This window comes from Salvelinus namaycush, chromosome 17, assembly GCF_016432855.1.
Source record: "Salvelinus namaycush isolate Seneca chromosome 17, SaNama_1.0, whole genome shotgun sequence".
Classification (NCBI taxonomy): Eukaryota; Metazoa; Chordata; class Actinopteri; order Salmoniformes; family Salmonidae; genus Salvelinus; species Salvelinus namaycush.
Window position 1 is genome coordinate 4,264,270 of NC_052323.1, and position 288,358 is coordinate 4,552,627.

General features: G+C 42.5%; 1 protein-coding gene across 1 annotated transcript; it reads left to right on the forward strand.

Annotated features, from left to right (window-relative positions):
• Positions 1-45,966: 45,966 nt before the first annotated feature.
• On the forward strand, positions 45,967-212,014 carry LOC120061869 (follistatin-related protein 5-like). The gene is made up of 15 exons (XM_039011649.1): positions 45,967-46,107; positions 68,855-68,885; positions 105,438-105,689; positions 135,414-135,610; positions 140,878-140,998; positions 172,613-172,779; positions 180,307-180,427; positions 185,325-185,486; positions 188,379-188,513; positions 195,563-195,589; positions 195,935-196,053; positions 198,977-199,126; positions 201,629-201,736; positions 202,315-202,439; positions 209,604-212,014. Exons 1-15 carry the CDS (start codon positions 45,967-45,969, stop codon positions 210,304-210,306), a joined length of 2,559 nt encoding a protein of 852 aa, XP_038867577.1. The 3' UTR covers positions 210,307-212,014.
• Positions 212,015-288,358: the final 76,344 nt, after the last annotated feature.

Below are 288,358 nucleotides of genomic sequence, written 5' to 3' on the forward strand. Positions count from 1 at the left end.
GTTGAAACAATAACCAACTGACATTAATTCAATAATACATTATTTTCATTATTTCCCCAAAAAACAAAAATGTATTTTTTAAGGAACTAAGTCCGGCTTTAAACATACTCTTAAAAGTTGTAATAATAGAATGCACAAGGTGCAATTTCGAAATTGGGTAGTGCATCATCAGTTCCTCTTGTCATGGTTGTCATTCCATACCTTAGAGAGCTATTTATAACTTGTCAGAAATGTCCAGATCAACTAGCCCATGTCAGCGAACGTTTTTTTATTTCGTTGTTTTAGCACATAGATTTTGTTGTAATTTTTTTGTCACTTAAATATCACATGAATACAAATTAGACATGGCAAAATGTATAGAATTGCAAGAAAAATGTATGTTATTTATAGTTGAGTGTCATGAGATTAATTAATGCAAAAACATAGATATTGAAACAAACAATGCTAAAAATCAACCTGCAATAGAGCATGCTGGGGAATATGATAATTAACCCCCCACCTAACTTTAAAGGTTCTTTATCAGGCAAGAGTTCTCCAATGCTTTTTTCAAAGCACTACTGATCCGACTTAATGTACCGATGCTCGTTTCACTGTAACATTATCATGTCCTAAGCTTCGTTTGATTACATGGTTTTATTTAACCTTTATTTAACCAGGTAGGCTAGTTGAGAACAAGTTCTCATTTACAACTGCGACCTGGCCAAGATAAAGCAAAGCAGTTCGACACATACAACAACACAGAGTTACACATGGAATAAACAAACATACAGTCAATAATACAGTAGAAAAAGTCTATATTTAGTGTGTGCAAATGAGGTAGGAAAAGGGAGGTAAGGCAATAAATAGGCCATAGTGGCAAAATAATTACAATTTATCATTAACACTGGAGTGATAGATGTGCAGAAGATGAATGTGCAAGTAGAGATACTGGGGTGCAAAGGAGCAAAAAAATAAATAACAATATGGGGATGAGGTAGTTGGGTGGACTATTTACAGATGGGCTGTGTACAGGTGCAATGATTGGTAAGCTGCTCTGACAGCTGATGCTTAAAGTTAGTGAGGGAGATATAAGACTCCAGTGATTTTTGCAATTTGTTCCAGTAATTGGCAGCAGAGTACTGGAAGGAAAATGGGGCCAAAGAGGAGTTGGCTTTGGGGATGACCAGTGAAATATACCTGCTGGAGCATGTGCTACAGGTAGGTGCTGCTATGGTGGCCAGTGAGCTGAGATAAGGCGGGGCTTTACCGAGCAAAGACTTATAGATGACCTGGAACCAGTGGGTTTGGCGACGAAAACGAGGGCCAGCCAATGAGAGCATACAGGTCTGAGTGGTGGGTAGTATATGGGGATTTGGTGACAAAACGGATGGCGCTGTGATAGACTACATCCAATTTGCTGAGTAGAGTGTTGGAGGCTATTTTGTAAATGACATCGCCGAAGTCAAGGATCGGTAGGATAGTCAGTTTTATGAGGGTATGTTTGGCAGCATCAGTGCTAACGTTGACACGTTGTCTAAAGATGTGTCTCTCTATGCCAGTGGATAAGAAGTATGCAAAAGTGTTTGTGCTAAACCACCAAAAGGGGTGGCTGGCTGAATGAATTAAACTTTGTCTCAAAGTAAATCTGAAACTGCACTGTTCACAAATAAGCATTGAAATGCAGTAACATGCCCTTTGTAATGTCACCACTAGGTGTCAACGTTAGCATTCGTCTTGAGTAGATTTACTACTGTGTTTACAACAGTCAAAGGTCATATAAACAAGGGTCTTTCTAAAAAATAATGGGGCCAATGTGTGACATTGGGATCAACATTTCAAAATGGTTTAAATGTAAATTAAAATAACAAATTAAAATTGGCCCATAACACCACCTATACAACAACATAGCAGGATAAGCATAAGCAGGATTCATACTGAGTGGCAAGTCAAATTCAAAGACTTTAGGGTCTTTTTCAATAACTTTACTGTACTTTTCAAGGACCAATGTTATACAAATGTATAATTTAAGTAATTGTACATATAGGCCCAAACACCCCCCCTCCCGCAAAAAAGCATGCAAAAAGTGTAAAAGAAAAAATAGGCCATTACCACTTTAAGAATCATCATTTTTTTTAGGCCTTGATATGACAATTATTGTTAAATTCTAAAATATGTGAGAATAATGTGGACATTGCTTGACTAAATAGATTGGATGCATGGATGCCGATTCTTCTGTAGCCTATATGGCCGAGGCAGGCACACATAATTAAGGTATGAATAGCGGTAGGATTAATCTCACCGTCGCTGTTTTTATCATGAGAAAGTGACCAAAAACCAGGTTCCTTTAATGGAAGGATTTGTATGGAAAGCCAAGTTGAAGCCAACATTAGATGTTGTCCTCATAATGACCTCACTTAGTTGTATGGCAACAGAATAGCGCAACACCCTTTAATTAAAGCGTCGGGGGAAAAAAACAAAAGTGACCACATCGCTCACAAAAACTGGTAAAAAATGACATCACAGATAATTATAAGGGAGCAGGGGAACTTATAAATTGGCAACAATAATTATAATGACTTGTCAAGCAGCAAATTGAGGAAATGTCTGATTTCAAGGTAGGCCTACAGTATTCCAGTATTTTAATTTCTGAGCTCCAAATTCAAGTTCAAGTAGGTTACTTCAAGCCCCTTGTATTTGGCAGGTGTAACATGGAAAACAAAATGTATTTCTCATGTTATTTCATTACCAGATCATAGTGTGAATAAACCCACTAGGCCATGTGATTTGATCAGGAAAAGAGAGTTGGGTGTTGCGCAATAGTATATCCTTCACAATTGAGCGCAAGTGTCCAAGGCACAAAAACACACGAAAACATGAACTCATTACCTTGATGCTTTCTCTGTTAAATCTAATGAGACCCTTTCTGTAAATTAAGCAGACAACAACAGATGATCAACCTCAATTCGCTAGAGATATTAGACCCGACGTGGATCCAGGCACAATCTAAGTATTCACCAGCGTAACGAATGAGACACCAACATATTCTGGACATTCCTTGCAACACCCGTTTTTCCCAGCACTTGGGCTGTTGTGCGCTAATTCATGCGCTAATTCATGTCTGGATCAGATGATGATGTGTGAAAATATCATGGCATAATTAAACAGCTCGACACCAAATGCGCATCCAACAAGTATTATGCATAATAATTAAACAATCACGTTAATGACAGTATTTGATTTAGGTTTTAAGTATCAATGTAAGGGGACTCTTTTGGTTAGAAGCATTTGATTGTTCAATCTCATTTATTATTATAGATTTGTGTGCCCATCAAAACTGTTTTCACCAACATAAGGAGGCACAAAATGTTAAGTGGTTACACTGCATTTCTGAGATCTCTATACGAAAACTGTCTGACAGCTAGATCCAGGATTCTTACAGGGTTCAAGTTCAATGTCTAATTTAACTGATTAATGCTTAATCTATGATATGAATACAACTTACACTGCCATAACTGCAAGGACAGAAAAGTCATGTTTTATGTTTAATTTTGGACAAATCTGTAATTTTGTATTTATTAAGGACCCCCATTTAGCTGCTTCCAAGTCAGCAGCTATTCTTACTGGGGTTCAGCAACATTAAGGCAGTTATATACAATTTAAATCATTACATGACATTACATTTCATAACACATTTCACAACATTAAGTGTGTGCCCTCAGGCCACTACTCTACTACCACATACTGTATCTGCAATACAAAATCCATGTATACATGTGTGTAGAGTGTGTGTCTTATCATGTGTATGTGTAAGCGTGTGTCTGTGCCTGTGTTTGTGTCTCTTCAGTCCCCACTGTTCCATAAGATGTATTTTTATCTGTTGTTTAAATCTGATTGTACTGCTTGCATCAGTTACCTGATGAGGAATAGAGTTCCATGTAGCCATGGCTCTACGTAGTACTGTGCGCCTCCCATAGTCTGTTTTGGACTTTGGATTGTGAAGAGACCTCTAGTGGCATGTCTTGTGGGGTATGCATGGTTGTCCGAGCTGTGTGCTAGTCATTTAAACAGACAGCTCGGTGCATTCAGCCTGTCAATACTTCTTACAAAAACAAGTACTGGTGAAGTCAATCTCTCCTCTACTTTTAGCCATGAGAGACTGACAGGCGTATGATTCATGTTAGCTCTCTGTGTACATTTAAGGGCCAGCTGTGCTGCCCTGTTCTGAGTCAATTGTAAAGTCCCTCTTTGTGACACCTGACTTCACAAATGGACAATAGTCCAGGTGCGACAACACTAGGGCCTGTAGGACCTGCCTTGTTGATAGTGTTGTTAAGAAGACAGAGCAGAGCTTTATTATGGACAGACTTCTCCCCATCTTAGCTAGTGTTGGATCAACATGTTTTGACTATGACAGTTTACTATCCAGGGATACTCCAAGCAATTTGTTCTCCTCAACTTGCTCAATTTTCACATTATTCATTACAAGATTTAGTTGAGGTTTAGGCTTTTGGTGAAGGATTCTTTCCAAATACAATGCTTTCAGTTTTAGAAATATTTAGAACTAACTTATTTCTTGCCACTCATTCTGAAACTGACTGATTTTACTCACTGTAGTAGTTGACGTTTATAATGTTGAGTCATCGGCATACATAGGCACACAGGCTTTAGAGCCAATGGCAGGTCATTAATAAAGATTGAAAAAAGTAAGGGGCCTAGACAGCTGCCATGGGGATTTTCTGATTCTACCTGGATTATGTTGGAGAGGCTTCAATTAAAGAACACCCTCTGTGCTCTGTTGGACAGGTAACTCTTTATCCACAATATAGCAGAGGTGTAAAGCCATAACACATACAGTACCAGTCAAAGGTTTGGATACACCTTCTCATTCAAGGGTTTTTCTTTATTTTTTAAAACTATTTTATACATTGTAGAATAATAGTGAAGACATCAAAACTATGAAATAACACATATGGGATCATGTAGTATCCAAAAATGTGTTAAATAAATCAAAATATATTTTAAATTTGAGATTCTTCAAAGTAGCCATCCTTTGCCTTGATGACAGCTTGAATGAATAGTTGTGTCCCAACTTTTGACTGGTACTGTACGTTTTTCCAGCAGCAGACTATGATTGATAATGTCAAAAGCCGCACTGACGTCTAACAAAACAGCTCACACTATTTTTTTATCATAAATTTCTCTCAGTCAATCAGCGGTCATTTGTGTAAGTGCCATGTATGTTGAAAGTCCTTACCTATAAGCGTGGTGCAATTATGTTGTCAATTTCTCTGTAAAATAGCATTTTTATCTGGTCAAACACCATTTTTTTCAAAAGTTTACTAAGGGTTAGTAACAGGCTGATTGGTCGGCTATTTGAGCCCATAAAGGGGGCTTTACTTTTGCTTCCCTCCAGGTCTGAGGGCACACTTCTTGTAGGCTTAGATTAAAGATATGTCAAATAGGAGTGGCAATATTGGCCGCTATTATCCCCAGTAATTTTCCATCCAAGTTGTAAGACCCAGGTGGCTTGTCATTGTTGATAGATAACATATTTTTTGCTACTTCTTCCACAGTCACTTTTCAGAAATCATTGATTCATAATTTCCTCAGTTATACTTGGATGTCTAGTGTCGGTGGCATGCTAGCATGTCATGCCTAAATTTGCTAATATTGCCGATAAAAAAATAATGAAAGTAGTCGGCAATATCAGTGGGTTTGTGACGAATGAGGCATTTGATTCAATGAATGATGGAGCTTTTTTGCCAATTTTTTTATTTAAGGTGCTCCAAAGTTTTTACTATAATTCTTTATATAATGTATCTTTGTTTCATAGTATCGTTTCTTCTTTTTATTCAGTTTAGTCACATAATTCCTCGATTTGCAGTATGTTCGTGCAGCCAGACTTATTTGCCCTTCCTTTGGCCTCCTCCCTCTCAACCATACAGCTTTAAATAATATTTCTGCAGCATTAGTATAGATGTGATCAAGGTGTCATGTGATAGTTGACACCCCATTCTTCCAGTAAATGTTTTTTTGTTTAATGTTCAGTGTAAATTTTGCATAGAGTTGTATGGTTAGTTAAACTTTGAAATCAATGTTTTTTGTTTGGCATACATTTTAAGTGAAACATCTGAATCTCAGCACAATTCCGTTACTGTGGAATTACCCAGGATCTTCATTTCATAACCCTGTTGCAGGAGAACTTGAGTATTTGAGGTTTAAAAATATTTTCTGAAGTTTGTAATTTCCAAGTCTTCACTCTTGAGGATATTTTGGTTTGTGGGTTCTTAGCCAGACCCAATAAGAGGTAAGTTGAATTTTCTTACCTTCTTCCTTTGTAATATTATATATTTCTGGAATAGGATAAGTATTTCCTGTATATCATTCTTTCTGTTTAAATTGTGTTTTGAGTAGAGCCCGACCGATAAATTGGTTGACCAATATTATCGGCATATATTAGCCTTTCACATAAATATTTTTATCAGTCTTTATTCCAGAAATAAAGCACCAATATTATATACATAGAATTTAAAAAATCTGCTGATTTGTGTACATGTTTTTGACATTTTTTTGACATTTTCAATGCTTGCCTGCATTGAACATCATTCAGCCCTAGGTGTCACACCCTGGCCTCTGTTATATTGATTTTCTTTATTAGTTTAGTTAGGTCAGGGTGTGACATGGGGGATGTTTGTGTGTTTTGTCTAGTTTAGGGTGTGTGTATTGTTTTAAGTTTTTTTTTAGTATGTATGGGGTTGTGTTCAGTGTAGGTGTTTAGGAAAGTCTATGGTTGCCTGATTTGGTTCTCAATCAGAGACAGCTGTTTATTGTTGTCTCTGATTGGGAGCCATATTTAAGGCAGCCATAGGCTTTAGGTGTTTGTGGGTAATTGTCTATGTTGAACGTTTGTAGCTTGTGTATGCACTTACGTTTGTAGCTTCACGGTCGTTTTGTTTTGTAAAAGTGTTCGTTTCGTCATCTTTAATAAAAGAAGATGTCTTCATATCCCGCTGCGCCTTGGTCCGCTTATTATGACGATCGTGACACTAGGTCACAATGTGAGAAGGAGTAGGCATGGTGGTTTGTCAGTGAGTAACTTGTCACAGCCATCGTATTTTAATAAGTAAATAATCAAAAGTACTCTTCACCAAGCAAGCAGCCCTGTCCTCATCACATTCTCACTTCGTTAACGTTAGCTGGCTAGCTAGCCAGCAAGGTAGTTAGCTTAGCTAGCTAGCTAGCAATATGTGCTACTTATGTGCCAACACTGCATCTAGACATTATCTCCCATTTCTTTTAGAATAGGAATTGGTTTTCAATAGCGGAGATTTGAAACCTTACTGTCTGTCTCTCTGATATTGGCAACATTGTTTCAATATTGAAATTTGATCTCCAGCCGTCCCCTAGTAGTGAAAGTGTAGTGGTCAGACATGCAGGCAGCTTTTCTCAGCCAGTCAAAATCATGAATCAGCATTATTTTTATGGATATTTACAAAGAAATGTCAATAGAAAACAGGTAAAACAAAATTAGTTGCAGCTAGTTTGCAGTCTTTCCAGCTTCAGTTTGAAGGGATTGTGTTAGCTGTGTTGTTGGCTAGCTCAGTGTCCTGATGAGAGCACATTTTCTATACCAGGGGAAATTGCGCATCATTAGCTCATTGTTATGGATATCTCCAAATAAATGTCACTAGAAAACTGCTTAAACAAATGCAAATACAGCTCTTTTTCTGTTATTCTGGTTGCACTGTTTGACGTGACTGTAAGTTAGCCGTAGTTGGCTAGCTAGCAAGCAAGGGATAAGAACGTTGCCAGCCAGTATGTCAGTAGAATATTTAGAACGAACGACTGCGTCGCGTCCATAGATACAGAACAACAAGGCTTAACGACTGGGTCGCGTCTCTGGTAACCAAAGACTTGTTGGGACTTTATCTTGTTGAAGGATGAAAAAGTATGAATAAATTTGACATAGTCTCGGGCCTAACGCCCGTGCCAATATATCCTCCAAACACTGGCTTCTCAGGCATTATCACTTAAGCATAAATGATTTCAGTCATCAGCTAATGCCATTTGCAGTTGAAATTCATAGCCAATATATGTTGTATTGAATAACATTCTAATGTACATATGGGTTCTGTAAGAAAACATTGTCCTAATGAACAGCTAGCTTGTGCTTGTCATAACGTACTCTCGTGGTCCATGCTATCCGGGTCCTTGGTACGTCCCTACCCCATTGAAGTTGACATTTAAAATAGTTAAGGTTAGGGCTAGGGTTAGGGTAAGGGTTAAGGTTAGGGTTAGAGCTAGGGTTAGTAGACAGTTAGTTGAAATATCACTGATAGTCTGTAGAGCATCTACAGATGGACTTTCCAAATAAATGTGATACTGGATTTACTCCAGGTAACGGAATTGTGGTTTCTGATCTGTACTACACAGAAATGCATAATTATGGATATGAATGTCATTCTCTTCATGGGGATGTATCCTAAATATGTACACAAAGGTATAAATATGCAATATCCTCCTTTGCATATTTGGGTATTATTCTACACACTATTATTTTGTTATTATTTTAATGAGCTCTGCCCCTAAACAAGATCAAATTTGGTTGGGTTGGACCTGACCAAATTTCAACTAATCATAGACATCTATGTTTCACAAGATTGGACATCATCATCATCATCATATCCTATTATCACCCCAGCCCATATGTGGGCCTTCTTTTCTACTTCAAAATTGTATTGTTTACTTGATTCTCCTATTGTTTCTTAGAATGTCTTCGAACGTTTAGCTAAACATCAGGGTAGCTAGAGCTTATTAACCGACCCAACTAATATAAATCCTTGTTTTTGCCTCTCTCAGACTCTCGCCGCCCAGGCTTGGTGGAAGGATATCCAGGCTGTTTGGCAGCATCAGTGCTAACGTTGACACGTTGTCTAAAGATGTGTCTCTCTATGCCAGTGGATAAGAAGTATGCAAAAGTGTTTGTGCTAAACCACCAAAAGGGGTGGCTGGCTGAATGAATTAAACTTTGTCTCAAAGTAAATCTGAAACTGCACTGTTCACAAATAAGCATTGAAATGCAGTAACATGCCCTTTGTAATGTCACCACTAGGTGTCAACGTTAGCATTCGTCTTGAGTAGATTTACTACTGTGTTTACAACAGTCAAAGGTCATATAAACAAGGGTCTTTCTAAAAATAATGGGGCCAATGTGTGACATTGGGATCAACATTTCAAAATGGTTTAAATGTAAATTAAAATAACAAATTAAAATTGGCCCATAACACCACCTATACAACAACATAGCAGGATAAGCATAAGCAGGATTCATACTGAGTGGCAAGTCAAATTCAAAGACTTTAGGGTCTTTTTCAATAACTTTACTGTACTTTTCAAGGACCAATGTTATACAAATGTATAATTTAAGTAATTGTACATATAGGCCCAAACACCCCCCCTCCCGCAAAAAAGCATGCAAAAAGTGTAAAAGAAAAAATAGGCCATTACCACTTTAAGAATCATCATTTTTTTTAGGCCTTGATATGACAATTATTGTTAAATTCTAAAATATGTGAGAATAATGTGGACATTGCTTGACTAAATAGATTGGATGCATGGATGCCGATTCTTCTGTAGCCTATATGGCCGAGGCAGGCACACATAATTAAGGTATGAATAGCGGTAGGATTAATCTCACCGTCGCTGTTTTTATCATGAGAAAGTGACCAAAAACCAGGTTCCTTTAATGGAAGGATTTGTATGGAAAGCCAAGTTGAAGCCAACATTAGATGTTGTCCTCATAATGACCTCACTTAGTTGTATGGCAACAGAATAGCGCAACACCCTTTAATTAAAGCGTCGGGGGAAAAAAACAAAAGTGACCACATCGCTCACAAAAACTGGTCAAAAATGACATCACAGATAATTATAAGGGAGCAGGGGAACTTATAAATTGGCAACAATAATTATAATGACTTGTCAAGCAGCAAATTGAGGAAATGTCTGATTTCAAGGTAGGCCTACAGTATTCCAGTATTTTAATTTCTGAGCTCCAAATTCAAGTTCAAGTAGGTTACTTCAAGCCCCTTGTATTTGGCAGGTGTAACATGGAAAACAAAATGTATTTCTCATGTTATTTCATTACCAGATCATAGTGTGAATAAACCCACTAGGCCATGTGATTTGATCAGGAAAAGAGAGTTGGGTGTTGCGCAATAGTATATCCTTCACAATTGAGCGCAAGTGTCCAAGGCACAAAAACACACGAAAACATGAACTCATTACCTTGATGCTTTCTCTGTTAAATCTAATGAGACCCTTTCTGTAAATTAAGCAGACAACAACAGATGATCAACCTCAATTCGCTAGAGATATTAGACCCGACGTGGATCCAGGCACAATCTAAGTATTCACCAGCGTAACGAATGAGACACCAACATATTCTGGACATTCCTTGCAACACCCTTTTTTCCCAGCACTTGGGCTGTTGTGCGCTAATTCATGCGCTAATTCATGTCTGGATCAGATGATGATGTGTGAAAATATCATGGCATAATTAAACAGCTCGACACCAAATGCGCATCCAACAAGTATTATGCATAATAATTAAACAATCACGTTAATGACAGTATTTGATTTAGGTTTTAAGTATCAATGTAAGGGGACTCTTTTGGTTAGAAGCATTTGATTGTTCAATCTCATTTATTATTATAGATTTGTGTGCCCATAAACTGTTTTCACCAACATAAGGAGGCACAAAATGTTAAGTGGTTACACTGCATTTCTGAGATCTCTATACGAAAACTGTCTGACAGCTAGATCCAGGATTCTTACAGGGTTCAAGTTCAATGTCTAATTTAACTGATTAATGCTTAATCTATGATATGAATACAACTTACACTGCCATAACTGCAAGGACAGAAAAGTCATGTTTTATGTTTAATTTTGGACAAATTGTCACGTTCCTGACCTGTTTTCTGTTGTTTTTGTATGTGTTTAGTTGGTCAGGTCGTGAGTTGGGGTGGGTAGTCTATGTTATGTGTTTCTATGTTGGGTTAATGTGTTGCCTGATATGGTTCTCAATTAGAGGCAGGTGTTTGACGTTTCCTCTGATTGAGAACCATATTAAGGTAGGCTGTTCTCACTGTTTGTTTGTGGGTGATTGTTCCTGTGTCTGTGTATACCACACGGGACTGTTTCGTTTGTTCGTTCGTTTTAGGTAGTCTGTTCCTGTTCGTGCGTTCTTCGTGTTATTATGTAAGTTCGTTTGTTCAGGTCTGTTGACTTCGTTTATTGTTTTGTAGTTTGTTCTAGTGTTCATAGTGTTTCGTCTTGTTATAATAAATCAGTATGTATTCATCACCCGCTGCGCCTTGGTCCGCTCATTCACCACAAGACGACCGTTACAGAATCACCCACCAACAAAGGATCAAGCAGCGGGGTAACGGGCAACAGCGACAGCAGCAGCAGCAGCAGCAGGAGAGGCTGCACTATTTGGAGAAATGGACATGGGAGGACGACCTAGACGGCAAAGGACCCTGGGCACAGCCAGGAGAATATCGCCGCCCCAAAGAAGAGCTGGAGGCAGCGAAGGCGGAGAGGCGCTATTATGAGGCGCTCGCACGGCAGAGCGGCTGGAGGCCCGAGAGGCAGCCCCAAAAATGTCTTGGGGGGGGGAAACACGGGGAGTGTGGCAGAGTCAGGAGTCAGACCTGAGCCAACTCCCCCTGGTTACCGAAAGGAGCCGGTGAGGGCGGAATTGGAGGTGAGTGACGCAGAGACTGTGAAGGATTTAATGGGGAAATTGGAGGAGAGAGTAATGAGGGATGTACTGGTTTGGTGCATGAGGCACGACATCCGTCCGACTGAACGTGTCGGTGAGTTGATGTCACCGGGAACAGCTCTCCATACTCGTCCTGAGGTGCGTGCTAGCCGTCTGGTTAAGACAGTGCCTACACCACGCACCAAGCCTCCTGTGCGTCTCCAGAGTCCTGTGCGTCCTGTTACTGCTCCACGCACTAGCCCTATGGTGCGTGTCTCCTGCCCATTACCACCAGTGCCTACACCACGCACCAAGCCTCCTGTGCGTCTCCAGAGCCCTGTTCTTCCTCCACGCACTAGCCCTATGGTGCGTGTCTCCTGCCCAGTACCACCAGTGCCTACACCACGCACCAGGCTTCCAGTGCGTCTCCAGAGCCCTGTACGCACTGTTCCTTCTCCCCGCACTCGCCCTGAGGTGCGTGCCCTCAGTCCGGTCCCACCAGTTCCGGCACCACGCATCAGGCCTATAGTGCGCTTTGAGAAACCAGTGTGCCCTGTTCCTGCTCCCCGCACTAGCCTTGAGGTGCGTGTCTCCAGTCCGGTACCACCAGTTCCGGCATCACGCACCAGGCCTACTGTGCGCCTCAGCAGGTCAGAGTCGGCCGTCTGCTCAACGCCGCCTGCACTGCTCGTCTGCTCAACGCCGCCTGCACTGCTCGTCTACCCAGCACCGTCTGTACTGCCTGCCTGCCCAACGCCGCCTGCACTGCTCGTCTGCCCAGCGCCGTCTGAGCTGCCTGCACTGCTCGTCGGCCCAGCACCGTCTGAGCTACCTGCCTGCCCAGCACCATCTGAGCCATCCGTCTGCCCAGCGCCGTCTGAGCCATCCGTCTGACCAGCGCCGTCTGAGCCATCCGTCTGCCCAGCGCCGTCTGAGCCATCCGTCTGCCCAGCGCCGTCTGAGCCATCCGTCTGCCCAGCGCCGTCTGAGCCATCCGTCTGCCCAGCGCCGTCTGAGCCATCCGTCTGCCCAGCGCCGTCTGAGCCATCCGTCTGCCCAGCGCCGTCTGAGCCATCCGTCTGCCCAGCGCCGTCTGAGCCATCCGTCTGCCCAGCGCCGTCTGAGCCATCCGTCTGCCCAGCGCCGTCTGAGCCATCCGTTTGCCCAGCGCCGTCTGAGCCATCCGTTTGCCCAGCGCCGTCTGAGCCATCCGTTTGCCCAGCGCCGTCTGAGCCATCCGTTTGCCCAGCGCCGTCTGAGCCATCCGTCTGCCCAGCGCCGTCTGAGCCATCCGTCTGCCACGAGCCATTAGAGCCGCCCGTCTGTCCCGAGCCGTTAGAGCCGTCCGTCAGTCAGGAGCCGCTAGAGCCGTCCGTCAGTCAGGAGCCGCCAGAGCCGTACGTCCAGTCAGGAGCCGCCAGAGCCGCCAGCCAGTCAGGAGCCGCCAGAGCCGCCAGCCAGTCAGGAGCCGCCAGAGCCGCCAGCCAGTCAGGAGCCGCCAGAGCCGCCAGCCAGTCAGGAGCCGCCAGAGCCGCCAGCCAGTCAGGAGCCGCCAGAGCCGCCAGCCAGTCAGGAGCCGCCAGAGCCGCCAGCCAGTCAGGAGCCGCCAGAGCCGCCAGCCAGTCAGGAGCTGCCAGAGCCGCCCTCCAGTCATGAGCCGCCCTCCAGTCATGAGCCGCCCTCCAGTCATGAGCCGCCCTCCAGTCATGAGCCGCCCTCCAGTCATGAGCCGCCCTCCAGTCATGAGCCGCCCTCCAGTCATGAGCTGCCCTCCAGTCATGAGCTGCCCAACAGTCATGAGCTGCCACTCAGTCCGGAGCTGCCAGTAGTCCAGAGTTGTCCCTCTGTCCTAAGCTACCTCTCTGTCCGGAGCTACCTCTCTGTCCTGAGCTACCTCTCTGTCCTGAGCTACCTCTCTGTTCTGAGCTAACTCTCTGTCCTGAGCTACCTCTCTGTCCTGAGTTGTCTCCTCTATTTAGGAGGGGCCTTGGTGAAGGTTCCTGGACCATGGTCGGGGGCGAGGGTCGCCACTCAAGGGACGCTAAGGAGGGGGACAAAGACAATGGTGGAGTGGTGTCCTCGTCCTGCGCCGGAGCCGCCACCGCGGACAGATGCCCACCCAGACCCTCCCCTTGAGTTTTAGGGGTGCGCCCGGAGTTCGCACCTTGAGGGGGGGGGGGTTCTGTCACGTTCCTGACCTGTTTTCTGTTGTTTTTGTATGTGTTTAGTTGGTCAGGTCGTGAGTTGGGGTGGGTAGTCTATGTTATGTGTTTCTATGTTGGGTTAATGTGTTGCCTGATATGGTTCTCAATTAGAGGCAGGTGTTTGACGTTTCCTCTGATTGAGAACCATATTAAGGTAGGCTGTTCTCACTGTTTGTTTGTGGGTGATTGTTCCTGTGTCTGTGTATACCACACGGGACTGTTTCGTTTGTTCGTTCGTTTTAGGTAGTCTGTTCCTGTTCGTGCGTTCTTCGTGTTATTATGTAAGTTCGTTTGTTCAGGTCTGTTGACTTCGTTTATTGTTTTGTAGTTTGTTCTAGTGTTCATAGTGTTTCGTCTTGTTATAATAAATCAGTATGTATTCATCACCCGCTGCGCCTTGGTCCGCTCATTCACCACAAGACGACCGTTACACAAATCTGTAATTTTGTATTTATTAAGGACCCCCATTTAGCTGCTTCCAAGTCAGCAGCTATTCTTACTGGGGTTCAGCAACATTAAGGCAGTTATATACAATTTAAATCATTACATGACATTACATTTCATAACACATTTCACAACATTAAGTGTGTGCCCTCAGGCCACTACTCTACTACCACATACTGTATCTGCAATACAAAATCCATGTATACATGTGTGTAGAGTGTGTGTCTTATCATGTGTATGTGTAAGCGTGTGTCTGTGCCTGTGTTTGTGTCTCTTCAGTCCCCACTGTTCCATAAGATGTATTTTTATCTGTTGTTTAAATCTGATTGTACTGCTTGCATCAGTTACCTGATGAGGAATAGAGTTCCATGTAGCCATGGCTCTACGTAGTACTGTGCGCCTCCCATAGTCTGTTTTGGACTTTGGATTGTGAAGAGACCTCTAGTGGCATGTCTTGTGGGGTATGCATGGTTGTCCGAGCTGTGTGCTAGTCATTTAAACAGACAGCTCGGTGCATTCAGCCTGTCAATACTTCTTACAAAAACAAGTACTGGTGAAGTCAATCTCTCCTCTACTTTTAGCCATGAGAGACTGACAGGCGTATGATTCATGTTAGCTCTCTGTGTACATTTAAGGGCCAGCTGTGCTGCCCTGTTCTGAGTCAATTGTAAAGTCCCTCTTTGTGACACCTGACCTCACAAATGGACAATAGTCCAGGTGCGACAAAACTAGGGTCTGTAGGACCTGCCTTGTTGATAGTGTTGTTAAGAAGACAGAGCAGAGCTTTATTATGGACAGACTTCTCCCCATCTTAGCTAGTGTTGGATTAACATGTTTTGACTATGACAGTTTACTATCCAGGGATACTCCAAGCAATTTATTCTCCTCAACTTGCTCAATTTCCACATTATTCATTACAAGATTTAGTTGAGGTTTAGGCTTTTGGTGAAGGATTCTTTCCAAATACAATGCTTTCAGTTTTAGAAATATTTAGAACTAATTTATTTCTTGCCACTCATTCTGAAACTGACTGATTTTACTCACTGTAGTAGTTGACGTTTATAATGTTGAGTCATCGGCATACATAGGCACACAGGCTTTAGAGCCAATGGCAGGTCATTAATAAAGATTGAAAAAAGTAAGGGGCCTAGACAGCTGCCATGGGGATTTTCTGATTCTACCTGGATTATGTTGGAGAGGCTTCAATTAAAGAACACCCTCTGTGCTCTGTTGGACAGGTAACTCTTTATCCACAATATAGCAGAGGTGTAAAGCCATAACACATACAGTACCAGTCAAAGGTTTGGATACACCTTCTCATTCAAGGGTTTTTCTTTATTTTTTAAAACTATTTTATACATTGTAGAATAATAGTGAAGACATCAAAACTATGAAATAACACATATGGGATCATGTAGTATCCAAAAATTTGTTAAATAAATCAAAATATATTTTAAATTTGAGATTCTTCAAAGTAGCCATCCTTTGCCTTGATGACAGCTTGAATGAATAGTTGTGTCCCAACTTTTGACTGGTACTGTACGTTTTTCCAGCAGCAGACTATGATTGATAATGTCAAAAGCCGCACTGACGTCTAACAAAACAGCTCACACAATTTTTTTATCATAAATTTCTCTCAGTCAATCAGCGGTCATTTGTGTAAGTGCCATGTATGTTGAAAGTCCTTACCTATAAGCGTGGTGCAATTATGTTGTCAATTTCTCTGTAAAATAGTATTTTTATCTGGTCAAACACCATTTTTTTCAAAAGTTTACTAAGGGTTAGTAACAGGCTGATTGGTCGGCTATTTGAGCCAATAAAGGGGGCTTTACTTTTGCTTCCCTCCAGGTCTGAGGGCACACACTTTCTTGTAGGCTTAGATTAAAGATATGTCAAATAGGAGTGGCAATATTGGCCGCTATTATCCCCAGTAATTTTCAATCCAAGTTGTAAGACCCAGGTGGCTTGTCATTGTTGATAGACAACATATTTTTTGCTACTTCTTCCACAGTCACTTTTCAGAAATCACAATTACAATGCTTGTCTTTCATAATTTCCTCAGTTATACTTGGATGTCTAGTGTCGGTGGCATGCTAGCATGTCATGCCTAAATTTGCTAATATTGCCGATAAAAAAATAATGAAAGTAGTCGGCAATATCAGTGGGTTTGTGACGAATGAGGCATTTGATTCAATGAATGATGGAGCTTTTTTGCCAATTTTTTATTTAAGGTGCTCCAAAGTTTTTACTATAATTCTTTATATAATGTATCTTTGTTTCATAGTATCGTTTCTTCTTTTTATTCAGTTTAGTCACATAATTCCTCGATTTGCAGTACGTTCGTGCAGCCAGACTTATTTGCCCTTCCTTTGGCCTCCTCCCTCTCAACCATACAGCTTTAAATAATATTTCTGCAGCATTAGTATAGATGTGATCAAGGTGTCATGTGATAGTTGACACCCCATTCTTCCAGTAAATGTTTTTTTTTTTTTAATGTTCAGTGTAAATTTTGCATAGAGTTGTATGGTTAGTTAAACTTTGAAATCAATGTTTTTTGTTTGGCATACATTTTAAGTGAAACATCTGAATCTCAGCACAATTCCGTTACTGTGGAATTACCCAGGATCTTAATTTCATAACCCTGTTGCAGGAGAACTTGAGTATTTGAGGTTTAAAAATATTTTCTGAAGTTTGTAATTTCCAAGTCTTCACTCTTGAGGATATTTTGGTTTGTGGGTTCTTAGCCAGACCCAATAAGAGGTAAGTTGAATTTTCTTACCTTCTTCCTTTGTAATATTATATATTTCTGGAATAGGATAAGTATTTCCTGTATATCATTCTTTCTGTTTAAATTGTGTTTTGAGTAGAGCCCGACCGATAAATTGGTTGACCAATATTATCGGCATATATTAGCCTTTCACATAAATATTTTTATCAGTCTTTATTCCAGAAATAAAGCACCAATATTATATACATAGAATTTAAAAAATCTGCTAATTTGTGGACATGTTTTTGACATTTTTTTGACATTTTCAATGCTTGCCTGCGTTGAACATCATTCAGCCCTAGGTCACAATGTGAGAAGGAGTAGGCATGGTGGTTTGTCAGTGAGTAACTTGTCACAGCCATCGTATTTTAATAAGTAAATAATCAAAAGTACTCTTCACCAAGCAAGCAGCCCTGTCCTCATCACATTCTCACTTCGTTTATGTTAGCTGGCTAGCTAGCCAGCAAGGTAGTTAGCTTAGCTAGCTAGCTAGCAATATGTGCTACTTATGTGCCAACACTGCATCTAGACATTATCTCCCATTTCTTTTAGAATAGGAATTGGTTTTCAATAGCGGAGTTGTGAAACCTTGTTGTCTGTCTCTCTGATATTGGCAACATTGTTTCAATATTGAAATTCGATCTCCAGCTGTCCCATAGTAGTGAAAGTGTAGTGGTCAGACAGGCAGGCAGCTTTTCTCAGCCAGTCAAAATCATGAATCAGCATTATTTTTATGGATATTTACAAAGAAATGTCAATAGAAAACAGGTAAAACAAAATTAAATGCAGCTAGTTTGCAGTCTTTCCAGCTTCAGTTTGAAGGGATTGTGTTAGCTGTGTTGTTGGCTAGCTCCTCTGAATAACAGTGTCCTGATGAGAGCACATTTTCTATACCAGGGGAAATTGCGCATCATTAGCTCATTGTTATGGATATCTCCAAATAAATGTCACTAGAAAACAGCTTAAACAAATGCAAATACAGCTCTTTTTCTGTTATTCTGGTTGCACTGTTTGACGTGACTGTAAGTTAGCCGTAGTTGGCTAGCCTAGCAAGCAAGGGATAAGAACGTTGCCAGCCAGTATGTCAGTAGAATATTTAGAACGAACGACTGCGTCGCGTCCATAGATACAGAACAAAAAGGCTTAACGACTGGGTCGCGTCTCTGGTAACCAAAGACTTGTGTTGGGACTTTATCTTGTTGAAGGATGAAAAAGTATGAATAAATTTGACATAGTCTCGGGCCTAACGCCCGTGCCAATATATCCTCCAAACAGTGGCTTCTCAGGCATTATCACTTAAGCATAAATGATTTCAGTCATCAGCTAATGCCATTTGCAGTTGAAATTCATAGCCAATATATGTTGTATTGAATAACATTCTAATGTACATATGGGTTCTGTAAGAAAACATTGTCCTAATGAACAGCTAGCTTGTGCTTGTCATAACGTACTCTCATGGTCCATGCTATCCGGGTCCTTGGTACGTCCCTACCCCATTGAAGTTGACATTTAAAATAGTTAAGGTTAGGGCTAGGGTTAGGGTAAGGGTTAAGGTTAGGGTTAGAGCTAGGGTTAGTAGACAGTTAGTTGAAATATCACTGATAGTCTGTAGAGCATCTACAGATGGACTTTCCAAATAAATGTGATACTGGATTTACTCCAGGTAACGGAATTGTGGTTTCTGATCTGTACTACACAGAAATGCATAATTATGGATATGAATGTCATTCTCTTCACGGGGATGTATCCTAAATATGTACACAAAGGTATAAATATGCAATATCCTCCTTTGCATATTTGGGTATTATTCTACACACTATTATTTTGTTATTATTTTAATGAGCTCTGCCCCTAAACAAGATCAAATTTGGTTGGGTTGGACCTGATCTATGTTTCACAAGATTGGACATCACAGTACAGCACAGCACAGCACAGTAGAGTAGAGATCAGTACAGTAGAGTACAATACAGTACAGTAGATTACAGTAGACTACAATAAAGTACATCATAGTTCAGTACAGTACAGTACAACACAGTACATTATAGTGTACTCAACTCTATTGTTCTACTTGTGAACCCAACTGTGGTTTGTGACCACTATGATTTCCCATTGAATTCAATTTTTTTTACGGAATTTAGAGTTTTAATCACTTAATAATTAATAAACAAAATTCATATCAGTAAAAACACTAACTAATTGATAATAAATGTTTACTTCTGTGAGCCTTTATTATCCTCCCTCCTCATGAGAGAGAAATCTAAAGAAATCTAAGATATGTACGTTTTTGGTAATGGAATTTCAAGGCAATGTTCCTTAAACTTAGAGAATGCAGAAACATTTCTCCAAAAACAAAATATATGTGTTGATATTTGTTGGCAGGGGTCTTTACTTCAACATTATTGTGTTTTCATGTATTTTTAATACCTTTCAAGACTTTTTCTGGTAGATATTTTCTAAGACCCCTTTTCCGTCTGTTTGACCAGAAATCAAAGCCTTTGCTTATTCCTAATTTTTAGGATGGAAAATGGTTGAAAAATGTATATATGCCTTACTTCCTCAAAAATATAGAATCTTAGCTTTCATTTAACACCCACATGTACATGCTCTTATGAAATTCACCTGTTGATTCTCATGGGTCCTTTTACATTGAAATGACATCTGTAGAAAGAGATGAGTCTCCCAAAGCTGCTGTGGGATAAAAGTAACTTGCCTGGATAAGGCTGGATGACACTGTACTTGTCTGTGGCTGAGGGGTTTGCAGCGGACTGCAATGTGATCAGAGATAGAGCGGGGGAAGATTCCAAGGAATAAAACAAATTCCCGTGGGTGCTCTATGAGAGTGGGAAAAATAGAAGAAAAATGGAAGAAACAATTAAAAGGGAAGAGGGAAATCAAATTTTGCGTTGGAGCGACAGAAATAGAAGGCTGAGAAACTATGTTTCGTGAGTGCATGGTAGTGACTCTAAATTAAAGAATGCTGTGAAATAAACACAATGATTAATTAATGTCACTCGATTGCCATGGATACATGCATCTACATTGGATTTTTGAATTTACAGGCAAAAAGTTCAATGTGTACATCATTATACAAATTATTCAAGATGAAAACTTTGTTTCATGAGTGTTTTGATTTAGTTCAAACGTTTCAGTTATGAAACCACTTTGACAGCTACCTGCTTTTGACTTTATTCTGTCTGTATCAGATTGTATTGTAGAATCAATGTCACGCCCTGACCTTCGAGATTCTTTTTATGTCTCTATTTGGTTTGGTCAGGGTGTGATTTGGGGTGGGTATTCTATGTTCTTTAGTTCTATTATTTGTATTTCTATGTTTTGGCCGGGTAGGGTTCTCAATCATAATAATAATAATCACAGTAGTTATCGAGGGTGTAGCAAGTCAGCACCTCAGGAGTAAATGTCAGTTGGCTTTTCATAGCCGATCATTAAGAGTATCTCTACCGCTCCTGCGGTCTCTAGAGAGTTGAAAACAGCAGGTCTGGGACAGGTAGCACGTCCGGTGGACAGGTCAGGGTTCCATAGCCGCAGGCAGAACAGTTGAAACTGGAACAGCAGCAAGGCCAGGTGGACTGGGGACAGCAAGGAGTCATCATGCCCGGTAGTCCTGACGCATGGTCCTAGGGCTCAGGTCCTCCGAGAGAGAGAAAGAAAGAGAGAAGGAGAGAATTAGAGAGAGCATACTTAAATTCACACTGGACACCGGATAAGACAGGAGAAGTACTCCAGATATAACCAACTGACCCTAGCCCCCCGACACATAAACTACTGCAGCATAAATACTGGAGGCTGAGACAGGAGGGGTCAGGAGACACTGTGGCCCCATCCGATGATACCCCCGGACAGGGCCAAACAGGAAGGATATAACCCCACCCACTTTGCCAAAGCACAGCCCCCGCACCACTAGAGGGATATCTTCAACCAGCAACTTACAATCCTGAGACAAGGCCGAGTATAGCCCACAAAGATCTCCACCACAGCACAAACCAAGGGGGGGCGCCAACCCAGACAGGAAGATCACGTCAGCAACTCAACCCACTCAAGTGACGCACCCCTCCTAGGGACGGCATGAAAGAGCACCAGTAAGCCAGTTACTCAGTCCCTGTAATAGGCTTAGAGGCAGAGAATCCCAGTGGAGAGAGGGAAACCGGCCAGGCAGAGACAGCAAGGGCGGTTCGTTGCTCCAGAGCCTTTCCGTTCACCTTCACACTCCTGGGCCAGACTACACTCAAACATATGACCTAATGAAGAGATAAGTCTTCAGTAAAGACTTAAAGGTTGAGACCGAGTCTGCGTCTCTCACATGGGTAGGCAGACCATTCCATAAAAATTTAGATCTATAGGCCCTGCCTCCAGCTGTTTGCTTAGAAATTCTAGGGACAATTAGGAGGCCTGCGTCTTGTGACCGTAGCGTACGTGTAGGTATGTACGGCAGGACCAACTCGGAAAGATAGGTAGGAGCAAGCCCATGTAACGCTTTATAGGTTAACAGTAAAACCTTGAAATCAGCCCTTGCCTTAACAGGAAGCCAGTGTAGGGAAGCTAGCACTGGAGTAATATGATCACATTTCTTGGTTCTAGTCAGGATTCTAGCAGCCGTATTTAGCACTAACTGAAGTTTATTTAGTGCTTTATCCGGGTAGCCGGAAAGTAAAGCATTGCAGTAGTCTAACCTAGAAGTAACAAAAGCATGGATACATTTTTCTGCATCATTTTTGGACAGAAAATTTCTGATGTTTGCAATGTTACGTAGATGGAAAAAAGCTGTCCTTGAAACAGTCTTGATATGTTCGTCAAAAGAGAGATCAGGGTCCAGAGTAATGCCGAGGTCCTTCACAGTTTTATTTGAGACGACTTTACAACCATCAAGATTAATTGTCAGATTTAACAGAAGATCTCTTTGTTTCTTGGGACCTAGAACAAGCATCTCTGTTTTGTCCGAGTTTAAAAGTAGAAAGTTTTCAGCCATCCACTTCCTTATGTCTGAAACACAGGCTTCTAGCGAGGGCAATTTTGGGGCTTCACCATGTTTCATTGAAATGTACAGCTGTGTGTCATCCGCATAGCAGTGAAAGTTAACATTATGTTTTCGAATAACATCCCCAAGAGGTAAAATATATAGTGAAAACAATAGTGGTCATATATTCAATGTGCGGGACAAAATTGAGGCTATGATTAAGAAGTTGGAGCTCTTTTCTGTCTAACAAGGACAACACACTGTCTTTACGTCATTGTAGGATTTTTTTGTGTGTGAAAATGAACTCAAGCTTACGGACAATGTCAAATGTGACATACCGAAGCACCTGAAGGAGCTGGGTCTGCAATTACGCAGGTACTTTCCCGAAACGGACGACACAAACAACTGGATTCGTTATCCCGTTCATGCCCTGCCAACAGTCCACTTACCGATATCTGAACAAGAGAGCCTCATCGAAATAGCAACAAGCGGTTCTCTGAAAATTTTATTGAATCAGAAGCCACTGACAGATTTCTAGATAGGGCTGTGCTCAGAGTATCCTGCCTTGGCAAATCGCTCTGTTAAGATACTGATGCCCTTTGCAACCACATACCTATGTGAGAGTGGATTCTCGGCCCTCACTAGCATGAAAACTAAATACAGACAATGATTTAAGACTGAGACTCTCTCCAATACAACCCAACATCGCAGAGTTATGTGCATCCTTTCAAGCACACCCTTCTCATTAACCTGTGGTGAGTTATTCACAATTTTTGATGAACAAATAAAGTTTTATATGTAAGATGGCTAAATAAAGAGCAAAATTATTGATTATTATTATATTATTATTTATAAGAGCTCTTTGTCACTTCCCACAAGCTGGGTTGTGACAAAAACTCACACTCATTCTTATGTTTAATAAAGCATCGTATAGTGTGTGTGGCAGGCTTACAATGATGGCAAAAAAACTACATTTGAGAGTGCACTGACCCTGGTGCTAGAGGGGGTACGCAGCTGGAGGTTGAAGGTTTAAAGGGTTATGGGACAATAAAAAGTTTGGGAACCACTGGTGTAGAATAAACATGTACGTGTAACAAAACAAACACTTTTAAAATAAAATGATGTGAAACTGAAAAAAAGTCCTGCCTTAAACTCTGACACAACTTAGCATGTTGTCTTTTCTATATTAATTAAACACAATGCCATCGACAGAAAAAAAATGGTAATCCTTCCCACTAGCAAGACGATGAGGTACTGTTATAGAACAAAAAACAGCTTACTTTGTGTGTGTGTGTGTGTGTGTGTGTTTGTATGTGTGCATGTGTGTGCATTTGTGTGTTTGCATGTGTGCGTGTGTGTGTTTGTATGTGTGCATGGGTGTGCATGTGTGTGTGTGTGTGTGTGTGTGTGTGTGTGCATGTGTGTGCATTTGTGTATGTGTGTGTGTGTGTGTGTGTTTGTATGTGTGCATGTGTGTGCATTTGTGTGTTTGTATGTGTGCATTTGTGTGTTTGTATGTGTGCATGTGTGTGCATTTGTGTGTTTGTATGTGTGCATGTGTGTGCATTTGTGTGTTTGTATGTGTGCATGTGTGTGAATGTGTGTGCATTTGTGTGTTTGTATGTGTGCATGTGTGTGCATTTGTGTGTTTGTATGTGTGCATTTGTGTGTTTGTGTGTGTGCATTTGTGCGTCTCTGTGTGTGTGCTTTTTCAACATCATTCCAATTACAAACGTGCTTGGATCAAGTTTGCATACGTTTATCCTATTATCACCCCAGCCCATATGTGGGCCTTCTTTTCTACTTCAAAATTGTATTGTTTACTTGATTCTCCTATTGTTTCTTAGAATGTCTTCGAACGTTTAGCTAAACATCAGGGTAGCTAGAGCTTATTAACCGACCCAACTAATATAAATCCTTGTTTTTGCCTCTCTCAGACTCTCGCCACCCAGGCTTGGTGGAAAGATATCCAGGCTGCCAGCTGAGATGAGTGGGCTCTGGTTGGATTGTGGTGCCCTGAGACTGGACTCCTATTTACAGCTGGTGAGTAATGATTTCTCTTTCAGGCAGTTTCCAGGGACTGGAAGTGGAATCGAGCGAAGGAGTTTCTCCAACTCACCCAAAACTTCAGCAGTCAGCGTCAACTCTCATGGTAATATATCACTGCCAAGTCAGTGCCCCGTCTTCATTTTAAGTTTGGGCGATGTCTCATTTGTGTGGAGAAGCCATGGCCAGTATTTATAAATCATCTCAGAGATGGAGTGCTCACAGGATCACCCCCCCCCCCCCCCCCCCTTCCATATAATTGTATTAATTATGATCTTAAACAGGGATCGGCAACTGGCGGTTGAGATTTAGAATAATATAATTTGGTTGTGCCTCAGCAGTCACTCAGTTAGCCCATGTCAGCTATATTAGTAAGTTAGTCTAGCGGCCAGCTATGGAAACTTTCTAAACTTGTAGTAAGCATGGTCGAATTACCGACCGGCATTGATCATCAGTTATCATATTACAAACTGAAAAATGTACCTCCACCCTATGGCATATTGTGTAGAATTGCAGGAAATTAGCTGTAAAACTTTAAATGTTTCTCTCTGCCACATGGCAACATGAGTACAATTGCATGAAATGAGTTATACAATTTGCTAAATCTTCTCTCCACCCCATAGCAAAATGTATAGAATTACAGGGCCCATCCCTGATCTAAAAGTGATCCCAGATCAGCACTCGTACTCTGAGACGCTTTATGAATACTGGCCCAGGGTATCAGAGTCCTATATCATTTTTCAGTCTCCATCTTAGGTTAGTTTGTTTCAATGTTGCTGATGCTTTGGTAACGCCCTCTGTGATCCGTGTTATGCATTATGAATGGAATTTAAAGTGCCCTTCTGTTCCGTAGTGCTAATCTTGCAAAGCATTGCTTTAACCCAGGGGTCTCCAACTTTTTCTAGCGTGAGCGCTACAGTACTTAAACATTTTTTTTTTTTTTTACATATCCTGAGCTACAATTTTTTTGTTGTTGCTTTCAAATAGGCACATTCTTCTCTTCTCCTCCCCCATGCAACTCTTCCCTGCGTCCTTAGTGTACAAGAGAAAGTTAGTGCACAATATTTTCTGTCGATATACCTGGTCAAATATGGGATAACAAAGAACTCTAAAGAACTCACATAAACTGTGATTATTTTAATTTTTCACTCTCAAAAATACAATTGTTCATAAAGAAAAAACTAAATAGGATGTTCTGAGTACATGTCAATGCTTAAATCACAGAAGAAAAAATAAAAAGGTTTGGAAGAAAACCAACACATTTAGATTTTTGAGTGTAATTCCCCTTTAATTGCGCATCTGGCCCTTTAATTGCGCATCTGGCCCTTTAATTGCGCATCTAGCGAGTGAGGACTGTGCCATCTAAAGTGCAGGTCTAGCTCTGGTTCTGTACTGCTGCTGCTGTTATTTGCAAAGTTTGCAAATAACAATAGATATATAGAAATTATATACTTACTCATGGTATACTTCTGCCATGTAAGCCTACTTTGCAGTTGACATTGAATTGAGAGAGTTTGGAGGACAGTATTTCTGTCAACGCACAAGACCGTTATCACATCAACTCACACACAGAGTGATAGACAGACAGAGTGGCAATATTACTGGAAATTAATTGGCAGATATAGTGTTAGGTTTGGCTTTTTAAACCAATAGTGGCTAACCAGGGGTGGGATAATATCAATGTTGCTTCGATTAGATAGTAGCTGGGAGCTTGCAGTGTCAAACATGAAAAATTGCAAGTAGTTTCAGAATTGTTTGGCAAGCTATTCATATGTGGGCTTCGCGATCAACCTGTTGGAGACCTCTGGTTTTACCTATTGCAGAGGAGTGTCAAATTAACACATACACGCCAGACATCAACCACAATGAGAATACACGTCTCTTCACTGGCCAGAGAACAAATGACGAAAAATGTAATATATGCTGCTGCAGAAATTATGTAATATGCCAGGGAGATATGTACAGTCGTGGCCAAAAGTTTTGAGAATGACACAAATATTAATTTTCACAAAGTCTGCTGCCTCAGTTTGTATGATGGTAATTTGCATATACTCCAGAATGTTATGAAGAGTGATCAGATGAATTGCAATTAATTACAAAGTTGCTCTTTGCCATGCAAATGAACTGAATCCCCCAAAAACATTTCCACTGCATTTCAGCCCTCCCACAAAAGGACCAGCTGACATCATGTCAGTGATTCTCTTGTTAACACAGATGTGAGTGTTGACGAGGACAAGGCTGGATCACTCTGTCATGCTGATTGAGTTCGAATAACAGACTGAAAGCTTCAAAAGGAGGGTGGTGCTTGGAATCATTGTTTTTCCTCTGTCAAATATGGTTACCTGCAAGGAAACACGTGCCGTCATCATTGCTTTGCACAAAAAGGGCTTCACAGGCAAGGATATTGCTGCCAGTAAGATTGCACCTAAATCAACCATTTATCGGATCATTAAGAACTTCAAGGAGAGCGGTTCAATTGTTGTGAAGAAGGCTTCAGGGCGCCCAAGAAAGTCCAGCACCAGGACCGTCTCCTAAAGTTGATTTAGCTGCGGGATCGGGGCACCACCAGTACAGAGCTTGCTCAGGAATGGCAGCAGGCAGGTGTGAGTGCATCTGCACGCACAGTGAGGCGAAGATTTTTAGAGGATGGCCTGGTGTCAAGAAGGGCAGCAAAGAAGCCACTTCTCTCCAGGAAAAACATCAGGGACAGACTGATATTCTGCAAAAGGTACAGGGATTGGACTGCTGAGGACTGGGGTAAAGTCATTTTCTCTGATGAATCCCCTTTCCGATTGTTTGGGGCATCTGGAAAAAAGCTTGTTCGGAGAAGACAAGGTGAGTGCTACCATCAGTCCTGTGTCATGCCAACAGTAAATCATCCTGAGACCATTCATGTGTGGGGTTGCTTCTCAGCCAAGGGAGTAGACTCACTCACAATTTTGCCTAAGAACACAGCCATGAATAAAGAATGGTACCAACACATCCTCCGAGAGAAACTTCTCTCAACCATCCAGGAACAGTTTGGTGACGAACACTGCCTTTTCCAGCATGATGGAGCACCTTGCCATAAGGCAAAAGTGATAACTAAGTGGCTCGGGGAACAAAACATCAATATTTTGGGTCCATGGCCAGGAAACTCCCCAGACCTTAATCCCATTGAGAACTGGTGGTCAATCCTCAAGAGGCGGGTGGACAAACAAAAACCCACAAATTCTGACAAACTCCAAGAATGGGCTGCCGTCAGTCAGGATGTGGGCCAGAAGTTAATTGACGGCGGATTGCAGAAGTCTTGAAAAATAAGGGTCAACACTGCAAATATTGACTCTTTGCATCAACTTCATGTAATTATCAATAAAAGCCTTTGACACTTATGAAATGCTTGTAATTATACTTCAGTATTCCATAGTAACATCTGACAAAAATATCTAAAGACACTGAGGCAGCAGACTTTGTGAAAATTAATATTTGTGTCATTCTCAAAACTTTTGGTCACGACTGTATACCGTAGCTAAGAAAGTAATACTAAGTGTATTTTGTGTAGTAAGCTATTAGAAGCACATGTGCCTAACCCTAATAATTGCTGGCATGCATCTAACATTTTTAGGGGGAGCCCCACGAAGATTTACATTCTAAAATTGCTTCTGGACTGCGTGTATTGAGAGTTCAAGATTGATATACGTAAGAGTATATCCAGCTCGATCTCACCTATTTTCTTCTCTGATTTCAATGTAACCTGAATCTGTTACTTTTAATATTTTTTTCTACATTTCTCCTATAATCCCTGCCTTGTTTCATTCGGAAACATCAAGAATAACTGCTTGACCTTAGGCTCTCTAATCCCCATTACCATGTGTGTGACTCTGATTCTGTAGCTTATCATATTAGTACATTTTGCCATCACAATCTCCATTATTCATTCATCCTGTATGTTCATTGCTTTACCCTGGTTATTTCTAAATACATCTTTGTTTTTGTGAAATATCTACTGTCTCCAAGAATACATTGCCTTGTCACTTTAAGAACTGAATTCAGGAGTTCTTCAGGAGTATAAGTTAACTATAGTTATAAATGTTACTATTTTATAGTTTCTTGCTGACTTACAGCAAGTGGTGCCCCGTTACTAATTTCACAGTAATGTGTACACACTCCCTTACACTTATAATGGTTTGGGAAACCTGGAACAATCAGGAGAGCTTCGTTAGTGACATCCTAGGAACTAGACAAAGGTCCCCCAAAGAACATTCCCTTGGGACCATCATGCAATGTTCTTAGAATATTAGATGGATAACGTCACACCGAAACCCTTAAGGGACCATCACCAAGTGTCCTCATGACATCCCTTGTTTGCTGGGTAAAGCCTCACAAACTGTGATTGGGAAAGGGGTAGCTAGTCAGTTTCACAACTGAACGCATTCAACGGAATTTGTCTTCCGCGTTGAACCCAACCCATCTGAATCAGAGAGGTGCGGGGGGGCGGCCTTAAATCGACATCCTTGCCGGGGAACAGTTGTTGTGGGGGTTACCTGCCTTGCACAAGGGCAGAACGGCAGAATTTTCAACTTGCCGGCTTCGGTTACTGTCCCAACGCTCTAACCAGTAGGCTACTTGCAGTGCATTATAAGGCACACTAAAATACCTTATGGCTTCTTGTAAAAGCCAATAGAAATGCTATTTCGACAAAGACAAAGGTAACTCATAGAAAGTGTTACTCATAAGATTATTTTACAAAGGCCTGACCCTGAGAGCTTTGTAGTGGAGTCGAGAGGTCAAAATGCTGAGAAGTTGGATTGATCTAACATCATTCTCTTTCTTTTTACACAATCCTCTCAGAACCATAAGTGCCAACACAGTCTGACTGCGAGGGTCACTCCCATGTGCCAAGGCCTGGTAATTCAGCCTGTCACAGTGGGTGTAGCCTAGGTTGACAATGCAATCTGGAGCTTTGCAGAACACTTTAATCTGTAATGGAACGTGAAACTCCATTCACAAAATCATCAGTGGCTACTTTTACCAATCACTGACTATGTATGTACCATGTGACACCTTTTATTTGGGTTTCATTAGAGTACCATCACAATCCTTCTCCAAATAAGAGACAAATAAGACTTGATTATTTACCTACTCAATATACAAAATTATCATGCTTAGTTGTTATTGACATTGACATATTTCCCTTGTTTTCTTCTATACCCTATTTCACACATGTATATACAGTTGAAGTCGGAAGTTTACATGCACCTTAGCCAAATACATGTAAACACAATTTTTCACAATTCCTGACATTTAATCCTCGTAAAAATTCCCTGTCTTAGGTCAGTTAGGATCCCCACTTTATTTTAAGAATGTGAAATGTCAGAATAATAGTAGAGAGAATGATTAATTTCAGGTTTAATTTCTTTCATCACATTCCCAGTGGGTCAGAAGTTTACATACACTTAATTAGTATTAGATAGCATTGCCTTTAAATTGTTTAACTTGGGTCAAACATTTTGGGCAGCCTTCCACAAGCTTCCCACAATAAGTTGGGTTCATTTTGGCCCATTCTTCCTGACAGAGCTGATGTAACTGAGTCAGGTTTGTAGGCCTCCTTGCTCGCACAAGCTTTTTCAGTTCTGCCCACAACTTTCCTATAGGATTGAGGTCAGCGCTTTGTGATGGCCACTCCAATACCTTGACTTTGTTGTCCTTAAGCCATTTTGCCACATCTTTGGAAGTATGCTTGGGGTCATTGTCCGTTTGGAAGACCCATTTGCGACCAAGCTTTAACTTCCTGACTGATGTCCTGAGATGTTGCTTCAATATATCCACATAATTTTCCTCCCTCATGATGCCATCTATTTTGTGAAGTACACCAGTCCCTCCTGCAGCAAAGCACCCCCACAACATGATGCTGTGCTTCACGGTTGGGATGGTGTTCTTCGGCTTGCAAGCCTCCCCCTTTTTCCTCCAAATATACCGATGGTCATTATGACCAAACAGTTCTATTTTTGTTTCATCAGACCAAAGGACTTTTCTCCAAAAAGTATGATCTTTCTCCCCATGTGCAGTTGCAAACCGTAGTCTGTTTTTTTTATGGTGGTTTTGGAGCAGTGGCTTCTTCCTTGCTGAGTGGCCTTTCAGGTTATGTCGATATAGGACTTGTTTTACTGTGGATATAGATACTTTTGTACCTGTTTCCTCCAGCATCTTCACAAGATCCTTTGCTGTTGTTCTGGGATTGATTTGCACTTTTCACAGCAAAGTATGTTCATGTCTAGGAGACAGAACACGTCTCCTTCCTGAACGGTATGACGGCTGCGTGGTGGGGTGTTTATACTTGCGTACTTTTGTTTGTACAGATGAACGTGGTACCTTCAGGCGTTTGGAAATTGCTCCCAAGGATGAACCAGACTTGTGGAGGTCTACAATTGTTTTTCTGAGGTCTTGGCTGATTTCTTTTGATTTTCCCATGATGTCAAGCAAAGAGGCACTGAGATTGAAGGTAGACCTTGAAATACATCCACAGGTACACCTCCAATTGACTCAAATGATGTCAATTAGCCTATCAGAAGCTTCTAAAGCCATGACATCATTTTCTGGAGTTTTCCAAGCTGTTTAAAAGCACAGTGTATTTAGTGTATGTAAACTTCTGACCCACTGGAATTGTGAAACAATGAATTATAAGTGAAATAATATGCCTGTAAACAATTGTTGGAAAAATTACTTGTGTCATGCACATAGTAGATGTCCCTACCGACTTGCCAAAACTACAGTTTGTTAATTGTGGAGTGGTTGAAAAACTAGTTTTAATGACTCCAACATAAGTAAACTTCCGACTTCATCTGTATATGCAAGACATGAATTGCCAATATGATTAACTGGTGAAATTTCAGCAATACCTTGGTGAGATAGGTGTTCTGTACACATATGTACCATGATACACACCGGTCATGGAGAAAATGTTATATGGAGGGTTTCCACGTATTCCCGACCATAAATCTCCCTTTAAGTTAATTTGTCTGTGGCAATGACATGGTTGGCATATGGGGCTGTATGACTATCCATGGGCATCATGTTTGATTATGGTGATATATATGTGACACTTCCTGCAAATAACATAGCTCGTTTGGCATGAATATTGACCATGTTTGGTGACTTATAAGAAAATTGCATTTTAATACGCCTGTATGCATAAGCCTTCTTAGCCTGGAATTCAAACAGAATTGTTCAGTTTCACTACTGTTTCAAGATGGTTAAGGTTCCAGGCTTAAAAGGTGCTACATGGTCAATCTTTGGCCGTGCAAAATTTACGGTGATATAGCCTCTGCAGGAGTCAGGGCATTCATACTTCTTGCGCTTCGCCAAGCAGCGCAGAGCTGTTGTGAAGGAAGTTGTCGGAGTTTGTGTTATTAATGCAGGACCTCCCGCCTTCACCTACCGTCAACCAATCATGTCAATGCGGAGATATACTGTAACGGCAGCCTTCCTCCTCTTCAGAGGAGGTGTAGCAGGGATCGGACCAAGACACAGCGTAGTTAGTGCTCAACATGATTTAATGACAGACGATAACGTGAACACTTACAAAATACAAAAATAACAAACGTGGCAAAACCGAAACAGTCCTCTCTGGTGAAATGAACACAAAGACAGGAAACAACCACCCACCAACCCCAACACAAAACAAGCCACCTAAATATGATTCCCAATCAGAGACAACACAAAACACCTGGCTCTGATTGAGAACCATATTAGGCCAAACATAGAAACAGACAAACTAGACACACAACATAGAATGCCCACCCAGCTCACGTCCTGACCAACACTAAAACAAGTAAAACACACAAGAACTATGGTCAGAACGTGACATATACATTGTTTCAACATTTGAAAGGCGCACTGCTATAAGGTACATAGCTCAATTTGGCCGCTGCGTGCCTCCAGAGGCTTCGCAATTGCGTCACACCATCCATAAGGTGCTCCGACCACATTTTAGGATCAAGCATACATTGGCTCTTACCCTATCAATGTATTGGAGATGAATTCATCTTAATTTCCATTGAAAAGGTTATGTGTGCTTGGTAGAATAACTTGAAAGAATATGCCTTTATGACACTGTTCAGTTTATAAAAGGAAAGAAAAGCTGTACCACCTGATAATGTGAATATTGATGAAAACATAGATTATTGCATTGGTATGAATTTGGAGGACCACCATATTTGTCAAAACCTTGTCTGTTCGTGGATGACGCTTGCTTGCATGACGCTTGCAGGACTTGACTGACGGATTTCACTGACTCAAAATTCTTAACAATGGGAAGGGGGACATTCGACAGCCCCCAACTCTTTTCATCTCAGTCAAGGACAATTCATTCCAGTGGATGGAATCAGACAAGGCAGATTGTCTGTCTCCACTTTCGCGCTGGAGATTTCTGCTGGGCTTTTGATTGGTTATTCCTGTGACTGTATGTAAATCGGATCCGGACGCATCCAGTAGGTGGTGGCTTGTGCTTCAGTGGCACAGGAGACGATCCAGAGTCGTTAGACCCGCAGTTTCTAACGGAGCTGTCCACTCCTCTGGTGGTGCTGAACGTCAGATATTCGCTCTTCGTAGCCTACCGGATGGTTGATGGTATTCGAAAAGGATTTACAGACTTCACGTTTACAAACTTCTAGGCTATTGTGTGGATGTCGAGTTACAATCGGTGGATTTGATCGGACCAGTTTGACATATAGTTGTTGTGAACTACTGTTTAAAAAAAACAATCTCGTTCGGATTATCCTTCTGGATGGTTTGCGTCTGGACATACAGGTAAAACACAATATACATGGATATTCATAGTGTTTCTACTGTTAAATAACACAAATAAAAGGTGGAATGTGAATAGAAAAACAAACCATAGTCCACTGAAAGTGCACCTTCTATAAACGTGTTTATTTTAGCATCGAACTGCAGTTTAATCGACATCAAAAGCAAATCCCTCTGTACAACTATTTTCCATCACCGGAAATATGTCATCTTATTCAAAGCATATATGTATCGGGGTTTGGCATTTAGTTTACTTACTTGATAAACCAAGCTATGCTTTCTGAACTGTAGGCAATACAACTGCATCAGTTGATGGCAATGAAGTTGCGAGTGGAGTGCATGCTTTTTGTAAGTGCGCTATAGGTGACTGTGCTGCTAGAATGCCGTGATGAGTAGCCTAGTTCTGAAGCGAAATCAATGTTTGGGAATGAAAATATATATATATATATTTGGGAATGGCAGTGACGCTCCACTCCGGTACTTCGGAGCGTTTAATTTCGCTGCATAGTATTTTGCGTGTTAATTTTCTTTAGCATGCTAATCCTTGTGACACTGTTAGCGGCGGAAGGATTACGGGATACTCGAGTTTTTTTCATCCGCTCTCTCGCTGCGCGTGACTCATTTGGCTTTATAGAGACTGTGATGGACATTCATTTTATTTGTAAATTCTCCGCTACTCTGAATTGTTGCGTACTGTATCTCATCAACAGTAGATGTAGGACTTTAGTCCCGTTAAGTCTTTAAGTCCGACTGGATAGTGTTATCGATTTGAATAAACTCCTACTTTTTTAAAACTCTTAAATTGAATTCAAATGGACTATTTGTTGATAAATGGGTTAATTGGAGAAAATATACCCAATGTGTTTTTGTATTGTATGCCTCTGGCAGGCCTAATGACCCCTCTACTTCTCTCAGCCCCTTGCGATCCAAACTTGAAGATAACAGTCATTAGAAACCTCCCTTTTCAGGGCCACCTTGTTTCAAATTCATCTGAAGGTGCTGAATATGGAGAACTTGCGTTTAACAGTCCTTCAACCAGTTAGGCTATTACTATTCAAGCATCGCCCATGCCGTCCACTCACTCTGTATCGATTAGATTTTACTAATCGTGTCTCTTCCACTTCATGGGTTTGTGCCCCCTAATCTTAAACATCAGAGGGGAACAACACCTCTTCTGTCTAAATCCGAGAGAATTTGACACACACATACACGTTGACATACAAATGCTGTTAGCCAAGGCATTGATGGAATACCCAACACAATACATTCCTCAGTAGACCGGCATAACCTACAATAACAACGAAAATGCATCTTTTACAATAAAAATGGAGTGACTGATACCCTATAAATCCATTGGAAATGTCACTATATGTAAATATATAAACGCCGACGTTCTGTACATTACCTTGGAAATAATGGTTGACGCAGCGGGACAAGGCGGAGCCAAGTCCTTTTTCAGAGTTTATTTTTCCAAGGTAATGTACAGAACCAAGGCGTTTCACCCGCTTATACCAAAGTTGCCAAAGAAAACAATATGAAAGTACACATTTACCACTATCATTTTTTAAAAAGCAAATTCATACTTTCTCACATTTTGTTTGCTAGGGACGCAATCCAGTCGTTTGTTCGATTAGTTCGATATTTATGGACGCGACCCATTCGTTCGTTATTTATGTTCCGTTGCCATGCTCAGTGGCAACCCAGTGGATCTGGGACGATTCCGGATGAGAGTCGGGGTATTCGGATGAGAGTCAGACTCGGCCGACGTCATGTGGCCGGAGTCTGGGCCGCCTTCGGTAGTATTATTTATGGCTACTATGCGGGGATTGAGCTCGGGCAGATTCCGGTCTGAGTTGTCTGGCCCAAATGTATTACTTGGGGCTTGGGCCGATTCCGGTGTGAGTTATCTGGCCCAAATGTATTACTTGGGGATCGGGCCGATTCCGGTGTGAGTTATCTGGCCCAAATGTATAACGTGGGGTTTTGGCCGATTGTGGTTACTCTCTGGCAGATGATTACAAGGGCTGCTTTATATAATTAACATTTCATAATTTATTTATTTTTCCATATTTTGTAATTGCTTCTGTCATCAATTTTTTTTTTGTTTACATTAAATTCTTTAAGAGTGCTATTTATGTAGTATTTTTGTGCAGGGAAATTGATAAGCATTAAACTTTGTGGATGGGGCCAACCGAGTGGAGCAGCTGTCTAAGACACTGCATCGCAGTGCAAACTGCATTGCTACAGATGCTGGTTCGATACCCGTGCTGGCTGATACTGGGAGACACATGAGGCGACGCACAATTGGCCCAGCATCGTCCAGGTTAGGGGAGGGTTTGGCCGGCCGGGATGTCCTTGTCCCATCGTGCTGTAGCGACTCCTGTGGCGGGCCAGGCGAATGCACGCTGACATGGACACATTGGTGCTGCTGGCTTCTGGGTTAAGCGTGCAGTGTGGCTTGGCGGGGTTGTGTTTGAGGACTCACGGCTCTCGACCTTCGCCCCTCCAGAGGCCGTAAAAAAAATAAAAATACAATAAAACATTTTTGGGGTGGATGGGTATAATTTGTATGTATAAAATGTATAATAGTAATATTTTAAATGACTAAATCGGGTAATTTTGTATACACTTATTTAAAATAGCATTGGGCCGCTTCTGGGGGGGATTCCGGTAGACGGCTGAATTCCGGTAGATGGAAACGGCCCGATATACTTCGATACATCCATAACAATGAACTGATAATGCCTGATTTTGCCTGGCATAGCTAGAAAAGTTTGCCTTCTCGCCAGGACACACGACAGTGTTCATTACGAGGAGATCGCACTGCATATCAACACTAGGCTAGAAGCTAGCTAAATAGTTTGTTGCTAGCAAACCTGCCAAAATGGCTACCGAATTTAAAAAATATTAGCTGCTGAAAACAGCTGGTCAAACTAGAAACGTGGGAGGATTTGACAGCATAGCGCCACTTGCGTCATGACTGCAACAGTAGGGACCAGAGAAATTCATGTTCATCACTCACAATGTAACATCATCAGATGCTCCAAAAAGATGTCTCTGCAAAACCAAATCAATCCTAGCTAGCTAGCTAAGTTTTTCCCTCCTTGGACCTTCGTTTACAATGTATCCAATTTTGGTTTGTGTGGTTGTTGGTTCAGCTTCCTGTAACTTTGTAGCAAGTACAGTCTGCATGTGTAGGCACATATTGCATCATGATTGCAAGGTGTCCCAATTTCTTTCCCAACTGTCCCGTTATCTGGTTTTAATGTCCATTCTAGAAAGCCCTTCTAGCCAATCAGAAATGACTATTCAACGATGTGGTATAAGAATAAATATGATAGCTAGGCCACACTGAATCCCATGCATAACAAACAGATATGAATTTCAAATACTTTATCTGGGCCTGTTAATAAACCAACCAAAACTGCAAACCTCGCCATCTGGCACTCCAGGCAGACTCAACCAAACGATTTTGAGCCCAGGTGTGATTACAAAACCTTTCAGCCAAACATTATCCAGCTCAGTAGGACATTTGCTATTTGAAAGAGGCATTTTTCACACGTCTTATTTTCCCGACCTAAATGTACCCAATTAAATTTGTTTAGCAACAGGTATGAGATTGTGCCGGGGGAAAAGGTTCTCATATTAACGGAACAGCAGGAATTAATGTGTGCTCCGCCTCTCATTACAATGACTTCAAGCACCCTGGGGACCGAACCGACGCGTGCTCATTTGCTAGACAAAGTGGCTTATTTCTTTCTGTCCTATTGTTACAATTTAAAAAGGAAAAAAATGATCCTAGATCAGCACTTCTATTTTGAAATGTATGAATACAGCCCCTGGAAAATGGATTAAGATTCGATTGAGATTAGAGAGCAGACAGGGGTACTCTGGCAATGTGTTGCACATATATTGATGTTCGAAAGGTAATGGATGAAATATGAATGGAATACCACAGTGTTGGAGTAAACGTTCTGTAAATACTTGTATCATACTGTACCCTGATCCTCAGTGCTTAATCTGTCTGGGAAACATGCCAAAGTGTTTAGGTTTAAGGGGTTAGGGGTCAATTGGGAATTTAGCACTTGTTGTGATTGATTTCAGCAGAGTCCTCAGTTCTAGTCATGTCTGGCAAATCTACGTTAGTGCACAGCGGGTTGGGACAGGTGTTTGGCTTTGATTTGGGATTCACCACTATTCATGGCTATGGCTATTTTATGGGCTGTGCGAAATATCTCATCGACTTTGAATGACTTTGTCTCCATTAGGTCTATGTGAGACCAGTGAATACACAGACAGTGGGCTAGTCTAGCCTAATATTGCTAATGTAGCACAAATAGAGGGGTAGCTACAGGCGAGGGCGTTTACAATCTCATTAACATGTTAGCACTTAGCTTAGCGAGTGATTAGGAACCCAATTGTAATAGTATGGTTCAATATTTCTTGTTTTTCATTTAAAATGCACTTCATTGTGGCACAGCAATGCTATATGCCCATAGCGTGGATTTTGCAATTTTGACTGAGTCTCAGCCATGGCATAACACTTTCATTAGTGTAACAGTATCCCCATTTGAAGGATACATTACTGATGTAAACGTGGCATGTATAACATATGGCTAAAGCTGTTTGCTGGGTGCAGTACTGTCACGTATACTCCCTCTCCGGCCTCTAGGTCATCAGGCTGCTGTCACCATCGTCAAGCGCACCAGCGCCTCATGACACTCACCTGGACTCCATCACCTCCTTGATTGTCTTCCCTACATCTGTCTCTCCCCTTGGTTCTTTCCTCGGGTGTTATTGACTCAGTTTCATATCGGTGCGTTGTTTGTGTTTCGTGTTTATTGTTTTGTTTATATATTTAAAACAGTCAGTCCCTGTACTTGCTTACCGACTCTCAGCGCATTCGTTATAAAGGACCGTGTCTTTAACCCTGTGGGGTTGATCCTTTTGGTCTTGAAGGCAGATGGTCAGGTCACTTATCTAATTCATTAACAGGATGGTTGAGGGTTAACGGGTTATCACAAGCTCACCCACTGTGGCTGTGTGGTAATCCTGCGTGTACAGCAGAGTGTGTGTGTGCATGTGTCAGTGTGTGTGTGTGTGTGTGTGTGTGTGTGTGTGTGTGTGTGTGTGTGTGTGTGTGTGTGTGTGTGTGTGTGTTCATGCCAACGTATGTGGGGTTACGGGGGTTGAGATCAAAACATTAAGTGTTGTTGTTATTGTCTTTGTGGTTTGCTCTCTGGTTATTATGTGGGAGGAGTCTGCCCATGCATTGCACTTTAATGGACGTAAAGGTCACAGTTCACCCCACATCACAGCATTGGCCAAGTGTGGCCACATTGTTCTGGCCCTCCTTAGATAACATCACTGTGTTTATGCAATGTTGTGTAGCGATTGAGGAAAGCCCTGCTTCTATTGCCCTGAGATTTGACATTAGTTTCATTGTCCAGTTCTTCAGTTCTTCTCTCAGCTATAGTTATAGAGAGAAAGTCATGGGATTTTCTTGTATCTACAGTACAATATTTAAGTGATAATGCCATAGAAGTTGGTGTTTGGAGGATATATTGGTACGGGTGTTGCCCGAGACGAAGTAGAAGCCAATATATCCTCCAAACACCGGCTTCTCAGGCATTATCACTTTTATACAAAGGGTTACCACCATATTCAAATAGTGATTGACATATTTTAATTAAAAACTTTATTTTGATTCATTTATTCATACTATTTTATCCTTCCACAAGATATAGTCTCGACACAAATCTAGGGTGGCTGGACGTTCTTTCTATCGGTTTGGTTGCTAGAGACGCGACCCAGTCATTCAGTCTTTTTGTTCTGTATATATGGACAGTCGTTCATTCTAAATGTTCCATTTGCCATACTGTCTGGAAATGTTCTTATCCCTTGCTTACTAGCAAGCCAACTACAGCTAACTTATAGTCATGTCAAAAAGTGCAGCCAGAATAATAGCAAAGTAGCTGCATTTGCATAAGCTGTTTTCTAGAGACATTTATTTGCATACATCCATAACAATGATCTAATGAGGAGCGATTTCACCTGGTATAGAAAATGGGCTCACTCTTCAAGACACTGTTGTTCAGAGGAGCTAGCCAACAACACAGCTAACACAATCACTTCAATCTGAAGCTGGAAAGACTGCAAATTGGTTTCGTTTGACCTTTTTTTCAATTGACATTTCGTTGTATATATCCATAAAAATGATACCAGCTGATTCATGATTTAGACTGACTGAGAAACGCTGCCTGCTTGTCTGTCTCGTCCCTACTCCCTTCACGTTCATTACTATGGGACAGTTGGAGATCGAATGTCAGAGAGACAGACAGCAAGGTTGATACAAAGCTCTGCTGTTGAAAACTAAATGTTAGTCTAAAATAAATGTGAGATAATGTCTAGATGAATTTTATAGTGGGGATGAAGTTTATAAATTGCTTGGCTGGGCTGATGAGACAGTGGTTTGCGCGGTCAGATCTAACAGAGTAAATAGGCATTTTAATATAATAGATTTAGACGGTGGTAACTTGTGGAATAGACACTGGCTGGAATGCTGTTTTAACCAATCAGCATTCAGGATTAGAACCACCCGTTGTATAAATGAGCATAGATGGTTGCAACAATCCCCCTGGAGGCGTGACATACATTCATTCCTTTGATACATGGATTGTTATTGTTCCCAAGGCCAGTGACTGAAAACATTATTACAGGTGGTTGTCCAAAGCCAGTTGAATAATGCAACACTCTCTGAGGATAAATTAGGTTACATTTGAATAATTAATAGCAAGTCATTGATCACAGTGTAAGACCAAGGAAAGGTAGCCTTGCTAGATGAAAGAAAGACTGCCAGTCTGGTCGTACACTGAGGGGAACACACCTTGTTGGATGTTCTCAAATGATTAGCTAGAAACCTTTGAAAAGCGCCCGGGCTTGGAAGTCCCACTGAGAGCAAAGCAGACAGCTAACTTGGAAAACACTGGAGACTCATTACAGTGCAATGAGTGACCGGCTGAACTCTCTCTTACCTCTTAACTCCTACAGGCTATGAAGCAGCCATATTGTTTTTGTCTTTTGTCGCCCACTTGTCACCAATAAAACCCTTTGTCTCTCAAAAGCAAACCATGGAGAGTTTTATTATTCTAAATGGCTTGTAGTGCATTCATACCCAGTACCATAAAGTATAATGAGACTTCTAGTACATTGAATGGTGCTTTTATAAAAAATGGAATTGACGGTAATACCTCGTTGTCTGCTGATGCATTCTGCCGGTGGTGCTGAGAGCTGAGAGACAGTCACTGCTGAGCCTCTCCATCATTGAAATTCCACATTTCATTTTCAAGTGTTTATCTTCTCAGGATATGGACTTCCTAGGATGATTTATGAGGGATTACGTTTTAAGAGTGATTTAGTTCGGAGGGCTTTGTCGCCACAGTGTTACGTGATGATGTGATCTAAGCATTCATCTGTGCTGGTTTATTTTATAACCAACTAAATACATTTGACATTTGAGTAATTTAGCAGACACTCTTCTCCAGAGCGACGTACGATTTCTGCATTCATCTTAAGATAAAGATATGTGGGACAACCACACATCACAGTCATGGTAAGTAGATGTTTCCTCAAAGTTGCTATCTGCAAAGTCAGAACTAGTCAAGGGGGAAAAAGTCAAGTACGAGTGTTAGTTTTTATTTTACTTGGAGAATAGAGGGTAACTTTAGTTCACGTAAGGATACAGTAATTAGTTTGAAAACAGTTATATTTATCTGTAAGAATGTTTTTGTTTTGTGTGTGCAATTGATAGAAGGCTGGCTTTCTTGACAGACAGATTGATAGGCATGCCAGTCAGGAAGACGCATGTGCACGCACACACACACACACACACACACACACACACACACACACACACACACACACACACACACACACACACACACACACACACACACACACACACACACACACACACACACACACACACACACACACACACACACACACACACTCCCCCAATAGGCATGTATCTTCAGTGCACAAGGGATTTAGGGGGAAAGATACAACACACAAAGCATAAGTTCAAAGCTCAATGGGATCACATTTAATGCATTGGGATGGATATCTGAATGAAACCAGATAACAGCCTCATAAAAAGGATTTGGGATAATAAATAATTCTGATGCAACATGTAGACGACAAATGTACACAAGGGCCTAACTCCTCGCTCATTTGTTATCTGGTGGGGCGAGCGTGCGCCGGTGTTATCCGCCTGGCTCATCTGTTATCTGGTGGGGCGAGCGTGCGCCGGCGTTATCCGCCTGGCATTTGGAAGCTGTGTTCCTTGTGTAATGAGTCAGGGATATTTATCAGCTGTTCGGTGTCCACTTTAGGACACCCTAAGCCCTAGCCCCTCAGAGGGTGAACATCCTTGGCCTCAAGCCTCACGGCTAACCCCTCACAAAGAGTGGTGAGAGGGCGAGTGTGCAACGCTGTTCCATCCATCTGGCATCTGGAGGCTTTGTTCCTCACAAGGAGGGGTGAGGCATGAGGCTGGAGGTTGAGGGTGACCTACAATGGGCACCGTACATCTGTCCCTAGGCCAGGATTAGTCTTCTGGTTCCTCTCTTATCCTTTTAAGAGGGGCACGTGACCAACAGTTTACATGGCTTAGGTCATGTGACCACTGCCAGACATACTGGAAAGACGTTGATAATTGCCCTCTAGGTAGAGGAACAAAAAAAAAAAAGAATAAATAAATATGTTTTACTGTCACATACACCAGATATGTAGGTGCAGTAAAATGTGTTGTTTTACAGGGTCAGACATAGTGGTATGGTGTCCCTGGAGCAAATTAGGCGTAAGTGCCTTCCTCTAGACCACATCGACATATTTTTCACCTCGTCGGCTCGGGTATTCAAGCCAGTGACGTTTTGGTTACTGGCCCAACGTTCTAACCGCTAGGCTACCTGCCACCCTCAGGGACAGTCTATATGTGTCTATGTCCCCACATGAAAATAATACTACAGTTTATTATAGAATATCACATTACTTACTATAGAATTCTGTAGTAAACTGCAGTATACTGTAGAACACTATACTGCACACTGTAGTATCCCTAGATCATGTGTATTACTACTATACTACAGTATTATCCCCCAAAAATACACTGTAGTAAATACTACAGTAATGTCTGCAAAAACACTACACTTTAAAAAAAAACTATAGTAAATACTACAGTATTTAATTTGGATATACCCTTCCCATTCCCCTCCCCCTTATCCTGATTTGTGCCACTCATAAGAGGGTAACATACATGCCAAGTGTAGATCAGATTGTGTTCCAAACAGGTTATAGAAAAGAGCAGAAGCGCTGAACTTGGAAATGTTACATTAGAGTTCCGTCAGTGTAGTTTTCTTGATGCTGTATGAGGGAGGCAACACAAACCACTTAATACAGTGTCTGATGAATATCAGAGAAGGATTGTGCCTTCGATATAACGTGGGACCATAACTATTGAGAGTTGTTTCATCTTCTGCAGCATCAAAACGTTCTAATTATACCGTTTAAAACATCCCAGATGTGCCCTCCGTCTTGTTCAGATTACGACAATCTAAAGGCTGCAACTGGGCCGAATCCACATTAGTTGTCAGAGAATGCGAGTCAGGCATTGAAAGCAACACATCACACGAGAGGGACACTATTTCTACCCATAGACTCAAATAAACATCTGTTGTCATGTCCATGGAGATGAATAGTTTCCAAGTAAAAATGACATGTCAAAAATTTTCTATTTTACTCCACAATGCTTTTTATTTTGGGAAATATATTGAGATATTTGAGGTTCATGTTTTTTCCATATGTAGTCAGCGGAACACATTGGTATTGGTGTAGAGTTCCCATAGGAACCATGCCTACATTGCCTAGAGGCTGCAATTTGCAACACATGATCCATCTCGCAAGTATATGGTATGTGGCAAGGTAATTATGCTAAGCAATAATATGAGTTTTTTATGTTCTGACTGGTGTAGTGTGAGGAATATGAATTGAAGGAACAGACAATTTGCAGGTAGGCTAAAGGAAACATTGGGTTCCGATGTGAAGTGGGTTTGCTGATGGACACAGAGCAGGGACAAGTTTGGGCACCATAATCGGAAAATATAATATTTTTTTCCCCACAACTGTGATATCAGATAATTTATGGAGGACACATCATGTATTGACTTATTTTAAACTTTTAAGGTCTGTCTTCTATGTGTAGGTTGTTAGGAGGGAGAACAAGACACCAAAATAAGCTTAACTCCTCTGAGAGTTAAGAGCACAGCAGTAGTGCAGAAGGTTCAGTGTTGCTTTGAAACTGAAGGATCTCTCCCATCACTTTATCTGTGTAGGCTACAATGCTGTCGGGCAGTGGGAGTAAGAGAAGTGCCACGATAACTTTCGGGAAAGAAGACGCGGGGATATTGTTTGTGTGGCAGACACACAGCACAGCAGATGTTTCCAATGTAGAAGACATCTTGGAGACAAACAGCAGTAACTCCAACCCGGAAATGGATACTGAGCATGCTTAACGAGATCTGCTTATGCACCTGGGGGTTTGCATCTGTTTAAATTGAGTTTAAATGTAGAAAATATGAGTGGGGAGGAGTAGGAGTGTAGAGCACTAGAACTGGGCAACTTATTTTCCTGGTCAGGTCACATGGTCAAGAGATTCTCTCTAGTCATCACACAAAGCACAACCATAGCATAGCTGCACACATGTAGATCAACATAGACTCATAAACATGTAGTATATGAAGTCAGGTTCACTGAGAAGGCAATCCGCCAGTCAAACAAATGCCATTGCCTCTTTGTATTTAACTAGGCAAGTCAGTTAAGAAGACATTCTTATTTACAATGACGGCCTACACCCCGGCCAATTGTGCGCCACCCTATGGGACTCCCAATCACAGCTGGTGATACAGCCTGGATTTGAACCAGGGTGTCTGTAGTGACACCTAAAGCACTGAGAGAGATGCAGTGACTTTGACCGCTGCGCCACTCGGGAGCCCAGCTCTTAGTAATGTCAACGGAAGAAAACCTCCCTCGGTGTTTTACAAGTCTCAAACTGCATTTGCCATACCGCCACTTTCAGTCTCTCTCCCTTTGCTCCCCACGCAAACACCCACTGCTCTGAAGCCTTGCGATCTGTCTCTCAAATGCAGCCCCTGGTTGATTTAAAAGCAGATGTGGGTTTTACTTGAAAAGGTTTGCACTTTGCAAGGTTTGCCATCTTTTGTGGAAGAAATCAAATGTTAGCGAAGTTGTCGTGGGACAGCTGTACTTTCATTGGCATACGAAGAAACATAACGAATCTTATTCAAACCCAAAGCCTTCTAACAAATGTATTGGTTCAGTCGGTAGTGCACTTGATTTTATACTGCACATCAAACCAGTGGCGTACAACAAGAATGATCCATACTGCCACGATGATTCATTTAATATATCAATGAATCCTCTAACCAGCAACCACAGTATTACCATATCATCACTAAGTGATGAGTATCAAGGGATATACAGGCTTATGCAACATATTATGACATTGGTGGCAGATGAAGTGAGTTTCCCCCACAATCATGTATTATTATCATTGCATATTGATGTATATCCCCCACTGCAAAACATGACAGTAGGAAAATAATATACATTCACATTGATATGCCTCAGTCTGTGACACAAGATCCAAAATAAATGCCATTCCATTTAACAATTAGACACCAGTGGGAAACAGTAGATTTTGATGCCACTGGCAGACCTAGACCTGGGTTCAAGTACTATTTAAAATCTTTCATATACTTTTAGCATTTGCTTTAGCCTGCCTGGAGTGTCATATGGGTGGGGTTTGCACTTGCTACTATTCTATTGGTTCCATTGCACCAGACGAGCTCAGTCAAGCCCAGCTAACGTATTCAAAATGATCTCACATAGTATTTGAACCCGAATCTGCTCTGTCCTCATACAACAGAGAAAGAGTGGCATCGTCAGCACAGGGACCAGCAAGTGCAGAGGAAGCCAGGCACACAGTATGAACACTTCCTTGTCTTACAGCAGATTTTGGTGACACATTGTTTTTGTGAATTTGACCCTTCACCTATGGGAACAAGCACTGCCAGAGTTGTCGAGATATGTCTACTACTCAGAGCAACAGGAGAACAGGGTCACACCCATGATGTCAGTTGTCCTACGCTTGCGGTGTGAGGAGGACTTTAAAGCAGCGACATTCGTGGAGTTTTCAGGCAGTTCTATTGAAAAAGGAGAGGCGGAATTGTAAACCAGTGACTCTAACGCATGTTGAGGCAGTATAACGTTAGCATGTGCTGTGTCTTTCCATGTTCCCCGTATTATCCGGGCCACATAAATAGCTTTTTAAGGAAATTATAATTGTTTCTCAATGATGTTTGTTTAATTGGCGTCGTGCCAAGGTCGAACTTGTTTTCACACTGTGTAATGAATAATTGAAGGCGAGTTATATTCAGTGTGGCGTTACTGCTTTAATAGATAGGAATCCTTTTCCAGTGTGATGTATTCACTGCCACTATACCTTATGTAAATAGCATTTGGATGTAACTGATGAAAATGATTGTATTAAGCCATACTTTCTGTCTCACAGTTGAGTTGATTGTATCGTATGTTGTACTGCTACCTAATTAATGCTTAATTAATGCAAAATCACCGCCTTAATTATCCTAATACATCGACTCCTTTGTCTTCCTTTATCTTTGTTTTCTCTTGATGCCTATTTCCATTTAATTGATTCCGAAGCAGATCTGATCTTCTTTGCTGATTGTGAGGCACTTATTGACAGCATTAGTTTAAACCAACGACAGATTTGAGGGGTGTACCTTGTCTACACTAATAGCCCCTTGGTTAATGTATGGTCTCAGCCCCCCAACTGATATTGACCTGCAGCCACGTCGAAGGGGTCTGCCGAACTGCTCACTATTTTGTTTTTTTTGACAGAAACAGACCAATGAGGACATCCAGATGGTGCTCGCTGGCGTTCTTGTTGGGAGTGGTCTCCCTCGGAGTGGGAGTCATTGAGGGGAGACCGGGCAAGGAGGAGGGATTCGGTCCGCCACCGTATCGACCTGTCATGAGGTTCCGACATAAGGTATTGATTTCCTTCCTCTTCCATTAGCCTTTTCGTAACAAGAGAACTCTGCAGCGTTGCCAATTATGAAGCTAATCACAATGGAGTTTTCCCAGAGTGCATCGAGCAACTTTTTTTTGTGGTTTTCTCAGGCTCACAAAAATACAGTGATTTATTACTGGTGTTTTGCCAGGGAGACTTGAACATCAAGTTAACATAACATAACATTTTGAAATTTAGAGGAAGAGAAGGGGAAGTTATCAGAGGGGGCATTTATGCTAAAAGTGAATTGCCTTTTTAGAAAAACATACAAGTTGAAAGTGTAATTGAACATTTATCGTCTCGACAGCGCAGGCCGAGCTCTGCAAGCACAATCAGATTCCAAGAAAAAAGTATTTCCAAAGCACTAACAAGCTTTCTCTCTCCCCCACTCTCTCTTTCATACTTACAAAGACGAGGGTTGTGCGATATCCATATTACGTAATAGATCAATTACGTCCAATTGTAATGGATTATACTTTGGCAAAGGAAACCGTTTGATGGGCACACGCACGCTCTTTTGTCTGCAGGCATTTGTGTGTGTGTGTGCGTGTTTTCCCCCGAACACACATTTACTGTAAATCCCCCATGAGTGATAAGCATTGGAATACACTCTCCTCAGCCTCTCTGTAAGAACAGAGATAAAACTTGCTCACTGATTTCCATATTATACCCCATTACTTTGAGCCAGTCTTCTGCCATCTCCAAATAGAGACGTTATCCTTTTTTGCTTAGATATTCTTTCAATTAGCTTAAGTCATGTTGGCATGTGAATAAAAAACATGAGAAACAATGGTCATTTTAAGCCCAGGGATCAGTGTTGATTATGACATTGTGTGAGAGAGAACAAGAGTAAGAGAGAGAGAGAGGAAGTAGGAGGACAGCTGGTATAAACAGAACTTGAGACCGGCTAGTCGGCTACACTGCGCCAGAGGCTGGAAGCTGTCTGTAGACCGACTTGAAGGTCACATTGGCATGGGAGTGTTAAAAAAAGCCTAATATTGGCAATGTTTTCATTAATGTGGAACATGTTGTGTTCAGAGTGGCTTAGGAAAAATACAAGTATGGACAGTTCTGGGCATTGCTGTGCTGCTTTTTTGAGACACAATTATTTATAGAAGTGGTGCCAACGCATATGCAAATGCATCTACATTTGTTACATTGATCTAGACAAGGTCACACGTGTATCTTCAAGTAGGAAGGGACTCTAATCTACACTCTTCGGAAAAAAAGGTGCTAAGCAGAACCATATAGGGTTCTTTGGTTTGTCCCTGTAGTGGAACCCTTTTTGGTGATGGTTAGAACCCTTTGCAGAGGGTTTTACCTAAAACCTTCATAGAACCCCCTGTAAATGGTTCTACCTAGAACTCTATGAAGGGTTCTTCCTAGAACCCTCTATGAACGGTTCCACCAGCCTTATTAGCCTTTAAAATTAAACTCTTTATGACAATACATTACATACAGTGCACTTGGAAAGTATTCAGACCCCTGAACTTTTTCAACAATTTGTTACATTACAGCCTTATTCTAAAAGGGATTTTTTCCCTCGTCAATCTTCACACAATACCCCATAATGACAAAGCAAACATAGGTTTTTAGAAATGTCACATTTGTGACCGACCGACTCGATTCGGTCTTATGTAGCAAAATTTTAAATTGTGTTTTTTTTTTAAAAATTGAATAAAAGTAGACTCAGCGCTAGAAAATGGTATATCATACACTACAGTTGAGGAACAATGGGAAAGTAATTCTGCTTTGAAAGTTGATAAACTTGTAAACTCACTTTTGAGAAAATGGCCCTTGAATGTTTTGATAACTACTGGAGAGCTCTTCTTTGTCTACACTCATTCAGAATCGTTCACAACCTCTTAAGCTTTAGCCCCACCCATCTCTTTAAGGATTCACATGTGAGGCTATGTACTTAACAACCAAATATTTCAAGACTAAAGGCTGGTTTATACTCGTAAATTTGTAAATTTAATCTGGAGTGCCAGGGTGTGCTTTGGGCGTTCATAAACGGTCTCAGAGCGTTCAGAGCGCACACTGGAAGCTCTGGCCGAGGAGTAGAGTTGATCCGAGCGTACTGACCCAACAACAGCAGTCGAGCATCCAAGCTAACTGGCTAGCTTGCTAGTTACTCCCAGACACAAATGAGAGAACAGCTCACTCTGACCATTTTTACTCGCCCTAGCAGAGCTGGTTAGGCTGTTTTTATGTTATCCAGAGCGTTGGTGACTGCAACGATGCTGCTGGCAACAATTTAATTACTATTTTTTGCCAACTTTTACTGACACCGGCCATATTTGAGCGTTCGTAAATTCGTCAGTTATTCTGCGCTCTGACACACTCAGACGAGAGTGCTCTGAAACCGGAGTAGATAGCCAAAGGGAATTTACCAACTAAGTCTATCGACAGTTGTTGCAGTGACATTATAAACATTCTATTGAAACATTCATAAAGTCCCATAACAGATCCTTCGGGAGGATGAAATAGCAACATCTTTCAATGTCCATTTATTTTCTAAAGCAAGCAGAGTATATTTTCCTACACTCTTAAAAATAAAGGTGGAAGTTGGATCCAAATAAGATTTTTAAGAACGATTCCATATGGGATCCATTTTATGGTCTCTGAAGAACCATAAATGGGATGGTTCTTTGAAGAACCCTACACAAATCCAAAACCTGAAATGTTTTGGCCCTCCAGGCCCGGAATTGAATAGCCCTGCTGTAGGCGTTAAAGCGGCAATCAGTGGTTGAAACCATAACAAAGTGTTTCCCCGCCCCTGTTTCGGTAAAAAGCTGAGGGATGAGGCTGGTGAAATTGAACCACTCACAAATTCATAGGCAGAGCTATGGATGCGAGGACTGACAGTCCATTATATAGATAGTTCGAACCATGTTTTGAGGCTGTACAGTGCATTCGGAAAGTATTCAGACCCCTTGACCTTTTCCACATTGTTACATTACAGCCGTATTCAAAAATGGATTCAATTATACACACAATCTACACACAATACCCCATAATGACAAAGCAAAAAATTTACATTTACATTTTTGCAAATGTATTAAAAATAAAAAACAGAAATACCATATTTACATAAGTATTCAGACCCTTTGCTATGACACTCGAAATGGAGGTGCATCCGGTTTCCATTGATCATCCTTAAGATGTTTTTACAACTTGACTCGAGTCCACCTGTGGTAAATTCAATTGATTGGACATGTCAAAGCAAAAACAAAGCCATGAGTTCAAAGGAATTGTCCGCAGAACTCCGAAACAGGATTGTGTCGACGCACAGATCTGGGGAAGGGTAACAAAAAATTCCTGCAGCATTGAAGGTCCCCAAAAACACAGTGGCCTCTTTCATTCTTAAATGAAATGTAGCAACTGCAGATTCCACCTTTAAGCCTTATTTGCATATTTCTCAATTTTAGAGTTACCAGTACCACCCATGGCTGTGTCTGCTAGTGACAGAGACATGATTGTTGCATTAATACATTTTCACCAAGTGAGATCGTAATTTAATATGTTGTCATTAAAAGTGTATTATTTAAGATAATACAATACATATTTTAAGGGCCTAGTTTTACCCTAACACAGTGTCTTGAAACTCAGAGTTTACAGGCCTCATCAGGCCTGCAAGTCACATTATGCTGGCTTGCAAAGTGATGTGTAATTCCTACGAGAATCCAGCCAAGAGTTTGGATAATCAACATTTATAATGTTTATTCATCTGAATTCAGAATGACTAAGATATGAGACTACCTTAAACATCTCAACTGGAACAAGTGCAATAAGTCCAAGTAACAGATTGCATTTTTTTTTTACAGTATATTCCAGTAGAAAAAGATTAATTCATCAATCAATGTAAATACAAAAACATTGATATTGAAACTAACAATTCTAAAAATCTATCCGCAATAGAGCATGCTGGGAAATATGATAATGATGGGCGTTGTTTTGGTTCAACTCTGATATGGATGACTGAGGTGTCCAAAGTAAACTGCCTGTTACTCAGGCCCAGAAGCTAGGATATGCATATGCATATGCATGGTATTGGATAGAAAACACTCTAAAGTTTATAAAACTGTTAAAATTATGTCTGTGAGTATAACAGAACTGATTTGGCAGGCGAAAACCCGAGGACCATTTTTTTTTCTGTTGACCTGCCAGCCAATTCCAAGCTTAAGCTATTGAAACCAAAGACTTCCACCTCCCAAATTGCAGTTCCTATGGCTTCCACTAGATGTCATCAGTCTTTATACATGGTTTCAGGCTAGTATTCTGAAAAACCAACGAGGAATAGTTGTTTATCCTCAGGAAGTCCTATGGCAAAACTAGTCTCATTGCGCGCGTGACCGAGGGAGGGCGCTGCGTTCTTTTCCTTTCCTATTGAAAATAGTTAGCTCCGTATGAAATATTATCGTTTATTTAGATATTAGAGTACCTAATAATGAATTAGAAACGTTGTTTGATTTGTTTGGATAAACTTTACTGGTAACCTTTGGAACTCCTATGTCTGCATTCTGAACGGGTGGATTACAGAACTCAATGACGCCTACTAAACAGACTATTTGGGATATAAAGAAGGAATTTATTGGACAAAACGACCATTAATTGTGTTCCTGGGACTCTTGTGATTGCGATCAGAGGAAGATCTTCGAAGGTAAGTGACTTATTTTATCGCTATTTGGGATTTTGTGACGCCTGTGCTTGTTTGGATAATATGCTGTTGTGGGGTGCTGACCTCAGATAATCGAATGCTGTGCTTTCTCCATAAAGCCTTTTTGAAATCCGACGTGGCGGTTAGATTGCCAAGATTCTAAGCTAAATAATCATGTATGACACTTGTATTATCATGAAGGTTTAATATTACGTTTTCTGTATTTTGAATTTGTGTGCTATGAAAGGGACACATCTTCAGGCCGTAGATGCCATGTCAAGAACCTCACACTTAACCCTAAGGTTCTTTATCGGGCAACAGTTCACCAAGGCAGGTCCCGGCTGAATGACGGCTCTGGCAGATCCTGGCTGAATGACGGCTCTGGCAGATCCTGGCTGGCTGGCGGCTCTGGCAGATCCTGGCTGGCTGGCGGCTCTGGCAGATCCTGGCTGGCTGGCGGCTCTGGCAGGTCCTGGCTGGCTGGCGGCTCTGGCAGCTCCTGGCTGGCTGATGGCTCTGGCAGCTCCTGGCTGGCTGACGGCTCTGGCAGCTCCTGGCTGGCTGACGGCTCTGGCAGCGCCTGGCTGGCTGACGGTTCTGGCAGCTCCTGGCTGGCTGACGGCTCTGGCAGCTCCTGGCTGACTGACGGCTCTAGCGGCTTCTGACTGACCGGCGGCTCTAGCGGCTCAGGACAGATGGGCGGCTCTAGCGGCTCAGGACAGACGGGCGGCTCTGATGGCTCTGGCAGCTCCTGGCTGGCTGACGGCTCTGGCAGCTCCTGGCTGGCTGACGGCTCTGGCAGCTCCTGGCTGGCTGACGGCTCTGGCAGCTCCTGGCTGGCTGACGGCTCTAGCGGCTTAGGACAGACGGGCGGCTCTAGCGGCTCAGGGCAGACAGGCGGCTCTGACGGCTCTGGGCGGCTCTGACGGCTCTGGGCAGACGGGCGGCTCTGGGCAGACGGACAGCTCAGACGGCGCTGGGCAGACGGACAGCTCAGACGGCGCTGGGCAGACGGACAGCTCAGACGGCGCTGGGCAGACGGGCAGCGCAGGCGGCGCTGGGCAGACGGGCACACCTGTAGGGAGGAGACGGAGAGACAGCCTGGTGCGTGGGGCTGCCACAGGACCCACCAGGCTGGGGAGACCTCAGGAGGCTTGATGTTAGGAGGAGGCACCTGAAGGACTGGGCTGTGGGGGAGCCCTGGAGCTCTGGTGCGCAGCCTTGGCACCATTCCCCCAGGCTGGAGTACTACTCTAGCCCGGACCCTCCAGAGTGCAGGCACAGGTTGAACCGGGCTGTGGGTGAGCACTGGAGATCTAGTGCCTACTACATGCACCTCTCCCTTAGACTCCACTCCCACATTTTCCCGGCACGAGCGGAGCGCAGGCATAGGACGCACTGCACCCTCCCAGCGCCCCGGAGACCCAGCACGCAGAGCCGGCGCAGGATACCCTGGACCGAAACGGCGTACTGGAGACCAGACACGCTGAGCAGGCACACTACGCCCTGGCTGGATGCCCACACTCACATGACACTTTCGGGGGGCTGCCCTATAGCGCACCGGGCTATGGGCACGCACTGGCGACACCGTGCGCTTAACCGCATAACACGGTGCCTGACCAGTAACGCGCTGCTTATAATAAGCACGAGGAGTGAGCTCAGGTCTGCTACCTGGCTTAGCCACGCTACCTGGCTTAGCCACACTCCCCGTGTGCCACCCCTTCCCCCCCAAAATGTTCTGGGGCTGCCTCTCGTACCTGTCGCGCTGCCGTGCTGCCTCCTCATATCGCCGCCGCTCAGCTTTCGCTCCTTCCAGCTCAGCTTTGGGGCGACGATATTCCCCAGCCTGTGCCCAGGGTCCTTCTCCGTTTAAAATCTCCTCCCATGTCCAGGAGTCCTGAGATTTCGGCCGCTGCTGCTGCTGCCCGTTACCACGCTGCTTGGTCCTTTTGTGGTGGGTGATTCTGTAATGGCTTTCTTCCTGGGATGAAGGAGAGGACCAAAACGCAGCATGGCTAGTGTTCAACATGTTTAATAAAGAATAATAACGTGAACACTACAAGCTACAAAACAATAAATGTGAAAACCGAAAACAGTCCTATCTGGTGCAGAACAGAAAGACAGAAAACAATCACCCACCAACCAACAGTGCAAACAGGCTACCTTAATATGGTTCCCAATCAGAGACAATGCAAAACACCTGCCTCTGATTGAGAACCATATTAGGCCAAACAACAAACCCAACATAGAAACACAAAACATAGACTACACCCACCCAGCTCACGTCCTGACCAACTAAACAAAGACTAAACCAAGGAAATAAGGTCAGGAACGTGACACTACCCTTAACCTTGTTCTGAACACCTCCAAAACAAAGGTCATGTGGTTTGGTAAGAAGAATGCCCCTCCTCCCACAGGTGTTATTACTACCTCTGAGGGTTTAGAGCTTGAAGTAGTCACCTCACACAAGTACTTGGGAGTAGGGCTAGACAGTGCACTGTCCTTCTCTCAGCACATATCAAAGCTGCAGGCTAAAGTTAAATCTAGACTTGGTTTCCTCTATCGTAATCGTATCTTTTTTACCCCAGCTGCAAACTAACCCTGATTCAGATGACCATCCTACCCATTCTAGATTACAGAATTTTTAAAAATATTTTTATTTTATTTTAATTGTAATTATTTCACCTTTATTTAACCAGGTAGGCAAGTTGAGAACAAGTTCTCATTTACAATTGCGACCTGGCCAAGATAAAGCAAAGCAGTTCGACACATACAACAACACAGAGTTACACATTGAGTAAAACAAACATACAGTCAATAATACAGTAGAAAAATAAGTCTATATACAATGTGAGCAAATGAGGTGAGATAAGGGAGGTAAAGGCAAAAAAAAGGCCATGGTGGCGAAGTAAATACAATATAGCAAGTAAAACACTGGAATGGTAGATTTGCAGTGGAAGAATGTGCAAAGTAGAAATATAAATAATGGGGTGCAAAGGCGCAAAATAAATAAATAAATAAATAAATAATTACAGTAGGTGAAGGGGTAGTTGTTTGGGCTAAATTAAAGATGGGCTATGTACAGGTGCAGTAATCTGTGTGCTGCTCTGACAGCTGGTGCTTAAAGCTAGTGAGGGAGATAAGTGTTTCCAGTTTCAGAGATTTTTGTAGTTCTTCCAGTCATTGGCAGCAGAGAACTGGAAGGAGAGGCGGCCAAAGGAGGAATTGGCTTTGGGGGTGATGAGAGAGATATACCTGCTGGAGCGCATGCTACAGGTAGATGCTGCTATGGTGACCAGCGAGCTGAGATAAGGGGGCACTTTACCTAGCAGGGTCTTGTAGATGACCTGGAGCCAGTGGGTTTGGCGACGAGTATGAAGCGAGGGCCAGCCAACGAGAGTGTACAGGTCGCAGTGGTGGGTAGTATATGGGGCTTTGATAGACTGCGTCCAATTTATTGAGTAGGGTATTGGAGGCTATTTTGTAAATGACATCGCCGAAGTCGAGGATCGGTAGGATGGTCAGTTTTACGAGGGTATGTTTGGCAGCATGAGTGAAGGATGCCTTGTTGCGAAATAGGAAGCCAATTCTAGATTTAACTTTGGATTGGAGATGTTTGATGTGAGTCTGGAAGGAGAGTTTACAGTCTAACCAGATACCTAGGTATTTGTAGTTGTCCACATATTCTAAGTCAGAACCGTCCAGAGTAGTGATGCTGGACGGGCGGGCAGGTGCAGGCAGCGATCGGTTGAAGACCATGCATTTAGTTTTACTTGTATTTAAGAGCAGTTGGAGGCCACGGAAGGAGTTGTATGGCATTGAAGCTCTTCTGGAGGGTTGTTAACACAGTGTCCAAAGAAGGGACAGAAGTATACAGAATGGTGTCGTCTGCGTAGAGGTGGATCAGAGACTCACCAGCAGCAAGAGCGATATCATTGATGTATACAGAGAAGAGAGTCGGCCCAAGAATTGAACTCTGTGGCACCCCCATAGAGACTGCCAGAGGCCCGGACAACAGGCCCTCCGATTTGACACACTGAACTCTATTATAGATCGGCAGGTGAGGGTGCTCTCGAGCAGCTAGATGTTCTTTACCATTCGGCCATCAGATTTGCCACCAATGCTCCTTATTGGACACATCACTGCACTCTATACTCCTCTGTAAACTGGTCATCTCTGTATACCAGTCGCAAGACCCACTGGTTGATGCTTATTTATAAAACCCTCTTAGGCCTCACTCCCCACTGTCTGAGATATCTACTGCAGCCCTCGTTCTGCCAGTCACATTCGGTTAAAGGTCCCCAAAGCACACACATCCCTGGGTTGCTCCTCTTTTCAGTTCGCTGCAGCTAGCGACTGGAACGAGTTGCAAAAAACACTCAAATTGGACAGTTTTATCTCAAACTCTTCATTCAAAGACTCAATTATGGACACTCTTACGGACAGTTGTGGCTGCTTTGTGTGATGCATTGTTGTCTCTACCTTCTTGCCCTTTGTGCTGTTGTCTGTGCCCAATAATGCTTGTACCATGTTTTATGCTGCTATAATGTTGTGTTGCTACCATGCTGTGTTGTCATGTGTTGCTGTCTTGCTATGTTGTTGTCTTAGGTCGCTCTTTATGAAGTGTTGTGTTGTCTCTCTTGTTGTGATGTGTGTTTTGTCCTATATTTATATTGTATTTTATTTTATTTTTTAATCCAGGCCCACATCCCTGCTGGAGGCCTTTTGCCTTTTGGTAGGACGTCATTGCAAAAAATTATTTGTTCTTTACTGACTTACCTAGTTAAATCAAGGTTAAATAATTTTTAAAAAGATTCCAGATTAAAGTTGTCCCTGTGAGTACTCCTGAGGTTCTGACTTGTTGCACCCTCGACAACTACTGTGATTATTATTATTTGACCATGCTGGTCATTTATGAACATTTGAACATCTTGGCCATGTTCTGTTATAATCTCCACCCGGCACAGCTAGGTTTCTTCCTAGGTTTTGGCCTTTCTAGGGAGTTTTTCCTAGCCACCGTGCTTCTACACCTGCATTGCTTGCTGTTTGTGGTTTTAGGCTGGGTTTCTGTACAGCACTTTGAGATATCAGCTGATGTAAGAAGGGCTATATAAATACATTTGATTTGATTTGATTCTGCACAACATTCGACCTGAAGAGCCTGTCAGCAGTCTGGTGAGTCCTGTGCCTGCTCCCCGCACCCTCCCTGAAGTGCGTGTCACCAGTCCGGTGCCACATGTGCCGGCTCCACGCACCAGGCCTCCAGTGCTCCTCCCCAGTCCGGTACGTCCTGTGCCTGCTCCCCGCACTCGCCTTGAAGAGCGTGTCACCAGTCCGGAGCCACCTGTGCCGGCTCCACGCACCCGGCCTCCAGTGCGCCTCCCTAGTCCGGTACGTCCTGTGCCTGCTCCCCTCACTCGCCCTGAAGAGCGTGTCACCCGTCCGGTGCAACCTGTACCGGCTCCACGCACCAGTTCTCCAGTGCGCCTCCCCAGCCCGGTACGTCCTGTGCCGGTTCCTCGCACTCACCCTGAAGAGCATGTCATCAATCCGGTGCCACTTGTGCCGGCTCCACGCACCAGGACTCTAGTGAACCTCCCCAGCCCGGTACATCCTGTGCCGGCTCCCCGCACTCGTCCACCAGTGCGTGTGTACGGTCCGGAGACTCCAGTGACGGTCTACAGCCCGGAGCTTCCTGCGCCGGTGCCATGGCCGGAGCCTTCCTCTGCACCGGTACCCAGTCCAGGCATGGCGTCCAGTCCCGCTCCATGGCCGGCGCCTTCCTCTGCGCCGATGCACAGTCCAGGCACGGCGGCCAGTCCCGCTCCATAGCCGGATCCTTCCTCTGCGCCGGTGCCCAGTCCAGGCACGGCGGCCAGTCCCGCTCCATAGCTGGAGCCTTCCTCTGCGCCGGTGCTCAGTGCAGGCATGGCGTCCAGTCCCGCTCCATGGCTGGATCCTTCCTCTGCTCCGGTGCCCAGTCCAGGCACTGCGTCCAGTCCCGCTCCATGGCCGGATCCGTGGTCTGGGCAGGTGCTAAGACCCGCACCGGAGCCGCCACCAACGCTAGTCACCCCCCCCTAACCCTCCCCATTTGGTTTCAGTTTTTGCGGCCGGAGTCCGCACCTTGGGGGGTGGGGGGAGGGTGTAAGTTTCACTTAAATAAAAGATGTGGAACTCTAATCAGGCTGCGCCTTGGTCCGTCTTTCCTCATGAGCTTGACACCCATGCGTTGAATACAACAGGTGTAGACCTTACCATTAAATGCTTACTTACAAGCCCTTAACCAAACAATGCACTTCAAGAAATAGAGTTAAGAAAATACTTACTAAATAAACTAAAGTAAATGTTTTATAAAAAGTAACACAATAAAACGACATAACAATAATGAGACTATATACAGGGGGTACCGGTACCGAGTCAATGTGCGGAGATACAGGTTAGTCGAGGTAATTTGTACATGTAGGTAGGGGTAAAGTGATTATACATAGATAAACAGCAAGTGGCAACAGTGTAAAAACAAAGGGGGGACGGACAATGTAAATAGTCCGGTTGCCAATTAATTAATGTTAATGTTCAGCAGTCTTATAGCTTGGGGGTAGAAGCTGTTAAGGAGCCTTTTGGACCTAGACTATTTTAGTAGAGAGAACAGTCTATGCCTTGGGTGACTGGAGTCTTGGGCCTTCCTCTGACACCGCCTAGTATATACTGTTCGGTCCTGGATGGCAGGAAGATTGGCACCAGTGATGTATTGGGCCGAACACACTACCCTCTGTAGCGCCGAGCAGTTAACATACCAGGCGGAGATGCAACTGGTCAGGATGCTCTCGATGGTGCAGCTGTAGCACCTTTTGATGATCTGGGGACCCATGCCAAATCTTTTCAGTGTCCTGAGGGGCACTATGGGGTTGAACACTGAGCAGTAGTCAATGGACAGCATTCTCACATTGGTGTTCCTTTTGTCCAGGTGGGAAAAGGCAGTGTGGAGTGCGATTGAGATTGCGATTCAGATCTGTGGATCTATTGGGGCGGTATGCGAATTGGAGTGGATCTAGGGTTTCCGGGATGTTGGTGTTGATGTGAGTCATGACCAGCCTTTCAAAGCACTTCAGAGCTACCGACGTGAGTGCTACAGGGTGGATTTTCATTTAGGCAGGTTACCTCTGCATTATTGGTTACAGGGACTATGGTGGTCTGCTTGAAACATGTAGGTATTACAGACTCGGTCAGGGAGAGGTTGAAAATGTCAGTGAAGACACTTGCCAGTTGGTCCACGCATGTTCTGAGTACACGCCCGGGTAATCCGTCTGGCCTGGGGCGGCACAAAATAATCTGAAACAAAAACAAAACAAACAGAAAATGCATCTAACAAATTTATAAAGTCACGAGCAATATTCCCTCTAAACTGTGGTGTGCAACTGGCGCTATCAGCCCGCACAGAGAAGCATGACATTGAACTTCACTCAACTTTCTAGAGTTTTCCCCCTTAGTTAACACTATCAACGTTTCGCTCTACTGTGGGAATTGTGATCGAATCAACGCAATATTAGGCACTTTCAATGTAACATACCGAAACAAAACAAACTAAACTACTTAGCATGCAAAACTAACTGTGCAAGATATTTTTTGGTAGGCAGAGCGCGTTAGAGTAGGATTCTATTGCATTGACAGGCATGCTCAAGCCCATACTCTATGCAGACCAGTGCGCCATAACCAATTAGAGCTGCAGTAGGCCTAAATTCAAATAGTCATTGCCATATATGGATCTGTGCCATTCACTTTGAACTGGACTCTGTTTAGGCTAAAGTATGAGCGGTACGAGTAGATGCGCTTGTTTTGAGATCAGAGCGAGAGCTGCATGTAGCCACGTCTGCACGTTTGTTCATATTCTTTGCTAGTTAGTGAGTTATTAGCCCAGTTTCAGCACATTTCTATTCAACAATGGGCAGTGGTACTACTTAAGTAGTTTTTTGGGGTATCTGTACTTTACTTTACTATTTATGTTTTTGCCAACTTTTACTTTTACTTCACTACATTCCTAAAGAATAGTAGTGAAAAGTACTCGTTACATTTTGAAAGGAAAATTTCACACATATCAAGAGAACGTCCCTGGTCCTCCCTAATGCCTCTGATCTGGCAGACTCACTAAACACAAATGCTTCATTTGTAAATTGTGTCTGAGTATTGGAGTGTGCCCCTGGCTATCCGCCAATAAATAAATAAATAAAATAAAATTGAGGCCTCTGGTTTGCTTAATATAAGGAATTTGAAATGGTTTATACTTTTACTTTTGATACTTAAGTACATTTGAGCAATTCCATTTACTTGTGATAGTTAAGTATATTGAAAACCAAATACTTTTTGGACTTTTACTCAAGTTGTGTTTTACTGGGTGACTCACTTTTACTTGAGTCATTTTCTATTAAGGTATCTTTACTTTTACTCAAGTATGACATTTGAGTACTTTTCCCACCACTGACAATGGGGAAGTGGTTGCTTCTAACAAGAGCACAAAATGTGTGCATTTTTAACCATCTTTGAAAAGCTTCAGGTGAATAGCTTTTTATGTCTTAAAGGGGCAGTGTTGTATTTTGAGACAGTCTTGAATAAGCTAAGTAGCCAATAGGAAGAGTGTAGCATAGTTTGTCTGATTCTCTGTAATAATGGTATGGGAATAATAATGCATTTTATGAAGTGGTTTCTTGCATCAAACACAACATTTCCAGTCACCTCCTTGTCTGAAGGACAAGTGGATAAACAGGCTAATGTTTTTATTTTATTAGGCAAGTCAGTTAAGAACAAATTCATATTTACAATAACAGCCTAGGAACAGTTAACTGCCATGTTCAGAACAACAGATTTTTACCTTGGCAGTTCGGGGATTTGATCTTGCAACCTTTCAGTTACTGGACCAACACTCTAACCACTAGGCTACCTGTCACCTCATAACGTAAGTTTTTTTTCAAACATCTCATGGAATATAGGCCTACATTGAACATCACACATTGGCTGCTGCTCTAGGCTGAATAATAGAACAACTATTTCAATATTAAAATGTTATGGGATGTGTTTTTCTCCGTTGTTTTTAATGGTAGACCACTCTGGTAGGCCTACATTATGATAAAAGAGCCACAGTAGCCTACTTGGCCTCTGTTAACACTGTAACTTAAAGCAGGTACAGCCTCAGTGTTCACAGTAAATTCACACGGGAAGTTGCACAGTTTAAGTTTGCGCTCAGCAGACCTCAGTGCCCCAATTGTTTTGGAAGCATTGGTCACAAGCTTAATGTAGTCATTGTGTGCTATGAATATGGGACCAAATACTTAACTTTTGGCTACTTTAATAAACATAAGTGAATTTGTCCCAATACATTTGACCCCTAAAATGGGGGGACTATGTACAAAAAGTGCTGTAATTTCTAAACGGTTCACTAAATATGGATGGAAATACACTCAAATGAAAGCTAACAGTCAGCACTTTAACCCCATAGTTATTGTTTGATTTCAAATCCAAACTTTTGGAGTGTTGAGCCAAAAGAAGAAAAAATGCTTCACAGTCCCAATAATTACAGAGGCCACTGTATAATCAAATCTATGTTAAGTTTAATATCGGTGAGACATTCTTCTCTGTTGTGGACTTGCCTTTTATGAATATAATATCCAATATGAGTTATGACCGCAGTAGACGTGTAGAAGCTGAGTAGTAAATGAACCCTGATCTGTTATGATAAATTAACCGTTGCCAGAGTGGTGTACCCTATCCTCTGTATGCTGTGACTTTGTGCTGAGCGGGCCCAACATTGTCGCTATGACTTTCATTATACGGAACGTGATGCTAACACGCTAGATTAATTACATCATTGATGCATATTGATGACACGATCTCACTCGGGAACATTTGTGTCAGAGTTTTAAATGGGAATTATTTGACGATTCATCATGTTGATGAAGTAGCAATACCGTAGTAGACAGCATACATAGGCTACCTTGCATTCGTTAATCACGGTGTTCGTACAGTTTTTTGCGCTCTTCTACCTTGAATGTCATCAAGTTGGATTGGAATTGTCCCTTGAAGCTCAATGGAATTTTAAAGATCCAATTTTGCGCTCTGAAAGGATGTCACATATGAACAAAACCGTGAAGGCCACTCCAACAAGAACACTGGAAAAAAACCTTACATGTTAATTCAAATTGTAGCCTTGTCAATGGTGACATAAGGCCTCTAAAAATAGATAATGGAGAGAGTTGGGTATAGGATCCCATCTCCATTCAAATAAAGCAAAAGCCTACACACATAAGTGGGCGCAGGAATAAAACATTGGAGCAGCGTATCTGGTGTGCAAGCTTTTCTTCTGTTATTATCCGTCTTTTTTGGCTCAGCACCCGTGGAGAAATGTAGAATGTGTGTATCATGCACAGTCTCTCCATTCTCTCCCTTTACTGACATCCACATATTGAGTTACCCTGTGATGAGCACAACTCCATGATAAAACAGATTAGACTAGCTGGACTGTCGGTTATACTTTTGCTAAATGGAAAAGTATTCTCACAAAAAGGAATGAATGTACTTTCCTATCGGTTAAAATGTATGCATTAGCTAGGTGCCTTAATAATGACACAGAGAAATGCCATTACGGCTTTTGCATGTCGTACAATTTGTCTTATGGGGATAGAAAGGTGAGCTTGGTTTATTTGTCAAACAGGTCTGTGGCGCATGATAATAAATTCCTAACTCAAGTCTTTTTCATGGACCTTGATGTTTTTCTTGTTGAGGTTAATTGTTTTGAGGGGAGTCAAGGACCATTCACACACAGCATCATGTCAAAGAGGTTCAATTTCCTTACAAAAGTGCACTTAAAGTTATAATTGCTGTGAGGTGAGGTCTTTTCATTGTATTGTAGGCCACAACAAGCCACAGCGAAGACCGTGTACTTTTATTATTTTTCCATGCCTTTGCTCAGCCTTGGATTAGGACAGAGCAAAGGTTGATTGGGGTAACGGGCTGGAGTGAGGTGGTATTCTGTCATAACACTGCTTCTGCTTTGTTTATGCCATTGAAATACACTTTGACCCCAATAGCCTTCACTATAGAGACCACTTCCAACAACCTGGACTCAGGGGTAGGCATAACATAGTAAAAGTAATCCGGGACACTCCAATTAGTATGATATGTTACGTTTCGTATGGTATGTATTCATTTGTGGATGTCCGTCATTCATTTCGTATGATATGCATACAAATCACAATTTGTATGATCTGTTATGAATTACAATTTGTTGTGGCTAACGTTTGCTAGGTGGCTAATGCTAACGTTAGCTAGGTGGCTAGCGTGAGCTTGGCTAGGGGTTAAGGTTAGGGTTAAGGTTAGGAGTTATGTTAAAGTGTTAAGGTTAGGGTTAAGGGAAGGGTTAGCTAACATGCTAAGTAGTTGCAAAGTAGTAAGTTGTTGCAAAGTTGCTATTGCGCTAAAATGCTAAAGTTGTCCGTAATGAGATTTGAACGCGCAACCTTTATTTTGCTAGACGTTCGCTTTATCTGTTTGCCTTACACCAACTGATTAATGAGCCCACAAGGGTCTGTCCTTCTACCCAAACCGCCATTGACCTTGTGTTGTTATCGGATAGATCAACAATTCCCAAACAGTAGGGTTGTAAACTATGGGCACAGTGATCATTCCATCATTTTCTGTAGTAGGAAGGTCCAGAAAGCTGTTTTTAATTGTCATAACTCAATAAAAATGAGGTCTATGAAGAACTATAGTGCAGATACTTTTGTTAATTGTTTGAGCAAATTTGACTGGTCTGCTGTATTGAAATGTAATGAGGCGGAAAATGACTGGGGCAATATTAAATCATTGTTTTTAGATGGTGCAGACAAGCAGGCTCCAGATAATTTTTTTATTTAAGCAAAGAACAGAATCATGGATAAACAATAACATTTTAAAGGCAATTAAGTGTAGAAATGATCTGGAGTTCAGGATATCCAGGGCAGATGATGTTTTTATAGACTATAAGAAATTCAGAAATGAGGTTAACAGGATGATAGAGAAGGCCAAGAAAGATTCTTTTAATGACAAAATAGTTTAGAATAGGATCAATCCGAGTACATTATTTATGGACGTGTCTGAAGCTGTTAGGTTACAGTAACAAATGAAAGACCAAAGCTCGACATTTTAGCTTGGACATTGAAGGAAAGGTTCAATCAGACAAGAACATGGTTGCAGACAGTCTGAATAGCTATTTTACAACTATAGCTAATACATTAGTTAGCAAGTAACCTTATCAATTAGGTTGCTACGGGGAAAGTCAAGTCCAACAGTTGTACTCACAGCAGGGGATTCAAGTACTGTAAATGCTATTTCATTTGAAAAAGTGTCTGAGTCAACTGCTCTAAAGAAGCTGAAAGAACTTCCAAAGCAACTGGCCTTGTGACAGTTACTAAGGGACGCTGCGGTAATTATCACCCCCTGTGTAACTCACATTGTAAATCTGTTTATTGAACTTGTTTTTTCCCCATTCTCACTTTGAAAGCCTTTGATGGTACAAAGTGGAGAATAGTATCACAACTCAGGAAATGAGCCAGATGCAGACACAGGAGGTTGATCGATCGATACTCAGAATATGTATTATACAAAGGGGCAGGCAAAGGGCAGGTCGAGGGCAGGCAGTGGTTCATAATCCAAGGCAGGGTCAAACAGGGACAGAACGGCAGGCAGGCTCAGGGTCAGAAGATGTAGAAAGGTCAGACTAGAAAAATGAACTTGAGAGCAGGAGAAACGGGAAACATGCTGGTAAGACCTGACAAGACGAACTGGCGACAGACAAACAGAAAACGCAGGTATAAATAATGGGGAAAAATAGGAGACACCTGGTGCGGGGTGGAGACAAGCACAAGACAGGTGTGACAGATCAGGGTGTGACAGATAGTCTTTCAGATGAAATTGTGTCTTGTACATCAGATTGTCCACAGTATGGACCCCAGGTAGCTGTAACTACTTTACTACTTTTACCCCAGGTAAAGTAACTACTTTAACTTGGTCCAGGACAACCATAACTATTCCACTAGAAGGAGTGAAACTGACATTGTTCCTCTTAGATTTAATAGTGGTATGGGAAAATAAACTTTTTGGAATTTGAAACTTATAACCTCTAGGTAGTTTCAAGTTCTCACTGAAAAAAATTGCTAAATAGTGCATGTCTCAAAAGTGAGTCGTAAGGTTATAGTTTGTGGCTGAGTAGGAAATGCCTGGGATAGCATATGGTCGGCCTTTTGGTGCCTGTTGTGTATAATCATTGAGACAAGGGGGATGTACCTGTCCATAGTCGGTTTTTAGGAAATGGAACTGTACTAATTATCTCATGCTATGAAACAAACAACAATTGTGTCTGTCATTGTCTGTCATCCCACCTTCGCCCTCCAAAAGGACCACAATGGAAATAAGCTTTTCAACTTTGTTGTTGTCCTTGATGATTTTCTTAAATTGTATGTGGAGGCATCACCGGCTGGAGCGCCCTTATGTATGTATTTAAAAAAAAATTGTCTAATAAATAAAATCAATCAATCAACCATACCAAATGTAACATATAATACTCATTTGAGTATCCCGGATTTAAATGTACTATGTTACGTCTAATCTATGAGACCAGGCTACTTCCAATCATACAGAGCCATTCAGCTTATAGTATGGAGCTTTGTCTCTGTAGTCATCGTCATCGACAGCCAAATGGCTGCCTTGTCCATGATGTCATTCCACAAATGCCCAAATGAGTGTGTATGGATGGGCATACGACATACGAAATGTTCTAATTGTATTCCTTATCAAGAATATCCTTTGTCCATATAAATTAAAGTCTATTAAATAACCAATAGATAAGGGAATTGTCATTTTACTCTGTTCATCTTTTGGAGAATGTTTTTCAGAGAAAAACTACTTTATTGAGAAAAATGTACTTAATATGCCTGTGATATGTGGTTGTCTCACCTAGCTATCTTAAGATGAATGCATTAACTGTCACTCAGAATAACAGTATCTGCTAAATTATTAAAATGTAAATGTAATAGGACAACCAAAAGATATGGTTCCAAAACAACAAAGAAATTATTATAATTATTTTTTTTACATAAGTTTGTTGTGACGTTATCTACTGTACCGGTTGTGGCATCACAAAATGGAGGCAAGGAGAGGGAGGCTGATGAGAGCAACAACCACCATGTGCTGGCCTGTCCACATGGCAAATCTAGATTAGAAGCAGATAAGCCGACAGAGAGGGGGGGAGAGAACCAGAGAGAGAGAGAGAGCGACAGAGAGCGAGAGAGAGCTCAAAGTCATTGAGGTTGAAAGGCAAGCTTTAGTGAAACAGTGTCCCTTGGATACCGAGAGTGGAGCAGTGTTGTGTGTGTGTGCGAGCCTGTGTGTTTAGTTGTGTGTGTGTGCTAGTGATGCGCAGGTCAGCTGTTTGTTAACCCGCACCCGCCCGCAATTGCTAATAACCCATCTGCAACCACGAATATATGTGATAATGTGAAATTCTGAGGCCGGTACCCGACACTAACCCTCTAGCTAATATAGAGAAAATGTGCTGTATACAGTCAGGGATGGCGGAACGATTTTTTGACAGGAGGTGCAGGATTTTTTAAAGCCTAATTTTGACATGTTTCTGCTTAATTTCTGAAATGTTTGTAGGCTATTTGTTAGTCAATTTGTCTCCACATAGATACATGCGGCTTCTCTTCTGTCCTCACGTGTTACCCGAGAAGACTAAACAAACCCTTTGCTCACGAGAATGTCATACATCGGTAGAATGAACGCTTCAATCTAGTTGACATCGGTAAAGTTCTCTTTTATCCCTGCTCGCTTCTCTGTCGGATCGAGGCGTTTAGAGACCAGGGAGAAAATGCAATAACTCCCAAAAAAGGAACAATTTTTTATGCAAAATTTTCAAATTGTCAGGACCTGGTGTGAGAAACAGTCACTATTATTCTGCAGAACCCAGAAGATGAGGCAGACACAGCAGTACTAGAGACGGTGGTTTAATAAAGGAAAAAGATCTTCAGGCAAAAATATAAATCCACAACGTCAAAAGTAAAGCCAAGAGGAAAAAATGAATATCCTCCAAGAAACAAAGAAAATCCACAAAGTGGTAAGAACAGCAGGGAAAAAACAAACCCTAAAAGAATAATAAAAAATTAACAAGAACAAAACCTCAGGAAAATCCAACTAGAGACACCAATGGTCACAGCATGGCTGGGGCTGGGTGCTAACATACAAACACAGCGCAAAGAACTGAGGAACACTAAGGGTTTAAATACCTACAAGGAAACGAGGCACAGGTGAAAACAATAACTAGAACAAGGGAAAAACAAAAGGTTCAAAAAGGCGCAATGGGGGCATCTAGTGACCAAAACCTGAATAGTCCTGGCCAAAACCTGACACAAATTACATCAGTTTGATCGGTTTTAAGGAAATGAAAAGCTGTGAAAATGACCCAACATGTTTCTGATAAGATTTTGGTTTGGCTTGGATGCATATTCTATGTGGTTGAAATACTATCAGCTTTTATAATGCTAATAAAGATAGCCCATTTACAGAAAGGGCCTAACCATGCACTAGCATCTCACTAGCATCTCAGTGCTAGAGGAGTCACTACAGACACCCTGGTTCAAATCCAGGCTGTATCACAACCGGCCGTGATTGGGAGTCCCATAGGGCGGTGCACAATTGGCCCAGCGGGTTAGGCCGGTGTAGGCCGTCATTGTAAATAAGAATGTGTTTTTAACTGACTTGCCTAGTTAAATAAAATACATGCATTCTCTCAAGATGCTGAAAGAAAGAAATCCTATTTCTCCACTCCTGTTCCACAGTCAAAATGTACACTTAGTGTATCATTTTACTGCAAGAAATGCTTGATTCTACAGGAGTTAATGTCATATTAGGCTATGTGAAAGGTTATAGACCTATAGTCAGTGTCCACATTTCAGGTTGGCTACCATTCCATTCAACCCATCTGAACAGTGCAGTTCCCTTGACGTGACATATTTGACATATTTGAAGTCCCCGTCTTGTGACTGTTGAACTTCTTTGTAGATCACCTCACTATCATCACACATAACATAGTTGGCTCTGCCATCATCCTCTTTTACCACTTCACCAAATCTTTCCCAAACATTACTGTTCTGGACCCTCCAGTCTCTTTAATTCAACTCTCCATTCAGTTAACGTTTTCTGCCCAAGTTACCAAAAGCATTTGCCGATTTTCAAGTATTTGGCACGCAAAGTCTACGGTTAGGCCCTAAAGCTTATAGGTTTACGCACTAATGCCAGATAAAAAGAATGAAAGAAAAACCTAAATGTAGCCTATAGATATGAATTGGACAAGAATCATACATTTATGGATTTTATTATGCATTGTTTTCTCTTTATTCAAATGGCCCGCCACATACCACCGTCCACCAATTGCAAACACACACACTCACAAGCACACATTGAAATGTACACACTTGCATAGTCATAGACACACACAAACACACACGCTGATAAAAAAAAAAAATAATGAATTTGTAGGCCTTATGAGTCAGGAGAGTCAGTTGGGTTCACAGTGATTTTTTTTGAAGGTCTATGTCCCTAGTTGGAAAATGTGTGATAGCAATGCAGCAATGGTAGCGTACTGTGTTATCATTCTTTCTTTCATCCCCCCATCCCATTCATTTTTCCCACCGGGATTTGACCCTATGACAAACAATGTTAGCATACATCAAGTCATTGCTCACGTATACCCTTTAATCATACCATTGGAAACCTTTGATTCACAGTTATCCACCAGACACATGTTCAGGTCAGCAGAACTTTGACCTTTGATCCTCTAGGGGCATAATCAGAATGAACTGTATGAATTACTTTAAAAAGGAAACCCTGATACATTTTAAACTCTGTTTGACAAGTGGTTCTGAAAGGTCATGCATTTACCTTTAAAATGATATACAATATAACTCCCTTTGAAAGCACCAGCTACAACTATTGCTTAAAAATGTCCCATATTGGGCTGAATGCTGGAAGCTTAGCCATAGAATTCCGTGTAGTGGGGCAGCTGTGTTTTTGGATTATAACTTTGGCGATAGAAGCATCAAATTGCACACACAGAGCTAGAACAGGTTTCTAAAAAAGATTCCTAGATACCCGGCCGTCGCAGGATTCACGCATTAACCTACATTCCATTGATTTAGGTAAGTCTATTGGGAAAACAGGCGTTGTTCTATAGCTTCTCTGTGCATTTTACCATGTCAATCTATATGTTAGATAAGATGAATGATAAGTACAGTATGCTACCTTCTGTGTGGTGTTTGTCAGAGAAAAGAGAAAAGCTCTCGTTATTGACTTTGGACCTGTTACACTGTGTATTCATTTCGTAATACCACCCTGCCAGTAGCTGGAATACAAAAGGAGGAATTCTCCACATTGAGGATAAGCAATGGAGACTGCGCTGGTGGAATGGAATACTTATACCATTCCTATTTGCGGTCTTCAACAGCTGTCGAATAGCCATACATGGTAGCACTACTGTAAATTTGTACCTTTTATTTCGGGTCCTATACCGTAGTACACCCATGATTCACTAGTAAATAATTTGGCAGTCCTCTGAAGTACCTTCTTTTAACCTTTAAAGACACCCCTTTACGGAGATACGGCACCTCTTAGCTTTTCACTGTCAAACACTCTGCATATGTTAATGTTCTTCAGTGAGTTGGCAGTGACTCATGAATATGAAAAACGCAACAGAAAAGCCAAGTTGCCACTGCAACTATATGACACAATAAACATATTCTCTATCGTATCCTTCTATTCTCAACAGACCTTCCTCAATAGCCACCTCAATTTAGTCCTTCATACAGTAAAATAAATGTATAAGCATAGGACACGAATCCCCTCATATTTGTAGCAGCGGTTGAGATTCCACCCGTAAAAGTGAAATTCCTCTTGGTGTTGTTACTCTGTTGGCTTCATTATCTTGACGGAAGTGTGATTGTGTTGTATCTCACGACTTTGTCTTTCTGTTTGTTTTTGTTTCAGCAGGATGGGCTCCCAGGGAGTTTGCAGATAAAGGGTATGTCTCCGTTATTCATTTCTTCCTCTCACAACACCTGTTTTTTTTTTACTTTCATGAATATTATTGCAGCGGTGACGACGGAACTGTTATTGGACAGTTGAGTAGAACGGTTGACAAATTAAACAGTTAGATAACACACGTTTCCATTGAATGAACAAGGAATGTTCTGAGAAATAAACGGACTTCTGTTATTTCTATGGAAAAGGATTTCAGAACTTTAAAGAAGAACCTGTGTGGTTGGTGGAGTGTGTTCCAATAACTTTGTTTCAAGAAGTCTACTAGTAGCCTTGGCTTGTGCGAGCTAGAACAGCTCATAGGGCAGGAGCCTATCTCCTGTTTCTATAGCGTGAGGCAGCTTGATGTACAAGTACACACCCTGGACAGGACACCAATCCATCGCAGGGTCTTACCCCCAATCTACACTATGTAAACAAAAGTATGTGGACACGTAGAGCACATTAGCACGTAGAGCGCAGCGATGGGTGTCACCTCGTTAGTCAGTATATGTTACACCTGTACTGGCTTGTCCATCTTGTCCGGGCGGAAGGTGCTTCACCTGTGCTAGCCCAGATGTTATTTGAGAGTGGCTGATCCAGTGCTGCAGTTGTCTTGAGAGATGTGGAGGGTTAACACTTTTAGTTGGCGCTCCCTATTTTGATTTACAGACAAACAACCTGATCTTCGCTGAGTTTGTTTTGCTTCACCTTTTTGGTTTACTTACTGTCATTAGGTTTGGTGTGGGTTTTTCTTTTGTTTGCCACTTCTTGGGCAAATTTATGGGGCGCTCATTGTGGGTGTCCAGTTGTTGTTGCTAGTTAACTTTCAGTGGACACCCCCATGAGTGTCTTTCAGAACCCCTCTTAAAACACCACCTGTTTCAATTGAGTTGTCAGTGACTCTTTGTTAGGTCCCCCTTCTGTTTGAGCGATATTATTTGGTTTTCTTGCTGGGGAATGCAACACCTCTTTTAAGCACTGACGTTTACAGAAAAATACACTATTTATACAAAAGTATGTGGACACCCCTTCAAATTGGTGGAAACGGCTATTTCAGCCAAACACGTTGCTGACAGGTGTATAAAATTGAGCACACGGCCATGCAGTCTCTATAGACAAACATTGGCAGTAGAAGTGCCTTACTGAAGAGCTTATTGACTTTCAACGTGGCACCGTCATAGGATGCCATCTTTCCAACAAGTGATTTCGTCAAATTTCTGCCCGGCCATTTTTGCCCCAGTCAACTATAAGTGCTATTATTTTGAAGTGGAAACGCCTAGGTGCAACAACGGCTCAGCCGTGAAGTGGTAGGCCGCACAAGCTCATAGAATGAGATTGCCGAGTGCTGAAGAATGTTGTAAATATAATCTGTCCTCGGTTGCAATACTCACTACCGAGTTCCAAACTGCCTCTGGAAGCAACGTCAGCACAAGAACTGTTCGTCGGGTCGGGAGTTTCATGAAATGGGTTTCCATGGCCGAGCAGCTGCACACAAGCCTAAAATCATCATGCTCAATGCAAAGCGTTGGCTGGAGTGGTGTAAAGCTCACCAACATTGGATTTTGGACCAGTGGAAAAGTGTTCTCTGGAGTGATAAATGACGTTTCACCACCTGGTAGCCCGACGGACGAATCTAGGTTTGGTGGATGCCAGGAGGACGCTACCTGCCCCAATGCATAGTGCCAACTGTAAAGTTTGGTGAAGCAGGAATAATGGTCTGGGGCTGTTTTTCATGGTTCGGGCTAGGCCCCTTAGTTCCAGTGAAGGCAAATCTTAACGCTCCAGAATACAATGACATTCTAGACAATTCTGTGCTTCCAACTTTGTGGCAACAGTTTGGGAAAGGCCCTTTCCTATTTCAGCATGATAATGCCCCTGTTCACAAAGCGAGGTCCATACATAAATGGTTTGTCAAGATCAGTGTGGAAGAACTTGACTGTCCTGCACAGAGCCCTGACCTCAACCCCATTGAACACCTTTGGGATGATTTGGAACACCGACTGCGAGCCAGGCCTAATCGCTCAACATCAGTGCACGACCTCACTAATGCTCTTATGGCTGAATGGAAGCAAATCCCTTCAGCAATGTTCCACCCTCTAGTAGAAAGCCTTCCCAGAAGATTGGAGGCTGTTATAGCAGCAAAGGATTTTGGAATGTGATGTTCTACGGGCAGGTATCCACATGCTTTTATACCCTGATGAAGACAGCTTGTCTGTCGAAACGTTGGACATAAATATTTGGGATCTGAGCTCCTAGAGTGTGCGGCTCTCCTTTATTTTTAAGTGTTAAGTGTTCCACTCCGCTAGCCAACACCTCACCTAAATAGGTGTGCGTTTCTTTTGCCTCTAGATTGTCCACATACTTTTGGACATGTAGTGTATCTCCTTCATGCTCAGTACCAAGCAGACACTCATCAGGTCCAATTTTTACAGTCTTCGGTATGACTAGGCCCGGGGATCGAACTCACAACCTTCCTCAGGGCAGACACTGTAACCACAAGGGAACCTGTACATCAATAAGTTGTGGAAGATGAGAATCCTTCGCTGGGATATATCGACTAAGTTGTTGGAAAGGGGAATTGAAGGTAGAAAAAGCACTTTCCCTTCACTGTGAGCAAAATGTCCCGACACAGGCAAGATAAGTAAGAAGTAAACAGGCTATCAAGACTAACATACTGTATGTACTGTTCTGAAGGAGGTGTGTTACAGTACGTACCACACACTGGTGGTACGAAGTCGGAGTTTAAATAGTACTGCATATCTTTCAAGTAGTGTTTGCTTAAGCCTGCCTGGAGTGCTAGATGGGTGGGGTTTGCTTTTTCTGGTAAGCATTTGAAAGATACTATTTGAACTCAGGTCTGATAGAAATCCACTAGTCATTCCAAAAGGCTTCTATTTTAGGTTTGTACAAAGTACTTCAGAGTGGTAGAACATGAGTCGAACCACTGAAAGTGAATCCGCTCCCTTTGCATTGCATGAAAGAGACTATCCTATCTACTTAAGCCATCAATGTGGATGTCTATCATTCACTGCAGTGTTGACCCCTCTCATCTCTTTGAGACGGGAAGGTGTGAAGAGTAAGCCAGGGGATTTGAATCTCAGGGAATGAGTTTGTCTTTCATATCCCGCTTGTCATCCTCAAAAAAGTGAATAATAATATGAGCAAACTAAATAAAAGAATACCATCAGGGGTAATGACATACATAATTCATTATTTCATGGGTTATTCCATCTTCTCTCATAATGATACTTGTTAAAACTTTAGGCTACTAAAACTGGTATAATGGTTTATTTTACTTACAGTACCAGTCAAAAATGTGGACACACCTACTCACCAATTTGTCTTTGTTTTCACTATTTTCTACATTGTAGCCACCCTTTGCCTTGATGACAGCTTTGCACACTCTTGACATTCTCTCAACCAGCTTCACGAGGAATGCTTTTCCAACAGTCTTGAAGGTGTTCCCACATATGCTGAGCACTTGTTGGCTGCTTTTCCTTCTCTCAGGCCATCTGATGCAGCACTCCTCTCCTTCTTGGGAAAATAGCCCTTACACAGCCTGGAGGTGTGTTGGGTCATTGTCCTGTTGAAAAACAAATGATAGTCCCACAAAGCGCAAACCAAATGGTCGTTAAGTGTTCCTTGAATTCTAAATAAATCACTGGCAGTGTCACCAGCAAAGCACTCCCACACCATCACACCTCCTCCTCCATGCTTCATGGTGGGAACCACACATGCGGAGATCATCCGTTTACCTACTCTGCGAAAAAAATCTAAAATTTGGACTCATCAGACTAACCAAGTTTCTTGGTTCAAGCAAGTCTCTTCTTAATAGTGTCCTTTAATAGTGGTTTCTTTACAGCAATTCCACCATGAAAGCCTGATTCACGCAGTCTCCTCTGAACAGTTGATGTTGAGATGTGTCTGTTACTTGAACTTTATTTGGGCTGCAATTTCTGAGGCTGGTAACTCTAATGAACTTATCCTCTGCAGCAGAGGTAACTCTGGGTCTTCCTTTCCTGTGGCAGTCCTCATGAGAGCCAGTTTCATCATAGCGCTTGATGGTTTTTGCAACTGAGCTTGAAGAAACTTTCAAAGTTCTTGAAATGTTCCGCATTGACTGACCTTCATGTCTTAAAGTAATGATGGACTCTTGTTTCTCTTTAATTTGAGCTGTTACCAAAGTATGGACTTGGTATTTTACCAAATAGGGCCTTTCTTATGTGTACCACCCCTACCTTGATTGGCTCAAACGCATTAAGGAAAGATATTCCACAAATTAACTTTTAACAAGGCACACCTGTTAATTGAAATGTATTACAGGTGACTACCTCACAAAGCTGGTTGAGAGAATGCCAAGAGTGTTCAAAGCTATCATCAAGGCAAAGGGTAGCTACTTTGAACAATCTCAAATATAAAATACATTTTGATTTGTTTAACACTTTTTTGGTTACTACATTATTCCATATGTGTTATTTCATAGTTTGATGTCTTCACTAATATTCTACAATGTAGAAAATAGTAAAAATATAGAAAAACCCTGGAGTGAGTAGGTGTGTCCAAACTTTTGACTGGTACTGTGTATTACATGTTTTAAGCATGTATGGGTTGTTATAATATCTTATTGCAAGGCTTATTGACAACTGACTCAAAATCGCTGTTATTTAATCAGGAACATTAGGAGATAATCCTGCGATGTTATAAAGGTGTAATACCCGCTTCTGACAAGTCTTACAGTGCATTATAAATGCTTCATAATGCATTATACCTGTCAGCGTCAAGTGTCACCAATACTTTCAATGTTATTACACAGACTCATAGATACAGTAGTAGTGTATATCAAGCCCAAATCACACTATTCTTGGTACATTACTTACACTACATGACCAAAAGTATGTCGTACATATATACATCTGATTCCAAAATCATGGGCATTAATATGGAGTTGGTCCCCCCTTTGCTGCTATAACAGCCTTCACTCTCCTGGGAAGGCTTTCCACTAGATGTTGGAACATTGCTGCAGGGACATGTTTCCATTCAGTCATAAGAGCATTAGTGAGGTTGGGCACTGATGTTGAGCGATTAGGGCTGGCTCGCAATCTGCGTTCCAATTCATTCCAAAGGTGTTCGATGGGGTTGAGGTCAGCGCTCTGTGCAGGCCAGTCAAGTTCTTCTGATCTCAACAAGCCATTTCTGTATGGACCTCGCTTTGTGCACTGGGGCATTGTCATGCTGAAACAGGAAAGGGCCTTCCCCAAACTGTTGCCACAAAGTTGGAAGCACAGAATCGTCTAGACTTTCATTGTATGCTGGAGCGTTAAGATTTCCCTTAAATGGAAATAAGGGGCCTAGTCCGAAAAATGGCAGATTTGTCCGTCGGACTGCCAGTTGGTGAAGCGTGATTCTTCGCCCCAGAGTATGAGTTTCCACTGCTCCAGAGTCCAATGGCGGCGATCTTTACACCGCTCCATGCTTTATATTGCACATGGTGATCTTTGGTTTGTGTGCAGGCTGCTCAGCCATGGACACCCATTTCATGAAGCTCCCGACAAACAGTTCTTGTGCTGACGTTGCTTCCAGATGCAGTTTGGAACCGAGGACAGACGATTTTGTAGGTCAGAAATTTGATTAACTGACTTCTTGGAAAGGTGGCATCCTATGACGGTGCCACGTTGAAAGTCACTGAGCTCTTCAGTAAGGCACTTCTACTGCCAATGTTTGTCTATGGAGATTGCATGGCAGTGTGCTCGATTTTATACACGTGTCAGCAACGGGTTTGGCTGAAACAACCAAATCCACTAATTTGAAGAGGTGTCCACATACTTTTGTATATATAGTGTATTTTTCTGTAAACGTCAATGCTTAAAAGAGGTGTTGCATTCCCCAGCAAGAAAACCAAATAGTATCGCTCAAACAGAAGGGGGAACAAACAAAGAGTCACTGACAACTAAATTGAAACAGGTGGTGTTTTAAGAGGGGTTCTGAAAGACACTCATGGGGGTGTCCACTGAAAGTTAACTAGCAACAACAACTGGACACCCACCATGAGCGCCCCATAAATTTGCCCAAGAAGTGGCAAACAAATGAAAAGCACAGGTGAAACACCTTCCGCCGAACAAGATGGACAAGCCAGTACTGGTGTAACATATACTGACTAACGAGTTGACACCCATCGTTGCGCTCTACGTCCTAATGTGCTCTACGTGCTAAAAGTCTAACCTCGAAACATAAATGGAAAAACCAAAACCTCTTACAGAGGCCAACACACAGGTGATAGAAAGTACCTCTAATATCTCCTGTGCACAACATTACCCTGGCACCTAATCGTCCACCGATGTGGCATGAGACAACACAAGACTACGGCATGACAAATGTCTTAGTGCTCTCCCACGTTGTCTGACAGATGCATCTCGTCCGACACTCTGTCACCTTTGTAATGTGGAGACCCTTCAACACGCACGCGCACGCACACACACACACACACACACACACACACACACACACACACACACACACACACACACACACACACACACACACACACACACACACACACACACACACACACACACACACACACACACACACACACACGTGATGCAGTGACCAAGATGTCTGCCACTAAGTGTTATGCAGGGTTGGTAATGGATGCCTCTCAATTTTTTCTCTCCACCTCGGGAAGGTCAAAGCTGAAATTGCAGAGGGGGCATTATCATAAAGGGCGGTCTCCAGCTGTCGGCTTCGATTCAGTTTAATGAACCCTTCTTTGGCATCCTGGCATCTCTGTACTGGTACCCCGTCTAATTCCAGATTGAATTCAAAAACCCTCCTGCTGAGTTTCCAGTGAATTCATGGCAATGCCCTTCCTTATCTCAAAGAACTGCTCTCCCTCCATAACCTCACCCCCACCCTCAGGTCAAGCGATAGCCTGCTCCTCCACACCCCCAGAACCAAGCACTGCTGCTTGGGGTATCAGGCTTTTAGCTCGACCTCTCCCCAGCCTCTGGAATGCCCTCCCCGACCACCTGAAGGCACCAGAGACTCTGGGCTCCTTTAAAATGGGCCTAAAGAGCTTTTTCTTTTGGAAGGCTTTCTGTTGATAGCTGTGCTCATTGGTGTCATTGTCCCTTGTAGCATCAGCTGTGTTCTTTGTGTCAGTTACCCTGTCGAATTTTGCCAATTTTTGTTCTATTTGTTATTTTTTGTAATTACGCACTTTGAGATTATTCTGTATAATGAAAAGCACTTTACAAAATATTAAACAATATTATTTAATTATTAGTATTATAAATTATTATTCTCTGTAAGCAAGGAGAAGATGTATCCGATTTTGGCTAGTTTTCAACAAACTAATTTCAGGCCAAATAACTAGACGGTGTGAGTAAAACTAAGGAGATTCATAAATAATTAAACCATTGTCGATTTATAGTAACATTTTCTATAGAGAGGTGACGTTAGACCATGTGGCTGCAATGCAAAAGTTGTAATAACACTAGAAGAGCCAAGTGAGTCCTTTTAAAATTCATATACACTATATATAGAAAAGTATGTGGACACCCCTTCAAATTAGTGGATTCGGCTATTTCAGCCACACCCGTTGCTAACAGGTGAATAAAATCGAGCACACAACCATGCAATCTCCATAGACAAACATTGGCAGTAGGATGGGCTTACCGAAGAGCTCAGTGACTTTCAACGTGGCACCGTCATAGGATACCACCTTTCCAACAAGTCAGTTCATCACATTTCTGCCCTGCTAGAGCTGCCCTGGTCAACTTTAAGTGCTGTTATTGTGAAGTGGAAATGTTTAGGAGCAACAACGGCTCAGCCGCAAAGTGGTAGGCATCACAAACTCAAAGAACGGGGCCGCCTAGTCCTGAAGCGTGTAGCGCATGAAAAACGTCTTTCCTCGTTTGCAAAACTCACTACCGAGTTCCAAACTGCCTCTGGAAGCAACATCAGCACAAAATCTGTCAGGAGCTTCATGAAATGGGTTTCCATGGCCGAGCAGCCGCACACAAGCCTAAGATCACCATGCACAATGCCAAGTGTCAGCTGGAGTGGTGTAAAGCTCGCCGCCATTGGACTCTGGAGCAGTGGAAACGCGTTCTCTGGAGTGATGAATGACGTTTCACCATCTGGGAGTCTGATTGAGACATTGTAGACAATTCTGTGCGTTCAACTTTGTGGCAACAGTTTGGGGAATGCCCTTTCTTGTTTCAGCATGACAATGCCCCTCATGCACAAAGCAAGGTCCATACAGAAATGGTTTGTCGAGATCAGTGTTTAAGAACTTGACTGTCCTGCACAGAGCACTGCCCTCAAACCCATTGAACACCTTTGGGATGAATTGGAACGCCGACTGTGAGCCAGGCCTAATCGCCCAACATCAGTGCCCGACCTCACTATCACTCTTGTGGCTGAATGGAAGCAAGTCTCTGCAGCAATGTTCCGACAGTTCGTGGAAAGCCTTCCCAGAAGAGTGGAGGCTGCTATTTCAGCAAACGCGGGACCAACTCCATATTAATGCCCATGATTTTGGAATAAGATGTTTAACAAGCAGGTGTCCACATACTTTAAGTAATGTAGTGTATCGCTGCCATTTTTTAAGTCATGCCCCCTTCCGTCCTTGACTTTTCCTAAATCATTTAATTTAACAAAAGTATGTTGTAAGAATTTCAATATCACAAACAGAATTTGTGTTATAAGCATTTTTTATAGGATGTGTCATTTTTTGTCCCCAAGTGCCACAAAGTGACTTTTTCAAATCCTCCTATAGAGTCACATGCAGGTAAGACATTTAGATTTTGAGTTTTCAAAAACCCTTACCCAAATAACTCTCAGAATTGAAGAGATTAACTGCATTTCAAAATATAACTTCTGCCACGAATAACCACTGTTCCATGCGCTTCGTGTTTGGAGCAGATAGCCTACGGCAACATGAACTAATGAAAATGCTAATATGTGTTTTGAAATAATAATGTTCACGTACAGTATACTGACGTTACCCAAGACCTTCATAAACACAACCAAAGGACCATTTGAAATGTGTTTATTAGACTGTTAGAATGTTTGAGTCAAAATGACTGCTCATTGGCTTATAAGGGGGTCCCCTGAGGCTGGATTTGTCTAGCGTTAATGGTTATTTGAAGTTATGAACAGTGCAAAACAGGAAGTTAAAACCTTTCGTATTACTTATTGCTATAGCTAGCGCTAAATTGGATCAATTGGCCCGACCAACCAGTGCTCCCGCACATTGGCTAACTGGGCTATCTGCATTGTGTCCCACCACCCGCCAACCACTCTTTTACGCTACTGCTACTCTCTGTTCATCATATATGCATAGTCACTTTAACGATACCTACATGTACATACTACCTCAATAAGCCTGACTAACAGGTGTCTGTATATAGCCTTGCTACTCTTTTTTCAAATGTATTTTTACTGTTTTATTTCTTTACTTACCTACACACACACACACACACACACACACACACACACACACACACACACACACACACACACACACACACACACACACACACACTCATACCTTTTTTCCCCGCACCATTGGTTAGAGCCTGTAAGTAAGCATTTCACTGTAAGGTCTACACCTGTTGTATTCGGCGCACGTGACAAATATACTTTGATTTGATTTGATATCCAAATATTTTTGGGGGGGTCAAATGTGTAGTCAAATCCAAAGGAATGAATCAATTGTTATTGTGACCTTATATGCTCTAGCTCCAATATTTTGAGACTCCAGTTCAATCTTCACAACAGTAAGTTACGAGTAATTGGATAGACATAACATATCATTACAGTATCATCAAATCAAATCAATCAAATCAAGTTTATTTTATATAGCCCTTCGTACATCAGCTAATATCTCGAAGTGCTGTACAGAAACCCAGCCTAAAACCCCAAACAGCAAGCAATGCAGGTGTAGAAGCACGGTGGCTAGGAAAAACTCCCTAGAAAGGCCAAAACCTAGGAAGAAACCTAGAGAGGAACCAGGCTATGAGGGGTGGCCAGTCCTCTTCTGGCTGTGCCGGGTGGAGATTATAACAGTACATGGCCAAGATGTTCAAAATGTTCATAAGTGACAAGCATGGTCAAATAATAATCAGGAATAAATGTCAGTTGGCTTTTCATAGCCGATCATTAAGAGTTGAAAACAGCAGGTCTGGGACAGGTAGGGGTTCCATAACCGCAGGCAGAACAGTTGAAACTGGAATAGCAGCAAGGCCAGGTGGACTGGGGACAGCAAGGAGTCATCATGCCCGGTAGTCCTGACGTATGGTCCTAGGGCTCAGGTCCTCCGAGAGAGAGAGAGAGAAAGAAAGAGAGAAGGAGAGAATTAGAGAGAGCCAAGATTTTCAAAATGTTCATAAATGACAAGCATGGTCAAATAATAATCAGGAATAAATGTCAGTTGGCTTTTCATAGCCGATCATTAAGAGTTGAAAACAGCAGGTCTGGGACAGGTAGGGGTTACATAACCGCAGGCAGAACAGTTGAAACTGGAATAGCAGCAAGGCCAGGTGGACTGGGGACAGCAAGGAGTCATCATGCCCGGTAGTCCTGACGTATGGTCCTAGGGCTCAGGTCCTCCGAGAGAGAGAAAGAAAGAGAGAAGGAGAGAATTAGAGAGAGCCAAGATTTTCAAAATGTTCATAAATGACAAGCATGGTCAAATAATAATCAGGAATAAATGTCAGTTGGCTTTTCATAGCCGATCATTAAGAGTTGAAAGCAGCAGGTCTGGGACAGGTAGGGGTTCCATAACCGCAGGCAGAACAGTTGAAACTGGAACAGCAGCAAGGCCAGGTGGACTGGGGACAGCAAGGAGTCATCATGCCCGGTAGTCCTGACGTCTGGTCCTAGGGCTCAGGTTCTCCGAGAGAGAGAAAGAAAGAGAGAAGGAGAGAATTAGAGAGAGCATACTTAAATTCACACAGGACACTGGATAAGACAGGAGAAGTACTCCAGATATAACCAACTGACCCTAGCCCCCCGACACATAAACTACTGCAGCATAAATACTGGAGGCTGAGACAGGAGGGGTCAGGAGACACTGTGGGGACATCCGATGATACCCCCGGACAGGGCCAAACAGGAAGGATATAACCCCACCCACTTTGCCAAAGCACAGCCCCTGCACTACTAGAGGGATATCTTCAACCAGCAACTTACAATCCTGAGACAAGGCCGAGTATAGCCCACAAAGATCTCCACCACAGCACAAACCAAGGGGGGGCGCCAACCCAGACAGGAAGATCACGTCAGTAACTCAACCCACTCAAGTGATGCACCCCTCCTAGGAACGGCATGAAAGAGCACCAGTAAGCCAGTGACTCAGCCCCTGTAATAGGGTTAGAGGCAGAGAATCCCAGTGGAGAGAGGGGAACCGGCCAGGCAGAGACAGCAAGGGCGGTTCGTTGCTCCAGAGCCTTTCCGTTCACCTTCACACTCCTGGGCCAGACTACACTCAATCATATGACCTACTGAAGAGATAAGTCTTCAGTAAAGACTTAAAGGTTGAGACCGAGTCTGCGTCTCTCACATGGGTAGGCAGACCATTCCATAAAAATGGAGATCTATAGGCCCTGCCTCCAGCTGTTTGCTTAGAAATTCTAGGGACAATTAGGAGGCCTGCGTCTTGTGACCGTAGCGTACGTGTAGGTATGTACGGCAGGACCAACTCGGAAAAATAGGTAGGAGCAAGCCCATGTAACGCTTTATAGGTTAACAGTAAAACCTTGAAATCAGCCCTTGCCTTAACAGGAAGCCAGTGTAGGGAAGCTAGCACTGGAGTAATATGATCAAATTTCTTGGTTCTAGTCAGGATTCTAGCAGCCGTATTTAGCACTAACTGAAGTTTATTTAGTGCTTTATCCGGGTAGCCGGAAAGTAGAGCATTGCAGTAGTCTAACCTAGAAGTAACAAATGCATGGATTAATTTTTCTGCATCATTTTTGGACAGAACATTTCTGATTTTTGCAATGTTACGTAGATGGAAAAAAGCTGTCCTTGAAACAGTCTTGATATGTTCGTCAAAAGAGAGATCAGGTTCAAGAGTAACGCCGAGGTCCTTCACAGTTTTATTTGAGACGACTTTACAACCATCAAGATTAATTGTCAGATTTAACAGAATATCTCTTTGTTTCTTGGGACCTAGAACAAGCATCTCTGTTTTGTCCGAGTTTAAAAGTAGAACGTTTTCAGCCATCCACTTCCTTATGTCTGAAACACAGGCTTCTAGCGAGGGCAATTTTGGGGCTTCACCATGTTTCATTGAAATGTACAGCTGTGTGTCATCCGCATAGCAGTGAAAGTTAACATTATGTTTTCGAATAACATCCCCAAGAGGTAAAATATATAGTGAAAACAATAGTGGTCCTAAAACGGAACCTTGAGGAACACCGAAATGTACAGTTGATTTGTCAGAGGACAAACCATTCACAGAGACAAACTGATATCTTTCCGACAGATAAGAACTAAACCAGGCCAGAACTTGTCCGTGTAGGCCAATTTGGGTTTCCAGTCTCTCCAAAAGAATGTGGTGATCGATGGTGTCAAAGGCAGCACTAAGGTCTAGTAGCACGAGGACAGATGCAGAGCCTCGGTCTGACGCCATTAAAAGGTCATTTACCACCTTCACAAGTGCAGTCTCAGTGCTATGATGGGGTCTAAAACCAGACTGAAGCATTTCGTATACATTGTTTGTCTTCAGGAAGGCAGTGAGTTGCTGCGCAACAGCTTTTTCAAAATTTTTTGAGAGGAATGGAAGATTCGATATAGGCCGATAGTTTTTTATATTTTCCGGGTCAAGGTTTGGCTTTTTCAAGAGAGGCTTTATTACTGCCACTTTTAGTGAATTTGGTACACATCCGGTGGATAGAGAGCCGTTTATTATGTTCAACATAGGAGGGCCAAGCACATGAGGCAGCTCTTTCAGTAGTTTAGTTGGAATAGGATCCAGTATGCAGCTTGAAGGTTTAGAGGCCATGATTATTTTCATCATTGTGTCAAGAGATATAGTACTAAAACACTTAAGTGTCTCTCCCGATCCCAGGCCCTGGCAGAGCTGTGCAGATCTAGGACAGCTAAGCCCTGGAGGAATACGCAGATTTAAAGAGGAGTCCGTAATTTGCTTTCTAATGATCATGATCTTTTCCTCAAAGAAGTTCATGAATTTATTACTGCTGAAGTGAAAGCCATCCTCTCTTGGGGAATGCTGCTTTTTAGTTAGCTTTGCAACAGTATCAAAAAGAAATTTTGGATTGTTCTTATTTTCCTCAATTAAGTTGGAAAAGTAGGATGATCGAGCAGCAGTGAGGGCTCTTCGATACTGCACGGTACTGTCTTTCCAAGCTAGTCGGAAGACTTCCAGTTTGGTGTGGCGCCATTTCCGTTCCAATTTTCTGGAAGCTTGCTTCAGAGCTCGGGTATTTTCTGTATACCAGGGAGCTAGTTTCTTATGACAAATGTTTTTCGTTTTTAGGGGTGCAACTGCATCTAGGGTATTGCGCAAGGTTAAATTGAGTTCCTCAGTTAGGTGGTTAACTGATTTTTGTCCTCTGACGTCCTTGGGTAGGCAGAAGGAGTCTGGAAGGGCATCAATGAATTTTTGTGTTGTCTGAGAATTTATAGCACGACTTTTGATGCTCCTTGGTTGGGGTCTGAGCAGATTATTTGTTGCGATTGCAAACGTAATAAAATGGTGGTCCGATAGTCCAGGATTATGAGGAAAAACATTAAGATCTACAACATTTATTCCATGGGACAAAACTAGGTCCAGAGTATGACTGTGGCAGTGAGTAGGTCCAGAGACATGTTGGACAAAACCCACTGAGTCGATGATGGCTCCGAAAGCCTTTTGGAGTGGGTCTGTGGACTTCTCCATATGAATATTAAAATCACCAAAAATTAGAATATGATCTGCTATGACTACAAGGTCCGATAGGAATTCAGGGAACTCAGAGAGGAACGCTGTATATGGCCCAGGAGGCCTGTAAACAGTAGCTATAAAAAGTGATTGAGTATGCTGCATAGATTTCATGACTAGAAGCTCAAAAGACGAAAACGTCATTTTTTTTTTTGTAAATTGAAATTTGCTATCGTAAATGTTAGCAACACCTCCGCCTTTGCGGGATGCACGGGGGATATGGTCACTAGTGTAACCAGGAGGTGAGGCCTCATTTAACACAGTAAATTCATCAGGCTTAAGCCATGTTTCAGTCAGGCCAATCACATCAAGATTATGATCAGTGATTAGTTAATTGACTATAACTGCCTTTGAAGTGAGGGATCTAACATTAAGTAACCCTATTTTGAGATGTGAGGTATCACGATCTCTTTCAATAATGGCAGGAATGGAGGAGGTCTTTATCCTAATGAGATTGCTAAGGCGAACACCGCCATGTTTAGTTTTGCCCAACCTAGGTCGAGGCACAGACACAGTCTCAATGGGGATGGCTGAGCTGACTACACTGACTATGCTAGTGGCAGACTCCACTAAGCTGGCAGGTTGGCTAACAGCCTGCTGCCTGGCCTGCACCCTATTTCATTGTGGAGCTAGAGGAGTTAAAGCCCTGTCTATGTTGGTAGATAAGATGAGAGCACCCCTCCAGCTAGGATGGAGTCCGTCACTCCTCAGCAGGTCAGGCTTGGTCCTGTTTGTGGGTGAGTCCCAGAAAGAGGGCCAATTATCTACAAATTCTATCTTTTGGGAGGGGCAGAAAACAGTTTTCAACCAGCGATTGAGTTGTGAGACTCTGCTGTAGAGCTCGTCACTCCCCCTAACTGGGAGGGGGCCAGAGACAATTACTCGATGCCGACACATCTTTCTAGCTGATTTACACGCTGAAGCTATGTTGCGCTTGGTGACCTCTGACTGTTTCATCCTAACATCGTTGGTGCCGACGTGGATAACAAAGTGGATAACAAAGTGAGTTTCTATGCATGCTGTTGTCTCACACATTTTCAGACAGACAGATTGTTATATTTTTACATTTAGTCATTGGTTCGTGGTGCACATAAAACAATTAAGGACAGATCCAGAATAAACCAAAATGATGTCGGACTGGAACGGACAAAAATGGACAGAATATACCCATCTCATGCCAGAACGCAGTGTAATCGGAGTACCAAATGAAGCTTGGGACCATATCAATATCTCTGGCTGTTCGGCTTGGTACAAAATACCTTGGGATGTTGTCAGGAAAATGCCATTTGCAGGAGTAAATAGGCTATTCCAACTTACAATATTGAAAAGCCGGTGGAACATACATGTCAAATATATATTATGTCCCAAATGCTTGACATTTGGTGCATTCAAAGCCATGCTGTGGTACTATTTGGAACAACAACAAAAAATCAGAATCGGAAGTTGCAGGTACTCCCTGAATAACAATCACAGAATCCTCTCTGTTGCTGTGTCAAATGTAGTCTGCCTTCTATTTTTAATTCTATATAAAAGCAGACATTTGTTTTTTTAAGTTACCTGTAACCAGAGTATAAATTCCTCTATCTGTACTACCATCTGTACAACAAGTAACAACTTTGATATGATGATATTATCTACTACTTTGAATGCTCAGCATCCCACCGCCACCACATCCCAACCCTACCCCAGACTCTGGCACATTTGAATAATTCAAAGGTTGCAAACATTATCCCCTAAAATGTATATTAATCCTAAAATGATATGCCCCCGCTAAGAGACTGGGTTACACTTTTAATAGCTTTGCAGCACAGCAGTATGTAAGAGTGGAACATTGAACATTTCGCAGTGCACTGCACTTTCCTCTGACAGACTTATTGGCGGAAGACTCCCTGTTGTTTTAATCACATCCCACAGTCTCCCAATGAGTTAATATGTAATAGCTTCCATAAGTCTTAATCAGGTTACCGGGAATTAAGATTCACAGAGTGTACTATGCTTTTATTAGCACTCCGTTATGGAGAGAAGTTGAGAAATCGCCAGAAGATATACTGAGCAGTAAAGAGGCCTGGGGTAAGAGTTGGATGACATAAGGCGCTCTCATGGACAACAGTGACTCTTTGACCGGCAAAACCTTAGCGGACAGGTGGGCATGTCCTAAATACTAGTTAAAGCTGCCTCAAGAGCTTGCCGTCTCTATCTGTAATGTACACACAGTAGCTCGTACTGTAGATGCACTTGAAAAATCCTTGTGAATAAACCATCCATTTCCAATGGTCTTGTGGGAGCCATATGTGTGGTCAACGAGATAATATAAATAATCTGAATGAATGCTAGAGTGAATGCTACAGATGAATGCTACAGTGGCTAATGTTCCGATCATAGTAGGCCAAAGGTCACCTTCATCAGAACTATTCCCCCCAAAAATATGCTTTGACTAGTATTTCCTAATTTAAATCTCTAGGAAAGGATTCACTCTACATGAGAAAAGTCAATATTTGCATTTGTTGAATATTCATGGGTGTGAATCCGGTACGGGAGGGACTGTACACTTTAAACAAAAGGATTCTGTGTTTCTAAGGTAATGTGTACAGGGAGATTACATATTCATTGAGAATGGGATGGTGTGTGCATAGACATGAAACTAATTAGCAACTCTCGAGATGTTTTTCAAACTTTCTGGAAATTTCCCATGGCAGAACGAGTGTTGAAATGCAGCTGTTGCTGTTGACAAATCACGGTTCGATTGATAGCCATTATCATCTTGCTGACTGACTTTCTCATCGTTATATGGTGTTCATATTAGGACAGCCTAAAATTAGGAGTCAGGGCAACCCCTCACCTTTTGGGGGCCCTACAGAAAATGTAGAATGCCTTATCTCTGCCCAATTGCAAAAAAATATTTTGTTTCTCTCATTTTGCCATTTGGCAGATTTTGGGGGGGTTTTAAAACTAATTTCATGCAATTCTTCAGATTTTGCAATTGGGCTGAGATAATTTTGAGTTTTCAAAGGTAATATCCTGCAATTCTACACATTTTGCCATGACTTTTGACTAAGTGACTAAGAAAATCCACTGGGTAAAACAGATCCATATCAGGGTATATCTTTACGTGTAATGTTTTTGATATTCTAGAGCAGTGGTCACAAACCTTTTTTGAGTCGAGATCACTTTCTGAGTCAAAATGCAAGCTACCGTTCCTTTTTTTTTTTTACTTCAAAAACGTAAGCCTATGCAACATTAACCTATTAAAAACAGTACAGTAGTAATGAGGTTAGGCCAGTAGGCTATTGGCCCAAAACATTATCGCCACGTATTGGCTTTGCTTGAATTGCCCTGCTAGTGCATTGTTGTTCTTCTCAGAACGTAAAAAAAAATAATAAAATCACCCTTTTCTCTGCTGACACTGACCAAAAAGCGACACCCTTTTCCAGCTGATGGTAAAACTCGCACAGCATTTCCTCTGCCTCATGCACAAATTCATGTTGTTATTCTTATGACTAGAGAAAGTGAAATATTCCTCGATATTAAAAAAAGACCCAAGCACACAACAATAACAACGCAAACCTATCGATACAATTTCCTACTTATTCATTGCAGCTTTGTCACGGTTTTCTAAAGTTGAACCCAGAAGCAGACCAGGACAAGGAGAGTAAGACGAAGGTGAGTATTTATTTACAAGTTTGAATGTAGTGATAGAAAAATCCAAGTGACGGAGCGGGCAGCGGAGGTGAGTTGATGGGATTGAATAGGCAGATCCAAGGAAGTAACTGAAGTCACCGACGACCAGGTAGGGATGAGATGAGTGTTCCGGGTGAATGACTGTAGACAGAAAAAACGGAGGTGAGTTCAAGGCAAGCAAAACGTACAAAACAACAAAACAAACTCTATCAAACTGGAGGCTGATACGCTGGCACAACATACTGTTCATGGCTAACGATCCGGCAGGGAATGGATGTCAGGTCAGTGCTTATGAAGTGGAGGGGTGATGATCAGGACCAGGTGTGCAGATAGCGGATTGGAAACAGGTGCGGTAAATCAGAGATCTCCCAACCAGCTACGTCGCCCGGCAACCAGACAGGGTGCGTTCCAGGACACCGGAAAAAACACTCCAGGACAGAACACAGGCAAAAACAGACTCAGGAAGCGGGATTCGTGACAAGCTTAGTGCTGGTTGTAACGCGAGTGGAAGTAGGGAGAAGGCACATTTTATGGATTATAAAAGTTTGAATAGAAAATGTTGACAGTGCTGAGTAAAAACTTAAACAGTCGTTGACAGTCTCTCTCTCTAGTCAGGGTTTTAAAAGTTAAGAAATCTTACAGTATCAACTTTGCTGTAGCTCTCTTTGACGCCTGCTACGTTACTGCAGGCATGATAATCTGAGCCATCCGATTGGCCAGCGGTAGGTCTATAGTGCCCTTGATTTTCTCCCTCCAGGCCCGCTGGGAAGGGAGTTTGTACCTTCAGACATATGAAATCATTAAAAATGGGAACACGTCGCCTACCCGGCGCTCAGGGCAGCTGAATTGGGTGCACCTACTGCCAACACCGCGAGAGGAATTAAAAAAATAGGAAATCAAGGCTTATCATTGGGTTTTTTACAGAAATGTTTGGCGATCGACTAGGAATGCTTTGAAGATGGACCCGTCGATGGCGTTTGACCAGTAAGGTGACCACTGTTGTAAAGAATACAGACCATTTCCAATGCATACAGTATTTTGAGTTTTATGGATATGCACCATATCCTGACATTCTGAATCCAGATGTGTCTTTTAGACATATATGATATTGGGATTACTCCGAATATAATATGGATATGGACTCATTCCATATCCAGAGATATGGACTCATTCCATATCCAGAGATATGGACTCATTCGATATCCAGAGATATGTGAAATCCTATTTTCTCTCTTCATGTTGACAAGTACTGACTGTATACATAGCACATCTGTGTTTTCTCAGCACATTCAAGATAGGAAGCTACTGTATATTAAGTCCAGATATGCATCTCTTGGCTGTGTTCCATAACTGGATCTTGATATGCTTTTGATATGCTTGACATAAGAACGATTTCTGATGCATTTCTGAGTTTTCAGCATAATGCTCAATCATTTATGAAATCCATATTCTTTCATGCACATGTACGTTTTGGATTCCCTCCAGATATCATACATGGTATGGCCGGACATGAACTCATTAGATATCCTGAAATAGGCCAATGTGGACATCTTATTACATCTTATTTTTTTTCTAGGTTGACAAATACTGACTGTATAGTATATTTCCTCAGCACATACAATTCATATGCTCTTGGCTGAGGTCCATATCAGGATTTTGATTTGCTAAATTGTCACGACTTCCACCGAAGTCGGCTCCTCTCCTTGTCCGGGAGGCGTTCGGCGATCGACGTCACCGGCTTTCTAGCCATCGCCGCTCCATTTCTCATATTCCATTGGTTTTGTCTTGTTCCATTACACACCTGGTTTTCATTCCATAATTACTGCATGTATATAGTCCTCTGTTCCCCTCCATGTCTTTGTGTGTAATTGTTTGTTTGTGATGTGGATTATTGTCGGGCGCTTTACTTTTGCCATGTTCCGTGTTTTTGGCACGTTATTTTTTTAATGTGCTGTATTTTGAGGGAACGGAATTAAAGGGCGCCTGTTCACTACATTCTGCTCTCCTGCACCTGACTTCGTCTCCCGTACACACCCTTGACATCGTCTCCCGTACACACCCTTGACATCGTCTCCCGTACACACCCTTGACATCGTCTCCCGTACACACCCCTAACGTAAATAATAAACCATTTCTGATGCGTATTTGATATTTGAGGACATGCTCAATAATTTGACAAATATTAAATCCATATCATTCTTTTTTTTTGAATTGCCTCTGTATAAAGGCATGAGCAAAGTTCCAACTGTCATTATTTTATTTGGGCACCACAAAAAAGTGTGTAATCGGTGTGGCTGAACTGGCAATGGAGAAACAAAGAAGTGAGAAGCTGTACTGAAAATACCTCGAAGAAGTTAATGCTAAAGTGAGTAGCTAATTTGAGATGTTTTATTTATCTTAGTAACTGGAATCAAGAATGTTAACTAATTCTGCCAGTGGCCAGTAGGGCTAGCTAGCTAGGCTTGATAGGGGGGTAAAAGTTAAGTGGTAGTTTAGCTCACTTAGCTAGCAACCTAGCTAACAAATAACAAAATTGCCTTCCCTTTTTTTACCCCCTATCAAACATCAAGGTAACAGCTAATGTTTTAAAACATTTAGGCAGATTTTGTATTACTGGTTAATATAAGCTAACTAGCTAACTTGCTGCTAACTAGTTAACTATTAACTTGGCTAGTCACAATTCGTTTTTTCGTCATGAATGAAACAGGCAGACTAATGTTAGCTACCTTGTGGTATGGTTATGTGAAATATCGACACAATTTAGATTTATGCATTGACAGTTTGGAGTGGATCACAGACCAACACTGCCACCACGTTGGTTCTGGACTGTGAGGGACCGCCGCGGACAACCAAATCTGCACTCATCTCATTGTCCATTATATCAAACAGGGCAGGCAGGGATATTAACATTGAGAGTGCGCAACCGTTAAAAAAATAAAATAAATGTTTTTCAAAGATTGGCCTACCTTTGTATTTTTCCAGAAAACACGTGTTGTGATTGGAGCTCTGGATTTGCTATGCTGCATTTTTTAAATAGAAATATCAGAGATGTTCCTTGGAAATAGCAACTTGGATTAAATCTGACGATGTTTGCCTTTCCGTGCCTTGTATAGCCTACTTCTGAATATAGTGCAAATGTATGCTCAGATATGTCACCTTCGTATGGTAAGGACAACAGTTATGTATGTGGATTATTTGTGGATTAATATGTGGATTATTTCATGCCTGAGTATAAAGGCTTAAGTATGTCTGAAATATATAAGCGTGTGCACGTGCATCATGTGCGTGTCTTGAACATATCTCACCCCAGATATCTCCCTGGACTCATACGGTAGCAGGGAGATTTCGGAGGCTGGATTGGATAAATGTAGAAACTGTCCAGTTACGGAGCATATCCTAGCACCGTATATAAAATGAAGGACATGCGTATCTGGAGCATGTCAACTCCTTATATCTAATAAAATGTCAGATATCCGGAAATATACAGATAAAGACATACCCTGATGTTGACCCTTTTCGCCCAGTGATCAATGGGGGCCCCCTTTAGGTCAGACCCCCTGGGCTCATGCCCTGCATGCCCGGTTGGCTAATATACTACAAGGCTTAGATAGCTGGCTAGACTACCTTACTAGCAATCCTGCTCAAAAATGGGCTAATTGAGTGACTGTGAATAACTGACATAAGAGGAAAACTGTGGATACCCTACCAAATTTCGAAATTACACCTTGTGTGTTCAATTTTTCTAACTCTCAACAATAAGTTGAAACCCCGACGGAGCCCCCTAGTGGCAGCGGGGCCCCATATGCAGCGCTCCAATATTAAGGAAGTCTCGAGGTTCTGCTCGCCTGGTTTAGAATAGCTCATGATAAGCCTGTAGACTATACTATTTGCCAAGAGAGTTTTCATCTATATATTTCTTAACTGTCTACTTACCACCACAAACCGATGCTGGCACTAAGACCACACTCAATGAGCTGTATAGGGCCATAAGCCAACAAGAAAATGCATATCCAGTTCCAGCGCTCCTATTGGACGGTGATTTTAATGCAGTTGAACTGAAATCCATTTTACCTCATTTCTACCAGCAAATCACCTGTGCAAATAGAGGGGAAACAACTCTGGATCACCTTTACTCCATACACAGCTCTCCCTCACCCTCCATTTGGCAAATCTGACCATAACTCTATCCTCCTGATTCCTCTTTACAAGCAAAAACTCAAACAGGAGGTACCAGTGACACGCTCAATTCGGAAGTGGTCCGATGAATCGGATGCTAAGCTACAGGACTGTTTTGCTAGCACAGACTGGAATATGCTCCGGGATTCATCTGATGGCATTAAGGAGTTTACCACATCAGTCACCGCTTTCATTAATAAGTGCATCGACGACATCGTCCCCACAGTGACCGTACTTATATATCCCAACCAGAAGCCATGGATTAAAGGTAAACATCCGCACTGAGCACTGAGCTAGAGATGCCGCTTTCGAGGAAAGAGACACTAACCCAGACGCTTATAAGGAATCCCCCTCCGATGAACCATCAAACAGGCAAAGTGTCAATACAGGACTAAGATTGAATCCTGCTACACCAGCTCTGACACTAGTCGGATGTGGCAGGGCTTGCAAGCTATCGCGGATTACAAAGTGAATCCCAGCCACGAGCTGCCCAGTGACACGAGCCTACCAGACGAGCTAAATGACTTCTACGCTCGCATCGAGGCGAGCAACACTGAACCATGCGCGAGAGCATCAGCTGTTCCGGAAGACTGTGTGTTCACGCTCTCCATAGCTGATGTGAGTAAGACCTTTAAACAGGTTAACATTCACAAGGTGGCACGGCCAGACGTATTACCAGGACGCATACTCAGGGCATGCGCTGACCAGCTGGCAAGTGTCTTCACCAACATTTTTAACCTCTACCTGACCCAGTCTGTAATACCTACATGTTTCAAGCAGACCACCATAGTCCCTGTGCCCAAGAACACTAAGGTAACCTGTCTAAATTACCCCAAATCACTCACATCTGTAGCCATGAAATGCTGGTCATGGCTTACATCAACACCGTCATCACAGACACCCTGGACCCACTCCAATTTGCATGCCGCCCCAACAGATCCACAGATAACGCAATCTCTATTGCACTCCAACTGGATCCTGGATTTCCTGACGGGCCGCCCCCAGACAGTGAGGGTAGGCAACAACACATACATCATGCTGACCCCTGACACAGGGGCCCCTCAGAAGTGCGTGCTTAGTCCCATCCTGTTCACCTAGAACTGCATGGCCACAAACAACACCATCATTCTTATTGACAATGACGGCCTAGGAACAGTGGGTTAACTGCCTTGTTCCGGGGTAGAACAACAGATTTTTACCTTGTCAGCTCGGGGATTCGATCTAGCAACCTTTTGGTTGCTAGTCCGATGCTCTAACCTACTGGCTACCTGCCGCCCCAATGATGACATGAAGGTGGTAAGCCTGATCACCGACGACAAAGAGACAGCCTATAGGGAGGAGGTCAGAGATCTTGCAGTGTGGTACCAGGACAACAACCTCTCCCGCAACATCAGCAAGACAAAGGAGCTGATCGTGGTCTACGTGAAATGGAGGGCAGAGCATGCCCCCATTCACAACAATGGGTCTGTAGTGGAGCGGGTTGAGAGCTTCAAGTTCCTCGGTGTCCACCTCATTAAGGATCTATCATGGTCCAAACACATCATCACAGTTGTGAAGCGGGCACGACAACACCTCTTTCCGATGCACAACCAACAGGACCCTGAACAGCTTCTACCCGCAAGCCATAACACTTTTAAACAAGACTGCTAAATAGCTAATCAAATGGCTATACGGACAACCTGCATTGACCCTTTTTGCACTAACTCTCTGCACTGACTCTATGCACACACATACTTACACTGACACCCCAACACACACACACGCACACACACATCTCTGAAGCTAAGCAGCTAAGCATCTCTGAAGCTAAGCAGACCAACCTTGTTGGTCCTTGGATGGGAGACCAGGTGCTGCTGGAAGTGGTGTTGGAGGGCCAGTAGGAGGCATGCTTTCCTCTGGTCTAAAACAATATCCCAATGCCCCAGGGTAGAGATTGGGGACATTGCCCTGTGTAGGGTGCTGTCTTTTGGATGGGACGTTAAATGGGTGTCCTGACTTTTTGTGGCCACTTAAGATCTCAAGGCACTTATCGTAAGAGAAGGGGTGTTAACCCCAGTGTCCTGGCTAAATTCCATCATGGCCACCTAATCATCCCCAGCTTCCACTTGGCTCATTAATCCCCCGTCCAATCCCCTGTAACTATTCCCCAGTCAATTTACCTGGTAAAATAAGGGTTAAATAAACATGTATAAAACATGTACACACGCCTACACACTCACATACGCTGCTGCTACTGTCTATTATCTATCCTGTTGCCTAGTCACTTTACCCCTACCTGTACGTATAGTACATAGCTACCTCAATTACCTCGTACCACTGCACATCAACTCTGTATTGGTACTCCCTTTATATAGACATGTTACTTTTGCTCATTAATTTTATCCGTTATTCACTGTGTATTTATATTATTTTTTTATCTCCGTTTTTTATCTTATCTTTACTCTGCAAAGTTTGGAAATGGAGCCGTAATTAAGCATTTCACTGTTACTCTACACCTGTTGTCTACGAAGCACGTGACAAAAACATTTGATTTGATTTTATTACATCTGTAAGATCAAACAGACCCAAGAGGTTTCGAAGACCAAGAGGTCTACTTTTAAGTGATGATACTCTCTGTACGTTGGCACTTATACATTTTTGGCCAACGACATCAGGCGAAAGATGTATGGGATTAAACAAAGTGAAACAAATCGAAGATTCATTATTCATTATCATTACTCTCAGTGATCAACAAAGGTCTGTGGTAGGACTACTTACAATGGAGGCCGTAAGGCTGGATTGGTGATAAAGTTCTATTCTCCCCCTCCCCACTGAAGGTCAACACTGTAATTATCTTGAAGGAAGACCCTAGCTTTTGACCAATATTCCCCCCATAAATGCATTATTAATCTGGGCACCAAGAGTAGATCAGGATTCAAGCTTTAAAATGAGTTCTTAAGTAGCGAGACTTAGTTACACAACTCCGTGGCTGAGAGGGCGAGAATCAAGTTCCTGTAATTCTACAGTAGTTTATTCAAATGTCTATTCATAAGCATTCCTCAAGAGGAAATATCTCACTTTACTCTCTCCAAAGTTTGATTAGAATTGCAACGAAGACAGCAGTATTGTGGTGAAATTAAAGTAGGGAGCTGTGCAAAGATCTTGCGTCACGAGAGATGAATAATGCTCTTAGGAATGTAACTCCTCAAGTACCCCCTCCCCCCCGATTATGCTCCTAAACTCATTTGGGATTATTATAAGGCACCTGCTGAGCATAAATACAAAGATCCAAATGACAGAGTTGGAACACATGTTCCTGGTTGTATAACCCCAGTCCCTACAGGATCTTAGTTTATCTCGCTTTCATCTCATCAGTTGTCATTCTGTGACTCATTTGTTTCGCGACACATGGATGTTTCCCTCCAAAATAAGTAATATTCCTTGGGCGATTCTGACAAGGCACTGATGCATTTATGCATTCACAATGCTTTTGACTTGGGGCAGTGAGGATGCAGACAACCATAAGGGCACTTGGTTCTACATCCTGCTACCTACTGTATCTATAAATTAATCAACAGAGAAATCTAGGGATAAATAAATAAGTAACCCTCACTTTTTCAAGTTCATCTCCCTTTATCTTCCTATCTTAATGGCTATATCCTTGCCCATCTCAAAGCAAAGAGCAGCGGACAGAACACTTAAAAGTTTTTTATTTTAAATTCTAAATAATGAATGACCGGATTGGATTTGTGTTCATCGTATCGACAGCACACTCTGTGTCGTCTGGAGTCCTAGAAACTGCATAAAAAAAGAGCAGACAACATTGCAGGCTCTCACATTTTCTTAGGTCGCCTCTAAGGCTTTTTGAATAGCTGCATATTTAATTTCCCTTCTGTTTTTTTCCATTCAGGTCAATGGTTATGGAAATTGTTTGATCCAACAAGAAACAGTTACCACCCAAGGATTTTTTTAGCCTTTTCAAACACACCTCTGTCAATCACCTCTGTTTGTTTTTTGCTTGACATGGCTTCAGAGTCTTGCAAAGCTAAAGCCTGACAGTCATGTCTCCTTTGTGTGCTATTTCCAGACAACACTGGTAATCAGAAATTCTGAGTATATGACAGAGGAAAAGCTTCAAGTTTAATACAAAGCTTTTACCCCCCCACCGCAATCTCCCCTGCCCTCCTCTACAACGACCAAAGACACTCCCCCCCGTACCACCCTTCCTGTAGGCCTGAAAGCAAAGAAAAGTCTAAATAAATATATCTAATTGGCTTGTATTCAAGATTCAAGGGCCTATCATCATTAAGTAACGTAAAAGATGCAAAGCATTTTATATTTTAATTCATGCACTTGAAATGTTTTTTGTAACTTTGCCCCAGAAGCATATAACTGCAGTGCACTCCCACATCATATGAAGGAATGTGCCTACCTGATTTAGGGGACACCGTGAACAGTTGGGGCAAGTTTCCTTGGTGTTAAATACAGTCTGTGAATAAAAAGGTCATATTTTTCCATATTCTGTTCCAATTAAAGGGTTGTTCAGATTCAATCTGTGAACAATACTTTTTTAATGGCTAGCTCAGAATATGAGCTTTCCAAAAGGTGTTTATATATTATAGAGATCAGTTGTTTTGGGAGCCCATCATTGGATGGTTCAGTAGTTGAGTTTTCCAAGGGACTCCATAGGCCAATATATAAAAATATAGAAACAAGGAATTGCCGGGTAATGTGTACGTACTGTATCTTTCAAATCTTGGAATGTTCTCAAACCATTACTGTCCATGATATCGGTAAGGATACAGATTCCACATTTGGACCATTAGGGTGATGCACAAGGTCGCCCTCCAGATCACAAGGCATTATTGTGAAATATTGGAGCATGGGCATACCATTTTCATTCTATTGTCTTTCAATTTTGCGGCAAATAGTAATTGTGCAAGCAATAATAGGGCCAAAGCATAGTTTACATCGTTTAAGGGATATATCAGTGAATACCACCTCTTCCAAGGCAATAGGAGACACCATATTTCTCTCTATAGTAGGCCAGAGGGCCAAAGAATCTTATCTAAACCAATTTAGGATTGGGCGAAATGCTAAGGCCTGGAAATACAATTTAAAGTTTGGTAGGGATAGTTGTCTTACATCTGTCCCTCTTTGTAAATGTGTTAATTTATCAAAATTAAACTGGGATCATTTACCTTGCCATATAAATGTTCAAACCGCACTATTCATTTTTTCCCCAATATCCAGAAGGGTGAGCCATGGGAAGCATTGAACTACAGAAATTCAGCCATGGCAATATATTCATTTTGACAATAGATATTCTGCCGGTTAAAGCAACAGAGATATTATTTCATGAACTGAGGTAGGATTGAAATTATTTTAGTGTTCTGTTAACAGTTCTGGCAATGGTTTCATCTAAGGAAGGAACCTTAGCTACTCCCAAACATTTATAATGGGAAAAGATTGGAGAAGGAGTCCTCCATCGTGTCTTGAGAGGCAGTAGGGCTGATTTGGTTAGATTCATTTCTCAAAATGTATCTATGATCTTCAATGTGTTTGAGAGCGATTGAGATACAGTTGAAGTCGGAAGTTTACATGCACCTTAGCCAAATACATTTAAACTCAGTTTTTCACAATTCCTGACATTTAATCCTAGTAAAAATTCCCTGTTTTAGGTTCACTTATGATCACCACCTTATTTTAAGAATGTGAAATGTCAGAATAATAGTAGAGAGAATGATTTATTTTAGCTTTTATTTCTTTCATCACATTCCCAGTGGGAACATACACTCAATTCGTATTTGGTAGCATTAACTTGGGTAAAACGTTTCGGGTAGCCTTCCACAAGCTTCCCACAATAAGTTGGGTGAATTTTGGTCCATTCATCCTGACAGAACTGGTGTAACTGAGTCAGGTTTGAAGGCCTCCTTGCTCACACAGACTTTTTCAGTTCTGCCCACAAATTTTCTATAGGATTGAGGTCAGGGCTTTGTGATTGCCACTCCAATACCTTGACTTTGTTGTCCTTAAGCCATTTTGCCACAATGTTGGAAGTAAGCTTGGGGTCATTGTCCATTTGGAAGACCCATTGGCGACCAAGCCAAGACCCATTGGCGACCAATTCCTGACTGATGTCTTGAGATGTTGCTTCAATATATCCACATAGTTTTCCTACCTCATGATGACATTTATTTTGTGAAATGCACCAGTCCCTCCTGCAGCAAAGCACCCCCACAACATGATGCTGCCACCCCCGTGCTTCACGGTTGGGATGGTGTTCTTCGGCTTGCAAGCCGCTTTTTTATGGTAGTTTTGGAGCAGTGGCTTCTTCCTTGCTGAGCAGCCTTTCAGGTTATGTCAATATATAACTCGTTTTAGTGTGGATATAGATATTTTTGTACCTGTTTCCTCCAGCATTATCACAAGGTCCTTTGCTGTTGTTCTGGGATTGATTTGCACTTTTTGCACCAAAGTACGTTCATCTCTAGGAGACAGAACGCGTCTCCTTCCTGAGCGGTATGACGGCTGCATGGTCCCATGGTGTTTATACTTGTGTGCTATTGTTTGTATAGATGAACGTGGTACATTCAGGCGTTTGGAAATTGCTCCCAAGGATGAACCAGACTTGTGGAGGTCTACAATTTATTTTCTGAGGTCTCGCCTGATTTCTTTTGATTTTCCCATTATGTCAAGCAAAGAGGCACTGAGTTTGAAGGTAGGCCTTGAAATACATCCACAGATACACCTCCAATTGACTCAAATGATGTGAATTAGCCTATCAGAAGCTTCTAAAGCCATGACATCATTATCTGGAATTTTCCAAGCTGTTTAAAGGCCCAGTCAACTTATTGTATGTAAACTTCTGACCCACTGGAATTGTGATACATTGAATTATAAGTGAAATAATCTGTTTGTTAACAACTGTTGGAAAAATTACTTGTGTCATGCACAAAGTAGATGTCCTAACCGACTTGCCAAAACTATAGTTTGTTAATTAACAAGAAATTTGTGGAGTGGTTGAAAAAATAGTTTTAATGACTTCAACCTAAGTGTATGTAAAGTTCCGACTTCAACTGTACATTGTCTAGATACAGTAAAATATTGTCTGCATATAATGGGGCTCCCGAGTAGCGCAGCGGTCTAAGGCACTGCATCTCAGTGCTAGAGGTGTCACTACAGACCCTGGTTAGATTCTAGGCTTTATCACAACCAGCCATGATTGGGAGTCCCATAGGGACTATTGGCCCAACGTCTTTGGGGTTTGGCCGGGGTAGGCGTCATTGTAAATAAGACTTTGTTCTTAACTGACTTGCCTAGTTAAATGATATATATTTTTTGATGAAGTGATCAGTCGATTTTAGGGATATTGGTGTTATTTCCTAGGCCAGAGGTTCCATGGATAATAATTGCTTCTAGTGATTCTGAATGTATTTGAGCAGATATTGCTTTTTAAAACTATGGCTGAGGGAGTGGCATATAGTATTTTAATCATAGTATTTTAATCATATTAATGAAATGGGAGCCAATTCCCATATGTTACAAGATAGACCAGAGATATGACCATTCTAGTCTATCAAAATCTTTTTCTGCATCGAGGGAAAATACAGCCCAATGAGCTGTTGTGTCTGATGAAGCATCTAAGATACGTAATAGTCAACAGAGGTTATCTGAGGATAAAAGCTTTTTAACAAACCCGCTTTGTTCTGTGTGGACCAATTTGGATAAGTAAGTTTTGAGACGGGACGACAATATTTTAGAAAACGGTTTAATATCTGTGTTCATCAAAGATAAGGGGAGATAGTGAGAACACTGGTTGGCATCCTTACCTTTATTGCATAAAAGCCAAATTAGTGCTGTATTCACATCTCTCCCAAATGTACTTCTGTGAATGGCTGTATTAATAATTTAGAGTACTAGTGGACCTAATTGATTCAGAACTTATACCGTCCCATCCAGGTGTTTTGCCTTTATATATGCTATCCAATTCCCATTTGAGTTCATTGAGAGTGATTTAGGCTCCCAGCGAGGTGGCTTCCTCTTTTGAGAGAAGAGGAGTTCTTAATTAATTTAGAAAGGACTAGTTTGGATTAACAATCAGAGGTGTAAAGGTTCTTTACAGAAACGGGAGATTCTTTGATTCATTTGGGTTCTGATGGTAATTCCCCTGTTTCAGATTCAATAGTTGCTGTTACTAAGATTCTAAAGAACACACCGACTCAGACACACAAACACAAAATGTGACATGCAGCATGTTCTTGTGTTCTTTTGACACACTATTGACAAGCTGTTATAATAGAACAAACAAAACCCATCCTCAAATGAACTAATTCCACATCATACTATGAACACATTACTGGGACATGTGTTTCTGTCCCCTTCGACCAGAAAACCAGCCGTCAAAAAGCCCAAAATAACAACTGTACCAAAACTCCCCAAGATATCGTATGTCACCAAACACACGCTGTGGCTAGCTGCCACCAGCAGGACAACCTAATGTTCTGTGAAGTAACACTGGGAGTAGTGTTAGGAGTTGACAATTAGTCAAGCATGGCACGCTCTGACAAAAAGGACCATTTACTGACATGGGATGAGGGATGCATTCTAATATGGACACGCTGAGAGAAAAGCATGGGCCCCTATTGACTGATCAGGCCAAAGAGAGTAATGGGATGGAAAGTTCAATCCTGGATGAGTGAACGTGCAGGTGGATCGCACAAACAGCACCTTTACACACCCAATTGTGTGCTTTGGTCTAGAACAGGGGCACTAATGCTCACTTGCAGTCAATCGATTGGCTGAGCACACTTGGATAGGTTTAGCTTGTTGTGCCGACAGCAGTGCGTTCCTGTTGAATACTTAGCTATCTCCCTTGACAACCTGTTTCTTTTCAGGCTTCACTTGTGAGCTTCATCGAGAGGAACCCGAAGGCCTGTGCGATGGAGTCATTTACGTGGAAGGGGAACATCAATTTTTTAAAACGTTTTGAGGCTGCTTTAAATGGCGGCAAAAGCTTTTGCGCCTTAAATAATCACTTATTAAACATTTTCATGAGTTGTTTAAGCAACACTGAACAAACACAATAAATTGTCGCAATTTTGTAATTACTGTAATGTAGGTTGTGATGAGATGGACTTTACAACACATTTTCAGAGTGTAAGCTTTGGTGCCAATACAACATTTCAGAAACTTCATAGGCTACAACTTTGTGCAACATCGGTACCATTGGAAAATGTTGAGTGACAACCTTGTAACAACCCTCTGATCATCTCTAATGTGACGTGGTGACTACCTATTGGATGCATTCCTAGCAATGTTGTGTTGGCAGAGAAACAGCATTAAAATATTTGGGAATCTTTCTCCCATAAAGAGGTATAGGCCTATCCAAGTCATTGAGGATTTGGAGAGATGCATCACACAATTTGAAATGAAGATACAGTAGCAAAACGTTTAAGCGTGTATGTTTTCTTTACCGTTCCAAAAATGTCATGAGGCATCTATATTGAACAATGTTTTAACAGTTGGGCGTCACTCAGTTCAGAGCAAGTCTGCGCCGACACATGCTTTTAGTAACAATGGGAGACCACTGGCACTGCGTTTAGCCTACCATTTTGTGTAATCAAACCAATTACGTCTTGATCCTAGAGCTTTTAAAAATAGAAATTCACTATAATTGTCAATTTTTTCCCATTCAGTATGTAATTGTACAGAGTGTCAATTTCATACTGCAGGTAAACCCACACTCAACATGAATTCATGCATATGTGTCTATAATAGTATGTACAGTATTTCTCCATCTTCCCTACAACTCCTTTCCATATTGTGGAACTCAATATTGTACAAACATACTTTCGTTTTGGTAAATACATTTTCAGTCCCCTCGTACAGAACACAATAGAATTAACTTCGCAATCGGTTCACAGAGGAAATTGTCCAGAAATTGTCCAGTGTCAAGAGATGCTAACTAAGATTACAATTTATAATTTCCGACTAATTGAAAATAACATTTTGTTTAAAGTATCACTCTGGCTTAAACAAGCCATACAAAGCTGGTTACAATTTCAGTTTTATCTACCAGAATAGATAGAACAAATATTACAACAAATGTTATGGTGAAACTCAAATATACTGATTAATAGAAAAACATTTTTTATGGATTTTTCTTTTTTTTAATTGTATTATATTTATTAATGACATTATGAATAGAAGGAGTTATGTCACATGTGCAGCTATCGGAAATATATGGGAATATCTGCTCAATCCTAATTTACAACCAATTGATTGCAGCACTACCACAAAAATGGAGGAGGCAAGTGGAAAAGGGAGAAAGTAGGGAACTTGTTCACCTGCCATATATTTAAGATACAAATTGGCTGAAAGGAATTGGCATAAATAGAAAAATATACCTGTTTCATTTGAGGACAAAAATGTTGACAGCTGTGCCATACAGGTTCAAAATAAATGGGAAGAGATTTTCAACACTTAGTTTTTCCAATTTAAATTATTATATACAATTCTTGCCACCAACAGAGTGCTATATACATGTAGTTTTCCCTTGTAGTCTGTAACGTTCGTCGTCTGAAGATGAGGAATCATCGGACCAAAACGCAGCGTGGTAAGTGTTCATGTTAATTTATTAAAACAGAACACTAAACAAAATAACAAAGAGGAAGAACGAAACGAAACAGTCCTGTCAGGTGCAACAACACAAAACAGAAAACAACTACCCATAAAACACAGGTGGGAAAAGGCTACCTAAGTATGGTTCTCAATCAGAGACAACGATAGACAGCTGCCTCTGATTGAGAACCACACCCGGCCAAACACACAGAAATAGAAACCTAGAACACAAAACATAGAATGCCCACCCCAACTCACGCCCTGACCAAACCAAAATAGAGACGTAAAAAGGATCTCTAAGGTCAGGGCGTGACATAGTCATATGCCCTGCAATGTAGTGATGTAAGAATAGAGCCAACAACCTTGTGATTTCTTAGCAGGGGGTCCTTTCTTGGGTATTTATTAATAAATTATTAATGTTAAAGTCTTTCTCAATACAAAAATGCCACAAATGATTAGTGATGACACACACTGGCGAGAACTAATCATGCTTCTCTCTTCTGCCTAAAACACCCTTATCAGGTTTTAATTAAGCCAATGTGGAGGAATGAATTACAATTGTTCGGGATTGAAAGGTAGCAGGTTAAATGAAACGGGCCTGCCACCGTGAATATATTACTCTTTGTTTCCATGACAGCAGATATGCTAGTAAAAATACACAGTCTTTCCTGCTAGCGTTAATGTTAATGCTTTTCTCGATTGCAGACACCTTTCCGGTTTTACCCACTTTCTACGTATGTCGCTTCTCCATAGACCGTGGTAACACAATATGTTACTGGTGCAACTTTCAAGGAACTAATCCAAGCGGGGTGACGTGTGGCGAGCGAGTCGTGTTGTGCGTCGTGTCATGTAAAGTTTTTGCATTGTTTAGTGTGCTGTTTATTCACACTTGCATCATCTTGTTCTCGCATGTGGGTCTTTTGGGGAATCTTAACTCACCACGGTGAGATGATCTGAGAGGTTCCAAACTGTTGTTTACTACACTCCCGACTTTCCCCAAGGACTCAGAGCCGCTGTTACGAAAAACATCACATGGGCCGGGACTTGCATCCTGGGTTTATGGAACAAATGGAGACGGCAAATGGGATATTGCTGGGGAAAAAAGCATGCATTGTATATCTGAGAGAGTGCTGTAAATAGCATGCTTTGGGGGCATGCTTATGAATGTGAATGGGAGCGATTCAGTTAGATTCAGCTTTGTAATGGGTTTGAAGGCTTCAGATTCAGAAAGGCATCGCAAAGCGAGTAAGGTGGCGCATACCGAAGAGGTAAATGCTTCTGGTAGCCACAAGGCACTAGATATTTATGTATTATAATGATTTAGCAGAGTATGACGCAACGAGTGGTGCACAGGGACATTATTGAGTTTTCCATCCTAAATGCTTTCAATTTTGAACCCCTGCAATGTCATTCTGGTCATGTCTTTTGAGTCCATGTAACTCTTTAGAGTTAAACATGATATGCATCTCATTATAAATACATAGAAGGGCGTTGCCCTTCAAACTATGTACACTGGGGTCAACATGTGTTCAAATCAACTTTTATTTTATTTGTCACATGCTTCATAAACAACAGGTGAAATGCTTACTAGACCATCAGACTGAGCACATGGGCTGAATAAATCTGACACTCACTGTATCCCAGTGAGCGTTACTTATTTTCCCCTGGTTCAGCATATTGTTTACCTCAGTCTTTTCCACTATTGTTGTTGCCTTCAAATCAAGACAGTTCCCTGTGACATTTCTTTATACACTATCCATGCATTTGGATATAGCCGTTCATCTACGCAACTCTATCTGTCCATCTGTCTTTCTGAAAATCGTCCTCATTGCTGTACAATACAGTTATGAATAATGAATGAACATTTTCCAAGTGAAAGTTCCAAAGAAAATCGTTTTTTCATCGGATAAAGCCAGCAACAATTACAAATGCAGTAACGCTAACTAGCGCCCAGAACCGGATACTCCCTCCCTCCCGCCGCACGCCTTTCACTTTGAAACAGCCAGTCATCAATAAACAAATCATTGCAGAGAATTATTCATTTGTCTTTGATGTCACTGGATCACCCAGAGACTGGGCGTGCATACCAATAACCAACTCCCTCTGCCCTCCTATGACCCCGTCGGTGACGTTTGGGCACCTTGCTGTGCAACACAAAGTCACATTAAATAATCATTATGCCACCGCACCGAGGGGGATGAATAAATCACAGCGAACCATGGCCATTGATTGGCTCGAATCAGGCCACAATGTAGACACTTGTATCGTTAACCCCTCTCTGACAGATAGGGGTTAATGCACCCACGGGGAGTCGCTACCAGGTTGACGAAGCCTCTTTACGAGTGGTTTGTTTGTTACTGTATTCAGGTTCCCTGCCAACGGATTCCCTCTTCGACCAATGAGAGTAGAGTGTTTTTATTTTCCTCTGTAGCGCGTTTGTTTATTAGAACACCATGTGCACCTAGTGGAGCAGATGCATTGGTCATTGTAAAGAAGGCATCTGAGGCACTGAAGCGTCGTACCATTATAATGCACCACTCCTTATTCAATGGCCAATACTAAAGCTCAAAGATGATTACAGAGAAGAGTATGGTAGCCCCTGGTTTATACTTTGATCCTAATGTATATTTCATGTTATATAGCTCACTAGAGCAGTGGATTGTCCGATAAATATAAACATTTCAAAATGGTGGTGGATTTGTGAAAAGTAGGACAGCGCTCACACTACAGGTCAAAACGTTGTGTATACACATTTTTCTTCTTACTTTATTCACAATGCTTTTAGCTTACGTAGTGAAATGGTGCCCTAATAATTATGGCGGTAGGCAACCAAAAAGAAACCTAAATAGACCTCCAGCAGATAAATGATGCTTATTGAGTGAATGTTCCCATCATTTCAGTGGCGATCATTCGTCTCAGTGGGATTGTTTTTCCAGCGTTGGTGGCCATGTTCTTACTCCCCTTGAGCAGTGCATATTATACCGTGATATTTGGGGGACCCCATTGACGTTTTCATCTGACTGTCAAACAAATCTCTCCAAAAAGTAGGCTACCTACGCACATTCGTCAACACCAAAATGATTCCAGCATCCAAAAAGTGCACTGTGAAGTGTGAACCCGCCATTTGATTAATGGAAGGAGATTTCTGTTACGAAACACCAAAAAGTGTAATTACATTCAGCGATTGTCATTAGGCCTACACTCTTTTAGCCCGAATTAGTCTAATTGATGAGTCTTGCTGACAAATGAACCATTTTTGTAAAAATAAAAAAGTCAGAACACCTGAAACGGAGCTGTGTCCGTCCCGAGCTCATCGGTGCAGGGAAACTGAGTTCCCAGTTGAAACAATGTTGCTCGCGAAAGCTTAAGCCAGACAGAGAGAGATCAGTACAAAATTGCATTTGAAACAAATAATGAAAAGTAATTTGCACACTGCCCTTGAGAGTGATTCCAAAGGGCAATGGAACTGGTGGATAGGGGACCTAAGAGAGAGCAACCTTCCGTTTGAGACCTAACACATTTGATACGGATGAGAGGTTATCGTGCTCCTTGCCCTGTCAAGAATACTTACTGCTTGTGGAGGTTGACTTGTTAAACACACGATAACACACTGCCTGAAAAGTAGTACAAAATCACATAAAACACAATTTTTTGCCTCAATACGAGATTTACTCGTATTAAACATAGGCAGTTACTATAAGTAAACTTCAAAAGCTTTTCAAACACTGACTATCATCTTATTACTTTTCTAGTTTCTGATGTTAATGTTTTCACATTCTTGTAGAACCTACAGCTACATGGGATCTTCATTTGATCACCCTGTTGTTGCAGGAAATGCGAACTTGCAGTGTAATCAAGGTTTAAAAAGGCTTCTAACGTTTGACATTTCCATTTAAAAATGTCAGACTTGATTTGCCCTCACTAAAAATGTATCAACCTATACAAAAAAATGTATATTAATTATAATCCACACAATAATTCAAATTTCCTGTTGTTGCAGGATTATTTTTATCCTGTGAGAAACGGATCAAATTAAGATCCTACATCTGTACTTTAAGTCAACTTTCAAACTCTAACAAACTATCGTCCTATTACTCCTATTATTTTCTGATTTTAAACGTTTCTTTATTTGTGTTTTCCTTGCAGGGTTTTTGGGCCATAACAATGGCTTCCAGAGTCCTTGTGAGCACAAGTACTGTGGCCTTGGGCGTCACTGCGTGGTCAACCATGAGAGTGGTAAAGGGGAGTGCAACTGTCTAGACCGCTGTAAACCACACTACAAACCGGTGTGTGGCTCAGACGGCAAGCTGTATCAGAACCACTGTGAGCTCCACCGTGCCTCCTGTCTGGGTGCACAGAGAATAACTATCATGCACAGCGAGGAATGCTTCTACAAAGGTAAGAATTACATCTCATTACGTCATAAAATGTCTGTCATGGAATGTGCAAGATCATATTATGGGGTCAAAGTGCTCTATACTCTTTAAAAAAAGGGTTCTTTGGCTGTCCCCATAGGATAACCCTTTTTTGGTTCCAGGTGAACCCTTTTGGGTTCCCTGTAAAACCCTCTGTTTTACATGGAACTAAAAAAGGATAACTAAAAAAGGAAAAAGGGTTCTTCAAAGGGTTCTCTTATGGGGACAGCCGAAGAACCCTTTAACTTCTTCAGGATCGGATGAGCTAACGTAGGCTAATGCGATTAGCATGAGGTTGTAAGTAACAAGAACATTTCCCAGGACATAGACATATCTGATCTTGGCAGAAAGCTTAAATTCTTGTTAATCGAACTGCACTGTCCAATTTACAGTAGCTATTACAGTGAAAGAATACCATGTTATTGTTAAAGGAGAGTGCATAATTTTGAACATGAAAAGTTATTAATAAACAAATTAGGCACATTTGGGCAGTCTTGATACAACAATTTGAACAGAAATGCAATTGTTCTTTGGATCAGTCTAAAACTTTCCACATACACTGCTGCCATCTAGTGGCCAAAATCTAAATTGCACCTGGGCTGGAATAATACATTATGGCCTGTCTCTTGCTTTTCAAAGATTATGGTACAAACAAAATACAAAATAACTGTTGTTTTTTTCTTTGTATTATCTTTTACCAGATCTATTGTGTTATTTTCTCCTGCATTCCTTTCACATTTCCACATACGTCAAAGTGTTTCCTTTCAAATGGTACCAATAAAATGCATATCCCTGCTTCAGGGCCTGAGTTACAGGCAGTTTGAATAGGGTATGTCATTTTAGGCGAAAATTGAAAAAAAGGGGTGGATCCTTAAGAGGTTTTAAGGTTCTAGATAGCACCTTTTCCTATAAGAGTCTAAATCAGAGCTTTGGAGAAGCCACCAGAGATCCTGCCTCATTGCAGTTTTCAGAAATTCATATCTTACACGGAATGTTTTTGTTGTTAGAAAGAATGGTTTTGTACAGTGATGGAGCCATCTCTCACTTTATGAACCTGATACAGCATACAGTAGCTACTTCTTATACACTGCTATCTCTATTAGTTTCTCAGTTGATGCAAAGCATTGCTTGTTTTTATATCATGAGCAGGTGGTTATACAGTACACACTAAAGCTTTGATTTCCCCAGAGAATTTCAGATGCTCTGGAACATTGATTGTACAAAGACACCAATTACTTTTCCTGTATGGTAAAAAATGGGCTTTTCATAGGTGTTATGGTGTAGACCAGGGATACTCAAGTGCTATTTGAGAAGGTCCAGTCACAAAAAAGTCCTAGGTGGCAAAGGTCCGGATGGACATTGTAATTTATCGGCTTAATAACAAACCCCCACCTAGCAAACCATGCGACCTCAAAGCCCGACCGAGTATTAACCCCGTTCTGGGTCCGGATCCGGTCCGTGGTCCGCTAGTTGAGTATGTAGGGTGTAGACCATGGAGTGGGTCTCAATAATATCTTTGTTTTCGTGAAGTGTGCACTTGTTCACTACTTTACACAAATCGAAAAGCATTGGATTGGTGGAGGCAAGGACTAGTTCCACCATCTTATACCAGTTATTTCCTTTCAAATCAGTGAAGGGAAGTAAACAAGTGCACACTTTGGGAGGAAGGAGAGATAATTGGTACACATGACAAAGCTATGTGATTTCTTATAATATTAGTGAGAGAAACATTGATTTACCTGGATTTCTGGGAAACAGAGTTTCAATATACCTTTCCTTTTGCAGGATGCACAATTGCATGATTCCTGTGCAAGCGAACTGCTGCAAGTGAATTGTCCACTACATGATAAGCTACACAGGAAAATAGGAAAACAGTAAATGTAAAACTCATGTTTCCCATTTTCCATCACAATTATTAGTTTGGAATTGGAAGAATAGTACAATCAAAGGTTGTATATTTTGCGGAACAAAAGACCCCGTCATAGAAGTGCGTATAAAAACCCCTCCATAATGAAAGTATTATCACTTTCCTCCCATGCATGAGTCTGAGGCAATTCAGTCAGGGTAGGGCCTTGTCTGCATGCATACGCAAAGGGTACCAATCCTTTTCATCTCAATCAGACAAAGACATTTGGATCAATGATCTGTCCCTGGTTGTCTGGTGCTCTAATCAACTTCTCCATGTGTCCTGTCTGGTCAACCTTCCATCCTAGCCATCTGAAAATCAAGCCTCAATCAATGAGCATTCATAAGTGGGATTGTGATATTTGACCGACGTAGGCTGAATCAATACAAGATCAACATGAGCCAAATCAAAAAGGCTCTCGGCCTGAAAATGGTTTCTTTTAGTTGCTCTTTGTCTGTGCCCAGAATTGTTTTTTTATAGTGACTGATTTGTAATCAATTTCTTATTCGATGTGAGCAGCATAGGCACTGCTCGTAGACCTGTTGGTCCAATTAGAGCCCTCTCCTTTTTAAAATATTCATGGCCCCTTAAAAGCTTTGTTTTACTCTCTAGAAATAGACTGCAGTATTACTGCACTTGTAGCCACTTCCTGCTATTCCATTAGTATTTTCCCTGATAGGGCAAAGCACTAATGTTTACAACATTTGTCTTTCTTCTACATTAGTGCCCGCGTAGGTCTTGGCGGCAAATGACTGTAGAGGATTTGTTCATTGCAGCACATACAAAAGTCACAGTTAAAATGGTGGGAAATAGATAATTGAGGCAAATGTGTAGTGGCGCTTACAGCTAGAATCCAGACATAATTATAACGTGTTGTGATTGGGGGTTATTAGTGGTGAAATGGAATGTGGCTAAATGTCATATTATAAAACATGTCATTCACATATTTATAGCCCATGCAGACCCTGATTTCAATTTACCTTGAGTTAATGGGCATAAATACTTCCTTAGTGTAATCGTGATTTCCAATCATTTCAATATCACTCTAAAATTGTTTTCCCTTTTGGTAGTGTCAATGTAAATGCAGACGAACTCAGGTTCAGCCATTTCTATAAAATGAAGTATAATACCTGATTACTATATGGAAAGGGTTCTACATTGAACCCAAAAGAGTTCTACCTGGAACAAAAATGGGTTTACCTGGAACCAAAAAGGGTTCTTCAAAGGGTTCTCCAATGTGACAACCGAAAAATCCTTTTAGGTTCTACATAGCACCTTTTTTTTCGAAGAGTGTATGGACCGACCAAATCAGAGCATTTAGTCCTTGATATCCAACATGACCCCTACTATCTTTACACCCATGGCAAGGAAATTAACCAATTGAACTTTTTCGTACTTAAATCACGCGATCATTAGCTATGTTTTGTTGCTTTAAAAAAATTAATAAAATAGATGCGACAATTACCTGCTAGGGTGAGTTCCCATTTGACTATCTTGTTTCGATAACAGTTGGACGTAATGACATCACAGAAACCTACAGTGTTGAATGAAACAGTAGTGGTTGAAGTGTTTCCATCACCCATTTAGGCAAATTGAGCATTAATAAATTGGTGACAGCCTGTATGCCTGCCCACCTATATGTTTCATGTCTCAGGTAGCCCGCAAAAGCCAGCATGGATAGAATGCAATACTTGACTAATATTTGCCATATTCTAATAATTCTCATGTGCCAACGTATCGCCACGTTTCGTGCCATGGTGATACTTGCACTCCTGTAGATCTGAAGTAATTGGATGGTGAAACTTGCATCAAACCAACCAGAAAAGCAAGGTGAAGCAATTCAAGCATTGTTCAAAGTCAGGATAATCCTTGTCCTGCAAAGAAACATTCTTTTTATAGCTGATAAAATTCATTTTTGCAAGCAGTAGGCAATCATCGGCAGTCATCATTTATTTGAAAAACACCATTTCCATCATCATTTGACGCACTAAAGAAAAATCCACGCCTGTCGAACGGATAGAAATGATGTTGAACGGATAAAAAGAATTCTCATATATCTTCCATTTCCATTACAGATGTCGCAAATATTTTATTGTGTCTGGCAGACACGGACCACAGAGTAGAGCTGCCTTGTATAGCATCACACTAATGCCATGCTAATGTCACAGTAAGACAAGAAACAGACATCCAGGCCTCGAAAAGACTTAAGTCAAGTTGCAAATGCCAGATTAAGTTGATAGAGGGACAATTAGTACCAGGGGCTTGGGTTGCCTAGCAGCAATGATTGTTTTCAAATGTGAGAAGAAAAAAACCTGCTAGGGCTCTTCTGAGTTGGTCTCAGCTTAATTAGTACATGTGGAAATGGACAGCCTCTATCTGCACAGCGCACTCTCGCTCTTATCTCCTAGGAAGGACAGGATAAAAAATGACAGCCAATGCGTTGACTGAAGGTTCTCATTAGGACTTTGGATAACATATGACCCCCGTCTACTTCCACCACCCCCCCACTCCCTCCTCTACTGCTCGGAAACCGAGTCGGGATTGGATTTGATTGAAATATGAGTGGAGAACAAAAGCTTGACCAATCCAAGGGGGAAGTTTCATGGATGGAAGCAGGGCAATCTCAGCAGCAGACAATTGACACAACCATAGACAATTAACAATGAGTTCCTGGCATTCCAGCCAAGTGCTCTCTGTGCTTCAGAAACACATCCATGTACCAGTAGGATGAGAATTTTAGTTTGTGTTGTTGTTTTCATGTGATAATCAATGATGTCACTCATCCGGAGCAAGAATTCAATCATAGAACCAGCCCTATTGCTGTAGTCTTTGACTATTTGGATGTTGAGTAGTGATATAGCATATCCGTGTGATTTCAGTGTGCCTAGAAAGACAAAGACAAAGTTTTAAGATTAGCCTAGGATACCTTAAGGTAAGAGATGCTTAATTACAATACCCTAAGGAGTATTTGGTTATGTATGTCTTGATACTGTATGTGAATAGGGAATGGAGTCAATGAAACATGCATTGCATTATCGTGCAACTGCAGAGAAAGTCCCATGTTTCCTGTGTGACAAAGATGCACTACTTTAATAAAACCAAAATACTGTAAGTTGTTTGGTCTCGCCCGTGTAAGGTTGTTTTATTAATCAAATGCTTTGGCATATGTCTATAGGGGGAATGTGCAACATCTTCAGTCTCACCTTTATTGTGCATGTTTTCATACTGTATGTGTTACACTGTTATTGAGTACTTTCTTTTATAAGATTTTCCCTCCAGGGAAATTTACATTGAGTTAGTACTCGTGGTGCTCTCTGCATTTATTTATATTCAAGAAATACAATTTCACGTCAACTATATGTATGCAGAGGAAGCAATTAAGGTTTCAGTGTTTCATCTCGCTTCAAAATCCCAAATTAAATGTTGTTTAGAAACAGAATTAGTCTCCGGCAAAAGTTCACTGCGAATAGTTTGCGCCAACCTCCAGTCAACTGTCAATGTTACCTGTTGCTAGGTTTGTGGTGATATGGACTGAGTTCTCTGTGGAAATACAGTGTCTCAATTATGTTTTTTTTTATCTCTCAACAAATTGTTTTGCTGAACTAACAAAAAAGCCCTATCCGTCGAGCTCTTTATTATACTGGAAGTCATTTATCATACATAGTAAGTATTCTTTTTTTTATCATAGTAAATCATCTCAAGTGCTGAATCTTTGTTTGAATATCAATATGTTTCATTCAGGAACCAAGTTTGAATCTTCTGATAGAAGACATCTGTTCCACTTTTGGAGGATCACTGATTTAAATTAGCATAAATGACTGGGCTTTCCTCTAAGAAGTATTTTTATGTTGTTGAGGGAGACATTTAATGTAACAATTCTTAAATCCATGAATACAAGAGACACATCTTGATTTCCTATGTACAGTGAACGATAGATTACCTTTACAAAACAGGCAGCATCTTAATTTATTATCAGCGAATACGTGGTAAAAATAACATATTTTGTCAACCACAACCTACAGTGTCCCGATGGCCTTCACAGTGTGCCTCACAACAAAACCCTTCCGTGTGGATGGTTCCCTGGTGGCCTGCTGTACGTCAGAAAAAACATGCTTATGAAGCCATCATGGCATCTTTTCCCAGGAGACCTTCTATCTAAATGAGGTCTCTGTGCTTTTCAATTCTAGTGAGACGACACAGTGGGATTTGCCTGCCTGAAACCTCAGAAGTAAGACCTCAGAAGCTCGGTGCGCTCTTTCTTTTTTTAATGACTAGGCTTGGCACGGATGCAGCGACCTCCACGTGAGACCCTGGGTGTGTCAGCCCCCCCAACACCATAAACCTGCATTGTCACCTACAGAAAGGCTCCTCATTAAATCCTGACCTGTGTATCATTACGTTTTCAAAGGCTATGGGTGTAAATCAACCCCCAGGGTCTGTCTGCATGCATCTTACCTACAGTATGTATGTGTATCTCAATGCTCCATTTTCAAATGTTTGTGTGGTTGTGCTACAGTGTTTAATAGTGGCTAACAGTTCAATGCTAAAGTGCACTAACACTCCGAGTAGTCGAGATTAAACGTTCCGGCTCAATCCAGACAGATTATGAGGCTCATCTGCTGTATATCAAATGAATGATGCAGGATCAGTTTGGTGCATTTGTAACTAAGAACAGCACACACAGGCACATATGAGAAAAGATAGAGACGCTAAAGTAGCCTCTTGCTGTCACCTTCTGACCCTAGTTCTTTTGTATTTTCTTTGTTTTAGTTGGTCAGGGCGTGAGTTGGGTGGGTTCTATGTGTTGTGTTTCTATGTGGGGTTTTCGTTTGGCCTGATATGGTTCTCAATCAGAGGCAGGTGTTTGTCATTGTCTCTGATTGGGAGCCATATTTAGGTAGCCTGTTTTGTAGTGTGTTTTGTGGGTGATTGTTCCTGTTATGTTGTTCATGTTCGTGTGTTCACTATTTCGGGACTGTAGCGTCTTCGTTCCCGGGTGGCGCAGTGGTCTAGGGCACTGCATCGCAGTGCTAACTGCGCCACCAGAGTCTCTGGGTTCGCGCCCAGGCTCTGTCGCAGCCGGCCGCGACCGGGAGGTCCGTGGGGCGACGCACAATTGGCATAGCGTCGTCCGGGTTAGGGAGGGTTTGGCCGGTAGGGATATCCTTGTCTCATCGCGCTCCAGCGACTCCTGTGGCGGGCCGGGCGCAGTGCGCGCTAACCAAGGGGGCCAGGTACAAGGTGTTTCCTCTGACACATTGGTGCGGCTGGCTTCCGGGTTGGAGGCGCGCTGTGTTAAGAAGCAGTGCGGCTTGGTTGGGTTGTGCTTCGGAGGACGCATGGCTTTCGACCTTCGTCTCTCCCGAGCCCGTACGGGAGTTGTAGCGATGAGACAAGATAGTAATTACTATTGGATACCACGAAAAATTGGGGAGAAAATGGGATAAAAAAATAAATAATAATAATAATATATATATTCGAAATAAATATGAATACTCACCACGCTGCAGCTTGGTCCGACATTTCCTACTCCTCAGATGAAGAGGACGAAGACTCCTATTACAGAATCACCCACCAAAACCGGACCAAGCAGCGTGGTAACGGGCAGCAGCAGGAGCGGCAGCGATATCTGGAGAAATGGACTTGGGAGGAGATTCTGGACGGTAAGGGACCCTGGGCATAGGCTGGTGAATATCGCCGCCCAAAAGCTGAGCTGGAGGCAGCGAAAGCGGAGAGGCGGCGGTATGAGGAAGCAGCATGAAAGCGCGGATGGAAGCCCGAGAGGCAGCCCCAAACATTTCTTGGGGGGGGGGGGGCACACGGGGAGTGTAGCTGGGTCAGGTAGGAGACCTGAGCCAACTCCCGTGCTTACTGTAAGGAGCCGAGGATGGAACCGGAGCCAGTCGGGGTGGAGTTGGAGGTGAGCAGGGGGAGCGAAGCAGAGACAGTGAAGGAATTAATGGGGAGATTGGAGGAGAGAGTAATGAGGGAGTTGCTATGTTGGTGCATGAGGCACGACATCCACCCGACGGAGCGTGTCCGGGATTTGATGTCACCTGAGTCAGCTCTCCATACTCGTCCTGAGGTGTGTGCTAGCCGTCTGGTGAAGACTGTGCCAGCCCCACGCACCAGGCCTCCTGTGCGCCTCCCTAGCCCTGCACGTCCTGTGGCAGCCCCACGCACCAGCTCTCCTGTGGCAGCCCCACGCACCAGCCCTCCGGTGGCGGCGCCACGTACCAGGCCTCCAGTTCCAGCACCCCGCACTCGCCTTGAGGTGCGTGTTCCCAGCCCGGTACCACCAGTTCCGGCACCACGCACCAGGCCTACTGTGCGCCTCCAGGGTCCAGTATGCCCTGTTCCTGCTCCCTGCACTCGCCCAGTGGTGCGTGTCCCCAGCCCGGTACCTCCAGTTCCGGCACCACGCACCAGGCCTACTGTGCGCCTCAGCAGGCCTGAGTCTCCCGTCTGTCCAGCGCCGCCTGAGCCGCCCGTCTGTCCAGCGCCGCCTGAGCCGCCCGTCTGTCCAGCGCCGCCTGAGCCGCCCATCTGTCCAGCGCCGCCTGAGCCGCCCATCTGTCCTGAGCCGTCAGAGCCGCCCGTCTGTCCTGGGCCGTCAGAGCCGCAATGTCTGTCCTGAGCCGTCAGAGCCGCCCGTCTGTCCAGCGCCGCCTGAGCCGCCCGTCTGTCCAGCGCCGCCTGAGCCGCCCGTCTGTCCAGCGCCGCCTGAGCCGCCCATCTGTCCAGCGCCGCCTGAGCCGCCCATCTGTCCTGAGCCGTCAGAGCCGCCCGTCTGTCCTGGGCCGTCAGAGCCGCACGTCTGTCCTGAGCCGCCAGAGCCGCCCGTCTGTCCTGAGCCGTCAGAGCCGCCCGTCTGTCCTGAGCCGTCAGAGCCGCCCGTCTGTCCTGAGCCGTCAGAGCCGCCCGTCTGTCCAGCGCCGCCTGAGCCGCCCGCCAGTCAGGAGCCGCCAGAGCCGCCCGCCAGTCAGGAGCCGCCCGCCAGTCAGGAGCCGCCAGAGCCGCCCGCCAGTCTGGAGCCGCTCTTCAGTCCGGAGCTACCCTTCAGTCCGGAGTTGCCTTTCAGTCCGGAGCTGGCTTTCAGTCCGAAGCTGCCCCTCAGTCTGGAGCTGCCCCTCAGTCCGGAGCTGCCCCTCAGTCCAGTGGGGCCCTTTAGTAGGGTTGCAAGTCATAGGTTGGTGGCGAGGGTCGTCGCTCAAAGGACGCTACGAAAGCGGACTAAGACAATGGTGGAGTGGGGTCCACGTCCAGCGCCAGAGCCGCCACCGCGGACAGATGCCCACCCAGACCCTCCCCTATAGGTTCAGGTTTTGCGGAGTCCGCACCTTGGGGGGGGGTCACGTTCTGACCCTAGTTCTTTTGTATTTTCTTTGTTATAGTTGGTCAGGGCGTGGGTTGGGTGGGTTCTATGTGTTGTGTTTCTATGTGGGGTTTTCGTTTGGCCTGATATGGTTCTCAATCAGAGGCAGGTGTTTGTCATTGTCTCTGATTGGGAGCCATATTTAGGTAGCATGTTTTGTAGTGTGTTTTGTGGGTGATTGTTCCTGTTATGTTGTTCATGTTCGTGTGTTCACTATTTCGGGACTGTAGCGTCTTCGTTTATTTAGTTTGTTTATTGTTTTGTTCTTGCTTAAAAGTATTCAAAATAAATATGAATACTCACCACGCTGCATCTTGGTCCGACATTTCCTACTCCTCAGATGAGGAGGATGAAGACTCCTATTACACTTGCCTTGAAATCATACAGAACAAGTATTTCTGTATGATGGTGTTACTCAAATTCTGCTTCAAAAAATCTGCCGTCAGTCAACCCTGCATTTGAGACAAAACCTCACACAAATTGAAAATGAAAATGTTTGCTTTTGGTCTTAAAATTATTAAGAAATACAGTGAGTATTGGGACAGTGACAATTTTTTTTATTGTTTTGGCCCTGTACTTTATTTTGAGAGTGTTTTCATCCATAACAGGTGGACCGTTTAGGAATTACAGCACTTGCTGTAGTCCCCCCATTTTAGGAGCCAAAATTATTGGGACAAATTCACGTCTTTAACCTGTATTTATTTATTTGACCTTTATTTTACTAGGCAAGTCAGTTAAGAACAAAATCTTATTTTACAATTACGGCCTACCCCGGCCAAACCCTCACCTAACCTAACCTGGACATATTGTGCACAGCCCTATGGGACTCCCGATCACGGCCGGTTGTGATACCTGCCGGGATGAAACCAGGGTCTGTAGTGACGCCTCTAGCACTGTAATGCAGTGCCTTAGACCGCTGCTCCAATCGGGAGCCACTTATACTGTATGGTTATTAAAAAGTAAAGTATTTGCTCCCATATTCATTTTAACAGACACTCTTATCCAGAGCGACTTACAGTAGTGAGTGCATACATTTTCAAACCCACAACCCTGGCGTTGTAAACGCCATGCTCTACCAACTGAGCCACTTGGGACCACGCAATCAATACACGCAATGAATACATGCAATGAATACACGCAATGAATACATCAAGCTTGTGACTACAAATTTGTTAGATGCATTTGCTGTTTTTTTTGGTCAGATTATTTTGTGTCCAATAGAAATTTATGGTAAATAATGTATTGTGTAATTTTGGAGTAACTTTTACTGTAAATAAGAACTGAATATAAACGCAACATATAATGTGTTGGTTCCATGTTTCATGAGCTGAAATAAAAGAAAATGTTCCAGAAATGTTCCATACACACAAAAAGCTTATTTCTCAATAATGTTGTGCACAAATTTCTTTACATCCCTGTTAGTGAGGATTTCTCCTTTGCAAAGATAATCCATCCACCTGACAGGTGTGGCATATAAAGAAGCTGATTAAACAGCATGATCATTACACAGGTGAACCTTGTGCTGGGGACAATAAAAGGTCACTCCAAAATGTACCGTTTTGTCACACAACACAATGTCACAGATGACTCAAGTTTTGAGGGAGCATGCAATTGGCATGCTGACTGCAGGAATGTCCACCAGAGCTGTTGCCAGAGATTTTAATGTTAATTTCTCTACCATAAGCCGCCTCTAATGTTGTTTTAGATCATTTGGCCTCACGACTGCAGACCACGTGCATGGCGTTGTGTGGGCGAGCGGTTTGCTGATGTTATCGTTGTGAACAGAGTGCCCCATGATGGGGGGTGAGGTTATGGTATGGTCAGACATAAGCTACAGACAACGAACACAATTGCATTTTATCAATGGCAATTTCCAACAGAAATACTGTGGCAAGATCCTGAGGCCCATTTTTTTAAAGGTATCCGTGACTAACAGTTAAATAAAGGTTAAATAAAAATAAATAAATATAAGATGCATATCTATGTAAATTTATTTCAATTGACTGATTTGCTCATGTGAACTTCAACTCATTAAAATCCTAGAAATGGTTGCGTTTATACTTTTGTTCAGTATACATTAATGTGGATGCTACCATGATAATAGATAATCCCTAATGAATTGTGAATAATGATGATTGAGAAAGTTATGTACAAATATCATACCCCCCCAAAATATGAACCTCTCTTGTTATTGTAATGGTGAGAGCTAAGCATGTCTTGGGGGTATTATATTTGTGCAGTGCATTTTGGTTCTGAGAGGCCTGGGATTGAAGGAAAGTCAGTCAGTAATCATGATTAGTCAAATAAAAATAGTATGGAGGTCGTCAGAATGTTTTACAAAAGGGGACATTACACCCAAGGTTTATCAGCAATGAAATCAATCACCTTTAGTCACTCTCTGATGTACAGTTCGTGATCTGAGCATTTAGTATGTTTCAGCAAAGTCACAGGAACATCTGTGAGGGAATTTATGCAGTGAGTAATGGAAGACCAGCCACTGGACTTTTAGTAGGTTCTGAATTGCTGTTGACAGGAGGAAGATCAGTAAGTCATGTTGAAAAGTTGCACATGTAATTCAGTCATAAAGAGTATTCAGCTGAGCTTCCCAAACAAGGATTTTATTTTGTTGCCATGATAATAGATTTAAAGAGTAACCTAGGTAACATCGAGGGACATGATCCCATTTCTACTACTGGGACTCTAAGATCAATATTCTGTGTGTTGGAATGGAGCTATCAGGTTCAGTATAGATTTTCTTGTCTTTTATTGCTCTTCATTTGGCTTTTTCTGAGATCCCAACAACGCATAATGATAGACATATCACTGGATGGCATAGCCAGCCTGTCTTATTATGGCAAAATAAAGACAGATGCTGTAGGAGGATGTTGCAGATTTATTGCATAGCTTTGGGGACAGGGAATGGCCCATTTGTCGAAAATGTATATACTAAGAGAAATTTGCATTCAAATGATCTCATTTTTCTTTGTCTAGTCCTCTGCAGTCACGTACATGTACTAAAGAGTCGGTATCGGACCTGGGTCATATGCATGTCTCCAGACTGTTATTCCACTGAGTTAAAGTCTAGGAATTAGCTTGGGGAGCTAATATGTTTCTTTAGGATAATGCTTCTTTAGGTCTCAGTCAAGGTTAGCCATCATGTGACGGTGAGTTTAATCCACTTAACCACCCCTCCGCTACTCTGGCCTAGACATGCTAGTGGAGTGTAAGGTTGAGTCGACAATCCACCACTTTCCCAACCATAAAGCGATGCTAAGGGCCCCGAGACATGCTCGTCCCCCTCAGTCCATGCCAAAGCCTGCCATACACTTCCAGGAAGAAGATTACCAGCTTTGACAGAGTCAGTACGATATCCCCTCTTTTTATATTCTTCAATTCTTAGAAGTAAAAACTCACTGTCATGTGTTGCATCAGAAGGTGAAAAAATTCAGCAACGTTCTTTGAAGGTAGTGTCACGCCCTGGCCTTAGTTATCTTTGTTCTCTTTATTATTTTGGTTAGGTCAGGGTGTGACGAGGGTGGTTTGTGTGTTTTTTTGTCTCGTCTAGGGTGTTTGTACTGTCTAGGGGGGTTTTGTAGAGTTATGGGGTTGTGTTCATTGTAGGTGTTTATGTAAGTCTATGGTTGCCTAGATTGGTTCTCAATTAGAGGCAGGTGTTCATCGTTGTCTCTGATTGGGAACCATATTTAGGCAGCCATGTTCTTTGGGTATTTTGTGGGTGATTGTTTCCTGTGTCAGTGTTTGTGCCACACGGGACTGTTACGGTTTGTTCACGTTTATTGTTTTTGTATTGGTGTTCAGTTTTCTATATTAAAACATGGACACCTACCACGCTGCGTATTGGTCCGATCCTTGTTACACCTCTTCAGACGAAGAAGAGGAAGACAGCCGTGACAGGTAGCCTACCCACAGGCAATATAATAACTTAATTTAGGAACGGGGAAGAGGAGTGTTTCATAGGATGTTTATTTATTTGCCAGCCTTTTCTTTTGGAATGTAGTTAAAGTTGTGCAAACAAACAGTTAATGTAAGACTTGAACTTAAATCAAATCAAATTTGATTTGTGACATGCTTCGTAAACAACAGGTGTAGCTTAACAGGGAAATGCTTACTTAAGGGCACTTCCCAACAATGCAGAGAGAAATAAAATAGAGAAATAATAGAAAAGTAAATTGTTAATTAAAGTAATAATACATACACAATGAGTAACTTTAACTTGGCAATATACACAAGGTACCAGTACCAAGTTGATGTGCAGGGGTATGAGGGGATTGAGGTAGATATGTACATATAACTAGGAAAAAAGTGACTAGGCAACAGGATTTATAATTAACAGTAGCAGCAGCGTTTGTGATGAGTAAAAAAACAGATTGCACAAAGGGTCAAGGCAGCTATTTGGTTAAATATTTAACTAACTATTTAGCAGTCTTATGGTTTGGGGGGTAAAAGTTGTTCAGGGTCCTGTTGCTTCCAGACTTGGTGCATCTCTGCCGCTTGCTGTGCGATAGCAGAGAGAACAGTCTATGACTTGGGTGGCTGGAGTCTGAGAGTTTTTAGGGCCTTCCTCTGAAACCGCCTGGTATAGAGATCCTGGATGGCTGGGAGCTCAGCCCCGGTGATGTACTGGGCCATACGCATTACCCTCTGTATCGCCTTGCTGTCGGATGCCAAGCAGTTGACATACCAAGCGGTGATGCAGCCAGACAAGATGCTCTCAATGGTGCAGCTGTCAAACTTTTTGCCAAAACTTTTCAGCCTTCTGAGGGGGAAGAGCCATTGTCGTGCCCTCTTCACGACTGTATCGGTGTGTGTGGGCCATGATAGATCCTCAGTGATGTGGACACAGAGGAAATTGACGCTCTCAACCCGCTCCACTATAGCCCGTCGATGTGAATGGGGGGGTGCTCGGCCCTCCTGTAGAGGTTGTTCTCTTGGCAGCCTGCCAGGTATCTGACCTCTTCCCTATGGCTGTCTCATCATCTTCAGTGATCAGGCCTATCACCGCCGTGTCGTCAGCAAACATAATGATAGTGTTGGAGTTGTGGGTGAACAGGGAGCACAGAAGGGGACTAAGCACACACCCCAGAGAATCCCCTGTGTTGAGGGTCAGCGTGTCGGATTTGTTGTTGCCTACCCTCACCACCCTCACCACCTGGGGCAGCACTTCAGGAAGTCCAGGATCCAGTTGCATAGAGAGGTGTTCAGTTCCAGGGTCCTTAGCTTAGTGACAAGGTTGGAGGAGCACCATGGTGTTGAACCCTGAGCTGTAGTCAATGAACAGCATTCTCACATAGGTGTTCCACTTGTCCAGGTTGGAGAGGGCAGTGTGGAATGCAATAGAGATTGCATCATCTGTGGATCTTTTGGGGCGGTATGCGAATTGGATTGGGTCCACTTGCCAGCTGATCAGCGCATGCTCTGAGAATGCGTCCTAGTAAACCATCTGCCGCCCTGCATGTCAATCTGTGAATGTCAATCTGTTTAAAGGTCTTACATCGGCTATGCAGAGAGTGATAACAGATTCGTCTTGAACAGCTGGTGGTCTCATTGTTGTGTTGTTGTGTTGAATTGAAATGAATGGAATTGGACCGGGAGAGTTTGAGACATTGAAAAGCACACAAATATTTAATAGCAATGCTTGAAGTCCTTAAGACGTTAGGTACAGTGCTACCCAAGCTCTACTGTTCAACCAGACGTCTTCAAGTGGGTATTTCGGAGGACTGCTGCATCAGTGTACCCACACTTTCACCACTTTAACCACAGGGCAATCACAGTTGTATTCCCATTGTGATAAAACATATTGCCTGATTGAGGTTGGGAAAAAAACGTTTTACCCCTAGCTATTCAGAACTCTACAGATCCACACATCGAGGTGCGAGGACTCAATCAACACATCACAGGGCCAAATAAAATCATAAAACACACAGTCAGATGATTCAGGTTATTCCGTGTGAGATGAAAAGCAATAATGATGAACATTTCACTTCAGAGGTTCTGGCCTTGTTTACGCACCGTCTAGCTCCTTCCATTTATGCTCTCCAGCAGGCCATCTAACCAGGCTAGGCCGCTCTCCCCCGTTTAAGAAACCACCTCACAGAAGCACGCCACATCAATTGTAAATGCATATTAAAAGCGTGGGCTGCATATACACCCGTGTGTCAATGCTGCTTATTGTACTAGCGAAGTCAAATGACAGAAGCCCCGCTGGTTTCACTCTAAGACAAACAAATAACCATTGTTTTTGATTGGTGCGTGTCTTTATAGCAGGCTAAGCATCGAAGCCTGCCCTTATTCTTTTCATGTTCATTTTGTACTTAAAATGGGCAATTATTCCATCAAACATGCGTGTAGAAAGTTGGAGGCCGGACACAAAACAATAATATGCCAAATTGTCCATTTAGACTTATTTTGATGTTGTGGCCCTCTGAGGTGCAGAATAGTATGTTGACAGAATGAAAATGTCATTATCTGATGTTCACTGAAAAAATAATGCTGAAACAGGTGATTTTTTTTATGAATCATTTTGAAAGGCAAGGAAGGGTATTCATTTCATTTATGCTTTGCTGGTATGTATGTGGTAATTGATTAGAGAATGAAGGGCTACTGTACAGTAAGTATATCTGAGAAATGTCATTAACAAGTAAGTGTCATGGAAAAATCATATCATTGGTACTTTTGATATATATTCTTTAGTACAAAATGATATTGCTTTGCCAAACTAGGAACAAACACAATTGTCTAAATGTCCTTTTTTATTTGTCCGTGGTGAGAATACCTGCAGAGCTATTCTCACCATGTGTCAACCCATCTTAACACGTTTCCTTTGAAATACCTGCAGAGGTATTCTCACTCATTTATCAGCCTCAATTGCAAAAAAAAGTTTACAGTTCTCTGTTTTTCTCTCTTCCTCTATCCCCCTCCACCTCCTTTTCTTGATTTTATCCTCACTGAACAATTTGGAGAAATAAACAAAACAATTGCTGCCAAGATTGCTTGAAACTGTGTCTTGAGTTTTGTGAGAGAGAGAGAAAAGGAGAGAGAGGGACAGAGCGGTGTGTCTGAGTGGAGTTAGAGCGTTTTATTCGGCAGAAATGTGTTGTAGTATAAAAGCACGAACCTCAAACTATGTACAGTACATCTAACCCCAGCTTGATGACACAGAGAAATGCATTTCATTTGTGGACAATGGCTACTTCCTCTACCAGGATATTTATCTCAAGGCACTGTGTCACGTTCCTGACCGGTTTTCTGTTATTTTGTATGTGTTTGACGGTCAGGGCGTGAGTTTGGGTGGGTAGTCTATGTTATGTGTTTCTATGTTTGTTAAAGGGTGACCTGATATGGTTCTCAATTAGAGGCAGGTGGTTTTCATTTCCTCTGATTGAGAGCCATATTAAGGTAGGTGTTTTCACATTGATTGTTGTGGGTGGTTGTCTCCTGTGTCTGTGTTTGTCGCGCCACACGGGACTGTCTCGGTTTGTTTGTACGTTCGTTCTTTTGTGTAGTCATTTTCCTGTTCGTGAGTTCTTCGTTGTATGTAAGTTCGCATGTCCAGGTCTGTCTACTCCGTTTTGTAATTTTGTTAGTTATTCAAGTATATTTCGTTTTTGTCTTGTTTAAATAAATTCATTATGTCCAACTACCACGCTGCATATTGGTCATCTGATCCGTCTCGCCTCTCCTCGTCTGAGGAGGAGGACGAAGTAGAGAATCGTTACACACTGTGAAAGAAACTCTGATCAATATCGTATAGAGCGCAGGACAAGCCCTTTGATTTGCTACTGTAATCGCCCTCAATAAGAAAAAAAACTTTGAGGAAAGAAAAGTTGAAGATCCCTTTTAAATATAGAAAAATCAGGATCAAATACCATCTGATCCTGGATCTGTACATAAGGGCCTCTCCTGTGAGACTTTGGTCGAAGATCCCCCCCCCCCCCCCCCCCCCCTCGCTGAGTCCTCTATCAGTTTGAATAAGAGCCCTGCCAAGACTGTCTGTGCGAAAATGACTGAGCGGACTGCCAATACCGCAGATTACATCATATATCAAGGCCAGTCAGATTTCACACAAACCATCAGTAAGAGCAATGCACATTTTGGACACAGAATAAATATTGGCTGACCCATAAGACCCAAGCCAATGTGTTACGTGTGTTTACTCTTAAAGTCCCCAAGAGGGTTATGTCCAAGGTGAACAGGGTTGTACCGCAACGAACTTGTACTTTGAGTATTGTTGAATTGGAACTGTTTCAAACATATTCATTCATACTGATCTTCTCTTCACTGAATTTAACACCACTTTTGAGTCACTGTTTGATACTCGTTGAATTCTCTATATAAACTCACAATTCCCTTGGGAACTGATATTTGTGACCCTTGATAGCCTTCATCTCGATCAATACGGAGCCACAAGAGTGCTGTATAATCTTTATTTGAATCATGTCTGTAGTTCCCTGGTTGGGTTCAAAAGGTGTTGGTGTGCTGTACTGTACTGTGCCCTGTCTGTGACCCTATTGGGGATTGACAGTAGTCTCATAGAAGATCTCTTCACAGGAGCTGTAGTCCGATGTGTACTGCGAGCCATCAGAGGACGGAGAGGCTATGTTCATATTTGTGTTTGAAAAAGAAAGATTGTACAGTGTGTAAGAACCCTGGTAAATGTCTGGTTATCAGAAAATGTGTGCCCATGAATGTCTCTGTGTGTGCAAGAGTTTCTGTGGTCTGAGTGTTCCCTGACAGTTGCACAGTTAAAATAACTCAATTTCCCCAGTCACTGTAGAATACATTTGTGAGGACGTTTTTTTGTTATTTGGGGGGGGCTTGGCTGATCCACAGAGTTGTGGTCTTGTTATCTCCCCTACCCCCTACCATCTTTCCAGGAGTCCGTATATAGATATGGATCTCTGGTGCTGATTTGATCTGTTGGATAACTGTGTTATAGCTCTAGATCTTCTTCCTGAGCCTTGAGGTTGGTTGTCCTCCATCATGTCAACAAACCTCGCCACCAAAGGAGTTTAGCTGTACCTAATGAACACCAGGGGGATCAGCCTGTGCCTGTAAACGGAGTCATACACAACACCACACTCTCGGCACTCTCAAACACACACTGCCTAGAGAGATACAGCAGCCACGAGGCAGCACTTGGCGTTCTGAACTAGTTAAGACTGGCAGATCTAAAGGAAGGAATCCCTACTTTCTTTACTGGGCTTGTTGTTTGTGTGTTTGATAATTATTAGAGTGGATTGATGCAGAGATGGCAATGTTGAAACATGCTGTCAATGGAGTATGGGGCAGTGGAGGCTCCTCAGAGGAGGAAAGGGAGGACCCTAATCCTCTGGGAATTTATACAAAATGTAAATCGTGAAACATTAATGAATGTAGTTCTGTCCTTGAGCTGTTCTTGTATAATGATGTTCTGTATTATGTCATTCTGTTATGTTTCATGTTTTGTGTGGACCCCAGGAAGAGTAGCTGCTGCTTTTGCAACAGCTAATGGGGATCCTAATAAAACACCAAATAAAAAAAGTTTTCCTTTTTAGATAAAACTATAGTAAACAGTGGTGTAAAAAGTACCCAATTGTCGTACTTGAGTAAAAGTAAAGATACCTTCATAGAAAATGACTCAAGTAAAAGTGAAAGTCACCCAGTAAAATACTACCTGAGTAAAAGTATTTGGTTTAAAATATACTTAAATATAAAATGAAATGTAATTGCTCAAATACTTTGTGCCTTGTGAGGATCAGGTGATGAGTGGCTAATCTGCCTTTGCCATCCGTACTGTTAGCTAACGTTCAATCGCTGGAAAAGAAAAGGGGGGAACTGAAAGCACGTACAGTATGTCCTACCAACGGGACATTAAAAACTGTAATATCTTATGTTTTACCGAGTCGTGGCTGAACGACGACATTAATGAATGACGACATTAATAACATACAGCTGGCGGGTTATACACTCTATCGGCAGGATAGAACAGCTGCCTCTGGTAAGACACTATCTACCTAGAGAGTTTTAATCTGTATTTTTCGTAGCTGTCTATATACCCCCACAGATCGATGCTGGCACTAAAACCGCACTCAATGAGCTGTATACCGCCATAAGAAAACAGGAAAACCCTCATCCAGAGGCGACGCTCCTAGGGGCTGGGGACTTTAATGCAGGGAAACTTAAATCTGTTTTACCTAATTTCTATCAGCATGTTAAATGTGCAACCAGAGAGAAAAAAACTCTAGACCACTTTTACTCCACACACAGAGACGCGTACAAAGCTCTCCCTAGCCATCCATTTGGCAAATCTGACCATAATTCTGTCCTCCTGATTCCTGCTTACAAGCAAAAATGAAAGCAGAAGGCACAAGTGACTCGGTCTAAAAAAGTGGTCAGATGAAGCAGATGCTAAACTACAGGACTGTTTGCTAGCACAGACTGGAATATGTTCCGGGATTCTTCCGATGGCATTGAGGAGTACTCCACATCAGTCACTGGATTCATCAATAAGTGCATCGATGATGTCGTCCCCACAGTGACTGTACGTATTTACCCCAACCATAAGCCATGGATTACAGACAACATTCGCACTGAGCTAAAGGGTAGAGCTGCCGCTTTCAAGGAGCGGGACTCTAACCCGGAAGCTATTAAGAAATCCCGCTAGATGTCAATCCAGGACTAAGATCGAATCATACAACACCGGCTCCGACGCTCGTCAGATGTGGCAGGGTTTGCAAACTATTACAGACTACAAAGGGAAGCACAGCTGAGAGCTGCCCAGTGACACGAGCCTACCAGATGAGCTAAATAACTTCGACTGTATGCTCGCTTCGAGGCAAGTAACACTGAAACATGCATGAGAAAATCAGCTCTCCGCAGCCGATGTGAGTAAGACCTTTAAACAGGTCAACATTCACAAGGCCGCAGGGCTAGACGGATTACCAGGACGTGTACTCCGAGAATGCGCTGACCAACTGGCAAGTGTCTTCACTGACATTTTCAACCTCTCCCTGTCTGAGTCTGTAATACCAACATGTTTCAAGCAGACCACCATAGTCCCTGTGCCCAAAGTAACCTGCCTAAATGACTACCGACCCGTAGCACTCATGTCTGTAGCCATGAAATGCTTTGAAAGGCTGGTCATGGCTCACATCAACCTCAATATCCCAGAAACCCTAGACCCACTCCAATTTGCATACCGCCCCAACAGATCCACAGATGATGCAATCTCTATTGCACTCCACACTGCCCTTTCACACCTGGACAAAAGGAACAGCTATGTGAGATTGTTGTTCATTGACTACTGCTCAGTGCCCTCAAAGCTCATCACTAGCTAAGGACCCTGGGACTAAACACCTCCCTCTGCAACTGGATCCTGGACTTCCTTACAGGCCGCCCCCAGGTGGTAAGGGTAGGTAACAATCCGCCACGCCCTTCAGGGGTGCGTGCTCAGTCCCCCCCTGTACTCCCTGTTCACTCATGACTGCACAGCCAGGCACAACTCCAACACTATCATTAAGTTTGCCGATAACACAACAGTGGTTAGCCTGATCACCGACAATGATGAGACAGCCTATAGGGAGGTCAGAGACCTGGCCATGTGGTGCAAGGACAACATCCTCTCCCTCAACGTGGTCAAGACAAAGGACATGATTGTGGACTACAGGAAAAGGAGGACCGAGCATGCCCCCATTCTCATCGACGGGGCTGTAGTGGAGCAGGTTGAGAGCTTGAAGTACCTTGGCGTCCACATCACCAACAAACTAACATGGTCCAAGCACACCAAGACAGTCGTGAAGAGGGCACGACACTACCTATTCCCCCTCAGGAGACTGAAAAGATTTGGAATGGGTCCTCAGATCCTCAAAAGGTTTTACAGCTGCACCATCGAGAGCATCGTGATGGGTTGCATCACTGCCTGGTATGGCAACTGCTCGGCCTCCGACCGCAAGGCACTACAGAGAGTAGTGTGTACGGCCCAGTCCATCATGGGGCCAAGCTTCCTGCCATCCAGCACCTGTATATCAGGCGGTGTCAGAAGAAGGCCCTAAAAATTATCAAAGACTCCAGCCACCCTAGTCATACTGTTCTCTCTGCACGGCAAGCGGTACCGGAGCACCAAGTCTAGGTCCAAGAGGTTTCGAAACAGCTTCTACCCTCAAGCCATAAGACTCCTGAACATCTAATCAAATGGCTACCCAGACTTTTTGCATTGCATATTACCTCAATTACCTCGACACCGGTGCCCCGCAAATTTACTCTGTGCCGATACCCACTGTAAATAGCCCCGCTATTGTTATTTACTGCTGCTCTTTAATTATTTGTTATTCTTATCCCTTACTTTTTTTGTATTTTCTTGAAACTGCATTGCTGGTTAAGGGCTTGTAATTAAGCATTTCACTGTAAGGTTGAATTGAATTCGGCACATGTGACAAATAAAATTTGATTTGATTTTGGATTTGAATATACTTAAGTACAAAAGTAAAAGTATAAATTCATTCAAATTCATTATATTAAGCAAACCAAACAACATGATTTTCTTGTTTTTGTTATTTACGTACAGTGCGTTCGGAAAGTATTCAGACCCCATTACTTTTGCCACATTTTGATACGAGAGAATGCCAAGAGTGTGCAAAGCTGTAATCAATGCAAAGGGTGGCTACTTTGAAGAATCTCAAATATAAAATATATTTCGATTTGTTTAACACTTTTTAGGTTAATACATGGTTCCTTGTGTTATTTCATAGTGTTGATGACTTCACTATTATTCTACAATGTAGAAAATAGTACAACCCTAGAATGAGTAGGTGTGTCCAAACTTTTGACTGGTACTGTATGTAAATGTGATATTTCAATTTGATATGTTCTATAAATTTGCAAGCATTCCTAAAAAACAGTTTTTTTTCATTATGGGGTATTGTGTGTAGATTGATGAGGGGGAAAAAACAATTTAATCCATTTTAGAATGAGGCTGTGAAGTAACAAAATGTGGAAAAAGTCAAGCGCGACTGAATACTTTCTGAATGCACTGTATAGCCAGTGGCACACTGCAACAATCAGACATAATTTACAAACGAAGCATGTGTGTTGATGTGAATCCGCCAGATCAGAGGATGACCATGGATGTTCTCTTGATAATTGCGTGAATTGGACCAATTCCTGTCCTGCTAAGCATTCAAAATGTAACGAGTACTTTTCGGTGTCAGGGAAAATGTATGGAGTAAAAAGTACATTATTTATTTTGGAATGTAGTGAAGTAAAACAAAAGTTGTCAAAAATATAAATACTTAAGTAAAGTACACATACCCCAAAAAACTACTGAAGTAGTACTTTCAAGTATATTTACCTAAGTACTTTACACCACTAATACTAAATACATTCACATGTCACCAAATAATGGATTAAAACACTGTTTTGCAATGGTCTACAGTAGCCTCAGAAGCACTCTGCAGGGTTGCACCGTGGTGTAGCCGCAGGACAGCTAGCTTCTGTCCTTGTCTGGGTACATTGACTTCAATACAACACCTAGGAGGCTCATGGTTCTCACCACTTTCCAAAGACTTATGCCCTCCAATCTGTCAAAGCTCTTGCAGCATGAACTGACATGTTGTCCACCCAATCATAGGATCAGAGGATGAATCTATTACTGAAAGCATAAGCTACAGCTGGCTAACACTGCATAAAATGTGGTTAGTAGTTGCCTCAAAGAGAGAGAAAGACAACAGTTGAACAGTTTTGAACATTCATTTCTTCCAAAATTAAGGCGAAGCGAGAGAGAGAAAGAGAGAGCTAGCTATATTTCGTAGTATATATTTTTTTCACTTTCTCTTTCACTTACTTAGCTACCATGGAACGCAGCTAGCTAATTTGATCTTCTCAAACACCCAGCTCAAACAGAGAAGGACGCTATGTTAGCTAGCTGACTATGGTTATCCAACACTGGACTAAGCTTTTGGTTTTATTAATTTATTGCCACTGAGGCCCACCGGTGTAACTGCTTGCTGCTGACGGTACGCTGTACTACATGATTGTAGTGGGTTTACTAACGAGTTAGCTCTAGTAGCAATGTTGACTTGACGTTAGCTAATATGGTGACAACGATGTAGGCTGTGTGTAGCAGGTAGCGGTCATGATATGAAGGTTTTGCTTGGATTTTTTTTCCCGCCTGGTCACAGACAGCTGATGTGTTGTGCACTGAAGTCCATAAGATAGATGCAAGAAGGAATTATATATGCAATGAGCTGTTTGTATGTGGCTGCTATGAATGTGAACTGTGTTTGCGTGTGATCAGGGGTGTGTGTATTCATTGTTCCGATTAAAAAAAATAATAATAATATATATATATATCTATCTATCTTAAACAGAAGCAATCGCAACGAAACAGGGATAGACATATCTTAATTTGTCCAATAGAAACTCCCGTTTGTAACTGTTGGACTAATGATTATACCGTAGATCAGCTGAATGCAGGCAAGAGTGTGCAACACAGTATTGAATGTGACCTGTCTGTCACCTTGATTACTCATAATTCTCTCGACTTGTGCGTAGATCAGTTTACGTTGTAAACTTTCATTCATAGGCTAGGTTGTAGCAACCTCATGATGGGTAGAGGTAAAATTTGAGTATCATGTAGTAGCCTAAACCTATCCATGTTACATTAAGCTTGGTGAATGGAATATGAATGCCAGTCATGTAATCTGCTGTAATAGCAATAGCAATAAAAAAAGATATCCTCTTATGATAAAAATGGGTTTGGTCTTCTAAATCGTGGAATAACGATGGAATGTGAATGTATTTCAATAGCACAGATGCAAACATAATGTTTTCAAAGAGATCCATTGGAATGTGAATCCCGTAGCGGATACATAATTGGAACAGTTTTCACTTTGTGAAGAAAAGGTGAGGTACACTAAAATGCATAAGAGCTGAGTTGAGCTAATCAGGGAGGGAGTGTATTGGCCATAGAATTAGGAATTAGAGTACTAACAGTAATTTAATAGGATCTCTATGGTACTGGCTCTCTAAAGCTAGTTCTTAGAGAATGAGTAGATTCAAGACGCCTGGCAAATAATGATCTCCTCAAAGGTTGGGGTGTGTGTGTGTGTGTGTGCATGAGCGTGCGCTCGTGTGCGTGTGTGTGTGTGTGGTGTGTGTGTGTGTGTGTGTGTGTGTGTGTGTGTGTGTGTGAAGATAAAGGAATGGAGAGGAACAGTGGACCCAGCTCACAGGAGTGAGAAAAGCAAATTAGAGGTGCAACTGGGGGTGCCAATACACACTGGGAGGTAGCAGTAAGGCGGTAAAGAGACCGAGACAGACAGAGACTGAGCGAAGAGAAGAGCTACAGACAGAATAAGAATATTTTTCACCTGGAGCTGAGTGAGGTATCAACTACACCTCTGTTATAGCTGGCAAAATAACAGGTTGCAACGGATCGTTTAATTTGATCTGGACTCTGAAAGCTAGCTCGGTTGCTAGAATGAGAATGTTCTATGTCCAATTCGGTGTAGAATGTCTATAGGAATATACAGAGTCTAATTCAATGCATTGACTGCATCTCAGAAAAACAGCAAATCGGTAGTGGGCTGGCTACGGCTGCAGTAATGCAGTCCCCCGGCTCGGCAGAGCAGCTGTGGGGAGTTTGCGGCCCACTGCCCAGAGATCCATTTCGGATCCAGTCAGGTGTTACACCAATGACACCTCTAGTTGGTCTTTAAGATAGCAATCAGTGACCTTTGATTTGGGTAGCCGAGTTGTCACGCTGTGGTGGTTTGATGTATGGTGGGGCGGAGGCAGTACCTGGCGGATGGGGGGAACGGGGACGGGGGGGATGTGACACAAGCTATTCCACTGAGCAGCCTCTTTCCTCTTCCTCTACATAAATAAAACAGCAATACTTTTTGAGCAGGGGACAGAGTTCAGCGGCATTCACCGTCCCTTTAACAGTGAACTGTGGTTTGTGGTGAAGTGGATGTTTAATCTACCTTAATGAACTGTCTCATTGCAACTCTTCCCCGTACATACATAATATCATGTTTACGCTTTGGAATAATGGCTGATAGATCTATAAGAGGGGTGCAACACCCCCTTGGCTATAATTTAAAGTGATATTCTCCAAAACAATGGTAAAAGGGATCATGTCAGTTTGGATTCAAGGCTACAAAGGCTCAATCCTCAAGGGCCATAGTACTGCTGACTTTTATGTCCCTCTAGCTTGATCTGTTTATGTTACTAATTAGACATAGGTTTCACACATTTGGTTACCCGTGTATATTACAGTGTCTTAAAGGCAAGGATGAAAACCAACATACACGATGGACCTAGAGGACCAGGGCCCATATTCATAACATGTCCTAGAGTAGAAGTGCGGCTCTAGAATCAGTTTCACATGTTTTATCATAATGCATATGATTATATGGACCGGGGGAGGGGGTTCCTAAATGAGCACTGAATTGTTTGCTGTACAAATTGACTTTGAAAACGTTTCTTTCTGTGTACAAAATGTGTAGTGGAAAAATGCTAAAGAGGTATGTAAAATCAGTGTACACTGTAATCCATGGATCGTTGTTATTGATCACATGCGATTTATAATGTCTAATGTGTAACTCTATGTAATATTGTTAAGTCAGGTTGTGGGGAAGTAATGATAGATTATTGCAATGCTTTGCCACTTGATTTTGGCCAACATGTAAACTATACTGAACAAAAATATAAACGCAATATGTAAAGTGTTGGTCCCATTTTTAATGAGCTGAAATAAAAGATCCCAGAAATGTTCCATACACACAAAAAACGTATTTCTGTAAAATGTTGTGAACAAATGTACTTTCATTCCTGTTAGTGAGCATTTCTCCTTTTCCAAGATAATCCATCCAACTGACAGGTGTGGCATATCAAGAAGATGATTAAACAGCATGATCATTACACAGGTGCACCTTGTGCTGGGGACAAGAAAAGGTCACTCTAAGATGTGCAGTTTTGTCACACAACACATTACCAAAGATGCGGCTTCCGGCTTCTTCACCTGCGGGATTGTCTGGGGGGGGTTAAGGCAGATTTCTGTCTCTAATAAAGACCTTTGTGTGGAAAAACTAATTCTAATTGGCTGGGCCTGGCTCCCCAGTGGGTGGACCTATGCCCTCCCAGGCCCAACCATGGCTATGCCCCTGCCCATTCATGTGAAATCCATAGATTAGGGCCCAATGACTTTATTTCAATTGACTGATTTCCATCTATGAATATTTGAAATTGTTGCATATTGCATTTATATTTTTGTTCAGTATAATTGATGTATTGACAACTCAAACATGTCAATTTGAATAACATGAATAAACGTATTAGTTTCAGATCAAATATGAGGAAGCAAGAGACTAAAGCCGTGAATGGACCGTCAAATGATCATCTATCATATATTCTCCAGAGAGCTGTACAGCATTAGTTTAAAAAGGATTTAATTTGAATTGATTGATCTTAACCGCTCGCAGATAAAATGACATTGCGTCTCTCCATCTTATCGTTTTCAATGGGACCCTCTTTTTATCTATCATTGCGGGAATGAAAAACAAGGATGACTTGACAGAATAAAGAAAAATAAATTCCTTCAGATTCGCCATGCAGCACAGCCATTGCACAAGGCATGATTCCATGATTCAGCATTAGGACTACGAGTGTTGTGAACAATTACTCTGTTTGATTGCTATATTCCACTCTGCTGTCAACAGTAATACCTCTGTGGCGTGGGGCTCTCGTGATGGATCCAAATCGTATCCTTCAACCCCTTCTGGCCAATATGCGTGCGTCTGCTCGCCCATATATTCTCATCCTCGAATGGGGAGCTGACCTGCAAATTATTTCACCAGTCCATTACAATTAATAACACGCAACGGGTCTTTCGTGCTTAGCGAGCCACTTAGCGTCACACCCGCCTGACGTGACCAGAATATTCTTTTTAAAACAATATCTGAATAGGAGTCTGTGGCGGCGGTGAAAAAAAATCCTCATCAGAAGGGCCAGTCAGCCATGGCGACTGCTTTACATGGAGTCTCTCGGGCCTCGAGGAGTGGTCATACGTTTCCGCCATGAACAATGTTGCCGGAGTTTGCATTATACAGAGGCACGCCAGGGGGAAAGCGTCTCGCTGACGGGTCTATTACAACCTAGTTAAGTCTCTCCAGGAGTCTTTTTGCATTTCCGAATGCATTGCTGAAGAGATGTTTCAGAAAGCCTTGGTTGAAATTGAAACGAACTTACTTTAGCCAGTGTTTCGACCCTCGTAAAGTTTGCTTGTTTGTTGTAGCTAACATGAACAATTTGATTGTTGCAGGTGTTGTTCAAGTTGGTTGAATGTAGGGGTGTTTCCATTCAAGACGGATTCCCAGCCATTCATAACACACTGTATTGAAGAGATGCACTCATCAAGCCATTTGAGTGTTTCACAAAGAGTTTAGGTAGGGGTAAACAACGGCACTCTTCTCACAACATAGCTGAAGCACTAGACACTATACTAGTCAAACAGACACTATGAGTGGCTGCCGTTCTTTTCAAAGCTCCCTACTTGACAGCTTAAGTATATATTTTTTAGTTTGTTTTAGAAAATAGATGATTTGCTGCCGAGGCTGTTGAATGAATGCTCACTAATTGTACATGTACCTGTATGTGTGCGTATTTTATAGAACGAGAGAGTGTGCGTGTGTCTGTCCGTAAGAGTGTGTGAGTACGTGCCTGCAGTGTGTGCGTGTGTATTTATGTGTGTGTGTGTCTGTCTGTCTGTCCCTGTGTGTCCAGGGCTTTTGATAACACTGACCTTCATATCCCCTGGGCTAGGGCTAGCAGCCATTTATCTTTTATTCATTCGGCCATTTCTGAGGCAGCTTTTCTGTCACCAAGGCTTGTCAAAACAGAGGCCATTTCATGATGTGCAGCGCTTGGCGGCAAAATGGTGCACGGTCACACCCTGTAAAAGGTGATGCCACAGTCCTGGAGAGGCTTTGTCTTGAGACAACTGTCTGTCACTAATTGTGTTATGCCACTGTCGAGAACAACTGTCTAAAGCAACTCAAAAAATTCCCTCAAACTTTCTTTCCTGCTTTAGTATTTTATTTTTGTCTGGAGAAAGCAAAGTCTACTCAGGTGTAATTCACAACAGCCAACAGAACTGTCACTACAGAACTGTCACTAACACTTCTGTAGATATTAGAAAAAATAAGTTTTACAATATGTCATGCATTGGAATGACAAGTTCCAGTCATTATTTTTGCTCGTAACTCTTCTATGCTGAATATTTCATGTAGTTGACTCTTTTGATGTCTGCTTTGATGGTGGATTGCAAATACAAATCATCATATTTTCTCTTACTGTTGGTGTTTGATAATGAATTCGCTCACACCTTCCATCATTGCCAACCCACACAGCACTACAAGTTATGAAAGTGTGCTGCAGACAGGTGTGCACAGGGGCGTCATGTACCCATTATTTTAGAAGGGGCACAAATGTTTGGTGGTTTTGGCTCTGTACTCCAGCACTTTGGATTTTAAATAATTCAATGACTATGCAGTTAAAGTGCAGACTGTATTTTCATCCATATCGGGTGAACCGTTTAGAAATTACAGCACTTTTTGTACATTGACCCGCCATTTTAGGGGACCAAAAGTATTGGGACAAATTCACTTATGTGTATTAAAGTAGTAAAAAGTTAAGTATTTGGTCCCATACACACAATGACTACATCAAGCTAGTGTCTCTACACATTTTGGGGATGCATTTTCTGTTTGTTTTGGTTGTGTTTCAGATTATTTTGGGCCCAATAGAAATGTGTAATCTTTATTTAACTTGGCAAGTCAATTAAGAACAAATCATTTTTTACAATGATGGCCTACCCCGGCCAAACCCAGACGACGCTGGGCCACCAAGAAAGAATCAATAGGCAACATAGCTTGATCAAATGAATTTACAAACATACCTCCTGCGGGTCCTGCCCTTCACCAGCAGCTAAAATTAAATCAGATGCTGGGTGTGTCACTTGACACTCTCTCCTCCTCCACTAACAATACTAGTCATGTTCCACTGCTTAGACATTGCATGCATTAACCAATGGTTGTGTGCCACGTCATCGACTGTGTCATCGACTGAGATTGCTAAAACGTATGATGTGGTTAGCTGATAGGTAAAATATGGTTCAGTTAGTGTGCCCCCTCCGCAAAATAGCACTTTTTATAAATCATTTTGATCAAATGTGGGCTTAAAAATGGTTTATTAAATAATTGAACATCTGAAAATAAAATTAAAACAGGAGAAATCTGAGATGTTAGTGTCCTTGTACCCCCTATGGGTATGACGCCTCTGGGTGTGCACATTGACTTTATACGGGCCTCACTTGACATGACTAAGCCTTTTTAGATTCTAACTTCTTCTCTCTTGTTTTTGTTCCTCAGATGACAACTGCAGACTGGGTGACTACCGGAGGTTGAAGACCAAAATTCTGAACCTGCATGACCAGAGGTACATGGAAACTGGCAACCGTGGGAGCCACAAAGACAACATGGCCGCCAGAAAGAAGCTGGTCGACCTTCTGTTTAAGCGCTTCGACGCCGATGGTAGCGGGAGAGTAGACAGCAGCGAACTATCACAGGTGAGGAGGCCGGGACTTGGATGTCACTAAGTGTTTGAAAGAAAACGGGAAAACCAACGAAACATTGTGTTCACTACACACCAAGGAGTAGTGAACTATCACAGATGAGGACATGAGGGTGGACAATAAAGCCACAGTAAATGTCTCTCCCACATGTCAGTAGCCATACCAGCACACCCTTCCCTGAAATGAAGAAAGGGTCAACAAACAGAACCTTAACATTGTGTTTACTATAGCCTCCTAGGAATTTACTATAGGAGCCATCTTGATCAGTTGGTCTTCGCTTCGGAAAGCGAGGCGACTTAGAAATGTAATAATCCAGGTCAAAGGAACGTTCCGCTCGTGGTAGAATGTCGGCTTTGACTGTTACGGACAGAAAGTGTGGTTGAATATGGAGTATTGTGTGACTTTCATGACAAAGGAAGACATTTTATGCATAATGGATTTATGTTTCGCAATACCCGAGGACTGGTTTATATGCCATGCATTTAAATAATTGAATAAGTAAGCAACCACGGCTGGTTTAAATAACCTTTCAACTGCTCTCGGTTTCATATTAATATATCCAGTGGCACTCTGATTACTCTTGTCTCTATTAGACTGATGTGAGATAGAAAACAAGCTTGATTCATATTCTTATGCATTCACTCTTTTGAATCCAAAGTTCCCCATTTGATTACAGCCAACAACTCTGATATTTAACTATCTATCTATATATATATATATATATATATATATATATATATTTTTTTTTTTACATAACAGCAATGCTTTCAGCTCGGGGATGAGAGCATAAATTGATGAACAGTGCGTGAAATACACAACGAAAGAGACATTGTGATGTTGTGTTGGGCTTTATTTGACTATGCAAATATTCCCTGTTGATACATTGATTAAGTTGCTTCAGGTAGTTACCATAGGTACCAAAAGTATTACATTACGGATGACACTAAGGGCTAGACACAAAGCTATGAGCCATCATCTATCCAGGTGTTTTAATGTCAACGTCTGTCCACAAACATCCACTGCACAGATTGAGTAACGACATGTTGGTTTTAAGTCATTCCTCACAGAAAATGCTAAGGTCTCTCTTAAACCTTGAAACATATGGCAATGGGGACACAGTACATATACAGTACAAACTGGTATTAAATGCAGAATATGTAGTAGCTATTCTAAGCTTAACGTTTTTGTCTTGTCTACAAAAGCACTGCAATCATTAATTCTGAATATCAGACGTTGATACAATTGACCTCAAACTATGCCACATCTCAAGAAGTCCTCAAACTATGCCACATCTCAGAGGTCCTCAAAACTATGCCACATCTCAGAAGTCACTCATGGCTGAGAATTCAATCAGTGAAATCCTAATTTCTTCGCTCTTCATGCTTTGCCAGGTTAAATTATACAAATTTGATGTGACCGATCATTTCAGCCCTCATTTACGAGTCTGCTATTTGCGTAATTGTTCATTGTAAATAAGAATTTGCTCTTAACTGACTTGCCTAGTTAAATAAAGGTTAAGTAAAATACATAAAATAATTGTTAATTGTAAAAGAGGCTTCTGTAAATGGGGTGTTAATTTGACACGGACTCTGGCGGCATTCCAAACACAATGTGAATAATTTAGTTAATTCAGTTCAAAGGTTAAGGCTTGGGATAGTGTGTGTGTGTTTGTGTGTGTGTTCAATGTGTGTGTGCATGCGTATGTGTGTGTGTCTTCAGATCTGAGTGGAAGAAGGGGCAGGTGGGTACACTCTATCTTCAGACACTTGACCCCCTTCTTTATGTTGACGCAATCAGATAGTGTCGATTCCTCCAGTACATCAAACCTGAACATCAACTACAGAGCAAGGGAAAGATGGTTTGATTTCTAGCCGGGACATGAAACATTTAAGAGATGGTGTGAGAATCATCAAAGACTGTGGTGATTCACAGCCCCCTCTAATATTACCATCTCCCCGAATCAAACCGTCCGCCATGGGGTGGTTCAGAAAAACAGGGAATACTTTGGAATACCATGTTCTTTTATAACATTTTCTCTGAACCAACTGTGTCTAATGTATTATGAATGCATTCAATTGCCAATTCTTATAAATTGTCTTAAAGGATGGATACACTTTTATGAATGCTTATAGCAAGTGTTGTAAAGTACTGTGAAGTGATAGAGGTCAATGGAAATACATTTCTAGTACATTATCATACACAGATGGCTTTAAGAACGTTTTTGAATTCAACATACGAGGTTGAATCATCACAAACATTTTGATAATTCTTTATAGTTTACACTTTTAGTTCAGTAAGAGTTCAGAAAGCATGGCCAAAGTTGCAAAGAACAAGACATACTTGATGATGATGATACATTAGACAGCAGTGCTGGGGAAGCTACTCTGAAATCATAGTTGACCAAACTACCAATTACTTCACACTAGAAGAAGTTAAGCTAAACAAAAGCTACCCTTAATAAAATATTCTTAAAAATGATATAGTTTTCAAGCTACCTCGGGAAAAATGATCATATCTAAAGTTGAAATGTCATAGACTACAAATTGCAAAAACGGTTTCAAGTGAGAATTAGGCAGGTCTGAAGCTGAAAAATAAAATAAATGATTGCCTATTTCTCCATTATTTTCTTCTCTTTTTGCCCCAAAAAGTAGTGTAGTTTCAGTAGTTAGTTATACCGTTACATGGCAAAAAGTAATTAACTACAGATAACACTACCAAGATTTGAATTGTGTTCAACTTCCACCAAGCTACTGCAAAATACAGTCGTTCACTACGCCCCAACACTGTCATATTTTGTCAAGCTTCATGACAGCTGATCTAGAATGATGGATGAGTGAAAGTCAGCCTGAAGGTGAGATACTGTAGATCCAACTTGTCATATTTCAAACCATATATAAAACATAACAAGAGAGTCTTTGCAGCATGAAAAGGGGTTTCCTCGGGATAATACTATTTACTTCCAGAAATAAGAGATCTATAGACAATCTAGGACAAGGTAAGACTTAAAGAGTAACTTTACTGAAAAAAAAAAAAGTTAATCGAAAACCAGATGTTTTAGGCTTAGTTATAGTGAAACACGTCAATGCTGGTCTTCATTGTGATAGTTTGTTGCAAAAGTGATATATTGTGGTCTTTCAGTAGTAAATCTAGCTCTTATTGGCCCTAGCGGTTCGACTGTACCATTGAAATCATGTAGAGGCCTCTTGTGAAAGGATCGACGCAGGAGATGAGAAGCAGGTACAGGGAGTGAAGGTTTAATAACTGACGGACATGGAACAGGAACACGTATCAACAATTAATGCGGACACAGGGAACACCACCGAGGAACAGACAGATATACAGGGGCAATCAACCCACGTGAAGGAGACCAGGTGAGTCTAATGAGCGCTGTAATAATGGTGACAGGTGCGTGTAAAGACTGGTAGCCTGGCGCCCTCGAGCGCCAGGGAGGGGGAGCGGTAGCAGGCGTGACATCTTGAGAAGGCGCCTCTACGTCAGGGATCATCTAGATTTATCCGCAGGCCGATCTTTTCTTGAACGGATGGTCAGGGGGCCTTGAACATAATAACAAATCATTTGTCATTAGAATTAGAAATAATTTGTAGAATGCAAATGGGCCGCAAGAAGCCCAAACAGATATAATGACTAAAACATAATAATTCCACGTCATCTCAAGCGAGGGGTTCAGTATGAAATACACTCTCTTCTAGATGTACTGGGTGGTACCACCTCAAGGCTAACTATAAAAGCAGGTGACAGCGCACCTTATTTGGCAATGGTCTTGGTAAGTGGAATGTGCCATTATATTTTGCATGATGCTTCCTTGACTAGACTACTGGCGTTACACAACATTCCAAATTCAATGTTTTTGCTTACCGTTTCATACAAATATATGTGCTTTTGCGAATACGAAGAAAATGAACATGTGGTTTCCCATTTATATCGTTAGCTACATCCATCACGACAAGAAATAAATGACAATGGTGGTCAGGTCAACTTGTAGTATTTTTTCCCCAAACGCTATCATTGATTGGTGGCTTAGTCTGTTATGGCAGTTGGTTTACGGTTCAATGGTTGTGAGTTTAAATCCCACGCAGATATAAAAAATAAATTATATATTTACAATATTCATCCCATGCCCACACACTTCTAATTCTGAAAGTGAAAGCATACCTGCTGTGAGAGGGATCACTCTGATAGTAGTTCTAGGTGTTTATACAGTACCCAAGACCAATCTGTGAGTTACTTTGACAATTGGGAATATAGCTACTGCGTAAATACTGCAATGCGAGTTGGACTGAATTGAGCCCCTAATCTTCATTTTCAAGGTGATGACTGCACTTTTCTCCCCAACACAATAAATGTGAGTCCACATTTCAAAGATGTATTTTGCGTCCCATGGGGGATTTGAACTTCCACTGCAAGTGGCAATAGATGTCAGGAACTCATCACCTTACCACTCGGAGGTAACTGTCCAGTGCTGAATTCACTTGTGATGCACATCGTTTTATTATCAGAGCATGCCAGTGGACTTCTGGTAAGTTTGCTTTAGTAAGAAAAGGTTGGGATCAGGTACAGCTATGTTTACCCACCCCAAAATGAATATGAATAAGCAATTCCCCCAACCCACAACTTCTCACCTGAATGCATTTTATTTTTTAAGGGATTGGACAAGAATGAAATTGGGCTTGAGAGTTAAGCTTTTAATGTGAAATTGAGTTTAGGTTAGAAACATAATTTTCGAGTTTGTCGTCATTGTTATGTCTGCAGAGATGATCAAATCTGGGCTGTTTTTTAGGATGGCACCTGTTCTCCACTAAACCATGTATTGCACACACAATTTACACCTCAGTGGGTCTTCTCCAGTGTAATTGAATGCACATTAACCTACAGTGTCATACAAAGAAATGCATTCAGGTCTTACGATGACTGACATTGGAAAACAATACTGGAGACGTTGTGGTATTTCTCTATTTCAATCATCTTATTACTGAGGAATCAATGTCTTCTTTGACGTACTATATTTAGACAGAGAACTGATTGTGGTGCATTGCATGCTCTATGCTGTAACATTAGAAATCCCAGATCCTTGAGTGGTTCCCGGTTTCGGCAACCACCCAAAAAAGGAGACAGCGGGGAAAAAAGTACAAGAAAAAATAAACCCCAGACCCAGAAAAATCCAGGCCTAGACTTAGCTTTATCTGTAAGTTATATACTGGCCCACTTAAAAGGCAAGGTCTAAATGCATTTTTCTGTTGCAGGTCATCAAGCAGGAAGGTCTGTCCAAGGATGTCTCTGAGTGCACCCTGTTTGACCTTCTCAAATACAACGACATCAATGACGACGAGCACCTGACAAAGGACGAGTTCTACACAGCTTTCGGTGAGTGACAGGACCAACTGAGTCCTGAGTGGAATGTCCACTCTTTTTATTTTCTACACATTATCATTTACTTTGCCCTGCTTGCATTTTCTTTGGCAAGGACATTCAAAGAACCATACATTCCACAGGTTGTGTTGACTTGGCCAATAGACATTACATGCTTTCAAGCACATATTGCTAAAAGCCTTATAACAAATCTCTGCCTTTATGCGACAGCAAAGTGGATAAAACTTTTAACCATGTTTACTCGACACTATTCTATACAGTCCTATACAATAGTTACCATGGGTTGATTGCAGGTAGGCAATTCTTTCTTCATATTTATCTCGGGCAAAACAATTCCCAATTGAGATACAGCAGTAGCCCCCGGCTCTCTCTGTCTATGTTTGCCCGCCATCCCCCCAATAGGATGTTAATAATAACTCAACCAAGTGACCATCATTATGCCGGTAGGTCTAAACAGAACATGTAAGGCTTTTCTATGGTCCTTATTATTTATTAGCATAAGGTTCTGAAACCGGATCAACTTATTATCCTTATGGGAGCTATAAAAGTAAATGGAGTCTAATTTAGTTTCAATTAGAGTTGACATTGATGATATCTCTGTGAATGGCAAGACACTTGTACTCATCAGTAGAACTCTCCATCTGGGAGATTTAAACCTCATCGTAGACTACTTAATGGCGTCAGAGGAGATGGCTGCCATTTACGGGCTCCTAACCAACTGTGCTATTTTATTCGTTTGTTCGCATTGTTTGAACTCATTTTGTTGCTGCTACCGTCTCTTGTGACCAAAAAGAGCTTCTGGACATCAGAACAGCGATTACTCAGCTCGAACTGGACAAAGATTTTTCTTTAATGAGTCCGACGTGAAGGATATAGTGTTTGTCGAGACAAGGCCCAAATCCCCGTCATCTGCGTGAAAAAAAGGCAGAGAAAAAGGGAGAGGATGGCTGGGTGACTTGTAAGAATTCACCGACGAGCAGGTAAACCACCGCTATCCTTCGTATTATTGGCCAATGTGCAATCATTAGAAAAGAAACAGGAAGATCTACAATTAAGACTATCCTGCCAAAGGGACATTAAAAACTGTAATATCTTATGTTTCACGGAGACTTGCCTAAACGACGACACGGATAATATAGAGTTGGCTGGCATCTCCGTGCATCGGCAGGACAGAGCAGCTACGTCTGCTAAGACAAGGGGCGGGGGTGAGTGTCTATTTGTCAATAACTGCTGGTGCGCAATGTCTAATATTAAAGTCTCGAGGTATTGCTCACCTGAGGTAGACTACCTCATGATAAGCTGTAGACCACACTGTCTAAAAAAGAGTTCCCAGCTATATTATTCGTAGCCATTTATTTCCCACCACAAACCGATGCTGGCATTAAGATCACACTCAACGAGCTGTATATGGCCATAAGCATCCAGAAGCAGCGCTCTGAGTGGCCGGGGACTTTAATGCAGGCAAACTTCAATCCGTTTTACCTCATTTCTACCACCATGTCACATGTGCAACCGAAGAAAGAAAAACTCTACACCACCTTTACTCCACATCACAGAGATGCATACAAATCTCTCCCTCACCCTCCATTTGGCAAATCTGACTATAATTATATTCTCCTGATTCCTGCTTACACGCAAAAACTAAAGGAGGAAATACCAGTGACTCGCTCAATACGGAAGTGGTCAGTTGATGCGGATGCTACGCTACAGGACTGTTTTGCTAGCACAGACTGGAATATGTTCCGGGATTCATCCAATGGCATTGAGGAGTATAACACCTCAGTCACTGGCTTCATCAATAAGTGCATCGACGACATTGTCCCCACAGTGACGGTACGTACATATCCAACCAGAAGCCATGGATTCCTGGCAGCATCTGCACCGAGCTAAAGGCTAGAGCTGCCGGTTTCAAGGAGCGGGACACTAATCCGGAAGAAATCCCGCTATGCCCTCAGACCAACCATCAAACAGGCAAAGCGTCAATACAGGACTAAGATTGAATCCTACTACACCGGCTCTGACCCGCATCATATGTGGCAGGGATTGCAAACTATTACAGACTACAAAGGGAAACCCAGCCATGAGCTGCCCAGTGACGCGAGCCTACCAGACGAGCTAAATGCCTTTTATGCTCGGTTCAAGGCAAGCAACCCTGAACTATGCATGAGAGCACCAGCTGTTCTGGACGACTGTGTGATTACGCTCTCCGTAGCTGATGTGAGTAATACCTTTAAACAGGTTAACATTCACAAAGTCGCGAGGCCAGATGGGTTAACAGGACGTGTACTCAAAGCATGCAAAGACCAACTGGCAAGTGTCTTCACTGACATTTTCAACCTCTCCCTGACTGTACAAATTTGTTTACATCTCTTTTAGTGAGCATTTTTACTTTGCTAAAATAGTCCATCCACCTGACAGGTGTGGCATATCAAGAAGCTCATTAAACAGCTCATTTCAGTTGCACATTGAAAGGTGCACATTGTGCTGTGCACAATAAAAGGTCGCTTTAAAATGTGCAGGTTTGTCACACAACACAATGCCACAGAAGTCTCAAGTTTTGAGGGAGCGTGCAATTGGCATGCTGACTTTAGGAATGTTCCCCAGAGCTGAGCCTGGCTCCCAAGCGGGTGGGCCCATGGCTGCGCCCCTGACCAGTCATGTGAAATCCATAGATTAGGCCCTAATGAATTTATTTCAATTGACTGATTTCCTTATATGAACTGTAACTCAGTAAGATCGTTAAAATTGTTGCATGTTGCATTTATATTTTTGTTCAGTATAGTCCTTTACTTTGCTATTTCGCTGAAGTTTAAAACTACTTGTGTGGTTGCCAGATACACACTGAACAACTATATCTATATTCTTGAAAAATTGGGCCCAACATGGCAACCCGGTAGTGAGAGATGGGTAAATGCAGTAGTTTATAAAGTCAGTCAATGTCGCTGTATAAAACTAGACACAGAGCAAATAGTGAAAGAGCTAAAACCAAACCCGCAATCTCTAGTACAACATAATGATGTAAATTAATCTTCGCCAAACTAAGAAACACTAACACATATTGTGCTACCTTTTCTTGCCTAATTCCCTTTCTCAAATCATCCCAGTCTGACATTTCCAACTGGCTCAATATCCTCTGACATTTCACTGGGGTTGACACATCACGGCAAGAAAAATAATGCATAATGAATTTCCCAGTAAAATTGTTCACTCATCAGCACTTTGTATGCGAAGCATTTCTAGGTGAGACAAGAAAATTTACGAGAGTAAATGGCAAACTGGCATAGTATTTTTCTTGTCTTGTTCCTCTCCTAGTCAGGCTTAAGCGGGGGAGTAGCCCTTCAGGCAAATCAAATCAAGAAAGGATACGGGTAAAATCTGTGGAGAGCTCAACATCCTTGAAGAGCTGTGATGCACTAGCTCCAACTACTCACTTTTTTAAACTTTCCCCCCAAGCTTCTTCAGGCTGAAACGGAAAAGGAAATGTCTTTCCTCGTTGGTTAAGCATTTATCTTTACCTGTTTCTTTTCCTCTTCTTTTCAATTGTTTTGTCTTTCTTTCTCCCCCTCTGTGCCAGCTGGAGCATACGATTATTTTACTTAGTAAATACTCATGGCAAATAGTGCTGAGCGATTTGTTATTTTTGAGGTTGGTTTCGGTTAGATTATTACAAAATATAAACCAATTAATAAAAGTCATGATAGTAGTGACTGCCCATTGCTGCTTATCACTTACTAGCCAACATTTATTCACATTACTTTAATTTAATAAAATATATCAGTTGTTGTGTATATTATATTTGTTTTATTTGATGACTTTATTATTTCATTCCAAGTCATCATCTCATCTCTATAGAGCTGCTGCCTATGTTGTTTGACAAAATCAATATTTTGTACTTCAAAGTAAATCAAGCATACTTTTATGAATACAAACTATCAATCGCTTAGATCATGTATTTTCAGGTAGAGATCCCTCACGAAGATACAGCTGCACTCTGTATCACCTCACGATCGAACATGAATCTCTCTTCGGTAGCAGTCGTAAAATAAACATTATGGTCATTGTAGTTAATTGCCACGTTTTGTGATGTAAACTATACTGAACAAAAATATTAACGCAACATGCAGCAATTTCAATGATTTTACTGAGTTACAGATCATATAAGGAAATCAGTCAATGGAAATAAATTCATTAGGCCCTAATCTATGGATTTCACATGATTGGGCAGGGGCGCAGCCATGAGTGGGCCTGGGCCTGGCTCCACACCCACTGGGGAGCTAAGCCCAGCCAATCAGAATACATTTTTCCCCACAAAAGGGCTTTATTACAGACAGAAATACTCCTCAGTTTCATCAGCTGTCCAGGTGGCTGGTCTCAGATGATCCCACAGGTGAAGAAGCCAGATGTGGAGTTCCTAGGCTGATGTGGTTACGCGTGGTCTGCAGTTCTGAGGGTTAGGCTTTGGGGATGACCAGTGAAATATACCTCCTGGAGCGCGTGCTACGGGTGGGTGTTGCTATGGTGACCAGTGAGCTGAGATAAGGAAGGGCTTTACCTAGCAAAGACTTGTAGATGACCTGGAGCCAGTGGGTTTGGCGACGAATATGAAGCGAGGGCCAGCCAACGAGAGCATACAGGTCACAGTGGTGGGTAGTATATGGGGCTTTAGTGACAAAACGGATGGCCCTGTGATAGACTACATCCAATTTGCTGAGTTGTGTGTTGGAGGCTATTTTGTAAATGACATCGCCGAAGTAAAGGATCGGTAGGATAGTCAGTTTTACGAGGGCATGTTTAGCAGCATAAGTGAAGGAGGTTTTGTTGCGAAATAGGAAGCCAATTCTAGATTTAATTTTGGATTGGAGATGCTTAATGTGAGTCTGGAAGGAGAGTTTACAGTCTAACAAGACACCTACAGTGCCTTGCAAAAGTATTCATCCCCCTTGGCGTTTTTCCTATTCTGTTGCATTACAACCTGTCATTTTAATTGATTATTATTTGGATTTCATGTAATGGACATACATAAAGTAGTGAAATTAAAAAAATAATGGAAAAGTGGTGCGTGCATATGTATTCACCCCCTTTGCTATGAAGCCCCTAAATAAGATCTGGTGCAACCAATTACCTTCAGAAGTCACATAATTAGTTAAGTCGAAAGCCAAGTTAACAAACAGATCACAGACCATTTTGAATCCCACCATACCTTCTCCGCTATGCAATCTGGTTTCCGAGCTGGTCATGGGGTGCATGCAAGGTCCTAAACTATATCATAACCGCCATCGATAAAAGACAGTACTGTGCAGCTGTCTTCATCGACCTGGCCAAGGCTTTCGACTCTGTCAATCACAACATTCTTATCGGCAGACTAAACAGCCTTGGTTTCTCAAATGACTGCCTCGCCTGGTTCACCAACTACTTCTCAGACAGAGTTCAGTGTGTCAAATCGGAGGGACTGTTGTCCGGATCTCTGACAGTCTCTATGGGGGTGCCACGGGGTTCAATTCTCGGACCGACTCTTTTCTCTGTATATATCAATGATGTCGCTCTTGCTGCTGGTGATTCTCTGATCCACCTTTACGCAGACGACACCATTCTGTATACTTCTGGCCCTTCTTTGGACACTGTGTTAACAAACCTCCAGACGAGCTTCAATGCCATACAACACTCCTTCCGTGACCTCCAACTGCTCTTAAATGCAAGTAAAACTAAATGCGTGCTCTTCAACCGATCGCTGCCTGTACCCCCCCGCCGGACTAGCATCACTACTCTGGACGGTTCTGACTACAAATACCTACAGTGCCTTGCGAAAGTATTCACCCTGTCACGTTCCTGACCTGTTTTATGTTATTTTTGTATGTGTTTAGTTGGTCAGGGCGTGAGTTGGGGTGGGCATTCTATGTTTTGTGTTTCTATGTTTAGGTCACTTGTAATTAGCCTTATATGGTTCTCAATCAGGGACAGGTGTTTGACGTTTTCCTCTGATTGAGAACCATATATAGGTTGGCTGTTCACACTGTTTGTTTGTGGGTGATTGTCTTCCGTGTCTGTGTCTGCGCACCACACGGGACTGTTTCGTTTGTTTGTTCGTTTGATGTAGTCTGTTCCTGTTCGTGTGTTCTTCGTGTAGTTATGTAAGTTCCATGGTCAGGTCTGTCTACGTCGTTTTGTTATTTTGTAAATTCTCAAGTTTGTTTAGTTTTCGTCTTGTTTAAATAAAAGTCATGTCGTATCACAACGCTGCGTTTTGGTCAAATCCCTACTCCTCCTCTTCGGACGAAGAGGAGGAGGAAAACCGTTACAGAATCACCCACCAACCAAAGACCAAGCGGCGTGGGAGAGCGCAACAAAGAAACCAGGACTCGTGGACATGGGAGGAAATATTGGACGGAAAAGGACCCTGGGCTCAGACAGGGGAATATTGCCGCTCTGTTGAAGAGAGGGAGGCAGCTAAAACCCAGGAGCGGTGGTTTGAGGAGGCAGCAAGGAGACGTGGCTGGAGACCCGAAAAGCCTGTGAGGAAACCCCAAAAATTTCTTGGGGGGTGGCTTAAAGGGAGAGTGGCGAAGTCAGGTAGGAGACCTGCGCCCACTCCCTGTACTTACCGTGGAGAGCGAGAGTACGGGCAGACACCGTGTTACGCAGTAGAGCGCATGGTGTCTCCTGTACGTGTGCATAGCCCAGTTCGGTACATTCCAGCTCCACGTATCGGCCGGGCTAGATTGAGCGTTGAGCCGGATGTCATGAAGCCGGCTCTACACATCTGGCCACCAGTGCGTCTCCTCGGGCCGGCTTACATGGCACCAGCCTTACGCATGGTGTCCCCGGTTCGCCTACATAGCCCGGTGCGGGTTATTCCACCTCCTCGCACTGGTTGGGCGACGGGGAGCATACAACCAGGTAAGGTTGGGCAGGCTCAGTGCTCAAGGGAGCCAGTACGCCTGCACGGTCCGGTATTTCCGGCGCCACCTCCCCGCTCCAGCCCAGTACCACCAGTGCCTACACCACGCACCAGGCTTCCAGTGCGTATCCAGAGCCCTGTTCCTCCTCCACGCACTAGCCCTATGGTGCGTGTCTCCAGCCCAGTGCCTCCAGTCCCGGCACCACGCACCAAGCCTCCTGTGCGTCTCCAGAGCCCTGTACGCACTGTTCCTTCTCCCCGCACTCGCCCTGAGGTGTGTGCCCTCAGCCCGGTACCTCCAGTTCCGGTACCACGCACCAGGCCTATAGTGCGCATCGAGAGTCCAGTGTGCCCTGTTGTTGTTCCCCGCACTAGCCTGAAGGTGCGTGTCCTTAGCCCGGTACCTCCAGTTCCGGCACCACGCACCAGGCTTCCAGGGCGTCTCCAGAGCCCTGTACGCACTGTTCCTTCTCCCCGTACTCGCCCTGATGTGCGTGCCCTCAGCCCGGTACCACCAGTGCCGGTACCACGCACCAGGCCTATAGTACGCTTTGAGAGTCCAGTGTGCCCTGTTGTTGTTCCCCGCACTAGCCTGAAGGTGCGTGTCTTTAGCCCGGTACCTCCAGTCCCGGTACCACGAACCAGGCCTACAGTGCGTCTCAGCCGGCCAGAGTCTGCCGTCTGCCCAGCGGCGCCTGAACTGCCCGTCTGCCCAACGCCGTCTGAACTGTCCGTCTGCCAAGCGCCGCATGAACTGCCCGTCTGTATTGAGCCTTCAAAGCCGCCCGTCGGTACTGAGCCTTCAAAGCCGCCCGTCTGCCATGAGCCTGCAAAGCCGCCCGTCTGCCATGAGCCGCTAGAGCCGTCCGCCAGACAGGAGCCGCTAGAGCCGTCCGCCAGACAGGAGCCGCTAGAGCCGTCCGCCAGACAGGATCAGCCAGAGCCTTCCGCCAGACAGGATCAGCCAGAGCCTTCCGCCAGACAGGATCAGCCAGAGCCTTCCGCCAGACAGGATCAGCCAGAGCCGTCAGCGAGCCATGACCAGCCAGAGCCGTCAGCGAGCCATGACCAGCCAGAGCCGTCAGCGAGCCATGACCAGCCAGAGCCGTCAGCGAGCCATGACCAGCCAGAGCCGTCAGCGAGCCAGGACCAGCCAGAGCCGTCAGCGAGCCATGACCAGCCAGAGCCATCAGCGAGCCATGACCAGCCAGAGCCGTCAGCGAGCCATGACCAGCCAGAGCCGTCAGCGAGCCATGACCAGCCAGAGCCGTCAGCGAGCCATGACCAGCCAGAGCCGTCATCCAGCCATGACCAGCCAGAGCCGTCATCCAGCCATGACCAGCCAGAGCCGTCATCCAGCCATGACCAACCAGAGCCGTCATCCAGCATTAAGCCATCATCCAGCCAGGATCCGCCAGAGCCAGCCAGCCAGGATCCGCCAGCCAGCCAGGATCCGCCAGCCAGCCAGGATCCGCCAGCCAGCCAGGATCCGCCAGCCAGCCAGGATCCGCCAGCCAGCCAGGATCCGCCAGAGCCAGCCAGCCAGGATCCGCCAGAGCCAGCCAGCCAGGATCCGCCAGAGCCAGCCAGCCAGGATCCGCCAGAGCCAGCCAGCCAGGATCCGCCAGCCAGCCAGGATCCGCCAGCCAGCCAGGATCCGCCAGCCAGCCAGGATCCGCCAGTCATTCTGGTGTTGCCCCTCATTCTGGTGTTGCCCCTCATTCTGGTGTTGCCCCTCATTCTGGTGTTGCCCCTCATTCTGGTGTTGCCCCTCATTCTGGTGTTGCCCCTCATTCCGGTGTTGCCCCTCATTCCGGTGCTGCTCCTTATCCTGGTGATGCCCCTTAATTTAGGTGGGGTTATTTGGAGGGTGGTCATTGTGAGGGGGATAAAGAAGCGGGGATTTATTATGGTGGGATGGGAACCACGCCCAGAGCCTGAGCCGCCACTGTGGACAGATGCCCACCCAGACCCTCCCCTAGACTTTTGGTGGTGCGTCCGGAGTTCGCACCTTGAGGGGGGGTTCTGTCACGTTCCTGACCTGTTTTATGTTATTTTTGTATGTGTTTAGTTGGTCAGGGCGTGAGTTGGGGTGGGCATTCTATGTTTTGTGTTTCTATGTTTAGGTCACTTGTAATTAGCCTTATATGGTTCTCAATCAGGGACAGGTGTTTGACGTTTTCCTCTGATTGAGAACCATATATAGGTTGGCTGTTCACACTGTTTGTTTGTGGGTGATTGTCTTCCGTGTCTGGGTCTGCGCACCACACGGGACTGTTTCGTTTGTTCGTTCGTTTGATGTAGTCTGTTCCTGTTCGTGTGTTCTTCGTGTAGTTATGTAAGTTCCATGGTCAGGTCTGTCTACGTCGTTTTGTTATTTTGTAAATTCTCAAGTTTGTTTAGTTTTCTTCTTGTTTAAATAAAAGTCATGTCGTATCACAACGCTGCGTTTTGGTCAAATCCCTACTCCTCCTCTTCGGACGAAGAGGAGGAGGAAAACCGTTACAGAATCACCCACCAACCAAAGACCAAGCGGCGTGGGAGAGCGCAACAAAGAAACCAGGACTCGTGGACATGGGAGGAAATATTGGACGGAAAAGGACCCTGGGCTCAGACAGGGGAATATCGCCGCTCTGTTGAAGAGAGGGAGGCAGCTAAAACCCAGGAGCGGTGGTTTGAGGAGGCAGCAAGGAGACGTGGCTGGAGACCCGAAAAGCCTGTGAGTAAACCCCAAAAATTTCTTGGGGGGTGGCTTAAAGGGAGAGTGGCGAAGTCAGGTAGGAGACCTGCGCCCACTCCCTGTACTTACCGTGGAGAGCGAGAGTACGGGCAGACACCGTGTTACGCAGTAGAGCGCATGGTGTCTCCTGTACGTGTGCATAGCCCGGTTCGGTACATTCCAGCTCCACGTATCGGCCGGGCTAGATTGAGCGTTGAGCCGGATGTCATGAAGCCGGCTCTACACATCTGGCCACCAGTGCGTCTCCTCGGGCCGGCTTACATGGCACCAGCCTTACGCATGGTGTCCCCGGTTCGCCTACATAGCCCGGTGCGGGTTATTCCACCTCCTCGCACTGGTTGGGCGACGGGGAGCATACAACCAGGTAAGGTTGGGCAGGCTCAGTGCTCAAGGGAGCCAGTACGCCTGCACGGTCCGGTATTTCCGGCGCCACCTCCCCGCTCCAGCCCAGTACCACCAGTGCCTACACCACGCACCAGGCTTCCAGTGCGTATCCAGAGCCCTGTTCCTCCTCCACGCACTAGCCCTATGGTGCGTGTCTCCAGCCCAGTGCCTCCAGTCCCGGCACCACGCACCAAGCCTCCTGTGCGTCTCCAGAGCCCTGTACGCACTGTTCCTTCTCCCCGCACTCGCCCTGAGGTGTGTGCCCTCAGCCCGGTACCTCCAGTTCCGGTACCACGCACCAGGCCTATAGTGCGCATCGAGAGTCCAGTGTGCCCTGTTGTTGTTCCCCGCACTAGCCTGAAGGTGCGTGTCCTTAGCCCGGTACCTCCAGTTCCGGCACCACGCACCAGGCTTCCAGGGCGTCTCCAGAGCCCTGTACGCACTGTTCCTTCTCCCCGTACTCGCCCTGATGTGCGTGCCCTCAGCCCGGTACCACCAGTGCCGGTACCACGCACCAGGCCTATAGTACGCTTTGAGAGTCCAGTGTGCCCTGTTGTTGTTCCCCGCACTAGCCTGAAGGTGCGTGTCTTTAGCCCGGTACCTCCAGTCCCGGTACCACGCACCAGGCCTACAGTGCGTCTCAGCCGGCCAGAGTCTGCCGTCTGCCCAGCGGCGCCTGAACTGCCCGTCTGCCCAGCGGCGCCTGAACTGCCCGTCTGCCCAACGCCGTCTGAACTGTCCATCTGCCAAGCGCCGCATGAACTGCCCGTCTGTATTGAGCCTTCAAAGCCGCCCGTCGGTACTGAGCCTTCAAAGCCGCCCGTCTGCCATGAGCCTGCAAAGCCGCCCGTCTGCCATGAGCCTACAGAGCCGTCCGCCAGACAGGAGCCGCTAGAGCCGTCCGCCAGACAGGAGCAGCCAAAGCCTTCCGCCAGACAGGATCAGCCAGAGCCTTCCGCCAGACAGGATCAGCCAGAGCCTTCCGCCAGACAGGATCAGCCAGAGCCTTCCGCCAGACAGGATCAGCCAGAGCCTTCCGCCAGACAGGATCAGCCAGAGCCGTCAGCGAGCCATGACCAGCCAGAGCCGTCAGCGAGCCATGACCAGCCAGAGCCGTCAGCGAGCCATGACCAGCCAGAGCCGTCAGCGAGCCATGACCAGCCAGAGCCGTCAGCGAGCCATGACCAGCCAGAGCCGTCAGCGAGCCAGGACCAGCCAGAGCCGTCAGCGAGCCATGACCAGCCAGAGCCGTCAGCGAGCCATGACCAGCCAGAGCCGTCAGCGAGCCATGACCAGCCAGAGCCGTCAGCGAGCCATGACCAGCCAGAGCCGTCAGCGAGCCATGACCAGCCAGAGCCGTCATCCAGCCATGACCAACCAGAGCCGTCATCCAGCATTAAGCCATCATCCAGCCAGGATCCGCCATCCAGCATTAAGCCATCATCCAGCCAGGATCCGCCAGAGCCAGCCAGCCAGGATCCGCCAGAGCCAGCCAGCCAGGATCCGCCAGCCAGCCAGGATCCGCCAGAGCCAGCCAGCCAGGATCCGCCAGAGCCAGCCAGCCAGGATCCGCCAGAGCCAGCCAGCCAGAGCCAGCCAGCCAGGATCCGCCAGTCATTCTGGTGTTGCCCCTCATTCTGGTGTTGCCCCTCATTCTGGTGTTGCCCCTCATTCCGGTGTTGCCCCTCATTCCGGTGCTGCTCCTTATCCTGGTGATGCCCCTTAATTTAGGTGGGGTTATTTGGAGGGTGGTCATTGTGAGGGGGATAAAGAAGCGGGGATTTATTATGGTGGGATGGGAACCACGCCCAGAGCCTGAGCCGCCACTGTGGACAGATGCCCACCCAGACCCTCCCCTAGACTTTTGGTGGTGCGTCCGGAGTTCGCACCTTGAGGGGGGGGTTCTGTCACGTTCCTGACCTGTTTTATGTTATTTTTGTATGTGTTTAGTTGGTCAGGGCGTGAGTTGGGGTGGGCATTCTATGTTTTGTGTTTCTATGTTTAGGTCACTTGTAATTAGCCTTATATGGTTCTCAATCAGGGACAGGTGTTTGACGTTTTCCTCTGATTGAGAACCATATATAGGTTGGCTGTTCACACTGTTTGTTTGTGGGTGATTGTCTTCCGTGTCTGGGTCTGCGCACCACACGGGACTGTTTCGTTTGTTCGTTCGTTTGATGTAGTCTGTTCCTGTTCGTGTGTTCTTCGTGTAGTTATGTAAGTTCCATGGTCAGGTCTGTCTACGTCGTTTTGTTATTTTGTAAATTCTCAAGTTTGTTTAGTTTTCTTCTTGTTTAAATAAAAGTCATGTCGTATCACAACGCTGCGTTTTGGTCAAATCCCTACTCCTCCTCTTCGGACGAAGAGGAGGAGGAAAACCGTTACAGAATCACCCACCAACCAAAGACCAAGCGGCGTGGGAGAGCGCAACAAAGAAACCAGGACTCGTGGACATGGGAGGAAATATTGGACGGAAAAGGACCCTGGGCTCAGACAGGGGAATATCGCCGCTCTGTTGAAGAGAGGGAGGCAGCTAAAACCCAGGAGCGGTGGTTTGAGGAGGCAGCAAGGAGACGTGGCTGGAGACCCGAAAAGCCTGTGAGTAAACCCCAAAAATTTCTTGGGGGGTGGCTTAAAGGGAGAGTGGCGAAGTCAGGTAGGAGACCTGCGCCCACTCCCTGTACTTACCGTGGAGAGCGAGAGTACGGGCAGACACCGTGTTACGCAGTAGAGCGCATGGTGTCTCCTGTACGTGTGCATAGCCCGGTTCGGTACATTCCAGCTCCACGTATCGGCCGGGCTAGATTGAGCGTTGAGCCGGATGTCATGAAGCCGGCTCTACACATCTGGCCACCAGTGCGTCTCCTCGGGCCGGCTTACATGGCACCAGCCTTACGCATGGTGTCCCCGGTTCGCCTACATAGCCCGGTGCGGGTTATTCCACCTCCTCGCACTGGTTGGGCGACGGGGAGCATACAACCAGGTAAGGTTGGGCAGGCTCAGTGCTCAAGGGAGCCAGTACGCCTGCACGGTCCGGTATTTCCGGCGCCACCTCCCCGCTCCAGCCCAGTACCACCAGTGCCTACACCACGCACCAGGCTTCCAGTGCGTATCCAGAGCCCTGTTCCTCCTCCACGCACTAGCCCTATGGTGCGTGTCTCCAGCCCAGTGCCTCCAGTCCCGGCACCACGCACCAAGCCTCCTGTGCGTCTCCAGAGCCCTGTACGCACTGTTCCTTCTCCCCGCACTCGCCCTGAGGTGTGTGCCCTCAGCCCGGTACCTCCAGTTCCGGTACCACGCACCAGGCCTATAGTGCGCATCGAGAGTCCAGTGTGCCCTGTTGTTGTTCCCCGCACTAGCCTGAAGGTGCGTGTCCTTAGCCCGGTACCTCCAGTTCCGGCACCACGCACCAGGCTTCCAGGGCGTCTCCAGAGCCCTGTACGCACTGTTCCTTCTCCCCGTACTCGCCCTGATGTGCGTGCCCTCAGCCCGGTACCACCAGTGCCGGTACCACGCACCAGGCCTATAGTACGCTTTGAGAGTCCAGTGTGCCCTGTTGTTGTTCCCCGCACTAGCCTGAAGGTGCGTGTCTTTAGCCCGGTACCTCCAGTCCCGGTACCACGCACCAGGCCTACAGTGCGTCTCAGCCGGCCAGAGTCTGCCGTCTGCCCAGCGGCGCCTGAACTGCCCGTCTGCCCAGCGGCGCCTGAACTGCCCGTCTGCCCAACGCCGTCTGAACTGTCCGTCTGCCAAGCGCCGCATGAACTGCCCGTCTGTATTGAGCCTTCAAAGCCGCCCGTCGGTACTGAGCCTTCAAAGCCGCCCGTCTGCCATGAGCCTACAGAGCCGTCCGCCAGACAGGAGCCGCTAGAGCCGTCCGCCAGACAGGAGCAGCCAAAGCCTTCCGCCAGACAGGAGCAGCCAGAGCCTTCCGCCAGACAGGATCAGCCAGAGCCTTCCGCCAGACAGGATCAGCCAGAGCCTTCCGCCAGACAGGATCAGCCAGAGCCTTCCGCCAGACAGGATCAGCCAGAGCCGTCAGCGAGCCATGACCAGCCAGAGCCGTCAGCGAGCCATGACCAGCCAGAGCCGTCAGCGAGCCAGGACCAGCCAGAGCCGTCAGCGAGCCAGGACCAGCCAGAGCCGTCAGCGAGCCATGACCAGCCAGAGCCGTCAGCGAGCCATGACCAGCCAGAGCCGTCAGCGAGCCATGACCAGCCAGAGCCGTCAGCGAGCCATGACCAGCCAGAGCCGTCAGCGAGCCATGACCAGCCAGAGCCGTCATCCAGCCATGACCAGCCAGAGCCGTCATCCAGCCATGACCAACCAGAGCCGTCATCCAGCATTAAGCCATCATCCAGCCAGGATCCGCCAGAGCCAGCCAGCCAGGATCCGCCAGAGCCAGCCAGCCAGGATCCGCCAGCCAGCCAGGATCCGCCAGAGCCAGCCAGCCAGGATCCGCCAGAGCCAGCCAGCCAGGATCCGCCAGAGCCAGCCAGCCAGAGCCAGCCAGCCAGGATCCGCCAGTCATTCTGGTGTTGCCCCTCATTCTGGTGTTGCCCCTCATTCTGGTGTTGCCCCTCATTCTGGTGTTGCCCCTCATTCCGGTGTTGCCCCTCATTCCGGTGCTCCTCCTTATCCTGGTGATGCCCCTTAATTTAGGTGGGGTTATTTGGAGGGTGGTCATTGTGAGGGGGATAAAGAAGCGGGGATTTATTATGGTGGGATGGGAACCACGCCCAGAGCCTGAGCCGCCACCGTGGACAGATGCCCACCCAGACCCTCCCCTAGACTTTTGGTGGTGCGTCCGGAGTTCGCACCTTGAGGGGGGGGTTCTGTCACGTTCCTGACCTGTTTTATGTTATTTTTGTATGTGTTTAGTTGGTCAGGGCGTGAGTTGGGGTGGGCATTCTATGTTTTGTGTTTCTATGTTTAGGTCACTTGTAATTAGCCTTATATGGTTCTCAATCAGGGACAGGTGTTTGACGTTTTCCTCTGATTGAGAACCATATATAGGTTGGCTGTTCACACTGTTTGTTTGTGGGTGATTGTCTTCCGTGTCTGTGTCTGCGCACCACACGGGACTGTTTCGTTTGTTCGTTCGTTTGATGTAGTCTGTTCCTGTTCGTGTGTTCTTCGTGTAGTTATGTAAGTTCCATGGTCAGGTCTGTCTACGTCGTTTTGTTATTTTGTAAATTCTCAAGTTTGTTTAGTTTTCGTCTTGTTTAAATAAAAGTCATGTCGTATCACAACGCTGCGTTTTGGTCAAATCCCTACTCCTCCTCTTCGGACGAAGAGGAGGAGGAAAACCGTTACACACCCCCTTGCTATTTTTACTATTTTGATTTCTAACAACCTGGAATTAAAATAGAGTTTTGGGGGGTTTGTATCTTTTGATTTACACAACATGCCTACCACTTTGAAGATGCAAAATATGTTTTATTGTGAAACAGACAAGAAATAAGACAAAAACATTGAAAACTTGAGCGTGCATAACTATTCACCCCCCCAAAGTGAACACTTTGTAGAGCCACCTTTTGCAGCAATTACAGCTGCAAGTCTCTTGGGGTATGTCTCTGTGAGCTTAGCACATCTAGCCACTGGGATTTTTGCCCAGTCTTTAGAAAAAACTGCTCCAGCTCCTTCAAGTCGGATGCCTTCCGCTGGTGTACAGAAATCTTTAATTCATTTCACAGATTCTCAATTGGATTGAGGTCTGGGCTTTGACTAGGCCAGTCCAAGACATTGAAATGTTTTCCCTTAAACCACTCGAGTGTTGCTTTAGCAGTATGCTTAGGGTCATTGTCCTGCTGGAAGGTGAACCTCTGTCCCTTTCTCAAATCTCTGGAAGACTGAAACAGGTTCCCCTCAAGAATTTTCCTGTATTTAGCGCCATCCATCATTCCTTCAATTCTGACCAGTTTCCCCGTCCCTGCCGATGAAAAACATCCCCACAGCATGATGATGCCACCACCATGCTTCACTGTGGATGGTGCTCTCGGGGTGATGAGAGGTGTTGGGTTTGCGCCAGACATAGCGTTTTCCTTGATGGCCAAAAATATAAATTTTAGACTCATCTGACCAGAGTACCTTCTTCCATATGTTTGGGGAATCTCCCACACGCATTTTGGCGAACACCAAATGTGTTTGCTTATTCCTTTAAGCAATGGCTTTTTCTGGCCAGTCTTCCGTAAAGCTCAGCACTGTGGAGTGTATGGCTTAAAGTGGTCCTATGGACAGATATTCCAATCTCCGCTGTGGAGCTTTACACCTCCTTCAGGGATATCTTTGGTTGCCTCTCTGATTAATGCCCTCCTTGCCTGGTCCGTGAGCTTTGGTGCGCGGCCCTCTCTTGGCAGGGTTGTTGTGGAGGCATATTCTTTCAATTTTTTTATAATTGACTTAATGGTGCTTTGTGGGATGTTCAAATTGTTTTTATTTCATAACCCAACCCTGATCTGTACGTCTCAACAACTTTGTCCTTGACCTGTTTGGAGAGCTCCTTGGTCTTCAGGTTGCCGCTTGCTTGGTGGTTCCACTTGCTTAGTCTGTGTTACAGACTCTGGGCCTTTCAGAACAGGTATACACCCCCATAGAGACTGCCAGAGGTATATATACTGAGGTATATACAGTTGAAGTCGGAGGTTTACATACACTTATGTTGGAGTCATTAAAATGTGTTTTTCAACCACTCCACAAATCCCTTGCTAACAAACAATAGTTTTGGCAAGTCGGTTAGGACATTTACCTTGTGCATGACACAACTAATATTTCCAACAATTGTTTACAGGCAGATTATTTCACTTATAATTCATTGTATCACAATTCGGGTCAGAAGTTTACATACAGTTGACTGTGCCTTTAAACAGCTTGGAAAATTCCAGAAAATAATGTAATGGCTTTAGAAGCTTCTGATAGGCCAATTGATATAATTTGAGTCAATTGAAGTTGTACCTGTGGATGTATTTCAAGGCCTACCTTCAAACTCAGTGCCTCTTTGCTTGACATCATGGGAAAATCAAAAGTAATCAGCCAAGACCTCAGATTATATAATTTTTTTACCTCCACAAGTCTGGTTCATCGTTGGGAGCAATTTCCAAACGCCTGAAGGTACCACGTTCATCTGTACAAACAATAGTACGCAAGCATAAACACCATGGGACCACGCAGCCGTCATACCGCTCAGGAAGGAGACGCGTTCTGTCTCCTAGAGATGAATGTACTTTGGTGCGAAAATTGCAAATCAATCCCAGAACAACAGAAAAGGACCTTGTGAAGATGCTGGAGAAAACAGGTACAAAATAATCTATATCCACAGTAAAACGAGTCCTGAAAGGCCGCTCAGCAAGGAAGAAGCAACTGCTCCAAAACCGCCATAAAAAAGCCAGACTACGGTTTGCAACTGCAAATGGGGACAAATATCGTACTTTTTGGAGAAATGTCCTCTGGTCTGATGAAATAAAAATAGAACTGTTTGGCCATAATGACCATCGTTATGTTTGGAGGAAAAAGGGGGATGCTCGCAAGCCGAAGAACACCATCCCAACCATGAAGCACGGGGGTGGCATCATCATGTTGTGGGGTGCTTTGCTGCAGGAGGGACTGGTGAACTTCACAAAATAGATGGCATCATGAGGGAGGAAAATTGTGTGGATATATTGAAGCAACATCTCAAAAGACATCAGTCAGGAAGTTAAAGCTTGGTTGCAAATGGGTCTTCCAAATGGACAATGTCCCTAAGCATACTTCCAAAGTTGTGGCAAAATGACTTAAGGACAACCAAGTCAAGGTATTGGAGTGGCCATCACAAAGCCCTGACCTGACCCTGACCCTGAATCCTATAGAAAATGTGTGGACAGAACTGAAAAAGCATGTGTGAGCAAGGAGGCCTACAAACCTGACTCAGTTACACCAGCTCTGTCAGTAGGAATGGGCCAAAATTCACCCAACGTATTGTGGGAAGCTTGTGGAAGGCTACCCGAAACTTCTGACCCAAGTTTAACAATTGAAAGGCAATGCTACCAAATACTAATTGAGTGTATGTAAACATCTGACCCACTGGGAATGTGATGATAGAAATAAAAGCTTAAATAAATAATTCTCTCTACTATTTTTCTGACATTTCACATTCTTAAAATAAAGTGGTGATCCTAACTGACCTAAGACAGTGTATTTTTACTAGGCTTAAATGTCAGGAATTGTGAAAAACTGAGTTGAAATGTATTTGGCTAAGGTGTATGTAAACTTCCAAATTCAACTGTATACTGAGATCATGTGACAGATTATGTGACACTTAGATTGCACACAGGTGGACTTTATTTAAGAAAGGCAGGGCAGGAAAGATATAGGTCTGTAACAATTTGGGTCTAGAGTGTATCCCTCTTTGAAGAGTGGGATGACCGCGGCAGCTTCCCAATCTTTAGGGATCCCAGACGATACGAAAGAGAGGGTGAACAGGCTAGTGATAGGGGTTGCAACAATTGCGGCGGATAATTTTAGAAAGAGAGGGTCCAGATTGTCTAGCCCGGCTGAATTGTAGGGTTCCAGATTTTGCAGCTCTTTCAGAACATCAGCTATCTGGATTTGGGTGAAGGAGAAGCGGGGGGGGGGGGGGGCTTGGGCAAGTTGCTGCGGGGACTGCGGAGCTGTTGGCTGGGGTAGGTTGTAGCCAGGTGGAAAGCATGGCCATCCGTAGAAAAATGCTTATTGAGGTGATCGATTATCATAGATTTATCAGTGGTGACAGTGTTTCCTAGCCTTAGTGCAGTGGGCAGCTGGGAGGAGGTGCTCTTATTCTCCATGGACTTTACAGTGTCCCAAAACCTTTTGGAATTTGTGCTACAGGATGCAAATTTCTGTTTGAAAAAGCTAGCCTTTGCTATCCTAACTGACTGTGTATATTGGTTCCTAACTTCCCTGAAAAGTTGCATATCGCAGGGGCTATTCGATGCTAATGCAGTACGCCACAGGATGTTTTTGTGCTGCTACGCAGTCAAATCTGGAGTGAACCAAGGGCTATATCTGTTCTTAGTTCAACATTTTTTGAATGGGGCATGATTATTTAAGATGGTGAGGAATGCACTTTTAAAGAACAACCAGCCATCCTCTACTGACTGGATGAGGTCAATATCGTTCCAGGATACCCGGGAAAGGTCGATTAGAAAGGCCTGCTCGCTGTAGTGTTTTAGGGAGCGTTTGACAGTGATGAGGGGTGGTCGTTTGACCGCGGACCCATTACGGACGCAGGCAATTGGGCAGTGATCACTGAGATCCTGGTTGAAGACAGCAGAGGTGTATTTAGAGGGCAGGTTTGTCAGGATGGTATCTATGAAGGTGCCCATTTTTACGGATTTAGGGTTGTACCTGGTAGGTTCCTTGATAATTTGTGTGAGATTGTAGCTTAGATTGTAGGACGGTTTAGGTCACCTAACAGTACGAACTCTGAAGATAGATGGGGGGCAATCAAATCTCTTATGGTGTCCAGGGGACAACTGGGGGCTGAGGGGGGTCTATAACAAGCGGCAACAGTGAGAGACGTATTTCTGGAAAGGTGGATTTTTAAAAGTAGATGCTCGAACTGTTTGGGGACAGACCTGGTTAGCATGACAGAACTCTGCAGTAGATTGCAACTCCGCCCCCTTTGGCAGTTGTATCTACAATGCAGAATACATGAATATATGTTTTTATATAATAATAGAAAAAAATTGTAACACGAGGAATAGATACAGAATGAGCAATGATAGCTTGGCTATATACATGGGGTACCAGTACAAAGCTGATGTGCAGTGTTAAGAGGAAATTGAGGTAGATACTGTATGTACATAATGGTAGGGGTAAAGTGACTAGGCAACAGGATAGATAATAGACAGTAGCAGCAGCGTATGTGATGAGTGTGGAAGTGTGTGTGTGTGGTGACAGTGTGCTTTTGTTTGTGTGTGTGTGTGTGTGCGTGTGCGTGTGCGCGTGTGCGTGTGCGCGTGTGCGTGTGCGTGTGTGCGTGTGTGTGTGTATGTGCGCGTGTGTATGTGCGCGTGTGTATGAGTGTATGAGTTGGAGTGTCAGTGTGATTGTGTGGGTAGAGTCCAGTGTGGGTGCGCAGAGTCAAAAAGGGTCAATGCAGATAGTCCGGGTAGCTATTTGGTGAACTATTAAGGATGTGTACCTGCTTTGCATACAACTTTGTGGAATATTCAAAGCACAGCGAAGTTTTTTGTCACTGTTAAAGATAAGACACTAACGTCTATGCATAATTCATTGACTCCGTCCCATATAAAAAAGTAAGGTAAATATCTTTCAGGAGTAATGGATTTTAATTAGATCACGTTTCTGATAGAAATGAAGCCTGCCATACCACAGATAGTTTCATGTATTGTCATCCTTGAATACCTCAGGTATAGGACAGATAAGGCTAAAGACGTCATCCACATACTGCACACTCAATGTCACCTTAACTTTAGGGCGTGGGGATGTCAATGCACCAAGGCAGCAGACATCACTGGTTCGCTATATCTTGATTTCAGTATCAAGCACTTCTGAATAGATGAGGAGAGGGAAACAGCTGGTGGTATACATGCTTTATTTTCCTTCTGGCTGCCTGTCTGTCAGTGGCTGAAGTATCGATCCAGAGGGTGATGGTGGGCGACAGGCGAAACATGTCACTTCTGTTTTGCTGAGTGGGAGGCCCTTGGGGCATTGCACAGTCTAAGGGTGCGTCCAAAATGGCACCCTATTTCCTAAATAGTGCCTAACTAGGGATTAGGGTGCCATTTGGGAAAGGTGACGCGGGTGGAAAACGTCAGGCCAAGTTATAGAAGTCGAGGGTAATACCAGTTAATGTCATATCATCTAATAAACCACATTGACATCAGCGATTGCAGTTATTCATGCTGGTAGTTAAGTAAACAGTTCAAGAACGATCCATTTAGGACATAATAAAGATCTGAGCAGCCTATTCTCTTGTTTTATTTGACCTACTCTTATGGGCTTCATAATCCCTGGATCTGCGCGTGGATTTGCAGAGATAGAGAAAAGGGTTACTTAAACTCTGGTTCTTTTCTATCGATCATAATTAGATTATCAAAGGCGACAGCCTTGTCTCCTTCAGGGCAGCGGCAGACAAAGACGGGTTGCTTTCTGGGCCTGCATGCCTGCATTTGTATTTATTTATGAACCCTTTATTTCTAGTAAATTGACTGAGAATACATTCTCATTTACAGAAACGACCTGGGGAATAGTTACAGGGGAGAGAGAAGGGGGGGGGGGGGGGGGGTGAATGAGCCACTTGGAAGCTGGGGATGATTAGGTGGCCATGAGGGCCAGATTGGGAATTTAGCCAGGACACCGGGGTAAATTACATGATCAAAACAACTGTGAACTGAGAAAAATCATGACATCAGGGATCTTCAGGTCAGAGCTCTAGAAAGAGGCCCGAGTTGGAATTCCGAATTGAATGACCGTTCAAACCGATTCTTCCCAGTCAGTTCCTAGTTGATTTGAACGCACTGAAGTCAGGGATTTCCAAGTTGTAGACCAGAGGAAAGAATGCCTCCTACTGGCCCTCCAACACCACTTTCAGAAGCATCTAGTCTCCCATCCAGGGATCGACCAGGGCCAACAATGTTTAGCTTCAGAGGCAAGATTAAAACAACTCTTGGGTTATTCATCACTCGCAGCGCAATGACAATTAATGGATCCTCATGCTTTCTCACAATAAGCTCCTGCAGAGCATTCTGCTCACTAGCTTCAGTGAGTGCTGTTAAATTTGATCCATAATACATGTCTCATTTTCCAAAAGTGTGGTTTTTGCCGAATGTGTTCATGTATTTGGAACATGTGAAAAGTTTTGAGAAAAAAAAAGCTTTTTAGCTTTTCCTTATTATTTTTTCAGGAAATATCCTCAATACCACTTGAGGTACTGAGATAATAGCCAATTGCGACTTAACAAAACCCATAGGAGGATTTCACATCCTTTCTAACTTAAATCGATGACAAATCGCATTGTTGCAAATTGGAACCAATTCTAACAGAATAAAGCATTGTAGAAGAGTACTCACTGTTTCACAATACTCCTTGGGTTACACGAATGTCTCGTCTTCCAGAAGTTTGGTCTTTTATCAAATAAGCCTTGGTTTTTATTTCTCCATATACTGTAGGTAAAGCGTATTCACATCCGTTAGTGAATCTTGTAGTCTTGTATAACCATTCATGTATGTCTTCCTTGATGTCAAATGAGATTGCATGACTTAAAGAAAACGCCACTCCAAAACGATCTTTTGGTATTTTTTGTTTTAGTCCAACAATGTTTTGCATGTCAGCATTCAAGTTTTCAAGATATTGGACTTTCAAGAAGCAAAGTTTCACATTCCACATTATCTCTGTTTCCACATGATCTCTGTTTCCACATCAAGTCTATTTCTTGAACTGCATTGTTGGTTAAGGGCTTGTAAGTAAGCTAATGCTTATTTCACGGTAAGGTATTTGTTGTATTTCATTTGATCATGACGATGAAAACACATCATCGTGACGATGTGGCAAGTGACACTGTTTCTTGTGTTTATTTTTCCTTTAACATTTTGCTATATACTTGATTTGTAATGTACTATATTGATTGTTGATTAATAAGAAGACATTGACTGAAATGTCTTGTGGACTGCATTTCTACACTATAATGCCAGAACATTGCAATTTACTGAATTTATTCAAATCAGATCTTTCTGCGATATAAGACTGGAACACTTATGATAGATGATACTGTATATATTATACATTCAGCTTATTAATCACACAGTTTGTAGGAAAGCTATGTGGTAGAACAAGACCATCTCTACAAAATGTAATGTCATGTGTACCATAATCTTTCTTATAGACGTTAGTAGAGGTCGACCGATTTATGATTTTTCAACGCCGATACCGATACTGATTATTGGAGGACCAAAAAATGCCGATACCGATGAATTGGCCGATTTTTATATATATTTTTGTAATAATGACAATTACAACAATACTGAATGAACACTTTTATTTTAACTTAATATAATACATACATAAAATCAATTTAGTCTCAAATAAATAATGAAACATGTTCCATTTGTATTTCATATACCGTTGACTATTGGATGTTCTTATAGGCACTATAGCATTGCCTGCCTAATCTCAGGAGTTGATAGGCTTGAAGTTATAAACAGTGCAATACTTGAAGCACAGCGAAGAGCTGCTGGCAAACGCAGTAAAGTGCTGTTTGAATGAATGCTTACGAGCCTGCTGCTGCCTACCACCGCTCAGTCAGACTGCTCTATCAAATATAAAATCATAGACTTAATTATAATATAATGAACACACAGAAATACGAGCCTTAGGTCATTAATATGGTCTAATCCGGAAACTATAATTTCGAAAACAAAACGTTTATTCTTTCAGTGAAATACGGAACCGTTCCGTATTTTATCGAACGGGTGGCATCCCTAAGTCTAAATATTGCTGTTACATTGCACAACCTTCGATGTTATGTCATAATTATGTAAAATTCTGGCAAATTAATTACGGTCTTTGTTAGTAAGAAATGGTCTTCACACAGTTCGCAACGAGCCAGGCGGCCCAAACTGCTGCATATACCCTGACTCTGCTTGCACAGAACGCAAGAGAAGTGACACAATTTCCCTATTTAAAATAAATGCATGTTAGCAGGCAATATTAACTAAATATGCAGGTTTTAAAAAATATACTTGTGTATTGACTTTAAGAACGACATTGATGTTTATGGTTAGGTACACATTGGTGCAATGACAGTGCTTTTTTTGTGAATGCGCTTGTTAAATCATCACCCGTTTGGCGAAGTAGGCTGTGATTCATTGATAACGCAGGTAGCCTAGTGGTTAGAGCATTGGTCTAGTAACCGGAAGGTTGCAAGATCGAGGTCCCTGAGCTGACAAGGTAAAAATCTGTCATTCTGCCCCTGAACAAGGCAGTTAACCCACTGTTCCTAGGCCGTCATTGAAAATAAGATTTGTTCTTAACTGACTTGCCTAGTTAAATAAAGGAAAAATAAAAATGCAGGACAAGCTAGATAAACTAGTAATATCATCAACCATGTGTAGTTAGCTAGTGATAATGTTAAGATTGATTGTTTTTTATAAGAGAAGTTTAATGCTTGCTAGCAACTTACCTTGGCTCCTTGCTGCACTCGCGTAACAAGTGGTCAGCCTGCCACACAGTCTCCTCGTGGAGTGCAATGTAATCGGCCATACTCGGCGTCCAAAAATGCCGATTACCGGTTGTTATGAAAACTTGAAATCGGCCCTAATTAGTCGACCTCTAGACATTAGTCTTCCTCCTCCTTCCTGTCAATGTCGACAAACAGAAAGACAGACAAACAGACAGAAGGGAAGCATTTCCATGAAAACACACTGGCTTCATCCCTCTTGAACATTTCAAGGCTCTTGTCAAGGAGGGGTAAGCTGTTGACATGCTCACATTCGGAATGCAGTCTGGAGCGGTACGCAGGTATTGGAGCAACGTTGTACTTTGAACACACCGGTGCTATTAAGAACCCTCCTGTGGAGCTAGAAGGCAATTACTTAATGCATCCCTGGACACTCAGCTGTGTGTTGAACTCACTCCATCTCACTTTTCATCAGTCTGCTGTTGATATGGCTCACCGGCACACCTTAATCAAACATGCCTTTGAGACACACACACGGAGGCATGCACACACACACACACACACATAGACAGACAGACAACCCCCACTTGTCTATCGCTCAATATTATTCACAGTTGTGAACCGCATGATAAGGAATAGGTGCTCACTTGAAACAACATTTACTTCAAGAAATAGCAAATTATTTTAAACTGAATTGACTTCAACGAATAGCAAATGGTAAATATGGGAGCATCAGAAGGAGCGGCATGGGTAAGAGAGGCACTGACTCCAAATCATCATCGCCCCCTTAAGATAAACCCCAACCCCAAATACGCCTTTGATTTGGTGCATTTTTCTCAATGCCTTTTTCACAAAGTAGTTTGAAATTTGTCCAATTAGAATGGTCTTCAGCCATGTTGAAAACTGATGTGTGGTCAGTCCCACGAGGTCAGTCCCCAGCTGCTCTGAAAACAAGGCCCCGTGCTTATCAGCCAAAGGTAATCAGCAAGACCATTTGCTCAACTTTTACAGGCTTCGCTCACATGAATAACCTTGGAGCAGAGGTTTTTATTTCAATTGGCCTTACATTCAGTTTTCTTTCTGAAGCTTCAAGTCTCGTTCAAAGTATTACTGGTATTGGCAAGGCTGTTCATATCTGCGGACACTGATATTGGAGCAGGTAATTAAGTAACTACACGCAAGTGGAGTGATTTAGGGGTCGTTCAAAAGTATGTAACAGTACTCCACAATATACACTGCTCAAAGAAATAAAGGGAACACTTAAACAACACAATGTAACTCCAAGTCAATCACACTTCTGTGAAATCAAACTGTCCACTTAGGAAGCAACACTGATTGACAATAAATTTCACATGCTGTTGTGCAAATGGAATAGACAACAGGTGGAAATTATAGGCAATTAGCAAGACACCCCCAATAAAGGAGTGGTTCTGTAGGTGGTGACCACAGACCACTTCTCAGTTCCTATGCTTCCTGGCTGATGTTTTGGTCACTTTTGAATGCTGGCGGCGCTCTCACTCTAGTGGTAGCATGAGATGGAGTCTACAACCCACACAAGTGGCTCAGGTAGTGCAGCTCATCCAGGATGGCACATCAATGCGAGCTGTGGCAAGAAGGTTTGCTGTGTCTGTCAGCGTAGTGTCCAGAGCAGGGAGGCGCTACCAGGAGACAGGCCAGTACATCAGGAGACGTGGAGGAGGCCGTAGGAGGGCAACAACCCAGCAGCAGGACCGCTACCTCCGCCTTTGTGCAAGGAGGAGCACTGCCAGAGCCCTGCAAAATGACCTCCAGCAGGCCACAAATGTGCATGTGTCTGCTCAAACGGTCAGAAACAGACTCAATGAGGGTGGTATGAGGGCCCGACATCCACAGGTGGGGGTTGTGCTTACAGCCCAACACCGTGCAGGACGTTTGGCATTTGCCAGAGAACACCAAGATTGGCAAATTCGCCACTGGCGCCCTGTGCTCTTCACAGATGAAAGCAGGTTCACACGCACATGTGACAGACGTGACAGAGTCTGGAGACGCCGTGGAGAACGTTCTGCTGCCTGCAACATCCTCCAGCATGACCGGTTTGGCGGTGGGTCAGTCATGGTGTGGGGTGGCATTTCTTTGGGGGGCCGCACAGCCCTCCATGTGCTCGCCAGAGGTAGCCTGACTGCCATTAGGTACCGAGATGAGATCCTCAGACCCCTTGTGAGACCATATGCTGGTGCGGTTGGCCCTGGGTTCCTCCTAATGCAAGACAATGCTAGACCTCATGTGGCTGGAGTGTGTCAGCAGTTCCTGCAAGAGGAAGGCATTGATGCTATGGACTGGCCCGCCCGTTCCCCAGACCTGAATCCAATTGAGCACATCTGGGACATCATGTCTCGCTCCATCCACCAACGCCAAGTTGCACCACAGACTGTCCAGGAGTTGGAGGATGCTTTAGTCCAGGTCTGGGAGGAGATCCCTCAGGAGACCATCCGCCACCTCATCAGGAGCATGCCCAGGCGTTGTAGAGAGGTCATACAGGCACGTGGAGGCCACACACACTACTGAGCCTCATTTTGACTTGTTTTAAGGACATTACATCAAAGTTGGATCAGCCTGTAGTGTGGTTTTCCACTTTAATTTTGAGCGTGACTCCAAATCCAGACCTCCATGGGTTGATAAATTTGATTTCCATTGATAATTTTTGTGTGATTTTGTTGTCAGCACATTCAACTATGTAAAGAAAAAAGTATTTAATAAGAATATTTCATTCATTCAGATCTAGGATGTGTTATTTTAGTGTTCCCTTTATTTTTTTGAGCAGTGTATATTAAAAAACAGCAGCGGTGGGGATACACCCAACAGGACTGATGACACCTCTTTGAAAATGTTGTGCCACAAGTATAAAATATATGACGGAGGGAAAGCACAAGAGAGGGAAAGAGAAAGAAACAGAAAACGAAAGGGCTGTGTGAGCAGGGGAGTAGCTAAACGACAGTGGGTAGCTATTTATCTCTTGCCTGCCCCTTTGGCTACTACACTTCCTGCAGCCCCAGTTAGTTTCCTTGACAAACACCGTTCCTCTACTGTGCCACAGGTGATTTAGACTCCGGTGGTGGGCATGGACCACCATCCCATTATGGGAACAGTCGGAGAGAAAATGAAAAGCCAGACCCAGCCTATTAATCACTAATTACAGGCTGGATGTTGAAGGTTCGCTCCCTCCCAGGAGAAGAGCCATGGAAGTCCAAAACAAGACGAAAGGAGCAGCCAGGCCACTTGCCTATCTGATAAATCAGAGGCCAAAAAAGGTGAGCCAAAATGTCCAGCAGCCCGTGCTCCAGTTCGATCTATAAGGAATTGCCCATTCTGTGACTTCACATTCAAATCGTTTTCCCTCCGACGGTATGATGATGATGGAGCCCGCCGTCTGGCAATTGATCTTTTTAAACTCCCCCATAACTTCCCCCGTTTCAATCCCCCCGAGATTGCCTGTGAATCAAGTTTATCGCTCGGAGCGCATTTCCAAAGCATTAAGATACAAGGGACTGTAATTGAATGGTTAGGGAGGATATTATTGGAGGAGATCTTGTGGGTATATCCCGTCACTATAAAGCCTGCTGGGGGTTTTGAAACGCCCATGCGTCGTGTTAACGGTGATGTTATCAGGGTTGTTTTGCCAGCAGTGTCGAAGGGTAGGAGGATCGTAATAGAGCCAGGGTTAGAAAGCTCCCTCTTGGATATTGTATTGTTTGTGGAGTAGGATGTCCGTTGTAGGCATCTGCATTTGTTTACGTGATATTGGCCGACGGAGTTCAGTGAGCATGTCAAAAGATGACCACCGTTTGCATTCGGCAATCATATTTATTTGGAATATTTTGATCAACAGTGTGTTTATGCAATCTTTAAACCCGTATGACAATATTAAATCCTTGTATGAATCTCTATCTGCTTCTAGGAAAACATCAAGTAACTTTTTTATCTCGGCTATACCCATAACACCGGAGCTGAACTCTGAAAATGAGTTATTTCATTGTTTACAAACTCTTAACATCACAATAGATTACGTTTGCACTCAATCATTTGTAATAGGTTCTACCAACTTTGTACAACTCTTAGAGCAACATATATCCATTGTTTGGGTTGTGGGTCATTAATGGACAACTATATTCAAACATTGTCTCTGATTTTTACGCCGATTTAGGTCAGGACTGAGACTGGACCGTTCAGGAACACTCAACACCTATTGGAAAGCCATTCGGGTTTGTGTTTGGCGTTAACATTTGTGTATTTGTCCCGCTGAAAATATAACTATCCCAAGGTTAGGTATTCAAAAGATGAGGCAGGGTTTCATCCAACTTTTTATCTGGGCTTTGCTCCTTTCATGTTTCTTTCATCTTGACAAACTCCCCAGTCCCTGCCGGTGACAAGCATAATATGATGCTGCCACCACAATACTTACAAATACAGAGGTTCAACAACATTGCATTCACTCCACAGTGCTGACCTCTATGACAAAGTGAAAAGAGGAAAGCCTGTGTTTACAAATCCACAAAAAATCATCCATTCTGTTTCCAACAAGACCGTTAAGTAATATACAGCAGGTGAAACCCTCTGTATTTTCTAATATTGTGGTGGCATCATGTTATGGGTGTGCTTGTTATAGGCAGGTACTTGGGAGTTTGTCAGGATCAAAAGAAACATGAAAGGAGCAAAGCCCAGGTAAAATATTAGTGGAAAACCTGTCTGTCTTCTGAAAATCTGACCCTATAATATAGTTTTTTCTTCATAGGGACAGATTTTAATACTGAAGACACACCAGAATGGCTTTCCAAGATGTGTTGAGTGGTCCTGAGTGGTCCAGTCTCAGGCCCGACTTACAGTGCCTTCAGAAAGTATTCATACCCCTTGACTTGTTCCACATTTTGTTGTGTTACAGCCTGAATTCTCACCCATCTACACACTATACCCCATAATGGAAAAGTGAAATAATGTTTTTAGAATTCTTTGCAAAATTATTGAAAATGAAATACAGAAATATCGAATTTACATACTGTAAGTAATCACACCCCTGAGTCAATACATGTTAGAATCACATTTGGCAGAGGTTACAGCTGTGAGTTTTTCTGGGTAGGTCTCTAAGAGCTTTGCACACCTGTATTGTACAATATTTGCACATTATTCTTTAACAAATTCTTCAAGCTCTGTCGCTTGTTTCATAAAGAAGGGCACCTAATGGGTGATGGGTAAATTTTTTAAATATTGAATATACCTTTGAGCATGGTGAACTGGATGGTGTATCAATACACTCAGTCACTACAAAGATACAGGCGTCCTTTCTAACTCAGTTGCCAGGGATTTCACCATGATACCAATGGTGACTTTAAAACAGTTAATGGCTGTGATAGGAGAAAACTGAAGATGGATTGTAGTTACTCCCAATACTAACCTAATTGGCACAGTGAAAATAAGGAAACCTGTACAGAATAAAAGTATTCCAAAAAATGCATTTGGTTTGCAATAAGGCACTAAAGTAATACTGCAAAAAATGTGGCAAAGAAATCGGCTTCATGTCCTGAATACAAAGTATTATGTTTGGGGCAAATCCAACACAACTCATCACTGTGTAGTACTCTTCATATTTTCAAGCACGGTGTTATGGGTATGCTTTTCATTGGCAAGAACTAGAGGGGTTTTGGGGGATAAAAAGAAACTAGAGGAAAACCTTGTTCAGTCTGTTTTCAAACAGACACTGTGATAAAAATGCAGGACAATATAAACTGGGTAAAACAGTATGTAAGCATTGTTAAAGTGACTAGTGTTGAATGACTCTATGTACATAGGGCAGCAGTCTCTAAGGTGCAGGGTGGAGTACCGGGTGGTAGCCAGCTAGTAACAGTGCCTAAGGTTCAGAGCAGGGTACTGGACGGAGGCCGGCTAGTGGTGACTGTTTAACAGTCTGATGGCCTGGAGATGGAAGCTGTTCATCAGTCTCAGTTCCAGCTTTGATGCACCTGTACTGTCTTCCCCTTCTCAGTTGTGTTTCGGTGCGCTAAGCTAATTGCTAGTCTCCGGAACTGGGCTTTTCTTTCATTAGGTTTTGTATTTCATGCTCTCAGGAGCAGAACAAATTGAGTCAGTGTTTCCTTTTGCTCTGTTGCTCATTAGCCAAAGAGGAAAATTAAAAGGCTCACACTAGTTACAAATCTAGTTACATAACAGAGTTAAAGGGATGCTTGGGTAACAGACTCTTTTTTTTCATTCATTGTCTCATTGAAGAACTGGAAGCTTAATAGTCGTTAACCATCGACACCCTTACTGGCCACACACAAAAGTTCTGTGCCTTGAATCCCTTGTAAACTAAAAATAAGTTAACATTAACATACATATATATTTTTAATAAAGGCTTTAGATTTATGGCAGCATAATACAGCATATTGTTATAGAATAATATGCTTTCAATAGAGCAAGAAGTGACGATAGCAATATGCAATATTTCAAATAATCTCTTTATGTAAATATTACATAAATATGGTGGCGTTGTGGGAAATTGAATAGAACACCCACAATCCCTTTGGAAAAGTCCACATGATAATATGGATAGCTAGTTGGGTGGAAGGAATCCTTGGAGATATGGGCATGGTTTAAATGAAATGTACATTAAACCTCTTGTTTACTCAATGTTTTTACATAGCTCCTAATTTCATAAACTTTTTCTTGATGTATGAACTCATTATGTTTCTCCTATGCATATTTTACCAGAAAACAAACAATATCATGCAGTAATGTTGTGCCTTGCCAACAAAACACTGGCTAATTGAGACTCTTTCTGTCTATTCGACTTTTTTCAGCTTGATTAATTCAAAGAATGTGCACCAACACACTGCACCATAATCACTCTGCTTTTCATTGTGCTGTGCTCACACACACAAAACATCATTTTGCATGCTTCTTTGATATGTGGAAGTAAATGCATGCACACACACACTGACACAGTCTTGCGCAGCTAACCTTTTGGGGTCATACAATTCAGTCCCATTCAAAATCCTATTTTCATTCATCCCGTACCCGTACCCGTACCCATACCCTTACCTTAACCTTAACCCGAAAACCTAACCTTAACCCTAACCCTAAACCTAACCCTAGCTCCTAAACCTAATTCTAACCCTTACACTCATTTTAACCTTAACCCTAAACCCCCTAGAAATAGCATTTGACCTTGTGGGGACCAACAAAATATCCCCAGTTGGTCAAATTTTTGTTTACTACAGTTGGTCCCAGCAAGTATAGTTACACACACACACACACACACACACACACACCACACACACACCACACACACACACACATTTGAATTCTTACATTTAAGCACCCTGGTAGAACAAAAGTGTCTTTTGCACCGCTCTCTATGACTAACGGGTGATCTAATTACCAGCTGGCTTTCTTTCTTTACAGAAGTGTACCAGCTCACCCTGCCCGATGACCAGAAATTGAGCATCACTACGGTAACCGTTGGCCAGAGTGCCATCTTGACTTGTGCAATCACAGGGGAGCAGAGACCTCCCATCATCTGGAAACGCAACAATCAGGTTCTCAACTCGCTGGATCTGGAGGACATAAATGTAAGTGGTGCCTGCAGCCTCACCTGAAACACAGCTGAACTTCTAGTTTTGTAAGACACATGCACGCACACACACACACTTTCTTTAACCTGGACAAATCAAAAGGTTGACCTAGAGCTTTTGAACAACATTTTGGGTTTGACAGTTATTCACAATGTCAGATATTCAGTCTGCTGAGAGGGATACCAAAGGGGTTCAACTCCAATGGGGAAGCACCTATTTTTACTTCCCGCCGAGCGTGTCATCGTCTCTGACATTGTCTGTGTGCTGAATCTGCCGGTAGCCCCCGACAACCACCATGTCGCTTTCATCCTTCTTCAAAGACAGGACACTTAGAGACTGGAGGTTCAGTGAGTCACCAGGCAACACTGCCCACTCTCTACGTTCTCCCCCTTCAGGGTTGGCCAAGCTATAGCTGACTCGACCATGCATAATTGAGTCAACACTGTCGCATTAGATAAAGGAGGTCCAGCGAAGCCGCTAATGTAACATTAAATGTTGATGACCTTTAAAACTGTGTGAGGAATTGCACAGCTGCCGCCAATCATCACCGAGCACCATCATCCCTGGAATTGGATTTCTCTCCCAACTGTTTCCAAGCGCTTCAGCTTCTTCTGATCCTCCGTTTACACGAAGAATCTTCTTCTTTCTTGGCCCCGTCCATCGCCGACTCTCCAAGGTGCTTGATGACTAGCATGTTGAAAGCAGGCGCACTGCCATTTTTCCCCCCCAGTCCCCTCTATAATAAATGATTCATAATTTTGTACGGCAAACTGACATGGGAATGCGTCAAAACAAGCCTATGCCAAGTTGGATTAAAGTGAGTGAGCTAGATTTAACTCTTGGGTAAAGTAACGGCCCTGTCAGGTCAAGTTAGGTCGACTTCGATGTCATTCGGCTCCTGTATATGGTAGATATTTTCTGTTTTACTTTACTCGCTCCATGTGGGTAGCATCGAGCAACCGCTGAAGACATCCAATGGAGTTCAGAGGTTTTGCAACCTGAAGGGGGGTCTTTGTTTCATCCTCTTCACATAGAATAACTTATTTCCCTGTTGAATTGAAGGAGACATGTTTTATTGTTAGCATCGACATACAGTTAGTTGATATCAACTGTTATTGTACTAACAGGTTCCTAATACGATGTGCTGTGATGTAGCAGAAAACCAACCTTACACAGCGTTGCAGTGTTACGGACTGCAACAGCTCAATTGATTTGGACACTACACTGTACTGTATGTACACTATTTCAATTCAGTCACAGGCTAATGAAGTCAAGTAGGGATACCTTCATTCTGTTATGTTAGCATCAGTTTCCGTGCCATTCAGGTTAACTGTATTCTGCCCACCGCTTCCCTCAGTGTGAGCTCAACTTTGATCCCGGTGTCTGTCAGCGTTGGATTTATTTTCCTGCAGTCGTCTAACAAGGTCGTCCACGACCTTGGGCAGATGATTACCGCAGATGGCCTATTGTTATGAACAGCCCACCAGCCATGAGAACAACAAAAGACTCAAGAGATTGTCGCTTAGTCTAGTTAGTCAGTCAGACAGTCATTTCTTACTAAACATAAAAGTGTCTGTACCAAGTGTTTTATCACTAACTAGACTAAGCGAAATGTCAAGCAAAATGCTAATGGTACATCAGCAAAAACCCAAAACCGGCTTACCCTAGATTATTTATTGCCCTTAGTCTTGTGGCTAATTGCCAACAGAGTTGTTCATAGAAAAGTGAGAGGATTTATGCGCACCTGGTGTTCACCAACCCCCTCTGTGAAGGCCAATTATCCAATTTCACCGAAGTTTTGGTATAATTGTGCCTTTTAGTATGCCAAGGCCTGAACTGCCAACACTAATTGGAGTTGTACTTCAGTAAATGGATTTCTAGGATTTACACTGTCTAATTTAACAGACCACTTCCCTTTAAGAATGGGTGTTATAAAAATAAAAAAATCTGTCAACAGTCCGACTCAGTGAATCCCACATTAATCCTAATGGTGTGCTCTTATTATGGAGTTCAATAGAGCCGGTTTCCATTTTGACAAAGCAGCTTACTCTAATACCATGAATATGACAGTTGCTGGGCATTGCATCATCATCCTCAGCTGTTGGCTGGTATTAGGATGCTCCAGACAGGAGAGGGCCGAAGCATGATGAAGACTGCAAGGATGAGTGCACTGCTTGGGAGAGTATCTACATTGAGTCTTGTGTCTAGACTGCCTACTCGGCACATCCGGCATAGAAGCTTAAGGACTTCATGTGTAATTGTAATAGAGGAGAGAGGAGACAGTGTGTCTCGGTTCTGCACTTATCTTCAGAGTCTTGGTTTGCCCTGATCAAGGGTTTATGCGTATTGTGGTTTATCTCCCAATGTTCAAGAGCCTATTGTACTGAGTGGGGTAAAGCAGCTAGGATTTTAATCTATATAGGCATACTTTACACTGCATGTACATGACTAGTCAAAAGTTTGAACACACCTACTCATTCAAGGGATTTTCTTTATTTTTACTATTTTCTACAATGTAGAATAATAGTGAAGACATCAAAACGATGAAATAACACATATGGAATCATGTAGTAACCAAAAAAGTGTTAAACAAATAAAAATATATGTTATATTTGAGATTCTTCAAAGTAGCCACCCTTTTTCTTGATGTCAGCTTTGCACACTCTTGGCATTCTCTCAACCAGCTTCATGAGGTAGTCACCTGAAATGCATTTCCATTAACAGGTGTGCCTTGTTAAAAGTTAATTTGTGGAATTTCTTTCCCTCTTAATGTGTTTTAGCCGATCAGTTGTGTTGTGACAATGTAGGGTTGGTATACAGGAGACAGCCCTATTTGGTGCAGGAAAGGAAGACCCAGAGTTACCTCTGCTGCAGAGGATAAGTTCATTAGAGTTACCAGCCTCAGATATTAACTGCACCTCAGATTGTAACAGACATATCTCAACATTAACTGTTCAGAGGAGACTGCGTGAATCATGCCTTCATGGTCAAATTGCTGCAAAGAAACCACTACTAAAAGACACCAATAATAATAAGAGACTTGCTTGGGCCAAAAAACACAAGCAATGGACATTAGACCGGTGGAAGTCTGTCCTTTGGTCTGATGAGTCCAAATTTGAGATTTTTGATTCCATCCGCTGTATCTTTGTGAGACGCAAATTAGGTGAATGAATTATTATTATTATGGAGGTGTGATGGTGTGGGGGTGCATTGCTGGTGACACTGTCGGTGATTTATTTAGAATTCAAGGCACACTTAACCATCATGGCTACCACAGCATTCTGCAGCGATACGCCGTCCCATCTGGTTTGGGCTTAGTGGGACTATCATTTGTTTTTCAACAGGACAATGACCCAAAACACACATTCAGGCTGTGTAAGGGCTATTTGACCAAGAATGAGGGTGATGGAGTGCTGCATCAGAACCTGGCCTCCACAATCACCTGACATCAAACCCTTTGAGATGGTTTGGGATGAGAGTGGAGGAAAAGCAGCCAACAAGTGCTCAGCATATGTGGGAACTCCTTCAAGACTGTTGTAAAAGCATTCCAGATGAGTACCTCATGAAGCTGGTTGAGAGAATGCCAAGAGTGTGCAAAGCTGTCATCAAGGGTGGCTACTTTGAAGAATCGAAAATCGAAAATATTTTTTGATTTGTTTAACACTTTTTTGGTTACTACGTGATTCCATATGTGTTATTTCAGTTTTGATGTATTCACTATTATTCTACAATGTAGAAAATAGTAAAAATAAAGAAAAACCCTTGAATGAATAGGTGTGTCCAAACCTTTGACTGGTACTGTACATGTTGAGCTATAAGACTTCTCTATTCGCTATACTTCCTCTGTAAATACTCCAATTCATATCCATTGTCTGAAACACAAAATGCATGAAATAAATTAAGCTGTAAGAGGAGTAGTGTAACATGGTGGAAAGCGTGCCAACTTCTGATAGTTGCCATTGCCTGCTTTATATGTTGTGTCATGTCTTCCTTCAAAGTTAACCTTTACTCAACTCTTCCTTTTAACTAACATCTAAATATTTAATTTGTGTTCTTTCTCCCCAGCAGATCCCAACACAGGTAGGTTTTATCGGAACTGAAGTCATCCACAATAAAAAGCCCACAAAGCTAATGAATTCCCTGTCATGGATACATCCGACCTTGACCTCATATTGAAGAAGTCGGCTTATACACCTGGCCTCACATGTCCTGCCCTGTATTAGGATCACATCTCCTGCCCTGTATTAGATGCCAATGAGACAGTTCCTTGGTGTTCTTTAAGAGGTCAGCTGGTCATGCAAAGGGTTGCTGAGAGAGTATAGCAGCCATTTTATTCTATCAGGATGGCCTGTAAATCTTCTTCCTTTTCCTCTTTTTGCTCCTCTGTCTCACTGTCTCACCTTCCCTCAGCTGTGTCTGAGGGGTGGAGGGGGAAGGAGTGGAGGAAGGGTGCGGGGTCGATCGCCTCCAGTGCCTCTAGTTCCACCCCTCTGAGTTTCATTTCTCCTCCCATTCATTTTTCATTTAGAAGGGTGACACAATATGCTTTCCGCAGAGGGGCAAAAACGTGCCATCAATTCCCTTCACACAGCGACGGTATGATGATCCGGTACAGCCTGAGTCTCACAATCTCATACCTGATCGCTGTTTATTTGGTCATAGAGGTTGCACCTGCCAAACATGGTGGCCCATGGCTATTCTTTATAGCTGTCTTGCAGGTCTATGTAAGGGACGACATGTACTGACTCTGAGACCTAAACAATGCCATCAGACATGATTGGAATTCTAATTGAATTATGACATGAAACACAGATTTGCTATCTTTTTTCAGGTCTGTCTGGGTTTCCAGCAAGGAAAGCTGCCTAATCAAATTAGAATGAATACATTTTTATCAACTAACTGAAGTAAGAAATACTCCCATAAAAAATATCAAATTACCTGTGAAAGTACACATGTTGATAGGCGTTAATATGAGGAAGTGAATTTAAGTTATTTCCAGATGGATTCATTAGCTTTGGGGCTTATTTCAATGTACTGTAACAGCAGTATTCTTTTTTATTTACATTTCTTTTTTTTATTACTCAGCATCTAAACTCTGTCAACTGTCAACTGCGTTTATTTTTTATGTGTAAGTATTTGTATAAACACAACAAGATTCAACAACTGGGATATAAACTGAACAAGTTCCACAGACATGTGACTAACAGAAATGGAATAATGTGTCCCTGAACAAAGGGGGGGTCAAAATCAAAAGTAACAGTAGGTATCTGATGTGGCCACCAGCTGCATTAAGTACGGCAGTGCATCTCCTCCTCATGGACTGCACCAGATTTGCCAGTTCTTGCTGTGAGATGTTGCCCCACTCTTCCACCAAGGCACCTGCAAGTTCCCGGACATTTCTGAGGGGAATGGCCCTAGCCCTCACCCTCCGATCCAACAGGTCCCAGACGTGCTCAAAGGGATTGAGATCCAGGCTCTTTACTGGCCATGGCAGAACACTGACATTCCTGTCTTGCAGGAAATCACTCACAGAACGAGCAGTATGGCTGGTGGCATTGTCATGCTGGAGGGTCATGTCAGGATGAGCCTGCAGGAAGGGTACCACATGAGGGAGGAGGATGTCTTCCCTGTAATGCACAGCGTTGAGATTTCCTGCAATGAAAACAAGCTCAGTCCGATGATGTTGTGACACACCGCCCCAGACCATGATGGACCCTCCACCTCCAAATCGATCCCGCTCCAGAGTACAGGCCTCGGTGTAATGCTCATTCCTTCGACGATAAACGCGAATCCGACCATCACCCCTGGTGAGACAAAACCGCGACTTGTTAGTGAAGAGCACTTTTTGCCAGTCCTGTCTGGTCCAGCGACGGTGGGTTTGTACCCATAGTTGACATGGTGCTGGTGATGTCTGGTGAGGACCTGCCTTACAACAGGCCTACAAGCCCTCAGTCCAGCCTCTCTCAGTCTATTGCGGACAGTCTGAGCACTGATGGAGGGATTGTGCGTTCCTGGTGTAACTCGTGCAGTTGTTGTTGCCATCCTGTACCTGTCCTGCAGGTGTGATGTTCGGATGTACGATCCTGTGCAGGTGTTGTTACACGTGGTCTGCCACTGCGAGGACAATCAGCTGTCCGTCCTGTCTCCCTGTAGCGCTGTCTTAGGCGTCTCACAGTACGGACATTGCAATTTATTGCCCTGGCCACATCTGCAGTCCTCATGCCTCCTTGCAGCATGCCAAAGGCACGTTCACGCAGATGAGCAGGGACCCTGGGCATCTTTCTTTTGGTCTTTTTTCAGAGTCAGTAGAACGGCCTCTTTAGTGTCCTACGTTTTCGTAACTATGCCCTTAATTGCCTACTGTTAGTGCCTACTGTAAGCTGTTAGTGTCTTAACGACCGTTCCACAGGTGCATGTTCATGAATTGTTTATGGTTCATTGAACAGGCATGGGAAACAGTGTTTAAACCCTTTACAATGAAGATCTGCGAAGTTATTTGGATTTTTAACGAATCATCTTTGAAAGACAGGGTCCTGAAAAAAGGGACGTTTCTATTTTTGCAGAGTTTATTTGTTTTCACCACCAGCTTGATCATGACACAGCATACATTACATTTGTTCCAGTTGTTTATCATGACCTTGGTAGCCTCACAGATTGGCTTGTCAGTTGAAATTGTGCAGTGAAACGTGTATTTGTGTTGCATTCATGTAAAAAAAAAAAAAGAATTACATTCTCTCATTTGGCTCTTTTCAGTGATTACTCATAATGGCATTTTCAATTGACTATGCTGAACACGAAGAACATTAGTTCACGTTGACTTGTTATTCGTAATTTCTTGTTTTCCTTATTTTTCCTTATGTGTGTGTTGTTATCGTTAGATAGGAACATAAGCATTTCGTTGGACCTGCGATCGGCAAATCTGTGTACGGGACCAATAAACATTGATTTGATTTTGATTTGATTACCATAAAATTACAGACAGACTTACTTTAACCTACCTCTGGTATTAAAACTAGCCCAACTATAGGTGAATTTCAGCCCTAAACGAAAGACAAAGCAGTTTTTCATAGTAGCTTCCTGGACCAGTTTTTGATAAGATGCAGTGCAGGTTTTCTCTTTTCATATAAGATAATACGTAGAAATGTTAAAGTGTTAGCTTTACTCCTATCACATGTTGTTAAGGGCCCAGTATTGGGTATTATGGTAGCAGGCATACAAAAAACAATAAGTGGAAGATTATTGTTGAACAACTGCTTGTCTATGTCACAGTGTGCTTTTATTGATCATGTCCTCCTTGTCCCCAGTTTTCCTTTGCTGCTTCACAAAAGTTCCAAGAACACCAATTCGCTCTGCTGCAAGCCCCACAGCCATATTGCACATTCTCAAAACATTTTCCTTTTTCAGATCTGAATATCATTCACACTGAGGTGAATTCGATATTGAGGTGAATTCGAAAAGAACCCCATTCGTTGTTTTTTTTTGTCCCACACAGTCATTGTGACGGCCCTCTTTCTTCTTCTGCAGGATTTCGGAGATGACGGCTCATTGTACGTCACCAAGGTGACCACCACCCATACAGGGAACTACACCTGCCATGCTGACGGGTACGAGCAGCTCTCGCAGACGCACACGCTCCAGGTGAACGGTAAGCCGCTGCCTCCGCTCGGCGGGAACAGAACGGTACACTCTCACACTTCCTTCCGCAGCTGCGTCACAGCCAAATGCCTATCCACGCCAAATGCGGTTAAATCACACCCGAGGGTGCGCCTGGATACTTTGACAACGCCACCATTGAGACAGAGATATGTGAGGTGAAATGAAATGCTTACGGGGCTGTCAAGTTTCCTTTTTTTCTCTAAATACGCCAAAAGGAAACTGGGAATGCGACATGAGCTTGTTGAGAGTGTTGTTTTGGATCTAAAATTCTACCAGAGTGATCAAACTGCTTTCCTTTCTTTCAGGATGATCACTCAGTCAGATGTAACTAATCAAATAGCCCTTAGTTGTGTGAAAATGCTTTCAAGTGTTAGATTTGTAATTGGAAAGGAGGCCATGTCTTGTCGATGCCATTTTCCTATTAGAGGCATGAGTTGAGGCACGCAGGAAAAGATAGTACTTGCTGCTGTCTTAAAACACTCACTGCTGCCGAATTTCTGACAGAAGGACAATCGTTTTGAAACAGACAGTTTCCATTAACGATGACCTTAAAGCACACACAGTATCACTCACGGTGTAGTTAATGATAATGTATCGCTTTAATTGGTTGAAAAACAAATTGGCTGGTCCGGGTAAATGCAGCCTGGCAAATGATTTTGAAAATGGATGGGGCGAAAAAGTTCATCTTTGTGCGAACAGCCATCAGGGTTCACTGATTTTTCGCTCAATTATGTGTCAAAACATTGAAAAAAAACTCACATCAGAATTGTCAGGGGATAATGTTCACCTTTTTCTGGAAATAAAGTTCAGGGTTCAGTCCAAAAATACCATATTTTGATAACCACTGTATTATATAGAAATGCATTTAATTATGGTCAAATGCTTATTTATTTTTATTTTGACCTTTATTTAACTAGGCAAGTCAGTTAAGAACAAATTCTTATTTTTATGATCCATAGCCGCTTGAGTAATGGAAAACAACTGATTACAGCCAGATGACTCAACAAAATCTCCTCTCTACAGGCTTTCCATATGCGTATTACATTGATTGCTATCACACGATTTTTAGACAAGTTAATCAGCACTGAGCAATTGCAGTGACAATTTGTGAAAAAAGCCACATGAGCATTATTCTTGTGTCCGGAGCTGTTCGTGTTCTAACTGTATATATATGTGTATATTCTAACTGTATATGTATTCACGTAAATTGTATCCCTCGATTTGATGAAGTTGTCTTTCACAGTCTTGGTCCTCATTGGCTGTAGGGATGTGGGACATCCGTGTATGGTTCCCTCTCTCTGATGTTTGTAAACCTCCATGGGTGGCCCAGAGCTAGCTGTGAGAACAGGCAGGAAGAAAGACTAATCACTACGCAGAGAAAAAGTGTTTTCCATGGTGGGGGACCCAGAACACTCCGACAGCCCCTATAATGGGGCTCGCCTTGGTCGAGATGCTTGAGATGAAACACAGAGGGCAGGGGACTCACAGGGGCTACGAGTCAATTTGGTGAAAAGTTGAAAGTCTGAAACCACCCTTGAGTGTGCTGGGAAGGCTGTCCCCTGAAGGGCTATGTGTGTGGGGGAGGGAGTGTGTGTGCCTGTTTGTATGAGTGCATGTCTGTGTGTATGCATGTATGTCCGTGTGCATGCATGCAGGCATGCATGAGTGTCTATGTGTGTATCTATGTGTGTATCTATGTGTGTGTTTTTGTGTGTGTGTGTGTGTGTGTGTGTGTGTGTTTTTGTGTGTGTGTGTGATACACACACTTCCTTTGCCACCAGTGCTGAAGGGAGACTTGCTGTGTGATTGACGGCAGGCTGGGGAGTTTTATGATGGAGCTGTCAACCCTGCTGTGTCCTATACTTGTATCACTATGTCTCTTGTCACTCCTAGGAAGACATCAGGCTACAACACGTCTCCAATTCTGTCTGAATCTAGTTTTGAGTGTGAAAACCACTATGACTATATTTCACTTTGTGCCTGTCCGGAGCTAAAGGAAATGGTGATTCGAACATGAACAAGAAGTGTTTTTACAAATGCACAGCGGAAGATTGAGGCATTTTGGGAGGGAGGGAGGGAGGGAGGGAGGGAGGGAGGGAGGGAGGGAGGGAGGGAGCACCAAGCCACTCACATGAAAATAAGAAGTGTTTAGAGAAATATATATTTTTTTGTTCCAGGTTAATTAGACCTTAGGGTCTCTTATATGCAATATGTGCTGACTGTAGTATATCAATTGGAAGTGGAACGGTGGAGTCTAAAGGCCGTCACTGTGTAAAGACGGCATGACCTCCAAAATTGTCTCCTAATCAAATCAGGTTTAACGTTATTTGCCACATGCGCCGAATACAACAAGTGTAGACTTTACCGTGAAATGCTTACTTACAAGACCTTAACCAACAGTGCAGTTCAAGAAGAAGAAAATATAAAATAAAAAGTAATAATAAAAAGTAACACAATAAGAATAACAATAACGAGACACACAACAAATATTTTCAGTCTCCTGAGGGGGAATAATTGTTTTGTCGTGCCCTCTTCACGACTGTCTTGGTATGTTTGGACCATGATAGTTCGTTGGTGATGTGGACACCAAGGAACTTGAAACTCTCGACTCGCTCCACGACAGCCCCGTCAATGTTAATGGGGGCCTGTTCGGCCCGCCTTTTCCTGAAATGGTATCGATGTAACCGGTGGGAATCCGCTACATTAAACCATTGTTTTTATGATGCTTGACATGAAGAGTCAAACAACATTTTAAACTATGCATTTAATGGATTTTAGTGGTGTTATTTCTGTCAGCTGGCTACCTTTATCTTACACCTGCTATGGCTCGTTCCGGTTGGTATGTTTGGCATTCCTGGGTGGCATACCTTCAAGCTGAGGCATGTTGTAGGCAGCAGGTTCTAGGAACCAGAGTGTTACTGGGAGCAGATGGCCATGGCACCAAATCACTCTCGAGTCTCACACTCACCTGGCTGGCCAAAGGCTTCCTCTCCCTAGTCAAGCCCACAGGAAATAGTCTCTGTAGCTAGTGGCACTCCTCTTCTCTCTCCTATGCCAGCCTACCAGGGCAGCAAGGTGGAAATCTTCTCTGAAGCCTTGATGTTACTGCTCTTTATAAGTCTATTTTAATCCTTTTAAGTCTATTGATGCGCCTGTACGCCAATCTAAGTAACATAATAAAAACATCCCCATCAAAAACTGTCAGTTTAAGCATCCTCCTATGGCGGCCTTCCACATCTGCGGTGGAAGGTGGTCAAGCTACAGCGGTGTTTGTCAGACCATGAGATCTCCCAAAAAATGTATTCCCACGAAAACGTCTGTAACGTCCAAACGGTTTGGCCTACAAACAGCCACTGTATGATATTTTTTTTTACTGTTTTGAATATTATTATTTAACTTTTTGATACCTAAAGGGGTCCTAAAATTCTAAATCAAATCGCTAAATGATCCATGGTATGACCATCTTAAAACAATTCCATATGTTAGCTTAGGCTTTTAGAGGTTAAACGGGTATTACTGGTATTGTCAAGATCGTCTGTAGAATAAACGGACCAAGGCACAGCGTGCTCTGAGTTCCACATCTTTTATTTTGTGAAACTTAAAAACTTAAAAACAAGAAACCAACAATGACCGTGCAGTACTGAGGTGCCACATGCACTGACGCAAAACAAGATCCCACAAAAACCCAGTGGGAAAATGGCTGCCTATATATGATCCCCAATCAGAGACAACGATAAACAGCTGCCTCTGATTGGGAACCATACCAGGCCAACATAAACATAAAACAACCTAGATAACCCACCCTAGTCACACCCTGACCTAACCAACATAGAGAATAAAAGGCTCTCTATGGTCAGGGCGTGACAGGTATTGTTTTTACCTCTATTTTAAAGTGTGTAAATAGGCCATAGATTTGGGGCACATTTGCTGTGACCCAAATGTCAATGACTGGATAGCATGTTGGAGTGGTCTAATGTTTCCAATTTACCTCTAGCAGGTCATTACTCTTAAATTCAACAGGGAGAGTGAAGTACCGAGAAACATACGGTCACAAACTGCCATATTGCCTTTGTTTACACGTATTCCTCCACATAAAATTACAACAATATTGGAGGTGCACTTGATGACTCAATAGTGCATTGACACACATTGATTAAATTAAACCTTGTAACTCATTTTTCAATAATGAAAATCATTTTTCAGCTCTCTTTGACCTTTGTCATAATACTATCAGGCTTAGAATGTGCGATCCATTCTAAGGATTATTCAAATATATTAGTTAGATTTTGTACTAAGGAATATGCTAACAAGTTATAGGGGCCCTGCATAAGAACTATGTCACACTTTCATAAGCAATGCATAAAAATGACTCTTGTCAAAAACTGCAGGTTGACCTGTGAAATTCTGTGTCTATTGCTTATAATAGCCTGAACATTCGTTATAGTGCATTGCTTATAAATCTCTTATATTGAACACATCTTAAGTAAAGCTGTTAGAAAAAAGTCGTGTCTCTTCCTGCAGCTCCTTTCCCCCTCATCCCCTTGCCTGACAAAAGATTGCCCAAAATCAATGGTCGCCCAACAAAATCAATGGCCAGTCCCACCGAGGTTCTCTCCCTTATTTATCAGGCTGATTTGTTTGGCTTGCGCGGATCTCGCCGAGCACACCAATGTTTCTAATGACATTCAGCATATGCTGGAAATGCACTTGATCCTATTGATAGTATGTTAATGCAGAGGTGAGAAGTTAAATGGACTTGGCAGACACTCTAAAAGAAAACTTCTTATCCAATAAGGCTGCCTCATTCTTCAAAAGCCCCGTCATTTTCAACAAAGTGTGTGGGCCTACATTAATCTGTTCTTCTCTTCCTTCTTCCCACAATGCAGTTCCTCCCGTCATCCGTGTCTACCCAGAGAGCCAGGCCCGGGAGCCAGGGGTGACGGCCAGTCTCCGGTGCCATGCTGAAGGTATCCCCAACCCACAACTGGCATGGCTGAAGAATGGCATGGACATCGCTACCAAGCTGTCCAAACAGCTCACCCTGCAAGGTGGGTTCCATCTAGTCGCAGGTGGGGAATAGGCTTAGAAATTGGATCAAGCAATGCTGGCATACATCTGGGTCATGTTCAGTAGGGTATACCGAATCAAAACGTTTTCGCAACCGAAAATGGAAAATATGTGTTCTCATTGGAGAAGTTAACCTCTCTGGGACTGTGGGACGCACTTGGGGAGCACCCCCCACCCACCCCCCACTGATTAGCATCGCTAGCATAGCGTCACAATTAAATAGTAGCATCTAAATATCATTAAATCACAAGTCCAAGACACCAAATGAAAGATACAGATCTTGTGAATAAAGCCATCATTTCTGATTTTTAAAATGTTTTACAGGGAAGACAAAATATGTAAATCTATTAGCTAACCACGTTAGCAAAAGACACCACTTTTCTAACTCCATCAGTTTCTTACTCCATCAGGTGCTATCACAAATTCGACCAAATAAAGATATAAATAGCCACTAACCAAGAAAAAACTTCATCAGATGCCAGTCTGATAACATATTTATTGTATAGCATAGGTTTTGTTAGAAAAATGTGCATATTTCAGGTATAAATCATAGTTTGCCATTGCAGCCACCATCACAAATCTCACCAAAGCGACTAGAATTACTACAGAGAGCAACGTGTATTACCAATTTACTCATCATAAAACATTTCTTAAAAATACACAGCGCATAGTAATGGAAAGACACAGATCTTGTGAATTCAGACAATATTTCAGATTCTCTAAGTGTTTTACAGCGAAAACACAATAAATCGTTATATTAGCATACCACATGTGCAAACGTTACCCGAGCATTGATTCAAGCCAAAGAGAGCGATAACGTTATCATCGCCAAAATATATTAATTTTTTCACTAACCTTCTCAGAATTCTTCCGATGACACTCCTGTAACATCATATTACAACATACATATAGAGTTTGTTCGAAAATGTGCATATTTAGCCACAAAAAACCGTGGTTATACAATGAGAATACTAGCAAAACTGGCCTGAAAATGTCGGGCGCCATCATTGACAGTGATCTTGTCTAATGAATAACTATTCATAAACTTGACTAAAAAAATATAAGTTGGACAGCTATCGAAAGACAAATTAGTTCTTAATGCAATCGCTGAATTACATTTCTAAAATTATCCTTACTGTGCAATACAGGGTTCGCCAAGCGAAGCTATACCAAAAAAAATGGCGGAATATGCGTTTAACATTTTTCTACAGAACAACGATTTATCATCTTAAATATTTCTTACTATGAGCTGATCTTCCATCAGAATCTTGGGCAATGTATCCTTTCTCCGGTCTAATCGTCTTTTGGTCGAAAGATGTCCTCTTGTCCGTCGAAATGGCCACTAACGTTCGATCGGTACTGGAAACGTGCCCGGCGCTTCAAAGTGCATCACAAAGAAATGCCTCAAAATCGCACTAAACGGATATAAATTGCTATAAAACGGTTTAAATTAACTACCTTATGATGTTTTTAACACCTATAACGAGTAAAAACATGACCGGCGATATATAAGTGGCTAAACCAAAGCTTGGAAAGAGAGCCAGTCCGACGTCCATCGTGCGTCAGGCGCAGCAGGAAAAGAAAGCCACTTCCGCCTTGTGCTCTTTTATACAGGCCCTGATTGCGCAATCGACTCCATTCAAATTGTCACCTCTTACTGACATCTAGAGGAAGGCGTGGGCAGTGTTTGTATCCTCATAGCATTTACAGGGACATTAAAACTGACCTGGGACCAGAGGCCAAGATTTCTGAAATCTCACTCCCTGTCAGGAAAAGTGCTGTAGAATGAGTTCTGTTCCACTCAGAGACATAATTCAAACGGCTATAGAAACTAGAGAGTGTTTTCTATCCAATAATAACAATAATATGCATATTGTACGAGCAAGAATTGAGTACTAGGCAGTTTAATTGGAGACCAATTTTCGCTAAGTCGAAACAGCACCCCCTATATCCCCAAGAAGTTTAAGCTAGTACCTCCCAGTTTCACTCCATTTCAACATGTTTTATTCCAGTGTCAAAATTGACTACAAAGTGGAAATTGGGTAATTTTGGTTATAAAGTCAGTCTCGTCTAAAACGGAGTTTGGAACATCTGTGCGTCACAAGGGGTAAATGGAACATTGTGTTTTGATTTGACAATGTCCATTTTTCCACTAACATGGGTTGAACAGCTGCGGTGATTGCTCTCTATCCAAAAGCATAGACAGTGAGACAGGCCTGCCCAGCAGCTCCGACTTTGTTTACATAAGATGTCACGCATTTTCTTACTTGAGAATTACTGCACCAAACACCTTAGTTAGATGTAAAATTGCACAACTAAAAGATCCTCAGCAAAAACGTCAACATTTATTGCACATTTCTTGAGTTATCTTAGATTAATTCTGGTGATTTTAAGGAAGTGAAACAGGCTTCCGCGTCTACAGTGTCTCATGGTGGACAAACATGGAATCGGTCAGGAAACTCCTCCAAGACTGAAATTTCGTTTTTCTTATGAGCAACAGAAAAACACACGTGCCAATCGGCATGTTCAGTGGCTCTTCTTAGTGCTTTTGGTGTGACACCAAAATCATTCCCCAGATGGGCAGACACCCTACCGTTAGCGACAACTAGATCCTGTTAAAACCCCTCACTCTCCCGTCTCCTATCCCATTAGTCTCAGTTATGTTATGGGGTGACTTTGATCAAAATTGGCAAACATCTCTTAAGTGTCACTGGCAACACACAAATGGTATTTTATCTGCATGTGCCACACTTACTGACAGTGTCTGTGTGCGTGTGTGTGTGCATGCGTGCGTCCGTCTGCCTGTCTGTCTGTGTGCGTGTGTGTCTGTGCGCGTCTGTCTGTTTGCTCATGTTTTCTTTTGTGTCAACCAGCTAACGGAAGCGAGGTGCACATCAGCAACGTCCACTTCGAGGACACGGGGGCGTACACCTGTATCGCCAAAAACGATGCCGGGGTGGACGAGGACATCTCCTCCCTGTTTGTGGAGGATTCGGCGCGCAAGACCCGTATGTATAAGTCATGATGTCCCCTTTGCGTGTGTGTATCCTTCCCTGGGGATAATGGAGACACGCAGCTCAAAACATTCAATAATTCATCCAGTCACTTGTTAATATTTTATAGCAAATTTATAGAGCTTCAGCTAGAGAAATAATAGATAGCTACACACAATATTATTGTCTCCTATCGTTTGGCTATGGAGGATAATGGTTGTCATTAGTAACAGAGTACCTATTCTAATACTATGTTAATGGCTGTGTTGTTCATTTTTTATCTTAGATTCTTGTTTAATTGAGGGAGATTTGCACTGATGGTCCCGTCATCAAAAGGCGTGTGAAATTAATTCCGCTTTTTGAGGAAATGTTTGGGTGGCCCTAAGGGACGAAGTAGAATTGTGATACAAGTACATGTTCAGAACAGACACAGTCCTATTCATCATGGGACTTTCCAAAATGTAAAAAAAAGAAGAGATCAATCCCTGATTAGCAAACCACGTTGTCGCTAATCCTCTTCTCTCCTAATAAGCAAGGCCAGACTCTAGTGGATTACGACACTCAGTGCCATCATTGAAAGGGTGAAATTATGGCACTGGGTGGCATTTTATCTCCATGGCAATTTCCTAACGTCCACAAGGGGCAATGTGAGTGTCTCTTACCATTTAGTAGGCGTGTTGGCAATGGGGTTGAGGATGGGCTTAAACCGCGAGCTACGGCTCAGAGGATTGCGGGTTCAATCCCGGTGCTAGGCACTCTTTGTATTTTTTGTTTTCCTGCTTTAACCCTATCCCAAACCTTAACTACTCAGAATAAATAGCTAAACTTAGGATTCAGTTTCACTTTTGCAGAGTTTGACTGGCAGCTAAAATAGGGCAAAATATTCTGTAATTAAAACGGTAGCGCACTCTTTAATCTATAGACGGCCCCACGTGCCATAATTAAAACGGTCAGCCGTGCCACATCTCTGCTGCTGCGGTTACGGGGAGGGATGGTGTTTTATTTGGAGCATGTGTTGTAACGACAGCACGCAAAAAGCAAACAGAGCAACTCTAACTCTCAAGTCACTCACATGTCCCCTTCGATGATGCATTAGGTTTAGCTGCTGTCCCAGCGACAGTGACACACTCCACGTGCCGTCACACATCACAGGATCACTCAGAAGTCAGTCAGTTGCCTCCTTTGAAGATTTGAAGCCACCGAGTATGTTGAAACTGCTCAGGGGTTTGACACACACACTGGTGACCATTTTGGATCATACCCAAACCAGAGAGCATACTTACTCTTGGGTCAGAATTCAGTCAGTCTCCTCCTTTGAAGCTTTGAATTCACTGTGTATGATGAAACTGCTCAGGAGGTCTGCACACTTGCGACCATTTTGGATCCACAGCCCATAGTCAACATCAAAGAGATAGCAGCGTGGATGTTGAAATAGTCCACCACTACATTATAACCACCCAGCAGCACCCCAATGCATGTTTGACCTCGTCTGGTCTCCCCTTATTACCCCTGTGGGCTGTCTACTTATCCAGGAGCTTAGCTTGCGCTGCTAGACCGCAATGCAGACTGCCTCTCTAGCCCTGAGGCTATGTTAGCGCCCCTAGTCAGTGTGTAAGTAGAAGCTCTGCTGTGCACGACTGATGCATCCCACCACTCTCTCATGAGAGAGAGAGAGAGAGAGAGAGAGAGAGAGAGAGAGAGAGAGAGAGAGAGAGAGAGAGAGAGAGAGAGAGAGAGAGAGAGAGAGAGAGAGAGAGAGAGAGAGAGAGAGAGAGAGAGAGAGAGAGAGAGAGAGAGAGAGAGAGAGAGAGAGAGAGAGAGAGAGAGAGTTTTGTACAAAATAATGTATTATACCCGAATTAACTTACATTCCCTGCATTACAGCCATCACTGGAAAGTGATGTAGCCTTACAGTAGGGTATTGAACACCACTTTGTTTATGACGTACTGTAGCCTACTTTCTTATATCCATATATTAGCATAGACTTGTGAAAGACACTTGTGACCAGCTGATGCATGTGATATATGGTCCATGTGAACTGCCCTTCATATAACCAGTGTAACTTGTGTCCCTGGGCTGGCTAGCTTTAACCTTAGCCAAGCTATTCCTAGACATCTCTTGTCTCCCTCTTCCCTCCCTCCCTTCCTCACCTCCCTCCGTCCCTACCTCCTATTGGATCACTGTCTGCTGTGCCTCAGTGGCTGTCGATCCCTCAACGACCTCCCATCTTTACCGGGAACGATACAACCTCAACCCCTTTTGCAGCTGGAGCCGTGTGTGAACTTTCAACTCGATACTGTCGACCATCGTTTGCTGGAGCTCCTTCATATCATCCTTTGTTTTTAGTAGATGTGATGTCATACCACATGTCTTATATTTTCACTGTGTGAGTTTTCACTCTCTTTCACTCTACATCAGATATCTAGTACAAATAAATACACTTATCTTGACTGTCTTATTCAACACAGTGTTGATAGATTACTGAAATAGTTACAGTAATAGTACACAGTAGTGTGAGAAACATGATACGCTGAGCGAAGAATGAGCCCCGCTCAGTGGATTCACCTTGAGCTTGTTCAAGGTCAAAACACCTGCTTCTCGCTTCCGCGCGAGTCAATAGTTTTTCTGGAACCCGTTGGTGACTCTCCTTAAGAGTCAACGCCAGGGGTTGTGGGTTCGATTCCCACGGGGGGACCACTACAGAAAAAGTTAGGACATTGTAGGCAATCACTACTGTAAGTCACTCTGTATAAGAGCGTCTGCTAAATGACCCAAAAAAAAATTAGAATAATCTGACAAGAAATGGTGCTAAACTGGCATGAATATCTGCCCTGCATTTAAAAATGGCCGCCAATTATTTCTGGAGCGTGAGGCAGGGGTCTTTGTTGGCGTTGGTTTTAGTGTGCCTTGGCCAAAACATAGAGAGGGACATGTGCCTACAGCCTACGCATGTGAGTATTGTGTGTGTGTGTGTGTCAACATGTGTGTGTGTGTATCAATCTCTCCCTCAACGTCAGAAAGACAAAGGAGCTGATCCTGGACTACAGGAAGCAAAAGGCCGAACACACCCCCATTCACATCAAAGGGGTTGTAGTGGAGTAGGGTCTAGAGCTTCAAGTTCGTTGGTGTCCACATCACTAAGGACCTATCATGATCCAAACACACCTCTTCCCCCTCAGGAGGCTGAACATATTTGGCATGGGCCCTCAGATCCTCAAAAAGTTCTACAGCTGCACCATCTTGACTGGCTGCATCACTGCTTGGTATGGCAACTGCTCGGCATCCGGCAGCAAGGCGCCACAGAGGGTAGTGCGTACGGCCCAGTACATCACTGGGGCCGAGCTCCCTGCCATCCATGACTTCTATACCAGGTGGTGTCAGAGGAAGGCACTAAAAATGTACTCCAGCCAAGTCATAGACTGTTCTCTCTGCTACCACACGGCAAGCGGTACCGGAGCGCCAAGTCTGGGACCAAAAGGCTCCTGAACAGCTTCTACCCCCCCCCCCACAATTTTTTTGCACTGACTCTCTTGCACTGGCTCTATGCACACTCACTGTACTCTACCCACACACTCACACTTACTACACTGACACTCCAACACACACATACATACCCCACACACACACACACACACTCAGACTACATATGCTCACTCACACACACAAAACACATGCACACATGCATATTGACGCAACACACAAACACACACACACACACACATTTTAAAAACTTTTTAACTCTGCATTGTTGGGAAAGGGATCGTAAGTAAGCATTTCACGGTAAAGTCTACACCCGTTGTATTCGGCGCATATGACAAATACATGGTTTTGATTCGGGGTGTTTAGGTGTGTGTGTCAACGTGTGTGTGTGTGCGGGCGTGTGTGTGTGTGTGTGTCAATCGATGCCCATCACATTCGATTACGTCATGCTTTCACACTGTGTTGGCCACGGTTCACAGTCCCTATGCAGAAACCTAAGCTGTGGTGCCAGCAACAGCAGTGTCATGGCCTGTCTGTCTGGCTGTGCGTCTGCAGGGGCTCCATTGTGAAGCGTTTGTAAGGTATGGCACCCTTGAGCATGTGTCAAGCCTGTACTGTATGGTGCATTAGGGTGTGCAGGCTTTTGTTGCAGCCAAGCACTATCACACAAAATTCAACAAATCCTTGAGCTCTTAGTTGAATCAGGCCTTGTAGGGTATTGTGAATGGGAGAGTGACAGGCTTTTGTTACAGCCCAACAGTACCTTGACAATTTCAACAAATCATCAAGCCCTTGAATCAGTTGAATCAGCTTCATAGGACATTGCCAATGACTTGCGGTCTATTGTAAGGCCAGTGTGTGACATTATGACGTCTCGGGGAAGGCTGTCGGAGACCTGCACTTTTCTCCCAGACGTAAATATACGTTATATGATTAAAAAAGTATAGTGAGGCTATAATTCTAAAAGTAAAGTTTCCATCACTGGGAGTCTTAACAGCTTGCTGTCGGGAAAGTACTTATTTGAAACCATCTAAAACATGTATCCTGCTTTTTCTCCTGACGAGGTAAAATCACATGGGTAGCTCCACACTTCTGTCCCACCAATTACTTGCGCTTTTGAATTTTTCTAGGATTTTCCCCTCCCAGGATTAAATCGTTGGATATTTTTTTCTTTTAAAAGATGATATACTATCCCCCCAGTAGTCAGTTCTCTCCACAGACTTCCACCTCCAATTATAGAATAGTCTTACACCTTTGAAGAATTCCATTTCGGCATTACCCGGTATAGTATGACTGGGTTGTTTCTCAATCCAGCTAAAGTTATCCTTCCAATAATGACGCGTCCTTAAATCGGCAGCATTAAGCTTTTAAAATCAACTGCAGCAAAAATAAAAACCTGGTTGAACATTAATCCATTTACAGCGTTTCATGGCATTGGAACAGGAAGAATTTAAGTTGACGTATACTTCAGTCGAGGGTGATACAGCATAGTTGTTGGTGGGCAAATATTGTCAACATTCCATTTTGTTTGTGTGTGTGTCTCTGAACTGATTTGTCATCTTTGCCTGGGCGACCACATTCTCTAAGCTCTTTGTGTGGCATTTTATGAACTTGTATTTCAATCTTTCCATAACCTTCTATCTATCCATCCATAACTGATGTTTCATGGTCAGACCGTGAAACAGGAATGTTAATGAATCCAATTGAAATCTGTGTCATCATCATGTCAATAAAGCCAGGCAGTATTTGAACAAAGGTATTTATAACCAGCTATAATTAAAACATATCCTCTGTCTCAATTTTACTATGCTGCCAGGTCAATTTGCATAACAACTGACACACACAGCAGACACAACGTGCCAATGTTGCCAGGCGACTCAATCCCAAACACAGGCTGATAAATCCAATGAATCACAGTGGGAGAAGAATAAAGAGAGGAAGACACCCAGGGTGATTGTGTTGCGAAGCATATTTTCATTTGCATCTGCCGACCTAGCTAAGTTGGGGCTGCCTGGCATCACCTGTTAATCCAGTCAGTAAGTCTGCTAGCTGCGATGTCAGGATGTTCCAATCCACAGGCACTGTGCCCAAATGTTGCAGCCGTGTGCCCTTGTAAGCAGAGCAAGTTTGTGTTGTAACCTTGCTGATGGGAAGGTGTTGTTATGTGGGGAATGTGGAGTCCCGGCATAGTGAACCCCGCCACAGCTGAAAGTGGCACATAGCTGTTTTTTAGTATGGATGACGAATATGATTTATGTGCCCCTTGTATGTTTTAGAACGATTGCAATCTTTCTGCCCTGTGATGAATAGCATCATATTAATGCGTTATTGGAAAAGACTTGGGCACCAAGACCTCATCTCATAACCTTCCTCCTTCCTCCGTTTTCCCCAGCAGTACCAATTTGGCGTTTTTTGCAACACCACCAGAAACTGGAACAATTCAGTGTTCCCCTGCCACTCCCCTTTTTATTTCCACGCTCATATTTAATCTACAGCAGTTCTCTGTGTAACTTTAACTCAGTTCTTTTAAATGAAACCAAAATGTATGCATGAGTTGTGCCACTACCAAAGCAGTGGCACAACTGCTTTGGCAGTTATTTGTACTTATCTTTCTCTAATCTCTCCACACACCAGAAGAGAGGGTGAGAGAATGAGCAGCATCAAAAGAGGGAAAGATTAGAATTGGAACTGAATTGAGGCCCAAGATTGGTTTGCCAACAGCCAGGAAAATGGAAGATTGAATGGAAACAGGGGGTTGTGGGATGGATGAACGATAGGAGAAGGTCGCCGTGCTTATACGGTGGGAAAATAAGGATAGTCAAAACAAAATGGGGCTGTTATTTGCATTTTTGCTCCTGAATAGCAAATCTTACATTTTCCTGTGATAGGCCGGTCTCACTCGGAACGCAGGCTCTGAGTGTTCATCTATTTTTGTGGCGAAATGAGCACGTCTTTATAAGAGGCATATCATTCTCAACTCAAAAGGCTCTGAGGGCTTTGCAGGGTTGTATTCCAGGTCATGCATTCAAGTTGCTTGGTTGTTATGCAGCTCAAGTTTCCATTTCCATGTTATTAGTTGTCTCAAAGTGAATTTAATGACAATTACGGTGTTTCTAGTTAGGAAAAACACGTAGCCCCTTTAATGACCTATGGAACTAATCTACGCTGGATATATGTGTCGACTTTTAATGATAACTACAGTAATAACTAATACATAAAACACACACTTATTGACGGATAATTACCTGAGGCGAACATTTATTTTATTCCATATCTTTCATTGCATGTGGTACACGCTTTGGCGGTATAAAACACAGAGGGCTTTTTAGGTGGGCTAACAACAAAACGGTAACAAACAAATGGTTTTTGTTTGTATGTATTTACAATATACCATCTGGATTGTGTTTGGTATTCAATTATTCTAGAACAGGGGGTTTCTATTGATTGGTTGTTGCAATAAGTATCAAAGAGGCGGTTTTCTTCAAACGTACATTTTGTTTGGTCTAAATCGGTATGTGAATTCTTACAAAGGGATAACCATTAATTCCACACTCTGTCTTTCCTTTCTTGTATTCCCCTTCAGTGGCAAACATTCTGTGGAGAGAGGAAGGTATGTTGGTATTTAAACCATTTGTTGACTGTCATGTTATACAGTAGATTACTATAACAAGTTATAAAGTAGATTAGATGATTTTGATTGACACAATTTCAATGGACATGTCAAGCTGTCCTCATATAGACACCGTACATTTGCTTCTATAAAGTCCGTTTCTAACGAACATCTAATAACTGGGTCCGTTTTCGGTTATGTTGAAGTAGCTAATTACCTACCTACTCAACTGTTACATTTTAACTGTGCTGTACATCCGTGCTCCATGCCACTTAGCATAGTAGTTTGTTGTTAACCTTGTAATAAAACCTGTCCGACTTGTAACAAGGTTGCATTTCTCGCCAGGTCTTGGAATTGCCAATATGTTCTATGTGTTTTACGAGGATGGTATCAAAGTCATCCAGCCAGTGGCATGTGAGATCCAGAGACACATAAAGCCCAGTGAGAAACTACTGGGACTTCAGGTGAGACGTCTTCCACGAGAGAAACACGTCCAGTTCATGTAGCGTTGTAGGGCAGATTAGCTGTTAGCTAATTAGCATTATTAGCTTGAGGACCAACCGCCTAGAAGTACGATTCCTTCAGGTGAAATGCCTTCTAACAGAAACACTTCCTCTTCGCGTAGCACTGTGCTTGGTATAGAGGGCTAGCCTAACAAATTAGCTTTAGCTAGCTGTTAGCTAAACAGTGTTCATATAATTAGCTTAGGACCGACCACCTGCTTTGGTATTATCAACACTTTGATAACTATTTGTGTATTTCACATTTGATCTTGCAAACCTGTCAACAATCTTTTATTCAGTGAAATGGTTGCATCTCATAACAAATGGGGAGTTCATTGTCACGCTTGTCGTCACTACTGTTTCTCATATATTTGATTAAGTGAAAGATCATGCACTTCTGGAGGGTTGTCAACTCCCAAAAGTCTCTCTCTCTCTCAAGTCAGGCTCCTCATTGAATTGCCGTTTGACATCGAAATGGTTCTCACTCTCTGCTGCGTCTTCCCTTTTGAACCGACGTATTATTCAAAGCCGGTCGCTGATAGATGCCTCTCAGATTTACACATGTAATCAAATGGGTGCATTCCTCCTTTCTACCTTTCATCAAAGAGCCTATGTTTATTGCACAGCTGTTATGTGCGAAGGCGAGCCATGAATGCACAACGATCAGGCCCGGGCTCCTCGGAGAGACGACATCTGTATTAGGATATCAATAACGGGGAACTCTATGGCAGCAGCACAAGCTCTGTCTACGAAGAATGTTGTGTGAGTATGTGTGTGGCGCGTCTGTGGCTGTTGGTTTGTGTGTGGGTACTACTGGACAGAGAGGATGACTCTGAGGGAGGCGAAGATAATCTACTGTTGATTTGCCAATGTGTCAAACCCATTCTGGAAATGGTGCTCACATCTCACATTCTTGATCGATCATTCATGGTAATGACCTAATAATTAATTCTTAAGTGTTATATGGGTGTCTTACTGTGATACACATGTCAGCTGAAAAAGCAATGCTGTTCGAAATTCAGTGGCGAGGCAGATACATTTCCTGAGGCAGGAAGCAAGGGGGGCTAAAGAACAGGGATGTTTTAGGTTGAAGGATTGTGTTTGTTGTGTCCAAGGCTAAGAACTAGTCTTGCTCGTACCACAAAATCAAATATGATCTTGGTATGTTACAGAGCCCAAATTGTCCTCACCCGACAACCTTTACAGCATGTTTTCTATACTTCTAAAGCTTTCCATTTGATCCAAGGACAATGTTGGTAGAAAATAACAAGAGTTTTTCTTCTGCCTACCTGCCTAGGGTTTCGCACATGCTCAGTTGCGACGTACTGCAGTGTTGTCTACAGGAGGGTAGAGGTAGAGTCTCTGAGGTATTCAGTCTCCAGATGGCTTCTGCTTTGATAAAGTGGCAGAAATTAAAAATATGATTACATCCCACAGTTTTAATTGTTTCCTTCACAAACACATCCATGAAAATGGAACTTTGTTTATCTTGTTGACTGCCAATTCTGTGATTTAAAGTAAAAGGTTTAACAGCTACAGTTGCCATGTGATGACACAAACATGAGCACCCACATGAACAGAAGCCTTGAATTAAGACCTATGTGTAGTATTGGCATGATACATTGGCAAATCAACAGTAGATTATCTTTGCCTCCCTCTGAGAGTCATCCTCTCTGTCCAATAGTACCCACACACAAAATCAACAGCCACAGACACGCCACACACATGCACGCACACACACAGAATCCGCCATTCACAGTCTTCACTGGATGTCAGAGTTAAGGTTTCACACCTCTTTCCCGAGAGTATTGGGCCCGCGGCGGTGTGGCGATGTGTGACATCTGTCAGAAAACCCCCCTCTGTGACAGTAGGGCGCGAGTGAGTTCATCCTCCTAAGGCCATGGCTCAAACCAGGCCATGAGGCCTCAAACAAATCTTCCCTTGGTCCAGAACAGAGAACAGACGCTGGGCTGAGCCAGGCTCACAGGCCACGGGAGGGGACAGGGAGCGAAGAAAGGGACATAGCAGGGGATAGAAGGACAGAGCATACTATGGTATAAATACTATAGTATTCACTGTAGTGTTTTGCAGACTTTATTGTAGTATTCACTGTAGTATTTTTGAGTACTATTGTAGTATTTACTATAGTATACTGTACTATACTGTAGTTTTTATAGTTTATAATAGTATAAATACTGTAGTAAAAGAAAAGTGTAGTATATACTTAAGTAAGTATACTGTAGTATTTACTGTAGTGTTTTTGATGACTGTACTTTTTTTGTGGACTGTAGTATAGTGTAGTATTTACTATAGTATTTTGGCGGATATTACTGTAGTATTTACCATAGTGTTTTTGGTTTATTATCTTGTATATAGAAGTAGAGGCTTTCTCCTTCGAGAAATATTAAAAGACCATTTACTATAGTATTGTAGAGTATACTACAAAATGCTATAGTAAGTACTACACATGATCGAGGGATACTACAGTGTGTAGTATAGTAGTCTACAGTTGACTATAGAATTCTATAGTAAGTATCGCAGTATTCTATAGTGAAGTATTATTTTTTCATGTGGGCAGGGTTTCAGAGGGTAGGTGGTGGATTGCACACGGGCAATAGGGAGGTGTGTGTGTGTGTGTGTGTGTGTGTGTGTGTGTGTGTGTGTGTGTGTGTGTGTGTGTGTGTGTGTGTGTGTGTGTGTGTGTGTGTGTGTGTGTGGACTTGGACTTGGACTTGGACTTGGAGTTAGCTGATAAGGGAAGGACTCGAAAACAACACAAGGGAAGCAAGGAGATAAAAATAATTTGTTTTTTAATGTGTCATTTTGATAAATGTTGCACAATACATGTATTAACTGTGTGTGTGTGTGTGTGTTTTATTTTCAGGCTGAGGTTTGCCCCATGTCAGTGGGGGAGGTCAAGCAGAAGTGTGTGTGGTCATCAGCGGTTAACGTGAAGGACAAGTTTATTTATGTCACACAGCCAACCTTGGCCAGAGTGCTTGTGGTCGACATCACGTCTCAGAAGGTTGTCCAGGTAATTTCGGCCATGAAAATTGGATAATCAAGATCATCTTCCCCTTTGGACAGGTCCTGCTGTGGAGTGTTATGAGTACCGGTATGCAGTAAACACAATAACGAACCACACATACGGCATCCATATTAGGAAGACCCTTACATGTCATGCAAAACAACACATGTCCAGTAATAGGCCACAGTACACAGCAATGGATGTAATGTTGTATTGTTTCAAATAAATTGCTGTTCTGCCTTTTTCATATCCGCACTCATTCTCCTTCACTCTGAGTTAATATTGTATTTTTCCATTCGTAGAGGAAGCCTCGAGTCGGAAGGACCTGGAATATTTGTTTTACATTTTCAATGAAATTTTGATCTGCACTTTTTTGAATCTGGAACCATTCATAAAGCAAATGTTGTTTTTCCGAACGTCATTGAAGAAATTACGAAGTTGATGAGTCTGAGAGGCTTACACTATTCACTAGAACTGACAATCATTTAGCACTCTAGCTATTCTGGTCCAGGGATGGACACAGACTTTTTCACAAACCCTCAGTTGAGTCCGACTTCATTTAGATACAAATGCACTGAACTTAAGGAACTCAATTATTTTCTGTGATAGAGATTTGGATTTTGTTGTTTCAATGTCTTTTCCATCAACCGACCTCTGCAAAGTCTTTGTATGGCTTCTTAAAAAAAAATGTGTACATCCTAAAAAAAACTGTGAAAGCTGGTCCCGTTGCTCAAATAGATACAGGTGATTGTGTTACGTACTTTACCTCCTTTTTCAGCCAGTATATAAGCTTATCAGTGGTGTAGTGGAGGGTAAAGTTGTTTACATGCTTTTTTTATTTACACATGCAGAAAAATTCCTTGAAAACATAGGGAGAGTTACTTTATTTACCGCGAACGCCGATCAGTGTTTACCCACCTATTTTTTTTTTTTTACCACTGTTGACTATGACATCGCAAAAAATAATGTCAGCCTGACATCATTGCAGTTTGGCCTGCTGGGAATGGTTAACCCCATGATGAACAAAAAGGCTCCAACGTTCTTACAGTAGGAGAGGACCTCGAGCAGAGCAGGTTGTGTATGTGCCGGGTTAAAAAGGTGTGTGCGTCTCGGAGTAAAAGGACTCCGCATGGGGCCCAGAAGGCGCCCAATTTCTGCTGCTGAAGGCTCCCTAGGGTCAAACCGGTCGTCAGGTTGTTGCGCTGGCGACCATCACAGGCTCATTATTGGGTCACCTGGAGGTTTGGCTTCATTACTTTAGATGAGCTAACGCTAATTAGCCACCTGATCCTCGCTCAGCTCTACCAAGGAAAGGAAAAGGGGGGGGGGGGGTCATTTGGGTGTCTCAGTTTATTTATCATCTTCTCTTTTCGCTTTCAAAATTGAGTTGTACTTTATATTGACTGGCTAGGTGTAGCTTTAATGAGTGTGGTGAGAAATGTCCTGCCACTGTATTGTATGGATCATCCATCAACTGTATAATTTTGTATGTGTTTACTGGATTGATTCTGTCTAATTCATAGCATATCCACTATCACAGACACAGATTAGGTACATGTGAATATGGATGGAATAATACTGTCAAGTCCTCGAGAGGCAGAAGTTGCCGGAAAAGAACAACGACAATGTCCACACCTCTTCCGTCTGATGACTACATGCTCAGAGATTAGTTATGACTCAACACATCTCTCTCATATCTCCGTGTACCATAAATCCCCTCGAGTTGTTTACTCTCACAGTAATACCATACACTTTAACATGAAGCAGCCAGGTAATATGCTCCATTAAGATTTTTACGGGGAGAAAAAAAAACACTACTTCACCATACTTCAGCTTGTTCTGGTGTCTGCTCTAATTTCCCAGAAAGAAAGAAAAGAATTGCTTTTTTTGTGCCAAGCTAGGTGTAAAAAGCTGGATTTGTGTTGTTTTTCTCACTGTGTGTTCTCTACTGTCAATCCGCACCCGAGTGGACATAATGCATGAGTGCCACACACATGACTCATCTGTCGGAGCCGGCTGGAACACATCGTAGCCAGGTGTCAAGGAATGGATACGGATTGAAAGCAATTACTTCGGTGTTGTAGAGCAATTGCACTGTCACCACTCGATTTGAAAAGCCGCTCGACGTCCAAACACCTCATACATAAAAAAGGTCGAGCCTCCCCGTTGTCTTGTTAAAAAGGAAAACTTGACTCTTCCTGTCAAATCCAATGCATTAGCGAACGGGGAAAGTTGTGATATGCACCGTGCCCAGCGTCAAAGGGTATATCCGTCTAAGAACCGTGTTGAATTGTCCTGATTTGCTCTTTAAGTGCAGACCTGTCTTCAAATAGTTGTGCTTGCCTCACGCTGTGCTTGATAGAGCTTGCCTTATGTGATGGAACCAATGGAAAAGTCCCAAAAGTGCAAACCCTGTCCACCTGGCACTCCAGGAAGGCTAAAGCAAACGATCGGACTGGGTAAGTAGAGTGTGCTATTTGAGGTTTGTTTTTGTGTGTGTGCTTTCAGACGGTGAGCACAGACCCCTACCCAGTGAAGCTGCACTATGACAAATCCCACGACCAGGTGTGGGTCCTCAGCTGGGGAGACATGGAGAGAAACTTTCCTACTTTGCAGGTAACTGTTTGACATCACACCGAAATTCACTATATAGAGTAGTATTACGTGTTCGTCTTGATACTAATGATCTATACAAGTGGGTCTATGTACAGTATGTGAAATAGGCAATATTTAGTGTAAACTCACTGTTTAACGACAATACTATTTTATGTGTTATGATATGGCATAAAAACACTGTGTTGTGACATTTTCGGAACACTACTATGCATTACTGTTCTTCCAATGGGATACATTATCAACTATCAATCCAAGTTTGGTCAACAACCCTTTCCCAAATGGCACAGTACTAGGTGGCATTTTCTGTTTATAGCTCAATACAAGTTATTAGCCTGCACTGCTTTTGGATTGTTAGGAGGTTCCAGTCTCTCTAGTGCATTATGGCATAATTAAGGCTACCTTTCTTGTATGCGCACACTGGTACAAACACAACACAGAGGACCTCTCCTCCCAGTCTAAGTTCATGTCAGAAGCGATACAGGAGGCAAACACAGTGAATAATTCATGAGGGCCATGTTAAATATCTCCCCCATCTTCTCCTCCTTTCCCCTCCTCCCCCTCTCCTGGTGTGGTGCTAGGTGATCAATCAGGCCAGCGGGAGTGTGTCCCACCATACCGTCCACACCCAGCCGGTTGGCAGACGCTTTGATAGAGTGGAGGATTTCTTCATTCCTGCCGCCAGCCTCATCATTAATCACATCAGGTACGTCAGTGTCGGTATGTGTGTGTGCGTGTGTGTGTGAGAAAGAGAGTCAGAGTGTGTTTGTTTGTGGGTGGGTGGTTGTGTGTGCGCGAGAGAGTCAGTATGTTTGAGTGTGAATTTAAATATAGACCCCCCCCCCCCTCCTCGGACCTCGCCCCCCTGCCTTCTGAAAAGCAGGGGGAGGTGAGTTTACCGACCCACTGCTCTTCAGCAACATATGCAGAGCAGATCGATTTGATGCCTGCGCTTTTGACGGGCACTCACCGAGACTCAGTCCCGAGCTGCTGACACACCGGGGCTTAACTTGATACAGAAGGCCTAGCGCAATACCAAACGCTTAGCTGGAGTTGGAGTTGTGGAGAAAGCCAAGTGCCAAGCCGGAGGTATCTGGGATTTAAGGAAGTTAACAGACTCCCGGAGAGTTGCATTCGCAAGCACTAGTTGTAATTAGGTCCACTAAGACTTGTCTGATAGGGTTGCTAAAAAAACATGGCAAAGTACTGAGAATGTACACTACCGGTCAAAAGTTTTAGAACACCTACTCATTCAAGGGTATTTCACTTGAGTCATTGCTAATCAAATTGTGTGACTTGTGTAGCCTACCTTGAGCTGGCAAACTCATTTAATAAATATCCTATAACTTCAGTGTATTGTTGTAGCCTTGTGTTATTATGGAATTATTATTGGCCATGTTTAATTCATTAAATTGGAAGTTATCAAAGCTCTATCGCAATTGCCGATCAGTAGGCTACAGATAAAGATAATCAATGGCTGTTGTTGACAAGCATATTCAGTTCATATTCATATTAGTCATATTTAATTCAGTGATTGAAATTACGACCTCATTCTCAATCGCCTCGCTATTCATGTTGAATAAATGTGTCTGTTAATTTGAACTAAGCAAGCTGCTAAATTGTTCAGTTTACGTATTGCTTACATTTCAGATAGTCTACTGTAGCCTGTAGACTATCTAAATAAGATGTAGGCCTATCAGGGGCTATAGCCTCCCTGCATCTAAGTGCACTCAGGCTATCCGGAAGGCCAATGTTAGTTACTTTAAGGAGCTGTTCTCTCTCTGTGGGACTAACCCCAAGAAGTTCTGGAAAACGGTTAAAGACCTGGAGAATAAACCCTCCTCCTCACAGCTGCCCATGTCCCTTAATGTTGATGATGTGGGTTTACTGACAAGAAGCATATGGCTGAGCTCTTTAATCACCACTTCATTAAGTCAGGATTCCTATTTGACTCAGCCATGCCTCCTTGCCCATCCAACATTTCCTCATCTCCCACCCTTTCTAATGCGCCTATCCCCAATGTTTTCCCCCCTTTTTCCCCTGCCCCGCTACAAAGTTTCTCCCTGCAGGCAGTCACTGAGTCCAAGGTGCTAAAGGAGCTCCTTAAACTTGACCCCCAAAAAACATTGGGGTCAGATGGTTTAGACCCTTTCTTCTTTAAGGTTGCAGGCCCTATCATCGCCAACCTTTTTAACCTGTCTCTCCTTTCTGGGGAGGTTCCCATTGCTTGGAAGGCAGCCACGGTTCGTCCTTTATTTAAAGGGGAGATACATTTTTATTTGTTTTTTTATTTAACCTTTATTTAACTAGACAAGTCAGTTAAGAACAAATTCTTATTTACAATGACGGCCTACCAAAAGGCAAAAGACCTCCTGCGGGGACGGGGGCCTGGGATAAAACAATAATAATAATAATAATAAATATAACAAATATAGGACAAAACACACATCACGACAAGAGAGACAACACAACATTACATAAAGAGAGACCTAAGACAACAACATAGCAAGGCAGACATGACAACACAGCATGGTAGCAACACAACATGACAACAACATGGTAGAAACACAACATGGTAGCAGCACAAAACATGGTACAAACATTATTGGGCACAGAAAACAGCACAAAGGGCAAGAAGGTAGAGACAACAATACGTTTTGCAAGGCAGCCACAACTGTCAGTAAGAGTGTCCATGATTGAGTCTTTGAATGAAGAGATTGAGATAAAACTGTCCAGTTTGAGTGTTTGTTGCAGCTCGTTCCAGTCGCTAGCTGCAGCGACCTGAAAAGAGGAGCGACCCAGGAATGTGTGTGCATTGGGGACATTTCACAGAATGTGACTGGCAGAACGGGTGTTGTATGTGGAGGATGAGGGCTGCAGTAGATATCTCAGATAGGGGGGAGTGAGGCCTAAGAGGATTTTATAAATAAGCATCAACCAGTTGGTCTTGCGACAGGTATACAGAGATGATCAGTGTACAGAGGAGTATAGAGTGCAGTGATGTGTCCTATACGGAGTATTGTTGGCAAATCTGATGGCCGAATGGTAAAGAACATCTAGCCGCTCTAAACCCTTTTTTAGAGCTGTCCTTCTCTCAGCACATATCAAAGCTGCAGGCTAAAGTTAAATCTAGACTTGATTTCCTCTATCGTAATCGCTCCTCTTTTACCCCTGCTGCCAAACTAACCCTGATTCAGATGACCATTCTACCCATGCGGAGACAATTTTTAGAACGGCAGGTAATGGTGCTCTCGAGGGGCTAGATGTGCTTTGCCATTCGGCCATCAGATTTACCACCAATGCTTCTTACAGGTCACACCACTGCACTCTATACTCCTCTGTTAACTGGTCATCTCACACAAAGACATGATGGGGAACAGAGGACTAAATACATGTAGATTGATTGGGGAATGAAAACCAGGTGTGTATGGAACAAGACAAAACAAATGGACATATGAAAAATGGAGCGGCGATGGCTAGAAAGCCGGTGACGTCAATCGCCGAACGCCGCCCGAACAAGGAGAGGAGCCGACTTCGGCGGAAGTCGTGACAATAACAGCACTTGATACAAATAACACCACTGCTTATAAAAAACCCAGACTCAAAACTGATTCAAAACTAGCAATGTCCCTTATCAGAAGCATGTTCAGTGGAGAATCTACATGGAATCTACATTTAGTCCACAAATAGACTTTAATCGATGACCATTCATTTTGCCCTAGGTGTACTCAATTGAATCTCCCTGGGGTGATAGGTAGGCAGACTGCCACCCTTTAGGTCCAATGGAGAGGTCAAACCATGCCCACTCTGCATAGATCAAACTCAATCAAGCGCACCTATTGATAGCTTTTCATGCGTAATAACTCCCTTAGCCTCAGGCAAGATCGATCCGTCGCGGATGTGCCCAACAACTCCACCAAACCAATATGCAGTCTGTGCACCTCCTAGCCCAAAACAGGAGTCTCAGTGCACTGAACATCACAATATACAAAGGCTTTGGAGGCTTTTAGATTTATCAGGAAAAACCATCCAGGAGCTTTGGGGAGCTGCGAATCAATGCCGAGGATATGGCATTGTGCACAAGGACTTTTTAAACGCCCTATCCCTTTGAAACGTCTGATAGCGCGGCTTAAAAGAGCCCTTGATTGTGCTCTTAGGGCGCGCAAACATCTATTGAATGTTTTTGCTGACTCTATTATAGAGGTCTTGGACTTAAATTCCGGTACAATCTTGTGTACTGTTGTTTCTACCTCGCTTGGCGGGGAGTCGACAGTGGTGAAAGTTTTGCTGGCTGTGTTGTATGTCATGTTTTTTTACATTTCTGTCAGTGACTGGACAATGGAAAATAAGAGTAGACCTTCCAGTGTTCATATGGATTTGAACATGGAAGTATATATTCCTTAGCCTTTCTTCATTCTACAGTAAGTAAGGGCTGCCATTCTTACATAAACATCGACTTTTGTCTATCTCTCATCTATATCGTACAGTATTTCAAAGCAGCATAATGCATTTGGCAGACCATCCGAGCAGTACACTAGTAAGGTTTAGACCAATGATATCTTGGATGTAAACCAGCCCCACTCTGATAGCTTCAACAGGCCTTTGTAGTTTTAGCAGTAGGGTTATTGCAGTATGCACTGTACTGAAAGATGGCTTATGTCATAGCTATGTTAGGTAACAATACACCAGCAAGTCAATAAAATGAATGAAGTGTGAGAACATTATTTAAAATGTGATTTTTATTTTCATGTTGGAGGATGGTTAAACATAATGACATAAGGACTTCATGATACATTCATAATCCATACATAACACATTCATAAGTAGTGTGCGCAATCATTTCTTACATGCTTATGTCAAGCACCGCAAGTTGATGTTTTCATTGTGTTACAGTACTGAAATGATACATTTGTGGTGGTAGACAGAAGCATTTCATCTATGTCAAACAGTGATGTACTGTTTGGGTGTTTATAGTATATCCTTCCCGTCCGACTCATTAAAGAAAAATTATTTGTCCAATTCGAGGTAAGTAATCGCTGTTCTGATGTCCAGAAGCTCTTTTCGGTCATAAGAGGTGGTAGCAGCAACATTATGTACAAAATAAGTTAAAAATGTGAAAAAACGAACAAAATAGCACTGTAAAACAGCAGCCATCCTCTCCGGCGCAATCTTTACATCATTTATGCAGCAGCATACAGTACATTTTTGGACTGTGCTCACGGTCCTTCGTGGGCAAATTTTGTCATCAAAGTCTGACATTCTCTGGATTTGTGCTGCATTTAAAACAACAGTGAACTCTGGAAAAAACACGGTCTAATCATGATGACGTCATTGATCTTCAGATCGTAGCTCTAGAAAAAGGCCAGATTTACAATTCCGAGTTGGATGATGTTCAAAACGTATTTTCCCAGTCGGAGCTCATTTATTCCCTCCTTCCCAGTTGTCTTGAACTCACTGAAGTCAAGTTTTCGCAGTTCCGAGTTAACAGTTGTTTTGAGCGCGGCAAAAATCATGCTTCATTGGCCAATGTTGATTGTTTATCATTTTAAACTTGGAAAAGAGACCCTTAATCACAGATTTGGGACCACACAGCCACTGTCACTGATTCCTTCCAAACCACTCACTGTTGAATTTGCGATTTCCAACTTGTTGTGTAATGTTTATGTCCAATGGCCGATGAGCACCGATACGTTTTATCTATAATTTCTCTTCATTATTTCTCTTCATATGACAAGGATTTGCCAGTACATTGTCAACTTGATTCATGATGATGACTGCTAGCTAAGATTTTGAAAGTATGATGTTGACATGATCAGTCCAATCAAAGCCACTGTACATATAACGTGATTTGACGTCATTTTATCTGTGGCCAATCACCTTGAGCCTTCTTGGATGGGCTCTTCTGATGTGGCAGCACCCCAAACTCTATGGCAGCACCCAAGGGGCTAGAATTTTAAAAGTCTACCGTTAGACTTGGCGGTGACGTAGAGTGTCCCCATGAGTGACAGAACACTGAGCCAATCAGGGCGCAATGCTCCATATTTTCTGCTGGCTTGCCCCACCACCACAGAAAGCACTGAGCTAGGCTGAACACCTTCTTTTGGAGCTGCCTTACTCAAGAAAACAAAACAGAGACCATTTTTGTATGCGGCTTTATCAACTCAATGATATATATATATTTTTTTTACTTTGTTTGCAAACTTTACAAGCAATGCCAGCCCAGATGATACTTTTACTGTTCATAGAGAACGCAAACAAGCCCATATTTCTCAAAAACTTTTTCGAACAAACTTCAGCACTACTCATTTTTTTTTGCAGAAATAAGGCTGAAGGCAAAATTGTCATATTGACCTTCATATATCAAATACTCTGCTTTGTATCACTGTAGATGTGCTCCATTCACTGATCTGTCTTAATGTACACATTTGTAAGAGAGTAGGGACATTTATCATGGGGAGTGAGTTGTCCTAAAATGTATACCATACAGGTGATACATTCACATAGCACTTGATGGTATTTACAGTTGCTTGCACTAACATAGTACTCCTTTCTCCCTATCAGGAGTCCACCCACAACATCATTCTACTTTCCCTTTTTCTCATTCTCCCATAGATCAAATGATAGTTATTTTCTCTAAGTGTGTTAGCTTTGAATTAATTTATCTCCCTGTGGGTATGCTTTTCATTACTTGAAGGTGCTTGTGTTGGGATCAAAAGCTCCCTGGGAAGAAATCCTGTGGATTTTGTGTTGGAAGTTCGACACATTCCAGAAACTCACAATTACACAAAATCCAAGGGTATTTATATATCAAAAGATAAAGGCCATGGTCATGGACCATGCAGGCCCTCTGATTTCATGACCCAATGCAGCACCTAGATCACGTCCACTATCAGGCCCATTTATGTCCAAGTCCCCAGCCCTAACGCCTCAAATGGACGATACAATCTCTGGATCGATGCTTTACTTCACAGTGCTGATAATGTGCTTCATCACTCTCTAACAGTAATTTTCTGTCCACATGAACAGACAGGGTGTTTAAAATCACATAAAAGAAGACGGATGATACTGAGATTGAAGTGCAGGTCAGGATTGATCAGACAACATTCAGATTGAATTTTGCCATGTCGGCCCCTCACATTCTCCCTCCAGTCTTGCATATCAGAATTCGAATGTGTCATTATCTCTCCTCTTTAGATTTTGTATGCATAATATAATATTTTCAATGATTAATATGCCCATGGAAATCTATTACTGTGAAGCATAGGGCAGACGATTTCAACTCGGCTTGCTGAGATTGCTCATCTGAGGCGATAAGAAAATGGCCACTGAAATGTGAAAATGTAGACCGTATCCACCCCTCTCTTCTTCTCAAACCAATCCTAAGGCCGTTTCTTTGAGGAACTGAAATATTGGAGCTAAGAGAGTCACACACCCCAGTCAATTCAGAGTATAATAATAGGAGAGGTGATGCAAATGGAAGTCCCTGTCACTGTTAAGATTGTAATCACAGCATGAGCGGGGAAAATGTGCAACTATTCAATAGTCGTGAGGATAACAGACTTCTCTCGAAAATCATACATTTAATTCTACTCTCCACAATTGTAAATGTAACTGTAGTCTTGGTGAAGGTTGGCTTTCATTCTAATGTAGCACCACTATGAATTGTGAAGTCCGGAAGCAAAAGCAAATTGATTAAAGTCTGTAGGTGTAATGTGCAACATGAATTAATTAACTAATAAATAAGCATAAAATACATTTTAAAGTATATTTTTTAGTGTCGACCCTCAACAGTACTTTTAATGGTTTTATATGTGTCATAAAAACGTGAACAGGTATACTAACATTCAAAATGTATTTTCTTTCTGTCTAGATTTGGAATCGTCCTCCACAGAAATGAACCGGCGCTCCACAAGATTGACCTGGAGACCACATCGTCAGGGAAGAACATCAGCCTGCTCAAGTACAACTGCATTCCCAAGTCCCTGGCTTACACCCACCTGGGAGGTTACTACTTCATCAACTGCAAACCTGATTCCACGGGCGCCACCCAGCCCCAGCTCATCGTAGACAGTGTGACAGACTCCGTGAATGGACACAACGGGGACGTCACCGGCACCCCGTACGTGTCTCCGGACGGTCACTACCTGGTCACGGTGGACGACCGCAACGGCTTGATGAGAATCCAGCAGATCACGGTGCGCGGGGAGATCGGCGAGCCCTTTGACATCCACACCAACCTTCACCTGTCTGATGTGGCCTTCCAGCCGTCGTTCACCGAGGTCCACCAGTACAACGTCTTCGGAAGTTCGGGAAGCCAAACGGACTCTCTATTTGTCGAGCTGAGCACAGGCAATGTGAAGATGATCAAGAGTCTGAAGGAGGCCACCAAGGCTTCCGATTGGCCGTGGAGCAGTAGAAACCGCGTGATGACCGGCAGTGGACTTTTCGGACAGTACCTCATGACCCCGTCCAGGGAGTCTATTTTCATCCTGGACGGTCGTCTCAACAAGCTCAACTGCGAGATCGCTGATGTCGTCAAAGGCAACGTAGTGGCGTGGGTTGGCGAGTCGTAGGCCGGTCTGTGTTTAGACTTGTCCTGTCTTATTATTAAGGTACAGTTGCACTGAATTTGGCTGCAGATACATAATTTATTGGGTGTGAAGAAAAACGTAAGCAATTCTCAAAACCAAAATTCACAGATCAAAATCGTATTGGATGTTGTTTACTAGCCGAGTTGAAATCGTGGGGGTTCCACAATATCTTCTAGGGGATATCTGTTAAAATTAGACAAATTAGCGTCATATTAGCATTTTTCGATTGCAAGTCTTGCCAATTCAATTGGATGGACGTTTTTTGATATTCACGTCAACTGGCATTTCGCTAAAAAGAGGGAGAAAATAGGTCTAGACTATCCTCCTCTGTTTCGTCTACTCCCGTTCCATTTTTTTTCCTGTGCCTTGAAGGAAAACAAACTCCAAAAGAGGAATTAACATATTTATTCCCATTGCGGCTGCAGATTACACCTTCTTCTCTTTGACCCTCCTTCGTGGTGAGAGATGCTCTAAAAATCCATGTTTCTCGTCTTATTTTCATCTCGGACCAACGTGGAGCCCATTCTGGGCTAATTAAAATGAGCTCTTGCTGAGACCCCGTCTCGTTTGAAGTGGAGATGGAGAGATTGAGTTGTCCATTATGATGTAGTGCTGCTTGGTCACCTTTGATCTCTGAGAGTCTTCAAAAGAGCTAGTGATTTGAATGTGATTTCGTCCAACAATCCAAGTCTCAATGACAATGTTAATAGATTGATCCATCTTAATATTTGTGGGATAAATTAATTAAAGTTTCACACTTTGATTCACAAGGTCAATGTGTGTGTGCGTGTAGGTGTAGAAAAATATTCAAATTTGAAGAATATCCCTGGCCCAAAAGGAGTCATAGTATATATTAGAATGTACTTACATATTGTCAGTCAATTTTGGCAAAGTTTAGCAGCTGGATGTGTATCATTACAGTGAAATAAAGAGGGATTTGTTTAGTTGGAAGTGGATTTGTGCAGTTGTAGAGAATAGAGGCACTATGAGCTGTGTGGATCTAATGAGAATATAGTGAGAGACCTTGGTCTATAAGCTTCAAATGTGAGTCACATTTCTTTTAAAATGCTACAAGGCAGAGCGTAGTTGGATGAATCAGTTGTACCTATGAAACCTGGCAAGTATGTGGCCCGTTGTGCTTAGGACACAAATTATTTCCCCGAAGGACACATTCTATGCATTTTCACCATAGCACTCTAACACAAACACAATGAGGAATATGTTTATGTGTTATTTTTCAAATCTAATGTTGGACCTCTTGTCCTGTTATGGACAGGTCCATTTTATGTTCCCAATTAAGATAAAACATTTTTATATAATTTGATGTTTTGTTTTATTTGATCAATTCAATTTCAATTAATCAAAAAAACAAAAAATGATATCACATTTTGTTTGGTGTTGCCCCTTGATACCCATAGGACTGTACTGATTACCTGTGACTTTTCTTATTGTTTTCTGTATATAGCAGCAGAGTTGACTGAGTTCCTTAACATGGTAGTTTTCATACAGTTTTTGAGGGCTCTGTTCATTATTTTGAGTGAATATGCACCCAACCTTTTTAAGAAACGAAAGAGCACCATTGTCATCGCGCTAACCTTGACCAAGTACATTGTGATTTCACCTACCTGAGACATTGTAGTTTTCATTATAGCCATGTACTGTTTGTTGATTCATGTGATTATTATTTATGTAGAGAATACACACTTGACATTTTACCTGACAATAAAGTCTATACCTCCTTTCTGTGGAAAATGTGTTTCAAACATGGTTTCAGCCCACACTCTACTAACGCCGTTGAAAAACCAGGTTCAACACAGTTCAGAGAAGCTTCTTCGGTAATGCTTCTGTTGCTCACAATAGCCCCGTTTATACCTGGTTCTAACATTTGTCCTCTCTCTTGACATTGTCCACATTCTCACATGTTCAGACAGGTGTAGACAATTAAAAGATGCATTGTGATCTGATTGTGATCCGATCTTCCTGACCACCTCCAGAGGTAGTCAGGGACCCATTGTAACTGGATATCAATAAAGTGAAAACAGATCTGGATGGTCAAACCATTTAAATCATAGTTATACCGATCTCTAAAATCATTGACAGGTAGCACCATTGACTTATAGCATCAATAATTGTTTTTAAATAAATACATTCATATTATTTTCAAAGAATATCTATCAAATAATCTGCATACAGGGAGGTAACAGGAAATCCGGTCACAATGCGGACACAGTGGATGGATAAGAGACACAATTTACTACCATGTGTAGATATAACAGGCTACAATGTGTGCACAATCAGAATGTGGATGAGATCAGGACAAAGAATGCATGTTAGCACCAGGTATAAATGAGGTCCATGACATTCTGAGAATATGAACATATCTATGAATTTTCTTGAATATCATTTTGAAAGAGCTTTGGAAATTTCATTTGAACGACCCCTATATTGATTCAGCAGTTTTTGTCACTCTTACAAAACTAATTCCACACCCAATTGTGTCTGCTTGAGATTAAAGGAGACCCACACGGTGTGGGTGTGCTGATACATAACTTATTGATGGGCACTTCACATAACCATGATTTTATTTAAAAAAATGCGATCATCATTAGAAATTGCAATCGCTATTACAAAATGATGTGTAATAGTCAGTGACAGGGAGTAGTGAACTACATGTAATTCAACTAGCAGTTGAAATACATTTTTTTGTAGCTTGGTGGTAGTTGTACTAAATTCAAATGTTGGTTGTGTTTCCAGTATTTAATTATTTTTTTTGCCATGTAGTGGTGTAGCTAAATTCTGGAACTACAATTACTTTTTAGCAAAAATAACAGAAAATATGAGTAAAGTAAGCAAGATGTCCTTTCTTTTTCAGGAAGACCAGCCTAATTTTCACTTGAAACAAAGTTTTTATGTTTAATAGACAAAATTACACATGATGTTAACATCTGACTCCAGGGTGATCTTTCTTGCAATTTGTAGTCTATGACATTTCAGATTTAGATATCATGAAATTTCTCAAAGTAGTTTGGATGTAGTGAACTACTTTTTCAAAGTAACTATAGTTAAGTAAACTACACTGAACAAAAATACAAATGCAGCAACATGTCATGTTGGTCCAATGTTTTCATGTGTCACGTTGGTATGAATGATTCGGGAGACAGACGCAGGAATGCGTAATATTTTTTTTTATTGCACCCAAATTACGGCGTGCCACGGCACGGGGACGAAGACCAGACAAACACTATGCAAAACACAGGGTAGAAACCCAAAACAAAAGAGCGAGGAGTACCTCGAATAAATTACACACGGGACGAGACCCGTAATCATCAATGGCATGAAAGCCAAAACACACAGCGCAGGTACTCACACGCACCAACGGACATTGTAACAATAATCGTCAGGACAATGGTGAAAAAAGGGCATACCTATACAATTGCTAATCATTGGGAATGGGGACCAGGTGTGCGTAATGACAGTTCTGGAGGGATCCGTGACATCATGAGCTGAAATAAAAGATCCCAGATATTTTCCAAACACACAAAAAGCTTATTGTGCTAGGGATAACAAATGTGCAGTTTTGTCACACAATTTTTACCACAGATGTCTCAAGCTTTAGGGGAGCGTGCAATTGGCATGCTGACTGCAGGAATATCCACCAGAGCTGTTGCCAGAGAATTGAATGTTCATTCCTCTACAATGAGCCGCCTCCAACGTCATTTTTGAGATTCTCGCAGTACTTCCAACCGGCCTCAACCGCAGACCACGTGTAACCACGCCAGCCCAGGACCTCCACATCCAGCTCCTTTACCTGCAGGATTGTCTGAGATCAGCTATGGGTCTTACTTCCCTCAAGATGTTTAAGGACATAATTAAGAAGAGTGACAGTTGCATCTTTCACCCCTGTCCTGACTGCAATGAGTCTAAGCAAACTGCAATGGGTCTTAACAATATGTTCAAAAGTTTTCATGGTCAGTGAGGAAAGGGCTACTTGCAATAATTTCAGGTTTCTGGTCCACGCCCCTATGTTTTTTTTAGGTGTCTGTGACCAACAGATGCATATCTGTATTCCCAGTCATGTGAAATCCATAGATTAGGACCTAATGAATTTATTTAAATTGACTGATTTCCCTATATGAACTGTAAGTCAGTAAAATCTTGTAAATTGTTTCATGTTACATTTGTATTTTTGTTATGTTACGTTTATATGTTTCTTAAGGGTAGCTTTAGTGTAGCTTAACTTGTTGTAGTGTGAAGTAATTGGTAGCTTGGTAAACTATATTTTCAGAATAGCTCTCTCCAACACTGGTAATAGTGGACAAGTCAATTGCATATAAAGCGAGTAACAATCAGAGAGTGTAAATACTGAAATGAACTGTAGTTAAATGAAGGAAATGTATTAGAAACAGAATACCAGTATTGTAATGTCGAGTGACATTTGAGTGAGAGATGATGACTGATGCAAATATAAACATTTTTTTCTTGCATTTACGTCGTTAGATATTACGTTGAAGGAATACAGTACCTTCAGAAAGAATTTCCACCCCTTGATTTTTTCCACATTTTGCTGTGTTACAAAGTGGGATTAAAATGTATTTTAAAAAAAATATTTGGTCAACGATCTACAAAAAATACTCTAATGTCAATACGAATCACCTTGGCAGTGATTACAGTCTTACTGGATAGGTCTCTAAGAGCTTTGCAAACCTGGATTGTACAATATTTACCCATTATTCTTTAAAAAATGATTCACACTCTGTCAAGTTAGTTGTTGATTATTGCTGACTGGCATTTTGAAGTCTTACCGTAGATTTTCAAGCCAATTTAAGTCAAAACTGTAACTAGGCCACTCAGGAACATTTTATGTAATCTTGGTTAGCAACTCAATTGTATATTTGGCCTTGTGTTTTATATAATTGTCCTGCTGAATGGTGAATTAATCTCCCAGTGTCTGTTGGAAAGCAGACTGAACCAAGTCTTCCTCTAGGATTTTGCCTGTTCTTAGCTTTATTCCATTTATTTGTATTCTAAAAAACTCCTTGCCGATGACAAGCATACCCATAACATGATGCAGCCACCACCATGCTTGAAAATATGAAGAGCTGTACTCAGTGATGTGTTGTGTTGGATTTGCCCTCAACATAATGCTTTGTATTCAGGACAAAAATACATTTTTTGCAGTATAACTTTATTGCCTTATTGCAAACAGGATGCATGTTTTGGATTTTTTTTAAAATTCTGTACAGGCTATACTTCTTTTCACTCTGTAATTTATGTTAATAAGGGTTCCCGAGTGGCGCAGCGGTCTAAGACACTGCGTCTCAGTGATAGAGGTGTTGCTACAGACCCTGGTTTGATTCCAGGCTGTATCACAACTGGCCGTGATTGGGAGTACCATAGAGCTGCACACAATTGGCCCCGCATCATCTGGGTTTGGGTTTGGCCGGGCTAGGCTGTCATTGTATATAAGAATTTGTTTTTAAATGACTTGTCTGGTTAAATACAAGTTTTAAATAAATAGTGTTGTGGAGTAGATCCATCCTCAGTTTTCTCCTATCACAGCCATTGGCTTCATGGTGAAATCTCTGAGCGGTTTCCTTCCTCTCTGGCAACTGAGTTAGGAAGGACGCCTGTATCTTTGTAGTGACTGGGTGTATTGATACACCATCCAAAGTGTAATTAATAACTGGCCCATGCTCAAATGAATATTCAATATAATTTGTTTTACCCATCTACAAATAGGTGCCCTTCTTTGCGAACCACTGGAAAATCTCCCTGGTCTTTGTGGTTGAATCTGTGCTTGAAATTCACTGCTCGACTGAGGGACCTTAAAGATAGTTGTATGTGTGGTGTACAGAGACGGGGTAGTCATTTAAAAATCCTGTTAAACGCTGTTATGCAACTTTTTATGTGACTTGTTAAGCACATTTTTACTCCTGAACAAAGGGTTTACATACTTCTTGACTGAAGACATTTCAGATTTCATTTCTTATTCATGAGTAAACATTTATTTAAAAAAATCATTCCACTTTGACATTATGTGGTATTGTGTGTAGATCAGTGACACAAAATCTCAATTTAATACATTTTATTTTCAGTCTTTAACACAACAAAATGTGGAAAAAGTCAAGGGGTGTGAAAACTTTCTGAAGGCACTTTACCGGCTTGCCCTACCTGATAGTGCCAGTCCCCAGCTAGCTAACCCAAGGACATCCACGTTTATCACATTGCTGTATGTCATATAGGTCACACTATGATGTTCAAAGCCATTCCAAGGAGTTTCGTAGCCTAGCTTCAGTTTGCACACCGTCCATTTAGGTTTTCCGTATTGATCCGTGGTGATTAGGCAAGCCCGTGCCTCATCACAGATCGCCCATTCCCGCTGCCACACTTCCCTTCACCCAGCTGATAAGCCCCAGCTAGTTTTTCCTAACAGACCAAATTCGCATTCCTCTCTAACTCGGTGAGACTGATACATTGCATTAATAGTCTCCTTTACTTGATCCCTATAATAAAAATGCCAGGAGAATACATAACTCGGTGGGCGAAATGAGGTGGCTGGAAGTGCCTTAAATGATCTATTGTCAAGCCCTTCATCTTCCAGTGCATTGCCACATGGGTGGAACTCTCCCCTCCCCTCACCTCTCGGAGTCAAATGTAGTATTTTAATCATGTTCCAGGCCTGGGCACTAGTAATGCCTCACTTCTCTGTCCATCCCGCGTCAGGGCTGATGACTGATCGAGGCCACCATGTGTGCTGTGCTTTGTGCCAGACCTGAATACTCATCATACATTTCACCCAGTCTCCAAGGGTCCACTCTCTGCCTTCAATTCCCACGCTTTAACACTCACTGGTTTTCTATCTCTCTGAATGTCTGAATGGAATCAACAGCAGTCAGTGGATCTTTTCTGCATTGATTGGGTGTAAGGGTCGATTGGGGTAGGTTGACATCAACAAAGAAATGAATTGGTTCCTACTTAATTGAAAACCAACTAATCAATGTGCATATTGATTGATCAATTTCTGCACTATAACATCCTCAGTTGTGTGCAAAATTGGTAGTCAGTGTGTGTATGTGTGTGTGTGTGTGCATGTGTGCATGTGTGTGTGTCTGTGTAGTGTCTAACCTACTAAATAGATTGAATGTCAACAGGGTGCACCCATTGGCATCTTAACTGGCTGTGTGAACACTCCCCTTAGCTTGCCCTGTGTCAAACTCATAGCAGAGACTCACTGGGATGTTGGAAGGATATGACACGTATCAGCCCGAGCCCTGTGTATGTGATAAGATGGTGGCGGCGTCACACCTTGTCTCCTTTGGCCCCCCATTGTCATGCTGAGCCTGCTGTTATCAGTCGGGCATGACACCAGGGCCGCGCTAGGTGAGTGAACACACATCAATGACAGGGGGATGCACACGCGGCCACCGTTTCGCCTCTGAGATGCACTGGGGTGATGCTGCAAGAGATAAAGAAGCCAAGCATTCTTCTACAGCCAATCACATTCCATCCGTCTGCTCTTTGTTTACACTACATGTTTTTAAGATGGTGGCAAACGGATTCTCCTCAAGGGTCAGATTATTGCATCTATTATACTTTTTATATCGACAAGCATTGTTTTAGATTGTAGACACATTCAATACTGGCATTAACAGGCACTAGGTCTCCCTTGGGAAAGGGTTCTTCTGACCTCAATGGGTCTTCCTGGTCAAATAAAAGTGAACTAAAACAGTATGCCTTTTGATAACACTATATTCACAAAATGGCAACAAGAGAGCACGTATAATAACCAAAATCCGAGTCGGGAGAAGAGGAGAGGACACAGTGGCAGCGTGCATTAAAGGCTCAAGAAATTACAACTAAACCACATACCACTCCCCTCCATCATCCTGGCTAATGTGCAAATCTCTCAGACGTAAAACAGACCAACTGCAAGTCAATGTTAAGTGATTATCGGATTACAGAAATGCCTGCATTCTGGCCTTCACTGAGTCGTGGCTGAAAGAGCAGGACCGGGACGCTGATTTAGAAATCGACGGCTTTGGGGTGCCTGTACGTCAAGACTGTGATGCAAAGCACAAGGCGTAGGGGTCTGCCTCTATGTGCTCATACGTGAGAGTCTGTGTGACCCAGGTATTGAACTTTTACTCTCACTTCAGCCCTTTTACTTAGCACAGGAGTTCCCCCAAATCTTTGTCACATGCGTCCTAGAGCTAACTTGGACAAGATGACGGACACCATCTCCCGGACCATGCAACAGTTACAGAACATCTCCCCTGATGCTCCACATCTTGTTATGGGTGACAATAATCACTGTTCGATGAAAAAGTCTCTCAATCACATCTACCAATACGTCACTTGTCCTACAAGACATGGTAAAGTGTTGGATTTGTGTTATCGGACAGTAAAAGGGGTGTATAAATCCATCGTCTGAGCTCCAATAGGCTCGTCTGACCATAGTACTATTTACCTCATTCCCACATACAAACCTGTCCTGAGTCCACTGAACATCTACAGGACTGCTTTGATAATACTGACTCGGACATGATTACTAGCTCCTGCACCGACCTGGATTAATTGACTGGCACTGTGACCAGTTATGTTTAATTCTGTGACAATTAGGTAATACCCCAGAAATCGTGCAAAAGATTCCCAAATAACAAACCTTAGGTAAGCAAATCACTCAAAACTGTCCTTAATATGAAAAATATCACTTTTCACCAGGGTGATGTCTCCCAGAGTAGGGGAGCACATCAAAGAGTAAAGAGGGAGGTTAAACTGGTTAAGTTGAAGTATAAAGACAAGGTGGAGGCTGAACTGAGTAGAGGCAACTCCTGTTCTACTTGGAGGGGGATCAAATCGATGGTTGAATTGCAGTATAAAGCTGGGAAGATAATTAATAAGGCCAACCAATAACAACTTTTACCTACGGTTTGACACCCATTATTTTAATGACGAATTAACTGGTTTAAGAGAGTGTCTCTGAATGTAATATTCATGTTGATCATAAGAAGGGTTTTAAAATATTCAGCCACATCAAAGAGAAAAAGAACCCTGGCCCTGATGATATTGGAGGCAGAGAGTTAAAAACTCTGTGGCATATTTTCCTCTATCTTCCAGCTGTCACTGCAAAGGGTACTATACTGAATCAAAATATAAACGCAAAGTGTAAAGTGTTGGTCCTATGTTTCGTGAGATCCCATACATTTTTCATACGCACAAGAAAATGTATTTCTCTCAAATGTTGTGCACAAATTTGTTTACATCCCTGTTAGTGAGCTTTGTCCTTTGCCAAGATAATCTGTCCACCTGACAGGTGTGGCATATCAAGAAGCTGATTAAACAGCATGCTCATTACACAAGTGCACTTTGTGCTGGGGACAACAAAAGGCCACTCTAACATAGATTAGGTTCTCATGAATTCATTTAAATTGACCGATTTCCTTATACGAACTGTAACTCTGTAAAATTGTTGAAATTGTTGCATGTAGCCCTTTCCTCACTGACCATGAAAACCTTGGGGAAATATTATTCAGGGTGAGATTATGGCCAAGGTTCAGGACCAGTTAGACCCATTGCAGTTTGCTTAAAGGGTCAGGACCGGGGCGGAAGGTGCAACTATCACTACTCTTAATCATGGCCTTAATCATCTTGAGGGTAGTAAGACCCGTGGCTGACTGCTATTTGTTGACTTCTCTTAATTGTATACAACCGTGTCTTAGCAGAGAGGCTGTTGTCCAATTCAGATCATGATTGTAACATGGTCGGCTGGTTTAAACCTCAAAGGGTGAGAGTCAACAGTTCCCTACCCAGCACACTATCTTCCTCCACTGGTTCACCACAAGGGTGCATCCTTTCCCATCGTGTCTGTACTGTACACTAATTAGTGTCAGAGTAATCATGAAGCTGGACATAGTATTACGTTCGCAGGCAACTTGGTTATCGTGAGTCTTTTACAAAATGAGGAGATGAGCCATGGCCCAGTGGTGGATGAGTTCGTTGGATGGTGTGACAGCTTCTACTTAGAACTTAATGTCAAGGAAACCAAGGATATGACTATTGATTTCCAGAGGAGCTCACTGCCACCTATGCAGATTCTGATAGATGGTGAGCCAGTGGAGACCGTGGATCAATACAAATATCTTGGCACTTTCCTTGACAGCAAACTGAGTTTTGAGGGGAATGTGGATGCTATCTGTGCAAAGAGAAATCAGCGCTTGCTCTTCCTGGGGAAACTCTGCCATTTCAGGGTAGATAAGACGCACGAGTCATACGTGAGGCGCAATCCATTTAAGGAACTCCGAGCATCCCTTGTTTGATGAATTTATGTTGCTTCCCTCAGAGTGCAAACACAAGCTCGCTAAGTTCAAAACGAATAGGTCCGAACTCTCCTTCATGCCAGCTGCTATCAGCTTTCTCAATAAGTAGTACTACTGTTAGTTGAGCACATATTGTTTTTGTGTATATTTATTGTCGTATTCAATGTGTTTTTACTACGTGCTGCAAAATAAATGGCCCACAGGGAATAATAAAGACTCCTATTCTTATGAGACATAACTTGGATAATGGCTTGAGAGAGGTACAGGTGTCTGTGCATCGGCCATTGCTCATCTCTCTAGTTATTGAACAACACACCCAGCACCGTGTTAATTGTGACACAAATCAAGAAAGCCTGCTTTGCACTGGGACATGGGCCCACAATTCAAAACACCGGAACAGCAATGAACGCAGACATGGCTCGTAGCCAGGGAGTCATGGACAATGTCCCTCGTGCACGTGTGCCACTGGAGTGGATGTTTTCACAGTGGAGGAGCAGATGTGCTGCCACTCTCACGGGTTAGCAGATGTGGAGAAGATGTGTCCAGGCCCCGGATGAGCTACACTGGAGAGGAGGAGGAGGAAAACATCATGCAGCCAGACTGGCACACACACACACACACACACACACACACACACACACACACACACACACACACACACACACACACACACACACACACACACACACACACACACACACACACACACACACACACACACACACACACACACACACACACACACACACACAAAGGGCCAGCTGGATGGCTGTAGTGCTACAAAGAAGGAGTGAGCAATGTGGTTTGGCATGAGTAGGAGCATAATATGATGTACCTGACTGAAAAGCAAAGGGAACACAACCTGAATGGTTACTTATTTTCTTGCTCGCTGCCATTGGCAATAATCAATCAAAATAATTCCTATTGGCATTGTGAATGGATAAGGAACAATTAAAAGGGAAAAATCGTGTGACGGCAAAATGGGTAGTGACAGAGCAACATTTGATTGTGTGATAAAGGAATAAGTTGGGGATGATTTAATTAACATTCAGCCCGGCATAGCTGTCAAATGTCTCTGTGCTGTTTGCCATGGAAACAAGATTTTTATCGCTCTAAAGTCTCCTCACCAAAGAAAAGTCTCCACTTTTGCAAGGAGAATAGAATGGAATAGAACTTATTTTTTTTACAATGTCTCAATCAGAGGAGGCTGGTGGGAGGAGCTATAGGAGGACGGCTTATTGTAATGGCTGGAATGGAATAAATGGAACATAGTCAAGCATGTGGTTTCCAAATGTTTGATGTGTTTGATACCGTTCCATTAATTACAGTCCAGCCATTACAATGAGCCCGTCCTCCTATAGCTCCTCCCACCAGCCTCCACTGGTCTCAATATAAGTTTGTTTTTGCCATGGTTAGAAATCAAATTTCGGCAGCACAATAATAAACAGGTTATTTTCTGAGACTATGCTCTATATACACAGGTGAATTGAGAAAGCAATTCCAATGTAATGGAGCGAGCAAGCTTATATTTCCCCAATAACCCATCCCCACCAGAATGCCTGTAACACCTTTTTCAACACACATTGTCTACCCACAACCCTCTGTAAAATTCAGTCCTCTCCTGGGACTTGAGACTCTTCTGCATCAAATGTTTCATTCCAAAATGCTACACACTGCTTGCAAAAGTAGTCAGACCCCTTGGATTTGTTTCACATTATGTTGTGTTACAAAATGGGATTAAAACGGATTACATTGTCATCGATATACACAAAAAAAATTTGTTTTGTTTTTTTGTTTTGTTTTAAAGATAAAAATTTTAAAAACATAACTAAGATGTAGTCGTTACATAAGTATTCAGCCCCTTTGTTTGGGCAAGCCTAAATTAGTTCAGGAATACAATTTGACTGAACACATCACATAAAACTTTGCAATGCCATTGTACAGGAGTGGGATACCATTCCACAGGCCAAAATCAACAGCTCGATCAGCTCTATGTGGAGATGTCACACTGCATTAGGCAAATGTCGGCCACACCAGATATTGACTAGTTTTCTGATCCACGCCCCTATGGTATGTGTGTGTGTGACCAACAGATGCCTCCTCTGCGTGAAATAATAGGGGTTGACATAATTTTTGAATGACTAACCCTTTTTCTGTCCCCCATACATATAACATCTATAAGGTCCTTTGGTCAAGTATTGAATTTGAAGTACATATTCAACCACAAAGACCATGGAGCTTCATAAAGAAGGGCAGTGGTTGGTAAATGGGTAAGAATATCTCCTTAAGAATATGTCTTTAAGCATGGTCAAGTTAAAAGCTGTGGATGATGTATTACACCACCCAGACACATCAAAGATACAGTCGTCCTTCTGAACTGAGATATAGGACCGGAGTGACACTGCACAGGAATGTCACCATGAGGCCAAGCTACACAGTTCAATGGCTGTGGGTGGATCCACAATATTGTAGTGACTACACAATAATGACCTATATGACAGAGTGCAAAGAAGAATATAAATATACATAATAAATATACTCCAAAACATGCGTATTGTATGCTGCAAGGGAATAAAGTAATACTGAAGAAAAAACTAACTGAATGCAAAGCCTTATATTTGGGGCAAATCCAACACAACACATCACTGAGTAACTGCCTCCTTATTTTCAAGCATGGTGGTGGCTGCATCACGGTACGGATATGCTTGACATCGGCAGATATTTGGGAGTTTTTCCTGGATAAGAAGAAACGGGCCGACTTAAGCACAGGCAAAATCCTAGAGGAAAACATGCTTCAGTCTGCTTTACACCAGAGACAGGGAAAGCAATTCCCCTTTCAGCAGGAGAATAACCTACAACACAAGGCCAAATCTACTCTGGAGTAGCCAGAAGACAGTGAATATTCCTGAGTGGCAAAGTTACAGTTTTGACTTAAATCTGCTTGAAAATCTATGGCAAGACTTGAAAATTACTGCTTACCCCTTATCCCCAACATCTTGACTGAGCTTAAAAAATAAAATAATGGGCAAATATTCCACAATCCAGGTGTGCAAAGCTCTTATAGACCTACCCAAGACTTGCACTTGTAATCAATGGCAAAGATGTTTTGACTCAGGGAGCTGAATACTTATGCAACAACTATATTTTAGTTATTAAATTCTTTATTAATATATATTTTTTAATTCAAATTTTTCTTCCGCTTTGACATTACAGACAATTTTGTGTAGATTGTTGACAAAAAATTTGAATCCCACTCAGTAACACCATAAAATGTGAAGAAATCAAACGGGTCTGAATACTTTTGAAAGATACTGTATATACAGCACCAATCAAAAGTTTGGACACACCTACTCATTCAAGGGTTTTTCTTTATTTTTTACTATTTTCTACATTGTAGAATAATAGTGGACATCAAAACTATGAAATAACACACATGGAATCATGTAGTAACCAACAAAGTGTTAAACAACTCAAAATATATTTTATATTTGAGATTCTTGAAAGTAGCCACCCTTTGCCTTGATGACTGCTTTGCACGCTCTTGGCATTCTCTCAACCAGCTTCACTTGGAATGTTTTTCCTACAGTCTTGAAGGAGTTCCAACATATGCTGAGCACTTGTTAGCTGATTTCCTTCACTTTTCCTTCACTCATTCCAAACCATCTCGGTGATTGTGGAGGCCATAAGGTCAGGTGATTGTAGAGGCCAGGTCATCTGATGCAGCACTCCATCACTCTCCTTCTTGGTCAAATAGCCCGTACACAGCCTGGAGGTGTGTTGGGGCATTGTCCTGTTGAAAAACAAATGATAGTCCCACTAAGCTCAAACCAAATGGGATGGCGTTTCAATGCAGAATGCTGTGGTGGCCATGTTGGGTACGTGTGCCATGATTTCTAAATAAATCACAGACAGTGTCACCAGCAAATCACGCCCACACCATCACACCATCACACCATGCCTCACGGTGGGAACCACACATGCAGAGATCATCCATTCACCTACTCTGCGTCTCACAAAGACACTGCAGTTGGAACCAAAAATCTCAAATTTGGACTCATCAGACCAAGGACAGATTTCCACCGGTCTAATGTCCATTGCTCATGTTTCTTGGCCCAAGCAAGTCTCTTGATGGTGTCCTTATTGGTGTCCTTTATTAGAGGTCTCTTTGAGAAAATTCGACCATGAAGGCCTGATTCACACAGTCTCCTCTGAACAGTTGAGATGTGTCTGGTACTTGAATTCTGTGAAGCATTTTAAATCAGTTCTACCAAATTTCTATCAACATGTAAAATGTGCAACCAAAGGGGAAAAAATTCTAGACCACCTGTACTCCACACACAGAGACGCATACAAAGCTCTCCCTCGCCCTCCATTTGGTAAATCTGACCACAACTCTATCCTCCTGATTCCTGCTTACAAGCAAAAATTGATTGAGGAAGCACCAGTGACTCGGTCTATAAAAAAGTGGTCAGATGAAGCAGATGCTAAACTACAAGACTGTTTTGCTATCACAGATTGGAACATGTTCCGGGATTCTTCCGAAGGCATTGAGGAGTACTCCACATCAGTCACTGGCTTTATCAATAAGTGCATTGAGGACGTCGTCCCCACAGTGACTGAACGTACAAACCCCAACCAGAAGCCATGGATTACAGGCAACATTCGCACTGAGCTAAAGGGCAGAGCTGCCGCTTTCAAGGTGCGGGACTCTAACCCAGAAGCTTACAAGAAATCCTGCTATGCCCTGCGACGAACCATCCAACAGGCAAAACGTCAATACAAGGCTAAGATTGAATCATACTACACCGGCTCCAACGCTTGTTTTATGTGGCCCGGCTCGCAAACGATTACAGACTACAAAGGGAAACACAGCCGCGAGCTGCCCAGTGACACGAGTCTACCAGACGAGCTAAATCACTTCTACGCTCGCTTCGATGCAAGCAACACTGAGGCATGCATGAGTGCATCAGCTGTTCCGGACGACTGTGTGATCACGCTCTCCGTAGCCGACGTGAATAAGACGTTTAAACAGGTCAACATACACAAGCGGGGCCAGACGGATTATCAGGACGTGTGCTCCAGGCATGTGCTGACCAACTGGCAGGTGTCTTCACTGACATTTTCAACATGTCCCTGATTGAGTCTGTAATACCAACATGTTCCAAGCAGACCACCATAGTCCCTGTGCCCGAGAACACAAAGGTAACCTGCCTAAATGACTACAGACCCGTAGCACTCACGCCCGTAGCCATGAAGTGCTTTGAAAGGCTGGTAATGGCTTACATCAACACCATTATCCCAGAAACCCTAGACCCACTCCAATTTGCATACCGTCCAAACAGATCCACAGATGATGCAATCTCTGCCCTTTCCCACCTGGACAAAAGGAACACTTATGTGAGAATGTTATTCATTGACTACAGCTCAGCGTTCAACACCATAGTACCCTCAAAGCTCATCACTAAGCTAAGGATCCTGGGACTAAACACCTCCCACTGCAACTGGATCCTGGACTTCCTGATGGGCCGCCCCCAGGTGGTGAGGGTAGGTAGCATCAGAACAGTCCACGCTGATCCTCAACACTGGAGCCCCCAAGGGATGTGTGCTCAGTCCCCTCCTGTACTCCCTGTTCACCCATTACTGCATGGCCAGGCAAGACTCCAACACCATCATTAAGTTTGCAGACGACACAACAGTGGTAGGCCTGATCACCGACAACGAGGAGACAGCCTATAGGGAGGAGGTCAGAGACCTGGCCGGGTGGTGCCAGAATAATAACCTATCCCTCAACGTAACCAAGTCTAAGGAGATGATTGTGGACTACAGGAAAAGGAGGACCGAGTACGCCCCCATTCTCATCGACAGGGCTGTAGTGGAGCAGGTTGAGAGCTTCAAGTTCCTTGGTATACACATCACCAACAAACTAGAAGTGTCCAAACACACCAAGACAGTCGTGAAGAGGGCACGAAGCATTTTCCCTCTCAGGAAACTAAAAAGATTTGTCATGGGTCCTGAGATCCTCAAAAGGTTCTACAGCTGCAACATCGAGAGCATCCTGACTGGTTGCATCACTGCCTGGTACGGTAATTGCTCAGCCTCCGAGGCACTACAGAGGGTAGTGCGTATGGCCCAGTACATCACTGGTGCTAAGCTGCCTGCCATCCAGGACCTCTACACCAGGCGGTGTCAGAGGAAGGCCCTAAAGATTGTCAAAAACCCCAGCCACCCCAGTCTCTACTACCGCATGGCAAGCGGTACCGGAGTGTCTAGGACAAAGTCTAGGACAAAAAGGCTTCTCAACAGTTTGTACCCCCAAGCCATAAGACTCCTGAACACGTAATAAAATGGCTACCCGGACTATTTGCATTGTGTGCCCCCCCCCAACCCCTCTTTTACGCTGCTGCTACTCTCTGTTTATCATATATGCACAGTCACTTTAACTATACATTCATGTACATATGTACATACTACCTCAATAGGCCCGACCAACCAGTGCTCCCGCACATTGGCTAACCGGGCTGTCTGCATTGTGTCCCGCCACCCACCACCCACCAACCCCTCTTTACGCTACTGCCACTCTCTGTTCATCCTATATGCATAGTCACTTTAACCATATCTACATGTACATACTACCTCAATCAGCCTGACTAACCGGTGTCTGTATGTAGCCTCGCTACTGTTTTTCACTGTCTTTTTTACTGTTGTTTTTATGTCTTTACTTACCTATTGTTCACCTAATACTTTTTTTTGCACTATTGGTTAGAGCCTGTAAGTAAGCATTTCACTGTAAGGTCTACTACACCTTGTCACGCCCTGACCTTAGAAATCCTTATTATTCTCTATGTTTGGTTAGGTCAGGGTGTGACTCGGGTGGGAAATTCTATGCCTTCTGTTTCTTTGTTTTTGGCCGAGTGTGGTTCCCAATCAGAGGCAGCTGTCTATCATTGTCTCTGATTGGGGATCATACTTAGGCAGCCCTTTTTCCCACCATTAGGTTGTGGGATCTTGTTTTCTGTTTAGTGTCTTAGCCTGACAGAACTGTGCGCTTTCGTTTTCGCTTTTGTTATTTTTGTTTGAGTGTTTTTTTGAATAAAAGAATCATGAACACTTTCCACGCTGCGCTGTGGTCTACTCTTCCTACCACCAACGAGAGCCGTTGCACACCTGTTGTATTCGGCGCACGCGACAAATAAACTTTGATTTGATTTATTTGGGCTGCAATATGAGTTGCAGTTAACTCTAATGAACTTATCCTCTGCAGCAGAGATAACTCTGGGTTTTCCTTTCTTGTGACGGTCCTCATGAGAGCCAGTTTCATCATAACGCTTGATGATTTTTGCGACTGCACTTGAAGTTCTTGAAATTTTCCGCATTGACTGTCTTAAAGTAATGATGGACTGTCGTTTCTCTTTGCTTATATGAGCTGTTCATAATATGGACATAATATCCCAAATAGCGTTATCTTCTGTATATCACCGCTACCTTGTCACAACACAACTGATTGGCTCAAACGCATTAAGAAGGAAAGAAATTCCACAAATTAACTTTTGAGAAGGCACACCTGTTAATTGAAATGCATTCCAGGTGACTACCTGGACAGAGAATGCCAAGAGTGTGCAAAGCTGTCATCAAGGCAAAGGGTGGCTACTTTGAAGAATCTCAAATATAAAATATATTTTCATTAGTTGAACACTTTTATGGTTAGTACATGATTCCATATGTGTTATTTCATAGTTTTGATGTCTTCACTATTATTCAACAACGTAGAAAATAGTAAAAAATAAAGAAAAACCCTTGAATGAGTAGGCGTGTCCAAACTTTTGACTGGCACTGTACATGTATTTGTTTAAAATCTATCACTTGATGGTTTAATTTCAGAGAGACAAATATTTTTCTTTTTCATTTCTGAATGCTATATGTGTGCCTCACTCTCAGAGAAATAAGTAGCACTTTCAGGTTTTGCAGTCGAACGTAGTCGAAAGTAACAAATAACTACATTTTTAATAAAGAACTGTACAAATGACACATTTGAAACATTTTCATTTGACATTTTAGTCATTTAGCAGATGCTCCTATGCAGAGCGACATACAGTAAGTGCATTCATCTTAAAATAGCTACATTAGGCGAGGAAACCACATAGCACACTCAAATATACAGGATATGAACATTCCATTCCAGCTAAACAATGGATATGGGAAATAATGATAATTACACACACATGAAGCTACCCATAAGCAATCATTTCTGATGTTAAAACATTGGTGGATGTAGCTTTCTGGAAATAAACTCTTCAAATATTAGATCAGAAATATCACCCATACAAAGGTTAAATGCATTACCCTGTTCCGCAGTCGAAAACATGGCATCTTGCATGCAATGAATTACAGAAGCACGTATCTTGGCAATCAATTAGTGAAGCACGATGAAAGACGGTTCATTGGCATTTAGCAATTTAAGACCAAACAAATTAAGCAGAATTTTGTAAGGTATTGTTTTGTAGTTATTAGCGTCTTCCTAAGAAGACTCCCTGACATTTCCATTATCATCACAGACAAATACAATTGACCGATTTATTAAAGTGACATATTCTCACTCGCCATATAACAATTAGTCCATCCTTGTCAGCCCTGTAGGCATTCATAGGCTAATGTACACACTTTATTGCTTATTTCCACACACTGTATTTCCAGCATTAGGCACAAAGAGATTGAGTAATTCCTTATCACCAGCAACAAATACATAAGTAAACTACAAGGAAGTTGCTCGTCACCAGACAACATGGAGGACACCGTTTGGGTTCTTTGTTGCATGTGAATCACTATTTCCTGAATCGTGACTCTCTAGGGAGATACGCAAACTTGTTGCGCTTTCCCCTTCTTTTTATTTACATTCCACCACCAGAGAACTTATCTTAATTACTAAACAGAGAATGCATTTACACAGATAATGAGAAAAGTGAGAAACAAGCAAAACTTCACATTACCGCGTCAAACACTACACGCCGATACTCAAATCCCTGATTACTTCTCTCTCCATTCACCCACACCTGGAGCAGGACATGAATGCGGAATATCTCTTTAAATATTGCCCTATATATTGAAACTGTGAAAACACATGTTTACGCAATGCATTATTTCTGATTAAAGGTTTTAGCTCAGTGAAAATGGTATTAGGCCTACAAGGTACATGTCACACTTACTTTACATGGTGTCTTTACAAGAGAATTTTACAGTTAATTTAGTGCAGGCTGCTGTTTCCTGTGTTTTGTCCTCTTTGTTGTTGACCTCCTGTTGAACTTTAACCTCCTGTTGAACCCTTAGCTCTCCCTCACCTGACTCCCAGAAGGGGTTTCCACCCCACCTTTCACTCCTCGCCCTTCTTTCACTCACACTCTGTCTCTCTAGTGCATCGCCATGAGATACTGAAATATATATATATATATATATATATATATATATATATATATATATATATACTGTATATTATTGTGTTCAAGACCTGGTATGCACTGAATGGCACTGAATTGCTTTCATACCAATTAGAAAATGTTTTAAACTCACCTTCATCTTCTCTGCTCACATTAGCTCTGAAACCTCAGAGAAAAATGGAACACCCTGCACAATGGTATGCTACTAGCTCCACATTAAGATCTATTCATACTCTGGGTTGACTGGTGTCAGAGGTAGAAGACTTAATAACGTATGATAAAGTTAAATATGCATGATTTAATGATTCAAACGGAGACTTAAAGAGCTGCTACTACAATGGATTTGTTTGCATGTAGGTAACTGCATTTTTGTGAATTCCTCTAGGAAAGCTCGACAGGGACAGAGAGATAAATCTGAAATCCAGCAGGAACTGTCTATGTCCTCTTGGGAACAATTGCAACTCTCACTAATGAGCTATTGGGATATTACAATGCATTTAGCATGCGATATTTGCTGAATGAATTGAATTTGAGATTTATGAAGTAAAGAAGAGCCATGTACATTATAATTCTTAATTCAGTAGTTTAGTCGGGCATGAAATCCATTTTTATTTTCTTGAAAAATAAATACTCTTTGGATTCCATTTGGGAATTTCGAGGGAAGGCACCTGATCGTGTCGTCATGAATTAATGTAACAGAGTTTCACTGCAGATCAAGTAGGCAGAGGGAAAATGCTAAAGGTCAATATAGATAGACTGCAGAAACTCACTTCCCCTGAATATAACTCTCATAACTCTCATGGTCAGTGAAGGCTTTCAAATATATAAGTTCACCTCGGAACACATATGGTCTAGAGAGCACTGACATGTCACTAGATAAGGTTTGTCCTCATCTAACCTGAGTCAGATATACTATGATGCTGCAATGCTATCTTGTGCAATGCCGCAGCAGTATATCAGATAATTTGAAAGGCAATCTAAAATCTACTGCCTTCATCAGTCACACAGATATACAACCCGAGACGCACTGTCATAGTTTGTATGACTTGCAGCATCCCCTTTGCCTTGCAAAGGTTGCCTCAGCTGATCAAGAATCCCTGACGTCCAAGAAGGGATTTGGAAGCACTGCAGTAACAGGGTAGCTAGCCAAAACTCTGCTCTCACGTGGTTGGCCAGGGACGTTGGCAAATTCTCAGCTCACTCAACAAATACAGTAGATGCAGCTGACCCTATGCATGTTAGCTCTTATGGGAATGAGCTGAATACCCCCTCTGCCTTTAAATCTCATCGGACACTTTGGCTAATGCACCTAAATGTATGAAGTATGACTTAAAAATTGACACCATTGACATTTGGGTACAGGACTCGTGTCCTGACATTCTGGTTCTCTCAGAAACATGGTTAAATGGTTCTGTCTCTGATAAAGACATTGAAGTAAGTGATTATAATGTATTTAGATTACATGAAGGGGGAGGGGTAGCCATATATGTCAAATGTAAAATCGAATTTCACGGCGTCCCAATCTTAAAATATTTATGTTCCAAATCAATTTTTAGCACTAATGTATTTGTTGCTGGAATTTACCGCCCCTCTGCTGCCATGGCGGATGCTATTGGTGCTGTATCTGAGTGTTTAACACCTTCTCTGTCCTCAGAGTTGGTCATTTTAGGGGATTTTATTCTGGATTGGCTATCCCTGATCAATTTATGAGTATATGCATGACTTTAATCGGACTCAATTGATCTAAAGAATCCCCATGATAAATGTGAAACACCCTGTTAACCTCTCTGGGATAGGTGGGACGCTTGCGTCCCAACAGCCATGTTAAAATGTAGAGCGCCAGATTCAAAAAAATTATATAAAATTAAACTTGATTAAATCACACATATAAGATACCAAATTAAAGCTACACTCGTTGTGAATCCAGCCAACATGTCAGATTTCAAAAAGGCTTTTCGGCGAAAGCATAAGATGCTATTATCTGATGATAGCCCAATGTAAACAAGAGAGTGTAGCCTATTTCAACCATGCTGGCGCTACTCATTGATGACAGCTTTGCACACTCTTGGCATTCTCTCAACCAGCTTCACCGGGAATGCTTTTCCAACAGTCTTGAAGGAGTATACACATATGCTGAGCACTTGTTGGCTGCTTTTCCATCACTCTGCGGTCCAAGTCATCCCAAATTTTCTCAAATGGGTTAAGGTCTCGTGATTGTGGAGGCCAGGTCATCTGATGCAGCACTCCATCCCTCTCCTTCTTGGTCAAATAGCCCCTACACAGTCTGCAGGTGTGTTGGGTCATTGTCCTGTTGAAAAACAATTGATAATCCCACTAAGCGCAAACCAGATGGGATGGCATATCACTGCAGAATGCTGTGGTAGCCATGCTGGTTAAGTGTGCCTTGAATTCTAAATAAATCACAGACAGTGTCACCAGCAAAGCATCCCCACACCATCACACCTCCTCCATGCTTCACTGCCAGAACCACACATGCAAAGATAATCCGTTCATCTACTCTGCGTCTCACAAAGACACGGCGGTTGGAACCAAAAATCATCAGACCAAGGGACACATTTCCACCAGTTTAATGTCCATTGCTCGAGTTTCTAGACCCAAGCAAGTGTCTTGTTCTTATTAGTGTCCTTTAATAGTGGTTTCTTCGCAGCAATTCGACCATGAAGGCCTGATTCATGCAGTCTCTGAACAGTTGATGTTGAGATGTTTCTGTTATTTGAACTCTGTGAAGCATTTATTTGGGCTGCAATTTCTGAGTCTAGTACCTCTAATGAACGTATCCTCCACAGCAGAGGTAACTCTGGGTCTTCCTTTCCTGTGGCGGTCCTCATGAGAGCCAGTTTCATCATAGCGTTTGATGGTATTTGTTACTGCACTAAACATGCAAAGTTCTTTACATTTTCCATACTGACTGACCTTCATGGCTTAAAGTACTGATGGACTGTCATTTCTCTTCGCGTATTTCAGCTGTTCTTGCCATAATATGGACTTGGCCCAAATAGGGCTATCTTCTGTATACCTCCCCTACCTTGTCAGAACACAACTGATTGGCTCAAACGTATTAAGAAGGAAAGAAATTCCACAAATGAACTTTTAACAAGGCACACCTGTTAATTTAAATGTATTTCAGGTGACCACCTCATGAAGCTGGTTGAGAGAATGCCAAGAGTGTGCACAGCTGTCATCAAGGCAAAGGGTGGCTACTTTGAAGAATCTCAAATATAAAATATATTTTGATTAGTTTAACACTTTTTTGGTTACTCTATGATTCCATATGTGTTATTCCATAGTATTGATGTCTTCACTATTATTCTACAATGTAGAGAATAAATAATAACACTTAAAATGAGTATGAATGAGTAGGTGTGTCCAAACTTTTGACTGGTACTGTAAATATATTTCCTGAGCTATCTCCAAGATATATAACAAACACTTCAAAACCTTGTTTCTCGTCATTTTTTTTTTGACTGTCTGTTTTGCCATTTATGAATGTATTTCTCTGGGCTATAGTAGTAAAGAACAAATTCTATATTTTATCAAATACATTTTTTACATCTTTGTTTTTATACCTAAAAGGGTCCTAAAATTCAAAAACAAATAACGAAATGATCCATAGTATGACCATCTTAAAACAATTCCATATGTTAGCCACACCCAGTCTCAGGGACGGCTAACTCTGGAAATGCATTTTGTCAGCTTTCAGTTTTCTTGCACCTTATTTGTGGAACAATCTTCAAAATGTCCTTAAATTTAATGTGTTGGTGCCTCTAGGGCAAATCAGAAAGCTGATTGAGGACCTTATTACTGATGAATGTGTTTGTTTTTAATGACCGTATTTTGTATTTATATTTTGATGTGTGTATTTTCTGTCATTTCTTTTTCATATAGTGAGCAAGTGATATTCCTAAAACAAAATGAATCACACAATAACACCTTGATTCGATCGAGACCTCAATATCCACCAACGCCTTTTTTACTGCATCATCTGTCCACCTGCTCCCTCCATCTCTCCCAGAGCGCTTTTTTGGGCTTGGTTTTTCTCGGCAGATGGGAGTTGGGGCTTTTTGCTCTTCCATGCTCTTCTATATTTAACTCGGCTTTAGGGATTCTGACTGCGGAACCGTGGTGCAGCTCATAAGTAAGTTCAACTTTTTCCTTTTGAAGCCCTGGAGGGCAGCTCTGGCTTTTGCAGGTGAATGGGGCAGCCCCATTCTGAGGATTGCAGGCAGCTCTTTGGAGCAGCAGCTCTTTCATCTTGAGCTAGCTAGCTACCATCTGACAGATAATAACCCTCTCTTCCACCCGCCTCCCTCCACTTGTCTGCCTGTACAAGAAGGGATGTGCCGTGTGCTCGAAGGAGCTCCAGTCATGCAGAACACCCATCTCAGATGTAGCCCATTCTTTTCATCATGAGAGGGTAGAAGGAAAGTTTCTCACTCTTGTTTTGCCTCCCTTGTCAATTGGGTCGGTGTCAAAGTAACAGACAGCTTTGTGCTAACGGATAGAGATATTAACTGAGAGAAAAGCCATTCACGTGGATCAGAAACACACTGCACTCACAGACCTTGAGTTGGACGATTCTGTCAAACTCAAGGTCTGTGTGAGATTTCAGTGTGAGGCTAGACAACAGTCTCAGCTGTTACATGCACTATATGCAAACCAAATAAACAGGGTAAAGGAGAGGGAAGTAAGCCCAAATGAACACAGTACAGCATCCTCTGTCCACAAAACAACTATTGGAGTACACTCTAAGTCCCAGCCACTCACAACCGTTGCAGTGGGATACATCTCAAAATGTCTCTTTTTACGATGAGAACGTGGCGATTAGCTGTGCAGATTTAAAGTAAACGGTGCAACAATGATTTGCATTCAACCAGTCACATAAGTTACCAACACAGGAAACAAACTAATATCTACAAGTACAACATTCACATTCCATCTTCTAGACTGCAAATGGATATTGTTCTTTTCAGGTCCAAGAGCTAATCAGAAAGCTGATATGACTCTGTCAGCCAGGTAACTGGCTGTGTCATTTTGTGCACGGATGGTTTGCGCAATGCCCTTTGATATCCACATTTTACGGCCTTGAGTCTTCTATGTTTAACTGATGGTCGGCTCTTTTAGAGTTAAATTGCAGAATGGGGAACATGACATGGGTAACTCTATTTACCCAAACATAAATGTATCATCTTAGCTGGTCTATTGCTGCACTTTCCTATACCCCTCATGTAAGCTTGACATGCCCTTTGATTCTTCTGTGATGCATCAGAACTCAACACCGTGATCCACAAACAGTATTGAAACTGGGTCTTTTCAATAGAAGTGTCCAAAACATTCTCAATAACAGTAATACATTCAATCTAGAGTTGAAGTCGGAAGTTTACGTACACTTAGGTTGGAGTCATTAAAACTCATTTTTCAACCACTCCACAAATTTCTTGTTAACAAACTATAGTTTTGGCAAGTCGGTTAGGACATCTACCTTGTGCATGACACAAGTCATTTTTCCAACAATTGTTTACAAACAGATTATTTCACTTATAATTCACTGTATCACAATTCCAGTGGGTCAGAAGTTTACATACACTAAATTGACTGTGCCTTTAAAGAGCTTGGAAAATTCAGAAGCTTCAGAAGCTTCTGATAGGGTAATTGACATCATTTGAGTCAAATGGAGGTGTACCTGTGGATGTATTTCAAGGCCTACCTTCAAACTCAGCCCCTTATTGCATGACATCATGGGAAAATCAAAATAAATCAGCCAAGACCTGAGAAAAAATTGCAGACCTCCACATGTCTGGTTCATCATTGGGAGCAATTTCCAAACGCCTGAAGGTACCACGTTCGTCTGTCCAAACAATAGTACGCAAGTATAAACACCATGGGACCACACAGCCGTCATACCGCTCAGGAAGGAGATTCGTTCTGTCTCCTAGAGATGAACGTGCTTTGATGCGAAAAGTGCAAATCAATCCCAGAACAACAGCAAAGGACCTTGTGACAATGCTGGAGAAAACAGGTACAAAGGCATCTATATCCACAGTAAAACGAGTCCTACATCGACATAACCTGAAAGGCCACTCAGCAAGGAAGAAGCCACTGCACCAAAACCGCCATAAAAAAGCCAGACTTCGGTTTGCAACTGCACATGGGGAAAAGGATCGTACTTTTTGGAGAAATGTCCTCTGGTCTGATGAAACAAAAATAGTACTGTTTGGCCATAATGACTATGGTTATGTTTGGAGGAAAAAGTGGGAGGCTTGCAAGCCAAAGAACACCATCTCAACCGTGAAGCACGGGGGTGGCAGCATCATGTTGTGGGGGATGCTTTGCAGCAGGAGGGTCTGGTGGACTTCACAAAATAGATGGCACCATGAGGGAGGAAAATGATGTGGAAATATTGAAGCAACATCTCAAGACATCAGTCAGGCAGTTAAAGCTTGGTCGCAAATGGGTCTTCCAAATGGACAATGACCACAAGCATACTTCCAAAGTTGTGGCAAAATGGCTTAAGGACAACAAAGTCAAGGTATTGGAGTGGCCATCACAAAGCCCTGACCTCAATCCTTTAGAAAAGTTGTGGGCAGAACTGAAAAAGCGTGTGCGAGCAAGGAGGCTTACCAACCTGACTCAGTTACGCCAGCTCTGTCAGGAGCAATGGGCCAAAGTTCACCCAACTTATTGTGGGGAGCTTTTGGAAGGCTACCCAACACGTTTGACCCAAGTTAAACAATTTAAAAGCAATGCTACCAAATACTAATTGAGTGTATGTTAACTTCTGACCCACTGGGAATGTGATGAAAGAAATAAAAGCTGAAAGAAATAATTATCTCTACTACTATTCTGACATTTCACATTCTTAAAATAAAGTGGTGATCCTAACTGACGTAAGACAGGGAATTTTTACTAGGATTAAATGTCAGGAATTGTGAAAAACTGAGTTTAAATGTATTTAGCTAAGGTGTATGTAAACTTCCAACTTCAACTGTGTAAACCACAATGGTGGCAAAACACTATATCATGAGTGTTATCCACAGCTCTCTTTTGGTCCTCTATGATTATTGAGCGCTCAACCTCGACCTATCAATAAAACAACACATATTGTGATGATCAGCTCTTGAATAATGTGTGTTGTCACACAATATGATGTATCATTCTGTTCACAATTTTCTACATCAACTCCCTATGAAAGAGCACAATGAGTATCCCCGTTGACTTTTTCCCGAATGACTGCAGGTTTTTAAGAGGAACGAGCTGTAGATTTTCCTATCCACTTGACAATACGCCTTTCACAAGTCGGTACAATCTAAGCAAGTGTAATCTTTGAGCGTCTTTTGCAGTGGTGAAACAGAATGGCAAGAGTGTAGTTTGATCTGTGATATTCAGGTTTCGTCAAAGACAAAAACATCTTATCTTCTTACATTTATTCATGTCATCATCTTTACTTTCCAATCCCCTGCCCATCTCCCCATCGTACCCGGAGTCATGCCTCGACAGGCTCTTTGAGACAATGAGAGAATCCATCTGATCACTGGCTTCATTTCCATGTGTGAGAGGTGCTGTTAAAAGAGCTCCAGCAGAGACAAGCTAATTCAGATGCAAATAAAACCGCTGAGAGCACCACTGCGCCATAGAGATCATGCAGAGCGCGGACTAAGTGTTAGCGCCAGTGCCAAGGGAGCTGGGCAGCAGATGCTAATCACACAAAGTAGGCAATCTTCCACCGATATTGACAGGTCCCTCCATTTTGCAGGCCTAAAATGTTTAACATCTTTACTGTGCCCCAGGCTCCGGAGACACTTGTACGGACATCTACATACAGTACTGTACTGGCGATTTCTCTGGCAAAATGGCAACAAGCAGATCAACAGAAAAGTGTCTGTGATGCTAACTGCCAACACTGCCCTTAACGTTTGATCCTCACACCTCTTTCATGTGATGCCGGTCTCTGTGTAGTTGTCTGGCCTTTGTCGGCTAATTGCCTTGCCAGCCTGCTCCATAAGATACTGCTAAAGGTATAGTCCATAAAATTGGACTCACTTTGACCCTAACCTTAATGTAAATGTGATATTTCTGTTTAGTTTTTATTATTTAAATGTGCAACCATTTCTAAAAACATATTTTTGCTTTGCCATTATGGGGTATTGTTTGTAGATTGACGATTTAAAAAAAAAAAAAATTTAGAATAAGGTTGTAACGTAACAACATGTGGACATAGTCAAGGGGTCTGAATACTTTCCGAAGGCACTGTACGATGTCATGGTGTAAACAGTGCTCTCATACACCTGAGTGGTTCTGAGATAAGTAATCGTACTATACTTAGTAGTTAATTGGTGCATACGGTAATACTATAGGATTTAAAGCTATGTTACTAGCTTTTCATGCTAGACAGTTCTTGATGGCGTCAGAGTTGAGGTCACATGATATTTCTCAGCCCTTCTCTTTCTGACAGATGGCTCATGCTTTTCTATTCAGAATATGACAATATTGATATGGATGTGCTGACATTTGTAGAGGCCCGAGACTGAGGGATACTTGGAATAAATGAAACAATTAGACGAGTGAATGCCGGGCAAAATCCTTCTGCCTTAATGGTCCCTTATTGACAAGCTAAATCCATTGTGGAATAAGATGGGCCAAGGCAGGAAACAAATAGAAGGAATGGAAGCTTGTATCCCCTAGAAAAGCTGCCACAACCAGTTACATCACCAGGCCAATTATAGACTGTCCACCAAACTCTTTCTCATTGTCTTTACCATTATGAAAGCCCACAGGAGACAAAACCTGCAAACCTATTTTCAAGATTTCCCAAGATGGTGTAGCAGTGCAGACGTGGTTTGTCGTCCTCTCGTTTACTTTTTGTATTCTTCGTCTTTTTTGTATATATTTCAATTTATTTTTCAATCTCTTTTCCATTTTTTAAATTAAATATACCTTCCGGTAACCCGCCTCACTCAATGTGACACGGATCCGCAATTTTTCGGGGCTGGGTCACTCGGTGGCAGCTAGCTAGCTGTGATGATCAGGAGTAATGGTCCAGGGTTTACGGCAGGAATCCGTCAGTCCGAGGCTGGCAGGTCTTATCCAGGTTAAAAAATGGCTGGTGCAGAGGGTAAAGGCCGCTAGCAGTGGCTAACAATGACTAAATAGCTAGTAGCTAATTAGCTGGTTAGCCTCTGATGGCTGGCTTCTGATGAACATTTTGGCTATAAGGTCTAAAAAACCCAGGCCCTGCGTGTCCCCATGCACTCTCATTTGTTGACTTCTGTAATCGAAAAAGCCTTGGTTTCATGCATGTTAACATCAGAAGCCTCCTCCCTAAGTTTGTTTTACTCACTGCTTTAGCACACTCCGCCAACCCTGATGTTCTTGCTGTGTCCGAATCCTGGCTTAGGAAGGCCACCAAAAATTCAGAAATTTCCATACCCAACTACAAAATTTTTCGGCAAGATAGAACTGTCAAAGGGGGAGGAGTTGCAATCTACTGCAGAGATAGCCTGCAAAGTTCTGTCATACTTTCCAAGTCTATGCCCAAACAGTTTGAACTTCTAATTTAAAAAATGAATCTCTCCAGAAATAAGTCTCTCACTGTTGCCACCTGTTATAGACCCCCCTCAGCACCCAGCTGTGCCCTGGACACCATATGTAAATTGATTGCCCCTCATCTATCTTCAGAGTTCTTCTGTTAGGTGACCTAAACTGGGATATGCTTAACACCCCGGCAGTCCTACAATCTAAGCAAGATGCCCTCAATCTCACACAAATCATCAAGGAACCCACCGGGTACAACCCTAAATCCGTAAAAATGGGCACCCTCATAGATATTATCCTGACCAACTTGCCCTCCAAATACACCTCTGCTGTTTTCAATCAGGATCTCAGCGATCATTGCCTCCTTGCCTGCATCCGCTCCCTAAAACACTTCTGCGAGCAGGCCTTTCTAATCGACCTGGCCCGGGTATCCTGGAAGGATATTGACCTCATCCCGTCAGTCGAGGATGCCTGGTCGTTCTTTAAAAGTAATTTCCTCACCGTCTTAAATAAGCATGCACCTTTCAAAAAATGTAGAACTAAGAACAGATATAGCCTTTGGTTCACTCCAGACCTGACTGCCCTTGACCAGCACAAAACATCCTGTGGCAGACTGCAATAACATTGAATAGTACCCGCGATATACAAGTCAAGAACCAATACACGTAGTCAATACACGTAGTCAGTCAGGAAAGCAAAGGCTAGCTTTTTCAAACAGAAATTTGCATCCTGTAGCTCTAACTCCCAAAAGTTTTGGGACACTGTAAAGTCCATGGAGAACAAGAGCACCTCCTCCCAGCTGCCCACTGCACTGAGGCTAGGTAACACGGTCACCACCGATAAATCCATGTTAATCGAAAACTTCAATAAGCGTTTCTCTACGGCTGGCCATGCTTTCCTCCTGGCTACCCCTACCCCGGCCAACAGCTCTGCCCCCCCCCCCCCCCCCCTAGCAGCTACTTGCCCAAGCCTCCCCAGCTTCTCCTTCACCCAAATCCAGATAGCAGGTGTTCTGAAAGAGCTGCAAAACCTGGACCCGTACAAGTCAGCTGGGCTAGACAATCTGGACCCTCTCTTTCTAAAACTATCCGCCGCCATTGTTGCAACCCCTATTTCCAGTCTGTTCAACCTCTCTTTCGTATCGTCCGAGATCCCTAAAGATTGGAAAGCTGCCGCGGTCATCCCCCTCTTCAAAGGGGTGACACTCTAGACCCAAACCGTTATAGACCTATATCTATCCTGCCCTGCCTTTCTAAAGTCTTCAAAAGCCAAGTAAATAAACAGATCACTGACCATTTTGAATCCCACCGTACCTTCTCCGCTGTGCAATCCGGTTTCCGAGCTGGTCACGGGTGCACCTCAGCCACGCCCAAGGTACTAAACGATATCATAACCGCCATCGATAAAAGACAGTACTGTGCAGCCATCTTCATCGACCTGGCCAAGGCTTTCGACTCTGTCAATCACTGTATTCTTATCGGCAGACTCAATAGCCTTGGTTTCTCAAATGACTGCCTCACCTGGTTCACCAACTCCTTTGCAGACAGAGTTCAGTGTGTCAAATCGGAGGGCCTTTTCTCTGTATATATCAATGATGTCGCTCTTGCTGCGGGTGATTCCCTGATCCACCTCCTCGCAGACGACACCATTCTGTATACATTTGGCCCTTCTTTGGACACTGAGTTAACTAAGCTCCAAACGAACTTCTATACCATACAACACTCCTTCCGTGGCCTCCAACTGCTCTTAAACGCTAGTAAAACCAAATGCATGCTTTTCAATCGTTCGCTGCCGGCACCCGCCCGACTAGCATCACTACCCTGGACGGTTCTGACCTAGAATACGTGGACAACTACAAATACCTAGGTGTCTGGCTAGACTGTAAACTCTCCTTCCAGACTCATATTAAACATCTCCAATCCAAAATCAAATCTAGAATCGGCTTTCTATTTCATAACAAAGCCTCCTTCACTCAAGCCGCCAAACTTACCCTAGTAAAACTGACTATTCTACCGATCCTCGACTTCGGCGATGTCAACTACAAAATAGCTTCCAATACTCTACTCAGCAAACTGGATGAAGTCTATCACAGTGCCATCCGTTTTGTTACCAAAGCCCCTTATACCACCCACCACTGCGACCTGTATGCTCTAGTCGGCTGGCCCTCGCTACATATTCGTCGCCAGACCCACTGGCTCCAGGTCATCTATAAATCTATGCTAGGTAAAGCTCCGCCTTATCTCAGCTCACTGGTCACAATAACAACACCCACCTGTGGCACGCGCTCCAGCAGGCATATCTCACTGGTCATCCCCAAAGCCAACACCTCCTTTGGCCACCTTCCCTTCCAATTCTCTGCTGGCAGTGACTGGAAATAATTGCAAAAATCACTGAAGCTGGAGACTTATATTTCCCTCACTAACTTTAAACATCAGCTATCTGAGCAGCTAACCGATCGCTGCAGCTGTACATAGTCCATCTGTAAATAGTCCACCCAATCTACCTACCTCATCCCCATATTGTTTTTATTTACTTTTCTGCACTTTTGCACACCTGTATCTCTACTTGCACATCATCATCTGCTCATTTATCACGCCAGTGTTAATCTGCTAAATTGTAATTACTTTGCTACTATGGCCTATTTATTGCCTTACCTCCTCACACCATTTGCACACACTGTATATAGACTTTCTTTTTTCTATTGTGTTATTGACTGTACGCTTGTTTATTCCATGTGTAACTCTGTGTTGTTGTTTGTGTCGCACTGCTTTGCTTTATCTTGGCCAGGTCGCAGTTGTAAATGAGAACTTGTTCTCAACTAGCCTACCTGGATAAATAAAGGTGAAATTAAATTTAAAAAAAATAATAAAATCACTTGGAAGCATGTATGCTTTCAGCCATTTATTTTGTGGCCTTATATTTCTACTTTTGAGTAAATTGAGGGGGATTATATTTATTTTCACCAATAGTCATTTTAAGGCCTATTTTTGCATTAGAGCTACTCAAATGTGAATATGTCTGCAAATCACAAAAAATATCAAATACTTTGGCTGGTGAAGTGAGGAATATATTGATATGCAGTAGGTAGAGTTAGACTGACAATGACACAGATTCAACCCACTTGGTGATAACACCCTCAGTAAGATTGGATCCAGGGTGACAGTACATTACTGTGAATAAGTGTAGCGAATCTTGAAAGAGAGGCTGCTCATTCCATTTAGGCACAAAGGAACCAAAGTAGATGGCAAAAGAATACAGGGAGGAAATGGCAATATGTCCAAAATAGCTAGTCCATAATTAATGTGTGAGTGTGAACTCAACTTCACACAGTCAGAAATCATAATTTATTTAGGTTAAGTTCTTCAGTCGTGCTGTATATTTTATGTATAATTTCATAAAAGAAGACTAGTAGTTTGAGTAAAGAGCAAACATCCAGAAGATATACACAACAACATTAGACCTACAATTACAAACAAAAAGATGAATTCTCTCATTACTATACTTTGTAATGTAATACGGAATCTTCACAAGGCAACCTGCAAAACATTGGCGATGACAGAAATGCTCATCCATTCAATGTCACTTTAATGGCTATAAGATTTAGAGAACAGGTGGTGTCTGTTCCACCACAACGGGATTGTGGGTAGCGGGGATAGCGGCGAACATTTGTCTGTGTTAGATGATATACCGAGAGGCAGTGTCCACTGATCTGTTAAGTTGCGAAATGAGAACGGTTCCAGCTGTAATCAAGGCTGAGCAACAAAACATCAGAATCCAAGTCGTAAAAAACAAGTGTGCATGACAACAGAAGTACTAAGGCTGTTTATAAGCATGATCATACTTACCGTTGACAAGTGAGGGACGGATGAGGCATTCAATTGCATTGGATTTCCCATCGTAGGAGCATCTAAACTGTGATCATATAGTATGTTACAGTGTAAATACTATGAAACTATATAGTATCCATGCATTAATTTGCACAAGCTACATTATCCTTAAGTCACAATCTGGGAAATTGTTTTGCTAAACTTTGAAATGGTTTAAAACTTGTTTGTTTAAACTTGAGGTTATATTTTCAAAAAGAAATGATCATGTCCCAAAAAAATCTATATTATCTGAAGGGAGTATATGTTCTTATGTTACATTTGAAGATCATTATGAACTGATTGTGTTCAACATACAACAGCAGAGGTACATGCATCAACAAGCTACATGTATCCCACTCTCAACCCATACATCAAGGGGAGAATATCAAGTTCATTATCTTGAATGGTGATGTGTATATGATTCAATATAATACCTTAACTGCATCAAAAAAAACATATTTAAATCATTCTACATTTACTTAATACGTTTTTTACAATCACAATATGCCTGCCGGCAAAATTGCTTTTCATTAAGATGTGTTATTGCTGTTCATTAAAGTGGAACTGACAACCTTTTAGCGACATGAAATCTTCAGAAATCTGTTCATGTACGCTCTCAGGAAGAATATGACACTTTTTTTTTAAACATTTTCTGACAAGCAAGCACTTAGTTATGGTAATTTTCATGTTTTCATACTTTCATAGGATGTTTGGGAATGACATAGAGCAAGGCATTTGTGAAACTTATATAGCACTGTATAGTAGGAAAGCGGCCGTGCTTTTGGACAATTAATTAACACCGCAGTATGCAAAACCGTATAAAAACGTGTCCGTCTTTTCCAGGACTGGACTAGTATTTTGACAGCTGCACAGACGCTTTCGTATGGTAATGAGGAAACCTTAAAAATAAAAGCCCTCATTTCAAAACATTGCAATGTGGATAACTTATTCAAAAGATATTGCATTTTAATCATTCGCCACTTCTATTGTGACAAGAAGAAAATGCAATGAGTAAATTACGAAAAAAATAGAAAAATATGGTTTTAATTATTTAAAAAATGTATAATAAAAAAGACAATGTTGATATTGAGAATATTGGGCTGTAGAGAGAACTTTTCTACTTGTCTATGGTAAAGTGGGGTGGAAAATACTCAGTAGGGTCTCTATTAACCAAATATAGTTAGTTTTGGAGTGGATCTTAATTCTACTGTTATAGACTGTACATTGGATACATGTTGGCTTGTAGAGAGAAAAGAGATAAAACTGTCTATTACAGTATCATTCATTGGGGGCTATGGAGGGGGTGGAGAACGAAGTGCTGCTGGGTATGTATGACACAGTCCCCCTCCAAAACGACACATATTATAAAAATGTGTTTTTCTGTGTTGGTTGCAATGCTGTGAAAAACAGTTGTGCTGCACTAGAGTGCAAAAAAGATCATCGATATCCCCAAAGTTTAGCATCTTTGCAGACGGTATCTTATATATATAAAAAAATTATAATAATCCGCAGTCATATGGCCAGCATAATATCCTGCTGCTCGGCTAGCGGTAATCAGGACCTGACTCTACACAGACCGGTGCGCCATAACCACTCAGAGCTACAGTAAGCGTATACGCAAGTAAGCCATTTGTCACGCCGGCCTGCCATCATTCACTTTGAACTGGACTGTGTGTTTACAGGCAGTAGCAACAGCGTGACTTTTGACCATTAGAACGCATTCGCCAAAAGCCACCTGATGGATTTCTGCAAATATGTAAATGAGCGAGATGAGGTAAAATCTAACGAGGCAAGAATAGATAAACCCAACTTTTTCAGATTGTAGTTTGCCATCAATATTGCACTGATAATCGATGAGGAATAGTAGCCAGCTCGACCTTCTGCAGAATCCCTGCTAATGCATGCTTGTCCAAATCCACATTTTGACAACTGAATGGGAACTGCCTGCGCTCCCATTTGATCGACGCCAAATACATTTGATTGACAATTTAGAGATGCGCATGCTAACTTTGTATAACAGTCGTTCAAGTTCAGAATAACTAACTAGCTAGCAAAGCAATTCACATTTCTTGCTAGCGAACCAAAATGACACCTGCATCTCTAGCTGTAGCCACCGAATAACGATATAAGGAGATAAAGTTGGCCACTCACCCATTCGCCCAATGACATGACATCCTCCCAGCAAGCTAGCTAACGTTAGGCTCCGTGTTTTTAGCTTCTTACTCTACCTCATGGGATTTTTTAAATCAAATATAATCTATTTTTAAAACCTCTTATAAAGTAGATTTTGTAGCATAAACTGGAAATGTGATATTTTTGACTGATATTACGATTGCCTGTTTGTTTCATATTTGCAAAGTAGTTAAAATGCTGTCAATTCCACTTGAAGTCTAATCATTATATTTCAAAGGCTCTAGCAATCTTCTTGGAATACATCATTAACAAATTGGTTTGCATCTCTTTAACAGTATTAATGTGCTGTGATACATTTAAAAATCACTGCATTTATGCTGTAAATCAACATACAATTGGTCAAATCTGACTTACTTGAATGCTATTTAGGTTCTGAACAAAACCAAAGCCAATCAGTTAAATGAGCACAATATTACATGGCACATACAGGGTGAAACCTCTGCTGTGTCAATCTAAGAATGTGAAACATAATGTAACAATCTCTGTACATATAGAGTCTTTCGATGCCTTTGACTGGTTGAAGAAAAGATGTCATTGGGGACTGTGTGTGAGGAGACATCAAACGCTAACAGCCAGACTCAGAGGAGTGTACAGGTTTGAATGGGCTACACTGGGAAGGCACAATATGACAATTATATTTGCCCTACCCCAAAAATATTTTTGGAGGCTTTTCAGCTACACCTATGATGTGTTGCATTTAAGAATTTGCACATATACAGTGCTTTCGGAAAGTATTCAGACCCCTTGACTTTTTCCACATTTTGTTACGTTACAGCCATATTCTAAACTTGATTACATTGTTTTTTCCCTCATAAATCTACCCCATAATGACAGTGAAAACAGGTTTTTAGAAATGTTTGCAAATGTATTACAAATAAAAAACTGAAACTTTGTTTTCAGACCCTTTGCTATGAGACTCAAAATTGAACTCATGTGCATCCTGTTTCCACTGAATCCTTGAGATGTTTCTACAACTTTATTGGAGTCCACCTGTTGTAAATTCAATTGATTTGACCTGATTTGGAAAGATACACACCTGTGTATATAAAGTCCCACAGTTGACAGTGCAGGTCAGAGCAAAAACCAAGACATGGGGTTGAAGGAATTGTCCGTAGAGCTCTGAGACAAGATTGTGTCAAGGGACAGATCTGGGGAAGGGTACCAAAACATTTTTGCAGCATTGAAGGTCCCCAAGAACACAGTGGCCTCCATCACTCTTGAATGAAAGAAGTTTGGAACCACCAAGACTTTTCCTAGAGCTGTCCACCCGGCCAAACTGAGCAATCGGGGGAGAATGGCCTTGGTTATGGAAGTAACCAAAAACACGATGGTCACTCTGACAGAGCTCCAGAGGTTCTCAGTGGAGAACCTTCCAGAAGGACAACCATCTCTGCAGCACTCCACCAATCAGGCCTTTATGGTTGAGACGGAAGCCACTCCTTAGTAAAAGGCACATGACAGACTGCTTGGAGTTTGCCAAAAGGCACCTAAAGACTCTCAGACCATGAGAAACAAGATTCTCTGGTCTGATGAAACCAAGATGTTTTCCAGTGGCAGGGACTGGGAGACTAGTCAGGATCGAGACATAGATGAATGCAGCAAAGTACAGAGAGATCCTTGATGAAAACCTACCCCAGAGCACTTAGGACCTCAGACTGGGGCGAAGGTTCACCTTCCAACAGGACACCAACCCTAAGCACACAGCCAAGATAGCGCAGGAGTGGCATCGGGACAAGTCTCTGAATGTGCAGCTGTGCAGTGATGCTCCCCATCCAACCTGACAGAGCTTGGGAGGATCTGCAGCGAAGAATGTGAGAACTTCCACAAATACAGGTGTGCCAAGCTTGTAGCGTCATACCCAAGAATACTTGAGGCTGTAATCGCTGCCAAAGGTGCTTCAACAAAGTACAGAGTAAAGGGTCAGAATACTTATGTAAATTTGATGTTTAAGTTTTTATTTTTAATACATTGGCAAAAATGTATTACAGCCTGTTTTGCGGGCCTCCCGAGTGGCGTAGCAGTCTAAGGCACTGCATAGCAGTGCTAGAGGCGTCACTACAGACCTGGATTCGATCCCAGGCTGTGTCACAAACGGCTGTGATCGGGAGTCCCATAGGGTGGCGCACAATTGGCCCAGCGTCGTCCGGGTTAGGGGTGTGTTTGGCGCCTGCAGGCTGACTTCGGTCGTCAATTAAACGGTGTTTCCTCCGACACATTGGTGAGGCTGGCTTCCGGGTTAAGCGGCCGGGTGTTAAGAAGCGTGGTTTGGCGGGTCATGTTTCAGAGGACGCATGGATCAACCATCCGCATCCCGAGCACATTGGGGAGTTGCAGCGATGAGACGAGATCTAAATTGGGGTGAAAAAGGGGGTAAAATACATGGGGTATTGTGTTTAGATTGATGAGAGAAAAAAAATGATTTAATCAATTTTAGAATAAGGCTGTAACATAACAAAAATGTGAAAAATGTGGGAAAAGTGCTCTGAATAGTTTTCGAATGCACTGTATCTCATTAAAAAGATGAGCAATAACTAATAGACATATTACATCATGTGTATTGTGATAATTGCTCTAACTTGTTATTTATATGCCTTGCCACTGTGATATATAGGCCAAGGCCAAGAAATAAAATTCAACCACACCTTTGTTTCATCACAAAACCGGAGTCTGTCCGGTGAAGTCCACAAACCATATTGCATGTTACATGACCTACAACATGGTCAAGCATGTTCATGTTTTCAACATTTTCTAACTACTAAACAACAATTGATTTAGAACCACCGAGAGTTACCGCAAGTCGCAAAGAAAACAGGAGCTGCCTCCACTATTCCAGCCAGCACCATTTCAACTTTAACATTTCAACATCATCAAATCACCTATGCCTAGTCTAATACAGTTATAACTCAAAGATACCAAAAATAATTTAGTTCAATCAAAATGAGGTAAATATGATGTGGCTGTCCAGGGTACTGATTTATGTGTGTGTGTGTATGTGTGTGTGTGCGTGTGTGCATGCTTGCAAATAGAAAAAAACATGTTGGCTCACCCTACTTGTAGAGAAACAACAATGACATGCTCCTCTCTTTAGCTAGCTATCTTAGCCACCGGAGGACAACAACACAACGAGATGCAAGAATTCAAGTTTATTTTGTAAGTCACTCAAAGCGATGTACTAAAGTAAAATCAGGGGTGTGTGTATAATTGGACATGTCCATGTAGTCCCTCTCTGTCAGCCTGTTTTCTTCTGTTTGGTGCTTAATGACCACAACCCAGTGCAATGTCTGAAAACCTGCAGCAATAAAGTAAAAGTGCTGAAGGGGCTAATATATGAGTTAAGCCACTTAGTAGAGAAGGTGTCCTCCTGTTGCCAATAAACGACAGATGCTGAAACCTGACTAAGCCATTGTTGATTTCCTTCAATCGGTCTCTCAGGGAGAGGGACTGAGAGAGAGAGCTAGCGAGACCAAAAGCAGACTCAAATTCATCGAAATTACAGTACAAGTTAAACGTGTGAGAGACAGAGAGAGGGAGGGGGGACTTCTACAGCAGAGAACAGTTTGAAAAAGACACAGTGAAGGCTTATTTCCCTTTGCTAAACAAGTCTTTTGCTCTCTTCAACACAGAGAAAAAGCTAAATAAGAACTGTACATGTATGAGTGTCTGTGTGTATAATCTTTGGTTAGAGTGGACAATATGTTACTCCTTTTATATGTGAACATGGCCTTGTGTCACGCCCTGACCTTAGAGAGCCGTTTTATTTCTCTATTTAGTTAGGTCAGGGTGTGATGATGAGTGGGCATTCTATGTTTTGTATTTCTTTGTGTTTGGCCGAGTGTGGTTCCCAATCAGAGGCAGCTGTCTATCGTTGTCTCTGATTGGGAATCATACTTAGGTAGCCTTTTTTCCCACCTATGTTGTGGGATCTTGTTTTTGTACAGCTCTTGTAGCCTACGGAACGGTACGTTCGTTTTGGATTCATGTTGTTATTTTGTTGCTGGTTCTCATTTAAATAAATATGATGACCACAAATTACGCTGCACCTTGGTCCACTTCTTCAGACGAGCGTTACACCTTCAAATAAAGGGCTTAGCATTACATTTGGAGCTTGGAGAATTTGAGAAACTTTTCATCAGCCAATATTTTGTATGTATAGGACAACTGACTTTAGGTTATACGGGGTGACTGTAAAATAAATATTTTATATGTATTTGATTATGCACTGAAACATATTAATATTCTGCAATGCTGACAAGTAAATCATATCCACTTAGGTTTAACATCTTCTAATTGGTTTTGATAGAGTGGAGAATAATAACTTCAGGTTGTATTGTAATGATGGAAATCTTATTTCCCCCAGAATCTTAAACCAAACAAACTGCAATCCACTTAGTCCATGCATCTTATTCACGGCTTATAACTTTAGCTCAACTGTTAAATCAAACATAGTAATGTGTGAAGATTAGTGTCAGTGTATACTGCTTTGGGAAGTTGCCACAGATCTAGGAACTGCCTATCATCTCCAGAAAATCATTAGGTTAACAAAGTTAACTAAATAACAGGATTAATTTTTGTATAAATGAACACTGGAGTGAATGAAGACTGTACATTGTACTTCATTGGACACGACAGTGCAATGAGAAACTGCTTTGAATAGAATTGAGTGAAATGGTCATTTCTATCACCATTCCTATAATTAATACCATATATTTTTTAGATAGCTTTTTATATTATGAATAACCAGGTCCTTGAAATGTATGCCATCATTAAGATGTGCATGTTATTCATAAAGGCCCTGGCTGTCCATTGTTGAATCAGAGAGTTCAATAAGCTTTTAGCACACACACATAAAACAATCTTCAATGATATCAGAATGAAGAATCATCCCAGGAGAGTATAAACATCAGATCTAGCCTTGACAGAATAGGTGTTTATTTGCCATCAGTCTGGCCGCTTAAGTGTAACTTTGACAACAGTAACTTTTCAAGAAAGGAGTTTGAGTTGATTAGAGTTCCTTTTGGTTTAAGATATTCGCTAGACTGACTTTTGTGACCTTTCGTTCGGGGCTCATTTCCACAATGATACTGTTGCCTAATCTCATCAGTCAGCTGAAAACCCCTCATTCATCAATGTATTCATTAAAACTAATGAGCTCTGTATCGCCAGCGACAAGATTTAATGACCAACAATGCTGGAAGAGAACTAGTTTAAGGGCATTGTTTACAAAAGATTTGGTGGAGGTAATCTATTATTTTTCTGTCATTTAGTTTCTCCTTGGACAGTTTATAGGTGCGTACATACAAATAATTAACACTGATATACGGATGCTGTCAGGATAATGAATACAACCAGTTAGAGAGTGAGTGTCTTCTGTTGTCTATTGTTGTAGTGAACCATGCTAGCCACCACCCTGCTAATATGAATTTGGATATGATACTGACAGTGATGAATAAAACAGAAATTAAATTAACCCAATGCCCTTGGCAAGGAAAGTTTCTGTGTCAAAAGTTCACCCTAAAAACCTGAAAGCTCAGCGTTTTCAATTACCGACAAGTGTCATGTGGGAGTCAACACAGGACACCCAGCTCTAGATAAAATGGCTGCCAACAGTATGAGGCTTAATGAGCCAAAAAGCCATTAGTTTGGTGACAAACACAGCAATGACTTACTTAACCACCGCCGACTTCATTACCAGTAAACAGCCGGAAGCGGCTGAAGATAGCTCAAAGTCCAAGCGATCCATTCACAACCGGCAATATCTGTGTCAGTAATATGCACCAAAGACTCTCTAATGTGCGCGAAGGCGCTCGAAAACCCATTTAGTTTTGTAATGCGATATTGCAATGTGAAATTCCACTCCCAGAGATGCCCCATGCAAATGAAATTGGTGCATCTTAAAGAGCTGAGAACGGAGGATGGTAATGACATTGTGGCGCTCAAGGTTACAAACTCAGAATGAAAATGGAGTGCCGTCAAACTGTAAAGTACTTGGCCCCGGGTTCTGAAAAAGCTTTAGGCTGATTTCGCAAACTTCATTTGGGATTAAAGAAAGCTCCATCTATTCCACACATCATAAATATGACTGTCATTTTTTACATTTTTATAATGGTTTATGACGTCATTACGGGCCAATACAAATGGGACACGCGAGCCTCTCATGTTTGGGTACCTCGGAGATGCCTCGTATTATTCAAAATGATTGTGCTTCACATCTCATTTGTCATGATTACACATTTGTTATGCCTGATGATGCAACCCTGTCTCTACTGTGGTGTATGAAAGGAAGGAAAATCGGAATTCCTCACAATTTACAATGTGTAAAAAGGCGATTGGCCAAAACTGTGATTCATCTCCATGTTATCTTTGTCATGTTTATAAAGCCGTGGCATCGACAGCCACACTAATAGCATATTTATCCATGACAAAATATGTACTCTTCAAAGTGATATCTTCAGGCCTCCATGCATACTGTACAAGCCGCATAATCTAGCCACTGATGCACACCTTTGGAATGATTTATAAATACATTTAATATACACCATCACAAAAAATCCATTATTGATTTTAGGCAGGTCTAAAGAAACATTATGATATGAAGAACATTTATTTCAGAAGAACAGAATATGAGTTGGCCTATTGTATGTTATCTGACCATGCCATAGGTTGTATGCTTGTCCATTTAGCAGACAAGATATGCTTATAAATCCCATTCCAAACTTTTTATATTCTGTGATTTTATCATAAGAAGAATATAAATGAACTGAATAAAATAGAAAATACAATTTTCCCATTCCGGAGCGAGTACGTATATGAAGTGGCGATGTTGAGCATAAAAGTGATCATTTGAAACAGGTCCTATACACTAGATTTAGAGTTATTTTGCAACTTTAGTTGTGAATGATACAAACTTTAGAATGTCTTAGAAATCAAAACATACAGTACCAGTCAAAAGTTTGGACACACCTACTCATTCCAGGGTTTTTCTTTATTTTCACTGTTTTCTACATTGTAGAATAATAGTGAAGACATGAAAACTATGAAATGACACATACGGAATCATGTAGTAACCAAAAAAGTGTTCAACTTTTATATTTGAGATTCTTCACAGTAGCCTCCATTTGCCTTGATGACAGCTTTGCACACTCTTGGCATTCTCACAACCAGCTTCACGAGGAATGCTTTTCCACCAGTCTTGAAGAAGTTCCAACATATGCTGAACACTTGTTGACTGCTTTTCCTTCACACTGCGGTTCGACTCATCTCAAACCATCTCAGTAAAAATACAGAAAAACCTTTGAATGAGTAGGTGTGTCCAAACTTTTGACTGGTACAGTACAATGACTATTCATGATTTGAGAAAGTCGCTAAAAAAGCTTGACCTCTGTTCCTTGACCTCAGGCTGCACACCCTGTTCTCTCATCAAGTGATCATATTTTCACCCACCAGACTATTTTACATGCAATCTTGTCTTTAGTAATATATAACATTTGTTTTGATTTAGAATGGCCCATTATCAAATGTTCAAGAACAGAGGAACAGGGGCAGGGGGGAAAAGACATGTTAGCCGGATGCACTTGAATAACGAATGGAGGCCACTTTCCTGCCGGTTCATTTTTCAATCACACAGGGTAGGCTAATCCGGTTTTATAGCAGACCATGTTCTTAATATAGTAGCATCTGGAATCCTCCTATTTTTAGTGGCAACCATCAAAACTTTGCTTTCACATGGGATTGCATAGAGAAATGTCTGGGTTTATAAGAACACTTATTTCAATCCACGCATCAACCACTGTTTGAGGAGCATGCAGCGTGATATTCAGCCCAAACTTGGTATTCCACGGGCTCTCCAACCATGTTCCTGCAGCTACCCAGTGCTTAATTTGGGAAACCAAGTTAAATCCATTCGGGAACATGGATAGTAACATGTTTTCACCACAAAACATATTTTATTAAACTGTTGTCAGCCCCTCTCTCTGTACGCTCGAGAAAGGAGAGAGAGGAGGAGATACGGAGAGAGAGAAGGATATGGATACGCACGGTGGTGAGATATGAAAATATACAAAATCCCCTATTACTAGGTTATTCAAAATGAAATACAAATTCACTGTAATTGTAGTGAAGCTGCCCTGCACAATCGATGAACCAACAGCCTAGCCTAGGCCTATAAGTTCTCTCCGAGACTCATGGATAAAAGTGTTGAGCATAGCTTAAGGTAACCAGTCCATCCAGTTTGCATAATAATACAGTCCACACTCAATGACGATTACTAGAATTGGTTTAATTTTGGAGTATAGGCTAGACCAATTAGGTACGAAAGACATCTTAAATCTTTTTTTTTTTTTTATGTTTTTCTGCCGTGAGTAATATGCGGTAGGCTATATATTGTAAACGGCACATTCATTATTTTAACTCAGGGTTTTTGGGGCTCATATATAGGTCTATGTGTATGCCTAAGCTCTAATATGCAAATTATTGTTTTGAATTAATCATCACCTTAGAAAACACTGTCCATTCTGTTGTGTTAGGCTTCACAATGAACATGTTTTCCACTCAGTTTCAACCTGTTGTTGAATTTCTTTCTTCAAATTGATCATCATAGTGAGGTGATTTTTAAAAGAAGGATACTGTTTTGATGACAAGTGTTTGATGTGATTTACGATTGAATTTGCGTTGATGTCAGAGTGGTTAGAGGGACAATAGAGCCCTGAGTACCAGGCCATTAGCGACCTGATGGTCATTAGCGAGTTGGGTACTACCAACGCATGGCCAGAGTGCATAAGAGAATATTACCATGACTCAACGGTGACATGGAATTTTACTGCGGTCATGATTCATGACTGCCGGTGTGGCGATAATATTATAACTGATATAGCCCTAGGTGTACACATCACAAATATGTCCCCTGTGTTAGCACCATAAGCCATAAGTTATATTTTACCTGGCCTATATCGGAGCCACTATTGTATTTTAAAACCATTAAGTTACTTGTTAATTGCTAAATCAGAATGTCAATGACACACAACTTTAAGTGTATCTGTATGAGATGACCATACCCTTGTGTGTTTCAGATTATCAGCAGGTTGATTGCCATTTGTTTTTTATTAAGTTGTATTGCTGATGCACAATGATACAGAGTTTGCCTTTCAAGGATAACATCATTTTAAATCATGGAGAAAAAGGCACAATGCCAATGAGATAATCATTGAGTACAGAAATTAGCATAAAGGGGAGGGGGTGGGTGCTAGCTTGACATTTACTAATTACATCGCAGGTCTGAAAACTGCAAGTCACCCGCTGTAGTTTTGAGTTTGTTGTCCACTGGTGTCAGTTATGTCTATTCTCCCCCTCATAGGTTAATCTGTTGATCAGTGAATTAAACAAATGTCTTTCAAGAAGGGAAAGGATATCAGGTCCCCCAGTTTTTTCTACCCCACATTTCAAAGAAACAGACTGTCATGAACATTACTTTGTTGTTGCTGCTAACAAATCTGCCAGATTCTTAGGAGAGCTCCTGAGTACCAGGCCAGAGACACATAGAAAACATGTCATCTCAGCCACTTGACACATAACCAAGAACACTGCTCTAGGACAAGACTGTCGTCTAGTGCAAGATAAGGCAATGTTTTTGTTCGTCAGAAATGGTATCGCAATTAAAGTAACGTTATGACTATAACTACTGTTCCCTAAGGGTGGGAAACGATGTACAAGACAACTATGGGGAGTCGCACTAGCAGCTAAAATCACGTCTGAAGCTCGCCTGCTACACCTCACGTAGAGCGTTTTTTTTTTGTTGTCATCAAAACCAAAGCAAGTTTGCGTCTATTTATTTTTAGGTTACAGGGAAGTTCTTTGAATGTTTTACTCTGGTTCCTTGAACGTTTTCCTGGGAGGTTTTATTTTTGGATAACTTCCTTAAAACTTTTACTGTTTCCATACACAGTTTTTATGCGAGTAAAGCTATACCGTATAAAAAAAAATCAAGACAGTTGTAATGGAAACAGGAAGTTTTGGTACAATTTTAGAACTGCTAACAGATAATATGTTAGTTCGAGATGGTTGGATCTTTTTGTGTCTGTAACATTAATTATGCGAGAAATGGCAATGGAAACACCTTTATGCACAAATATTGATATAACAACCATAGATCGAAGTAAACTTGGCGACTTCAACCTCCCGACGTGTGCCTTCGATTAATTAATTTATACCTCTTTTTTTATACCCTTATTGCCTCTTTTTTTCCCAGGCCTCACCCTTTCCCACTCCCCTCCAACTCACAAGGTAGGCAATACGCTTGACCTCATCTTTACTAGAGGCTGCTTGCCTACTAATCTCACTGTAACCCCCCTCCAGGTATCTGATCACTATTTTGTTTCCTTTTCTGTCTCCCTCTCCTCCAACCCTATCCACTCAGGTTGAGGCCTGGCTTGTACAGGAGCTCTAAGTGTCGCAGCTTCAAAGGCTTAGCAGTGTGAAAGGTGTGCCGCTGCTTTGTGCTTCACAGTGCTGCTACCAAGAAACATCCATGAGCAGCAGAAAGGCACTTCAAAAGCACACAGCAGCGAAAGTGGATACAACATTATCCAACTTGCTGTAGCTCCAGCTGCCACACCATTCATTTGGGCTGGAGAGTCAGGCCCTGGGGATGAGTGTTTAGAAAACAGGTAATGTTTATTTTGGGTCTATTATTTGAGTGGAATAGACCCATACAATTAAGTGATATTTATGAGAATAGGGTAGAACAACAATGCCACGCCCACGTACTTCCGCTAAAAATATGAACCAGGCCATGCGGTTCTGGTCTAGACTTAAAACAAACCACAATGTGAACAGTAGCTAGCTAGCGATATCATCAGTCGCCACCAAATCATCCGAGACAGAGGATGTTGAGGACATTGCGGATGATGTGTCCATGGCGATGGATCATGACTACTGTTCAGCCCCCGACCCCTCGGCCCTTGATATGTCACTGGGGCAAAACGAAGATCTTCGCAAGGAGATACAGCGACTAGGGAGGCAGTTGGAAAAGTTGTCTGTCAGCAAGCATTTCTGTTTGGAGAGATTTGCAGCCTCCGACGACGACATACAGTTCGATGTACGGTAGGTTAAAATAATGCTATTAGCTATACGCTTTATAAACATTTGCTATGAGCATGCCAGCTGTAGTTTATGATAGTGACCTGATGCAGGTTCCTTGGGGTTTGTGTATGTGTTACACTATTACAAATGCTGCCAGGGCCTTCAGTCTCTGTGGGCTACTCTAGGTAAAGGACCAGAAGGGAACACAGTCAGGCCCTGTCCATCTTTCTCTCCCTTGCTCTTTCTGTCTTTCACTCATTTGCTCGCTCTCTCTCTCCTCTCTCTCTCTCACTTTCTCTCTACCTCTACCCCACTCGTTCTCTCAATTCAATTTCAATTCAAAGGGCATGGGAAACATATCTTTACATTGCCACAGCAAGTGAAATAGATCATTAACAAAAGTGAAATGATCAGAAATGAAAAGTTGAAAAGTTTCAAAAGAATAGAGACCTTTCACGTGATATATTATGTCGATGTACAGTGTTGTAACAATGTGCACAAAGTTGAAGTACAAAAAGGAAAATAAACAGATATATCTCTTTCTATCTCTAAATCACTCTGTATGTTATGCCACAGTAGGACGTATTTCTAATCCATTTCTAAACTTATTCATTGTAGTATGTTCCAACTTTCGCACAGGTTTGCACCTAATGGCCTTCACGAAGCTCATCAAACCTGACACACACAAGGTGATTAGTGTAACGAGAGCAAGAGTAGTGTCAAGGAATAACAACGTGGTCACATTCCCAAGCAATGCAAAGGTAAATGCAATCTTTCTCGAACTGCTTTTAAAAGAAACGCCACAGCAGCAGCAACAGCAGTCAATATAATGTAGTGCACATGTTACAGTGCTCTACAGATCTTTAACAAACAGCAGCATCACTGTCACAAGCCTGGTTCGATCTTTCATTCAAAGCCAATGGGAATCATGATAATAACTCCTGGGTTAAGGAGAGATAACTGTGACTGGTTGTTATTTAGGCATGGTTTCGCTTCCCTCTAAGGCAGTGGTGTGCACACTTTTTCAGCGTGGCACCCATTTTTCTTTCACCAGAATTTCTGGGGAACTCACCCCTCCCCAAGTCTGATGACACTACCTTCAAATTGGTACATTTTGATTTTTACATCAAAAAATAACCTTAAATTCATTACATCTTCATCTCGCTTATCTTTCCCTAAAACATTTGTATATTGTCCCATACAATAATCTGTACTATTTTTTAAATCTTTTTTGGGGGGGAACCCGACTTTGAATAGCACTGCTCTAAGGGCTAAACTTTTTTGGTTATAGTATTGGATTTCATGTACAGTATGTTTATGAATGTTTTCATTTTCTTCAACAGACAGTCCTGCAGCCCATAGATTAATTCTTCCTCTTCATGATCCACCTCCCTGTGGGATGGAAGCAGAGGAATTTGGCTCGCAGGTTTAATATTAGCCTGTCCACTGTGAGTCGGATCGTCTTTCTCTACGCTTTGCTTGGTGTCAAGTGTCTTGTTAGAGGAAGAACTGAGGAGTTCAAGGAGGGCTATCCGGACACATTTAAATTGTCATCGACTACAAGACACCATAATCTCTGCTTCTACAAAGTGAGGTCTTCTCCACGTACAAGTCTCACTCCACCTTCAAAGGCATGATTGGGATGGCACTAAATTATGCAATCACATTTGTGTCTTCTCAGTTTGCTGGCTCGATCAGCAGCAAAGAGCTGCTTAAGTAGTTCAGCATTGTGCCTATTCTCACACCGAGGATGGCCAACATGGTGGACAAAGGGTTTATTGTGGATGACATTGTGCCTTGTAAGGTTCACCGACCAGCTTTCCTCTCAAAGAGGACTCAGATGCCAGCATTAGATGTGTGTCAGACCCAGTCAATCGCCCGATTGAGAGTTCATGTGGAAAGATGTATCAGGAAGGTAAAAGAGAACAAACTATTTGACACCGTCATCCCCCTCTCCATCACAGGTAGCATCAACCAGCTGTACTCGGCCGCATGCTTCCTGGTCAACTACCAGAATGGAACTCTGGTCAAAGCCCGGGCAAAGAAGAAGTGAGCCCAGAACCACCTAGACAGCCACCCCATACCCATAGCCAGCCTGAGCACCTTGCACTGTCAATCGGGGCATCTCGACAAGCTCCAATGCCCTAGGTGCCTTTGATTTTGATGTTTTATTGAATCAGTTCATTTTATAATTCTATTTGATATTATTAGCCTACATTAAGTTGTAATTAAATACTAGCCTTAAGGCTATTGTTTGCCTTAAACCTCGTATTGTTGCTGTCACATGGAATTGATGCTGGAGAGACGAAGCAGGTACGGGGAGTAAAACATTTAATAAAGACGGACATGGAACGAGACAGGAACAGCGTCAGCAAACTAATACTAAAGACAAAAACAATACAATGCAGCAGCGGGGAACAGAGCTGGGAACTGACAAATATAGGGGAGGAAATGAACAGGTGATAAGTGAGTCCAGGTGAGTCCCTAACGCTGATTCCCGTGACGAGGGAAGGCAGGTGTGCGTGATGGATGGCAGGAGTGCGTGATGCAGGGCAACCTGGCGCCCTCAAGCGCCAGGGGGAGGGAAGAGCGGGAGCTGACGTGACAGTACCCCCTCCCCTCCCCCTTGGGGCTCCACCCGGCGTCCCACTTGGGCGAACGGGCCGAGACATGGGAGCTGGGCAAGCTGGTTGGGGCGTGGGAGCCCGACGAACCAGCAGGAGCGAGAGAGCCTGGTGAGCTTGCTAAGGCATGGGAGCCTGACGATCCGGCTGAGGCAAGACGCCTGTCGACCCCGCTGCAGAGAGGGAGCCCAATGATCCAGTGGAGAGTGACGTGGGATGGGAAGCCGCCGAGCCAACCGAGGCAAGGCAACCTCTCGAGCCAGCCAGGGCATGGAAGCCCGACGGGCTGGCTTAGGCACTCCCGGTTCCATCGGCGGCAGAATCCACCCCGACGTCACCAACAAAACAAAAGACAAACAACAAAAAACTCCTGGACCGGCTGGGCGAACAAGAACTGACGATCCGGCTGAGGCCCGACGTGGGATGGGTGCCATCCGAGCCAACTGGGGCAAAGAAACCTCTCAAGCCAGCTAGGGCGAGGAAGCCCGACGAGTTGGCTAGGCACCCCCGGTTCCATCTGTGGCGACCCAGAGCCGATGCCACCATACCAACCGGAACGCCAGTACTCCCCGATGCTTCGTATGATGGCTGCTGTATTCTGTCACATGGAATTGACGCTGGAGAGACGAAGCAGGTACGGGGAGTAAAACATTTAATAAAGACGGACATGGAACGAGACAGGAACAGCGTCAGCAAACTAATACTAAAGACAAAAACAATACAATGCAGCAGCGGGGAACAGAGCTGGGGAACTGACAAATATAGGGGAGGAACTGAACAGGTGATAAGTGAGACCAGGTGAGTCCAATAACGCTGATGCGCATGACGAGGGAAGGCAGGTGTGCGTGATGGATGGCAGGCGTGCGTGATGCAGGGCAACCTGGCGCCCTCAAGCGCCAGGGGGAGGGAAGATCGGGAGCAAACATGACAGTTGCATTATCCCTTGTGTCAGACCTCTTCACCTGGCAACCAGTTTAGAACAATTGGAACACACAAGTAACCTGTATGCTCCACAATGTGCTCAATGAGTAAAGACATCAGTTTAACAAGTTTAAGCAGTCAACATCAATGATGAGCGAACATGAATAAAAATAGGATGCACTCCCAAATTGTACATCAAAACAAGTTTCCCTGTACATCCCTCAGGCATAGCCATGTTTGAAGTAAATCATTTAAAGTAGATATCTAGACATGCAAAAATGGTCTAACTTTTCCCTGATGGTGTTTGACACCCCACTGTCTTTGTAGATGCGTTGGATTAGCATGCCCTCTTCAACAAAGTCGCACTACTCCAGCCATGTTATTAGCATCTGGCCCTGTACCGGCCAGTAGTAGGTGGGCTGTGGCTTTAGCTCCAGTTTGCCACGCTGGAGCTTTCAGGTAGGGGCAGTCAACATAACTCTTGGAGTTTGGACACATGATCTCCAGTAAGCCAAACAGTGGGCTCGTAGATCAGCCTGTCAGGTGAAGACCCCAGCCAAGGGGCGTCAGGGTGGATTACATACCCACATGCTATGTAGTTCATATTCTTTATGGTTTAAATTTTTTAACTTTTTTTTAACTAGGCAAGTCAGTTAAGAACAAATTCTTATTTACAATGACGGCCTACCCCAGCCAAACCCTAACTCGGGCGACGCTGGGTCAATTGTGTGCTACCTTATGGGACTCCCAATCACGGCCGGTTGTGAAACAGCCTGGAAATTAACCAGGGTCTGTAGTGACGCTCTAGCACTGATATGCAGTGTCTTAGAGCGCTGCGCCACTAGGGAGCCAAAAAATGTGGCAGTTCTCACGGAGAGCAGCAGGCTCCATGGCCAGACCCCTCTTCATCGCTGCCGTGGTTCCTTTGATCATTCGGCCATGTTCTCCACTGAGCTCTGCCCTCGGACGTGGCAGACTTCCCTGAAGCGAAAGGAGGTTAGACGTGGCTGTAGTTGAATCTAAATTATGTTAAATATAATAATAAACTACATTCATCAATCTGTCTTCATTATTATGTGAGGATCTAGTCAAGGTAGCGAGCCTTGCATCACCTCTCATTATGACTATAATGAACATGTTTGTATCTTTCACCGTTAAGCAATTATTAAGAAGTTAGATACAAATAGCTAATCCTGGAGACCAATGTTCTAGCATTCATTTGTTGAGTCAAGTTGACCAGGTATGTCGAGGTGAAACCAAAGCATGTACTATGTGTAGTGTAAATTAAGACCCACTAAATTATGAACGTATAGTCAAAGGATTACTCTGTAAAACAAGGAATGGATTTACTCAATTCAACTAATAGGATTTATTAGTCGCAATAGAATTAACACTCAAACATTTACAGTGTACATGAAATACACGATACATTACAGAACAACAGAGTAAATTAATATCAATTAAATAAGACCTAAAGTAACATTAATTTAGTCGATTCATGTTTCATCAGTTTTCACACCTCTCCTGGCGTTAATGACCCCAGGACTTCTGTGCGAACGTCTTGTCCCCAAGATGTCTCCCGTGAGATGAAAATATATGTCTATTTACCTAAACAATGTCTTGAGTCCTCATGCTGCGTCTCAGAACCTGCAAGTAGCTAGTCACGATTGTCAACTTCTCTAATTTTTCCACTAAATAGCCTTCTTAGTTTATGCCAGTCCAGTGAGGTGCTCTGCTCTTTGGTAACGCCTTCAATGGTGTGAGCCATATCCCACGTGGTCTCCAACGATCTGACATTCAGCTGCTCTTTCTCACTGCACACAAACACGCAGTGTGATGGCTCCAGTCTGTAGTTATCGAATGGCAGGTGTGGCAGAGGAGGGGCATCGTGATGGGAGACAATGTGGCTGCTTGCTGCCACAGGTTGCTGGTAGGACAGGGGACTTCCTGCCTGGACTTTTCAAAAGCAGAGTCGACCAACGGGACCTCGCTGGTGATGACCATTGTGGCAGTGGTGGAAAAAGTACCCAATAGTCCTACTTGAGTAAAAGTAAAAACACCTTAATAGAAAATGACTCAAGGAAAAGTGAAAGTCACCCAGAAAATACTACTTGAGTAAAAGTCTAAAAGTATTTGGTTTTAAATCTACTTGACTATCAAAAGTACAGTTGAAGTCAGAAGTTTACATACACATAGGTTGGTGTCATTAAAACTATTTTTTCAACCACTCCACAAATTTCTTGTTAACAAACTATTGTTTTGGCAAGTTGGTGAGGACATCTACTTTGTGCATGACACAAGTCATTATTCCAACAATTGTTTACAGACAGATTATTTCACTTATCATTCACTGTATCACAATTCCAGTGGGTCAGAAGTTTACATACACTAAGTTGACTGTGCCTTTAAACAGCTTGGAAAATTCCAGAAAATTATGTCATGGCTTTAGAAGCTTCTGGTAGGCTAATTGACATCATTTGAGTCAATTGGAGGTGTATCTGTGGATGTATTTCAAGGCCTACCTTCAAACTCAGTGCCTCTTTGCTTGACATCATGGGAAAATCAAAAGAAAGTCCTGAGAAAAAAAATTGTAGACCTCCACAAGTCTGGTTCATCCTTGGGAGCAATTTCCAAATGCTGAAGGTACCACGTTTATCTGTACAAGCAAAAGTACGCAAGTATAAACACCATGGGACCACGCATCGTCATACCGCTCAGGAAGGAGATGCGTTCCGTCTCCTAGAGATGAACGTACTTTGGTGCAAAAAGTGAAAATCAACCCCAGAACAACAGCAAAGGACCTTGTGAAGATGCAGGAGGAAACGGGTACAAAAGTATCTATATCCACAGTAAAACAATTCCTATATCAACATAACCTGAAAGGCCGCTCAGCAAGGAAGAAGCCACTGCTCCAAAACCGCCATAAAAAAGCCAGACTACGGTTTGCAACTGCACATGGGGACAAAGATCAAACTTTTTGGAGAAATGTCCTAGGATCTGATGAAACAAAAATAGAACTGTTTGGCCATAATGACCATCTTTATGTTTGGAGGAAAAAGGGGGAGCCTTGAAAGCCGAGGAACACCATCCCAACCGTGAAGCACGGGGGTGGCAGCAATCATGTTGTGGGGGTTGCTTTGCTGCATGAGGGACTGGTGCACTTCACAAAATAAATGGCATAATGAGGAAAGACTATTATGTGGATATATTGAAGCAACATCCCAAGAACATCAGTCAGGAAGTGAAGAAGCTTGGTCGCAAATGGGTCTTCCAAATGGACAATGACCCCAAGTATACTTCCAAAGTTGTGGCAAAATGGCTTAAGGACAACAAAGTCAACGTATTGGAGTGGCCATCACAAAGCCCTGACCTCAATCCAATAGAAAATTCGATGGCAGAACTGAAAAAGTGTGTGCGAGCAAGGAGGCCTTCAAACATGATTCAGTTACACCAGCTCTGTCAGGAGGAATGGGCCAAAATTCACCCAACTTATTGTGGGAAGCTTGTGGAAGGCTACCCGAAACGTTTGACCCAAGCTAAACAATTTAAAGGCAATGCTACCAAATACTACTTGAGTGTATGTAAACTTCTGACCCACTGGGAATGTGATGATAGAAATAAAAGCTGAATTAAATCATTCTCTCTACTATTATTCTGACATTTCACATTCTTAAAATAAAGTGGTGATTCTGACTGACCTAAGACAGGGAATTCTTACTAGGATTAAATGTCAGGAATTGTTTAAATGTATTTGGCTAAGGTGTATGTAAACTGACTTCAACTGTAAATGTAATTGCTAAAATATACTTCATTATCAAAAGTAAAAGTATAAATAATTTCAAATTCCTTACATAAAGCAAACAGTGTTCTTGTTTTTTAGCCAGGGGCACAATCCAACAGTCATATACAAACTAAGCATGTGTGTTTAGTGAGTCCGCCTGATCAGATGCAGTAGGGATGACCAGGGATGTTCTGTTGAATTTGTTTATTATTATTTATTTTTATTTCACCTTTATTTAACCAGGTAGGCCAGTTGAGAACAAGTTCTCATTTACAACTGCGACCTGGCCAAGATAAAGCAAAGCAGTGTGACACAAACAACACAGAGTTACATATGGGATAAACAAACGTACAGTCAGTAACACAATAGAAAAATCTATATACAGTGTGTGCAAATGTCGTAAGATTAGGGAGGTAAGGCAATAAATAGGCCATAGTGGCGAAATAATTACAATTTAGCATTAACACTGGAGTGATAGATGAGCAGAAGATGAATGTGCAAGTAGAGATACAAAGTTGCAAAGGAACAAAAAAATAAATAACAATATGGTGATGAGGTAGTTGGATGGGCTATTTACAGATGGGCTGTGTACAGGTGCAATGATCGGTAAGCTGCTCTGACAGCTGATGCTTAAATTTAGCGAGGGAGATATAAGACTCCAGCTTCAGTGATTTTTGCAATTCGTTCCAGTCACTAGCAGCAGAGACCTGGAAGGAAAGGCGGCTTTGGGGATGACCAGTGAAATATACCTGCTGGAGCGCGTGCTACGGGTGGCTGCTGCTATGGTGACCAGTGAGCTGAGATAAGACGGGGCTTTACCTAGCGTAGACTTATAGATGACCTGGAGCCAGTGGGTTTGGCGACGAATATGAAGCGAGGGCCAGCCAACGAGAGCATACAGGTCGCAGTGGTGGATCGTATATGGGGCTTTGGTGACAAAACGGATGGCACTGTGATAGACTGCATCCAATTTGCTGAGTAGAGTGTTGGAGGCTATTTTGTAAATGACATCGCCGAAGTCAAGGATCGGTAGAATAGTCAGTTTTACGAGGGTATGTTTGGCAGCATGAGTCAAGGATGCTTTGTTGTGAAATAGGAAGCCGATTCTAGATTTAATTTGGGATTTGAGATTTAATTTCATTTAAAAATATATATTTTTAATTTCACCTTTATTTAATTAACCAGGTAGGCCAGTTGAGAACAAGTTCTCATTTACAACTGCGACCTGGCCAAGATAAAGCAAAGCAGTGCAACAAAAACAACATCACAGAGTTACACATAAACAAACGTGCAGTCAGTAACACAATATCATTTTGGGGGGGAAAATCTATGTACAGTGTGTGCAAATGTAGAAGAGTAGAGAGATGGGCAATAAATAGGCCATAGAGGTGAAATAATTACAATTTAGCATTAATACTGGAGTGATAGATGTGCAGATGATGATGTGCAATTAGAGATACTGGGGTGCAAAAGAGCAAGAGAATAAGTAATAATATGGGGATGAGGTAGTTGGGTGTGATATTTACAGATTGGCTGTGTACAGGTACAGTGATCGGTAAGCTGCTCTGACAGCTGATGCTTAAAGTTAGAGAGGGAGTTATAAGACTCCAGCTTCAGTGATATTTGCAATTTGTTCCAGTCATTGGCAGCAGAGAACTGGAAGGAAAGGTGGAGATGCTTAAACGTGAGTCTGGAAGGAGAGGTTACAGTCTAACCAGACACCTAGGTATTTGTAGTTGTCCACATATTCTTAGAAGCGTCCAGAGTAGTGATGCTAGACGGGCGGGCGGGTGCAGGCTGCGATCGGTTGAAGAGCATGCATTTAGTTTTACTTGCATTTAAGAGCAGTTGGAGGCCATGGAAGGAGTGTTATATGGCATTGAAGCTCGTCTGGAGGTTTGTTAACACAGTGTCCAAAGAAGGGCCAGAAGTATACAGAATGGTGTTGTCTGCGTAGAGTTGAATCAGAGAATCACCAGCAGCAAGAGCGACATCATTGATGTTTACAGAGAAAAGAGTCGGCCCGAGAATTGAATCCTGTGGCACCCCCATAAAGACTGCCAGAGGTCCGAACAACAGGCCCTTGATAAGTGCGTGAATTGGAAAATGTTCCTGTCCTGCTAAGCATTCAAAGTGTAAGGAGAACTTTTGGTTGTATGGAGTAAAAAGTATATTATTTTCTTTAGGAATGTAAAAGTTAAACAGAAAGGCCTCCCAAGTGGCGCAGTGATCTAAGGCACTGCATCGCAGTTGCTAGCTGTGCCACTAGAGATCCTGGTTTGAGTCCAGCCTCTGTTGCAGCTGGTCGCGACCGGGAGAACTATGGGGCGGCGCACAATTGGCCCAGCATGGTTAGGGGAGGATTTGGCCAGCAGGGATGTCCTTGTCCCATCATGCTCTAGTAACTCCTGTGGTGGGCCGGGCGCATGAATGCTGACACGGTCGCCAGGTGTTTCTTCTGACACATTGGTGTGGCTGGGTTAAGCAGACATTGTGTCAAGAAGCAGTGTGGATTGTGTTTTGGAGGACGCATGGCTCTCGACCTTCGCCTCTCCCGAGTCTGTATGGGAATTGCAGTGATGAGACAAGACTGTAACTACCAATTGGGGAGAAAAAGGGGTAAAACATTATTTTTTTTTAAGTAACAATTTATAAATAGTAAAGTATACACCGCCAAAAAACGACTTCATAGTAGTTTTACTTAACTACATTGTGGTGTACACTGCATTGGGGTGATGAATGGGAAAGTCCTTGTATACCTAGGACGCATTCAGGACAGACAGGTTAGGCAGTTCCCCTTGGAGGCCTTTGTAGAGTGTGCTCCTGTGTAAAACATCATTAGTCATCTCACAGTCAAATAATTTCCTGTAGCGGTTGTTGTAAATGTTTTGTGGGATTTACATTTCATATTTTTCAGCCATTGTCCTCTGTTTCGGTTTGGCTGAGAAGATTACCTTCTTGCTCACAGGGCCTCGCCTAACACCCAATTGTTAAGATATTGATTTCACATGTTGATATATATATACATGTAAGATATCTATCCACACACAGACTTAACGTAGTTCTTGGCTTGTGCCAACACTGCTCGCTCTCTGTGCAGCTAAGGACTGCGGGGACCACTGGGTTTTTGAGCTGTGAATAATGTGCCACCTGGTACAGCAGAGCAACTGTATGGTTGCATAAAGCTGTACAAGCTACATACTACACAGTGTGCATGCGATCACATCACAGGGTGCAAATCCTTCACCACGATCTGTAACAGTAAGGAAAGGTGTAGAATATAATAAATGTCAAGAAGATGTCACATTTCGAAAAAAATTGCATAGAAAAAATTAAGGCAGAAAGTTAAGTAATTTAAGATATGATGAATTAAGGAAAAGGAACAAGTTGAGACAATGATAATCAATGGACTCATAGATATGTACAGTATATGTGACATTAGCATTAGCATGACTCCTAGACATGTATATGTGACATTAGCATTAGCATGACTCCTAGACATGTATATGTGACATTGGCATTTTCACATAGTATGAAAAAATGTAAGTGGTGAGTATTGTTAATTCAGATTAGAACCAGAGGTGAGTGGAACAAAACACTACTCAAAACAGTGTCTGACCCTATGCTATATTAAATTGTATGTTGGCTATGATACAATATGATATAACATTTAACCTGTCTAAAAAATGTATACTGAAGACACTAGTCATCCCTGCCTGTACCTGACATTGTTTAAAAACAAGTAAACACTGAATAAAGATCATACACAAACAATAGGCTCCTAGAATATGTTATATTACATTCACGTTTTGCTCAAAGCAGCCAACTAAAGTAATATAGTTAACTTAAGTTCAATCACAAAGGCTAGTCTGAATGCATCTCCTCAGTTTCATTCAGTAGTAAAACAGTTTATATCTGTGATGTTTAAATTATGTCTTACCCCGATAGCGAGAGAGAGAGTACATCACTTCCAGCAGATCTCCTTGCTGAGGGTGGCGTTGATCATGCACTGCTTCTTGTGAGGTGAGCCTGACGATCCGCATGTCACGCCTCATGTCCCCCCCAAAAATGGGACCCAAATTAAAAATTGTGTTGCATATACAATATTGTGTTATATTAAATGATTTAATGAGTTACTGACCTGTCCGTCCACAGGCTCGATGTGCTGTAGTCTCCACAACTGGACGCTCGTAGTCCGATCACACTGGCACAGGATGTCCATGCACCGGATGGCCTTAGGGATGCACTCCTGTTGGACTGGAAAACAAAGAGACATTTGGTCAGTGGTTGGTCTTTTTCATCATCTTTATCTGGACAGAAAATGCATTGTTTATCATAACACAAACCCACCTTGGACAATGTGACAAGTGGTCCCTCAACACCCAATCCTTATGCCTCATGTTTTGTTATTGTTTACAAATCAACAGTCCTCTTCTGCCATGGTGGATGAGCTACCTTTTCTGGTAAGTACAGGTTCATTTCTCTTCCCCACCGGAAAATGGCAGCTACAGACCCGAGTGATGACACTGGGTTTCCGGTCTGCCCATCTGAAAGATGAAAAAAAAAGTTACTTTTACTAGCTAGCTAAGTTGATGACTAAAATGGTAACATCTATATTAAAATACCATAACCCACAGACTTGACTATAGTAATGGTAAAATAGACTGGGCTTTGGTCTATCTGCACATCTAAAATCCTACTATGTGGATAGAACATTTCTGCTGGGATGGAGGAATTATCTGGAATGCTCAATTAGATGATCAGGACAGTCTAGGGTACTATTTGCCCGAAGAGGTGAAGTAAAAAAATGTAAAAAAATGTTTTAACCTTTATTTAACTAGGCAAGTCAGTTAAGAACAAATTCTTATTTACAATGACAGCCTACACCAGCCAAACCCAGACGATGCTGGGCTAATTATACACCGCCCTATGGGACTCCCAATCACAGCCTGTGGTGATACATCCTTGATTCAAACCAGGGTGTCTGTAGTGACACCTCAAGCACTGAGATGCAGTGCTTTAGACAGCTGCGCCACTCAGGAGCCCGAGTATTGTGATGAGCTATACTACTGTACTTCTGATTCTAATTCTCAAGAGGAAAGTTAAAACCCTAAGCCTTGAGGGCACTGATGAGGACCAATAGTGATAAGGGGGATCGTCTGAAAGGGACTGATATGCAGGGATGGAACATAAGGATTTTAGGCACTGGCCAGCAGACCACGATTTATACTAGCCCAAGTAACATTCAGGTCCTAAATCTGTGGCATGCTATGTTTGTAAAGGCAAAATTTCACTACTGTGTCAGGCTAGTTTGGCACATCTTCTACTAGCATAGTCTGAAAAGTACTAGTCTTGGTGCTAGCTTAATTTCCATCCCTGCTGACATGTATAACTGACTTCACAGGTCATTTGATTAGCCATGTACAACAGACGCACTCGTGGAACAAAACCGTTTGTGTTTTCTATGGGAAAACAAGTCATTTGTGAGCTAGCTAGCCAGCTAGTTAATGTTGGCTCACCGCGTAGTCACACATGCCACGTGGTGACATGCTAGCTAATGTTAGCATACCAGCACACAAATATTTAGCTAACGTTTAGTTAACTAGTTACGTTAGCTCATTGTTCATGTAGTCAGACTTTTCCCCACAGGTGGTGACATACTAGCTAGTCCACCAGGGCAGGGATATTTAGCGTTAGCTAGTTAGCGCTAATCGCTAATGTTAGGAACATTCGCTAGCATGTCGGGAATGTCCAACTACACCACGGTGAGATCAACGTTAGCTAGCAAATGTTTGCTAATGTAGTCAACTAGCCAACCCAGGTGCCTAACTAGCTAGCCCGCTTAGCTAGCTAGTTAACATTAGCTCACTGTTCGTGTAGATAGACTTTTCTAAGCTTTCAACAGGTAGTTCTATGTGATAGCCACATTAGCAGCTAATTAGCTAATTTCGCATTTTTGGGGGGTATTGATATAATTGACCTTGGCCGAGAGAGATTTGTGTGGTTATCAAAATGTCATGCCAGGGTAAGCCTACACAGACCTTATGTGAAGTAGTTCTAAAATCCCCTACGGAAAAATGAATGGTAGAAAAATGATTGGAACCACTTCCAGGTTTTAGCGCTAGGTTTTACTCATACTGTCGTACTCAATTAGGACTTTTGTTTGGCTCTGTAGACCACAGGAAGGACTATTTATTTTTCCTAAAGATGGCAAGTCTTTATGAATCAAATATGATATATGATAATAGACAGATATGGGAAACAAATGGGGTTACAGCCATTGGATCATTCAATCAGTGGCCTGAAGTGGTCTCTTAATAATATTGGAGACTGATGTCATAGTATACCCAATAGAATCATAGTGGATATTTGCTGAGTTGCTTTGGGAATATTTCAAGATACAGAGAAGCGTTTCATTCACAAATATGTTTGTTTCTTTTTCCGTCACCATTTTTAATGAAGCATGTAATGCTAGAGCAGTTTCGCTGAGATGTGCATCGTTTGGAGATAAGACACACACAATTTACTGACAAACAAAGCACAAATTTCATTATTTAAGGATTTGCAATGGAAATATCGTTAAAATGAGATTATGGAGGTTATTATTATTAATGTACTGTATGTTTTACCGAACAAGCCTTTTAATTAGATCATGTATATCTCCCAACCTGCAGTCAACACAGAATATAAGAAAACAATATTTCAATTCATAAAGGTTCCATAATAAACCTGTGATACTGTATCTTCAAGCAAAAGGGGCAAAAGTAGTGATCTGGTAAATTGTTTGCTACTTTGTACTTTCAGTGGATAATTATAATTTATCTTCTTTTTAAATGACCTCTGGTCTGGGCTGTAGAAAAATAAATGGGAAGCCAAATTGTGACAGTGGCGAAATTATGCAAGTCACAGTGATGGAAAATGTGATTAAGAAAACACAACCCTCTGTTACTAATCAGCATATCCTTGATGTAAACTTAATAGAATTCCCTGGAGACGCACACATTAATACGCATGCACACACCGTATTAGAGTTCACTTTAGAAACACATAAAACATACATAAAAATGGATTAACGCATGAATGTAAGTCACTTTGGATAAAAGTGTCTGCTAAATGTTATATATTATATTTTATTTCACTAAAACATTTCTAGCATGGCCCAACCACTTTCCCTCTTAGGTGCATAATCAATATTCGACCTGACCTCAACTTCCCCCAAAATGCTATGCTGCAGGATGAGACACACTCTAATGTGCAGTCATACACAGCAAAAACGTTGTTAGGGCCCTTAAAAATCTGTTGAATTTTTTTGCTTACATCTGTCTTTTCCCAAATTCCGTTCTCTTGGTTTTGTTTCTCAGGTTTCAGATTTCCCCCCAAAACGTTGGTTTGCCCCAGTTTTTTCACACTTTTTTAATAGAAAAACAACCAAATTGCTTAAACCACATCAGGGGATGACTTTTGAGGTCTGGGAAAAGTCTAAGATACTTTTTTTTTTGAGTGTAGTTACCCTTTAATTCATTTTCTGTAGTGCAGAACAACACCAATTAACAAGACATTACAAACAACCACAATCAAGACTTCACAAACATTCAACAAGTAGACAATACAGATAATTAAAATACCTGACAGGAAACACATTTAACATTCAGTTGATACTTTCTATTTGCTGTCCAGTCATATGGTCTATCACATTAGATGTTCTTGTATTTTTTTCTTGAAGGCGGATTTACTTTTTGCCTGAGAAATATGGATTGGTAAAAGGTTCCATTCAGCTTTAGCTCTATATAAAACTGTAGATTTAAGGCGATTTGTCCTTGGCTTGAGTTGTTTTAGCTGCCCTGAATTTGCCTGTCTGGTTTGGTGGTTATGCGTGTTGCCAGTATGTACTAATTGGACTGAAAAATACTGTGCTTTTTTGAAAAATATAACATTCCTAAAGAAAATCAGAAGACTGATAGTCATTTCTTTTTAACATGAAGCCATGAGAGATTCTGATGCATCTTTCTTTGCTGCAGATGACCATATAACCGGACAGTACTCTAAGTGTGATAGGACCAGGGATTGAATCACCTGATTCAGAGTACTAGATGTTACATACTCTGAACATTTTCTTGTAACAGCAATTCCCTTACCCATCTTAATAACAATATTATCTATGTGTTCTGACCATGATAAAGCTGCATCCAACATGAGGCCTAGTAGTTTTTTTTTTTCACTTGCTCTACATGTATTCTATTCATTGACAAAGTCAATTGGGGGTCATCAGCATATGTCTTGAACCAAATACAATACAGTGGGGCAAAAAAGTATTTAGTCAGCCACCAATTGTGCAAGTTCTCCCACTTAAAAAGATGAGAGAGGCCTGTAATTTTCATCATAGATACACTTCAACTATGACAGACAAAATTAGAAGAAAAAAAATCCAGAAAATCACATTGTAGGATTTTTAATGAATTTATTTGCAAATTATGGTGGAAAATAAGTATTTGGTCAATAACAAAAGTTTATCTCAATACTTTGTTATATACCCTTTGTTGGCAATGACAGAGGTCAAACGTTTTCTGTAAGTCTTCACAAGGTTTTCACACACTGTTGCTGGTATTTTGGCCCATTCCTCCATGCAGATCTCCTCTAGAGCAGTGATGTTTTGGGGCTGTTGCTGGGCAACACGGACTTTCAACTCCCTCCAAAGATTTTCTATGGGGTTGAGATCTGGAGACTGGCTAGGCCACTCCAGGATCTTGAAATGCTTCTTACGAAGCCACTCCTTCGTTGCCCGGGCGGTGTGTTTGGGATCATTGTCATGCTGAAAGACCCAGCCACGTTTCATCTTCAATGCCCTTGCTGATGGAAGGAGGTTTTCACCCAAAATCTTACGATACATGGCCCCATTCATTCTTTCCTTTACACGGATCAGTCGTCCTGGTCCCGTTGCAGAAAAACAGCCCCAAAGCATGATGTTTCCACCCCCATGCTTCACATTTGTTACTTTGGTTCCAGCTCTCTGCAGGTCATTCACTAGGTCCCCCCGTGTGGTTCTGGGATTTTTGCTCACCGTTCTTGTGATCATTTTGACCCCACGGGGTGAGATCTTGCGTGGAGCCCTAGATCGAGGGACATTATCAGTGGTCTTGTATGTCTTCCATTTCCTAATAATTGCTCCCACAGTTGATTTCTTCAAACCAAGCTGCTTACCTATTGCAGATTCAGTCTTCCCAGCCTGGTGCAGGTCTACAATTTTGTTTCTGGTGTCCTTTGACAGCTCTTTGGTCTTGGCCATAGTGGAGTTTGGAGTGTGACTGTTTGAGGTTGTGGACAGGTGTCTTTTATACTGATAACAAGTTCAAACAGGTGCCATTAATACAGGCAACGAGTGGAGGACAGAGGAGCCTCTTAAAGAAGAAGTTACAGGTTTGTGAGAGCCAGAAATCTTGCTTGTTTGTAGGTGACCAAATACTTATTTTCCACCATAATTTTCAAATAAATTCATTAAAAATCCTACAATGTGATTTTCTAGAATTTTTTTCTCATTTTGTCTGTCATAGTTGAAGTGTACCTATGATGAAAATTACAGGCCTTTCTCATCTTTTTAAGTGGGAGAACTTGCACAATTGGTGGCTGACTAAATACTTTTTTGCCCCACTGTACATTTAGTTTTAGAAATGTTCAACACCAATTTGTTCATATCAACCCACAGACACCATTCTTAGTTCACTGCTCAGTACATCTGTTAGCTCATTACATTCTGATGCTGCACTATACATTGTAGAGTCATCAGCATACATGACCACTCTTGCTTTGTTGATTACTGAAGGTAAGTCATTAGTAAAGATAGAGTAGAGCAGTGGGCCTAGGCAGCTTCCTTGAGGAACACCACGATGTATATCTTTACTATTTGAAAAGCTACCATTAAAGAACACGTTTTGCCTTCTCCTGGATAGATAGCTTTCCATCCAGGATAGAGCTGCAGAAACCATAACATTTGAGTTTTCCTAGTAACAGTTCATGATCAATTACATATAAAGCAGCACTGAAATCCAGCAACACTGCACCAACTCACTTCCTATCATCCATACTCTTTAACCAATCATCTGTCATTTGTGCTAATGCTGTACTCATAGAATGGCCTTTTTATGCATGATGGAAACCCGTTATCAGATTACATTAAAAATAATCCTGATTTGTACAGATAAAAAAAAATCCAACAATTTGCTTAACACAGGCAGCAAGCTTATAGGATGACTATTAGGACCAGTGAATGCAAAAAATTTTATCCTTAGGTAGTGGAATAACTTTTGACTCTTTCCAGACTTCTGGGCACACCCCATAAATCAAGCACATATTAAAAATATGAGAGATTGGGGTAGATATTTTGTTAGCTGTAACTCTAAGCAATTTGGCGTCAAGATGATCTGTACCAGGCGACTTGTCATCCAAAAGAGACAACAGCATCCTTTCTACATCTTCCCTTTCTACTTGATGAAATTGGAACCTGCATTGCTTCTCCTTCATGATACAATCTTTTATAAGGGCATATGACATGGAGCCATCAATTGGAATCATAGCATTCCTCAACTTGTCCACTTTGCCTGTAAAATATTCGTTGAAGTAATTTGCAATGTCATGTGGTTTGTTAATAAATATACCCTCTGATTGAACAAAAGAGGCAGACATGTTTGAATTCCTACCCATAGTAGTGTTCAACATTCTCCACAGCTTTTTCCCATCACCCTTTACTTCATCAATGTTGTGCTGATAGAATCCCTTCTTCTTTCCTTTGTTTAGCTTGGTCACAAGATTTCTTCATTTACAATAACTTTGCTTATCAAACAAAGTACCAGATTTACCTGCTACTTTTTTGGCATCATAACGTTGAATCATTACATTTCTAAGCTCCTCATCAATCCACGGGGCACCATTTGACATCACAGTGCATTTTCTTAAAGGGGTATGCTTATCAGCTATACTCATAAATAATTTCATAAACAAACTTAGTGAGATTTCAGGATCATCCTTACTACACACTTCTAACCATTGCACATTCTTAATCTCATCCACAAATGAGTCCTGATTGAACCCTCTGTAGGACCTGCGATTGCCTGCAATGAAAACAAGCTCAGTCCGATGATGCTGTGACACAATGCCCCAGACCATGACGGACCCTCCACCTCCAAATCAATCCCGCTCCAGAGTACAGGCCTCGTTGTAACGCTCATTCCTTCGACGATAAACGCGAATCCGACCATCACCCCTGGTGAGACAAAACTGTAACTCGTCAGTGAAGAGAACTTTTTGCCAGTCCTGTCTGGTCCAGCGACGGTGTGTTTGTGCCCACAGGCGACGTTGTTGCCGGTGATGTCTGGTGAGAACCTGCCTTACAACAGGTCTACAAGCTCTCAGTCCAGCCTCTCTCAGCCTATTGCGGACAGTCTGAGCACTGATGGAGGGATTGTACGTTCCTGGTGTAACTCGGGCAGTTGTTGTTGCCATCCTGTACCTGTCCCGCAGGTGTGATGTCCGGATGTACCGATTCTGTGCAGGTGTTGTTACACATGGTCTGCCACTGCGAGGACGATTAGCTGTCCGTCCTGTCTCCCTGTAGCGCTGTCTCACAGTACGGACATTGAAATGTATTGCCCTGGCCATATGTGTTATAAATGACCAAAGGTGTCTGACTTTATGGTAGGTACAGCATCATATTATATAAGGAATTTATGTATGTGTTGTGAATGACCAAAGGTGTCTGACTTTATGGTAGGTACAGCATCATATTATATAAGGAATTTATGTATGTGTTGTGAATGAGCATAGTGGTCTTACTTTAAATTAAGTAAAGTGTCATGTGATATAGAGCCTTTATGGATGTGTTATGAATGACCAAAGGTGTCTCACTTCAAACTAAGCATTACAGGACACTACATTTTAATGTAAAATTTAAAATTTTAAATTTATCCATTATTTTACCAGGTAAGTTGACTGAGAACACATTCTCATTAACAGCAACGACCTGGGGAATAGTTACAGGGGAAAGGAGGGGGATGAATGAGCCAATTGTAAACTGGGGATTCTTAGGTGACCGTGATAGTTTGAGGGCCAGATTGGGAATATAAAGTGTCAATAAATAGGTTATTGACGTTCTACTGATTTATGAAGGTTCTCTCATGATCTACAGGTTACTGTAGTGTGTGAGAGGTATTTAAATGGGTTGATGGACCTGCAAAGCTTGTGTTTGTATGTGTGTGTGTGTCACAACCAAGATGATTTGGAGTAGTCCAACCTGAGACTAACACACAAGGTGTTCCTCTTCTGTACCCATGTTGGACCAGGACTTGATTATTACCTGTTACAATGCTGCCAACATTTTGTAGCTGGGTGAATGTGTCAAAGACCTGACTGGGCCCATCACCATGCATTACGGGTCATTTTTGTTATGTGAATGTTTGTGTACTGAGGAACTTGGTTCCAGAAGAAAGATACTTTCAATTTCTTTAGGTTTGGGGGCTTTCATCAAGGTAAGTGTTTCTAAGTGTAACATAGTCCCCAGGCTATTGCACAGCACATATAAGCCTGGGATATCAACCATTCAAAGTTGGCCTTAGTGGCCATAGAAATCTATAGGAGTGACCGTACTGAGTAAAGTATTTGTCATCGTCACTACTAAACACAGCCAAGCAGTCATAATTATTGCTAAACCCTGCCCGTTTCCACAATGTATCTTCTTACAATGAGATTTTAAACCTAACCCTAACTAATGAAGGCCAAATATGGTCCACCAGATCTTCCGCGCATTTCGGGAATGTCACTAACATGTCATCACTTGACAGCGTGTGCCATCCTTCAGCACAACATGTCACCCTTTATAAAGCACATGTTTATATAAAACATCACAGCACAATAGAAAAATATATGGCACATGGAAACCAAACGAGGGTGGTTCATGATGATACGTGGGATGGGCTGAGAGTGACCGAGGGTTGGGATTAAAGAGCTTACAGTATGTTTGTTAATGTATTGTTATGTGACTGCTGCTTTATATAAAAGTACCATGTATGTAAAATGTGTATGCAAAATGTCAATCTAAAATGTACATCTAAAATGTATATGTTAAAATGTATGTACATGAATCAGAAAAGCTGTAAAAAAAATAAAAATAAAACTGAAAGATGTCCCCTCCAAAGAGGGGGGGTAGTGGAGGGGGTGAGAACAAAAAAGTTATAGCTGCAAGAAATTAGTTTTCACTTCTGTATTCTACCATACCCACCCAAATAAGGTGTTCATAATAGGACAGCCTCAGAGTCACACATAGGTGTCAGAATCACTCCTTGTAACTCTAAGGCTGTCCTAATATGGACATGGTAGCTTGAGATACTGTATGGACCAGGTAGATATACTGTAGATACTGTATCAGGACACGGTAGCTCCTAAGCAGTTAACTTACTGACAGCTGTGACTGCTTTGCGTGATGTATTGTTGTCTCTACCTCCTTGCACATTGTGCTGTTGTCTGTGTCCAACAATGGTTGTACCCTGTTTTGTACTGCTACCATGTTGTGTTGCTACCATGTTGTTGTCATGTTGTGTTGCTACCATGCTGTGTGGTCATTTGTTGCTGTCATGCTATGTTGTCGTCTTAGGTCTCTCTTTATGTAGTGTTGTGTTGTCTCTCTTGTCGTGATGTGTGTTTTGTCCTATATTCTTAAAAAAAAAAAATCCCAGCCCCCATCCCCGCAGGAGGCCTTTTGCCTTTTGGTAGGCCGTCTTTGTAAATAAGAATTTGTTCTTAACTGACTTGCCTAGTTCAATAAAGGTTAAATAATAAATCAAATAAAAACTTTGTAACTTGAAGCAGCACTCTCCAACAATCTGACCCCTGACCTGATAGCATAATCAGACCATTTTAATTTCTGTCTGAGCCAAACTAACAACCATTACAGTTCTCTTAATGAAGATGCAAACATTGGCAACTCGTGTAGTTCTGCTTGGAAATGTACTGCTCACATTGAACTTTGAAACAGTCTGTTTCTTGGGAAATAGTGATATTACTTTCCTAAATCATTATGTATATCTACAATGTAGTGTAGGTGAATAGAAAATGGTCAGGGCCCCAAACTGTACAAGTGTACCAAGTGTTATGCTTTTATAAAAAATATAACAATATTTTCACATATCACGTGGACTATTATAGGTTTGAACTATATGATCCAAACGTAGAGCGAAATAATTGGAGGAACAGTTATTTAGCCCACAGATTTAAGACTTACTGTAAGACAAAGTTAGAAGGGTAACTGTACCATGCATTCTTAGAAGTAAAGGAGCCTCAAATAACCTTTTGGTGTTCCAAACATTTCCACTGTGGGGGAACATTCAAAAGGTTCAAACAGGAACCTTTTTGTGATGGAAGTGGTTACATTTTCGTATATAATATATTCTAGCGGCAGCCGCCTTTTTGTCCACCAGTAAGAATGTTCATCATGTGAAGTTTGAACACTGCGAATTTCAATTTTACTTAAATATTTATGCATATTACATATTCTAATATAATATGAATAATATTAACACTGCTGAATACATATTTTACCGAAGTGGTAACTATTCCAACATTGGGATTTGCATAGGCTCTTGAGGAACTCATACACCTCTGTAAGCCTCAATTAAGCTAAAAAAATTGTCAGTGTTCAACCTTATCATGTGATGAAAATACAACAGAACAGATTAGCAAGAATGACATGTACTCTCATGTGTCAGGACCCGGTGCGAGAAACAGTCACTAATAATCGTCAGAACCCAGAAGATGAGGCAGACACAGCAGTACTAGAGATGGTGGTTTAATTAAAGAACAAAATCTTCAGGCAAAGAATCTAAATCCACAATGTCCAAACATAAAGCCAAGAAGCACAAAATGGATATCCTCCAAAAATACAAAGAAACTCCACAAAGTGGTAAAAACAGCAGGGAAAAACAAACCTCAAAAGACTACTCAAAAATACACAAGAACTAAACCAGAGAACCTCTGGAAAATCCAATAAGAGAATCATATGTTCAGAACAAGGCTTGGGCTGGGGCTGGGTGCTAACATACAAACACTGAGCAAGGAACTGAGGAACACACAGGGTTTAAATACTAACAAGGGAACGACACACAGGTGCAAACAATAATTAGAGCAAGGAAAAACAAAAGGTACAAAAAAGGTGCAATGGGGACATCTAGTGACCAAAACCTGAACAGTCCTGGCCAAAACCTGACACTCATGGGTGGCCAAAAATAACTATCTGAGAGCCACACCCCTACTAAGCCATTCCTCCAGTCTTCTGATATCATATCTGAATATGCCAGCATCAATAAGCCAGCATCAAAAACCCAACCTTGCTCTTTTTAAAGAAAATAACCCAACTAAGTGACCCAATGCCTGCAATCCAAACAACCTAAAAATGTTAAGACTGTAGGCAAGGTTGAAAATATTGTAGCTAACAACCTGAGCCAACACCTAATAAATATCATCGTAAACAGACCCCATGATCCCATCAGGGGTTCCAAAAAGAAACTTTTTGGAATTACACAGTACCTTCAGAAAGTATTCATAACCCTTGACATTCCACATTTTGTTGTGTTACAGCCTGATTTCAAAATGGATGAAGCATATATTTTTCTCATCCATCTAAACACAATACCCCATAATAACAACTGAAAACATTTATTAAAAATGAAGTTCAGAAATATCTAATTTACATAAGTATTCACATCCCTGAGTCAATACTTTGTAGAAGAACCTTTGACAACGATTACGGCTGGGAGACTGTATGGGTACGTCTCTAAGGGATTTCCACATTTGGATTGTGCAACATTTGCCCATTATTCCTTTCAAAATTCTTAAAACTCTGTCAAGTTGGTTGTTGATCATTACTAGACAACCATTTTCAGGTTTTGCCATAGATTTGAGGAACTGTATATTTAAGTCAAAACTGTAACTCGGCCACTCAGGAACATTCACATTCATTCTCTCCTTGGCAACTCCAGTGTAGATGTGGCCTTGTGTTTTAGGTTATTGTCCTGCTGAAAGGTGAATTAATCTCCCAGTGTCTGGTGGAAAGCAGACTGATCCAGGTTTTCCTTTGGATTTTGCCTGTGCTAAGCTCCATTCCATGTCTTTTTTATCCTGAAAAGTCCTTAACGATTACAAGCATACCCATAATATGACGCAGCCACCACACTGCTTGAAAATATGGAGAGTGGTGGTATTCAGTAATGTGTTGCATTGGATTTGTCCCAAACCTAACACTTTGTATTTTCGGGACAAAAAGGGAATTGCTTTGCCAACTTTTTTGCAGTATTACTTTAGTGCCTTGTTGCAAACAGGATGCATGTTGTGGAATATTTTTTATTCTGTACAGGCTTCCTTCTTTTCATTCTGTCAATTAGGTTAGTATTATGGAGTAACTCCAATTATTGATTTATCCTCAGTTTTCTCCTATCACAGCCATTAAACTCTAGCTGTTTTAAAGCAACCATTGAAAAAAAATCGACATTTTATACATTTTAAATTCAGGCAGTAACAGCAAAATGTTGGTGTGAATACTTTCTGAAGGCACTGTAAAACGGGAGGCTACAGTAATTTAAAAAAAAAACATTTAGGTCATTTGGCCAGTGCTCTTGTCCAGAGTGACTTACAGTTAGTGCATTCATTTTAAGATGGCTAAGATGGACAACCACATATCAAAGTCATAGTAAGTACCTTTTTTGTCAATAAAGTAGCTATCAGCGGAGTCAGAGCTAGTAAGGGGAAAAAAGTCAAGTGCGAGTGTTAGTTAACAAAACATTTTTTTTCTGGGGTGGGGGGGGGGGATGAAGGGTTGTGAGGGGGGGGTTGCTGTGGGATTATTTAAGATACTCTTCAAAGACGTAGGGTTTCAGATGTTTTCAGACTTTGCTGTCCTAGCTTTAGGGAGAAGCTGGTTCCGCCATTCATTGAGGTACCAGGACAGAGACGAGCGAGGCACTGCTTTGATGTTTGCAGAGAACAACAGGGTATTGTCCAGCATCACGCTAAGGTTCTTTGCACTCTATGAGGGGGACAACATGGAGTTGTCAACCATGATGGAGAGGTATTGGAGTGGGCAGGCCTTCCCCAGGAGGAAGAGCAGCTCCTTCTTGTCGAGGTTGATCTTGGGGTGGTGGGCCAATATCCAAGCTGAGATATCTGACAGGCACACAGAGATGCGTGTCACCACCTGGGTGTCAGAAGGGGGGGAAGGAGAAAAGTAGTTGAATGTCATCCGCATTGCAATGACAGGAGAGACTATGCGAAGATATGATGGAGCCGAGTGACTTGGTGTATAGAAGAGGAGAGGACATAGAATGGAGCCCTGGGCCTCCCGGGTGGTGCAGTGGTCTAGGGCACTGCATCGCAGTGCTAGCTGCGCCACCAGAGTCTCTGGGTTCGCGCCCAGGCTCTGTCGCAGCCGGCCGCGACCGGGAGGTCCGTGGGGCGACGCACAATTGGCATAGCGTCGCCCGGGTTAGGGAGGGTTTGGCCGGTAGGGATATCCTTGTCTCATCGCGCTCCAGCGACTCCTGTGGCGGGCCGGGCGCAGTGTGCGCTAACCAAGGGGGCCAGGTACACAGTGTTTCCTCCGACACATTGGTGCGGCTGGCTTCCGGGTTGGAGGCGCGCTGTGTTAAGAAGGTTGGGTTGTGCTTCGGAGGACGCATGGCTTTCGACCTTCGTCTCTCCCGAGCCCGTACGGGAGTTGTAGCGATGAGACAAGATAGTAATTACTAGCGATTGGATACCACGAAAATTGGGGAGAAAATGGGATAAAATTTATTAAAAATAAATAAATACAAATAAATAAAATAATGGAGCCCTGAGGGACACCAGTAATGAGAGTATGTGGTGTAGACATAGACCCACTCTATGTCACCTGGTAGGAGCGGCCTGCCAGGTAGAATACAATCCAAGCGTGTGCAGAGCCTGAGACGCCCAACCCTGAGAGGATGGAAGAAGGATCTGATGCTTCATGGTGTCTAAGGCAGTGAATATATGTAGGAGAATGAGAACAGAGGAGAGAGAGTCAGCTTTGGCAGTGTGGAAAGCCTCCGTGACACAGATAAGAGCAGTCATCAGTCTCAGTTAAGTGACCAGTCTTGAAGCCTGACTGGTTAGGGTCAAGAAGATCATTCTGAGAGAGATAGCAAGAGAGTTTATCAGAGACAGCACCCTCAAGTGTTTTGGAAAGAACCAAATGGATACGTGTCTGTAGTTTTTCATGTCATAGGGGTCGAGTGTTGGTTTCTTGAGGAGGGGAGCAACTCGGGCCATTTTGAAGTCAGAGAGGGGAGAAGGTCTCCAGAGATGGTTTGGAGAAGAGAGGAGGGGATGGGGTCGAGAGGGCAGGTTGTCAGGCGGCCGGACCTCACTATTCGCAGGATTTCATCTGGATAGAGAGAGGAGAAAGAGGTCAAGGCATAGGATAGTTCTGTGTGAGTGGTAATAGTGGACCCATTAGGCTGACTGAATGAGGAGCAGATGTCGTCAACCTTCTTTTCAGTGGTTGACAAAGTCGCCTGCAAAGGTGGAAAAGAGTTTACTAGGGTTAGAGGCAGAAGCCTGAATTTAAAGTGATAGAAAGTGGCTTTAGCAGTGGATACAGAGGAATAGAAGGTAAAGAGGAGGGAGTGAAAGGATGATAGGTCCTCCGGGAGTTCAGTTTTTCTCCATTTTTGCTCAGCTGCCCGTAGCCCTGTTCACTCAGCCACAGAGCAGGAGGGGAGGAAAGGGGACAGTGCGAGTCATAGGCTACAGAAAGGTCACTCAGCCATTCAAACATTCAGTCACTCAGCCACAGAGCAGGAGGGGAGGAAAGGGGACAGTGTGAGTCATAGGCTACAGAAAGGTCACTCAGCCATTCAAACATTCAGTCACTCAGCCACAGAGCAGGAGGGGAGGAAAGGGGACAGTGCGAGTCATAGGCTACAGAAAGGTCACTCAGCCATTCAAACATTCAGTCACTCAGCCACAGAGCAGGAGGGGAGGAAAGGGTACAGTCATAGGATACAGAAAGGGAGGAGAGTAGGGTTGAAGAGGCAGAATCAGGAGACAGGAGGGAGAAGGATTTAGCAAAAAGGAAAGATGATTGGATAGAAGAGGATAGTCTAGTGGAAGAGAGAGTGAAGATTGTGACAACGCATTACCATCTGGATAGGGGCTGAGTGGCTAGGATTGGAGGAGAGGGAGACAGAAAAGGAAACAAAGTAGTGATCAATGACCTGGAGGGAGGTTACAGTGAGATTAGTAGGAGAACAGCCTCTAGTAAAGATGAGGTCAAGCGTATTGCCTGCCTTGTGAGTGGGAGGGGAGTGGGAAAAGGTAAGGTCAAGAGGCAAGGAGGGGAAAGAAAAAGTTGGAAAGAATTTAATCGAAGGCAGATGTCGGGAGGTTGAAGTTGCCCAGTAAGAGCATTGAGCCATCGTCAGGAAATGAGCTTATCAAGGTGTCAAGCTCATTGAGGAACTCTTTAAGGGCACTTGGTGGGCGATAGATGACAACAATGTTAAGCTTGAGTGGAAAAGTGACAGTGACAGCATGGAATTCAAATGAGGAGATGGTCAGGTGAGTGAGGGAGAAAATATAAAATCTCCATTTAGGAGAAAGGAGTAGATTACTGCCACCACCAAAATGACCAGATGCTCTCGGAATATAATATAATTAGATTGACGGCTAATGTTGTAATATTCAACTTTGCTATTAAAATAGTACTCATATAGGAATGGGTAATTGTTTACAAGTTGCTAGCTATTCCATAAAACCATTTCCAAAAACCACATAATAATCTTCTTCTGAGTCTGGCAGTGCAACAAATCCAACGGCAAAAAAAATTAAAAGGGCTCTGCACTCACCACCAAAAAGGTTCTTCCATGAACACTTTGCTACATTAAAACATTTAAGGTCCCGCCAAGAACCCCTCAACTAACCAAAGGTGCAAATTTGAACCCATTGACTGCAATTGTTCCTTGAGGAAATCCAGGGTTCCTCTAGTAACCCCTAATTCAAAGAGTGTGTCAGAGCTTGGTAAAAATATCAAAATCGACTGAAAATGGTACAGTAGTCATAGAGTCACAGATTCTATGAAACCATCCCATGCTTATGCAAATAAAAGTCACAGAGAGCTGGAAAACCATACAGACACGCTCCCATCTCCACATCTCTGGAATGCCGTTTGGGACATAAAGCACGTGGTCAAAACTATTTTTTTTTAAAGTAAGCAGGTGCAGGCACTAAATTAACGAGTGCATGCCTTAAGTTAACGTCTTCACGTGCTAAGTTAACGCCTACAAGTGTCAAATAAGCGCGTGCAAATGTGCTTGCAGGCAGTCCAACATGTGCTAAATAAACGGCTCCAAGCGGTCCTGCACACATAAAATTAATGCCTACAGCTGCTAAATATACACCTACACACACTAAAGCGTTCTTTAATATGCAAATTTTACCATCCAATTTCCCTAGCTCCTCCTTTCAATCAGATTTCATTAATCGGTGTACAGTCAGTTTGAGGCAACAACACCACAATTGAAGATGGCGAGTAGGAACTTCCTTATCCGCTGCAAACAGACCTTAAATGACTGCACTTCGGCTTCTGCTGGACTTGATGCCCTTCAGTCCACGTTAACAAGGTTGATTATTTTTAAATACTATTATTACTTCATCTTAAAGTTGATCAGCTAGCTAACACAGAGGACGGATCTGTTTATGGCTATGTAGCTATGTTGGAGGCTCAGACACAGAAAGCAGTGCAAGTCATTTAGGCCTATGTGTCACTAATATTGTAAGTATTATTAGGCTAAGGGAGTATTTTATATATGTAACTAGTATATGTAGTACATATTTGTTTTCTTTATTGAATGCTGGTATTTAAATGGCTGGATTGCTAAATTAGTTTCTAGTTAGCTTGCTAACGTTCCTTAGCCGGCAAACCTTGGCCATAGCCGCAGTGAACCATAGCCATCTTGTAACATTTTTACAGCCCTGCTAGCTACATAAAGGTGACTTATTATTGAGGAGTACTGACGTCAAACATGTTTTTGCATTTTTAGGCAAAACAACAACGGAAGGTCTAAAACTTCAAGCAGGCTGGCTAGCTATAATTTCAATGCTACCTAGCCTTAGCCGTGCTAGCTCGTGATTAGCATGAAAACATTTACAAAGCTCACATAAAGCTCGTTTGACTTGGGACAACCCTGTAAAAACGTTGCTAATATCTACAACATATCAGCCTTCCATCAGCACAGATATTAGGTTTGAATACCCTTTGAAATATTAATATTTCATCTAAGCCTATGATGTAGAAATTAACTTCAGACATAAACCAGGAACGTTAACGTTAGTACTATGGCACTGCTTGAACAGGAATCGCAGTTCCATGGTCTCTATTTTCACAAAACTGTCGTCTTGCAGAATGGAAACCATGCAGAGAAGCCTTGAGTGGGCTAGGTGGAGGCTGATAAATGTTGCTTCAGCAGATGACCTAATTGATCAAGTATCTCAGTTTATTCAGGAGATTCGTACCTCTGGCTGCCATGCACAACAAGGTAAGCAGCATTGTAGTGGGTGTGGTTGGGCTTACTGTTGAGCAATCAAACCAGGTAATGTTGATAGGCCGTTGACAATTTTTTCATCCTTCGTTCTCCTGCTGCCCATTGTATTCGTTCTTGGTCAACATTTCTATTTATGTCTTGGCTTTAAAATCCAATATTATAAAAACATTACTTGGCCACAATTTGTGACAATTACTATCATTCAAAAGTGTTTTTGGAATGAGGGGGGCGGGCGGTGTCACAATACATTAAGAAGCCTAAACACAGTGTTGTATTATTGTTACAGCCAGTTCCGGTTACCGGGCTCCTCGGAATTGGAGAGGAGCTAGAAGTGCACCTTGTTATGTCATCACTCAAGAGCAACTGAGGTTTCTGATGGCCTGCGCTTTCAGTGTGCCTCAGATGGCAAATATTCTACATGTGTCCTGATTGACAGTCAAGTGTCGTCTAAGGTCAGTTGTGCTTGGGAGTAATGCTATAAACTACAAAGACTTTAGATGCATGGTTTCCAGTTTCTTACCAATCAAACCATTAAGAATGACTACAATCAAGACAGGACTTTAAAATTACTATGATGATATATATTACCTCATCCCTGGCCATTGTTTTTTTTGCAGACACTTCGATCTGTCACATTCACCGATATATTCTGACATGTCAGACTTGGCTCTGGATGAAAAGATTAAGGACTTGGTGGCTGGGAACAACAAACTTGGACCGCAGGCTGTTCGAGCACCATTAAGGGCATTGGGAATCCGGGTGCAGAGACGCAGAGTGAGGGACAGCATGCTTCGTGCTAACCCTAGGGCGGCTGCCCTCAGAGCTATGTCGCGGAAGCTGCATAGGTCATACCGTGTTGCTGGACCAAACTCGTTATGGCACCTTGATGGCAACCGCAAACTGATAAGGTAGATGTATCTTTTTGATAGACACAATTATCTATATCACTGGTGAGGAGTTGTACATTGTAACATCTCAAATTGTTCATCCACAACTTGTTCATCAACAACTAACAGTTCAGTTTAGCAAGCAATGTCCCTTGATACCATATGTCACTCGTGGATAATAATTGTTTTATTGTGTTTCTGCTACTTCTGTGATTGATAGAATATCTGCATCATGAAATTAACAAACATGCTCATATTGAGGACATACGGAGGTAGAAACAGTTGGAGCGATGTATTTGTGCCTAAGTGTGAACAACAGGAGAGTCTGTCCCATTGACCCATCAAAATAAACATGGTTATTTTTCCAATTGAAGCAGATATCGTAATCACATCTTCCGCTGCAGGAAACAGTCGAGAACACACCCTTGTTATAGCCTTTAGAGGGCTAATGGAAGTACTTATAGTTGTGATCCGCGGTAGACTGCTCATTAACATTGTTCCACATTTTGGATGTTAATGTAATATTTGGTCTGCTGCTTTGTTATATACAGCAGGAACCTGCTGCAGCATCTAATTGGTAAAGGAGGATGGTGATGTTTGTATATTTAATGTGTCTTCAGCTTTTGTAACAACCAGTGCTATATTTTCCTTTTTAGGTGGAGGATAGTCATACATGTTGGCATTGATGGGTACAGCCGTCTCGTTGTTTCTCCGTGCTTCCAGCAACAATCGCAGCAGTACCGTAATGGATTGCTTCATGAATGCTGTCTCCAGATATGGCGTTCCCTCCAGAGATAGAACAGACCACGGAGGAGAAAACCACACTGTCTGCTTGTTGAATGTAATACATACTGAAAATATTATTTAGAAAATAGAGCTACATGCATCCTTAAAATGTCTTCTTGAACTACACATTGATTACATTCTATAGTGAGTGATGCATGCGGATACATTTTGTTTCCGTAAATCATTTTCCGAACGCAATCACTTCATGTTTGACAGCTTTGTTGCATTCTCCATGTTTTTGAAATGTATAAGCCTTTAAATGACCTTTTACAGACCACTTCTACAAATGAGGCTACACTTGTGGCAGCACCTATTCCTATGCCTATTCCTTCTGCACCATTTCTTGTCCCCCCCACCCCCTCCCCCCCACAAGCGCGACTTCCTGTGCCCCCCCCCCCCCCCCCCTACCACTTCATGTGGCCTCCCCTCCATGGAGTTCACTCTCGTCTGTTGATGTTGGTGATGATGACAATGAGGAAGTCATCCCTGTAAATAATTCAATGTCTTGTTATTACAGATGAATTGTGGGAAGTATCTGAGATTTGTTATTCTGAACGTCTCTTTTTTTAGTGTTAACCTCCAAACACTGTTGAAGTTAATGAGCAGCAAGGTTGACTCTGCTTTTGCCCCTGATGCCAACCAAATTAACGTGATGAGGGACAATGTTTATGATTGTGCAATGAGAGGTTTTAAGAGAGCCCGCTTTAATCCGGAGTCAAAAATAGACATGGTTTTTAGGAATGCTGACGGAAAAGAGGCAGCAGCTGATGAGTGTGGTCCCTCAAGAGAATTTCTCAGGCTGCTAATGAGTGCCATCCATTCCTCTGCAATATTTGAGGGACCTGATTTGCAACTCTCAAGGTGAGTTACACTTTTACACAAACAAAGACACATTTGTTTATGGCAATATGTATGACTGGAGTAAGACATTTGGTTTTTATATGTTATGTAATGTGTCCTTCATTTACTGTTTGTCTTCTGTGTGACAGCACTCTATGATGGTGTATACAAGCAGGTGGG

Coding starts and splice junctions, on each gene's coding strand:
- LOC120061869 (XM_039011649.1), top strand. CDS start 45,967: ATGAGGACATCCAGATGGTGCTCGCTGGCGTTCTTGTTGGGAGTGGTC. Junction 68,886..105,437: donor AGGGAGTTTGCAGATAAAGG/GTATGTCTCCGT, acceptor TTTTCCTTGCAG/GGTTTTTGGGCCATAACAAT. Junction 135,611..140,877: donor ACAGCAGCGAACTATCACAG/GTGAGGAGGCCG, acceptor TTTCTGTTGCAG/GTCATCAAGCAGGAAGGTCT.